This window comes from Nesoenas mayeri (assembly GCF_963082525.1).
Source record: "Nesoenas mayeri genome assembly, chromosome: 20".
NCBI classification, from domain to species: Eukaryota; Metazoa; Chordata; class Aves; order Columbiformes; family Columbidae; genus Nesoenas; species Nesoenas mayeri.
The window spans coordinates 2,444,384-2,729,910 of record NC_137569.1 but is presented as its reverse complement, the minus strand read 5'-3'; the positions used below and the strand labels follow the sequence as shown (position 1 = coordinate 2,729,910).

Genomic DNA, 285,527 nt, shown 5'->3' with positions numbered 1-285,527 from the left:
TATCGAAACGATATACAAGTGCCACTATTTGATGGCCAATCTGACTGGAAGAAGCTCTGCCAATAAGAAATAACTCAGTCTTGGACCACTCTCTGAACTGTAAATTAATATGTCACTTGCTAGTTTAAGGACTGTGATCCAGTTTCTGATCTCTTGACCGTTACTAATGTGTGCTGACCGTAGGCAGAGTAGACAGTAGCTGCTTCCAAAGGGACTCTTCCTCGTCCAGGTGTCCATTTCTTATGGTGTTAGTTGACTCCTCATGGTGCTCTAGTTCACATAGCAACTTAACTTCAGCTATTAGACAAAGTCTGTGGTTTTCTTCCCTGTAGTAAATTTCCTGTAGTTGCGCAAAAAGAGAGACTGCCTTCCAAGCTCTTCAGCTTCACTAAAGTTCTCTTGCTACCTCATTTAAAAAGAAAAAAGGTAATGTTTATTGCTTTTCTGAGGCTACTCTGAGGCTTGCCTTTTGCCATGCAGTTTTGCCCTTCTGAAGGGCAATCTCTAAGGTTTCTGTCCATCTGCTTCTGTACAAACACCACTCTGATTCTCCTTAGATCAGAGGTCGACCCTAGTGTGAGTTTTCCATTAATATGGTTGAGCAAAGGGTGAAAAAACTGACAAATGACTTGAAGATGGACTAAACGCAAACTGCTTCTTGGTGACAAGACATGTGTAATTAATTACACCACTGGAACTCAAGGCTAACCTGACTAAACTGTGTAGCGTAAGGTCCTTCAGCAGCTAGTAAGTGAGGCAGTAAGAAAGCGTGTGTGTGAAAAAAGGTAATTGAACTGCAGTGTTTGCATAAACTACGCATGTGTAGCAGTCATTGCAATTACATCCCACTACTCCTTAAGCTCCAAGGCATTGCTGTGGGCTGCGTGTGGTTTTTTGGGGGGAGCCTGTATGGCAGTCATCTTCAGACCTCACTCTTGCTTCAGTACTTTTGCCTCTTTTTCATGCACACATAACACGATAACATCGAATGCATGTTACTTTTCCTCTGCAGCTTATTGCAGTCCCTGTGGAAAAGCCTTTAAAACAATCTTGCTACAAGTGTGTAGGATACTGAACCTGGTGATGCTCAAGCAAGTGGTGTAAGAACCATCCTGCAGGCTGGTGTCAAACTCATGCTTTTTCTTGTAAATATTTGTCGAGCTCTGAGGGGAGGCATCAAAACTGGGTCCAAAATGCATTACATGTCCTGGGCTGGACGCTTCCCAACCGTGCGTAAGCCAAACGCCTCTGCTTAGTAGCAAACCTCACGTTCTCCTTGGATTTGTATCTCCAAACGTGTGCTTCTGTGTTCAGTGTGGTGTTATTTGAGTTAAAACCGGTGCAGTTCTCAGCACGATGTCTTGGAGCATTGGCATACGCTCCTGTGCACTTTGACAGCAGCAAGCCAGATACTGGGGTGAGGCAACAAAAAGGGCTCGCCAGGAAAGCCCAGTCAATGAGTGAACTCGTAGAGCTCAGGTCTTAATGCCGCTTTCTGGATTTATACCTCTAATTGAGGTTACAAATTAACAGGTTTATGGAACACGTGTTATAATTCACAACTAAATGGATAACAGCTGTTAAAGCTGCCTGCAAATATTTGCTCATGTAGTGCAGTTAAGCTGAAAACCGTTCAACTCCTGGATGTTGGTGTAGCTGAATAAGTAATGCTGACCCTGTGTAAGTACAGGAAACCTGATTTCAACTCCTTTATTAAGGACACCAATGAAATGAAAGACTGATCTGGTTTGTGAGTTGTCTTATTGTCTGAAAAAGTAATTGGCGTGATTGTTTCTGACTTTATTCTAAATCTTATCTCCCAGGTAAAATACCAATACCTAATTTTTGTGGTTTTAGTTTCAGGGCCTGCCTTAGACTGTAGTAATGCTGAGCTTCCTTGGATCTGTTTTAGCAACAAGCAATATTTCACTGCAGAATAAGTTTTCTCTCTTGCCTTTCTGTAGGGGCGGGCTCACAGCACAAGTGCACTCACAGCAGCAGAGTGAAGCTGGCTAGTCTTGTCTTGTTACTGTGTGTTAATTAAGCTTGACCAAGTTGAGTATTTGTGGGTTTAGGCTGACTGCCACACAGTTCTAGAGTGGAAAAAGCAAGTCTTATACACATGCATTCTCTGCATTTGAACTTAAATTGCATGAGTGAATGGGTTTGGAAAGTGAAATCTTGAGGCTCAAGTGACATGTCGGATGCTCTTGCAGTCTGCCATATACAAATCCCAACTCCAGATTACTTTGCCTCAATGTTCTATTCAGGGAAACACCTCCAGGTCTGGGCATTATCTCAGCAATTGCTCCAACACCAAAGGTCTCCAATTGACATTGTGCTAAAATCCAAGTTTTTGCCCTAAGGCTGTTGCTCTGGAGCAGCCGGAGCAGCGGTGACTGAGCTTACTGATGTCAAAGGAGCTCTAGTCCAGTATCTCCTACCAAGCGTCAGCCTGGAGTGAGCTCTCAAAGTTCCACAAATCCCTCAATTAGGAGTTTTTTCAGGAAATGGACAATCTTGACTGCACCAGTACCAACATTGCTACTTGAATTGATCTTAACTTGTAAATGGTCTCCTTTTCTTGATGGGTGTTAACCTACCACTAAGGCTTTTCCACTTCTCTGCCATGAATACACACTTCTTTTAGAGGAGTTTTTTTAACTGTTGGTCTCAATTCCAGGTGGACAAACTGGATGCATCAGAGTCTTTGAGAAAGGAAGAGGAGCAAGCTACAGAAACACAACCTATCGTTTATGGTAATGCTTTAGTTCATGTGTTGGTTTAAAAGCAAAATGTGTTACTGACAACACTTCTCTGGTCATGGGTTTTTCCTAAGGAAGTCCTTGGAAAGGGGAACGTTCTTCATGTGAAATAAAGTCTTAAGGAAGCGTGTTCCAAAAGAGTAGATAAGAGTACCGCTCTAGTGCTGCTGTAGGATTTAAGATTGAGCTTGAACTAGGGGGTTATTGTTAACCACACAACTGTCTCTGGAGAAGTGCAGGAATTCTGCTGACCAGCAGAACTCTCGGTACGGACGAATAAAGGTGGAACGGTTCTGTCTTCCAGGTCAGCCCCAGCTGATGTTGACAGCGGGACCCAGTGTGGCAGTTCCCCCACAAGCACCTTTTGGTTACGGCTACACCGCACCTCCCTACGGGCAACCGCAGCCGGGCTTTGGGTACAGCATGTAGGATGCAGCACAAGTCAGTTCGGAGCTAGTGTATTTTCTTACTGAAACTCCACCGTCCCTCCCCGCTTTAACTCATAACAGGGAAAAGCAAGAGTTCTGCCTCGTGTTCTTGTAACCTTTATTTCATGAAGGACTGTTTTTTCTAGCGCAAACTATTTGAATCACTTATGTTAAATCTTTTTCACATTCCATGTCATTTAGACTTTACTTTAAAAGGGGAATAGTTTAAACAACCTTGTTCAAGTGGGCTTTTGCAGGACTGCTTATTACCATTAAGTCTATTGTGAAGATTCTGATTTGCACTCTATAGTGTTAAACTCTAATATTGAATCTTAATTTCATTGTATGTGAGCAGCTTACAGTATGTACTGTCTATTCTAAATGCATTTAAGTCTCACTGTATATTCGGAGAAAGCTAAAGCGAAGATACTTGTATTTGACCTTGCGAGACTGCTGACAAGAGACAACACTAATCAGCATATCCCACCCTGGTTGGATTGCATAGCTCTAAAAGAAGTTAAAACGCGTACAGACAACCTTGCCTGACTTAAAATGAGTACAAGTTTTGTTTTCCTAACCTATGCAGGTTTTTCCAGTTATGCATATAGAAAATGCTAGTGTCTTTTTGCTCACTCCATATGTAACAGATGACCTTCTGTTGTGCTGTATCCTGTGCTTTTGTGGGACATTCCATTCAGGAACAGAGCACCATGATTCCAATCTGTGTATTTACTAACCCTGCCCTGAGGTTTGTGTATGTTGGATATTGTGGTGTTTTAGATCACTGTTTTGAGTGTACAGAAGAGAGAATTCAAGCATATTGCTGTTCAGTTTTGTTTGTGCAATTTGAAATTACTCAATTTAAAAAATAAATTACTGGACTGTGGACATGCTGCATAGTGGTAGCTTCACTTTACTGTCTTCACAAAGGACCTTTCAACTTGAACCAAGTATTACAGTGCTCGTAGTTACGGAGTATGCAAGTGTGTGTATGTTCAAGGGTATGAGGGGCCATTAGGAGAGCAGCAGAGATCATTAACTAGTGGTGTCTTGCACTGAGGGGGCAATACAAGAAAACACGGAATGCTTTTTTCTATAGAAAGATTATGCCAGAGAGAAGAAAATAGCACTTTTCGATAGTTGGCTGCATTGTGGTCAACTACAGCATATTTGCCCGGAGGATACATTAGGATTGTGGTAGGGTGTGTCAGTTAAATCGAGATCATGTTCTAGGTATGTAAGTTGCCTTAAATATATTTAGCTTCAAATAAAATTGACTTAAATGTTTCTCTATGAATACTGTCATATGTGAGTGCAGTGGCTGCAGAAGCTTCTGTCCCCAGATGAGGAGCTGTCCTGGGTGCTGGGCTGAGGCTGAATCCCCTCCCTGCTCGCTCTGTGCTGCAGGTTCTGTGTGTCATGGGGGGCAAAGGCAGCTGGGGGCTCAACCTACTGTGGGCTGTATGTCTTTGATCAAAAATGTGTTTAGCAGAAGTCTGCAGTGACTCGTGTTGCCCTTTGGAAAGTATTATGCCTAAATAAGAGGTGTAGTATAAAAACTTCTCTGTGTTACACTTCTTGCATTTCAACCCATCTCCCTCTGTAAATCTGACTGAGACAAATCCTTCTGTTATCTCTTTTACAACATATTTCATAGATGCTTGGCTAGAAGATGTGGCTGAGGGGCTGTAAAGGAAATGCACTCAACAGCAGAGTTTTCACAAAACAGCTTTGTTGTAAAACTGACTTGTACAAGTGCAGGGGGGTTCCTCTGAGTGTTGGAGCTGCAGGGTAGGAATTACTCAAGCCAAGATCAGCGTGCTCTGAATGTCCAGTAACATCCACAACAGAGCGCTTCCTTAAACCCTGTTAATCCCAAGTAAACCAGGATTTAAGTTAGTCCCTGTATAACAAGCTGTTTGTATGTAGGGTAACTCAGCTAAACTGGGCACAGAACTCCTTGCAGCTCCCTGCAAGCACCATGGCTGCACAGATTCATCCAGAAAGGAGCACAACCTACAGCTTCTCCCCAGGACTGGTTACAGGTTTAAGGTCTGGGCTGCAAAGCCTGTTCAACCTGGTCAGTCTCATACCAGTTCCAAGCTATTGCATCAGTTACTCTGTTAGAAACTGTGCAGGAAATGGGCTACAGCTACACCCAGCCGTGTGGGGCAATTTTTAACTGAATTAAATAACTGAAATTAAAGAACTTAGCCCTAAACAAACCAACCAACCTCCTGTAAGGCAGAAGGTGAAACAGTCACTTTTAGTTCACTTAAAATTTGCTAATGCTTCTATTTAGCCAGTAAAGCAAACTGAGGATTTCACATTATCAATGGCACAAGTCTTGAATATACCGGGTTCCTTGTTATGGAGTGTAAAATTCTGCTAGTTTTACTTTCCTCAACCCCACTGATCCTTGTGTTTTCTTTCTCACTTCAGAACGTGACACAGAAGCAAGACAAAGTCATGACTTGCGACTTAAAAACTCTTACAAAAACTGGTTGCTTTATTTATACTGAGAGAACATAAGAAACCCCCCTGCCCCCCGAACTTGGGATTTCACACACTAACGCATTCAGATTTCTTTGGTCCCCAGTTTAGAAGAGTTTTAGATGACCAGAAACTTTATCTACGACATCAGCTGGTCCTGGTCCAATCCCAAGCACTGTCTGGGAGCCCGGTGCTATCTGGGTCCGACCTGCGTCTTGTATCAAGCTCACGGTCAGTCCGAGTTGTTTCGCGTCAGCCAGGAGCTGGATCAGAGTCTCTTCGTCGGGCGCTTTGAGCACCACTTTGGGTTGCCCGCAGTACTCCCACTGCTTCAGCAGCTCGGGGTTTCTCCTTTGGACTTGCTTGTAGGCGGAAACGGCCGCGTGGGAACACTGCGCGGCCACTTTCCCCTTGCCCATCTTCAGGTCGTTGCGGACGATCAGCACCATCTTGAACTCGCCGGACTCGCCCATGACGTTGGCGTCGCAGCCCAGGCTGTTGGCAGGAGCCGCCGCTCCAGCTTTGGGCGCCCGCAGGAGCCGCCCGCGGAGGCCCCAGCCCAGGCAGATGCCGCAGGTGACTCCGGCGATGACGCTGAGTAGCCCGGGCTGGGTGAGAGAATCCATGATGGGTCTGGGAGACCGGCTGTGAAAGAGAGGAAAATAAACAGAATTTACTCGAGTGTTTTTCAGCTTGTCAGAATCACAGCGCTCGGAGTCGGGAGGGACCCACTAGGATCATTGAGACCAATGCACAGGACACCCCCCAGTTCACACCGTGTGTCTGAGGGTGTAAATCAGAGTGCGCCTGGTTATTTGAAGACAGTATTTGGGATTTTTTAATCCCATCTTTATGCACTGGGGAGGGGTGTTTGGAGCCGCTTTCCTCAGCGTGTCCCCCGCTCTCCCGGTGCAGCTTTTCCGACGGGAAACCGGGCAAACCCCCGGTGATGGGTCCCTGCCAGCCCCAGCCGCCCCGTGATTCCGTGCTCAGGGCGCAGAACCAAGAAAAACCCGCAAACCGTGTTGAAGTTACACCTGCGAGTGGTGAGAGAAACGGTCAAACGGCGAGGGCTGTACAGTGCGTACCTAACGCCCGCTTTAGAGCTGCTGCCCGGGACGGGGTGAGGGCCGCGGCGGGGCCGCCTGTCGCTCCCCCGAGCGCTGCGGCAGCTCCGGCAACCCCGCGGGAGCGGCTGCACCGGGCGGGCCGGACCGGGCAGGAGGAGCCCGAACTGAGCCGAGCCGAACCGGACTGGACCGGACCGGACCGGGCACCGTGACTCACCGTGACTCGCCCCGCCCCGCTCACCTCCACGCGCCACCAGCCGCCCCGTCGCCGCCCGGAAGTGACGCCACCAGCGCGCGGGAGGGCGGGCCGGGCCGGGCCGCGCGAGAAGTGACGCGCACCGGTGGGCGGGAAGGGGCGGGCTCGGCCTGTCCCTCACTTCCGGGTTGGCCCGGGCCCAGCAGGAGTTACCGGCGCCGAGCGGGTGAGTGAGAAGCGGCGGCCGGGGGCTCGGCGGCCGCGGGGCCTTCCTGGGGTGAGGGGGAAGTTCCCACGCCCCCGTCCCCTCAGCCGCACCTGCTGGGCTTCCTCCATTCTGCCCCCTCAGCACCGGGCTCGGGGCCGCTCTCCTCACAGCGCCCCGGGGTTGCCCCCGTTCCTCGCGGCTCTATGAGGGAGCGCGGCCGAACCGGGTGTGTGGGGTTTGGGGGCGGCGGCGGCGGGGGAGGCTGTGGGGGGATCCGCCAGCGGGCGGGGCCGTCCCGCGGCACCGTGACCCAGCGGCGGTGCTGTGCGAACCGGGGCCGGCAGGGGTGGCGGGAGAGGCCCGGCCGAGAGAGCGGCGGGCGGGCTGACTGGTGTGTGACGGCGGGGTGACCGGTGTGAGGGGGAAAGAGGCGGGAGGGGGGAAGGAGCCGGCCCAGGCCGCGGAGGGAGCGGCCGCGCTGCTGCTGGTTCATCCCCATCCCGCCGGGACCTGCTCAGCCCGGAGCGCGTCATGTCCCACCGGGCGGGAACCTGGCGCGGGGTGAGTGTCCCTGCCTTGGCCCCAGGGACGGTGTCTGATGACACAGGGAGAAATTCATCCTTCCAGCTGCGGAGACGCGGACACTGATGGTCATTGTCAGCTCCTTCAGGAGAAATATCTTGTGCTTTCCCAGCTGCGGCCCCGTTCCTCTTTGTGCCTTGTACGGACTTGGGTGGCTGGGCCCAAATCTGTGAAGACTTAATGTTTCATATCTATTGACTGAAGCAAAGCAGCTACATGTGTTTGGGTTTTAGTTCTCTGGCTGATGTCATCTAGTGATGACAGAAGGTAATAAAGCGATAAAATCCCTGTCTTTTTCTGGTTTTGCCTCTTGGATGTTCAGCAGGTCATGTAGGTGACCTGAGGGAAGGGGTCATAAGTTTGTCCTCATAGTGGCCATTTATGTATAAAGTGCTGTGAATCTGGGTTGTCCATGTTCAGCTGCACGTATGAAACTTCTTTGGGGTTCTCTCCTGTCCTTGTTCTCTCTGCTGCGTGATGTGGTGCTTTACCAACAAGTGGGTATCCTGGTTTAGTTAATGTTAATAATATGGGCTGAGCACTGTGAGGTGGAGAGAGTGATATAGTATACTTTTACACCTTGAAGCACACAAGCTTTGTTTGAGCAGCAGCTTTGCTACTGTTTTACTATTATAACTACTGATCTTCTAAGGTGGTTCCGCCCCAGTTCCTGTCAGATAGGTCTGTTGAGAGTTTTTGTACTTCATACAATCTGATAGCATATATATGCTCTTCTGAACGCATTGGCGCATTTGACTATTGAAATGGGCTTTGTTATGTCAGCCATGGTTCCTTTCAATCCATTATTCCTGCAGCATGGGATGGCCTTTTCTTTATTCCTTGTTGGTCATGAGTGACAGCTGTAACGATGGCTTCGTCTCGTGTTTTCAGATGGGAGTTTGAAAATACGTGTTGTGCAATGGGAGGTGAGCATTCCTCCTTAATTTGGGCCGAGCTCCTTGTCCTACTTAACAGCTGAAATCAATGGTTCCTGTAATTTCTGTGGGAAAGCATGGAAGGAGATGTAGTAGCCTTTAAGTGGGTAGTAGCAATGTGGAAGGTGAGTGTACCAGAAGCAAACCTCCTAGCTGGAACGTCTATGATCTTTCTACCTTAAACCTTTTTTCCTGTGGTTGTCTTTGAACATCTTTTGAATGTCATAACTGTTTCTGACTCCAGCTTGTGAATACCCCTCCTTAGAATGTTCTGTCTAATTAGTGCATATTTTGAGATCTCTGATTTCTTAACAAGCTTTGCTCTTAGAACTAAACAAAAAACTATACTCCTGATGTACAGTAGGAGCAGGCCAGTATTTTTGATATAATGATGATGGGAAATATTACCTACAGGTTAGAACTTTAACTTCTGTTGCTTGTGAAGCAGCGTTAGTTGGATGGACTTTGCTCCTCCATGCGAACAAAGGGCAGGGCCTTGAAGCTGTTGCAACACTGAGCTGCTTGGATTCCTGCAGCAGGTGGGATCCGCAGTCGTGGGCCAGCACCTTGTGGTGCTGCACAGACCAGGTGGCCCCAGTAGATGTTATTAGTGAGGCAGGAGGTTGTTCAGTGTATTTCAAACCTGTTAAAAGAAGGTTCTTCTCTCTTGCAAGGCTCAGAATTAGCCTCTGATTCAGCTTGTCTGGGCAGTGTGTTCTCAGTGAAGGGCCAAGGCTGGCAGAGTGTAGCCTGAATTGATTAGAGACTGTTAATGTCTGAAAAGCAGAATTTGTCATCTCAGGAGCACGTTTCAGCTACTGTTTTCTATGGGGTTCATTCGGTACTTCTGTTCATTCCCTGTCATCCCTGCTGTACCTCCTCTTGCAGAAGCAGCGCTCTGGATGTAATGGCTGGGCAGGTTCAAGCATCTTGTGGGGAAACTGTCACCCAGCACCTACAAGGCAGGCTAAAGGCAAAGCTCCCGCAGATCTGCCCTCTCCGCAGCTGCTGCCGATTCCTGAGGCTGCATTTATACTCTTTTTTTTCTAACTCTTCATTCTTTCCCAGTCAAATGTTAACACGCTTTTTATTGCAGGAGGTGTTAACATCTTGTGATAATTCCTGTGACCTTTCTTTCCTCAGTGCCCTTTGGCAGTGTGGCAGAGCTTGGCTGCTGCTTCTGAAGGGAGAAGGCAGGCTGAGGGCGGCGAGACAAACCTCTCGGCAGATTTTGTGTGTGGATTTCTGTGTAGCCCTCTGGAACTGCGGATGTGAAAGATGCTGTATCTATTTAGTCAGCTGAATATTAATTGTGGTCTTTTTTTTACGGTGCTGTGTGACCCCTCTCTCCGAAGTCTTTCTGCTTGTATCAGTCTTTCCAAGTTACCTGTTTTGGTGAAAGGGCTGCTTGACCACACATGCGTGCCCTCGCCAAGAGGTGTGTTATTGTGGTGCTGATCAGGGCTGTGCTTGTCACCGAATCCCTCTTTGGGAGAGGGCATGAATACCGTGTGTGACAGTGCCGTCTCGTTCAGTCTGGATAGAGCTGAGCTGGGGAACTGCAGTCAGTGTAGCAGCACAGCAGTCGCACTAAGGGGGTCTGTGATCTCCTCAGATCCCCCTCTCAGCAACGTGTTTCACCCTCTCTGGTAACCCTGAAGCGGTTTTCTCCGCAGCCAGTTGAGCGCCGTCCCCGTGAGCAGCAGAGCAGCTTCGTTCTGTGATCTGCTGCCTCCTGCGAGCACAAGGAGCACACAACTGACCCATGATCCACAGCGTAGCGTGAGATGCTGCACTGATAATGTTCACCTTCCCAGTTATTTCCATTTCCTTTATCTTATTTTACTTTTTTAAGCTTCAGCGAGAGACCACTGTAAAGACCCGAATGCCCGGAATTTTCTTTCCTACCATCTTCCATACCTTTTCATCTATATTTTGTGTAACGACTCTATTAATATGATTATAGCACCCGATTCTACTGCTGGATCTACACAGTCAAAAATCAATATTCATGTTTCTCCTGAGAAAATCCACTAGGGAGAACAGTTTAATATACATGGCCTTAACAACAGAGACACAACTCTTAGTAACCTCAAAAGAAAACACACGGCATCCCTGAAACTCATATTACAACAATATTAAATAATTATTTCCTAAATGATGTTCCAAAGTCTTTTTGGAAAAATGGAAATTTTAACTCTAAATTGTAAGATGACTTTTTTGAAACAGTATTTGGCTAGGAATTGGAAAATAGGTCTGGTGCACAGAGGCATAACCCACAAAATGGAAACCTGTGGTCTTTAACTGGATTACTTTTCCTTGGAGGAATTAAGCTATTTTAGTGAGAGAAACATTTTTAGTATGGGAATAAACGCACTCATATCAAAGTAACCCATTATAGCTAAATCTGTGGAGATTTTGAACGTCTTTCAAATGTGTCCTAATTTATTTTAATTGAACACTTCCCACGAGTGTTAAAGGGCTGGAAAAGATCAAGCGGTTACTTTTTCTATTTTCTGTCGTCTTTAGGAAAGTTATTAACCTTCAAGTTAGGGACTGTGTCAGTTCGGTGTCACATGATGAACAGTATTATCTTACTCTGTAGGGACAGAAGGTTTGGAGGAGCAGCCGCTTTGGTCTTGAATGTCTGCAGAGCAGAGGACGTAGTTGCCTGTTCCGCTGGCTCCAAAGACAGAAGTAGTGAAGAGTGACGTAGTTGTACGGAGCGGAAAGGGTACGTAACGTTTCACTTCCAGACTGATCTCATCCTTTACCTAAATGTGCTCACGTGCAGTCAGTCTTTGACTTTTGAGGGAAAGCGCTCTCCAAACTGTTACTTTGCCAAAAAAACTATTAACTTATTCCCTGTGTAAATTGTTGCTGATGTAGAGCGTTTGACGACTGAAACGAAACTGTATTACAGGTGTGCAACACTGTCTGCTTTAGTGCAATTACTTATTCACCTGTTAAAGTCTGGTTTTTAATATTTTGTTTTCTCTATTGTGACTGAAGAACAATGATATAGATGAAGGAGTGGTTGGCAGAAAAGTTGAGGAGAAAGAAGCAGCAGGATACTGGCAGGATTGGAGCATTTGCCTTAAAATACAAGAAACGACAAAAGACTGAAAACGGTGTGTTACTCAGGTGTCTGGGAGAAAATATCAGCAAAATGGTCTAAGTTATAGATCTGGTTCTAGCAGCTTGTGACAAGTAACTTCGATGGAGATGAGAGTCAGGGTTGTGAGGCCTCTTGAAGTAAAAGTGATGAGAGTTAGTGACTCTAACAATGTCTGGGAAAGCAGTGATATCATTAAAACAGTGTAAGAGCTTCCTTGTTCTAGCACATTGCAAAGGAGCCCTCAAAGAATGCTGACAACAGAACGTGAGGCCCCATTCTGCTCCTCCAAGCGAGGTGCGAGCACCCAACTGCCTTGTCTCAAACCGTTTCCTTTTACATAAGCGCTCCCAACCCTCGGATGCTTCAGCAGCCTCTGGGGAGCTGCAGAAAGAAGAGACTTCTGTCCTTTTCTCTGATTACAGAGTGCGGAGATTGCAGTGCCTCATTTTGTTATGTTCTCGTGCTCTAAAAGCTTGTTATGCTTTGTGTCACTTAGGCTGTCAAGTGCCAGTCACAGTTACCATAAGCCCATTTTGTTGACCAATTTACATTTTCACTAGCAATAATTGTCTTTTTATGTTTAATGTTATGGATGGCACTAAAGCTGAATATGAGGCTGAATAGTGTATTGTGGGCTATTTGTTCAGCCCTACAAAGAAGTTCTTGTGTGAGCGCAGCTCTAACTCATGATCTAAGCAACTCTGATACAAAAACTGTTCAAAGTTGTTTTTCTCACTCTTTTAAATAGTTTATTTTTATGTTTTCTGCTAACTACTCCGTGTACTAGGAAAATTTATTTTTAGATACCGACTCTGTCTTTCTCAGCATTCATAAGTGAAGTTCTGTTGAGCAGGTGGAATTTCATTTCCCGTCATGGTATAGACTTGAGGATGTGGACTCATTAAATGAAGGATAAGTACATTTTGGGCCAGACTCCCACTCCAATTAATCTCCATGGGGAGACACTAGTGCAGGACTAGTGATTCTAATAGGCGTCAAACAGAGCAACGGATCAGAGAGCTGAGCTTTCAGGATGCACGTCCTCTAGTTCCTTACGCTAAGATACTTTAAGTATAATTAGACTTTGTTAAACCAAGGAGTTTTTTTTCTGAAACCAGTAAGGGTTTGGTTTCTGAATTACAGCCCATTTGGACTTGCTATGCCATGGCTATCAAATCTAGTCAACTGTATTCTTAAATACAAGTTTTTTGAGCTTTTCTGCAGCAAGGTTGAACTTTAAGACCTTCTTAAAAATTATTTGCCCTACAGAAGTGTGCAAGGGGATTATTTATCTGCTTTGCTCTAAGTGCTGACTTCTGTGCTTGAGGTAGCATTACACAAAGCTAATCCCAGATTAGTGCCTTTCCAAGCAGCCAGGGTAAAACTGACTCTTGGTTGAGCTTGTGAAACCTTTAATATGTCTGTAACGATGCACCTGAGCTCCCCAGAGACTGATGATTTTTATGTGCCGGTAAGATGTTTAGTGGATTGCAGTGGAATTCAGATAATGGAGAAGGAGTCTTGTGCACAGCTTTGACTTTTAGCGTCAAACACAGAGAACAGTTTATATCGCACAGTAAATTAACTTTCTTGAAATGTAATTAAGCTGAGAGCAGAGACTAAACCAATTGAGACTTCAATTTTGAAGGCTGGATTTGCACAAGGAAAAAAGATGAATTTCAAAGTGAGGAACATGTGGCTTCCACTTAAGTCTTTTTGTTTGTGTTTATTTAAATGTTTGTTATACTTAAGCCAACACAATGTGACTGAAGTTCCCTAAAGCAGAACATTTTTTTTAGTGTGACTGGATCCGGAATGGCTCTGACAGCTTTTGCTTCCTAAGCAGTTTTCTGTGAACATCGGACTTTCTAAGTGTGGGTGCCCAATTTAAACATTGCTCCCCGCAATTTGAACTTTTTGCCTGTAACCTGTTTATGATACACACATGTGTGTGGTTCATGTTTCTCTGGTGTTTGGCAGTTCAGACCAAACCCTCCCTGGCGAGTGGCTGCAGGGTGATGCTGTAGAGCTCAGCCCTCTGTCCTTGCCTGACTGCGGAATCCTGCAGCATTTTTCAGAAGCGAACTTTTGCAAGGCTGTTCCGTTAATTTTCGCGGCAGTTTTGCATGCTCAGAGGCCCAAGATGCAATGAATAAAAACTGTAACATGCAAGAGATGAATTTCTGCTATCTTGCTTAGCTAGATGGGTTTCTATTTCTGCCCATTTCAGGAAGGAGGTGTTGGAGGACGGGCTCCTTCCCGAGACCTCGATGCTTTCAACTATTGGGTTTTAAATAAAACCACTTTAATAATCACATTCTAGCTGTCTGTATTACAAGTCGTGCACAAGGATTGTACCTATTTAGAACGTCTAAAACTGACCTGTGAAACCGCCGTCATATTAACCAAATGCAATATATAAAATCTTTTAAGATTTTATCGCAAAAATTGACAAGATTATTGCAGTCTGAATCAAAGGGCTGATCTCACTCCTGTTTACCAAACCTGAGTTGCTGTTGGCTCTCAAGCCTGACATAAATCAAAGGGGAAGTAGGGTTTTTTTCTGTAAAACTTTAATTTCCTCCACTAGACAGTTTTATATAACCTGTCATTTTAATATATTTACTACTTTCCAACAAAAGCAGTATATCCAAAACTGTAAATCATGTTTGCTTACGGGGAGAAATGTGATGCAAATAAGATGCTTTAGCTTTGTGGGACAATTTTTCCAAAATAAAATTCCAGGAACTGTCTTAAGATTGACGAGAGGATTTTTGCAGCGAGGAGCCTGACTGGCTGTTTCCTTGGGTTTGATTGTGTAAGAACTGTCAGCTTTTCAGTTTTTTTTTCCCTTTTTCTAGGAAAAAAAGAAAGAAGCTTTTGCAACATTCTGATTTATGCTGGCCTCCAGTTATTGCACTATTTACTCTCCTGGATAAAGAAAACCATAGCTGTTCATTTGTACTTTTTAAGGTTGATCTCACTAGTGAGAGGCTTCTGAGGTCTGTTTGCATAGTAACTACCTGGGAGCTTTGTGCCAGGACTCAGTTGCTTTCTAATATGAGAATCAAATATTAAGCACCTCTCTCAGGATTGAACTGAGGTTTGTATGAAGCTCTGCTGCTTCTGGAGCCCAAACAGTGGGCTGAGTAGCAGAAGGGATTGTTCAATGAGCTTTTGTTCAGTTGTTAGAAGTGAGGGAGTTTTGTCATTGAAGCGAAAAATATAGATTTCCGTAGGTGGGAATGTTTTAATCGTTGTCATTGTGGGAGTTGAGTCACTTTATCCTTTTTAATGGTGTAATGCGGGATAACTGTGATTTGAATTTGGAGAAGTGCTGGATGTTTGCCTGTATCCTTTGACTATGGAGTAAATGGAGTCTTCATAACCAGAAACTGAGACGTGATGGTTTTTGTTCTGCTCTTAGATCCCCATACGTGACTGATCTATGAAATGGCAGAGAATGGAACAGATTGTGACCAGAGACGCACAGGAATGATCAAAGAACAGCACAATGGAAACTTTACAGGTAGGTGGGAAAGGAGTTAATGTTCTCAGCTGGTCAGCTTGGTGTGTAAACCCGCAGCACGACACTCCAGGGGAATTTATCTTGGTGCACGTAATGCCCAGATAGTGCAAGAGCCTCAACGCCTAAATCAATCTTGGAAACCTCAGTCATCTCTAAACCTGAAATCTGGAGGATTTATGTATTGTAAAGACACAGAATAGCTTTATGTTGTGTATTTCCATTGCGATTTCTCTTACGCTCTTTTCTCCCTCAGAATTGTTATTCTGTATTTGTGCGTGTGAGCCCCTGAGCACCTCCAGGGGCTGCAACGGGACTGAGCTGAAAAACTAAATGATGTTGGCAAATATGTGGCTGTGGAAGTCAGGCTGTACAGCCCCACCCTTTGGCACTGAAAAGTTAGGACTTGGTCATAGAAATCTGTTTTAGTCTGGGAGAAATCCAGTTTTTAGTCTCCCGATTCCGAGCTTTTCTGTTGACATTTAGCTCTGCTATCAATTTCAACAATAAATAACTAACAAAGTAGTTAACTGCTTCATCTCCTGCCTTGCCTCTGTTTTTCCTCCTGGTATGTCTGAAGTAGGCTTGAGTTAACGTTTAGGGCTCATGAAAAATAACCTGAGAACATTTTGTGAAGAGCCTTGTGTCACTGAATTATCTGTGCTGTGCAGTATAGCACAGAAATGATAATCATTTCAGTTCGTTTCCTGTCATCTTTGAATGTGCCAGTTCCATATTTAATTAGGTTTTGTAACCAAGTGATTTCTCAAGTTGTGTGCGGTCTTACACCATTGTCTTTTATGACCTTTAGTAAAAACAAAGTCAAAAAAACAAGGTTGAAGAATTTTTATTAGACATTAAGTGGGAAAAAAGGATAAATTCTTGAGGCAATGAATGTGGCAGGATTGAAAGAAGAGATGTGTGTGTGTGGAACAAATCACAGCTTTTTACTTAAGGGCTTAAATCATTCTATAACTCTGAGGGAATGTGGATGTTACCCTCTATTTGCCATTGCAGGATTTCTGTTAGTTCATCTAAAGCAACTGATGCTTACAGCTCGAGAATACAAAATTAAATGGACTGTGTGACTGGTGAGGTATGTGATCTCTGTGTAAATGTTGGCATCTGATAAGGCAACCAATTTAAATTACTGGAGTAAGACTGAAATAATACATCTTGGGTTACAATATGCTGCAGATTCAGATTAGATTGAAATTAGTAAAAAAGCTGTTACATTTAAAATATTAAATATTTTTGCAATGCTTTCCCTGTATGCAAAACAGAATACATGTTTTGATTTGTGTAATAAGTGATGTTTATTTTGGTGTCTGGATACAAGAGTTATTTTTGTGTATTTTCCCATTGTTTTATGATATTATATTATTATATTTTTTTCTTATTTCAGAATTAATTTTCCTTAAAAGTTTAAACATCATTACCACTCATTAGCTTGATAACCTTTGAACAAGCATGCTCATCTGAAAAATAGCTCGGGTTTTTATGAATTTTGACTGTATTATAGGTGCAAAATAACATGTTCATCAGAAGAACCTTTCTTCTGTACTAGCGTGGCAGTGTGCAGTGCCGGGTGTGACAGCAGCGCTCAGCACGGCATTAGAACCAAATCACTGCAGTGAAATCAACCAAATCTATAGTGTTGGGCCAGCGCAGGACGTGTTGTAAAAGCCGATGGATCCTTTTCACGGGAGCGCTTCCTGTCTGCTGGGCTGGTTTTGACCACGCTCACCATGGCCCCAGGTCCCCACCGCGGGGCTGGACGCTGTTCTCCAGTTACACGGTGACTGTGGTGTGTAAAGAGCACACGTAATTCAATCCATTTTGAGTGGAGAAGGCTGAGAATAGCTTTGGAAGAGAACCAAACTCAAAAGTCCAGAGTGAAATGTGTCTCTGTAGCTGCGTCTCTGCGTTGACCTAATGTGTGAGCTGGTTTGTAGCTGGGAGCGCGGCACCTCATGCATAGGCTGAGACACAGGCCAGAGTTTTTGTGCCCTGGGCCAGTTAGATTCTCGAATGGTTGTCAGCTACATGGAGGGAAAAACACACCTGATTTCCTTTGCTGGAGGCCCCCTGATTTCTGATGGCCTTGGAGGAGATGCTTTGTGATGAGTGGAAAAGATGACAGGGAGCTCACATTGCCTTCCTAAGAAAAGGAAAAACATAAAGTATATTTTGGGGTGGGATAGAATCTGAACTGTCGGTCTGCGCTTTAACATTTCTGTTGCTTTTCATTTGCAGATTCCTCTTTGTTGAGTGAGCGGAAGCGAAGGGACCGAGAGGAGAGATTGAATATTGTCCTCTGGAAACAGCCACTTGTTACCTTGCAGTATTTTTTCCTGGAAACTCTAATAAACTTGAAGGAATGGACCATAAAGTAAAGAAAATTTCTTTAACTTCTACTAAGCATTCTGGGGAAACCCATGTTCTGGTTCAGTAGGCCATTCTGACATCTTGCTTTCCCTGATGATTAACAGCTATGAAATTCTTCTTTGAGAAAATATACTTATTTTTGTACCTTAAAGGTGGCTACTGGAACATATCCCACTTCTAGCTGTGTACCCAGATCTGCCTAAATCACAGCAGTGTAAATACAGTAAGGTGGCAATGGAAGAAAATTGCAAACTTCCTTTCTGAAGAGTTGAATATTGCAATTTGAAGGAGTGGGACAGTGTTTAGGGATCCTTAAGGCGAGAGATATTGTACTTGTGACTGCAGAGAAGTGCTGATCTCTTAATGTATGTGTTAGAATCGCTGCATGATCTCGCAGTAGTGCCTGTAGGGCAGAGTTGGGGATTATGTGGAACCCGCAGTGATGTTTATGATGCTGCAAAGATGTTCCGCCTCACCCTCCAAAATCTACCCCCCAAACCTACTTATTTTAGTATGTGCATTCTTTCAACTCTCATTAGGAATTGTTTCTTTGAGAACTGTTTCATTGGGGTTTACATCAGCCATTTTTGACAGATTCCAAGCATTCCTTTAAACCCAGCAGAAGTTACATTTGAGGTCTTCTTTAAGCTGACTATTTTCTGGCTTCCTAGACATCAAATTCTGTGACAGATAGCACTTACATCCCCTGTCGTGCAGCGAATTTCTGTTGTCTAGCACTAGCTATCTTTACAGAAAATAACAGTGACTATTATAAGCTATTAAGAGTCAATCTGAGGTCTCAGCTTAATGATCTCCTGTGCTCCACTTGAGTAAAATGTGATTTAAATTATGACAATCACTCAAAACCAATTGTCATACTAATATAAGCAGCACAAATTATATTAAAATTTAAGGAAAGTTAGAGTGACTCTGAGCTTGCTTAATATAAAACATTTGTGGCTATTTTCCTCTGTTACAGGTCTCGTATTTCTATCTTTTTCTGTCTGTCTGGATAACTTACATTCATAATTTGCTATTTCATGGCTGAGATCTTTAAATGATATTGGCACTTGCTTTTTTATATCAGTAGATGACAGTATAATAGTGTTTCCCAGAAAATAATACATGTATTTGCTAGTCTACTGTGTGTGGCCACATACACATCAAGCAGAACATGCGTGTAAAACTAAACAGACTCAAAAGTAATTTGATGTCAAATTACAGAGGAAAACACTTTTCTCCCCTTACTGCAGCAGCTTCTAATGCTTCGTAATTAACTAAAATGTATTTGTTAAGCTTTGAGCTGTTGTGAGAGAGATTAATTTCAAGGGCACTAAAATAGCATGGGGATTTTGAATTCTTGCTGTCCCTGTGGTTCTGCCCACCAGCACGGTTTGGAATTGGCACGTCCGTGTGTCCCCCCAGCGCCTGCTTGGCCCGTTGCTCAAGCAGCGATGCTGTTGCTGGCCCTGTGTTGGGCACCGGCTCAGCTGCACAAGCTGAATGTTTGTTTTCAGACTGTTACTTTGTCTTTCTTAACAGAAAAAAAGGAAAAAAGCATAGCTGAACTTTGATCTCACTTGACAATGAAGTAGAGATTTTTTCCATAAAGAATAAAGGCTCCCCAGATATTTTCTTGGGAGGCTTATTCTTTTATAATAGCAGACCTTTCAGCTGCCATTGTCCCTGCTGACTACATCCCCGCAGACCCAGTCCACAGGGATAAATAAGTTACTTTGAAATGCATGCTAAATTATGAAAAACCCTAATTGCCATTTGTCTTTTAAGATTGTGGCATCGGCGAAGTATCTTGGTGTGTCTTTTACTGACGCTTGCGGTGCTCACAGCTACGTATTACATTGAAGGAACACATCAACAGGTACGAGGTTTTCAAGTTACTTTCCTTAGTGACTAATCGTTCCCGAACCTGTGCTATAGTCAACATACCAGGAGTTGAATGGAGTCTTCATGAAATTGTGATGTATCTTTTGAACTCCTGCTCTCTTAGGATATTTGTTTCTCATGTCATGACTCCTCTCTGCGCGTGGACAAGTTGCACTTTAGAGATGGGGGATGATCAGCTGTGTCGTTTGATCAATTCTCACCCGTTCCTGAGCGAGCACACCTTGGATGCCGCAGCGCTCCTCCACTTCTGCTGTTAATGAGCTTTTAATAGCGGTGTGAGCTTTTGACATATCGCATTAAACTGAGACAAGACAGAGCTTTGTGGTTCTCAAGAAGTGTTTCTTCTGTGTTGGTGCAAGAGTGTCCTGACCAGCAAGGATAGGCATAGACGTAGGCATAAAACGGTTTAATGGTTCCAATATGGCTCTGCAATGTTTCTCATGCCACCTATTGTTTTCAGATGGTTGTTGAAAAACAATCTTTGTGCTTTGGTGAATGTGCAGACTGATGCTTTTGCATCACTTGAAGTGTAAGCCGCTGCTTAAGCATAAGGTGATGGTGTTGTCTACACCTTTCCCCTCCCCATTTCTCCGAGTTTCAGGTTTTCCCTGGGGACAGACAGCCCTTTTCAACCTTCCGCAGCAGGTTCCCGTTGTCACAGGACTTGCTCACAGCCGTGCTGCGGTGCTGTGTCCCTGGTGCCCCGAGGGACACGCGGGGCTGGAGCAGCACTCCTGCCTTCCCAGGATGGGCCTTCAAATGCAGTAAAATTCGTTGCTTCAGCTTGTCGCATTCTTGCTCACTCAGTCTTGTGCTTGAGACCTAAGCACTTAAGCACAGAGCAAGTTGGTAGATGGTAAATCTGGCCTGTTCCTGATGGGCAAATACCTGCTGCATTAAAAACTGCCCTGGCTCCTTAAAAACTGCGCTGGTTGGTGGCCGCACCAGCACAAGGTCAGAGCTCAATGCACTTGACATTTGCCACTAGATGGCTCTTGCAAGCTGGTTTTGGGGCTCACGGCCCCTGAGCTGGCTGCTTACACCTGGTTTGCCTGTTCTGTGATTCAACCCGCTACTATTGAACCTGAATTTTTCATCAATCTACTTGGAAACTTGCTGATTTTTTTCCTCTTTTGTGACTTTTCTCCTTCAGTATGTGCGGTATATGGAGAAGAAGTTCTTCTGGTGTGCCTACTGGGTAGGCCTGGGCATTCTGTCCTCTGTTGGACTTGGAACAGGTCTCCACACCTTTCTGCTCTATTTGGTAAGGATATTTCCATACCATCTTCTTTCTGAATAGAGTGTTTTAATTGTTGCATATTTTAAAATATGTGAATAAAGAATATTCTGTGAGTCCTAAATGTTAAGAACTGTAATAATTCTGCATTGAAAATAACAGCAAGAAAAATGTTTGTCTAGAAAGACAAAATAATATCTGTTCTGAAAACGTCTATGATGTTGTTTATCTCAGCTAGGAAAGTTAGGGAAATGTTTGGGTGTGTTTTGCTTTTGGCCATTGGATTAGTTCCTTGTTTATGAAACCACTGTCCTGGATTTAAGAAAACGCTTCATGGCCACAAAATAATTAAAACCAGTTTATGCAACGAATGTCATCTTGTATTTGGAACAATTACAGATGTTTACTTTCAGAACTGCTTTAATCATTAACAGTAAACCAGAAAACACTACAAGAAACAAGAAACTCGTGCTTTTCCACCCAGCAGGGCAGCGCCTGGTAGCCAGAATGGCATCTGTGCGGGCTGCGCTTGCAGCGCTCCCGCTTACTCCTGGTGTAACTTCTCTCCTAAGGACGGTGGAGGCAGAAAGTGCAGGAGAAAGGAAACCATTGCTAAGCAGGAACGAGTTGATGCATTCAGAGCCTTCTAGACAAAAATATCGCTGTCAGTCTAAAGCATTGGAAGTGGAAACTCAGTAAAACTGAGTGTCTGAACGTTTTTATGTGGCACTGGATACTACTTAGCAGTGAATTGAGAATGTACAGATGGTTCCGACTTGCAGAGTTGATGCTGTTAACAGCTTAGGGACAGGTTTGCTGCAGAAATCACTTGGTCATGATTTAAATCAGCAAGTAGGAAGCAGTTTAAATGATCGATTTTAATATTCTGCATTTTTTAAATATTTCATTAGGCTGGCAACCAGGGAGAATCAACTTAAGATTTCCTCTAACCAAAGATTCCACGTATTTAGATACTCTCTTCAAAGCAGTTTGGAGAGCTTACCATACAGTTCCTATTCTTAATTTTTACACGTCTGAAATCCAGTAAATAAGAAACATTGTGCACCATTTCTAAACTCTTCTCCTGTGCAAGATTTAATGATTAGCGTGGACCATGAATTTCGGACAATTGCTCTTTCTGGGCTTGGGGGCTCTGCCTGCTTCCCAACTCGAGGGGAAATATCTGGTTTTTAGCCACTAGATGGCAGCGGGAGAGTAAAAACACAAGTTCATTGCCCCGCAGCCTGTTGCCATTTTAAATACTTGCTGTGTTAATATTCTTGCCAATACAGATATACCAGCAATATGTATGTGTAATGTGCTCCTAAATATTGCTTCAGTTTGAGCCCACACCTTGCGTGCAGGAGAACATGGGGTGTTTACTGAAGGCGATTGGTGCAACTTTTAGGGGTAACTTATTTCTGAATAATACTCTGAATTTAACCCACCTGAACACAAAACAATTAGGAGCTCCAGGTTTCAAAAGGAGGAGTTTTAAACTAATTTGCTGTGTTAGTTGTGCAGCAGTTGCCTCTAAAGGTAGAAATATGGCAGTTTAAGCAGGAAACTCACTATATTATCTTTTACTATAAAACTGTTTTCCACGTTCCATGTACTTTAATTATATTTCTTCATATGGTAAAACTTCTTCTTCTAGCATTTCAAATAAATTAAAAGTAATAAAAGATTAAATCCTCTTCTGCTTTAGTGCCTAGGTTTGCTGGCAATAGAGAACTGACTCAGTAAGTGTTTTAAAATTGCTTTTAATTAATTGCTCATTTTAAATGTGTATGTAGAGTGAGGTTGTTGGGAATGCAATTACATGCTGGGAGAACAATGCTCTTGGGCCCACCCATGTGCTGCTGGGCTCTTGTTGATTCTTGCAGTATTGTCTGTGCCATGAAGGGCTGAGGAGCAGGAATTGCTGGCATGTGGGCACCTGTTCAGACACCGCCTGAGCTGCTTCAGCTGCGACACAGGTGCATCTTTTGTAAATATAGCCTTTCATTTACTGCCTACAAATACCTTCATATCAGACTGTTCAGAAGCGCAGCCCGTGAGCTGGGCAAAAATCACGGTAGTTCTGCAACAGATGCAGTTTATGATGGACTCTCTGCTTTCCCTGGCCTGGTTCGCCACTTTTCCAGTGTTGAAAACTGTCATTTGTCTGGATTTTTCAGAGCGTCTCTGAGCAGCTGCTTTTGGGAGCCGCATGGATTCCAGTGCCCGGGGACATCCTGGGGTTTGCTGACAAGGGATGGCTTGAAAGCACTTTGCTTGATGCAGATTTTACAATCTGAAGCGGTCTCAGTTTGGGGGGAAGTTACTGCCCCTGGTTAATGCCAGTTCACATCTGATGTAGATTTTCTTGGTCACCAGGTTGTTCTTGCCGCTCGCTCTAGGAGGGCAGAGGTCAGTTTTGCTAGTTTGACAATAGGCTTTTTATTGCTATTTCTGTGACTCAAGAACTCTTGATAACACAAAGGGTCTGAACGTTGTCTGCTATATTGGCTCCTAGTTTAATGCTGTTTCCCTCGTTGTAGCCAGCAGTAAATGTAAAATGTGACATGGCTTTTTTTTGGGAAACAATTCTCGTGCTGTAAATTGGCACCGAGCTCAGGGCTGGCACCGAGCGCTTCGGCAAGGCAGGAACAGGGAGGCGGGCTGCTCTTCCAAGAACCCTTTTTATTCTGCCTCTTTCAAAACAAGTCTGCTGGCTTATTTTCCCAAAGTCCATTAAAGGTTTTTGACAATTCTTTAAAAACAACACTTTAAAAATAGTAATAATGATGTGGTTCTGTAGGAAATAAAACTATTATGATTAACGACTCTAAATACTGTTTTTAGCAGCACGCAGCTGCTTTTTTTGCTTAGTCCCGAGATGTTTTCTCTTCTATTGATGGTGTATTAAAAATATAAATGGCATGAATCACCTAGTTACCAAAAGAAGATGACTGAGGGTAACTCGTCAGGAATTTCTTGTGTTTGTACATCTTGGAGAGGTCTGTTTGCCGCAGGATGAGCTGAATGGGATGCTGGTGGGCAGCGGGTTGAGATGGGACAGGGGACACTAGATGGAGCGCTGGGCTGGGACAGTGACGCCGTTGCCATCTTCACGCGAGGCCTCGTGATTCGGTTTCAGTTCAGCTCTGGCAAGCAGATCGCAAAAGATGCGGCCAAGGCAAACAAAATCAGTTTAGAATGAATGCCTATCAAAAAATGATGATAGATGTCCCCTCTGTGTACGGTCTGTTACAATCTAACGGCGGGGGGGGATGGAAGTGAATTCCTTACAGGTCAGAGTGCAGAGCTTTGGCTGTTGTTTGCATTTGGGTTTTGTGTTTTATTTCCTAAGTATGGATCTCTGCTGATGGAGCCAAGTGGAGCAACTGCTGACAAGGTTGTTGCCGGTGGGCGCGTTGTGGCCCAGCACAAACAGGAAGCGGGAGGTACAATGGGGACGGTTTGTGTGCGGAAGTCGCGCAAGAGTTCAGATATTTTCAGAGCCGTAATGTGAGTTTGTCACTTAATTCCTACTGGGTGTCCTGGAGCAGGGTGGAAGAGACCGTAGCAATCATTTCAGGCCATGAAAAAGAACAGAAAGCTGCATTTAAGGAGAAGCGAGTTGAAAAGACAGTGTCCTGGCTGACAGCGCTGGCTTTAGAGAGCCAGTGTGAGCTTATCTGGGCTTGAGGGTTCCGTGTCTCGTTCTTGTTCTGAATTAGTTCCAGGATTTGGCTTTGAGGAGCGGTCACATTGTGGCCTTCTGAAAGTGTGGTAGTTCCCAGCTGAAATGAGTCGCGTTTTGGCCCCGTCTGAACTGGTTTGGGTTAAAATGTGAAGATTTAAAATCCAGATACCTTGTGCAATAGTGAGCCTATTAATTAAAAAAAAAGTTGGTGTAAATAATGAAAAAAGCCAAAGCAACAACAAACCCACAGAACAACCAACCAACAACAGAATGGCACCAAACTGTTCCTGCCAGGACTACTGAAAGCTTTTAAAAAATCAAACTTAATTCCTTTTAGGTGTCTGGTTCTAGGAGCTGAGCTTGTAAGGACACTCGTGATAGAATTCCTAAAGTGCTTCTGAAAATAAAAGCTCACAAAACAGGGCTTTCTCCACTTTTATGAAGTAAACAGAATAATTTGGAAATGCATAGAACTTTCTTTTTTTTTTCTCCATTTGTTCACTTGTGACTTGAATCCAGGAGAGTTCTCATAGTGATTATCAGCTCCAGAAGTTTTGCTCTTTCCACGTGGATTGTTCAAAACTAGTGTGAGTAACCCAGAAACCTGTGTGTAAAGCAAGAAAGAGCCAAGCGGAGCAGCCTCGGCTGGGAGGGCACGGCAATGCTCCCCTTCCCAGCGCTCCATTCTTTTTGTGAAGCGAGCTGTTCATTCCCAGTCCATCCTGTTCTTCAATTCACATGCCAACTCACCAGCCTAAAATAAAAAGAAATAAAAACCGGTTCTGACTAATATCTGCGCTCAGATTACCGCTATTGACTTGGTAAGGTAGCCGAAAGAAAAACACGTGGTGGGTGCAGAAGACAGACATTAATTCTGAAGCTGAAATGGATCCTGTTTGTGTGAGGGTTGTTTGTGACTCTTACTCTCTTTTGTTTCCTTCATGCCTTTAAATGTATTTCCTCCAGCTGTCCTAAGCTTTTTACAATGAACTGGAACATCCTGGAATACTTGAGTCAACATATAACTTTAAAAAAATGACTTTTGCTGACCATCTCTTGACGGGAACTCCTCTTACAACTCACACAGGGTCTGTTCTGCTTGAAATTGGAGCATTTATATTAATATCTTGATGAACTGCAAGGGTCTGATGAATTAAACTGAACACTACGGTTCTGTAACCTGGGTGTTTCTTAAATCTTCTAGTGACTTGCTTGCATTTAAAAAATCTGAGATTAAAAATGATCTTTTCAAGGAGAAAAATGTCCATTTGGATACATAAGTGTACCCGGTGTTGTTGTATGTGTTGGATACCTGCAGACAACACAACCAGCACCTCTGGTTCACATTATCCCGTGGAAGAACAATCCTGTGCCTGCTGCAGCTCGGCCTGGGGACAGCAGCCTGACCCCCAGCCCCGTGTGTTAACGCCAGTTCCAATCGGTGGTGTTAATAACGCAAGTTGTGCTGGGTGTGAGCCTGGTGAGCGCCGAGCAGCCGCGGCTGGTCCCGCCGTCCTGCTGTGAGGGTGGTGGAACAGCTGGAAGCAATAACCTCCCATCTTGCCCCACCGAGAGCGGCCGGACCGCGTGAGTCACAGCCCAACTGGGGAGACTGGGAGCTCCATATACGGCCTCCAGTGCTGCTGGAAGCGCCGTACGTCAGAGTCTGGACGGTTTATCTAAAGCTGGAACTGTGGCAATAAACAGCTAATGCAAAGCGGCTCCATCTATACAGGATTAGCCACCTTAACTCGACTTTTCGGAAGTCCACAAAATGTTGGTGTCATGTTAGTATTTAAGCTATACTGAGGGTCTTGGCCAACTGTGGCGATTTGAGCTCGCATCGAGCTGAGGAGTTAGTGAGATGATTGCTGCACCCTTCGCTTCCTTTTGAAGGCTGATGGACTTTACCTTGTAGATGCTGATGCTTTGTTTTCGTTATCTGCTCCACCTCCTCCTCCCTGGTTCTGTGTCTCTGCAGGGAGGTCACATTCTGCTTTCTCCTCCTTTGCTCCCTTGGAGTTTCTGCTCTTGTTTTTTTTATGCACAGCCTGAACTTGTTACTTTTCATGTCACTGCTTCCTTGAGCAGGCTGGAAATAATGATAACAGTGCCAGATCTCTCATTTGAGACGTTAAAGTCAATTGTCAATTTGAATAGATGCTGTGATTTATTCTTCAGAAATAATAAGTGGGTGGCTAGGGAAGGGCAAAGAGAGAATGCTGACAGTTTATTTTTGTCTTCCGTCAGCACCAGAGTATAAACTTGGATTATTTTAATTGTGCCTTTCCCTGACATGAGTCTGTTTGCTCCTATAGAAAGTAGCGTGGCCTTTCTAAACGTCTGCTCTTCGTGTTACTCCTCAAAGTAGCAACGTGGCCCCGTCACGCAGGCGGTGGTGCCACGTGCCGGCCCCCTCGGTGGTTCTTGTTCAGTCATATTCAGAGCTTGTGGCTCATCGTTTGGAATTTCCATCAGCTCTGCACTGTGGGGCGAGTCTGACTGAAGTGGGAATAGAAACTTGCTAACAGACGTGATTGTAAAATTAATACGTGGCTTGAAATGCCGCGGCGATCTGCTAAAACTGGCCCTGACTGCTTGCTGGATGTTTGTGTCACTTGAGGATGCTCTAGGTACGGATCCTTCTCCGCTCTCAGCCCCGTTTCACAGCCAGCAGCGCATACCAGACATTATATAAAATCACGAGACGTCTTAATCTCGTAACGCAGACAGACAGACTAGATTGACATATTTACTAGTCACCTCCAGATCGAGCTTTTCCCCTCTTAGTCACAGCGCCGTTTTCTTTGTGGGTAGTTGTCCACTGCTATTGGAGATAAAAAAGATGCTGTAACTTGGTGTTACTTTCTTGTGAGGTGCAATGACTTCAGAGATAAGTATGAGATGAGTTGCAGCCTGGGGCAATGCTCGCAGGATGTTTCCCATGAGAAGCAAGCTTTTGTTTTTCCAATTTATCTTAATCAAATATAGCATGACATGTTTCCCCCCTGTGGAAGGGCTGAGTCGTGAACCCAGTATGAAAAGCAGCGTATCCATGGAGGAAAACACATTTTTAGTGTATTAAGTTCAGCAATGAGTTCAGCGTCATATTTGTCTTGCCGGCAGACGTATCACACTTCTTTGTGAAATGTTGCTAAATTAGAGCCAGTCTAAAATTATATTTTGACCCAAAATAAAAGGTTAAAATTAGACGTAGTTGTTCTTGTGCTCGTGTGGCTTCAGCAGGATGGCTGTGCTGTGAAGGGCATGGGAGAAGCCAACACTCGCTATGCGGTTTGTTTATAGCCTTAATTGTGTTCACAGTCTAGGTGCACAGAATGATGAATAATGTGAAAATATGATTCAGTTTTAATGGGATATACAGTCATTTTTCCTTATGGTAAAGACCATTCTGTTGTAAGTATTATACATATCAGCATGTTCTTAAGGATTTTAACTTCTTGATATTTTTTTTCGGTTACATGTGCCTGCCCTCTCTTTCTACTTGCACCAATGGGTTTCCAAGCATGATTTATAGATGAAAAGATGATACTTTCTAGAAATTTCCTAATACAGCATTTAAAGTAACTTATTTCTAAGATCAGCCGTGTCTGTTCTAACCGGGGTCCCTTCAGTCACTGAACAAACCTTCCTTGGGGTTGTGTAGAAAGGGATTTCCAAACTCCCCGAAATCACTGTTGCTAAAAAACTGATTTATGTGGAGTTGATCTTCATGAGCAGATCTTGTCTTGTTTGATTTGTAAATTGTACAGATACTTCTAACAAATCGCATTCCAGCCTAACCACAGGCTCCTTCTGGTCATCAGTAGGGGCGAGCAAATGCTTCTCCCCCGAGTCAGCAGAACGTTTCTCAATTTCTGCTCTGTTAGTGCCTCCTGCAATTCAAAATTAAACCCCAAAATCACTGGAAGAGGGTGAGGGAAAGGCAGTTGGTGTTCAGGATTTTACATGCCTTGAATTTCAGTGACTCTTTCTGGTTTGGCAAGCGGCGCGTCTGCTAAATGGGCTGGTTTTAGTATTTGTTGTCTGGTACGACAGTTCTGCAAATGCCCTTTTCAAAAGCGGAGCAGCAGTTGGAGTCAAACATGGGATATCTTAGAGGTTTTCCTAAAGTGTTGAAATAATCTGAGCTATTGCAGAGAGACAAAACACTCGGAGTATTTACTGCAGCCCCACGCGGAGGAGAAGGAGGGTGGAGAAGGTTATTATTTGTGAAGAGGATTAAACAACGGCATGAGAGTTAATCCTTCTGGCAAAGGGAGGAGTATAAGGAAAATATCTGAGTGTATATTGACTGGGATTTTCCAGAGGTGGCACCTAAAGCTCATTCACAGTAGGTTCCGTGTTCCGTTCAGGGTTAAACCATCACTATTGCTAAATATAAAGCAGAATGGCACCTCTGTGATGAAACCTCCAGCGACAATCCCACTCCTCCTCCTCCCCACCCCATTGCAACCCCGGTCCTGTTCAGCCAGCCCTTGTCTGGAGGTGCTGGGGAACCGGGGCTTTGCGAAGGCACTGAGCTCTGCGGATTTTTGGGGCCGAGCTGGCACTAAAGCAGATGTGAGTGATGTTTTGCTGAGAGCCCTTGGCTATTGGAGCAGCGGGAGGACACGGGGTGGTTCTGCTTCCCTTTGGCTCGCTCCGAGCTCCAATACTCCACACTTCACCGCTCCCGGTGAACCATTTATGGTTTATTTTTTATTCCAGTTAAGACGTGGCTTCTGTGGGTTCCATAACTTTTTTCCATTATAGAATTGTTTACATTGCACTGGAAGAATTATGCCCAGTTGGCCTGGTCTTCAGGTGCCTCGGCCGTTTACGGTTCTTTGTGAAACGCCTTTTTTTCCATCGGCTACTTGTAACACTTTTCCTTTTGCAGACATTTGTTGAGGCTGGGAGAGCTCTCTTAACAGGAGGCAACGTTTGGAGACCATAAAGCCATTTCAAGGATGGCAACTCTTTTGAAAGAAGCTGCTCACGCAGCAGCCCCCAGTTGGTATTTGTCATTGTACGGTCGTCTTCACACCCCCTGTGTGCGGTTTGGGCAGAAATGCTGGTAGTTCTGTTCCTGACACCTTGCAGGGGGTTGGGGGTGTCACTATAGTAGCGACTAAATTTGTCTCTTGCTATCATAAAACTGAAACTAACAATGTCCCGTGGCAGCTGGCCGTAGTTATGCTGTAGTGTGGCGTCTTCCAAATTTTGTGGAACCGAAAACCATACTTCTTGATCCGCACACCGTATCTCGCTGCCTTGGCAACAGCTTCACCCTTCCTGTCAATGGGACGTAGGAAATGGTCATTTACAACTCAAGTGCGTGGGGATTTCCTCCATGCAAATTGGCCCTTCAAGATAATTTTATTGCAAATTTCTGCAGGTGAAACCCCATGATTTAAGGAAGATGGCTTGGGAGACCTTGTGTGTCCCAAGGTGCTGTCAGACTGGGGACGGGGACGCAGGGATGGAATTAAATTCCTCACTTTCAGAGTACGGTGGACAAAGAGGTTCCCGGGTTTGCCATAAATGTACTTTACAGTTTTAGGGAAGTTTCAACTCTCTCTTCACATCTGTCCTCTGAGTAAAATACACGTACATTATTTCTTGAGATGTGAAAGTGCTGGGGAGAGGAATGATCTTGCTGCAAGTACCAAACAGTTGTCCATTGCCATTGGGGCCTGTAGAGACATCGATAGTACGAGTTATTAGCCACTTGTTCATTCATCCATTCCTTGTGCTACTTTCCACGTCAAAATCTCTCTCGTGTATCAACTTCTGGATCGCTTCTGTTTCAGTTTTACTTCAATGAACCTTTTTTCCGAAGAGAGACTGTGCCTCATTTATCTCCTCAAGAGGCTCTATCTGTGTATTCATTTAATCCAAAGTATGCTGAAGCACTTTGAATTAGTCCCCTGCAAAGCAACAAGGAATATATAAAATAATTTCCTTGCTATCAGAGCAGCTTGTCTTACAGCAATTGCACACCAGAAGATTTTTACTGTGAGTTGTTTCCATATAGCAACAGTAATCACAGCTGTCATACAGAAAAATAGAACTGATTTCTCTTTTAATGCTCTTAATTCACTGCCTTAAAAAATTACATTATTAATGCAATGGCTTAGGTCCAGTGCTCCGATATCATCAGGCGGACTTGAAATGTTGATGTGAATGAACCCAACTAAAATCTTCTTCCCAGCCAGTGTGACAAAAGCAATGGAGCTTCACTTCTGGTGTGAGAGCTGGAATGTCACCCTTTAATGTGGAAATGAAACCCGCAGGGTCCTCTGGGTCCCGAGTCCTGCATTTCAAAGGGCTTTGGAAGCCTTGGGCAGGGAAGGGCCCTGCTGGGCTCTGCCGGCTTCCCCTCCTTATTGTCCTTAAATGAAGCTTCAGTATCAGGCTCCCTTATTTGTCTGACAAAACATGACTCATTTAAAGGAAAAAAATAGAATAAAATTGTTGACAGCATGTTTTCCAATACGGCATCAAAACTTATCAATTAATAGCAGGAGTTAAGCTTTGTGTAATTTGTTCTGCACGTAAAGTAAACTTTAAAATTTATTTAAATCTGTGACTTCTATGAAAAGACCTTAGTTTTACTCAGTACTTTTTTTCCTCCTCCTTCTCTGACCAGTGTTTCCCTGACCTTTTGCTAAGTGATTTATTTTTTACCTCCAATGTTTAGTGTTCAGGCCATTGACTGTTTGAACCGCTCCTGACTTCTTTTGTATGAAAATAATGGCAATTCTTTCAGGTTTTTTGAGTATGTAGCAGTTTAATTTTTAACTTTTATTATAATGAAAATGAAATGCGTTTGAAATTGTGTTGTTTTTTTTTCAGGGTCCACACATAGCATCTGTTACTCTTGCTGCTTATGAATGTAACTCAGTGAATTTTCCGGAGCCTCCTTACCCCGATCAGATTATCTGCCCCGATGAGGAGCCGGCTGGAGGATCCATCTCGCTCTGGGCCATCATCTCCAAAGTGCGGCTGGAGGCCTGCATGTGGGTAAGCTCTTAGAAACCCTCTGCAATTCTAATTGATTTCTCTGTTCAGCAGTACATATCAGTTCCTTAATTAGCAAAACAACGATGGTTTACACAGCCAACGCCAACAGGTATATCTGCAATATGAATAGTTGCTTTCCTGGTGAACTTTCTCTTTACTAGCCCTGGTTAATTTTAATCTCAGAATCACAGAATGTCAGGGGTTGGAAGGGACCTGGAAAGCTCATCCAGTGCAATCCCCCCATGGAGCAGGAACACCCAGATGAGGTTACACAGGAAGGTGTCCAGGCGGGTTGGAATGTCTGCACAGAAGGAGACTCCACAACCCCCCTGGGCAGCCTGGGCCAGGCTCTGACACCCTCACTGAGAAGAAGTTTCTTCTCAAATTTATGTGGAGCCTCTTGTGTTCCAGTTTGAACCCATTGCCCCTTGTCCTGTCATTGGTTGTCACTGAGAAGAGCCTGGCTCCATCCTCCTGACACTCACCCTTTAGATATCTGTAAACATGAATGAGGTCACCCCTCAGTGTCCTCTTGTCCAGCTCCAGAGCCCCAGCTCCCTCAGCCTTTCCTCACACGGGAGATGCTCCACTCCCTTCAGCATCTTGGTGGCTGCGCTGGACTCTCTCCAGCAGTTCCCTGTCCTGCTGGAACTGAGGGGCCACAACTGGACACAATATTCCAGATGTGGTCTCCCCAGGGCAGAGCAGAGGGGCAGGAGAACCTCTCTTTAAAAGAGAAGAAAAAGGATATTATACTGGGCTCCCTTGTATGAGCTGCAGCACTGCTTTTCTAAATGCAGGCAGAAAACACTCGTGTGCTTCAAAGCCGTTGATGTAAAAGGTAAGTTTCAGCAAGTGTATCTGTGTCCCAAATGACCTGGCAGCTGTCAGGTCTTACCCTGCGTGTCATTAAGCACTGAATAATTTCCAAAATGTTGAGCCTGGAGTTGACTGAAGCTGCAGTTACACAAAGAGCTCAGGCCCTAATATCGTAGCTGAGCTGTTTTTCTGGGTTGCATCCATGGACTGGATTAAATAAGAGAGTGTTATATTGCACATATTTCTGTGTTTTCTTTCTGTTTCTCGGCCTGTTTCCATCATGGCAAACTTCACTTAAGCCAACCTGCTTTTCCTGTTTTAAGTGAATTGAGGTCTTAGGAAACGCTGTGATTGGAACCTCCTTTTTCCTTCTTTTCCTTCTGCAGCTTTTTATAGACGTTTGATCTTTGGAGGGTTTTGCTCAGCTACGATGTTTTTTTTCATTCCGGGTAGATGATTTTGAATTGCAGTTTACACAGATGCATCTGCTGTGAGCTGCCAGCCAAATTAACCTTATTTTACTACTGACTTCCTGTTCTGACAGATGATTTAATTATTAAATTCTTGGTTGTCCCATTCAAATGTAGAGAGAGGAAATCCTGAAAATACACGGTATCTGATGTCTGTCCTTGTATTACTTTTAATGATATAAAAAGATACATTAAGGCAACTTTGCTCACTACAACTTTAAGTTTTCAGCAGCTGTGTTTCCTACAAAAAATGCAGTTGGGTTGCGCACCAGCGGTACCCAAAGTCAAAATAATACAGGGAAAGTGGACTTACAGCCCTCCCAAGATGCAAAGTACATCTTAAATTTTACTCTCTTTAAGAAGAAGGGATTATTGCCTGAATGCTCGATGAGTAGCTAAACATACAAGTACATATAAGACCATAAATATAAAATTTCTTTTAATTTTCTTCCTCGTCCCCCCTGCTCAAGTTTGCTTAATGGAGACTAGCGTAATAAAAATGGCATTTGCAGCTACGTTTCTAGGGTTGCAAAATAGAAGTGTAGCTCAGGGTAAACATCTATTGCTTAATCTCCAGCATGTCAAATAACTATGATTAGAATTAAGTCGTTTAGAAATGAGTTAATAGAGTTACAAGCCCTGAAAACTTGTGTCCTCCTGAGCAGCTGGGATGGAGAACAATTCAGTCTCAGCCGTGTTTCTCGGTTCAGGCCGGGGAAAGGACAAGGGAACAGGACCAAGAGAGACTGTTTCTATTCCTCTTTTTTCCCCCCGTTTTCTTTCTTCTCGCCCCTCCGTTCCCCGTCATCCACCTTCTCGCTGAGCTCTGGCTCCACCGGCGGTTCCCCTGGGAGCATCCTCTGGCTACCAGCGGCTCTAGTGTAACGTTATGCTTTCTTGGAATGTTTCATGAGTACATAAACATTGCGTGCTAATTTCCTGTAAGCCAAATCAAGTTGGCAATTGTTGCTGCTTCTTCCAGTATGTTTCTTTTGTCGAAATTCCAGTTCTTTTTTTTTTTTTTTTATTTTAATGGAAGTTGTTGAAGAAACTTATTCTCGATTGTGTCACACTTAAACCAAATGTCCATCTTAACAGAAGAGTAGCGGGGACTTCTAGAAAGTGAGCAGGCTGATTTTGGCAAATCAAAACCTTATTAAGAACAAGCAAACAATTAATTTTCTGCTTTTAAACTGAAATGAGGAATTAAACTTAATATTCTTTAACTGGGTACAATTGAATGAGCTCATAAAATCCCCCCCCTTTATTTTTTTTCAGTGGAGCCAGCAACTTCTAATTGGATCTAAAACCTGAATTTACCATGATGAACCCTGGCTAGATGCAAAAGAAAAGGGATTACTGGCTGTATATACAGAATCACAGAATGGACTGGGTTGGAAAAGACCTCAGAGATCACCAAGTCCAACCCTTGGTCCAGCTCCAGTGCATTGACTAGATCATGGCACTAAGTGCCATGTCCAAGCTCAGTTTAAAAACCTCCAGGGCCGGCGAGTCCAGCACCTCCCTGGGCAGCCATTCCAATGCCTGACCACTCTCTCTGCACAGAATTGCTTTCTAATCTCCAGCCTAAATTTCCCCGGGCAGAGTTGAAGCCCATGGCCCCTTGTCCTATTGCTGATGCCTGGGAGAAGAGCCCAATCCCCACCTGGCTAGAACTGCCCTTCAGGTAGTTAATCCAACATGTGTGCTCCTAAGGCAGCACACGCAGCCCTGCGAGGAATAGCTACCATAGCACCAACACTCTGTTTCCTTTAGGCTTGTAAAGTGAAATCATGTCGAAAGGCTCCAAAGTGAAATCCGGCCACTCTCCGTGGTGGTTGGGAGGGAGGCAGGAGGGTGGCAGCAATATAAGTTTTCTCGTGAAATGCTGAAAGCAGGACAGTCCCAGCGGGGCCTTTGCAGACCTCTGGCTATAAAGCTGCCCAGACTAAGTATCCCGCAAGGGCTGAGTGTGGAGATTTATCTGGATTTGATTGTGATCACAAAAACACCAGCGGCTCTTCCAGCCAACTTAAACCAGGTACAGGGTTTTTTTTTCCCCAGAGATTAAAATCATTACTAGTCCCCTGCACGTCAGTGATAGCCGTTTTTTGCTGATAATGAGTGTTACGAGGATTAAATATCACTGTATCTAAGGAATTATTAGGTGAAATGAAAATGATGCTTTTTTCAATCGCTGTAAAAATTGGCTCCACCAGTCCTGGCCTGCAGAAGGACTCAGAAACAATCTGGTAGGTGTATGCCAGTTTTCACAGCCTTCCATCCCGCGGGACGAGGAATTCAATAGTGCCCTACATTTGTAATGTGCTGCAGCCCTTTTATTAATTGTTTTTTACAAGAAATAAGGGGAAAGAATAAAACTGTTTAATTGCTCAGGATTAGCAGAACAGGCGGCCTGTGTCCTGACCGGCATCAAAACGCTTTAAAAGACTCTTTCTAGTGGAGTAATCTTGCACTTTCCTTTTCTAAATGTGTGTAAAAGAATTGAGATCAGCATTTGCCTTTCCAAGTTGTTGGTAGTCCAAGGAATCTCCATGTAAAACTGGCACTTGGAGTTAAATGGTGAAAACGGACAGCTAATGTTACAAAAAAGCAGTTAAATAGTTACTGCTTTGGATCCCTTAATTGCTGCTGCTTTTTTTTTTAAGTGCACTTAACGAGCCCATCTGTAGCAGACATGAAATCATATGATTTTTGTTGCACTTCTGAAATGTTTTGTAATAAAGAGCATGTGACTTATCCAATTTAAAGCAAGTTCATGTCCAGTACACGCATGTGAACCTCTTCCTCAGTTAACGAAACGAAGCCAAAGCAAATTGGCAGAGCCCGGAGCAGCAATGTGACTTTTTGTTCTTGCATCACCCTGAGAACATAACCTCAAGTTAATTTTTCTGAAGCGTTGTTGCTACTGTTTTCAGGCTTATCTTCCCCTGTGCCAGAAATAGGCAGATTAATGAAGTTCAGCTTGTTGCACTCGTTTAAATTTTTCTTCTGTGGAAAACAAGGGCATAAACAGATGAGGCTGCACACTTGATGTGCTTAAACTGAGAATTTCGCAGCAGGGGGAACTCCGGAGAGCGGCCGTATTTAAAACCACAACCTGTCGATTTGGAATATCCACAGCAGCTGGAGTTCTCCCTTGAATTCTTCCTCGCTTGCAGCAGCGTATAGAGCAGGAACAAAGGAAACTGAAAAGCTTTCACCTTGCTTCAAAGGGATAGAAAAGCATTTGGTACAACTGACCCTGGGAGAGAAAAGCCAGCTGCGTGTAGCCGAATTTTTAGCACTTTTCCAGTGCAGTGCCCGACTTATTGTGCTGTTACCTGTCCTATATTTAAACCATCCTGAGTTTAATCCAAGTTCCTGTTTCATTAGCCTCTGTTTATCCATATGTTCAATCTTAGACGCCTCTCTTTTATTTTCTTCTTTTTCTTTCCTTGGTTAAGCTAACGTTGCATTTACCCACAGACTGAAGTGAGTCATTTGATGTCCTGAGAAAACAAATATAATTTTCCTGTGGTGAGAAGGGAACTGCGCTTTCATCTCAGCTTCTCTTGGCTTTCTTTATTCCATCTAAAGGAGAGATCAGCCTTAATTTCCTTGCTCATAGCTGTTGTAAAACTCGAGCCTGTTTTCTAATAAACACTTGCACAAAGTCTCATGACTGGACAAGTAAAACTACATGACGGCACCGGGGAGGAGTTCCCGGGTTATTTTGGGGGCCGTGCGGGGCAAAGGGCCGTCACGTGTTGGTAGATGTCGGGGGTGCTGAGTCAGGACAAGCGGCCACCCCGGCGCACCGGGAGCTCCGCACGGCCCCAGAGATCCACACATCGCGTCCTTTTGGTGACAACCTGGGAGCCGCTGACCTGCAGATTGATGGTCCCGTGCTAAGAGGGGCTGAATTTTGCTGGATGAGGGAAGGGGGGGAAAGCGGAGTTTCAAAGCAACAGCTTTATGTTTGATATTGGGAGAAATCTGAGCTGGGGGCTAAAAGCAAACTTCTCCAAGCAGCTTGTCTCATCACTTCTACTAATTTGAAGTGTCTGTGGGACTGCGGGTATCACATGTTTCCTATTTAAGAATAAACACGAAAAATAAGTCAGAATTATTCTTTTCCCAGGGTGCTGGCACAGCCATTGGAGAGCTGCCCCCGTATTTCATGGCACGGGCGGCCCGGCTCTCTGGTGCTGAACCTGATGATGAAGAGTACCAGGAATTCGAGGAGATGCTGGAACACGCGGAGACTGCACAAGTAAGAACAGCGCAAAACAACACAATTAATAAAACCCAGAGCAACTCGATGGAGTAAATAACCATTCTGATGAAATGGGAATGGGCCAAGAAGCAGTTGATGTGAGTTCACAAGGGACTTCCCAGGGGTAGAAAAAGATCCTCCAGTGGGTAGAGAAACCTCTGGCGCTGGGAGGACAAGAATGCAGCTTGCCGAGCACATACCATAGCGCAGCCAGAGGATTTGCTGCAAATACTGCAGTTATTTAGGCTTGCAAGGGCAGCACAATCAAGGTAGGGAGAAAATGGGCTCACAAAGTGGTGACAGAGCAGGGGCTGTTCCATGGTCACGGTTGTTACAGCTGCATTTAAAGCAGATGATTTTCAGTCAGCTCATCCCCTTCAGGTGACATTTGCCTGTGTGTCACTCACACCCCGGGGCAGCGCGTTACCCATTCATCAGCCCCGGGAAACATATTTTTCCCGATGTAAAAATGCAGCCAAACTGCTCTGAATCCCTTTTTGTTGCTCTTGTCGTTTCTTTTCTTGATGGATTAAATGCTGCGTGTATTGCAGCATAGTTACAACTGATGCTGTACATCAGTCAGATATTATTGTAGATAATTTTTCACTCAGGTCAGGAGTTTGCATCCTGTTCTCAAGTTATTGATAGTGTTTTAGCATAAATGAAACATTCATTTTTCCTCAAGCTACTCGCCACTGAATTTCTCTTCTGTATTTTTTCCCTTCTTATCCTGTTTTGTCTGCCATTAAGTTGAAATGGGTCATGAGACTGCTATTAAAAAACCAGCAGATGCTATTTACCATGAACTGCTGTCTTTAAACTGTTCCACCAGGGTATTTTCTTCATATAAATATATACTTTACTTTTTTTCCTCCTTCACTTCAAAAAATAGATGAAGCTCTTCCATGAAAGACAGTGGTTTTTCTGGAAATACTGAGTGCAATCTAGTAATTTTAACATTAAACAGTGTGTTTTCTTAGAGCCTCCCCTTACTAGAAAGTTCCAAAGGGTTTTTCTGCTATTGCAAATAGTAAATTCTTCTATTTCTTTAAAGATGCAGTGAGGGGGGGGAAAAAAATCTGCTTTGTTCTTTGTCATCAGTCCTTTCTTTGCAAAATCAATCCCCAGCTGTATAAAACATCAAGTTGTGGTAAGAAAGAAGCCAGCTGAAAACACGACCGGAGAGCTGAAACGCTGTCTGTATCTATTGAAACGCGCCCAGCGAGTTCTATGCGCGTACAGTTGTGGGAGCAGCCAGAGCTGGTTTCCAGAATGCACAGTAAGATTCTTGGGAAGAAAACTTTTGCTAGAGAGCGTTTTGTTAGGACAGGCCAAAATATAGCGAGCCGTATGCACTGCCCTCAGCGTGCGGACGGCCTTGTGTAATTCATTAAGAAAAACGAGGGTGTTATTTACCAGTACTTTTCTTGGCAATTGGATTTGGACTGAAGCGTGTTGTTTTGCGGATGGATGGCCAGGAAAAAGAAATTCTTTTAAAACTCCACTTGTGGTTTGGTTTCTATAAAACTCTTTTAACATGAGGCTTTGACAATCCGATTAAATTGCGTTGCGCTCATAAAACTGACAGTTCAGTTTTTTCCATTTGCTAATACGACTTCCTTTTTGCTTTTGGCTTCGGTCGTGTTTTTGCTCGATGTCTGTGGGAGACAGGCCTGCCTGTTCCTATGACCTTGAGTAAATCCCCATCTTCAGCATAGTTTATCGCTATTTGTCCTGTAATTGCTATTCATGAGCAGTCAAGATGTCTATTTTTAAGCGGCTCAATAGCAATTTTTGTTACCTACATCAGCTTCTCCCACGCACCGAAGCCGTGTTCAGAGAACACGGGGGATGTGACAAGTGTCGTATGCCTTGGAGACTGCTACAAATGCTTGACGTCAAGTGACAGGAGCCTTCTTTCAGTATAAAGGTCTCGCTTCATCCTGCCTTTTGGAAAGGCCTGAAAATGGGTGTGCTGGATTTGGAAGAACAGCTTCCCCCTCCGGTTCTGGCATACGAGGCAGAGCCCAGTGCTGTGACGTTGTTGCCTGCGTGTGTTTCGTTTTGAAAGCTCGTCGCTGCCGTTTCTCAAACACAATGGTGATTTTGAGAAACAGATGAGGAGCTCCTATGGTGAGAATAGACCACGAGTGTAACATCCAGCCTAAAGGATCCATGAGAGGAAACACGCTGCTAGCTTGGTGCTTTAAAAGAAAAACTATTAAAAAGGGCCTAAAAGGATTAACCAGCGTAAAGGTTTAGCGCCCCATTCAAAGTTACACGGAGTAAAATACTATTTAAAGAGTCTGTTGATGGATTTTCTGTCATAAATCTCAGATCTAAGAGACCTGTCTCCTTGAGCTCGGTTTTGAGAGAACTCATGAGCCTGCAGATGATGCCTAAGCCTGCCTCGTACTTTCCGTGAGCAATACTGCTGAAAAAGCCCCTCGTTTTAAAGGAACACCCACTTCTTCTTTCAGTATGTGCACACCAGTTGGTCTCAGTTACATAAAGGAAGCGTCAGAGCTTCTCTTGCCTCGTGGCTGCTCTTGTTCAAATGACTTTGCCCCGGAGAAGGAGTGTGGTTTACAAACCAGGCTCTTTATTTCTCAGAGCTCCACACAATGCAGAGCCCAGCATGCTAGAGCCACACAGCAACGCCGTCTGCTTTGTTAACGCATGCGGCCGTATTTTAAAACTGCGAATGTCTGACACGGTTTCTCAGTTGCTGTTTGCTCTCTTCCAGTCAAATTCCAGAGCAGAGGAGGTTTTTATCAGACCTTTTCGCCGTGGGCAGCATCTCCAGCGCCGCCGCTCAAACCAACCTCTCAATTAGGGGAAGCGAATCCACCGCTTAGTGCTGGGGCAGCACTTTGGTAATAACACAGTGCAGCGGAGCTGGGTACAGTTTCATGTCTACAAACACGTGTGCAGGGACTCTTGCGCCAGTTAATGGTTGCTGGTTGGTTAGCATTCTCATCTTTTCGCTGTCGTGCTGAAACAGTTAAAGCTGACGGAGGTTTCTGGTGAAAATGAAGCTTCTAATTGCCAGTTTCCCTCAAGGTACTTAGTGCATAATGCGTGGGCCCTTGCTGTATCATGGTACTCCTCGCTAAGAGGAGAAAGTCCTGATATCTATGCTGTATATCTAATCCTTAATGACTCTAAGTGTTTGGATTCATTAAGTGGCATATTTTGAAGAACTAATGATTTACACATCAAGCTTTGCTTCTGTGCAGCGCTGCTGCAGCCAACTTTCCATGTAAAAATATTTCCTAGTTGCCTATGTTACTATCAGCCACCGCTGTTTGTTTACTGTCCAAACCGTGTCCTGGCTCCGAAAGAACCCAAACTTGAGAAGGGTTAACGCCATCGCAAAGCTGCGGTGCAGCTGGGGCGCTTTGCAGATGACCCGGTGCCATCTGCACACTGGGTGTCAGCTGTTGCTGGGCCCTGGTTTTGCCTCCACTGAACCTTTACTGGTTGTGGTTTGTCTGGCCATCACATGACTTCTCTGAAAATTCCCCCTCCCCTCCATTTCCAGTAAACTGTTTGAACAGGAGTGACTCAGACTGAAACCAGCTTCCCTGTAACCACAGGGCTTGTTAAAGAATTTGTCAACGTGGACTCGAGAGGCTTTGTATTAAACTGAGCTGCCACTGCTTCGGTTTGCATTGCGTCAGGAGTTCCACTGGACAACTTCCTGCTCGGAGAGTCGGCTCCTTGTCTGCAAAGAGTTAAACTGATGAACTTTTGCGATAGTGACGGTTAGACGCATGTTAAACCCATCTTTCCAGCCTTTCCGAAAGGTTTGGATTGCTTTTCCACATCTCCATGTGGGGTTTCTCTTTGCGGGAGCAGAACAAAGTACGTTACCACACCCAGGCACTGTTACTGGGAGAACCCAGCGCTGTGTTCTGACACGACACTGTGACTTAATTCAAATGGAATTATTAGATTCAACTAACAAGCAGAATGTTGCTTAATTAACAGTGTAGAACAAGATGGCCAAATTAAAAGTGGATCTCTCCCGTGATTAAGCGAACAGCTAGTATCTGATAAGTCCCTGCTTGAAAAGGATTCGCTGCCTCCTGGCTTGTTTAATCAAAAGGTTTAAGAGGTATTTGGTACAAGAAAAAAGAAGTTAAAGCAGACCGCAGGCCGGTTTTTCTAAAGCACTTATCAAAAATGGAAGTGGTAGAGACACATACAATAACTGGAAAACCTTAACTTCTTTTTTTTTTTGCTTTCCCAGAAATAACTTGTTTAAACCCAACGTCAAATTCCATTCAGAATTGCTCTTGCTCAGGCTTCCAGTCACCCCCTTTCCTCATCAGCTTCCTCTCTTTATTAATTGTGCTGTACAAGGAGATGGCTGGTGCTGGGTGGCCACCAGGAGGCTGGTCCTCACCCTCTGCATTCCCAAAGTTGGATGCCTGCATTTGTTAATATATGTGGGAGAGGTATCTTGCCTCTTATCTTAACCCATAATTAAATGGAAATTCAGAATTAATCAAACCTTGCCACTTCACTTTAGAAATTTCCTCTGAATGCTGCAGCTTGAGAGTGAGATGGCAAACTGATAGTAAACTCGGAGTAAAAATGTGATTTCTTATTTTCTTTTTCACAAACAATATAACTAGCAGTGAATATACTCAGTAACACTTTAAATCGTTCTCCAAATTTACCAAGTTGAAATAAGCTTTGGAATGAGTCAATGAAAGCTTTAAATAAGAGAACTGGTTATAGAGACCTTCCTGAGAAAAGCGGCAGCGAAGAGTTAATACCGGCAGAGAGCAGACAATGGGAGCTGTGAGTAACAAACCTCCTTTGGACACTGGGAGAGAATAGGGCAGCCTTGTGCCTGCATTGTTCTATTCATTTGCACACCTGCTTTCAGATAAGGAAAAAACAGCAACCAGCATTATGTTAGGTTTGCTCATGGTGATCCGGGGATGACTTTTTCACCTTCTTCTTTGAACAGCACTTTGTGATAAAGTCTATTCCGTGGAACTCGTTAAAGCAGCTGTCATTTTAATGTGTAAGTACATAAAGCAGAAATTAACCAGCCACTGAAGAAGTGTGGATTACTTTGCAATATTTTCACTCAATATTCATACATTAGCTCAGAGGTGTTTTTTCAGTAACAAATCTCTCACTTTTCAACAGAAATGACCCTTCTCAGGAAGTGTCACCGAGTTTACTGGAGATCTTGCAAGCTGCGTTTGCGCTCTACTTGTGGAGAAGGTGTTAGCTGAACTCCGCCACAGGATTTGTGTGTCCTGCTCTGTGTGTGTCGGGGATGCCTCACACAAGTTTCTAAGGGAACAATTTTGTCCTAAATATTTGATATTTCACTCCCCAGTACTCTGAGAAAGACCAATAAATGATCAAAAGTTTGGGTCGGATAAGCTGCTTCAAAAATATTTTCTCAGGGAGAGCCTTCAGTAAGGGATAGAAATTAATTATGGTATCATAATCAAGAAAACGGCTCCTTTTTTTTTTTGCCTTTGCTTCCAGACACTGTTTAAATGTCTGTGTTATACAAGAGTCTGGTATGCAGACCACTTCTCCCAGCTGTCTGGGAACCTCTGCTGCTTCCCAGGGAGAACAAGCAAGAGGTGGGTTGAGCATCGAGCGTCGCTCCTCGGTCTGCGGGTTGAGCATCACCCGTCTGTGGGCCGGACCCAGGAGGGACATCAGTGTGTGCAAAAGGATTTCTCAGCTGTGTAAGAAGTCACTCGCTTTTATTCCACAAGTAATTTTCCCGCATATGGGTTTTCTTCCTTATTTCTAAGCTCTCTCTAGAGGAACAGTGTATTTATGTCAGCGCTGGTGACTGTGGCTCTGATTTGTCAGATTGAGAAGGTCAGTCTATTTGGTTACAAAAAATTGCTTCCTTTTGTGATGATGGTGGCTAAAGCAAAGCAATGATTCATCCAGCCACCATAGGCCCTTCCCTACAAAGTCTGGATCTTAATCCGGCCCAAAGTAGGCCTTAATAATTTGTAATGGATTAACAAAAAAAAATGGACAACATCCTGGAATTGCTTGTCGCACCACTATAACTAGACGGGCAGACCTGTGGTCACAATAACTAATTGCTATTGTAGCTTTGAGATAAATGAGCACTCCCTGTGCAGCTGCGATGGTATTTTAAGCAGGCAGCACGTCGGTGGCGGCAACGCCAGCGTCTCCCTTCAGCTGCAGGAGCAAAGGCTGCGGAGGTCGGTGGCTGCTGTGTGGGAACCGGAGCGATGGGATGCTCTTCTGCTTCATTCTTCCCTCCGTAGGTGGCTGCCAGTATCTCATTATGGAATCACAGAAAAATTCATCTTGAAGGGGACCTGAGGCAGCTCCTAGTCCAGCACTTTGCTCAGAGCAGCGTTATCTGTGAGATCAGCTCCGGTCCCTCAGGGCATCATCAGGTCTGGTCTTGAAACCATCCCAGACTGGAGGCTGCACAGCCTTTCTGGGTAATTAATCACTTCCAAGCTGGACCATCCTAACGGCCTCACTGCTTCCCTGACGCCAAACTGACAGCTCTTTGCCACGACATAGATTGCAGTATCTGCTATGAGATGTGAATATACAAGTAGTTCTTCAGCCAGCAAAGAAATAATACATTTTATTTGGCATGCCACTATAAAATTGCCAAGTGCCAAAGGAGACACGTTGCTTTGTGCTGCTGCACAGACCCGGCTGGAGGTGCAGGGGATGTGGTTACAAGGGCCACTGCTCTGTAGGACAGATCTGATAAGGCTGAAAGGACGTGCTCCTTCCTCTTCCTTCAGACTGCTTCCTTTAATTGTCTTATTCTTGACAAGATTTCTTTATTCATGCAGTGCAGAGCAAAAGGACTTTTTATGTAGGTGTCTAAGATCTTCAGGCCTAGTTGTGGAAAACACTGGCAGTAAGTTTGAGGTGCCTACTGCCTTGGTGAGATGTGCAATAGGTGTTCATTCCAGTGTGTCCTTCCAAACATGAGCATGGTGCTGGATCGTGACAGTCTAAACTCTTGAAATTAAAGCTCCTGAGGGGGTTTAGGGGAGGGGGAGAAGTGAGGGAAATTAAATGTTCTTACCAAGGTACAGTTGGTTAATGAAGAAAATACCTAGAAGTTCCTAATGTGAAGTGTGTTTAATGCAGAGATGGTTGACTTCAGTGGATCCGTTACTTGGACTTCTTACTTTCACACTTTTACTCCAAGACAGGTAAAATTAAATGACCGGGGCAAGCACAGCTTGCTGTTGGAACGAACACTTCACTCTGGTATGTTCTGTTCCCATACGGCTTGCAAAGGATTCAGCTCTGCCCACTGCTCTATCTGTGGTTTCTTACATCTTTCCTTTCTCATGGCGGTTTTAAAATCTGATTATGAAGACAACAGGTTTAACTGTATTTTCTATGGAAAATTCTTCTGGCACAAGAACTAATTGTAGTTACTCATATGTCTGAGTTTACAAAGTCCCAGAGATGAGCATCTTTCTGATTATCTTTGTGGATTGCAGCATCACCCCTTAACATGCAACCAACCTCAAGAATTTGAACACAAACAGATGTGGAAATAAATCTGTGCGTTTGACTCAACAATCTGTATTATTCAGTATTCTTGTCCTAGGAAAAGCTGGTAGAAGAATTCTTCTGTATATTTGATTTCTTGTTGACTTGGGATTCGTACGTAGTATGTGCTGTGTGCTCATCCTTGCCTACAAATATTCTGAAGAATGGTTTGAAACCTTCCTGGCGTTAAGTCCTCAGATCTCTAGCACAGTCTGCTTAGTGAGTTTTGTAGGAACTGCACTCTTCTCTTCCACAGTTCTTCGGTAAAGCCTGTGAAGTCGAGGGCCCCGTTTCATTTGCTGTTCAGTCTTCTTCATATTGTACTTTCTAAAGCTGTGCTTTCATTTTCAACACAGATGTATTTTTCTCTTTTAACTTTCCCATATGATCACCCCATTCCTTTTCCTGAATTAAGTGTCTCGGAGAACCCAGACTTCTTGTGAAGTGAAATTTATTTCCTTCCCAAGCTTAGAATCTGAGCCAGCCCTCTTAAACTGGAATGTCTGTCCTGTGCCTGTCGTATGTAAATACCTTTCTTTATCAAGCTGCGGTGCTCGCTGAGATCTGCCGCCTTCCCTTAGCTGCCCTCAGGAATCCCTGCAAACCTGGTGTAACTTTGTCTTTTGACTGCCCCATTTCCAGGACAGGGCTTTTCTTTCCCAGAGTTTTGAGTGATAAGTGAGTTTAAACCTTCTCTCTCTGCAGGCATCAAGACTGAAATAGCCCCTTTTAGTTTGTCCTTATTTGCATTAAGCTGGAAGTATTTTTGAGAAAGCTGGAACAGAGATCCAGGGCCACAGCCCTTTCCATACGTGTTTAGAGGAACCACCGTCAGAATATTCCTACTTGCAACTTACGGGAGCCTTACTCATGAGATCTGTTACCTTTGATGTCTTGTAGGAGAGGTAGGAAACAGTTTGGTCACTGAGTAATGATGTATTTGTAGTGACAAGCAGTGATTTCTGTTCTCCTCATCTCAACTCCATTTACTGCGTTGATCATTAAACGTCGTTGCTGATCTGTTGCTCCCTCAGCATGGATGGATGTTGTAACCTCTCAGCCCATAGGTAGCTGTCTGGCTTCTTTAAAACTGCTCTTCTGCAGTTAATACGTTATTTCAATGAGTTAATAATTCTTCCCGGTCCTCTGAAATTCTAGAATTCGTTGCCTAACCACAAATGGTCATTCTCCCATAAGTCGTGTTTGATTCCATTGTGTTGTAATAGAAAGCCAGAAGAAACAAAATATTGTGCAGCTCATTTTTAACATAACTCAGATTTTTACATAAAAAGGAGCACTGTCTTTGCAGGCAGCTTTTTAAATGTTAATGGATTTATAATTTTAATAATCTGCGACGGTAGCTTCGTACGTCATCTTCAAAGGGTTTTCTGGGCTTCAAATCCTTGTCTCTCCGATGGTCTCTGTCCGAGACTGACAGTGGTCAGCGCTGCTGCTTTGTCACGGGAGACGTGGCTCGGTGCTCCTAAAAACCAGTTGCAGCTTTATGGTAGTAAATAAACAGTTACGTTACATAATTGTTATAGGCCCATCTGTGCCGCCGTTCAAGAAAGTGTCTCCTGCAGGGACTATGGGATTCGATCCAACGCTGGTTGTTCAGAGCACCTTGGTAACTGTCAACTCATTACTTGCTACGGACCCATCAGTGATCTTGTAGAATAAGAAAAAAGAGGCTTTGCCATTTCAGTGTGAATAACAAATCGTGAGCGTTCTGTTTTCTAAAAACAAATCAGTGTTACAGAGGGAAAAGAGTAAAAATTGATATTGTGTTTTTTTTCTTAAGCTTGTTAACTAAACCTAGTGAGACGTTCTTCACTCACATACAGAAGAGCACGTGCAACTTGCTGATAACAAAGGGAGAAATAAGAGAGATTTAAATTATAGATGGAAACAAAATAAAACAGGGGTGGGATGAAGCCTTGTTGTTAAGACAGGGTTGTCCCTTCTCCCTTTTTAATAGGGATAAACGATCCATGTTAAATTACACTCCAAGCTGTACCATCAAGCATATTTAAAGGAGGAACGTTGTGGTAAATCTGACTTAGCAGCGAAACATGTCGTTGTGCTTTACTGTCCCTTTAGGTTTGGAGGCTTGGGACGTTTTTTATTTTTGCTTTTGCAACACGTAGCAATGAAATGTTGGTACCAAGAAAACGTCCCGTTTTCCTGAAGGCGGCTATGGAGCAAAGCTGCTCAGCCCAGCCTCGTGAATCAGTGTTTCAGCCTGACCTTTTTATGCCTCTTCTTTCCATTGCAGTTGTTGAGATCTGATGATTAACCCAATGAAGTCATGTTTAATCATTTAACCTTTGCCTGTATTGTAGCACTCACAGGAAACCCATTTCCAAACCAAAAAATACGAATCATCTTTGAAAGGGACACGGGGAGCCGAAACATCCCGAAATGTTCTAGGCAGTGAATCAGATTAGCTGGGAGTCGAGTCCAGTCTAGATACCTTAATTTTGGGGGAAAATGTTTTGCCTGTAAGTAGCTGAACTTTTATGTCTTTTATTTCTTTATTTAAAGCAGTAAATTATGGAAGTTGTTTTGCTTCTATTTCAAATGCTTAAAAAAATAGAGAAAAGATTGTTCCCTGTGCAGGCTTTTAACAGAGAAATTCTGTTGTGAAATAGGTAAGAGTTGTGAAACTGATGATTGTGTTCTCTGAGAAATGAAACTTTTAAAGTTGGGGTTTTTATTATTGCAGATGTTGCAGAGATTTGAAAAATGAAATTTAAGGAAGCGACCAAACAGTTTTTCTGCATTTGTTTTCATGGAAGTAAATGTTGAGATTGCAAAGACGTGGCTCTGTTGCAATTCTGATGCGTGTATTACCGTGCTAGTTATTCCCAGTTATGATTGCATTAGATCATGGACAATAGGGAAAAAAGTCCTTAATTTATCTGTTTGGGTTTATTTGCTTTGAAAAAGAGAAATTAGAAATTTGAGGCTGAGATTTTTAGAACTCCAGCTGTGCTTTCCATGCAGCCATTTGTAACAGACAATGAATGTAAAAATATTGAAGAAGAAACAATCTGTGTAGTAACTTAAAAAGAAAATAGTGAGGAAAAATTACCCCAGTGTTCATTTGGGGTTTTTTTGAGAGATAAACGTGTTGCACTTTTTGCCAACACTTTCATCATTGTCTTTATAACAAAAATCGTGTGTTTTAGCTGAGGGGGGAAAATAGTTTTACGGCAGCCTTGAATTTTGCAGCAGTTTGGAAATGTGAGGGAAGCTGTTTATTTGTTAAAAAGTGGATGAAAAATGCTGTACTGTGCTTATACTAGAGGAATACAGTCAATCTATATAGAATTATAACACTATATTTTATTAAACCAGCTGTGCTGCAAGCTGCATTTGTTTATAGATCACTTGCTACAGAGTTTGTTTCCAATTCCAGCTTGCGAAAATTCATACAACAGCGTATTAGCAATGCAGTCAAAGATAATGGGGAAATATGTTAACATGAGAATAGAAACATCTCCATTGAAATACATCATGGACCTATTTAAATAATTGGATTGTAGTGTTTTATTTTAAAGATAATTTACAATGGGATTTATGGAGCTGTGAAAAAAATCCTTATTGGCTCATAAAAGTGAAAATATTGTTGTAACCCCACGAGCATTGTGAAATGAACAAAATAGGAACTGAAAATGTCACGGTCACATTCAGTTTTGTTATGGAGCACAAGAGGAGGCGACTTATGAAATTCCTACACCAGGCACCACTTTTTCAGTTCACCTTTTCAAAGCCAAAATTCTGGATTTGTAAATGTTACTGTTATATTTTAGCACACTTTTAATTTTAGATTAATTTGCGGAGACATTTTGAAGATCTATTTATACTTCTGTATTTGGTTAAGGAATTAGAATACCAGTTGATTTCTGTGGTTAGGAGCTGTGTGATCACACTCTGCACATCTCGCGTCCTTTTCAGTTCTGTCCTCAATCATTAGTGCTGCCCCATATTAGTGACCATATATTAATTACCTTGTTTGAGTTTTGATTACTAACTTGGAAATAATGGTGGGGAAATTTCAGTTTGAGGAGGAACTGCCCTGGATGTTGCAAGATTTTTTGGACTTAGTTCTCTGGTAAATTACATTGTTTTGTTATTTATACCGGTTTGTGCCCCAATGCAGACTCTTAGCTAAAAAGCATGAAAAATGGTATTTTCCTTGTCATGTGGGCATGTTCTAGACCTGCTATTGTAAGTTCATTGTAAGTCCATACCCTGGAAGAGAAACAGAAAAATATCAGGAACAAGTTTTCAACAAAGAGCGAATATTTCACTTATTCCATTTTGCAATGAGACATTCACAGTCCCAAGATGTTAATCCTGATGAAAGGCAAATTCACCCCTGACAGACTATTCTAAAGGGCTTCTATGTTCTCCTGTGGTTAAAAATGTAAGAGCTAGGTGCTAATTAGGAAGCCATAGAATGGAGGATATTGAGATCACGTACAATTTGGGGTTTCCCTCGTTAATGCTTCCTTTTCTTCTTTGCAGGATTTTGCCTCCCGGGCTAAGCTGGCGGTGCAGAACCTGGTGCAGAAGGTCGGGTTCTTCGGCATCCTGGCCTGTGCTTCTGTAAGTTCGGTTCTGTAACAGATTGAACGTATTGCGGGGGAATTAATGCTGGGAACTGTGAATTGGTTTTATTTGAGTCCGGGTGGATCCTCACACCTTCTTCGCTCTTTCTGTGTTCTCTGTGGTACTGGCAAGTATAGCGTGGGGAAACTAGATGAGTACCAAACACAGTGAATTCTGCAGAAAAGCACAGTTAACGGTGATTATCCCTTCCTTCGGCTTCACTGGTGGGCTTCTTGACACTAGTTCTCTTTGGAAGATAATGAGTTTGAAACAGTTCTGTTTCCTTTTTAATCCATCGGAAAGGAATGGTACAGCAAGGGATCCCCTTTTTCCAAAAGATGAAGCAATTCATCCTGTAGTTCAGCGTCATGTGGTGAAACCTGATCAAAACAGGCCAGTTCACGACGCATGCAAAAGGCTTCTTGCAGTAAGGGGGGCTTCAACTACAAGAAGCTGTACTAAGATGCTGTTAAGATTCATTTCTGTTTTGGAGCGGGGATGCTCCTTTGTTGTTTGCACAGGGCTGCTCGGTGTTAGCGCATGTTTGGCAGATCAGATCATGAGCCCACAGACAGTTACTCCGTTGGGACTTTCCCAGCCCAGATTATTGGCTGGTGAGCTGTATTCTTACCTATAAATTCTGCTGGAACCATATTCTCATGTCTTTAGGTGTCTATGTCCTATGGCTTACAGTACTTGACATCTTCACATCCAAAGTTATACAGAAAGAGTGGAAAATGACTTGTATAAGCCCCGACTGGGATATCCATCCATAGTAATTCTCCCCAGTCTGCTCTGGAGATATCTTTGGGTCACTGGGAAGCAGAGAGAGCAGAGTGAGGAAGCCAGTTTCAGAATCATGGCTCTATGAACTACAAAGTACTTGTAGGTTTTTTTTCCTCTCTAAGCAAGAGGTGATACAAGCTGTTTTAAGCAAGATAATATTGTTCTTTTGGGACTAGAGAAAGATCGAACCATTTGAGGTTTAAATCTCTCTGGAAGCTTAATGCAGACTGGTAGGAATGGTGTGCCTTTTTCTTCCTCCCCCCCACTAAAATGTGGGACGTGATGCACAGCAATGTGATTACAGCAAAGGGGGGAGTGTAGGTCCCCTCTGCTCCCATCCCTCCGGAATAACCACAGCCATTAGCCAGCTGCTTGGCTGCTGAGACATTCATTCCACTCCTGTCGAGCATCTCTCTTAGTTTCCTAAATTGTAGAGATGACAATGTGAACTATTTCCTCAAATGTAAGTAACGTGTGTTAGCTGGAAAGAATTAATCTGATTATAGTTGCTGGCATACGACTTCTATTTACTAATCTTTTGAACTCTCTTAATGTTGAGAGCGGGGACATAGGTTACAAGCTGTTCTTTCAGCCTTTCCACCCTGTAAGCTCTTAGGCTGCTCCTTCCCTCCCTGCCTCTGACTCATGACTCTGCAGTCCCCGTCCTGAGCCATCGCCCCACGGGCTGCTCTGTCCTGGGAGGGATGAGTTACCCTGGCTGGACAAGGTGAAATGTGGAGAAATGGAGAACATGAGCAAGGAGTTGGTAAACACGAGAGGTGATGTGTAAACTCTTTGTAGTTCCTGCTTACTAATACCTAAACATTTGCTTAACTTCTTACCTACTTGCTGTGCTGTTCTTCAAGGCGCTCTGAGGTCCAGCTTCCTTCTGCTTATAGAGGCTGCCCCGGGCTGGGGGTGGGATGAGGAATCACTAATTCATTGCAGGGTTTGTAAGTGTGTTTACAGAATAAGTGCAGAGCAGCAGGAAAAAGGGTGAGGTTCAGTGTGGCAGAGGCATTGAAAAAGCACAAGGATGCGAAGCTGTAGGTTTCTGTTGCATCAGTAGGTGAGGAAGGCAGCCCCCACGTGTGCTCCTTGTGTTCCTGTGTCCACCTGTGAGCTTCAGGACTTTCCTTCAGGGCTTCTCTTGTTTGTTGCTGCTTCTCTGTGTGCTCAGAGGTGTTGTTTTTACTTGCTCCCATTATAATTGTGATCTTACTTCTGGGTTTTGGACAGTATTTTAGTTACTGCCCTAGCCACAGGTTGTTCTGTCAGGCAGTGGCTTCGAAGTGCTGTGTAAAAACAGGCAAATTGAATTTAAAGCTTTGCAAGTTTATCCAGTGAAGTCAACCAAGTGTAATGCTTAGGGGCAATAAGAAAGCCGTATTATTGTCTGGGGCTTAGTTCCTATGTAAGGGCAGCTCCAGGGAGTGAACAGAGCGAGAATTAGCCCTGGAAGATCCTCGCTGTGACTTGTGAGAATCTGCCCTCCTGTCTTTGTGGGCTTTTTGGCAACTCTCAGCACTGTGTGTATGTGTTTTTTCAAAAACAAAAGAGAAAACCTCGCTGCCCTGCTAATATACCCTCATGTGGACTCGTTGATACGTTTGATGTATTGATGATGCCCACAGTTATTCCTACCTAAAGCATGTTACTCCCTCTCTGGTGATAGTAATGCAGTAATTAAAATGTACTGTGAACCTATAGGAAAACTCCAACCAACAAAGAGCGAACTTGAGACCCCGAGCAGACTTGGCCCAGAGGAGCAGAATTATCTGCCTGTGGTCTAAGTCAATGATTTACCAGCCTCCTGTGCCCAGCACAGCTGTCATGGGGAAAGAACCATTTTAGTTGAAGCGGAGCGTGTTTAGAGACCGTTCTGGGCCACGATTAGGGACCGTTTCGGATTTCTTCCTATGCAGGTGCTGTCGTGGGTGCTCATAAATTTGAATTGCTGGTCTGTAACAGCCAAGTATAACCCTCAGCAGCTTTCTCAGAGATCTCCAGTTGAAAAGTTACTATCTTTCATGGGGTCTTCGGCAATCTACACTCTTTATTTTTGTGTTTATGTAACAAACACCACAAATACTGCAGGATCTGAGCCCAGTAATGTGCTGCTACTGTGAGTGACACACACCACGTGCGTTACTCAGACTGTCTGCCCTCGTAGTGCCTGGAGTGTGAAGGGTCAGAATTTGGACGCTTTCTTGGTTTAATTTCAGAAATATTTTACAGATAGTATCACAATACCAAATGTCAAGCCAGCAGTTTAACAATTAGACAAAAAAAGGTTTACTTTTAAATGAAATGCATATGCTTAATAAAATCTAATCAGTGCTTTTAAACTGGATACATATGACTATAAATGCCAGTTTTTAATGTACTTTCTCAGACGGAAGTCGCTGGGGACCATCTGAACGCTGGCGTCCAAGAGGGATGTGCTTGTCAGGGAGGAAATTTGATAAATCACTCAAAATGGCTTTGCTGTGGTTTCTGTGCGTTTCACAGGGAAAGCTTTTTGTTAGCTTGTTTAAAATCCAAGGGTAAGGAGGGACCATGAGAATGGAATTGTCTCCGATGTTGTCTAGCAGAATCCCAGAGACTTAAGTTATGTGGTGTGACATGAACATTTTTGTAAGTATTAAGATACAAGAGCTTTGGATCAAGTTGAATAAGGGGAGAATGTTCATTTTTCAGAGTTTCAAAGTCTGTCACGTTCCAGGGCAGCAATTCCTGAACTTCTTTCCCTTGCACTCCCCAGATTCCAAACCCCCTGTTTGACCTGGCCGGGATAACGTGTGGACACTTTCTGGTTCCCTTCTGGACCTTCTTTGGTGCAACCTTGATTGGGAAAGCAGTAATTAAAATGCACATCCAGGCAAGTACTAAACCTCCCTTAGGGCTCTGGGGTGAAGAAGTTTTACTGTTACACTGTGTTACTTTGTAACGAATCCCGGAATCTCCCTCCCCAACCTGAAGTAATGGAAATTAATTTGGTGCGAAGGATTTACAATAAAGGACCTGCTAGGCTTCTTATGCTCAAAACTTAGGCAACTGAATAATTTATAGCTACAAACTAATGAGCTCGCTGCCTACACCGCTCAGGAAATTGGTGGTTAGCCAAGTTATTTACCTACGGGTTTTACCAGACTGAAAGGACTTCGTACTCATAATGAACTTGCCTTTTTGGTAACAAATACTCATTTCAAAGAACGCTGCCACCAGCCTTTACCGGTTAAGCGGCACTTTTAAATGCTCCCTTTTATCTTGGTTGAACGTGTAGAGAAAACCCCGCTGGCCTGCAGGTCCGTCTCTGGGCGAATTGTCCATGGTTGGCAGTTTTTTGTATCCTCAGCCCATGTTATTTTGAAAGAGCCTGATTTCAGAGTATGTCCCATCTTTCTTGCTAACCCAGAGCCTTACCTAATACTCTGAATTTGGCAATCACAAGCTCAAGTTGCTTGCCTAAAATTTCAAGTGGCTCTTTTAAAGTGTGTCAGCGTTTTCACAGAATCAGCTTGTGTTAGAAGAGAAGGGACTAGTAAAATTAGGAACATTTGGATTTTACACAAAATAAGCTACGTGAAATCGAAATTATTCTGTTTCCAATAGTCTGTTGCATTAGACCCTTCTAAGTTTTTTGGCAATCTAAGTTTTTTTGAACAGTCAGGTACGCAATGGCTCTCGTGTTGTTCTTCACTAAGTACTTTTTGTTATGTTTCTGTCTGAAGTAGATCAACCAGGGGACTAAAAGATACATTATTTTCACTACTGTGATCTTTAGGTACATGTGTTTGTGTAAGGGGATGTGGATTTCTCTGCATGGTGCTGACTGTTTTTCCATTAAAACATTGTTGACGGAGTAAAGTGACCTCGAGCTTCTGGGAATTTCAGTTTGGGGAGGATGCGAATGGTTAGAAACACAGGCTACAAAAACATGGCAAGGAATGAAATCTGTGAGGAAGCAGAATAATAAAGTAAACGTTTCTCTCTGCTGCCTCTTTTTGAAGAGAGTATTGAAAACTAAAGATTTTGAAGGGAAAGAGAAGGGCAAAGGGGGTGTGAGCTCTGGAGTGAGTGGAAAGGAACATGAATTGTCATCCCCCATTGTCTCTGCTTCCCTTTTCATCAAATGTTTCTCTAACTGATGTTTTCCTTCCTACAGAAACTTTTCGTTATTGTAACATTCAGCAAACATATAGTGGAGCAGATGGTGGCTCTAATCGGGTGAGTAATTCTCGAACACTGTAATACCTTTAGTCATTAAGTAAAAGAAATACCAGAGGAGTCAAATTAGTTGTGCTGAAAATTGGGCTTTGGTTCCAAGTGCTGAGCTTTGGCCAACACAGAATTTAGGTCTTATTTGCAAGTTCATTCCTCACCTCAAAGGCTTCAGGTACTTCAAGAAAGATAAAAGAGCCCTGAAGGTCAGTCGTGGGTTGACTTTCACCAGAAATACGATACAGCTCTTCCAGTTCTTCTTCACCACCCTTTAGGTGCGATAGACTGGTTTGTGCTGGACTTGCTTCAATGTTGTCGTGTCATCCTGTGACAAAAATGAAAGAAGTGTTGTGATTTGTGCAGCGTCCCAAGATGGCAAGAAATACCTTCCATCATTTGAACTACCGAATACATTTAAAATATGGATCCATAAAATAAATTCTAAGGCATTTCTACTTTTCCAAGGTCTTTCCCTTGTTATATGGGGCAAACTGATCGACACGTTGCTGTCCAAACTCTAATAACTATTTTCACACAAAAGCCAAAAAGCCACACCCCTCCAGAACAGTTTCAGGGGAGGAATGTCTGGAAATCATTCCCTTTAAAATATGTGAACTCCAAGCGCTAATGCTGTACAAAGAAAACGGGGTGTCAAAGGAACGTTCGAGGCCATTTCCCTCCTGAAACAAATCCTGACTTTATTACTTCCTGATCTTCCGATGGGGTGTCTGGTTTGTAACAAACTTCAACATTCATTTGTTGCTTTGAAAATTCTTAAAAAAAAAAAGGGGAGGGGAAGAAATGTGTCTATTTTAACTATGATTAGTTAGTTTTTCTCAGTGTCGGTCACAGCGGGCAGTTTCCTGCCTGATCTGCTCCGCTCCTCGCTCAGGTACAGCTCAAACATTTACCCCCCTGGAAATCTTTGAGCCAAAACTGGTAGTTTTTTCCTACTTCATCTGTCTTGGAGATAATTTTGCATCAAATTACTTCGAATGCATTCACAAGACCTCTGCTGGATTCTGATTTTATTAGATGGTTGATGTCAGAGTTAAAAAATGTTCTCGGGAGACAGTAGGATTTTTGGAATGTCCCAATATCCTTGACTTTTCTCAAGCCGTCTGCTCGCGTTACCTCATCCATTTCTTTCAGAATGGAGTATAAAATATGTTAAACAATAGCTTGCATTAAACCCTTCGTATTAAATTAAAATGTAGATCTATTTAGCGGTCAGCAACTTTATTTTCATCCAATTCTCTCCAACAAAATGACTTGTCTGGGACATTGCTCTTACACAATAGGAAACATCTAAGCACAACACTTCAAAGTAATGAAGATTAATATACAGGATGACTAAAATCTGGAGAGATTAAATAATGAGATAAAGTCTGAGAATATTGGATTTTACAAGCCAGAGAGAATTTCTTGATAGCTACATGAGTCTCATTCAAAAAGCAGAAACGCTTCACCTGCAGAGCCAGCCTGTGGCCCCAGTGCTGTTTGCGCCCCTTCCTGGGCTATTTGGTCTTACAATTTTCTCTAGGTGTCTGTTACAAAGGATCTTCAAATACTCCTTATATTAAATTAATAAAAGGGATATAAATGTGGCAGGGATATAAAACATTTAAGCGGTAGCTCGTGTGATGGGGAAGGGGCAGCAGGTCCTGTTGGGGGAGGACAAGGGAACGGGGATGGGTTTGGGGAACTGGAGCGAGCGGGAGGTTTGAAAGCAAAGCTGGGGACTGGGAATGATCAGCCTGTTCTACCAGTTAAGAGTTTAAAGTTGTGCTATTGCCGTCTCCAGCGTTAGGAGGGGATCACGTTATCTCTCAGGTTGCGTTACGTTCATAAGCTTTTGTGAGGAAAGATGATGTGTCAGAGTTTTGTGTTGTCACTTAAAGAGTCGACCTTGCCGCCCATCCCCGTGAAATGCCCAACCCAGCAAATGTGAAATGTTTCATTATCACGTGTGTTGTGGGTTTTCTTTTGGCTCCTAAATCTTTCCGTTTAATTTCTGTACCTGCAGCTGCGGGGTTGTTTCTGAAGCCACTCGGAGCGTGTTGCTTTTAAGCGTGATCATATTTTCTTTGAAGTGGCAGTTTCAAACGTGGATTAAGAATTCCCAGAAAACTACTAAAGAAATAGTTCTCAAAGCACACACCATTTAAGAAAAAAAAAAAAGATGGATTGTCTACCATCAATTCTGGGTAAATGTTGAGAAAGAAAAAAATGTTTTTCTTTTTTTAATTTAGCATGTTCTGTGTGTGTTTTGTGAAAATGAGCTAATGACTTGAGAACTTACAGTAGACATCCAAAAGTTCATAAATATAGTTTATATAGTGTTAGACAGCTCGTGGCCTTCACCTTGGAAGCCTCTGAACTTCAGTGGCAAGTGGTGGTTGTGTCTTTTTTGGGCAGATCCCACCCCTGGGCAGAGGTTCCCTCTGATTGTTGAGTTAATGATGAACCAGGTAGAAGCAGAAGGTGTGAATTAGAGTTACGAGCGCTGAGAAATGCTGGTGTTACCCCAGGGACGCTCGTTGCTGCCTGGGCTGAGCCTGCTGGGTTAAGAGGAGACCAATCTGTTCAATTAATGATCTGAGTCAATAAAGAAAATGGAAGTTTAAATAGAAACTGGTGAAGTGCATGTAAAAAAAAATAATTGCATACTTCCACAGGTTTTTAAAAGTAAATTTGTAGTGCCATGTTCTGTGGGTGAGAAGTGTTAACACTGAGAAGTGTAATTGGACAAACTCAAAATCTACCTAAAATATCGGTGCTTCTGAAGGGTTCCTGGACCTGGTGGGTTTTGGGGACCATTTTCCTGCTCCCCAGCTGTGCAGGTCCGGGTGGGTTATCGCACGTCTCAAAGGGAAACAGCTTTTGGTAACAGGTACTTGAACCGTTGCCTTGACAAACCAGTTTGCTGCTATTTATTGTGCCATAATTCTTTGCTTCGCAACTTAATGTCAGTTGATTCTCGTAAGGAGCGTGATGTTCCTTTCATGAAAAAAGTACAAATGAAATCATGGTGACTGATGTAACTGGAAACTTTGCTTAAAGATTGTATATTTTTTTCCAAAAAATAATTTACCGTGTAGGTTTAGGTTAGAAGTCAAGAAACTGTTGATAGAAAGGGCTGCATGAAAAATCAGTTGTCCTGGCGTAGTAGGCAGAGCCTTTTTTGGGTTCCCATGTGGTTGTGGTTTTGGGGCCCCGGGCAGGGTCTGACCCCGGCGCGGGCTCTGCCAGCTCATCCCGCTGCTTCCACCGTCTTCATTAAAGGATATTTTAAATATAAGTTTCAATCAATGTTTAAAATAAACCCTGTGTAGTAGAATTCAACCGAGAATAACCTGAAGTGGCTGAAAACATGGATATGTGAGCAGTGACTTCAAAGTCTGCTGAGAGGGTTACACTGATCCACCTGACGTTTCTTGGTGCAATAAATCAGGGACTCTCCTCCCCCGGGTGCATGAGAAACCCGTGGTGCTGTGCCCTCAGAATCCAGCCCGTGCACCACGGATCAGCTCTGCACAAAAAAGGCTTTAGCGCCTTGAAAGGGCCACAGATGTGGATGAAATTGGAGTAGCTTTGGTGTTGAAAACCTTCCAGTGGATCACAACAGAATTATAAAAGTTTATTTGCAAAAGGCTTGTAGGATTTAACTCTGAACAAGCGAGCTTTTTTAATAAATCGTGTGCAGAAATAGTGCGATATCTTTTAAACAGAAGTTTCCTTACAAAGAGGAATATTGGGCAGAGTTAAGAACCAGAAGTACAGAGATGTTGCAATTCCTATTTTTGAAAGCATTGGTTTTAACGTAACAGAATGTCCCAGGAAAAAATGTTTTGCAGGCAGCTTGGTTAACGTGGGTATTGGAGCGTAGCTGCAGATATATATGATGTCAAACGTGTAACAATTTTAGTCTAGGAATCTTCAAATGGGTTGGTTTTTTTTCCTTCATCTCATAAAGCAAATGAATCTGCCAAGTAGCCTTTTAACCCCCAAAATGTTTCTGCTGATCCTGACCATGAACCAGATTTATTTTGTGCAGTTTCTGAACGCAGATCACATCTGAGTTTCACCAAACGTGCTGAGGCCCAAGTGGCGCTGAGAGGAGCTGCAGGCTGGAGCACGAGGATCCTTGGGAGCAGGGTCCGGCTTAGCTGGGTCCGGCTTTGCTGCAGCAACTGTGGGGCTGGGGACCACTGAGTCACCAGGGGCTGGTGCTGGCGGAGCCTCAGGAGGTGGATGGTTTAAATACTGTGAGAATCTTTATCAGCACAGGAAATGACAGCTCATTAAAATACTAACCGTTAAGCCTGTTTAGATCACTGTCTGGAAAAAAATTAACCATTGCAGGTTCAGCTGACTTGCAGGAAGAAAGGTGCTCTGTGGAGGCGGTGAACAGCACGCTAATTAATCAGCTTTAATTGTCCACTGGCATACAAATATTTCTGCTGGGATCTATTTTTCAGTGGTTCATAAGATAAGCTGCAGAATTTGGTACCGTGGTGGAGCAAACCCATTTCATTCAAGGGAGGGGTGGCTCAAATAACCCCATGAGATGCCTCTAAATGCTTTTGAGCTGCGGGACGGATTTTTCTTATTCTTACAGGGGGACGTAGAACTGTGAATGTACCACAGAGCAACTCTGGGTGGGAGGAACGGGGTTTGGGTGCGATGATTTAATGACGTTTCGCATCCTGGTTTGGAAGGTGAAAGCCTTTGCTCTGGCCTGGCTGTCAGGAGCAATTCTGACTTAAATAAATCATTTTAAAAGAGCTGGAGGTCCCGGAAGGGAGAAAACTCCATCCCAGCACCTCCTCCTTCCTTTGTCACATTCTTCAGTGCCACTTAAGTCCCTTTTTTTGGAGCAGGAGATAATCTCTGGCCTTGGGCAAGATCCTGAACGTCTGCGGGGGTTTGTTCTGACAAAGCTCACGGTGACATTTGCCTCTTCGTTGGGTTTTCTGTTGTTTCAAAATGTCTTTCCCTGTTGTCTTCATTGGGAATCATAGCGCTGGCATTTCCTAAAAGGATGTTTTTTCTATAGCCCAAGTAGCTGAATCTGAGCAAAATGTAAGTGCTGGTGTTTGTCCCCAGCCCCGAGGGGCCGGCCGGGGACAGAGCCTGCGTGTCAGAGCCTGACAAATCAATCCCCGTCTTAACAGTTAAACGGTTTTTCCAAATTAACAGCTGTGGATATTAGAGAGATCAGCCATAAAACGGGGTTGTGACTCAATATTGCATCACCTTTCCAAACAGGGCTTGGGGGGGTCCAGCCTGGGCGCCTGTTTGCTCCATCTCTTCGATTATTACGGTTCTCATTTCCCTTCAGATGATGATTTCCACGATAAAATGGGATTTCCATCGTTTTAGGCCTGCAGTGCTTAATGTTCCTTGATCATCACAACTGGGAGACTGACTCCAGTTGTTCCTATGAGCTGCTGCCGAGGGTACGAAATTCAGAACTGAATGCCACCGCATTTCCTATTCATATTTTTATTTTCCATCAAAATCAATGCAGTTTAAGAACTGCTTAATTGGCTTCTTAATCACTTGCTGTTAGAAGCCTCCTAAAAAATGAGAAAACATCCCCAGCAGTTTCAATTCCTTGTGAAACATTTCGTTTTAGCAGATAATCAGAACGGATTAAAACAAAAATTGGGTGTTTAATACTGATTTCTGAAATTTCTTCTGAATCAAAATTTCTTCAGAGGTATTTTTAATAAAAGAAACAAAATCCAAAGCATTTTTTTCTGAATCCCAGGGTAAAACTGGAGCAAGTCCCTTTGTTTTCCAGTGGAAAGGCCAGAAGTGCCGGAGCAGCAGCTCTCCCAGCAGCGCACCCTTGGTCCGGTTACTGCAAAATTCAATAACAACGACAGCAACTAGTGAATTGTATTTCAGTGCTTATTTTGACACACAACTTCTAGTGAATGACTTTACAATTGTAATAGAAGTCCTTAAGCAGCTCACTGGGACGATGTTTCAAGCCTTTAAGAAGAGCCAGCAGGTTGTGTTTGGGGGGTTTTTGTGTGTTTTGTTTTGGCAGATAGAGACTACAAAGCCAAGTTCTGTTGGGCACTAAGGTCCTTTTATTTTCTTATCCTTTCATATTCTGTATTTGAAAGACAATAGACTCGATTCTCAAAGGAAAATCCAAGGAATTGGCTCGAGATTATTCCCCAAACAGGGTTTTCTTCCAGCACCTTCCCCTCTGCAGTCGATGTGGATGGATCAGGCTCCCCAAACCACAGCAGGTTTCAAGGTGCATCTTGAAGTCGTTGCTCAGTGGTGCAGAATTATGATGCAAATCGGTCTCTTTTTTCACGGGTACCTGTAATCCTTGAGAACTGAGCCCGAATCTTCCCCCTCTTTGTTCAGAATAGGGTTGGCCGGTGGAACTTGGAGGTTTGTGGACTGGAGGTACCACTTGTAATTAAATACAACATAAACTATTTGTACTTTGGGTGCTGGCTGACATATATGAGCTGGTTGATTAAATGATTGAACTTTGTCAAAAGACACCAAGTAACTAATACTGTCCCATTGAAATGGGATTTCAAGGATTTTATTCCTAGTACTGTGGATTCATGATTTTTCTAGACGTTGGTCTGCTTTAATTTACTCCTTATTTATGCAACTTTTTTAAGTATTAAAGTCTCCATAAATGCCCAAAATATCTCAGACTTTTAGAACCCAAGGTCCTTGTGTTCAGGATTTGACGGTTCTTCAAAACAGCTTCAATAAAATGAATGTGCACTTTAACTCTTACTCGTGCTTATAGGAGGAAAAACAAAAATCAAACTGAATAATTTTAATGAAATAAAAACCTGGCAATAGAGTGTTGATGCACCAGGATCCCTTCGAGACTGGACGGGGTTTTCATGTCTTTGTTCTGTTGTTTAATGCTAATTGGGCACTAAGTTCAGTTTTCAGGAAAAAGCGGAGACATTTGAGCAACCATTCTGTTAATCATTCATCTCTCATCATTTAAATATTCCGCATTTCATAATCATGCAGAAGTTGAAAAGTAAACTATTACCTTCCAGTAGCTTTTCTGGGCTTTCAAGTGTCGTTTGAAAAAGGAAAGAAACCTCAGAATGGGACTGAGTTTTAAAACGGTGACTCGTAGGGATCACCAGCGAGTCACGAGCAGAACTTGCACCAGGATGAGTCGACTTTGCAAGGGACGGTTCTGAAATAGTCCGTGAAACAGACGTACTCTGGTGTAAAATGTCCCATAGATGCTTTGCCCTCTGCTTTTTTTTTTGGTCTGAAATGTTACCAGTCCAGGCACCGAATTCACTCGCCCATTTGTATCACTGTGGTGGTGAATCAGGAGGGCTGCAACCTTTTTATTGTGTATTTGTTCCAAAAAGTGATTTGCCCCTGGCTATTGACGGCAATGGGCTGAGTGGAGGCAAGTTTGCTACTCTGGTTCCTCAGTCTGTGCATTTTCATACATTCTGAAGATTAGAAAGCTGTTATTTTTTAATTGCCCTTTAGCCTTGAAAAGGGAATATTGTGTCAAATCGGGACACTGAGGAAAATAACTGAAAGATGTAGCCCTGCTTCAGTGCTTGGGTTTGTAACACTGCCCGTGGGCGTCCTGGTGTCCGGAGTGTTTTACTAAATCCTCCTTGCAGTCATTTTGTAAAGAACAAAACCCCAAGTTTTGAGATTTAGGTGACTTTTTAAATGCAGAAGACCATATTAATATATTTAGATTAAAAATGTGTCTGTTCTCTTTGGAATTCAAGTGACGTTTGTCAGCAACGGGACCTCTCTGGCTGGAGCTGGGGTGTTGGTGTCCGTGGGTCAGCCTGTGGCTGTGTGTCTGTTCTCACCGCACCCGCTCACCCCGTGGTAATTTCTCCTGCACAGCATTTAAGGCTTTGGGGGTTTTAAGTGTCATGACAATTATTAAAGCTCCTTGGACCTCCTGCCAAACATCCCGGTGTGTCGAGGCTTAAATGAAAATGACCGAGGGTGTTTGTGGCCGCGGGCTGTGGCATTAGGAGCTGCCGTGAGTCCGTCCAGCGTTAACACCTCCACGCTGCAGAGTTTGTTCTCCCCAAACTGCGTCCGTGCTCTGGGGAACGTTCATGTGAGAACAAGGTGTTTACGGACGGCTTGTAGCTTTAGTGCAAGTCATCTGCCATAACCCAGGGCATGATTCAGAGCAGGGTTCATAGTTCCTTCTTTGTTCCTTTGTTAATCACTGACTGGGGGAGGCGCCTGCAGAATTTGCTCATGCATTCTTGGTGGGGAAGGATGACGCACAGATTGTCCTAATAAGGACTTAGTTTGAGAAAGGGGCCGTCTGCTCGGAGGAGATAGGGGCAAGTCATAGGGCGAGCAGTTTCTTTTTTAACGGAGGGATGACACAAGCACAAGTCATTTCCTTATTAATCGGTTCAAACCAGTTCTTACAGGAACTGCTGGTGATAAATGTGGGACTTCTCCGAAGTCATTCATTTCATTCTCAGCGCTGCCCCCGCGGCTGCTGCCAAGGCAATGCTCCGGCTCACGGCTCCGCTCTGCCGGACCGGCAGCCCTGCACTATTTTCATTTTTAAGCACTTTTTGAGGATCTGGGGAAATATGTCCCTTGCAGAAGCATCAGATAAAAAGATGAAATACGCTTTATTTTGTGGTTGTTTTCTCCAGTAGCAATCAATGCTCTTCTGAGCTGCCTGTAGCTCAGGCTGAACTTTATTCTGTTTGGGTATAAGTGGTAAGTTTAAAAAAAAAAACCTATGTTTTTTGTGTTTTTTTTTTTTCTCTCCTATTTTGTCTTGTTCTCTGGGATGAACTTTGCACCAGTGCTATTCCAAGTATAGGTCCTTCTCTTCAGAAGCCATTTCAAGAATATTTGGAAGCTCAGAGGATCAAACTTCACCACAGATCTGACAGTGCTGTGCCGCAGGTAAGAGCTGCTCTGCCTCCCCCTTCAGCTGCCTTTTCGCTGGGCACCTTACCCATGGAAATCTTGGTTGTTTTGCCAAGGTTTGCAGGGAATAAATAGATTAAAACCTCATTTTAAAAAAGCAACCTGGGAATTTAAAACTAATTCTGTAACTCTATGAAACTGTACTTAAACCTCTTGGAGAATAATGAAAGTGATAAAGCAAGACCAAAGTCTTGCCTTTGTATCAGAGTGCCTACTTTGAGAGAGAAATTGAAGCACAAAGTTGTGTTTGCGTGTGAAATGGTAGCAAACTGTGTGCAGCATCAATGCTGGAGAAGCCAGTGGGGTCTGTGGCTTAGTGGCCAATAGGAGAAACAAAATCTCCAAGTCTTTAGTGTTCGAAAGGAAAAGAAATTAATGTGTAGAGCTGGTACAAAGGGGCAGAAGTGCCCTTTCATACATATTATTTTTAAAAACATACCCTGAATTTTCAGTGGAGACAGCAACTTGGACGTGAAATTCCTTAGGGTATTGAGGCATTTCTAGATAAAATCCAATAATCTAACTCACACTTCACATTTAATACCGGAGGCTCTTATAAATGTTTCTTGGCCCGTTTCTTACCAAAAAAGAGACTAAATTAGGGAGGGTCAGGCTGGACTAACCGAATGTGCAGATTCCTTCTGTGCACATTGCAGTGGGTTTTGTGCAGTGCGCTGCTGCCCTCCCTTGACAAAGAACACAAGTTCAGAGCAGCCCGGAAAACGCTGGAAGTGCCGAGGTCATGGGTGAATTGTGGTGACACCAGCAGGGTCGGACGCTACCGGGAAGATAACACGGTTTAGGAAAAAACCATTGTTAACCGGTGACCTTATTGTTTTCTTTGCAATGAATGTGACAGGGAGTGACAGTCTGAACTCTGGATTGTTAGCGAAGATGAGACAACACCAGGAGTAATAAATAAATCCCTTTGCCAGGACCCCAGTTATAAACAGGGTTCATCGTCTGCCCCGCGGTGCGTTTGGCAAACCCAGCTGCTTTGTCTTTGACGGGACTAAAATCAGCTTTTCAGAGAGAGCTGCAGGAATCCTGTCAGCTCGCACTCGGTTCCTGGTTTTAATTTGATAAATTACATAATAAGGTTGGGCTTTTCCCTTTCGCCCAGAAAATGGAGAATGCTCCATTGTCCACTAATCTTGAGTTTCTTCCTTCTTCTCTTTTGTCTCTTCAGGGGGAAAACTGGCTATCCTGGATATTTGAAAAATTGGTGATTGTCATGGTTTGTTATTTTATCTTATCTATAATCAACTCCATGGCCCAGAGCTATGCCAAGCGACAGCAACAGAAGATGTACTCTGAAGAAAAAACCAAATGAGCTCGGAAAACACCCCTTGGAATGGGTTTTAGCAGACACGAGAAATGAAACATCTTTCCATATGTTTAAAAATCAGCATTATTCAAAACGGGGGAAAACTTTTTAACATCAATTTTCAACTAGAGCAAGTTTTTCTTTAATTTTGAAAGTAATTTGGATATTAGAGCAGATGTTTCGTTGACAAACTTATAAATGTTAAGGTAAGGTATTGACGCTTTACATGTCTGAGTTGTGTTATATGGGACGGACAATGTGTTAAATGGAGCTTGACACAAATGTTGTCCACCCAAATTACTTCCAAAACCCATGATTTAATACTCTCCATTTCCTGATTTAACTTCAGACTGACCTGAGGGTAACGTTTGATTTTGAAGGGTGGCTGGTTTGCTATTTTTCATAACTTTCAAGACCATCCCAATGTATATAAATGACTACAGGCTGGATAGAACCCGTTGCATGTCCCTCATGGTACGGCTGCTCCGCCGGAATTCTCGGTGTCCCATTGCGTTGCACGTGCTCTCGGTTGGACGAGCCGCCCGCCCTCTGGAACCTCCTGGTGTTACCAGAGCCGATCCTTGTCAAAATGCTGAAGTTGACATTTTTTATTCTGTATATTTAGAATGAAGTTCAAACTTTATAAAGTCATCTTTGATCATTCCAGAATTCGTGTCAGTCTTTTTAAGCTGTTTTCTTTCCCTCTCCACTTTTGTAAGCTCAGTTTATTTATTAAGCCTTAATCCCGTGAATCGCATGCTCTACTCATCCTTCCTGCACAAATGGTGCTGAAGCCCTTTGGTCTTTATTTTTCCTTTTTCTTTTTTCTTAAGAACTTCTTAGCAGAGGAATTAGAAGGCGTATCACTGGCTCAAAGTCTGGCTCACTGGCTAAAACAGACAAGTTCACTAGTTAGCGATATTTGTTGCAACAAACCCTTCTCAGGTGTTTGCCAGTGATCACAGCACCACGGGCAGTGAAGGAGAAGAAGGGGGGGAAGAGGAAAGATTCCAGCTGAAAACAGATTTGGTGTCAAACTCAGCAGAACCTTAAACTTAGGCTTTAAAAGGCAGATATTTTAAAGACATTGTTATGAATCAGTGTGTGTGCCAGCTGTGATGTACAGGAACATAACCAAAATTACAGTGGGGCTTTTCCCTCTCTAGTAGTTTCCATTCCATTGCTCCTCTACATGTGTTATTACTCTAATTTTTGAACTGTTGGTTTTTATTTTTATCCTAGGGGTAAGTAACAAGAATTAATTTGACTTTCAATTAGTGTTGCCAAAAGGACAAAGCAGGTTAGGCTTTGCTCAGGTTAGATTTAGGTTTTAGGTTAGGGCGGATCTCGAGGAAGGTGTGAGACTCTGTACTTTGTTCAATCCCGCCTGAATGTCGCTCTTGTGTTGCCAACCGCCGTGCCATGTCCATGGCCGTACCATCCTGTCGGATAGCTTATCAGACTGATGTTGACTGTTGGATCTCATGGCAACAACAGTCGGTAGGCTGTCTGACATTTTGGTATCTCTCATCTGACCGTTTGCTCATCCATCTCCAACTGTTTTCATTGAACATCAGTAGCATATAAATGTTTAGAGGCGCGGACGGGAGCTCAGAAGTCACGCAGTGCAGCCGTCTGCCTAAGAAACATCTTTTAAAGTCTCATCTCTGTGTGTGAGGTTTGTAACGTTGTTTCTCTTGTACGCTTCATCTATAACTTCAAACTGTTACTGAAGGAATGGGGAGGCTTTTTAGCATGAACTTCTCTCAGCAGAGCTGCTGACTTGATTAAAGTTAAATCTCTGAGTGCCGGGAGGGGATACAAAATGGTTAAAAGCACAAAGGCCAGTCATTTGCCCCGGTGATTTTTACAACATGAACAGTATTTCTTCAATCTTGGCCCTAACAGCTTTTTCACTTTTTGACCAGGTACAGCCTTTGAAAAGAATGTGCTAAAGAACTTGTTCTAATACAAAACACATTCAAAAAAATCATAGCTTGATGTGATACTTCACTTTTTCAGTCTACTAAAACTTTAATTTTGCACTGTCAGCAGTTGAGAGCTGCTTGTTTCACTTTGCTTCAGGATACCTGGGATCAGTGAAACAGCCATTGCTGCTTTCCCCGGTTTCAGTGGCAGCTCCTTTCCCTCCAGCCTTAGGGACACTGGTATTTAGTTACTCCACGCAGCGCTGGTGGTGTCTTTAGGCCTTTCATGAGAGTCAATTAAGTTTATGCCACGTAGAGGCCCCTGTGTGCTGTCAGATTGAAATGAGGAGACTGTAACAATAAGGAAAAAGCTCTTCCTAGAGCTTAAGCCAATAAACTTTACCTTTCTAAGACAAAAGCTTTTTCCCCACTTATTTTAATATATGTTTACATACCTATAGTGAGAAATATTGTTCTGCTGCTCATGTTTGTATCTGTCCATTCCGATAAGCTGTGCTGTTCCTTTCTAAGCTTTCCAACATGATTTAAAGAAGGGATGGGTCACTCTACTTCCTTCAGCTGCTGGGAGATAATGAGACATGGTAAAAAGGTAAAATATAATAGAAATGGAAGTTATGCAAACCTAATGAGATTTGCAAATGGATAGTTTTATGTTTGCTTAAATAAACAAACAAATAACTGTTTCCTGGTGTTTGTTTCAGCTGGATTGTTTCCGTTTGTGTATATCGAGCTCAGTTATTACACTGTGACATTTGTTGTCCCAAGCATTATACAGGGAGTGTGAATCTAGAAGGTGTATCTGCAACTGCATTTTGTGGCTTCAAAGAAGGACCTGGAGCCTTTAGCATTGCATCTGCAAACATGTGTTTTGCTCCCTTAATCCAGCGTTTCCTTTTGTTGTACATATTTCCAGTTACACGCTGGAAGCAGTCAGTCATCTAGTTTAAAGTGTGTTACAGAAAAATCCAAAGTGAGCTCTGCGAGAGGAACAATCTTTGCTTGAATCTCTGTATTTTTAGCTGATTCTTTGAATAAAGTATCTTGTTGTTTTTTTTTCTTGGAATTGCTGAAAATCACACAGAACAGCCCTTGTAACACCTTATGTTTGGTTAAACACCAAAGATGACTGCGAGGTGGTACAGATGTTTTTAGTCTCATAGCCTGTGGAATGTGGCTGAATCTGCTCTCACAAGTGCCCTGTAAATAGGAAGCAAAGCAGGAGGTTGGCCAAAGTGCCAGCCTAACCATGCAGTACAACCCAGCTGATGTCAGCAGGATCGCAGCTGATCCTCCTCTTAACTCCACTTGCTCGCTGCCAGACCTCTGAGTTGTGCCTCACCACCGCTGCGCTCCGCAGGCCCTGTGACTGTTGTGACGGCGGCGTGTCCCTCGCCCCGGCAGCCACCATGTCCCCGAACAGCACAAGGATTGTGCTGCTGTCAGCAAAGCTCAAAAGGTCACGCTGGTCTGCAAGAGAGCAGCACAGGCCGTGTCAGATGGAATCTTGCAGTTCCACACATCCCTCAGCTCCATCGGAACCAGCAGGACTCCCCCTGCTCCCCGTCCCTGCAGGTTCTCACCTCCGTCCCAATGTCACGCTGATTCTTGTTCAAGCAGCTCCCTGTGAAATCACCCGGCTGCCTGTTCGTGCTAAAAGACACTTGTCATTAATACTTGGAGATGGCTTAATGCTGCTCCAGAAAGTCCTTCCCTGCTGTGCTTTTGGGTTTTGTTATTTAATTTGGTAGAAGCAGCCTCCCTCTCACTGCAGGCAGCACTGGTTGCAAGCACAAATGCTGTGGGGTGTTTCCCTGATTATCAAGCACAAATATTAGTGAGCAAAATTGGTTGCAGGTGTAAAAGTAAGTGGTGATTGGGTGTGTTCCTTGGAGGTAAAAGTAATCCCGTTTTCTTTAAAGCACGTGGTTAAAAATACTTTGTAATCAGTAGTGAACAGGTTGAATTTAATTATATGTGAGGTAAGTGAAAATGCTCTCTGAGATTTAAATTTTTTCTTGTAAACTTGTATTTTTTGGTTTTTTGGAGGGGGAGAAGAAAGAAAGAACTGTAGTTACTTTGCCCAGCCTTCCCCAGATGGCAGCACTAAGGGAGTGTGAGGGTGGGAGGCAGCTGAGGGGTCAGGTCATTTCTGGGGCCCAGGAATTGCTGCAACATCCTCAAGAAAGGGGAGCAAAGCAACAACCACCTTCCCTGGGATCACCTGCTAACGCACCCAGAACTACATTGCATATGCTCTTACAGGCTCGTTTTTAAAGGGATTATACTAAGAAAGTCTTTGAGCCTGCTGTGACTTTCCTAATTCAAGTGTCTAATTGAGGACATGAAATGCAACATTTATTTCTTTATCTGTTTCACTTGTTTATTGATGCATCCACTCAGCTTTCATAAAAGGCAGCGGAACAGGTTGGTTTGGTAGTGGTGTGAATGGCAGAGGCTGAAACAATCTGGGTCACTTGTCAAAAGAGTGAAAGGAGCTCAAGCTCAGAAATTGTCATCACATGTCCAAAAGGCGTCTGGCTGTATCACCCTCCAGGTACAACCGACAAGAGCCCAGCAACTGGCGTGTGGCAGGAACTCAGCAAAATGGTATTTTGGTCAAAAAAGCCAACTATTATTCTCTGGTGAATTTAAAGTGAAGAGGCTGTTGAGCTGTGCAGTCATGGAGCCTATTTCCTGCTGGTGATGTTCAGTTGTGGTAAAACATGTGAGCCTGTTGAATGGGCCAAGCTTTGTTTTAGTTTGCCTTTAACGCTGCTGTTTAGTGTGCTGGAGCGTTTTATTGTTATTATTCATGCATGGAATGATTCAAAGACCATTGACTACATTATCATTAAATCAAAGGTCATCGTTCCTTAAACCTCATTTGAGGAGCTGTTCAGATACAGATAAGTAAGTGTGCTGAATCTTCCGAGTTTCAGGGGAGTTACTCCCAGCTTAATTGTTCTTAAGTTTCCAAAGAAGCTCAATTGAGTTGCCCAGGCAGCTGGTAATAAGGAAACTGGCTGCTGCTTTCTGATGAAAGGTGAGAGATGGGCTGTGGCAGCTCAGGGTATTGTTCCCGTTCTGATCACTGCCCGTGAGCCGCTCCCTCTCCCCAGCCTCACAAACTGCTGTTCTGTCCTTGTAAAAAGCATGAGTCGTGTCTTTTCTCTGTGACTGCTGTGCTGGTGCTGCTTGTGGGGTCCTGCGAGGGAAGGGCTGTATGTTTACTACAGGTGATTTAAGGCGTTTGGGGGTTGGTTTTTAATGCTAATGTGACAGAGCAGGCCACACAGGTCTCATTCTGCCTTCCCCTGGTGTCCTTGTGGGCTTGGCAGTGCCATTCAGCTGCTTTTTCCTATGTGGAGTATCGCACTTATCTCAAAGATATCTCAGATCTAAGCAAATTCTATTAAATACTCTGAAGTGTTCATTACCCTGTTTTTTCACGAGTTTGTGACCACAGTTATGACATCAATCTGTGTGTTGTCCGCTTTTACCTTACGTGGATACCAGCCGATCTGCATGGCCCTTCTGCGGTCTAAAGCCTTTTCACAGGAAGGTGGCATTGATTGATGTTGAAAAGGTTTGTGTGCTCAGCGTTTCTTTTCCGTCTCTGAAAGAAACTGGACCTGCATGAAGAGAAAACACACATTTAGATTTACAACACGATGCAGGTCCAGCCACGTTCACAAAAGCTCTCTGGTCTGTTTAGAAACCAGCCTTCTCTCAGTGCCTTCTGTTTGCTGTGGCTGTTTTCCTAAGAGCTGTAATATTTAGTATATTTTCATAACCACAGTTTTCCTTTCTCCAATTCCTTGGTTCTCCACGAGCCTCCCCATGTGTTACGCAAGGAGACTCCAGGTGGGGAGCAGCACGGACCAGAGAAACTTCTAAGATGCCCGAAGCTGGTATTTAGTTAAGCTCAAAGTAATGGATGCCATAAAAAATTTCAAAGCCGTATTTCTACTAAATCTGTGCTAATACAATTGGTGATTTTAATTCTGTTGCCTCCCTTAACTTCTGTACAAACCTGGTTTAAACACTTCTGTGTGTGCACAGCCACCACGTGGCTACTCACACTGCAGTGTCTGTGTGTGAGCTCCAGTCGTGCTGGTTGCCCACAAAGAGTTGGTGATTTTAAGTGAAGTGTGGAACTGTGCTGTGCTGCCCTTTGGCAATAGATTTCGCCTGTAACTGAGAGAGGATCGTTCCAATTAAGTGAATAAAGAAAGAGTTGTGAGTGTTGTTTGGCAGACCTGATCCTGAGAGTCATGGCCTAAACCTTTCACTGATGTCTCTTCTTGTAGTCCTGTCTGTCCTTGGTGCTGAGTGATTTTTGGACAAGGTGAGGCCTGCTCACTGGACTTTTGTTCAGATTGAACAGGACTCCATGTGGGCTAAAGCAAGTTCAGGTGTCTTGTAGTATCACTGAAGAATAAGCTCCCCTTTCACAGCACGCGTTGGGTTTGTACCTGTTTTTTATGTAAGAATAATTCAATGTGGATATACTGGCTTGGTGGAGAAGCCTAAATCTTTATTAGAGGAAAATAATGTGAAAACCTGAGTTAATGTCTGGTAGCGGGGGAATGGAAGCTTTCTCCTTGGGAGAAGAGTATTTAATTGGATTTATGCTCATCAGTTGCCAAATTTATGTTTTTAATAGTTTTATCAATGGCATTAGGTTTCTTCCCCAAAATTTGGCCTACGAAGGAGAAATCGCTAGTTTAGAGCATCAAACAACCACGTAAATACAATTGCTGACCACATGACTCAGAACTGGGTTGTAGTAGGGGCTGGAGTTGCCCAAAGTGGGGTGGGGAGGACATTTCCCAGTATTTTCTTTGCAAGTGGCAGAAGTGCACGAGAGCCAGCAGCACGCAGGCACACATGGAAATACGTGTTTCTGCACTGGGTATTGTTGTGAGCCATCTGGAGAGCAGGAGCTCTGAACTGTTGCCCAGCTCTCCCTGTACTTACTGAGGATATTACAATGAACAGCTACAGCTGCCCCTGCCAGCCGAGTACAGAGTTATTATTACACCTTCGGCGTGTGGGATAAGGCTGCTTTCCATTTGGCTGCCTTGGCGGTGTTCTGCTTACATGCTCCTGTAAATGATCTATTACATATTGGAGGCTGCTGGGCAAAAGTTCAAATTAAATCATGCCATCTGACCACAATTACACCATTCTCAGGCAACTGAAGTGTATTTTTGTGAGCCTTTAAAATAAACATTACGTTGTACGTGTAACCAAATATGTACAATAATCATTTTTGCAGAGCGCACCCATTTAAATGCAAATATACTATATAAGATGGTATTTATTTCCCGTCACTTAGAACTAGTGAAATAAAAGGTCATAGCTCACTGAAACTCAAGCAATGTTTATTCTATCTTTTTTTGTATTAACCAGTGGCTTATTTTAGTGTCTCTGGTTATTGCTCTCACTTTTAAAACAGGAATCTTGACCTAAAGAGCACCCTCATTTTACTTATTTTTCTATCTTATGGTGTAACATTCCAGATTTTTAAAATTTTGCTTTACAGACTAGCAGATAAAGTCTCTGCAACCTGTTTCACACAGCTTAGTACAGAGGCCTGTGCCTGTTTTATACCACTGGACTCTCTTAGATGTCACAGTTTAGAATCTCTCAGGCTCATACGAGCCGTGGGGTTAATGTTTAGACTTCTTCCCTGATCTTTATCATGGTGCATATTTATAACTCTAAAAATTGCCTTTACATTTCCTAATGAGCAGCAGCCTCCCTAATCCCTCATCTCAGGCTCTCTTCACCTTGGTGCTCAGCAGTAACACTGGTTTGACCCACCGCCCTGTTTGCAGCTGTTGGCGTTTCTGGGAAAGGGTTAAGCAGGTTCTGCTGATTCACGGGAGGTGACTCACGGCCCCACCCTGACGGAGGGGAAGTGCCTGTCTAGAGGGAGAGGATTCGTACAATGAGAAATCAGAAGGGACCATTGTGAACCTGGAGTTTGACTGAAAGAGCCGGAAAGGGGCTACAGTTAAAATTCCGGATTATCAGCTCGATGTCCAGAGTTAAGAGCTGTTTGTGGAGCGTGGGCAGAGGTGGGGTAGGAAGCGAGGAGGCCGGGGGAGAAGCCTACGCCGGGATTTGGTGCCTGGTGAGGCTGTGCCTGCGCTGCCCTCCCAGGCGGTGGAGGAAAGGCTGAGTCTCTGTTCGCTTGGAAGCTTTTTGTGCCCTATCAGATCCGTGAATCACATTGCTGATGACTTTAAAGTGTGCAGCAAAACTCAGACTTGGTTAAAGTACACTTAGACATCTGGATGTTTGGTCTCTCATTTCATTATATTTATCTATGCTAAGTTTATTGATAAAAGCAGAAGGACATTAACTACTTGTTCAATATTCTTTTGTACCTCAGTATTTCCCAGTAGCATGTCAGCTGGTAATTGGAATATAACTTCTTATTCATAAAATCCTAGTTTTTGCGGAAACCACAGATTTTTGCCCTTAATCTTGAGCTGTTTCAGTTTGGTTAATCCGGGCAGGTAATCCTCTTATATATTTACACTAAGATTCTGTCCTTTCTGTACCAGTGGTCAGTCTAACCTTACAAACACCAATATATACTTAAGTCCAAATAAGTTGTATCTATAACTACATGAGTGTCCTGTCACTTCTCAAACAGTTACTATGTTTAAAGTATTTTTAACAGATTAAATTTTGTGTCTGTGTGTGGCCAACTAAAATTCATCCTATTCATTAAATGTATTTGCTGTATTTAGAGTCCTTGAATCAACTTCCAAGTGAGCTGCACCTGTCCATTACAAAAACAATAGTGAGATTTGACGCATTGTTCCTGGGTTTATGGACATCCTGTGGGTAGTTTGCCCAAAACTGGCCAGGTCAAGGCCACTGGTTCTGTTGTCCCCACCTCAGCAACGGGCTTTGATCTATCTAATTAATTTTAATTGCTAATGAAATAAAGGCCCTCTTCCAGGCTCAGACTATTTACATAATTAATTTTCTCAATAAAATAGAAAATTACTACTCCACCTTCTAATGTAATTGTAGATGTTGAAAATGTGATAATAGCTTTTCACTTCCTGTCCCTTTGACCCTCTCCACATCCTGGGGAAAAAATAGAGGAATCCAGCCATAGATCAAAAACTGAAGGCTCAGTTTGGGAAAGGGTGTGAGAATTTCAGACCAGAGGTCAGCAGTGAACAGCACTAACAGGAAGAAGCCCAGAGATGCCTGAACCAATTCCTGTCAGTCTCTTCTCCAGAGCAATGAAAGGGATTTTAACAGTTAATCCAACAGTTACACTTGTGCAATCTGTGCTGGTAAAATTTGCCTGATGGGTGGAATTTTTCTATTGCTGCTTTGAAAACCTTTATTTTCCTGTGGAAGCAGTTTTCCTGAATCCTGTGAACAAGTTCTAACAGAAGTATCCTTGTTAAGCAGTAATGAACCTGTTGGTCTCCCTTTGAGCTGCAGCATCTTTCCTCGATGTTTTCGTATGTTAGAACTAGAGATTAAATGAGGATTTTTTGGTTTTGCTTTGGGATATACATCTTCGCTGTGTACTGTGTTTCCTGATGTGGCCCAAATTCTGCCATCAAACTTAAAACAACAAACGCCAAATATCCTGCTCCATTAATGAAAAGTTACATAAGCCATCAATAACAAATTTAAAGAACGGATAAATGGATCTATGTTGTTCATGGGTGCAATAAGCTCCTGCTGTATTTGCTTCCTTATCAGAATTATAAATGCACGGAGATAAAGTTATTTCTGCAATAAAGTTACTCATTGCTGCAGCAGTACAATAACCCTTTGCTCTCTTCCTTGTTTCTGAGAGGACTTATCTCTTCTTAGCTTTTTAAAAATCATTTACCTGTCCTACAGAGCAATGAGGAAGAATATGTATTGCTGGGACTTGTTTGTTTTCAGACATGGAGTTACCTATTCTCATTTCTGTTACTGGAAGACGGTCTGATAGCTGCTGAAAACACGAGGGAAAATGATTTCTATGTTGCTAAACATCCTGTGCCTTTTGAAGGAGGGAGGAGGGAGAAGCTCACCATACTGTCTCCTTTCCTGACCCTTTGTTCCTTACAAACTTGTACTGCTTGTGCTGTTTATCTTAACTTCTTGTGCAATCGTTCCTCCAGTTTCTTCTGTGAAAGACAATGGTTGCAACCAACAAAAACAGCACCAGAAAAGCCCTTTTGATCAGAACAGTCCCCCAGCTCTGAGCTGCCAGGAAGAAATTTAGCGGAAAAAAAATATTTAAATACCACAAATAATATTCTATAACAAAAGTTATATGTAGTTTGAACTTGCAAACAACTCATATTTTACTGAGCAGTATAGGGCTTTAAGTATGGCTGGAGAGCTGAACTATGATTATTGTGTCTTCTCTTTTTGGGAGGGAGTTGCTACAACAGGAATTAGAGCAGCTGAGTGCAAAGAGAAAGCAAACCAGAGAAAGTTGTTGGATTATGTACTGTGGTCTGCAAGAATATTGTCAAAATGTTTTGTCATAAATATCAAGTGTGTTCTTATATGAAAAGTGATTGGGTGTGTTTAGCCTACATGCTTTCTCCTCTTTGCCTTCCCTCTTGTGTTCTCCCCATCCACCCCACGGATGATTCTGATTTCCCTGTATATTTAATGATTTAGCTATTGAATTGAAGCACCAATACAGCTTAATTTACACAAGTTATTTCTCTGCATGAAGCAGGACTAGACTCAACTGTAATGTCTGCTGACAGTTGCCTTGCTACTAACAGGCAGTAGAAATACTTTATTTTTCTTTTTGGAGGCATGAGAGATGAACATTGCTTGTCTGTAAGATGTGAGATGGATCAGCATCCACTGAGGTTTGCACTGACGCAGCCATGCTGGTGATCAGCTGGTACTAAGGGTTTACTCGAACAATTGGGAACTGAACCTCAGTACTTACTTATTTTCTTCAGATTCAATCCTGTGGTTACTTGAATCTTGTCAAGAAGTGTATTTGCAATTCCAGGTGTCATGTGCCAGAGCTGGTTTGAGAACAGGTGCTCCAGGGGGGATTTTAGTGCTTCTGTACCTGGTCTGGACAAAAGTGAAAGAGGTAAATGAAACCAGGAAAGGAAATAAAGATAAAAGTAATAGAGAGTGTCTGCTGTGCTCCAATGAAGCCTGGCAAAATTACATGGTCACTTCTGCATCTACCACTGTGTTAATTCATTAAAGACTTAAATCTAAATGAGAATCTCTAACAGTGCAAGATTCCTGTGTGGACATCATAAGCCATATTGCAAACATCTTTAACATATTTAGCATGTTACTATGTGCGTGCTCATCTCTTACTTAAAAGCTCAGAGGCCTGGTATGAAACAGCACTAAAACATAAATGGAAACGATGATATTTGTCCACTTGTCAGGGGAAAAGTCCTTGAGACTGATTTTGTAATGTTTATTTTTGGCATGTCTATTTAATAGTGAGTGGGATTATTTCTATGGGAGAACAGTGTGATATGAGGAGAGGAATGGCAAGAATTCCAAAAGCTTTCCTTCCCATTAAGTGAAAAGCTAACAGAGGCAGCAGAAGGCTCGGGGTTACGACATAATCCTTCAGTCTCCTACACTTCTTTATTTTATAAGCATCCAGTCTGTGCCCCGACAAGCTACCGCAACCTCCCCCTCCTGCCTGGTGCAGCTGAACGGCTGCAGCTTCCCAGTGGCACCACCTTGTGGTCGTGGTAAAATTTGGGGAAAAAAAGCCCTTTTCTTAAATCAACTTTGAAATTATACATTTATCATATTATATTACAAGCTCTTACATCTGAAACCTACCAGCAATTCTCCTCCCAAATATGTTTAAATAAATAACAAATGAATAAAACCCCCCACTTGCTTCTAATTTACAGGAAGAAGAGCAAGAGTTGTAGTTTTGCCTGAACCTCAGGTTGCCTTTAACAACAGCCAAGATGTAGGTAACGCCACTTGAAAACATGGCACAATGAAATGGCCAGAAAAGCATGTAAGTCATTATAATCTTTAATATAACTTGAAGATAACAGGAAAACTAAGAACCCTTCATACCTTTTGGTAAGGATGGCTCAAAACTTCCATTATTTTGTCAAGGTTTAGGTCCTTAAGGAAGAATTTAGGTCTTACTTTGCTTTAAAAGAACGTATGGCAGACTGTCATCTCTTGAATGATACCCAAATGCAGTTTGGATTAATAATTCTGATACTGTGCATTTTTATCAATATGAAAGCATTGTATTGAAAAATAGCTATTTATTAAATATGAATAATACCTGCTCATATGAGTATGTTCAGTTCTGATTCAGTTCTTACTATTCTAACACATGCACACACTGGTTACAAGACTGGAAAACAGCTACAGTCCAGTAATTGATATACTTCAGGAAGGCAATGGAAAGTTTTCCAGCGCTGGGTTCTTCCAGGAAAGCTCTATATCAGACCATTTAAAAAATAATCAAAGGAGGGTGTAACTGGAGATAACTTGTTCCAGAGCTGTGAAGCTGTCCAGGAAGTCTTCCTCTTCGATTCCGAATTTAGTGTACTGGTGAATATAGGCTCTGGGTGTTGAAAGCACAGTAGGAAAATGGATAAGACATTGGAAATCAGTGAAGAACCTGATACATGAAATCAGATTGTACAGTTATTGTAACAACTTTGAATCAAGGTTGGTTTCCACCCAGTAACCAGACAGGTTAGTTTCTATTTGAACTCATTTTGTAATTCATGCTTATTTATAAGTCATGACTTGCTTCTAATAGCTTTTGTAAGTTTGTATATTGCTCAAGGAAAATTGCAGCTAACAAAGTCTAACTGGGAAATGGAAGGAGAAGCAATTCCGATATGAGTAAAGTAAAGTAAAGAACTCCCCTAAATGCTTTTCAACTGACCCAGGAACTTGTTTCTTGGCCCATGCAGCATGTCTATACACAATTTAGAAACTATATAATCAATGAAAGAGTTTCTATATGTTATTTTTAGAATGGTCACACTGGAATGCACTAAATTTGGGGGCATTTAGTACTAAGAAAATAATCGAATTGCCAGCACTAAAATATGTGGCTTCACTTATCCACAGAACATAAGCACGGTTCTGTGTTCCTCACCCTGCCGTCACGTTTCAAGCAGAAAAATGTTTCCACTGAAGTGTGGGAACAATCTCCATGCTTTTTCACCACTACTTGACTTTGCTGAAAGAGCGAGCTCTCTTTACAAGGAATTTGCTAATGCTGAAGACACTAGCAGTTGTAAACGAGGTATCAGCATAATTATTTTCACTTACTTGGAAGCAAACATATTCCAAGCTTTTTCTACAACATTGTCAAGAGGTTTCAGCAGGAACTGGCTATTGCTGACCAAAGAAGCAGACTTTTCATACTTGTTAAATGCTCTTGGTGTTTTCCATGCATTAAAAGCGTCCTGAGGGTTAAGCCAGGATGTGTATAATGAGGGATCTCGGAAACTTCCTGGAGCAGAAAGAAGACAGCCTTTTTGACAAACGGAAAGCTACAAGCTGCTACATCTTGATCTCAATAGTCCTGTGTGACCTAATCAATGCTTGGCAGATCAGGTCAGGCCTTGAAAAAAACCTGCAGTGGGCAGTGTGCTGAAAATAGCTGTTTTAAACAAATCCATTTTATTATCTAGGAGCGTACGCGGTACTTCATCTGCAAGCTATGCTCATCAATCCAGAAGTGGCTAAATATATTTTCAGACAATATAGCCAAGAATCCTATCATATATACGGACTTCAGCCACTTCCTCCTTCCCTGAAGTGCTGTAAATACAACAGTCTTAAGCAATTAGACAACGTGGCCTTGGACATTAAAATGTTTCGAGAGGGAATATTGACCTCAGTAGTCAAGTATGTGGCCTTGGGTTTTTTTCACTTTCATCAGATATGGTTGCAAAGAAAACAGTGAGATGTGAAACAAGAATTACTCAGGTACTGTGTTTTTCCTTCTTACCTAAGTCTACGCTGTGCGCATCTTTTCCTCGCAGGATAACCAGGTTGGCAATGGAAGTATTGAAGTGCAGCGGCTTGTTTGTGGGATGACTGGAGGGGATGGAGAAGCCTGGACGCGGTGGTCGTACTTGCCAATCAATACCTATGAGATTTGGGCAAAAGAGATATAGAAGCAAGTTAATGTTTCATGAAATATGGCTTCAGACTAGCTAAAGAGTCAGATGGTAACTAACACTGTGCTCCAAGCTGAGATCATATTAGGGTTGGTCATTTCTGCATGTTAGTTAAGCAGCAATTACACAATTCTTAGAGAAAAGCAGTGCTAATCCAGCAGTATTTGCCTGGTAGTCACTAGTCTTAGCAGAGAAAACAGATACCTGTTTCTATACTTAGTAATCTGCAGCCTGTTCTTTGCATAACTGGAAGCTGTACTGAATTATCCATGTAAATGATACAGGAGAGCTAAGCGTGATTTTTATTGGTAGAAGGTGTAAAAAGAGAAAGCGTAGCAGAACTAACTATACAAGGAATGTTCCAAATTAATCATGTAAATTAAGTGCACGGCCAAAAACTGTTGGTTTGTTTTGCGTATTTTCAAGAGTTATAATTAACTGAGATGTCTAGGAGCAAAAACAGGAGCAAGCTGGGAGCTGCTGTGGCAGCTGAGTGAATGAAGGAGCAGCTGGCTATGCAGAGGCGAGTTCCTGCTGTCTGAGGGCAGCAGCTCATTTCTGAACTCACTAAAGCTTGTCAGTGGGCTCCACAAAACAAACTTTATTTCATCTGTAAAAATATATGCTTAAAGTGATGGATACGGAAGATGAGTGAATGCTTTTTACCTTCCTCCATTTGAGCATTAGCAATGAGCATCTGCCTTAAATGTTTGAGGAGTCCAGGCCAACTGAACGTGCTATAAGCGAGCAAGTTTTCAGGCATCTGTGGTATGTTACGAAGACCCAACATCTTGAATTCGGGATGTGGAACTAACGTCTCCATTAAGTCTCCTGAAAAAAGAAATTAACAGCTGCTCACATTCGACAAAAATATTGCATAGGCTGGCTAAAATTGGAGAGTGAGGAACTTTCCACAGATGGAGGAAGTTAAGGTAAGAAACAAAGCAGGATACCTAAAGTTTTAATTTGACAAATATGTGGATACAAATTAAACCAAGTAACGCAAACTTACTCTGTGCTACAGAGTTCTATACAAGCGTGTCTACCATCTCGACATGCCTTGCTCTATAGTATGGCTCAACATCTCTAACATGCTATGCACTGCTAAAGAGATTCACAGACACATGGGAAAGTTTAATTTTACAAGCAAAACTCTCGGCGATATGGGTAACTTTCTCTAATCTATTAAAGATACAAAGGCCAGGCTGTTGCTGCCAAGCTGTATGCTCGCCTGTCTTCTGAGCTAAACACAGAACTTCCATTTTGTCTCAGTTTATACAGACTGCTGACCTTATGCAAAATGTAAAACTCATGCCAAAATTATGGTCCTGCACAAATTGCCTCTGGAATGTAAATAGGTACAAGGGTGTCTGTGACCACCTGAAAAAGGAGAAACTGGGTTCTTTTGGTAAAGAACGAAACCAGAAGCTGGGGGATCTATTTTTAACTCTTGCTACAAATTTGGGATTGAATTTATAATTCAGTATTTTGCTTCGCTTTTCCTATCGTAAAACTTGGGATGTACCCATACTTGAGGAAGGAGACGAAGAACTTAAATTCACAAAAGGAAATGATTACACCAAGATGTCTGAGAATGCACGAGGCAGCTCTATTATTTAGATACCTAGTGGGTTTCTGCTATAGCGTGAGCCACCTTCTGCTGTGTAACTGGGCTGGAAAACACTCCCCAGCTGATGCGCAATGACTTGATTTACATCCCTGAAGGAGATCTGTTTAATATTCATCAGCTGAGCACAGATCTTGTGGATCACATCATTTTCATGAACGAGAAGGGCATCTGACGACTGGTACAGATGTGACAGGGTCAAAACAGAGTTGTAGTTTTGAACGATGACCTGGAAACAAACAAATTAAAAATACACACAAATAAGAGCCAAACAACTTAATCTCTTTCTAGTTTGTAACCCCCTGACTGCTATTTCCTCAGGTCTGATTTAGGAAGTGCTTCGTTTTCTTTGCCAAAGTGCAGACTGAGGTCAGGAGCTAGCAGAGCGTTTTCATGGAAAGTGAGCAAGACCTGTGAAAATCATGTTATCCTCATTTCATACAAACATGCTGGAATAACATCTATCTGGGAACTGCTTGTAATGCTGAGGTACTATCATAATGGGAGATTTCTAATTAGCTAACAGAGCTTCTCATGAAACTGCATTATACTTTAGCACTTACATTAGCAAATTTTGGGGTTTTTTTTGTGAAACAACATGTACCAAACATTAGGCAAAAAAATCATTAGCTATGTTACTTTCTGTCCTTTTGAACTTTTAAAAAGTAAACTGCATCTCTCTTCTGCAGGTATTTTATGTGTAAAAGCAAACAGAGATTATAAACTTGTAGAATATCTCTGGGAAATACAACATTCACCTCACCAGTGCCGTAGGGCCAGATAACATGGTTTAGTATAAATGAGGTTGGAAAAGCATCTCTTAAACACCGGGTCACGAATGCTCCCAAGCCAGATCCTGTACCACCAGCCATGCTCATTATTGTGAAAAATCCACCGAGACGATCACACTTCTCTGCTTCTTTTTGTACCAGATTCATTATTGCTTCTTTGTGTCTAGGCCCGTGAACAGAATAACTGTTGAATAAAAGACAAAACAGTGAGATGGCAGGTTATATAAAAATAAAAGCCACAAGATGAAGCTTGTTCATAAAGGATACTTTTCGTAACTCGCACACTCTGTATCTCGCACAGCTGCAATGGTACCACTCCTAGAGTCCAGACAGCTCATCAACCTCTCCAGTTCCCTCAGCAAACCTTGAAACAGTTGTTCGTACCCGTTTGCCCAGTTGTTCCCAGACCCTTGCTTCTGACAGAAGTGCGACCGATCATCGTATTTCCAGCAGCCAGACCCGGCAGCTATTGATAAGGTTTGGCTGATCACTTTGGGTTCCATGTCAACAAGCACAGCTCGGGCAACAGGCACTGGACAGGAAGAAAAACAAAACTAAGAGTAATGTGCCAATATTAGCGCTTGTTTGTGTAAGACTGACAGACTTGCACCAGATTGTATTCTTCCCACACACATAAGCCCAATTATTAACTTAACGGGACAGAACAGGCAGGTACAGAAAGGACTTGGCGGTGCTCTGGATTTCTGGAGAACCATCTATTGCTCCAAAGACAAATCTGAACTCTAGAGACCACAGATCTTTCAGGAAACAAACCACTTAAAGTGTTTGACAACACCAAATTCAGATACTCTGGGTGGTCCTACTCCATGGTGTGATCTATCTACAGTAGAAAATGCAGACGTTTGGAAGGAAAGATCATGATGGATATATTATATATATATATGCTCAGTTTCCAGCTGTGTTACTGGTAGACTTGTTCTGTGGCCTCAGACGCTGATTTTGCTTCCATGGTTGTTAGCAATGCCATGAAGGCAGAGGGTTGTGACAATGCGTCAAGACTGAAGGTAAAACCCATTCTTCAGCTGGAGGTAAAAGACTTCTATCTAATATTTCTGTCCTCTTATCTGTATTAGGCTGGAAACCAGACCCTCTGTGGGAAAGAAACATTTAAATGCTGTACCTTCAGATTCCTCCTCCCTGAAAAAGCGTTCCTTGCAAGCATCACGGTAGGATTCATTCTCCTTCTTGGAACACAACCCATGTGTGCCACGGACATCAGCGCAGATGGCGTTAAACACCTCCTGGCCAATCTGATTACCACACTGGCCAAGCTGGACTGTGACTATTGACATCCTTATTCGACTTGTATTTAAGCCTAAAAAAAGAAAAGTATGCCTTCAGTAATTGCAAAAAAAGAGGAAAAAAAAGCTCTGACAAGTAGATTTCTGATCAGTTTTGCAGTTTTTGAGAACTTCTAATGGGAAGGAAAAGGCTGCACTAAAACCACTGGCTATTTCTGGGGGAAAATGGACTGTCAGCACTTTCTCCTGATTGTCAGAAGAACACAGATGGCCAGTTACAGGAAATCAGTCAGTTTAAGTTGGGATCCATCTGAAGGGAGCTGAAACCAACTGTACAGCATGGAATGTCTTTGCTTCCTTACTTTTGCTTGGCAAGCCAGGATAGAAACAAATCATTGTAACTGCAACAAAGTTATAGGATTAGGGTCTAAAAACATAATAAGAAACTAACACATGCTTTTAAAAATGTGAAACCTGTTCAAAAATCTACCTGGTTTCCAGTCCTGCATTGCTATGGGCCTGATGCCAAAACCTGATGAGGTGCCAAACATTCCCCAGAGCGTTCCCCTTGCTCCCCACAGACAGCAAAGCTTTTGATTCAGTACCAGTATGTTTTGATGGGGTTTTTTTCCTCCATTCAGTATTTTGCAGTAGCTTTGGCTTCTCACTTTTTCTCCTTTCCAGAAACACAATCAATTTTTTCAAGTCACTTTATTATTCTGGGCTGCTACTTTTCATTATCATCGCAGCTGTGCCAGAGCGTTCTCCAGACAACAGCCAGTGTGCGTGTCTTGATTCTGCTGCATTTTGCAGGCAGGTATGTGCTATTTTTTCATTCTTGTACCTGATTTCACCGCTGCTGCCACTCTGCACCTAAGGCCTGTGTGTTACAGCAAAGCGGAGTTGTTCCTCACCACAGGATAGAAATAAATCTGTGAATGATTTTTACGAAAAGGCTCGTGTCCAACCCATTCGTGTGGCACAGTCCTGGCCACAGCCGCCCTGCCCGCTGGTTTCCCGCCCACCCCCCCGACCCGGGGCCGCCATGTTCGGTGCTGCCCGCCACCCGGTGCTCACATCGCTCGGCCCCCTGCCCCTCTTCCAGAGGCTTTCTGTTCACCGGTCCCCTCCCGTCCGAGCCTCCCCGCCTGTACAGCTGCCCTCCGGGGTGTTTATCCCCCATCCCCAGCCCCACTGGCCTCCCTCAGCCCCGCCGCCGCCGGCCCTTCCCCCCCGCTGACCTCGACGCCCCTCGCTGAGGCGCTGAGCTGCCGATCGCGCATGCGCAGCCGCCGCGTGCCCCTTCCCCGCCACTTCGGACCCAGACGCGCCTTCGAACAACCCGCTTCGCGCATGCTCACAAGGGATCCTGGCAGACCGGGGGCAGGGGTCAGCCGTCTGGGCTTCACAAAGCGCAATGCGCATGCTTCTCGCGAACGGCTTCGCTGAGCCTTCTGCGCGCGCTCTGTGCCATGAGCAGGGAAGGCGGGTGCGCGTTGCTCATGCTCAGTGTCGGCCCCACGCCCGGCAGGCCAGAGCTGTCCCCGCTGCGCACGCTCAGTGCGGCCGTGGCCAATGCTGGAGGGGGCTGTGCGCCTGCGCGGTGCCCGCAGTCGGGGCGGGGGCGCAGGCGCGCTGGGGCTGGGCGGCCGGTGATGGAGGCCGTGGCGGAGTTGGGGGCTGCGGGCCCATGAGGCGGCCCAGGCCCCGCGCACCCAGCACAGCCGGGAAGGGGCGGCGGCGCCGCGGCTCTCACCCGCGCCATGGCGGGCGTGTTCGACATCGACCTGGACCAGCCTGAGGACGCGGGTTCGGACGAGGAGCTGGAGGAGGGGGTGAGAGGGGGGAGCCCGAGCCGGCGCGGGGAGGGAGCGGGAGGCCGCCGCGGGGAGCGGCGCCAGCGGCAAGGCCTGAGGGGAGGGAGCGGGCGGCGGCCCGCGGGCAGCGCGCCGGGGACAGCCCGCCGGGGACATCCGGGCGGCGGGGACAAGCGGAGGCGGCAGGGGCCGCGCTGCGGCGGCGGGAGCGGGTGAGGCTGAGGCGGAGCGCAGCGCAGCGGCCGCCGCCCCGGCCCGCACAGGTGAGGCGGCCGCGCCCCGTCCGGCCGGAGGCGGCCGCGCTGCCCCGGGGAGGCAGCTCTGGGGCGGCCGCGGGCCCCGCGCCCGGCCCGGCCTCGCAGCGCCCGGAGTTCCCGTCCGGCGGAGCACACGGGGCCGGTCGGGCCGGCGGTTCAGCCCGGCCGGGGGCTGTGGGCTGCGCCGAACTTGCGGGAGCTTTTTCCCTCGGAAGTTTGGCGTTGGGTTTCCCCGCACAAGTGCCGCAGCTTTCTGCGATTTTTTTCCTTTTTCTTGTCACATGTTGTAACGTCAGTACAGAAACGCTAATCTTTCTGGAACTGGGTAAAGTCGTTGCTCTAGCGCCAAAATCAAAGCTTTCAAATGCTACATTAGACACCTGTACGGATCAGCGTGCATCTCCATGTCACGCTTTCACCAGCGGTTCACCTTGTGATCTGTAGTTTGTCATTTTGTAACGTTCATATAGATTCTGTTAAGGCTTTGGGGGAATTTTATTGCAAGATCTCTGTTTATATTTTTCTAGTGCTGCTGTCGCTTTTTTATATTATTTCGTATATTAAACATTTGCTATTGCTTAAACTGCTACCGCATTTATTTTTTGCTGTTTAAATACTAATGGAGTCTTGGAGATAACCAGATACTCTGTATCACAGTTGGAACACCCACACTACATTTAAACCGAGACTTTGTTTGACAGCTGAAGGCTCGAACGCTTCTCAACCTGCAGGAAAAAGCACCGTCTGTCACTTCAATAATCAATAAAGTACTTGGCTTTATAAAATGTTGCTTGCATCACATTGTTAATGTTGCCAAGAACAGGTTCTAAGGGGGGGTGTCAAGAAAGTTGAATTTGTTCTTGCTCACTTTCCACTAATTCAGTCTTAGGGAATAGTTTTTTCTAAAAATAAGTACTTATTGTGGGTTTTAGAAAGTTGGTATGACTGAAATTTTCATGGCAGAGCTGTGGACACGAACACACGTTGGCAGCTTGGTTTGGTTCTCAGGTGTCGTGGAAAACAGATAAAGGAGGGTTAGAACTGACTTGAAATTAGAACTGAAAAGAAGGGAATATAAGAGCAGGAAAAAAGAGGGAGCATGAGGGAAGTTTAAGGGGAACAGGGTTTCACTGGGTGTTCTCTCTGTAGACACGTGTGTGTCTTACAGGGATCAGGAATGGCGGGCAGAGCAGTTGGGATCACTGAACGGGCAGTGAGCGAGGTATCAAGTCTGGACTATCCTGTTTAATCTGTGTGGTGCTGTTTGTAATAAATGCAACAATAAGCATAGACTGAAGGGCCACTAGAATACCATTGTGTTTCTTAGTTTTGTGAAATGAGAAGAAACCCTGAAAGCAGCAGAATGGCATCTAAAGTGAATTTTGCTCGAGTTAATAAGAATGAAAACCATAGTTCACAGGGGCAAGAACAGTATGTGTAAACTTTGCCAGAACCATTGAGTAACTCGAGTTGTTGTTCTAGGAATAGGATGGGTGTTTATTCTCTGTGTTTGAATTTTTAAAAATTAATTCGTTGGCATCTAACAGGAGGGTCAAGGGCAGCTTTAGTGGGTTTTATTGTGAAACAGATGACAACAAGCTGGATTTCTCTAAGGAATGTTACCAAGAGGACGTGAGTAGCATCTCTCTGACTTGGAAACGAACTTTTTGCTTGTGGTGGTAGTAGGTGGAACCAGGAGTGAAATTCCCCTCTAGATCACCCACCAAATATAACCACCTTCCATCAACTTTAACGTTTAAGTGGTGTTGAAGCTATTGGAAGTTTCTGTCAGTTAAAAGTGCACTCTTTGCCTTGCTCTGCTTTTTGCAGATCGCCAGATGCGCTTTTTTCCCCTTCTGATTCTCTGAATTTCACACGTCTCTCAATATATCAGTATCCAGTCTGTAGATCCCAGGCTGTTTCTCACTAACTTGCAGTTGTTATTTTATGTACATTTTTAAAAATACAAATGTTAAGGTATCGTCTAAAGCTCCTAAGAAGCACGCCCATTAAATTCTATTTGTATTCTTTCCAGCTGTCTGCTTGGTTTGCACTTGTTTTGCCATGTAGAGCCACAATTATAGGGAAGTATTATCTTGCATAAGGGATCAAGTTGGAAATTCCTCTTCGAAATTGAACTGCATTCTTTAATGGTGACTCGTTTGATGCTGAAGTGCCTGAGCCTTCTTTAGCAATACTTGCATGCATTAATCGATCTGAATGATTATTGGTCAGAAAAGGTATTTAACATTAGAGTAAAGCTTAATTCTTTCGTTACGACTGGGATTTGATTACTCTTAATAGAGACTAATAAAACCTTCTCAATAGATCATTTGGTTTTAGGGTGTATGAATCCCAGTTCATCTATTCACATAATCTTTACCATTCTAATTTGCGTAATGCTATAATAGGATTTTTAAATTCATATGTAAGAGCAACTGTTAAAAAAAGGCAGTTCCTTAACATTTTTCAAATTCACTTGGGGGTGTGTGAAATTGTTGCCTCTAATGTTTAAGTGATGGAGTAACGATGCAGGCAGGTAAAACGGGGGTTCCACCTGTCGCCGTTGGGGATACGTGGCAAATCTTATACAGAATTTAGTAGATTTCTTCTGCTGATAATTTCTTATTCCTGACCTTTAGGCTTATTTAATTATATACATATAAATTCTAATTATATATAATTACTATATGCGTAATTTAAGAAGTTGTAAATCACATCAGTGCATTTATTTCTAACACTGCTTTTTTTCTTTTATTATAATTAATCTTCCTTTTACCCCTCCCATCCCCAGGGTCAGTTAAGTGAGAGCATGGACCATGGAGGAGTTGGCCAATATGACCTGTAAGTTGCTGCTAGAAAATGTTCTGTACCATTCATGCCAGCTACATAAAACTTCTGATTTTGTTACATTGTTAAGTTCAATAGAAAATTTGTCATTCTTGTTCAATTTTGAGTTGTTTCTAGTAGTTTCACTATTTTTTAACATTAAAATTTGTGAATTGTATCTTGAAATAAAATAATAATAATAAAAAAAATCTCTGGCAAAACTTGCTGTTGTCTTTTAATCCTTGGTTCTCCTAATGTTATCTATCGTACCCGAATAATATTCATAATATCAATGCAATGTGCTGTCTACAGAACCCTGCCTGTTCTGTTCGTTTTCTAAAGGCTCCAGGTGCAGATTTGCGTAGCGTCTGAGGCAGGTGAGGACTCACAAGCTCTGATTTGATGTTCAGGAGCATAATTTAAAAGCATCATTAAATGATGGTCCATTCTTTTGTGGCATGTTCAGTTGTGAGACTTCTTTTTATTACAGCTTTTTCTGCAAGGTATTTGTTATAGAAGTTTTACCATGACTGTTGGGGCTGCTGGATGTCATCTGGAACTTAAACACAGCTTATTTACTTGAGGTCTTTTAGGAATATCTAAGTTAGTTTGAGGCTTCTGTCTTTTAAACTTAATTTTGGTATTATACAGAGATTTATTATGCATTGGGAATCTGAAGGAAATCTTAAACCTATAAATCCCCCAAATTTGCAGGTAGTCTTTTCTGTGCAATATGCAACTTACTGCTTTGCACACACCTAAATCAAATTTCTGATGCTGGGAATTCTCCCAGTCTCCAAAGCAGTCGTTCAGTTATGCCAGATACACTGTATGCTGTTGAGAAAGTAATTTGCTTGCTTACTTTCATGTGATCCTTTCTGAGTATCAGGTAGTCTTATGTTCTTGTTTTGGTTTTATCCAGTGGCATGGAGCATTGTGAGAAATTTGAGATTTCAGAAACTAGTGTAAACAGAGGTCCAGAAAAGATCCGGCCCGAGTGCTTTGAGTTACTGCGCGTGCTGGGCAAAGGCGGCTACGGAAAGGTAAGGAGCTCTGTTCTACTGGAGGTGTTTAAAGGGCTTGGCAAGGTCTGATGTTCCCATCCTGTTGTCTGAAAAGTTCATTCTACCAGAAGGGAACGTGGGGGCTGCCGAGGGGGTCACTGGCAGAGCCTCACCAGCCGGCGGCTCTCCAAAATGCCCCAGACTGGTTCTGGTTCCTGTCCCCAGCTCTTCTTCAGGAAGGGTTGCAATTTCTATATGATCTTGTCTCTCTGTCGCTGAATTTTGTTGTTAACTTGTAATGGCTGATGTGGTCATAACGTGTGTTTGCTTTTGTCTTGGTGTTGTGTAGGTGTTTCAAGTACGAAAAGTAACTGGAGCAAACACCGGGAAGATATTTGCCATGAAAGTTCTTAAAAAGGTAACTGGGATGTTCATGTTTCACTTCCGTCTGAATCTAAAAAAATCAATCTCTCCCTTTAGCTGTTACATTTATCTAATTACATAACATACCTCAAATTAAACTTTATCTGTGATGTATACAGTTATCCAGGTGAAATGGTGACATTTTCTTCTTTTTTATTATGTTGCTGACTCATATGTAGTGTTGTGATTTAGTAAACTCAGAAGGGAATTAACTATAAAAGCCTCCCTGTTCTTGTGCTCACATATCACTGCTTTTTGTAGGCAATGATTGTAAGGAACGCAAAGGATACAGCCCATACAAAAGCAGAGCGGAATATACTGGAGGAAGTGAAACATCCCTTCATCGTAGACTTAATTTATGCCTTTCAGACTGGTGGGAAACTCTACCTCATCCTTGAGTATCTCAGTGGTCAGTATATGAAATTCTGTTACTTATGTAATTGAGAATATTGATTTCTTATTCTGCTTACAAAAGCCCAACTAACTATTGGCATGGGGTCTTAAAAATGTAAAACAGGTTAGCATTAAGAATACATAGAAAACCAAATAAACCCTCTAATTCAAGAAAATAAAGATGAGTGAAACATGTTACTTTTCATGACAGTACAGGAAAGGTATATTTTTTTTAATACTTTTTTTCCATCAGGCTTGTAATTCCTGTCTGATACACTTAGATTCACATAGTTATATGGAGTACCTGAGGATTTAGCCCTTGTAGCTTCTCCGGGAAACAAGAAAACGTTCTCTTTCTTTCATGATAGGGAAACAGACACAGATGAGAAGCAATTTGCTCAAGTTATAACAATAGGAAAAAACAGGGACAGAAACAGTTATTTTTTTCAGCATGCTGGTTTGATTTCTTTTGGCATTTCTTCAGTTGATGGAATTCTGAGAATAACAGCCTAGTAAATTCTCACTTGTTTTTTTGTGAAACAACTTTCTGTGGAGCAAAACAATACCTGTTGCTTTTAGTTTTTCCAGAAAATAGTCTTTTGACTGACTAAAAATGATAGAATGCACTTCAATAGAGTATAATCTCATTTTTCTCATGACAGGAGGAGAACTATTTATGCAGTTAGAGAGAGAAGGGATATTTATGGAAGACACAGCTTGGTAAGTTAAATTAATTGTTTGGGTTTTTTTCCAAGTGCCTAAATGGCATATTCTGACTTGAAAAACTATAACCCTGCATTCATTTCATAGTCTAGAGAAAAGAGCAGTTCACTGGGGTGTGGGAGGATGTACATGTTCTGTACTTACCAGTTTGTGTCAGTGTTGTTACCGAAGAGGGTCCATTGCTGAGGCCAAGCTCCACGGAGCTGTGGTAATGGAGGTGTTTTGGGTATTGGAGAAAAAACTTGCTGGAAATGCCTTTTTGTTGTTGTTTTTCTTGATCCACAGACAATTTTCCCAGATACAGCTGTATCTTTCCACAGCACATGCTGATAGTGCCTCAGAAAAGCTTTGGTGTCCCTCTGGGGCTGTAATGCTGTTCACACTCTGGGTGCTGCCTGCTACCTCCTTAGCTTCATTTTTTGTTCTTCAACTTTGCCATCTAGCTGTGGTAACACAGCTTGATGCATATTTTAACCACTAACTGGTAAATTTGGATTCCTCTAGATACATTCATGATAAGATAGCTACTGAACAGATAAACCTCAAGCTAATGGCGTAATTTTGCAGCTCATCTGTATTCAGTCTGTGCGCCTTTTGGCAAACCAGCCTCAAAGGCATAGTTTCTCTCATTCATTCTCTCATATACTTCTAATGATACTTTCAAGGAACTGTTGCTATCTACATAATAGTCTTAGTGCTTAAGACGCTTCGCACGATTGAATATGTCTAATTTTGTGGCATATGTTTCTTTTCAGCTTTTACTTGGCAGAAATCTCAATGGCACTGGGGCACTTGCATCAAAAAGGAATCATCTATCGTGATCTGAAGCCAGAAAATATCATGCTTAATCATCAAGGTAGAAATATAGTAACCGTTACGTTCCAGTCATTTGAAAACACGTTTTCAAAGGTCACAACGCTTCAGTCTTACGTGAATTTCCTTAGAACAACGGCATGTTCGTTAGCACTCTGGGTATAACTGAAGAATTGACAAAGCTAATTGCTTGCCATTAGACACAGTTTTAATAGGCCACAGCAAGCTCCAGGTTCCACGTCTCTGGACACAGGCATTTTTTGAATGGTTGACATGCTATTTGTGCAGCTCTGGAATTGTTCTTCTGCTGGGTCTTTGTGAAGTACATAAAGATCTGTGTCTTTAGCGTAGTATCGGTGGCATTGTAGTCAATGGGAGTGACCAAAGAAGTTGGTTAGGAAAGACAGTTTAGGTAGGATGTCAAATAATCTGTAGCTGAAATGAGTTATCTTGCTGTTGACTCTTTACCTGACAGTAGTAGCAATTCCTGAATGCACCGATTAGTCTGGCAATTCTATAGCCTACTTATTCTTATATGAATGATGCATTTTAAGTACCTTTATCTGTATGTGAATAAGCTTTGGTAGCTTGTCATGTTTCTCTTCAAGCTGCAACACTTATGCAGGTATAATGCAGAGGTTTTATATGTAAGTGTGATTACTGCATTCTGTTTTATAGCTGTATTGCTTTGTCAGACCATTGAAGATACCTGGAAGTAGTTCAGAGTTATTACATATGCATGTTAAAAATTGCTATTTTTTAACGTTACTTATCCAAATGTCAGAATTCTGGCAAGTCTTAAATTTTGTATATTTAATTTCAGGTCATGTAAAATTGACTGACTTCGGGTTATGTAAAGAATCTATTCACGATGGAACAGTCACACACACATTCTGTGGAACAATTGAATACATGTGAGCTGCATGATGAAACAGAGAAGTATTACTCTGGTCTGGGGGTAATGGCTGAGTTTTGCCTTTTTTAACTGATTGTTTATATGTTCAGTCACTTTATTTGATAAATGTGGTTTTGTTTGAAAAATAGTAGTCAGAATTAGCATTAAGCTTGTTAAAAGACGTTCATATTTTCAATTTTTCTGATTATAGGGCCCCTGAAATCTTGATGAGGAGTGGGCATAATCGTGCTGTGGACTGGTGGAGTTTGGGGGCATTAATGTATGACATGCTGACTGGAGCAGTAGGTGCACAGTTACAATTGCATGTATTTCTCTTTGTAGAGTTTGTAGTTACCTGTATTCTAATTCAGATGCATGCGTAAATACGTATATATTTGTACATATACAGACTGCAAGTAAGAAATACCTAAAATACAGCTACACTTATGTTGATTACAGTCATGAGCTGCTCTCATCCAGACACTTGTTTGGAAGTCTCATTTGCAGTAATTTTATCTGCTTTATAAATTACTGAAGTGAGTTGTGTGTGTGCAAATAAGAGACCTGAACAAGTCCTGTTTTTCCTCCCATGACTGCGGTGCTTTCCAGCCTCCTTTCACTGGGGAGAACAGAAAGAAAACGATTGACAAGATTCTCAAGTGTAAACTCAACTTGCCTCCCTACCTCACACAAGAAGCCAGAGATCTGCTTAAAAAGGTAGAGTTTAAATTAATGTCAGTACTACATGTGTATGTAGAAAATATAAATATAATGATGCAATTATGGCTATTCAGTCCATATTCGTTTTACTGCTTATAAGCCAGTATTGTTTTTACATGGTACAGAAAGTGATTTTCCTTGAAAACACAACTGTTTTCTAACGAATGCAGATTTTGATTGTTCTGTATTCATTCTGCATGGGATTCATTCAAATGGTGATTCATGTCAGAACTAGTTAGTCATAACGGTATAACTAATTTTTCTCTTTTGGATGTTATTTCTCCTTAAGCTGCTAAAAAGAAACGCTGCCTCACGTCTAGGAGCTGGTCCTGGAGATGCTGGAGAAGTTCAGGTAACTCCTGCTTAACTCAAGAATTCTTAAATTACCTTTGAGGGTACATTAGAGAGGGAAAGTGTGTCTGTCTTGAAGTGTAACGAGCACAAAGGCCCCACATGACAACTGATCAAAATTGGAATGCTTTAAAACCTGCCAGCCCTTGCATTTAGTGCAGCTCTTCCAAGCGAGAAGTGTCGTTGGTTTGCAGTCAGTGTTGCACAGTGGAAAGGCTGAGGCCTAGTTCCTGTTGCTTACAGCTTGACTTGACGTCCTTACTGCCCAGTTCTGATAATTTGTCATTAATACAGTGTATCGTTATTTTTAGATATCTAAAAATGACTGACTTGGGGGTATGGTATCAATTTTCAGCTCTTGCAGCTACTTGGGTGTAGTGCTGCACAATATATTACACTAGATCCACGTGTGATTTTGGACAGAAAGACACCACAGAGAGGATCTGAAAAGAACATGCTTCATTCTTCAATTTCTGTGATATGTACCCAGAAGGCGGATTATGACTCTGCTATTGCTGACTCTTGTAGGCTCACCCGTTCTTCAGACACATTAACTGGGATGAGCTGTTGGCACGGAAGGTGGAACCTCCTTTTAAACCCTTATTGGTATGTACTCAGAAAGCTGTGAGATGTTCCTTGGATGCCTTTAGGAAAGGTCTAAACCAATGTGGAATCTAAAACTTAGAAACGTTCGCTCTTACAAACTGGAGTGCCATTGATTTCTGGTGCTTTAAACAGTTAAATGAATCAACTCAGGTTCCTGGTTCTCAGATTCACTCTTGTGAAATTACAGAGAGAAACTATTTTATGCAGATATATATTTTTTTTTCCCCTGAGAACTGATACTGGATGAACATTTTTAAAAAGCTCTTTACGTCTCCACACAGTATGAAATGCTGGCTGTCATGAGCATGCTGTTCTGTCATATTACCCTCTAGTCATGGTATTCGTCTGCCACTGGAATAGGATCTTGCTTTTTTATGTGAGAAAGTGGCAAAAAGCAGCTAAAAGCTGATTTATCCTTCTGTTCAGTCTCCTAGGGGAAGAAGGTTCTGCCTCAGTTTTAATTCCTCCTGCTTCTAATCTGTAGGTTAAACAGACTTGCAAGTGCAGTTCTCTCTGAATTTCACCTTCTAGACACCATCCAGTAAGTCAGTACTTAGTTGAAACTAAGATGATAAATAGTTGATAAGCAAAAGCAAATGAAGTCACCTAATTAAGCAATTTGTATGTTTGCTTATTAATATTTACAATGCATCTGTGCATTGTGGGCAGTAATTAAAGTTTACCTCGAACCAGCGATGTGATGAATAAACCTCTATTATCTTGTGTTACACTTTGATGGTGTGGGGTGTCTCTTTTTTTCCCTCTGGGTACAATCAGGGGCAGCAGCAGTGGGTATTGCCACCCATTTAGTTCCCAGCTACTAATAATCTCACTTTAAACTGACTTGAGCGTCACTGATACGGAGCATGCTACAGCATGCAGACTCCAGACCTTATTTTCCCCTCACTCTTTTGAATGAAATTCAGAATAACAGAAGACTGATATTTCCAAACAAATTATCCGAAGATAGTTATGGGTTTTTCAGTTATTAGCAAATGTTATGAAAGTCGCTTGTAGAAACCAGATGGTTTTTGGTTGCGGGAAGGCCTGCACAAATGAATCCATATTGCCTTTTCAGTTACAGAGGAATGAGAGAAGGGATCTTGGAATTAAGTCTGGTGTTCTTTGACTGAAGAAAACAATATTGTTCATAGTCAGTAATACCCGAGTTGTCATTTCTCCCTCACAGTATAAATGCTTCTATATCAGCAAAAATGGGCTTAAATTATCTGGAGACGCTCCCAAAAACTAATAGTTGCAGCTGTTCTGTGCTGGTTGTGAGGAGGGCTAAACTTGCAAGAAAATGGCTTAGTATTTCTAAAGGTTTTATGTTTGTAATTTGAGAGGGGTTTTTTAAGGCATATTTTTGTGTTCCTTTTTGATCCATAATTTTTGCCCCTCCCCCTTGCCTTTATTTCTCAGTGTCAGTGCCCATAGAGATCCCACTGGCAGCGACAGGATTCCGACACCACTCCAGGGTTTTACTCCAGCAGAGCTCTGCCAAAAGCCTATGGAATGAACTCCAGCCACCGCTAAGCCATTTGGTTGATATCTGTAATATAAACCCTTAATCATTTTGTTTTTGCAAAGCAATCTGAAGAGGATGTGAGCCAGTTTGATTCAAAGTTTACACGTCAGACACCTGTTGATAGCCCAGATGACTCTACTCTCAGTGAAAGTGCCAACCAGGTCTTTCTGGTAAGTTAAAATGTGTAACGACTGTGCAGAGCTATGTTGTGTTACTTGGAAACAATTAGGGTGTTTCAGGTAAATTAGTTCTACTGGATCTCACCACCCCATATTTGAAGCAAATGATCGTAATTTGAAACACAAATTCTGCAACAGGGTTGAAATGTTTAAGGGCTTTACAAATGCTTCGTTTGATTATTGCTGGCATTTTCTTTACACAGATAAAACAGCCAACAAAAGTTGCTCGCTTTCTGAAATGTCAGCATTCTGATTCATAGTTGTATCATGAACCCTGGACATGTGATTGCTTTCATAGTCACACAGAGAGAACAATGTCCATTCTGTAGATCAAAATTATTTAAATTGAGCATGCCTGTGGGAATCTGTGATCTGAGCAGAAATATCTGGGGTGTGCAGGCACCCAGGTGCAGAACTCCCTGAAGTCCTGTTCTGTGCTTCAGGAAGTGGAAAGAAGTTCATATGACCATGAGCCAGCACTGGGCCCTTGTGGCCAGGAAGCCAATGGTACCTGGGGTGGGTTAGAAGGGGGTGGTCAGTAGGTCAGAGAGGTTCTCCTGCCCCTCTGCTCTGCCCTGGGGAGACCACACCTGGAATATTGTGTCCAGTTGTGGCCCCTCAGTTCCAGCAGGACAGGGAACTGCTGGAGAGAGTCCAGCGCAGGGCAACAAAGATGCTGAAGGGAGTGGAGCATCTCCTGTGTGAGGAAAGGCTGAGGGAGCTGGGGCTCTGGAGCTGGACAAGAGGAGACTGAGGGGTGACCTCATTAATGTTTACAGATATGTAAATGGTGAGTGTCAGGAGGATGGAGCCAGGCTCTTCTCGGTGACAACCAGTGACAGGACAAGGGGTAATGGGTTCAAACTGGCTGCCCAGGGGGGTTGTGGAGTCTCCTACTCTGCAGACATTCCAACCCGCCTGGACACCTTCCTGTGTAACCTCATCTGGGTGTTCCTGCTCCATGGGGAGATTGCACTGGATGAGCTTTCGAGGTCCCTTTCAACCCCTGACATTCTGTGATTCTGTCTACATTTACTCTCCTTTTTGTAATTTTCATTTACTATTTCATGACAATCATAACCGCACAAGTGCTTACAACTGTAAATCTTGCCTGTAAGTTACAGTGCATTCATTCCTGTTTTGCAGGGTTTTACGTATGTGGCTCCATCCGTACTTGAAAGTGTAAAAGAGAAATTTTCTTTTGAACCAAAAATCCGCTCACCTCGCAGATTCATCGGTAGCCCTCGGACACCAGTCAGGTATCTCTTCTTTTCCTTTTTTTCCATTTTTTTGTAATACACTTTTTGGCAAGTAGTTGAAATAGATCTGCACTAGAAATAAAAAATGCGGCCTTTCTGCTCAGTAAGCCCGTCACTTCCATTAGAAGTGCAGCATGGATTCTATTTTACAAACCACATGATTAGAGACAAATCTGTGGCGTTTGGCAGCACAAGCAGCACTAAGTTGCGTGCTGTTCACCGCTGATCCAGCCTCTCAGCCGGGTGACTTTGGTGCACTGTTCCTCTAGAGCTGTTTCAGAACATCCTGAGTACTTATGTGCCGCTAAAGAATCATGTTAGTACAGAAAATTCTTTCTGCAATCACCTAGAAATATATCCCGACTACTCAAATGAGAGAATTTTACAAGAGACTGGTAGAAGCTAGACATGGAAACTCTCTCAGACTTCTGGAAGTGGAAGGAAGAATTAGAAATGCTTCTCAATAGGCGTTTGAGTTCAGCTTCCTGCAGAGTAAAGGACGTACCTTGGTACTGTGTGTATCCTCATCTCTGATTTTTATATTTCTTGTTTTAAAGCCCTGTAAAGTTTTCCCCTGGGGAGTTCTGGGGAAGAGGTGCTTCTGCCAGCGCATCAAATACTCAGCCACCTGTGGAATATCCAATGGAGACAAGTGGAATAGAACAAATGGATGTGACAGTCTGTGGAGAGGCCTCAGCACCACTTCCAATCCGGCAACCAAACTCTGGGCCATATAAAAAACAAGCTTTTCCCATGATTTCCAAACGACCAGAGCACTTGCGCATGAATCTATGACGACACAATTGTTTTTAAGCCTTTGAAGGTGGTGGAAAACCAAGAACGGACAGAAGCCCCCTTGAAGCTGAAATACGGGGGCTTGTATGGTTTACTTTTAAAAAGTGACAGTATCAAAGAGTCAGTCATTGCACAGAGCGACTTGGAAAGCAAAGCAAAATGGATTCTTTTTTTCTGTCAATCAATGGTGCATAAAAAAACTTTAGAAAATGGTATTGCAGAACTCTAGGCACATCATCTAACTGATTCGCAGTGACATCTTCTCACCTTATCAAGGATTTTTCAGCTTGCTAGCTCGAAACTGACAGTATTAAGGGTCAGGATGTTGCTTCAGAATCACTGGTCTAGTCGTGAATGTGTCAAGGAGGGTTTAGCCCTTTCACTAGGCAAAGTCTGAAACGCCTCTATGCTTGCGTCTGAGGAATAATTAGCATGCAAGCTTGGTGAAGCGGTTTCCTACAATGGGGTGGAATCAAAGATGAAAGATAAAATTAATTGGTATTTCACATTCGAAACATAATGAGTTTTTTATATATATAAAAATATATTTTTTTCAAATAGATTTTTTGATTCAGCTCATGATGGAAAGTATCCCAAAATTAAAAATGCAAAATAATTGGTTGCTGTGAAGAACCTAAAGGCTCTAGTTCTGATTCTTCTCCTCGTGAAACAACAAATCACTAAGCGAATCGCTCGGTGAGCAGCTTGGCAGTGTGGGGTGGGAGAGAACTGTTTCACTTGCTTACCCAGCTGAAATCCGTGTTCCTGCAAAGACAAGCGGATCTAATCAAACGGCGCTGCTGCTATGGTCTAGGCTTAACTGGAAGCCAGGGGCTCAAATACACGTCCTGCTTATTTCATCCTTGTCCTCAGCAGACATTTCACTGGGAAACATCACTTTCGTACGCGCTAGGCACGTAGATGGAGACAGCTGAATATGCTCAGATTCTTACCCATAGAAAAGAGCAGGAAAAAGTGCATCGAAATACAAGGTCAGTAGAATCACATAGGAAATACCACAGGAACCATACGCAAATTCTACGTGTTCTAAGGAAACAAACCTTTTTGTAACCAGTGGGTAAGAATTTGAGGATTTTTTTCCTTCTTTTTAAATAAAATTTTGCTTATAGGAGTTCCCTGCCATTATACATGTCTAAATTATCAACATTTTTTTTCTATGCTGGGGCAATAAATTTGCTGATTGTATGAGAAGAAGTGTTAAATGGCCTTTCAGTGAATGTCTTCCACAGTGGGTCAGAACTTTAGCAACTTCATTTAGCGAAGGACACTATTTATGTTTTGGAAATTGTCACAATCTGTACAAATGACTTACAGGTACAAAGAATAAAATAAAGGTAACTTTACCTTAACTTAAATACTTCCTGCCTTAAAGAAAGCATTTCCATGAACATAGCTGGTGAAAGGGTTAATATCTGCAGAGCTTTACACTAGTTAGAGTGTGTATGGTGTGTGCGTGTGTTTATGATCATGCAGCCGCATACAAGTCCTGTCACTTTTTGCCTGCCACACGTCGCATTATCTTTAGTCAAACTGTGCAAAGTCTACTTCTAGCGTTTCACAACAGTAGGGATTTTTTAATAGATTCTGCTAAGTCTGTGTATACTGAATCTTTTTGAGCCATAGGATCCAAGCCATAAAACTCGAAGCATATTGAATCCAATCAGAATGCTGTTTTCTAAAATTTGCAAGTCAGGAGGATTCACTGATATCTTGGTGATACTAAGAAAGAACCAAAAAAAAAGATGGTTATGATTGAGCAAGAGGTTTTTTTTCTTCCTGATAAGCCTTTTGTTGCAAAAATTCTTTAGTTTTATAAGGAAAAGCAAGTTAACTTGTGTTGACATAAATTGTACTGGAAGATCGCAGTTGTTCATTTGGTAATACGGCCACTGGTGACGTGTTGTGACACTGCAATCCAAGTGCTCTCGTGCTTGTATTTTGCAGATTTGCAAATAGGCAACACCTCAAGCAGTGCCTCTCTGTGCCACACGTGGGTTTGTTTCCTAACGTGTTCACCGAGGATAAAGGAACTTAGTCTAAAAAATCATAGATCTCTCTTGGTCCTCGTTAACAGCAAACAGTTGCTTTTTGGTTGGCTGGATAGAATTGTCCAGTAGAATTGGTTTAATATGGCTGGCAAGAATGGCAAGAGTTGTTTGTCTGAGTTCACTGATTAATTACAGATACGATTCATCGGTATTCAAGTTAAATTCCATGTACTGTCAATGTTTCATCCCATGGGTTATAAGTTTAATTCCCTACCATAACTGTGAAACTTTTGGAGTGTGACTCAGACAGCAAGCACACACTATGCAATATGGTTTATCCTGTATTTATTTGTAAAAATATCAGACATAGATCCTCTATATATATATAATAGTGTCAAAAATCCTAGTTGTGAACTAAAGGGAGTGGAGTTCTTGCTCCTGTTTGGCTATTTCAGATAAGTGCAGAATGCATTGAATATTGGAGAGCTTAACAAGTGCTTTCTTTTGTTCATTTAAAAATGTCTTAAATTTTTCATTAGAGTATAGAATCTTATTTTTTTTATTTTGTACAAGCTGCGCTTTTTTAATTATAATCACTGAAAAATTCACTATAATTTGATTTTATAGGATTTTTGTAGCATTACAAAAATATAGTAAAACTGAGGTTAATACCTGTTGTGGCTAACCATATAAAAGTATTAAATCTTAAACTTGAACAAAAGTCATATTATTTTTTACTAGATGTTAAATAGGGAAATATTTTGTTCCGCAGGTCATTATCACAAGAGGTTTCTAGCTCAGCTGTGTTACCAGCAGTTGTTCTTTTCCCATTTGATGCAGAAATGATTCTGGTATAAGATATTCAGAATTTCCTCATTTTTCTCTGTGGGAGTGATACATAACATTTGATGCCATTCGTGTACTAAATTGTAATTTTGGGAATGCTGGAATAATTCCTACCAAGACTGTCTTAATTGTGCCATCCTGACATTTGAATGTCATCTGGTATTAGCTCATAATAAAAGATAAAAATAAATGAGTCAATTGTTCTTTTGAATATCCCTTTTTTTCTTGTCTTGCTATCTAGAAGCTGAACTGCTGGAGAACATGTAATATTTGAGTCTAACTATCCATGGGTGTTTACTTTGGGTCTGTTCTCTTTCTAGTATCAAATCCCAACCTTCTGTCACTGTTAATCCAAAAATGCATCGAGCACCGAGGGACACTGCTGCTGTTCTTAGGACAGACGCTTGGGCTTTGCTTTGTTTCTAAGAAATCCTGTCTCTACAGCAGGATAATTGCTGTTTCATTTTCCTAGTTTAGAGGGAAGCCCTTTGCCCTAAGGGTAAAGAGGAGACATTATTAAGAACAATGCAAATTATTAAATATTGTTCCTGCAGATCCTTAATGATATATACTGTGTGCAGTTCCTATGGATGAACTTTAACAGATTGTTCTCTTCTAGATTAACGTGCCTTTGTGGCCGTCTTCAAGAAACAAACCTGAGCTGCCTTAGTAGAAATAAAGGTAATCTCTATTCTGGTTTTCATCTTTCATAGCTTACTGGAACTAAATATATTCAACTGCTGAATAAGATGGATGTGAATAGCAATTAAATGCAAATTTAAACATCCAAGTGACCTGTTTTTTTAAAGGAAGTAGGTAGGCCCTAAGTAAAACTGTGGATCTAAATCATTGTATTTCCTGGCAGCTTTGAAGGGAAAGGGAGGGCGGAGGAATTCCACCTGAAGCACCCGATAGATGCTGGTTCTGCTGGCTCTGGCTTACCAAGGGCTGGACCTTCGCCTGCGTTCTTGGGCTCTGAAAAAGTGGCTGTTTATTGCCATTTGTCAGCCTTTTGTCTGTTCTGTCCCCTGCAGAGCCAGATGTGCTGGGTGTCTGTGTGGGAATGGGCAGGTACCCTGGCCTGAGGGGCTGGAGAAGGAAGAGCCGCATCTTAATCGCACGATGCTGACGGGTGGATCAGGAGGTGTGACGGATGTAAGTTACTCACTGTTTTTTTCAGCTTGTTCTGCCTGCAGCAGAGATACAGGCACAAGCTGTGGCTCTGGCCAAGCTCTGATTCTTCCCTGCCACGCTCTGGACTGCTCTAACACCATTCAGCTAAGTACCTCACCTGCTGGGACAGGCTTCCATGAGAACCAGTCTCTTCTACTCCCATAAGGTACCAATTACAGACTTAGAAGCTTTTGCCTGATTTCTTTAGGCTGGAGGCTTTTTCCCCAGTCCCTCAGATACCACAGCGGAACAATCATAGGGCACATTTACTGTAAACTGCAGTAAACTTCAAACAAAAATACAATTAGCAAACGCACGGCATGCTAGAGCATAAACCCAGGTTGAACGTGAAATGATGCCTCTGAGCTTATATCTCCCCTCTCTTTAGATTTTGATTCAGAACAGTAAATTCTCTTAGTATTACACTCAGCCGTAACTTTAAGGGCACTCTCCTGTCAGGTGCTCTCAGCCCTATAAATCTGTCTGTGGCAGCTGCAACGTGTAGCACTCAGTCACCCTGCCTGTGTGATTGCTACATCATTCAGCAAGTAAGTGTTTAACTTTTTAATTCTGCTTTTTCCCCTAATTTACAAGTTTCCTAAAGGTACTCAGTTCAGAAAAGCTGAAGTTAATGGCAACTCAGGTTAACTTTGCTGCAACAGAATAATTTGAGTGGGTTTTTTCAGCCTTATCTGAATAGCAAGGTGAAAAAAAGACGAGGAAAAAAAGGATGTGATTTGTAGGTAAGTTAGCTCTATAATTAGCTTAAAGACTAGTCATGAATAAGTGGTAGCATTTGGAGGTTTTTTGTTTTTCGGAGATTATCGTTCAACAGGAAAAGTATACCTAGCAGTGAGCTGTTGTCAGGTGTTTTCATATAAGTTAATACTGAAACAATAATGAATCTTGTTTCTTTATTCAACATGCACCAAACAAATAGATTGAAATGCATTTATTCTCTCTGATTTTTATCCATACTACAAATTGCAAATATAGTATAAAATAGATTCTCCCCTGTAAGAAAGTCTGGTTCCTGCTATGACAAAAATATAGTATTAAAGATTTGGTTTAAAAATACCAACTTTATAAAATGCTTAGTAAAAAACTAACATCAGTGGTTGGTTTATGTATTAAGCCAAAGATCCATTAGGAGTCTACAAGAACCTGAAGGGGAAACGTCTTATTCCTGTGGCTTGTCTCCAGGTACAGTGAGAAATAGTTGCTATTACAGACACATGAATAAGAAGCTAATTTCTCCGATCCATTGGGCCAGCATTAAAGAAACTTTAATGCCAAGTGTGACAAGTAGCTCTAGTTCTCACTGTAGCCCAGAGTATAAAATTTGCTTATAATCTTAGTAAAATTGGTAGGTTGACCTTTTGGGTTGAGTCCTGTTAGAAGGATAAATACAACTTAGTACAGTCTGGAACTCTGTTAAAGTTTTAAACAAAATATTGAATTAAGAAGCTGCTGCAAGAAGTAATGCAGCATTTTTCAAGGACTGGATTGTTTCCTACACGAATCACAAGAGAAGCAATGCTGGCTTTTCTGCATTCATTCTCAAAACTTACGTTTCTGTGCTTAAGAAGGTCAAGTTAACATTTTCCGCACTGTTTTAAATACTGAACATTTCATAGAAGCTTGATATCTAGAATTTAGAAACTCATTCCTTGTGCCACCTACAATTTAATCTGCAGTAAACTGAAAAACTTTAGCTTGGACAAACTGTAAACCGAGTTGTTTGACATGCTTTAGAAAATCTGTAGATGCATAGATGTAGCTCCATCCTTCCACTTGTTAACATGGTCTGAAATAACAGTTCTGCAGAGTGGACACGTTTTTTCTCTATTAAACCATAAAGAGATGCATTCTTCACAAAATGTGTGCTGTAATGAAAAGAATGAGAACTTAGAGCTTTTAAGCTCTTCCATTCATAAGACGGTATACTATTTGCATAGCCTGAACTCTAAAAGTAATCAAAGACACACACTCTCTAGTCTAACTTCATGTCATTTTGTTTATCAGGTCTTTAAATTATTCGGAAGTTTGCAAAAAATAATGGTGATGATGTGTATTACCTGACAGAGAAGCAGAATAGGCTTCTGAAATTCAGCCTGGCAGATTGAACAAATGTCATCCGACTCAGAACACTGTCTCTTGCTAGCTGGCACCCCATAGTTCTGGAAAACAAGATGTTTTTGGCAGATATTAGTTTCTGGGGGGCATTGGGGAAGCCAAAACAAAACACAAGAATTCTAGGACGGAAAGGAATTGGGAATAAGGGCTGCTATGTCAGGGTTTTTTGGTGTTGTTCACATGACAGATAATCACGTAGTCAAGGAATTCAGACAGTGAGATGGGAGAAGTATGCAGGGTTTACTTTAAAAATGCAGTTATCTCTTGCTAGAACAATACAAAGTAATAGAGGAATGAGGTATTTAAAAAAAAGTATTTCCATGTAAATTGGGCTTATTGCTTCGTATTAAGGGAATTCAGTACTTACTGGTCGTGTGCAAAATGTCCGTAAGACCTGCCTGAAGTTCCTCGGTTGTCCAAAAAAACTCAAAAGCTGAAACGGGAAAGAAAACCTAAGTTATGCTTAGTATTTTTCTCTGTAAACTGAAAAGCTTCCAAGCTTTTGTGCAGATTCCAGCACTAGAAGTCTCACTGCAAGGTTGATGTTGGCAGGAACATAAGCAAAGCTGTAGTTCAGACTGACCCTATTTTAGTTGCTTAAAATGTAACCAAACGAAGAACTTAGCCTGAAGTTTTTTTTCCCCAGTGTGTCTGTTCTTTAAAATAGTGCTGAGGTTCTGAAATGAAGTACTTGAGTGAAAATATGCCAGCATTATTAGCACGTATGCAATAGTCTTTAGACTTTTACTTAAGATACCTTAGAACTAGAAAGTATTTTTCATGTTCAAAGCTGAACGTGTACTGAGTGTGGCATCCTGGGGTGGATTAGAAGGGGGTGGTCAGTAGGTCAGAGAGGTTCTCCTGCCCCTCTGCTCTGCCCTGGGGAGACCACACCTGGAATATTGTGTCCAGTTGTGGCCCCTCAGTTCCAGCAGGACAGGGAACTGCTGCAGAGAGTCCAGCGCAGGGCAACAAAGATGCTGAAGGGAGTGGAGCATCTCCCAGGTGAGGAAAGGCTGAGGGAGCTGGGGCTCTGGAGCTGGACAAGAGGAGACTGAGGAGTGACCTCATTCATGTTTACAGATATCTAAAGGGTGAGTGTCAGGAGGATGGAGCCAGGCTCTTCTCGGTGACAACCAATGACAGGACAAGGGGTAATGGGTTCAAACTGGAACACAAAAGGTTCCACTTAAATTTGAGAAGAAACTTCTTCTCAGTGAGGGTGACAGACACTGGCCCAGGCTGCCCAGGGGGGTTGTGGAGTCTCCTTCTCTGCAGACATTCCAACCCGCCTGGACACCTTCCTGTGTAACCTCATCTGGGTGTTCCTGCTCCATGAGGGGATTGCACTGGATGAGCTTTCCAGGTCCCTTCCAATCCCTGACATTCTGGGATTCTGTGGTTACGTTTGGGGTAGATAAGCTCTTTGGTCGAGTAGGAATGTTATGTTTAAATTGTTTAGCATCACACCAGATACTCTAGCTGAGAGAAAAATCTGTTTTCCTGGAAAACACTTATTCTTTTAGCCATTAATTTTACCTTTATTTTTGCAAGCTCTCATCCTCAATATCTGTTAACAGTCTGATCAGTGTTTGATGTGAGGGGAGCTGTAGTACTGGTGTGCTTTGCTATGCAACCTTAATCTAGAACATGTGCAGGAAAACGATTTAGTGCCCTGAGCACGGATTCCTGTCACTTTTGGAAGGCTGCATCAGTTAAACCGAAGCAGCGACTTGCAAGCCAGTTCAAACAGAGGCAGACATTCAGTAATGTGTTTATGTGCCTCTAGCCCTCCAGTGATAATTACTGTAAAATAGTTGAGGAGGAGAATGTAAAGCTTACGTACTTTTAGGATGAAGTAGAGAAGGCCCAGCAATATCCCAAGGGTCGATGTTTGCCCGCTGTCCGGCTCCCCATAGCCAATAAGAAAACGGAACCAAACTGGTATGGGGACAAACATACGGTAATACTGGCAGAGTTCTTCTAACAGCATGTACCAGTAGCCCTAAGCAAGACATGCAAAGGAATCGCTCAAGATTAAAAACAGAAAGGATTTTTTAAATATAGGTAAAAGATGCATTGTTATTTTTTGTGTAATTTCCTCTCATGATACCTTGAAACAACTAAACACGGAGCCTGAAGAAGAGTGAAGACCAGATGATGAGTCTCACTGCAACTCTACCAATAACAGTAACACAATTGATTGCTGTACTGCAGAAAATCAAATTATTAGGCTAAAACAGGATGGCTTTGTCAGATGCCTGCTTACTTAACAATGCTATCAGACTTAATTTCATAAGCATTATAAAAGAAAATAGAAGTTACATGAAAAAGGAAAGTAAGGGGATTGGACTGGATGAGCTTTCCAGGTCCCTTCCAATCCCTGACATTCTGTGATTCTGTGAGAAAATACAGCTGTTTGCCTGCACAGTCTTAAAATCCTCCCATGTCAGTTACTGTTGAGCACATAAAAACATTCACCATGCGAACTGCCTGTATACACATTCTTACATTGCAGCAAATGAAAGGTTTCTTCATTCTTCCCCTTAGAGACAGAAATAAACCCATTTATCCGATGACATAATACAAGCAATTGTTTCAGATCAGACTCTAAGCCTTCCTTGGCACCCAGCAGGGACGAACGTGAAATCCACAGGGTTTTGTCACCCACAGTTTAGTGGTGGATCATATACAGACCTTTAAGGAAAAATAATTTTCTCTGGGTAGAATTTAATAATGAGCTAATTTTACCATAAAATATTCTTTATACGGAAGCAAAAGTATAGCTTGTTTCCTTACCTTGGATTTAAAGGACATCATAAAAGCAGGCACCAAGAGAATCAAGCACTTGAAGCCCATGAAGAGGAATTTCAGAATAAAGTCTGTGACTCCCACAATCCAAAGTACCTCCCAGAAGTTCGTAAAATCCACATTAGGATTTAAGAAGATTAAGCTACCAAAAGAAGTATCAGAAGTTAGTGGAGCACCCTATTTAGAGGAAAGCATAACTAGAGATTATCGTGGCAGGTTTCGTTAGAAAAGGAAACCTGGTTTATGCAGAGGAAGAATATTTGCTGAGAAAATGAACTCTTTATGGTAAATTGATCATTTTTATGATCCCTGACAACCTTTGCATTTTGGAACCCTCTTTCCTGTATCTTCACCACAACCCCTATCCTCTAGAGTCACCTTGCTTTCTCATTTAGCGACACCACCTTTGACTGATCCACAGCCAAGACTGAAGCTACAGAAAATAATAAACTCGCGACGTAATGTCCAGAGCCCCAGAATGCCACAGTCAGTGTTCCCAAGGCAAGGTGGCAGGGTCAAAGCCAGGAATCCAACCCAGCTCTGCTCCCCACGGTACAGGAGTAACATTAACTTGAGTATGAGGCCTCATCTTGCAAACTCCAGCATCCTGTTTTTAAGGACAGAACCTGTTCAGTTTGGCACAAGAGGAGTAATGAAAATGAAAGGGAAACCAGGGCCACAACTAAAGAAAACCAGCAGCTACCCATGTAAAGCCTTCCCAGTTAATATTTAATTTTGCGTGATTTATGATGCAAGTAGGGATTTTCCTCTACTCACCTGTAATACAGTGACTGAGAATGAAAGGTGTAATAGAGGAGGAGAGATGATCCAGTCAGGTATACGAGTAACCAAGCACATTGCAGCTTGGAGCACCGCTCCTGCAAGATAACCATAAAGATATATTATAGCTTTTATCTCAGTGTCAGTGCCTTAAATATATCTCCAAAGCACTAAGTCTGTTGCAACTGAGCAGAGTTTTACCACTAGAAGATTTTATCTCGGTGGTTTTAGGCAAAATAAAATAGGATAATTCAATGGAAAGGTAAAGCTGTAATTTTAATGTTTTCAATATAACAGCTTCTATGTGTATCAAGGTTTTTTTCTAAAAACACAACCAAAACCCACCCCACTCTGAAGAAACAACAGTTTTTCCTTTGGGAATGAACAGAGACAGCTGCAAGTTCAAACTGCCAACTGCTATTGGATTCTACAAATATAATGAAGAATTCTTCCATAACTTCAAAAAAGCTTTTATCACTTGAAGCTATTTCAATATTCAAAGTCAGAGGAGGAAAAACACCTTTTTGAATTTTCCAAACCTTATCTGAGCAGCTCTACACTGTACAGAAGCATTAGGACTTCCCTCTTGATACCTTGACACGTAATATTATTAGGTAAGTAAAACTATTTCTGTTCGTATTTCTTTCAAAAGTTGATGGATAAAGGTCTTGGTTAACTTACAGAATTTTGTTGCTTTGGGTGATACTTACTCTTAGAAAAACCTGATTTACTATGCTTTTGTTTGCATACATATAAGTTGTTAGCAGCCCAATTCCAACAGAAATGCCTATTAGGAAAAAAGGGTCAGTTATACACAATAAAAGAAAATATTTACCAAACTGGGTTAAAAAAACCCGCCACTTCTAATGTCTTTGTAATTACAATTAATAGCTCGGACTATCAAGGCAGAAAAATTAAGCACATTGTACATACACCAGCAAAGGAAACAGAAGCCACTGAAATGTGGTTTAGAAAATCTCTCTCTCTGATTAATAAAGCAAATAAAAATAAAGCTAAAAATAAATTGAATTATATTTCAGGCAGGGTTATTAGTATATTTATTTGGGGGGGGTAGGGATCTGTTCTCTCAGACCTTATTGTGTTATACTGTACCAATTATATGCTGCATGATCAGTTTGACACACAGAATCAGGATATAGGGCAGACTTTTGTACAGCCATCGGAGCAGGTATTTGAGCTCGGAGAGGGAGCTGCCGCCGTGTTCCTCCAACTCCGGAGCGGAATCCTCGAGCGCCCTTGCTTCTCCCTGGGCAAGTCCGTGGGAGTGACTTTGGAAACCTGCCCGGGAGTGCCCAGCACCCGCGTTTTCTCTGGTTTCTCCCACCGTAGAGTTCAGCTGGATGCGAACATCGCTCTGATGGCACGAGCTCTCTCCTGACAACCTCGCTGCGTGGGCGCTCTGAGAAGAGGAAGAGTCGTCCCCGCTCCCTTGGATGTTGTGGAGATGGCTGTAGCTTGGTTGCATGGTGGGACTTTTTTTCTGGTCCAGATTCTTGCTACTGTGTCTCCTATGGGATATTACAAGTCACAGTTGGACGAAAAGTATAACTAGTTCAGGGGAAAAATAAAGTTTAAGAATGGCAAAGTAAAGATCCTCTTTGGGACAGATACTGGCTTTGTTCTGAAAGCTGGCGTGCTGGGTTTGCACCCTGCCTCCATGGGGCAACTTTCTGTGTGCCATACTAAATTACTTCCTTTCATTCCCATGCAGATTTGCTGGCCTGCAGTGAACCCGCCTGCCTTAGCAAAATCTAAAGTTGCTTCAGTGCAACTCAGAACAGCAAAAGCTCCTGAACAAGAAGCCCAACACTAACTGGTGCAGAAGGGATCTCGGAAGTGCTGCATAATTACACAAAAATAGTAACAGTAGTAGGCCAAAGAAGGAGCAACAATGACAGGAAGGAAGCAAAGTGCACATTTACATGCATCCATGAAACGGGGAGCATTTGTTTAGACAAGTCGAGTCAAAAGCCAGTGCATGCTCAAAACTGAAGAGCCATTATGAGATTAATGAGATTATCCTGTCTAGGTAAGTGAGCAGAACCAGTTTAGTCCATTTTGTACAAAGTGTTTAAAAGAACCTGGACCATATGGTCTGGGTGAAAAAAGAAACGCAGCCAGGAAGCTGTAATCAAACAGTAGGACCCAAATACGTTTTTATTTCTTTCCTCTGATATCTTTCTGTTGTGTTCCCAGGCAGTTTTTCACTTCTCTATCAGTCTTTGCATTGGTCAAATAGTGTTAAATCTATTTCTCTGGACTGGTGTGATGTGAGAGGAATTATTTTGGAGAATGCTTTGAAGCCAGATTTGCCACAATGCTTGTCACTATCACATAATATTATTGAAATACTGTGAATTCTGTTATAATCCTTTTTCAATAATTCAAAGTTTTCCAGATTCCTCTTTGAAATTATTTTTTCCAAAGCGCAGCGTATATACACAGCTAGTTTCACTGCGGGTACAAAAAGGTTAAAGCAAAATTGGTTTTGCCCTGCAACAAGTTCTTAATATATTTGCACAAACCTAGAATTCTTTAGCCTTTAAAAGGGAGATGTGATGAGATCCGAAGAGTAAACTGCATGAATTTAAACAATATCTGAATAGGGGAACTCAGTGCTGCTTAGACGTGCTGCTGCTGCTACTACTATATTTTTGGTGGCCCAAGATGACGTCACACCTCAGCCAAAATTCGTGTTCTGTAGTTTTATGCACACGAGTAAAGCAAATAAACTGGAGACAGTATTAACTTATGTGAGCGGTGTTACTCCGTGTGTCTGCAGGATCAGGCTACGAATGCTGTTTCTTAAAACATTAGGACTCATTAATACTCTTCAGTTAGTGTTTTAGGGCCCGCTCCTGCAAAAACTGACACTTTGGTGTTTAAAAATCAGTGATCCCATTGTTGGAGTAGGACAGGTTCCCTCTGCCCAACGAACTTTCAAATAACTAAGTTATTAGACGCGATTTCAAAGCGTAAGAAATTCGCGCGCAGCAGCCGGCTTCCAGAACCTCTTTCCCGCTAATGAGATAAAATAAGATCTTGGATAAAAGCTCTTTTTTTCCTCCAACATTCCCCTTCTCCCGGTTGTGCCTCCCACCGCTCCCGGGGAGGCGCTTTCCCGGCTGTGCCGCTCCCGCCGGGCCGGGCCGGGCCGCGCCGGCCTCCCCCGCTCCCCGCACCGGCCCCTGGGGGCGGTCAGCGCCGGGGGTCCCGCCGGCCTCCACAGAAGCCCCGGTGCAGGGCGGCAGTGATCCCGGAGCCGCGTCCGCGCTTCCTTCCCCCCCCCACACACACACCCCGCCCGGGGCTCTGAGGGGAGCGGCCGCCGGGAGCCCCTTTCCCGCCCTCCCCGCGCCCGGTACCTCATCAGGCGGCCGGCGCCCCCAGCCCGCCGGGGCTGCCCAGGCCGCTCGCAGCCTCCATTGCCGAGGCCGAGTGGGTGGGGAGGAAGAGGAGGAGTCATAAAGGGAGGAGGAGGAGGAGGAGGAAGGCCCCGAGCTGGGCGTTGCTCTGGCAACGAGCGGCCGGTTGGGGCCTTCGCCTCGCCGGGGACGGTCCCGTGTGGGGCGGTGAGGGGGGAAATCACCTCAGCGCCGGGGACCTAACGGGGCGGGGGGTGGCGGTTCTTGTTGCTTTTTGTTTAAAGCCTCAATTAAAATTAATCTACGACGGCAATAATAACGAAGGAAATTAATAAATATGTTAAAATCTATATAAGTGTATATACATATTGCAGTATCATTGCTTCTCGGTGGCGATTAGTGCTCACCACAGGGAAGTCCTGCTGGCTGGAAATTGGCTTTGCCTCCTAGGAGACCTGAGGAAAATGCTGCCCTAGTTAATGCTGCTCTAGCTCTTAGGAGAAGCTTAAAATTAAATAGATACAGGGTTTTCTTTCAAAATGTGCTCTTGAATAAATTAGTTTGCATCCAGAAATGGCATCTGTTTTCCTTGGCTCAGATGTTTTTCTCAAAGTGTTTAGGTATGCAGCTCACAGGGAAACCAGTGCCTAATATCTGAGCAGTTCTGAAAAACAGTCCTGTGTTGTTTTGAATTAAAATAGGAATACTGTTTTAATTCAAAATTTTGAATACAGAAACCCTGTGGGGTCAGTAACCCTGGGAGAGGGAAGGGACAAACACTCAGACATCAGATCTCATGAGAGGAAAAACTAAGTGTTTAGAAGTCCCAAGTGGTGTTTAGTAAGACAAACCATCTAACCTTAAACCTTCTCTTTTCTACTTGAGGAAGAAGCTGAAAATGCTGGACACATCTCCATTCCTGCTGGAGGTAGGTTAAGGAGACATCTGCAGCAATTTGGTGTGCTTGTAGGGTAGGTTTGGAGTCTGTATCTTGAATTTTTTTACTGGAAATTTCAGGCCTTATCCTCTGTATTCCACTTGGCCCGTGGCTGGTATGTTGGAGGAAACCTGGGCTAGAAAATGCCTAAGTATTAAACAAACCCTCAAACCTGCTGTTGCTGTAGGCCCTCTGAACTAAGATGACCTAATTTGCATAGTACTTCTGTCTAATTATCTCAATACTGCTTAGTAGCAGCACCAATGCAGATATCAGATGCTCAGCTGGAAGCACTGTAAAAATTATATAGCTATGTCCCCATCTTTCCAAGGATAACACAAAACTATTGTGTTTGACTTATGCTGTGCCATATTGTTCATTCTCTTGCTCTTCGCTCCGTTAGTCATCCACATACTGTTTGGATTATGAAGGACAATGTGAAAAATCTTAATTTAATTCTCAAATCAGGAAAAGCAATTATAACTCTTTTATTTTTAAATAGTACTTTATGGTTGGAAATTATGCGTGCCTTCTGTACATTGCTTGGAACTGTATAAATATAAAAGCCTCATTCAACTGTGTCTTTTTATGATTATAAAATGCATTAAAGTACAAATGTAGTTTTAAATCAAAGTTGTTCTCAAACTACTTCTCATTGTCATATGCACTGGAAATACAAAATTAATTCATGACAGCTTGTTAATCAATAATGTTTGCTCATGCAGGTCACCTGCTGATTTATCCCTGATTCACAGCTCATTAGAAGGTATGTAACTCTTCAGTGATGTTATTTAACAGGTATGTTTTCACGGTGCTGTTAATGACTTCTGGATTTAGTAACTACTGACACAAGAAAGATTTCAGAATTCCTCCTGATTAACTGTAATGTCACTATTCTTCATCAGAAGGTGTGGAAAGAACAGGTCCTTTACAATTAGATGTACAGCATATGTCTTTAGTGAAACTTAAAGGAACTGATCTCGGATATATGGAAAGGAGACATGATAAAAATTTGTTTTCTTGCAGGAGTCTGTAAAATAGCAGAATGTCCTGAATATTCAAAGGCTTTATTGTTTGTCTTCATTCTACACAAAATGTTCGTTGATTATGGAAGACTTTTGTAAAATTAAGAGAGTTTAGTTTAAATTGATTGAAGGATTTGAAAGTCTTGCCGAGAGGCTCAAATAACCTTTAAAATTTGAAGGCTTCCTGGGCTTTGAATGCTCAATCTTTTAAAAACTAGCTCCTGCAATTATACAACCATTACTTCAGTTTTAATTTTGAGCACAAGAAAACAGCTCCTGTGCTCCTATATTTAAGGCACTGAGGAACAGAGACTGGTTTTGAAAAGTCTTTACTGAAGTGAAGTGGTGGGGGATTTTAACTTCCCTGATGTTTGTTGGAAGGACTGCTTGGCCGGCCAGCCACAGTCTAGGAGGTTCCTCCAGTGCCTTGACGAGAACTTTCTGATGTAAAAGGTAGAGGAGCCGACTAGAAGAGGTGCACTGCTGGACCTCATCCTCACTAACAAGGAGGGGCTGGTTGAAGCAGTAAAGGTTGAGGGCTGCCTTGGTTGCAGCGACCATGAGATGGTGGAGTTCAGGATCTCGTGTGGCAGGAGAAGGATAGCAAGCAGAATTGCAACACTGGACTTCGGCAGGGCAATGGCAATGATGTCATATAATTGCTTTAAAACTGGTGAATTAGATCCCAGACTCTTAGATTTTGTGTATAGGCAGAGCCTTGAACAGACATCAGATAGTGGACCCACAAAGGGCAGTTGTAATTCTTGCTCCCTGCACAGGAGGGTGCTCAGTCTTTGCCTTTATCTGCAAGAAAGAGCGATTCCCATGGTCATTAGAACCAAGTGGAGAAGCTGGTTTCTGAACTGGTCTTTTCTTGTAGTGACGCCGAAGGATCTGTTAAATACATTTACTCAAAAATAAATTCACCTGTTAAGGAATTTTAGAATAGGTGTGTTAATTGCTGTTGTAAGACCATTACAAAGGTATTTAGGTTAGAAGATGTACTGTAATGATCATCCGCTGTGCAAGACGTTGGTATTCTCTAACACGCATGCTGAAAGGTGCCAGAATTTCAACAGAATCTTTGAAGTTTCTCAAAACTATTTTTTTTCCCAATCTAATATGTTAATCTGAAGGTGTGAATCCTTGTGTGAATTGTTCTGTTGCATAATGACTTCCCATGTATGTAAAAACCTCTCCTGAGTGGATTTACTGGGAGGGGTAGATAGGTTTGCTAATTTATATTCAATCAGTAGTACTTGCTTATAGTTATATCCATAATTATTCTTTATTTTCCTTGGTAAATATTAATATTTTTAGGTTCAAAACCCAAATGAACATTCTAACATAACTCATAAATGCGAATGTTTAGAAGTTACATTGGTTTATTAATTTAGGTTAGTTTGTGTTCTAGGGTGGGAAAGGTTTTTATTGGAGTGCAGGGGGCTCCTGTGGTGCGTGGTCTACAGGAGCAAACCCAATTTGACTGAAGTGAGTCCCTTTGGCGCCTCATCACTTCTCCTAAGTACCCAGGTAACTGCTTTAGCCCTGTTCTGATCAGGGTAGCAGCCTTTCCCTCTGATGAAAAGTCTGCTTTCTTTGTAATTATTGAGATCATCTGCCATAAAAAGTTTTGGCTGAGTGTAACCTGAACAAATGGTGAAATAAAGAATCTTCTGGCACTGGTTACCACTATATGTGTAAAAAAAATTTGGTTTATAAGTGGCTGCAAATTGACCAACTTTCTGTTTACCTTTTTAGAGATCAGTTAACCAGAGGCCTTGGATATTGTTATCTGGTCAGACTTTAGTGAGTGAGTTAACACGTTCTGTCTGAAAACGATTTGTCAAACCTCTGTGAAAGGTTGTAATATTCTGGCCATCTCAATGTATATCCATTTTAGTTGCTAAGGAAAAATGGTTGTTTTTAAAAAACATTACTACCATAGACAGCTTTCCAGATACTTCCCTTTAGAACTTTCAGAATGAGTACAAACAGAGAAATACAGTAGGCAAAATCTTATTTGTCGTGTTGAACGGGATTTGTCCCATTGACGTCAGCATATAAATATTTGCTTCACTTCAGTCAATATTTACCTCACTGGTCAATAGAACTTGTTTTGCGCTTCATGAAGTTAATATTTACTTACTGTTTTTAGTTTGGTGGCAATATATAAAATTCTCTGTTTCTAATGCTTTTTTCTAATGATGTTTCTAATGAGTTTTTCCCCTGTGCATTTCATAGGTATGACATAGTTGGCTGTATGCTTATTTTTCAGTGGTTTAGTTATATTGTAAGTGGATATATGATAGTATGAGGTGTTCAACTTCCAACCTGCCAGAGGCTTTGTCTGCAGCATATGGTTAAGAGATAGTGCCACCTACTTGGTGTCTGCTCAAAGGAGATAAGGCTGTTGTTTGTTAAGAAGACACATTTGTTATCTTACTGTAATGTACACTTTTCTTGCAGTGGCGCACTTAAAGCCAGTTCTGAGAAAATTCAGCATGTTTGCACTTATGTCATGAAACAAAATTAGTGTCTTTCTGCAAAGATCTCCAATTCTGTCCCTTAGAGCGTTTTTACCATTTATACAATTGGACATGAGGGTGAGGCTATTTAATTTCATTTAATCTTATGGTCTGAGTCTTCAGTTGAACTATAGTCTCTGAACTAAATCACAGCACACCCGTATCCCTCAAACTGTCAAATAAAACATCTGTTTATGATAAAATTAATCTTAAATTGAGTTCTAGCTCACTCAGTACTTTTCTTCATTAATGGAGAGAATTAATGGAAGACTACTCACTGCTTAACTGAGAACTACTTACAAAGTAAAACACTGATGAAGGGATATTGGAAATAATCTTAAGCTCATATATAACCTCTTCCAGAAGACATTATAACTATTAAGCGTATAAGCTTGCACGATTCCAATTGCGGAGTTTCTGTTTCCAGCACAAAATGACTATCTCGTCCATCGATTTCAGCCGAGTCTCTGCTCACAGATCAAAAGTACAAATAAAAAGTTTGCTGAGGGCCATTCAAGCTCCAGCAAATCAACAGACTCATTTTTTTTAATGTAGCAGCTAAAGTGCCAGAGTTTATAAGTGAAAATTGTAGGACCTGGTTGTCTGAATTTAGGCAAGAAATCCATAAATAAGTACCGCAATAAAAAACCTTTTTCAGGTGGTGCAAGAAGTCCTGGTAACTGGGGAGCCTGCGTATGTCTAGTGGAAATCAGGCTTCCTCATGGGTGTAAATAAGGATCTGAATGTGTAACTTCAGGCATTCCAATTTGAAAAGTTTGGTCTACCACTCTGTCATTTCTGCTTTTGATGCTGAGTTCATCGCGCCACACTGCTTGGGGGGGTGTTTGTTGGTTTTAAAATCATCACAGTTATCATTTTGACAATAGCTTCCTAGAGAAGACCAAATGGGGATGTCAACTGTGTGAGCAGGGGCTGTGGACTAGGAACATGTGGTTGAGTACGTACAGATACAGGTAAATTAACCTTTAAATTAGACATCATAGCACCGTTAGGACTCCAAATATAACAGATGCCCCAAATTTTTGCATATGTGTGTGTATGTGTGCATACATAATTTTCTAAACTTCCCAGTCACGTTTTCCATCTTACTGAACTTCTCAGTACAGAGGATATTTCTTCGTGCCTCTTGTCGGGAAGGGCCTGCAGAATGTGTTCTGCAGAGTGTCCAGCGAGGCCAACGTTGTGTTTGGTGCTTATGGAAAAAAAAACCAATTCAAGGCTTGCAGATTTGGTGTGTTTAAATTTCTTAAATGCGTCACAGTGATAACAGCAGCTGAACAGCGTTTGTCCTATGTGTATTTCTGTGTGCAATAGAACGTGGGTTTTTTTCTTTTATTGTATAAGAAAATACGAAACGCTACAGCAATATAGTATCTGTGAATCCTACCCAGGGTCACTCAGATATCTGTGTAACATTTTATGGTATGTTCAGAGAAAGACGTGAGAGTGGATAAAAGACATTAGGAATGAAATTATGGTCAATGAAAATGTTTTATATTTTTTGTTATTCAGATCCCAATACAGTAATTGTTCTCTATCAGACATCATTGCTATGGTGTTAAAATATAATTGTAAAATGCATTACTCTAATCCATAATTTGAACCTTTATACAGGTCACGTAATTGTCTACAAACAGAGCTATTTGTCTGTAAGTATTTAGCAGGTACACAGAATTCATACCTATTTTTTTTTAAGTTGAACTTAACCAAGTTAACCATTTTTCAGCCTCCAATGCTGCAGCACAAATTGACTTCCTTAAATCTGGTTTGCTTGCAGACAGAGGCTGACACAGTAGATTTAGTACAGCTGCAGTATTAATGTTCAATACTCCCATGCTGCACAGTTTTCCCACATGCTACATAAAAATGCTATGCAGTTTCTCTCTCCAAGGCTCCTCTGTTAGGGCATTAACTTACTGTAGGCCTCCAGTTTGGTTAATGTTTTCATTAATATATAATACAGCTTTACGCACTCACTCAAATTACTATTTATTGTAAAATAAGTATGTTAAATAATAATTTTATTCCATATTGGCTTAACATTAATTTTCAAACTGGAAATCAATGGAAAATAAATCTGGGAGAGGACTGGTGAAATGAAAGATACAGAATCATGGAATAAATGAGTTGCTAGAGAATAACGCATGTTTATATGTATTCTTCACTAGTTATAAGAAAATAAAATGGAAAATATTCCACAATTATAAAGGAAGCAGCGTGGATTTCTGTATCTTGTAATAGTGGGAAGTGGGAAAATGCTCAAGAATCTAGGTCATCACTTTTAACATCTCGTATCACAACGCTGAGTTTTGTTAACCCAGTTTCAGAAGGGCAGCTTTGGGATGTTTTTGAGGCAGGTGTAGTGCAATGGCTTCAGAATGTAGCAGTGAGTTTTTGAAGGTAGGTTTGTAAGTTGTGTTTCAAAAGGTCATAGAAGGAAATGCAGGTTTCTTCAAAGGCCTGAACTGTAGGATCTTGATGGTTTGGATGTTGTTGAGTTTCTGGTCAAAACCAAAATGGACCAAAGCAGATGTCAGTCTTTGATTTTTCCTTCTGCTCACATGCGATAGGACTCTGTGCTTTCCCAGTTGGAGGCCAACCTGCCTCCGCAGCATTTTGCCCTTCTGGCAATGAATGGCTTTGGTGCCTGGTTACTTTTACCGAACTGGAGAGCAATCCGCTACAACGAGCAAAGCATTTGAATTCGTGCTTCAAGTTAAACTATTTGTCTGCAAGATGTGCATTTTACAGGCTGGATTTAGTTCAAGAAGATGTTTGGAAGTGTAAATAAATTGGTTTATGGACTAGGTAGATTTCAGTGTCCTGTGATAGGTAAATAACGACAGGAGTACAGTCTCCTCCATTTCTTTTAATGTCAAAAGTTGTTTTGTTATTTTTAATCATCTAAATAAATATTTGCTAACATTTATTTTACCAAGAGCCCTTTTTAGCAACTGACGAATTTTTTTGTACCTTTATCAATTTTTCACTCCATGTTTGGAAATAATTTTTCCCCTCTTTATTCAGCCTCTAGTGGTCCTTCCCCTACAGAAAATGCTCAGCTTTGATTTCTATGGTTTCCTATGGAGTGGGCAGTGGTGGAGCAGGAGCACTGAAAAATTCTTGCTGGTGTTGCCGCTGCATCCCCGGCCAGGAGCGCAGAGTCCTGCAGCCACGGAGCCCTATGGGGAAACAGCACAAACATTCTTCATAAAGCAGAGAAAATAGGTACAGGCAAGTATTTTAAATTGGACTATAATGAAATTATTGTTTATGGCCCAGTTTCTACCTTACATCCAGAATCTGTCATTTAGGTGATTGGGCCAGCAGGTGGCAAATATAATTGAATTCAAGAAAATAAATAAGGAAGTAGGCTGGGGATTGTTTGCTAAAAAGACGACATCTAGTTTACTAATTAGGAGGATTTATAGGATGCTGTACTTAAAAATAGATGATTATTGATAGCTCCTCTTAATCATGAAAGTTACCTTACAGTTTCCTGCTGCAGCCACAGAGCTGCTGCTTTTCAGAGGCGCAGCCCAAGTGTTTCGGTGCATTGGGTTGTGCTTCTGGCTGCAGTGTAGACATAGGGGTAGAAAAGAAAGAATCAGATCTGGTTCTGTGTGAGCAATAACCAGAAACAACAGACCCGCTGCACTAGACACTGTTCTTTTTCATCTGGAAACTCTGTGAAAGGCTGCACAGAAACAATGTTATTAATTGAAAGAGGAGGTAGCAAAAGATACGGTATGTTACATCTGCCTTGGAATTAGGCAGTGAGAGTAAAGAAGTTGCAATTTCTTTTAATTGATTGCAGTGTAAAAATCATAGGAGTGTAGAAAACTGAGATGGAGATTGCTTTTGAAGTCCTGGACTGGATGATCTTTTGAGATCTCTTCCAATCCCTGACATTCTGTGATTCCTGCAGCACAGGGACTGTGCTGGACCTTTCGGGTAGCTCCTACAAATTAAGACCTCATCGGGTAGCAAAACCACGTTCTCTGTGTCGTTGATTCGCATCGTGTGCCCATGAAGGGTCCTTCTGGACTTAGTTCTAAAGGAATAATTATAATATTTAAATATTAAACATTGAAGTTCTTCTTTTATTGTTAAACCAATATTATAGTGGGACAAAACTGATTTACAGTTTATGGCGTTGCATTCCAGAATTGCTGGCGTTGCAGCTGATGTCCTGTTTCAGCAATATTGGCACTGCTAGGAGGCTCAGAAATGTAGATTTTAATCAAAAACTTTATTTGAGATACCCTTCACTTAAATGATAAATTAATATTTCCTTGTAAACTTCTAAGCTGTTAGAAAGGGCAAATGGCTGCAGCTTGCTTTGAAACAATTCAAAGCCTAGTTCTTGTCAGTATGTGATTGCAGTATAATGGAATTGAAAGTTGTGTGGGTTTTTTTGCGCAGATTGTTATTTAATCACTATATATTAGCTTTCATTGCCCTTTTGATATATTTAAGCTCATAAACTTCTCATTGAATAGATTGAATTTACCATTACGTTGTTACTTTTTATGAATAGAATAAATCAATATCAGATACATTAGTTTGCACTGAATTGTTTATTTGAAGGGATGTTTAATCTTTACTGAAAGAAAGTGCCCAGTCCTCCACTTTAAAACTCATTATTTGGTAACACTTTGAGCTACAACCTGCCTCAACCAGCAAGTGCTAAACATGTTATCCAGAGATACAAGGCTAATAAAATATCCTAACGTTCTTGGAGACGAATTCTATTTTGCAGTATTCCCAATATATAACATTTAAATACTTGCAAGTTGTTTGATTATTTGAAGCACAGTGTTAAAAAAATATCATTTGGTTCGTTTAATCATTGACTTTTAGGGCTGTTGTTTCTTGCTTTTTGTTTGTTTAATACGTGTTTATTACTATTAATCAGGTGAAATTCCGCATAGACAATTGCAAAAGTACATATAGAGGGAATTCCTCCATCAGTGCAATCATTTAACAGCCCAGGCTTTGGCCTTGAGGGAAGGAATTTGTTAGGATTCGGTGTTGCTTCTGCAGCCTTTTCCTCACCAATTATCTATGCATCTTTATTATCGTATTAAGTAGCTAATTAAATCTGGTCAGGTTAACCTTTCTTGATTATTAGAAGTAGGCATCTCAGTCACTGAAGAAGCTGATCATTTGGGGTGGAACATCTTGTTCTTGTTTGAATAATTACCTTTGTTTACATTCACCCAGCATTAATCACTTGAACCAGACATCTTTTGGAAAAAAAAAGGGGAGTGCCCATAGCAGGTTTTCAAATGCTGTGTATTTAAGTTATAAAGAAGGCGCATTTCCCTTTGTTCCTCTCTCTGAGCAAAACAGAAAGATATTTGGAATTCATAATCCAGAATAAAAGTTGTCCTTTCAAAGTACACAATGAACTGTAGTTTGTTTTCAAATAACTTGTGAAAGCAAGTCCTCCGGGCTGATCAGCTCAACTGAGTCTTGTTTCCTTGGTGAAAATTCTTCAGCAATATCATCGCAATATTTTCCTGGTAGAGTATTTTTCATTCTTTTCCAATTATTACTGCTATTATTTTATGACTAAAACTGTCTTAGTTTTGTGGCCTGTTATTATTTTTTTGAATGCTAGTGAAAGCTTCTTGGCCATTTTCCCTTCCTCTCAGTTCTGATTCCTGATGCATCTCCCAACTCTGCCCTTATGTTCCGACAGAATTAGGAAAAACTCCTCCCTAATGTTACTGCTTTTTCCTCAGCATGTGTTGATATCTCTCTTTCTCAAGTACTTTCTCTCTTCGTCTTGGTATTTTGCACTTTAGCTCAGGAGAGGCTGAACGGGGATTTGGGCTTTTGAGCTTTTTCTTAATGTTGCAAAATTGGGTAGAAACTACCTTAAAATCATGGTGGGTGGGGTTTCTCATCACTGACCTGTGGCGTGAGGATGACTGAGAGAAAATAAATTCCTGTTCAGCAAATTTAACTTCTCCTAAAAATCCAGGCTCCATCCTTCCAGCTGGAAACAAGATCATATAATGAGTTGTTACAAGCTGTTAAAATCTGAGACCGAGGAGGGGGAATATGCTGAAGTTATTCTATGAATTGTTCCGTTCTTTGTGGGAGGCTGTTAAAATAAAGCAACAATATAAAAGATGAATTATATACAATTTAATGTAAAGCTGTTTGATGTCATTATGATATTTCTTCCTTGATTGTCTAACATTTGTGTACTTTTTAAAAGTTTTACAATTTTTTTGGTTCTTTCTGAACATTATGAAAATTGTACTGAGAGGAGTAGATTCATCTGCATAAAATTGACTGCAAAGAGCAATTAGTCCTTCATTAATATGCAAATTTGGTCCAGTGCAAATTCATCTATATATGAGGCTTAAATATGCAAGTCAGTCTTGCTGTGCGAGAAGCCCAGATGCTTTTATTTACTTTGAAATTGAGGGATTTGGTTAATGATGTTGTTGACAGGAAAACTTGAATAAATTTGATGATCACCATCTTTCATATTAGACGAGGCCCATGGAAAAAAATTACCAAGTAAAATAGCAATTTTATTTGGTAATTTCCTATTACCAATCTAGTAATAAAATGTAAGATACAAAGTAATAGAGCTGGATTTCCTGACGTGGTTATCCTGAGACTTAAACTGTTCCCCAAAGATAGAACCATTTTTCTTAAACTTTGTTTTTCCAGAGGGTAAAGACATCTACATAAGCTGTATGAATAACGTACTGCCTAGAGATTTCATATTGGAAAGTTAGCTCTGTTGCTTGTTTCATTTGCAGAGAGTATATAAGCCTGGGAATTAAAAAGCAGGAGCTTTGGAAATGGCCGTCGTCGTCATCTCCTGTTAATTATCTGTGTAGTCGTCTCAAGATTCAGCGTTGAGGCCTTTGCTCTGAACTCCGGAGCCAGACTGGAAGCTGTCTGAACCCGTGGCCAATTAGATTTGGATCACCTAAGCCAATTAATAAACATTTTCTTAAATATCTTTCAATCTTTATAGCCCTCAGAAACACAACTTCCTCGCTGCCATCACTCAACACGGATGGGCTCAGAGAAGCAGGATGTTTTCTTGCTGGTAAATGTGAGATGCGATGTGTGTTGCCCCTTTCCTCCTCGCTGCGGCCCCATGTGCTCCAGCTCTTCTGACACAACCAGGATTTCCCTGGGTTTTCCCTTAATGTCAGGTGTGCATAGGGTTCCCTTTGCCTTTGTTACTCTTGGTTCATCACCAAGGAGAGGGTGCCATGCACTATTTATTCCTCCTGGTGTTTCTTCCTTTATCTTTCTCTCTGTTTCTCTCAGGCCTAAATTCACAGAATCCCAGAATGTCAGGGATTGGAAGGGACCTGGAAAGCTCATCCAGTGCAATCCCCCCATGGAGCAGGAACACCCAGATGAGGTTACACAGGAAGGTGTCCAGGCGGGTTGGAATGTCTGCAGAGAAGGAGACTCCACAACCCCCCTGGGCAGCCTGGGCCAGTGTCTGTCACCCTCACTGAGAAGTTTCTTCTCAAATTTAAGTGGAACCTTTTGTGTTCCAGTTTGAACCCATTCCCCCTTGTCCTATCATTGGTTGTCACTGAGAAGAGCCTGGCTCCATCCTCCTGACGCTCACCATTTATACATCTGTAAACATTAATAAGGTTTATGGATGTCCAGATTGCCGAACTGCTCCCTAAGCTTTAGCTTAAGCAACCTGGTCTTTGACTTCAATCACACACACCTTTTCCTGGGCTAAATTTGGCCTCCTGTCTTGCCTGTGTGGGACTGTGACATTTTTAAAAGAACACAGAAATGTAGTTGAAATGGGCTGAACTCTATGGCAATTTATAAAGCTCTAGTTGTAACTACCCGAGGACAAATTAATAGATTATGCCATTTGTTTCCTCTGACTTCTTGGCACAGCTGTTTGGGATATAAATCCACACAGTGGTGAATAGTTAAGTTTCCAAATCTTTAGTATGCTGCACTAGGCAAAAAGTTTATAGAACAATACTAAGGAAAGAAAAAAATTAATGAGACATTAAAACTGATGTGCTTGTTCACCACATGGTGCAGTCCTGCAGGAAACGCAAAAGCAGGAAAACGGGATCAGAATTGAGTATTTGGGGGGGGAGCAGGAGAGGGGGCTGTTAGTCCTGTAAAGGCTCTGGTTATCCTACAAAGGAATCTGCCCTTTCTTCCCCTCAGAATAAGTCTATGACAGCTGTCAGAAGGCACATATAGAGTGTATATTTGCAGTGTTTAATAGTTTAGGTGACAAATGGATTAAAAGGTGAAACTTTAAAACCACAACCTAAACTTAATTATTCTTTGCCTTTGTGAACAGTTTCTAGTATCGTTCAGTACCATTCGCAATGATCTTGGCTTTCTGATCTAGCTCCCAAAAGAAGGAAAATATTAATTTTCAAATATACAAACAATAGGCATCTCAGTGCAACCTGAGGTTGTCTCCTATCACCTATATAATCTTCATCTTCCAGATTAATAAACACTTCAGCCTTGGAGTTTATTAGTCCAAAATATATTTATTACCTCATAAATTCTAACCCCCTCCAGTTATCATCTAATTAAACTGCAGTACTGTGCATGCTATCTTTGGGGATGTATTAGTAATGAAATTATCTTCTGAAACAGTAATTACATATTTTGTGCATTCTTTTCCATACTTTTTTTTTCAGAGGCGATGTGATGAGTGGGCACACACTGCTCCATTGTTTACAGCTCCTCAAACTCTGTAAGTAGCCAAGGATAAACACATTATTTCCCCCCCCACCCCCCTTAGTAAAAGATGGAGAAAAGTTTGTGCATTTTTGTATTTGGAAAAGGGAAGGACCAATACCACTAGGCTAGGAACAGTTATGAAACATGATTGCGCAAGTAATTTTAGCTCATGTTTTCTCCTTGCTCTTTGAGGAGATTGTTCACAGGAATAAAACGTACTTATGGGATCTTTCCTGTAAGGCAGTTCTTACTGCAACTGCCAAAAAGTGAAGATCATCACTTTATTTGCAAGAGAATATTCATTTATGGGACTTCACTGGTGATGTAGATTTGGAAAAAGGAAAAGAGTCTTAAAGCCTTCCTCAGGAGGGAGATTTACTTACATTGTTTTTGCAGTGGTAAGTGTACTTACTATATTCTAGCTTATATATGTATTGGGTTTATCTGTGCTTGTGCTTTATCATGGTTGTCCTCCCATCTCGTCGTACACCAAATGATTGTGTACTGACAAGATTTCTTTTGTTCTTCTCTTTTTTTTGTTTTCTTTTCCCCCCGCTTACTGCAGAATAAGGTATTCCGAGTCCTGGCCAGTGTGCACTTCCCCTGCAACAAAAGAGGCACAAGAGGCAAAAGAGTTTGCACATTCCTTCTGTGTATTTTAAGTAGTTTGTCTCTCTAGTTCAAGTACATCTGTTGAGCAATAATACAGCACATGATTCTAGTTGACAGAAGCTCCTGCTCTACCTGACAGACATGGGGGTTTCATCTCTGTACTTCCAGATGCTGTAATCCTGAAGTTTGTGTTTTCGGAATACTCACAAAGAAAGAGGTGCACAGCGTCAAGCAGTTGTATCAGAAGACACATTCATAAGGGTAATATAGTCTGAACACATTTTAGCGAATTTACAGGCCTGAAATTGGAAGGTGAATTCTGGGAATTCAGGGAAGGGAAAAGACAGGTGGTTTTGTTTGGTTAGTTGGGTTGGTTTTGTTTTACCTATTTATTTTTTTCCCTTTGTCCTCTGTATTTTGCAGTAATTTTCTTGAGTCTCTAAGTTCTCATGAAAAACATTGTGGCTGAAGGTATGAAGAAGACGACATTGAAGTTTTTGCCCACTTACGGCAGTTCCTCTGGAGACAAACACAACTCAGAAGACCAATGTTATAAGGTACCTGTAAGTTCTGGTTCACATTCTAAGAGAATGTTTTTAACACAAGCAGAGCAAATAAGTGTAAAATCTAATTTACTTGTCCTAACCCTATCAGTTTTACTTTTTGCCTTGCTTACCCTTATTTTTAGAGGATTTATCATAGAATATCTATACGTACAGAGTATCTATAGTTCTGGCAAAAGGGAAATTTGTGAGGGTAAAAAGGATGACTGGTGATCCTGATTGGGTGGGAAAAAACCCGAAAACACAACAAAAACACAAGCAAAACCAGACTCTGAGGTTAGATATAGTTCTGTATTAGTCTGTTCCTCTCTTGGAAATCCATACTTTTGCCAGAATACCCATCAGTGTGATGTAGACTGACAAAATTTGGTCATAGCATCTCAGATAGTTGGTGTGTCCTTTTGCTGGAAAGAAACAGCTGGATATTTTCTGTCAGAATGTGACCAATCCACCTCTGTTGTTGTCATTTTAATTGCTGTGGCTGTTTTTTTAAGTCCTCTACAGAAGGTCTTTGTAGTGACAAGCGAACAGTTTCCGCTTCATAAGCAAACATAAAGAATGCCGCTGCTAATTGGAGAGGGAGTAATGCAGTTATGATTCTATCAACATCTAAGTTACGTTGTTAAAGGACACATTTTAGTTGTGTTTATGTTGCCACACAAAATTTTACTCACGGTGAATTTGGTGAGGAAGATTTTATAACAGAAAGACTGATTGCAGGATTGGGGAGAAGGGAGGAAGGGATAGAAGTTGAATATTGTATACATGGGTTAGAAAAATTTAAGATCAGCGTTTTATTACTCTTTTCGTTTCTTTATTATAACTCCTGTTTAATTACTGTCTTGTGGAGTAGCTTGTCTATCAAAATTGAAAGACTGTCACAGCCTCAAAAGCTCACTTTAACCTGCCTGAAGAACCGTAGCCACAATTGAAGAGGACTCTTTGAAAGTCACCAGTTTCCCAAAGGAAGGAGGTTGTAATTCAGTAATTTAGTCATCCTTTTTTTTCCCCCCCGCTGGACATTCCACATGTTCTACCTGTAGACCTTCCAGCTCCTAAATGTCTGAAGGGCCTTGTTTTAAACCTTCCTTTTTCCATAAATTACAGTTCCATGGAATACCCGGCTATGGATTCATAGCTTTACAGTGACATCCCCAAAGTTGTTTCCTTTCAATGCTAATTTATTTCTTTTTTCCTACTTACATCTCTTTTCTCAGGTGACAAAATCCTTGCAGCCTCATTTTGAAAGGTTCTCCCTTCTCCGGTTCACCAGCTGGTCAGGCTTTAGAAGACAGAATTTTCTAGCATCTAACCAGGAAAATCACAGCTATTTACATGAGGAGAATCATGGGGACGACAGGGCTTCCCCCCAGAACTCTCTGTGTAATTGCTGAAGACATTCCAAGCCACTCTAACGAAGTGCGCTGTCTGCCAGTCATTATGCTGCTCTTGGAAGACCATCTGTTGCACTTCAGATACGGCAAGGTCTGCTATCATTTATTGCACCAAACAAATCCCTTTCTTTGTCTGATGCGCTGTAACTCCTGGATGTGGACTAGAGGCGGTTTGAGTCGCAAAGTGCAGGATATTCTCTTTTGTTGCACTACAAATGAAAGGTACTCATTCACCTCGAATTTCAGAAGACAAACTCATTTTAATGCTTCTGCATAATTCCAGTTTATTTGGCAACAAATTGCTAACAACAACAAATCTGAAATATATTTTCTCTTGACTCAGCCAGAAGCACATTGTAAGATTTTTGTCTCTGGTGAATGAACCTTCTCTTTGTAGTAGTATCCAGATTTGATATATACTGACATTTGAATTAAAATTACCTTATTTTAAGTAAATTATTTAATTATCTTATTTTTATCTGAAACTAGTAATTCAAGTTAAAAAATAGAGTTAGCAGCTAGAAAGATTAGAAGCTTTCTTCTGATAAGTATGTGTCCTTGCTTGCATAGTCTTTATTTATATGAGTTAATTAGGATCCTTTCCATGAGTAAAAGCTGCAAGATCAGGCATTAAACAGTGATTTGGTTTGTTTTTCCTGCTGCAGATTTAAAGAGTCTGTACAGTCATTCAGATTGGAGAAAATAAGCTTTGTATTTTCACTCCAAAAAAGTTGTGTTCAGAGATTTCCAAGCAGAGAAATACATGGCTGTGGAGTGGTCCGATCTTTTTCTCCTTCCCTTCTCCTTGCTGCATAGCAGCTCATGTTCTGGTCAGAAGGAATAATATGTTAGATCTTGGATGTCTGTAGCCCCAGAGATTCTGACAAGACTATTCATGTGCATTCATACGTCTTAACCAAAGCTGACACTAAAGAGAACAAGGATTCTCATATTCCTCTTTTTATTGCTGTGCATTAAACTCAAATCTTCTCTTAGAGACCTCTGCTACAAAATGACATTTTCACCATTTGAAAAAAGCATTCTTGCAAAATCTAAACAAAGCAGCTGCACATCAATGTGGCAGAGAGCAGAGCCTCCTGCGAAAACTCGCACTGCAAATCTAAATTACGTTTTACGGCAATTATGGACACCTTACAAATGCTGTAAGATAAACGCTAATGGGAAATAAACAAACCTCCTAATCTTATCTCCTATGGGGGCTTTGCTATTGTCATTTTTAATTAAAAAGTAAGTGGTCTTCTAATTTCTTGAAACTATATGGCCTGCCCTTATAGGAACACTTGGATTCCAGTAATATGAGCTAGTTTTTTTCTGAGAAACACATTCTGGGTATGTATTCTGCTGTAGCTTTTCTTCCTGACATGTTTGTATACATGTAGTCTGGTGTACAGTAGGTGTCTGCAGTGATCTGATCATATTGTTAAAGCTGGATAGGCCTTTTTTTACAGCAATGATATTTTTTAATCTTCTTTTTAAAGTTGTTTGGTAGTAGTGACTCATGCAGTCTAGGTGGCTCTGGGCATCTCGCCATTTTTAGGTAGTTTAATTTGTTAAAAATTATCTTGCTTCCCACCCAAATCCCCTTGACACCACTTGGAGAAAAGAACTCTTGAAGAGTTGCCAATAATAAGTCCTGCTGAGACCTCTGTATCCTCCTGATAGAACTGCCGGTGCCAGCCGGAGACTGACTGGCATGAGTTTGAACTCTACACTACTTGATATATTTGCTTCACGTGGGCCAATTACAATAATTACCACTGCTGTAGCTCAAGTTGGAGCATTCGATCTGCACTTCGTACCTCAGGTTGTTGGCAGTATGTTCAATCCTATAATCTCAATTTTCTTTTGAACTAATTAAGTAGAAAATAAATACTTTGAAAAATGAGAAGAGCGTCTGAATTGGAAATCGAATGCTAAATAATGTCATTGTTTTTTGTGTTGCGATTGTTCTCAAGCTGCATTTCTCTCTTCTCAGACTTTACTGCTAAAAGGCAGCATCTCTTAAGGTTGTCCAGAGATTGTCTAGGAGATGCTGCAGTGCCCATTGACTATTTATATTGAAGAGCGGAATGTCTTTTAATGTGAATGAAAAAGCAATATGAAGTCCTACTTTTTGTTCTGATGTTTTTCAAAATACGATTATTCCTTTCAAAAGAAATATTTTCGGCTAAAGGGGAAAATCATCCGTCCCTTCCTACTTTGGGCTGGATGTCTCAATGGGACTATGTGAGAGTGGAAGGGTACAGCACCAGGACGAGTGACTGGCATATACCACCCAATTCCCAGCAATTCCATCGGTGTAAATCTGACGCAACGGGGATCATCTCACTCCCACTCCCCTTGTCTTTCCAAAAGACTAGTTAATTTTTAAATTGGATCAGTAGCATTTTTTTAAACTGGTGAAGTTTATATTACACAGAGATGAACCTAGGAATGAGCAGAAACTTACTTAACTGGATCTTTCCTAATATGAATGCACTGCAGTGTATATACTGAAATTTATATTAAAATTTCTTCATGCAATTTCCCTCTAGGGAGAGGAAGAGGGAAAGAAAATGCTACATGTGACAGATGCTAATTACGCAGCTTAATGCACTTCTGGAAGTTGCAGAGATGAGAACTATAATATGTAAGAACCTATATAAAAAAAATAGAATGTGTTTTTAATTGCATTTTTTTCCACTTTTTAAAAAAATCTGCCTCCTTTTAGCATGTACAGTATGCAAAGGGCAGGTGATGTCTCAAGTCTAAAATTTGCTAAACATGGCTATGAGTGTTATCCTGGGTCTCACTGTTGATTAGTGCTATACATGTAACTGGGAACCTGGTGCCTTTATAGGGTCTGTAATTCAGACAAGAAGCAGGAAGGGAATGACTCTTAACATACCTAGTTGATGCATTAGTTTTCTTTCCTTTTTTTGTCAATATTTTATTCTTTTTCCTGTATATTATATTTACTGGAAAAATTATGTTCTGCACTTGACTGGGTTAGGATCCTATGTAAGTATTTATTGTGACTAATATGTAAGTACCAATGAACCGGATCTCAAAATGCATTTCACAAAGAAGTAAACTGAGACATAGAAGTTGGGTTCCTCGAAGCTGTGAAGTGAATCAATGCCAAACCCAGTGGTAGACACTAGATTAATCCTCTTCCACACGTTGAGCTGTGCTGTTTCGGGCAGAAAAAGAAAGGGGGATTCTCTGCTAGTGAAAATGTGGTGTTATCCTGAAATCCACGGGGAAGTGTGGGAGTACGTCTGCTGTGCATCCCGAGTCATCGCGTTGGGTTTCTGTTCCCTCTGCCAAATCCCAGTTTCACCAAAGAATACTTTATCCTCTTCGATGGAAAACCATAATGGTTCTTGTCTGCTAATGTCAAATTCTGCTTTCTTTTGTTTCCCTACAGTATCGGTTTTGCCCTTCGGGAGGTGTGATCTAATAGCATGTCTCTGCGCAGTGAGATAATTGCTCTAACGACTGAAGCGATGCGCTGGAACTTCAGAGGGTCTCTGCGAGCAGGTTCTTCCTCACACCATGGTCTTCGTCTGTGGCCACCATGGAGAAAGCCATCTGTTCCACTCAGAAAGGGGTTTGGTTCCATGCGCCCTCCTCCCGCATCCCGGCTCCCTCCCAGCTGCCGTGTTCCAACGAGCAGTGAGGGAATGAATCTCCTGCGTTAAAAATACTCTGGTTCTATTTAGATAAAAAGAAGAATCTTGCTTTCCTACACTGGCATGCAAAAATAGCCTTAGTGTGAGTAAATCTTCAAAGTTTCTCTTGGTGAAAATATCTAGCCTCACCTTTTTTTTAACTTATCATATAAATTTATTTATAGCGTGTCCTTCTTTCCTCCTCCTCTATCAAGACATTTGCAGAAGGTAGCTGCTCGTCTTGTTCATGAGTCCTGAAATAATTTGCAGAGCCTTTGAAACATCATCATGTTGCATAGTTGTGATGCAATGTGCTGCTGTTGCATGAACGTATCATATTTTAATGTGAATATCACGTTAGCTGAGACATTCAAGCCTTTTTTTTTTCTTGGAGCACTTTACGCTGGTTTGTATTTTCACTTTAACTTTGCAGTCAGAGAATTACGTATATAGTAACTTAAAATTTTGCATTCTACATGCAAACTGTTGCATGGAAAATTAATATGTAATATGAGAGGATTAACGATGCATATACTTTCCAAATATGTCTTAAAAATAGCTTTCACTGTCACTGTAGCATCTTAATTCTGAATAATGTCAAAGTCCTTCTGCAAATCTGTGCGTATAGTAACAGAGGAACCACCTACTTCATCCTCACAAACTGCACAATATGAATCTGTGCACGAAAAAAATTGCATTTTGGAGCACAGTTCTGCTCCAGCAGATACGATGTCTGTGGGACTAGTGAAAGCATTAATGCTCGCATTAAATATTAATGCAAGCTTTCCAAATACTTGCATACATTTTTTTTAAAAAGGCTCTGAGATCCTTAGTATGGAATTTGCTCCGTGGTGCAAAGTGCCAGCACGGTATTGAGCACAGATCTGGGGAACCCTCTGCCAAGAGGTGGAATTAGCAAAACTGGAGTGGGGTGAGCTGTTCTGTGCTGGTGGGACAGCCTGTGCTCGGACTTTGGCCGCGGGCTGACCAGCGGTGGTGGATGCATGAGGAACGCCTCCTGTCCAGCCCCGAGGTGATGCCCACGAGCGGGTGGGCGCCACGACAGCCCCCGGCAGGGGTGCGGTGGCATTTTGGGGGGACACAGCGAGCTCGGGGTGCCGCGGGCCTTGCGGGGAGGCGGGACTCGAACACGCGGCCACGCTGCCGCTGCGCCACGGCCCGGCGCGGCCGCTAGATGGCGCCCTCCCAACGAGGAAGGCGGGCGGCTCCGCAGCGCCGCGGTGGCCCCTGGCGGCCGCGCCGCGCCGCTACACCCTCCTTCTCCCAGCAGCGACGGCGGCCATCGCGGTGCGGGCCCACGTGACGGCGCGTCGGCCAATGAGAGCGCGGCAGGGGGGCCCCGACTCTCGTCCCTGTGGCCGCCATTAAAGAAAAAGGGGCTCGGAATTAAACGGGAGAAGAATCTCCCCTCCCCCTCCGGCCGCGACGCGACATGGGGGAGACGCGCTGAGGGGAGCTGGCTGACCAGGATGCCGCGGCCGGGCAGCCGCCGACAGAGGCACCGCTGAGGGGAAGCGAGGAGGAGACCCGCCGGCGGGGGCTTCGGGGCACCGACTCCGCCAGCAGCAGCAGCAGCGGCCGCCGCGTCCCTCTGTCTCGGCGGCGGCGGGGCCGGGAATTGTGGGGCTCCGACCCCTTCCCCCGCGGCCCTTCCGGCTGAAGAGAGCCCGGGGCTCGGCCGCCGCCTCCCCGCCCTCCCGAGGAGCCCTCGGGGAGGGGGCCCTCCGCCCACTGCCCCCGCGGGGCCGCCGCAGCGGGGCGGCGCGGAGCGGAGCGTTCCCGCGGCACCGCCGGAGACCCCTCACCTGAGGAGAGCGGGGGCCCCCACCCCGCCGAGGGGGTCTCGGGGCTCGCTCCCCTTCCCCCGCAGAAGAGACCGCTCCGTTTGAAGACGAACATTTGATATTTTTTTTCCCCCGCCTTTTTTACAGCCCCCCCCATTTTTTTTTTCTTTATTTTTTTAGGGACCAGCCCAGCTGCGAGGCTGGTCCCTCCCCGCCTCGCCTCCCCTCCCGCTCGCAGGGGTCTTGCGGGGTTTGGCGCGGTGGAGGGGCCCTCCCTGCCCCGGATCCCCCCCCTTCCTCCGGCTCTTGGCGGTAACTTGGCGGGGTCCGGGCTCCCCTGAAGAGACCCGCCCAGCTGTGTGGACTTTGTGGGGCTCCCTCGGCCCCGGAGGACAGCTGGGGGGGGCGAACCTCCCTGAAGACACTCTGCGATTTCCCCCTTCCTCCTCCCCCGAAAAGACTGGGGATCGGCCTCTGGGAGACTCCTCCATCCTCCCCGAAGAGACTTCGAGGGTCACCCGCAATTTCCTCCTTCCACCCCTTTCCCCCTCCCTCCTTTTCCCCACGGAAGGATTTTTACCCAACGGAGGATATTTTGGTTTCGCCCTCTCTGCGAAGAGTATTTCGCTTTGGGGAGGGGGGGTTTCCACGGGGGAATTTAATCCCCCGCTGGGCTGCTGAGGAGACTTTTGCGGCCTTTCTCTCTCAAGGAAAACCTTCCCCCTCCCCTGCCCCCGCAGATGTTTTTTTGGGGTACACCCCAGGAAATTTTTCTTGTCCTGCCTTTACGAATTCTTCCGACTTGCCTTGCTTCTGGCCCCCAAAGTTTGTTTTTATGATTTTAAATTTTAATTTATTTGGATTATTTTTGGAGCAGGGGAGAAGAATCTGACCCCCCCTCCCCCCTCCACCCTGTTGCCCTCGGACTCCGAAGAGACGAGCCTGGATTTTTCTCTCTCCCACAGCCAATCCTTCCCAGTCATTCCACAATTTGCCCCTTTCTCATCTGATGACTAAAGGAACAGGAGGAAGAGGAGGGAGGTTTCTGGATTAATTGCCCCCACTGGATTATTTATTTTTTTCCTACTTCTCTTGCTTGGCATCCGAGAAGAGAGCAAGGAGGGATGTCAACTGATTTTTACCCCTAGCCCCCTGGATTAATTACCCCATTTTTATTCTCTTGTTGGATCAATTACCCCTTCACTTTACCTCCTCTCCCTCCCCTCCTTATGCGAATGAGAAGACAAGAGGAACAGGGAGGATTTTGATCTTAATCTCCCGTCGTTGGATTACTTACCACCTCCCTCTTTCTGTTCTCCCCTTCCACGGTGGCTTTACCCCCTCGTTTGATATCCAGAAGAAGAGAAAACGTTCCGAGTTTCTCTTAATATTTTTTTTTAATTATTTTTTTTAAATATATATTTTTTACCCCTCTCTCCGATACCACTCTCCTCCCGGCTTATTTATCCTGCCACTATTTCGCGTGCGTGTGTGTCTGTATGTAAATCCCTTATTTAATTGTATTATTATTTGTGCGTGTGCATAGTCCCCCCTCCCCCCTTTCCCTCTCGGTGTCTGTCTCCTCTCTCTCTCTCTCTCTCTCTCTCTGTCTGTCTCTTTCTTTCTTGTCGGAGGCTGTGGGATAATGGCGTGTGGGTTGTGGCTGTGAGGATGAGTTCCTGCTTCGTGCCGAACGGGGCCAGCCTGGAGGATTGCCATTCCAACCTCTTCTGCCTGGTAAGTCTGGGCCACCGGCACCCACACGCACGACAGACACAGAGTGAAAGAGAAGAGGAGGTTTGGGGGAGGGGAGGAAGGGGTAGTGGAAGCAAAGCAGCCATTTTTAGCAGAGCTTCTGTTGGATGAGTCCTCAGAGTAGGCCCTGCCTGGAGCCAGCCAACTCTCCCATGCCCCTCTGGTTCCCCCTCCATCGCTGTCTGTCTTGCCTCGCCCCTCCCTCCGCTTTCTTCCTGGATGGTGGATCCTCCCTGCAACTGCCTTTTCCTTCCCTTTCCCTGCCTGCAACTTTTCCCCCTTTCTCCATCTCCATCTCATTTCTTGCGGAAGGTAAGGAGATCCGCTGCTCCTTCTTCCTTCATCCCCACATCTCGGGGAACTTTCTCCTTTCGCTCCCCACTTGTGACATCCCAGGCAAATCTGAGCCGAAACCTCCCTTTCTTCCTTGCTTCTCAAGCGATCTCTTGCTGCTTGTTTTTATTCTTGGAGGTCTGCTTTCGGTGACGGACTCGCAGTGAAGCGGTGGTATCTTATGTTTTGTTGTGCACCATTTTGTAGTCTTTTTAAACCTAAAGATGAAATCGTTCAGATTGTTGACTTTGGTAGCTCCCAAAGTAAATTCGATTTAACTGGACTATGATGCAATTTTTGGTGGCTGTGCCGAGCTGTTTCATCTGCTTTTTAATGCAAATTAGCTAATCTTGGCTGACTGACTGATACTTATTATTCTAGAGTTTGTTATAAGTAAATACCTGTGCCAGGCTGTGGTACTAACATTTTTTGGATGGAGTGGGACCAGGGCAGCCTGACCATGTCTGCAGCTTGCACCAGGCCTACAGCTCCCTATTAAAATCTTAAAGTCCTTCTAAAGTATCAACTGTTGCAGACTCCCAACCTTTCGTCTAAATTGCTTCTCCTTGTGAAGGGAGGAAGGCTGCCATGTTAGGTTTAAATGTTGCAGCAAGCTTTTGTGTCTTGTGGTACTGAGAAGAAAAAGAATTAGTGACTTCTTTGCAAATACCAGCCTACCTTGTTCTCCCTCCTCAAAGAGAACCCGGGGCAATGCCTCCCCTGTGTGCCTTAAGGTGACTGTGCTTGAGCGAAAAAACTTAGCGCTAAAAACTAGGTATGGTATTGCACTGTAGATAATCCAGGAATTGTCTTATTTCCCATTACATGTAGTAGTAACTCTTCTGCTTTATAAAGTGAAATGAATTTTTGGCTAGGAGGGGATTTAGTGGATCATAACCAATGTGGACCCAAGTCAGATGTATAATTTAATGACAGAAAGAGGATTTAAATTCTTAAAATGTGGTGTGAGAAATGGAAAGTGTGATAGCTCTGGGTAAAATAAGCGTACTCGAGAGGCTTCCTGTGTGAGATACAGAGATATTTTACACTGGAAAAACTTGTGAAATTTTCTGAAGTAGTAGATGGCTGGAAGAATCTATGCTTGAGTTAGATTTACTGTATTACCTATTTCCTTAGAGTAATCTTGGATTTCAAAGGTACTGTATGCTTAAGTAAGCAAAAAGAAAGATGTTCTTTGCTAAGGCAAGTGTTTGGTAGATTGGGCAGCTGCAGTCTGCAAATAATTACATTATTCACTTGTCTTTTGCTTTTTTTTTACTTTCAAATCTGGATTTTTCTCTGTATCTTAAAGCTCCAGTGAAAATGAACAGCTCTTGCTTTTCTACCGTTATTAAAGGAGGTGCCTTTAAAACAGGGTGCCTGATTATTTCTAGTTTATATTACGAATATGGTTCCTGTTAAATGTTGTTGGATTAATCCCGCCTCTCTTCCTTCCACCCACCTCTTCCTGTGCCATCATCTCACTGTAGCAGCATGGTTCTGGTGAGGATGCACCTACCCCAAGTGACTGACCGGTTCTTCTTTTCCTTCCCGTAGGCTGATCTAACTGGGATTAAATGGAAGCGATACGTATGGCAGGGTCCAACATCTGCCCCGATTCTCTTTCCGGTCACGGAAGAGGACCCTATTTTGAGCAGTTTCAGTCGCTGTCTGAAGGCGGATGTGCTCAGCGTTTGGCGCCGAGACCAGAGACCTGGACGCAGGGAGCTGTGGATATTTTGGTGGGGTGATGACCCCAACTTTGCTGACCTTATTCATCACGATCTCTCAGGTAGGAGGAAATGAATTCCATATTTTGGTCAGGGAAAGGATGCTGTTGCTCAGGGCTGTCTCCTGCCAGCCCTTAGAAATTCTGTACTAGGTGGACTGTTGTCTATAGATAAGATAAATTTATTGCTACAATCTACTCCAAATTATTATGGCTGCGCAGTGTTCCAACAGCTACTGTCTGTGTTTAGGTGGTCTTGGGCTGCTAGATTTTCAAGAAACAAGTTTTTGCTCCCCACTTGTTTCTTCTGAAAAAAAAGCCCCAAGCCTATGAATTTTGGCGACTTCTTCACGAGAAAGCTGTGCCTGGAATTCAGAAGCGTCTTAAACATGTTGCACTAAGATCCCTTTTGCTGGGCAATTAGAATGTCCAAATTCAAATAGTAAACCCCATTTTATCATGTAATAAGAATTGTAGAGATCTCAGCAACTCTTGCACCGTATGGAGTTGTTCTGATTGGAAGGCAAGTCATTGGTGAGAATCCCTTGGAAGAGTGTCCGAAACTGCCTGCCTGGTTTTGTGCAAGAATCTCTAAACCTTGTGTTTTGATGGTTTCTCTCTCCCTCTTTTCCCAGTGCTCTGAACCTGTACCTGCTTTCAAACTTGGACTTTTGAAAGACTGACAATATTTATATTTCTCAATAATGTACTTCAAATTTGACACCTTGTTTGGAAAATGTTTACTTGTTGATGTCAGTTCCCGGAGTAGTTGGCTTTCCAGTTGCTTATCAGTGAGGTGACCAAGTTAGGTTTTTAAACTGTGTAAGTCTAGTGGAGAGACTGTACTAATTCTAGACATAAAAAAGGCCACATCTCTCCAATTTCCTTTCAAATAATGTACACTATTCAGATTACTGAAGTGTAAAATGAGACCAGGGTTTGGTGACCTGGTAACCAGAAGTTGTTAGTGCTGTCCATGGATAAGCTGAAGAACAAATATGAGTTTGAAGTGCCACTGAGGAAGCTGACTTGAAACAATTTAATAATGTATGGCATTTTCATACAAAAAATAATAGGATCTAAAAAAATAATTAACACATTAAAATGATGTTTATTTCTTTGAATTATTTACTTCAAAGATTGGGATGTTGCTCGTATTCCCATCTGTCCTGGAACTAGAAACTTTACATCTTAAATGCCACTTGCATTGTAGATTACTTGATATTTTAGTGCATTTAAGGCTTCTTTATTTTGCCCCGTGAATAACCTCAGTCTTGACCTGCAGGGAACATCCTTTGTATGACTGAGATGTAACTTAGACTAAATGCTATTTTTGGCCTGGGCCTGCCCTCAGCAAAGACCAACACTTGTATGGAAGTATCTATGTAAATTTTGTATACTGCTGGCTGGTGGGATTCAATTGAGACAAATATACTTGGTTTGGGGTTTTTTTTTTTGAGTGGGAGATCAAATTAAAATTAAACCACTTGGAGAGTGTATTTGTGCATGGCCTGGCCATCAAAATTATTTGTTTGAGCAACTTTGTGTTCTCTCTTGAATCTATCTACTAGTTATATAGCGTGGAGGAACCTTTTGAAAATAGTGGTGTTTTGTAGCTGAACTTTTAGATCAGCGTCTAGTTGTGCTTTTATGGAATTACACTTTTACGCAGGTAGATAAGCACTTATCATCCTAGGTGCTTACCAACTCTTAATCTCTTGCAGGGTATAAGGAAGAGCTGGTGTTAGAGTCTCCCAGCCATGCTTTTGGAGTTGTTTTGGGTGTTTTCCTTGTTCGGGTCACCTGTGGGTGTCTGTGCTTTGGCAGCAAGGCTGTCCTACACGTCTCGCCATTAGATATTTTTCTACATAAATGCTTATCATGAGACCGTGACCTATGCTATGTGTAGATGTATCCGACATCTTGGTTTTTGCAGGCATATTTATGTCTCCTTTTTAATTAAAAGGAGACATTATGATTTCTTGGAGTGTGTTAGTCTGCTTGGCTCTTCCAACCAGAAGTTGATAAAGATATTAATCAGTTAGATTGTGGAAGAGATGGCTGAGCCTGCACCTGCACTTTTTCCATTACACAAAATCTTAATGTGAACCTCATATAAGAAAGAATTATAGCTGAACCCAAACAATGTTATCTGACCTTTGTCATAGACCTAATGGATTTTTTTCATTGGTGGACAATTTCTCCCTGTAATGCGCACTGCCCTATTCTCCCAATGATTGCTTGTTACATTTTCAATGGGAAGGATAAATTACTTCCTGGCAGAGGCTCGTTACCTGCAAAATTCATTGGAAATGGTTTGCTGCGGACGGTTGAGGTGCTGCCTCCTGTAGAACTTTTCTGCGTGGTGGGTGAAGAACTGTTGTGCAGAACAGGGCGAGGGAGGGAGAGAGGGGCCAGTGCAGGTTGCGACGTGTCCCTTATTGCTGATGGACAAACCGCTCTTGGGAAGGGCACCTTGAAAGAGCTGTAGTTAAAAATACGCCAGAGCAACATTAATAACTTTTGATTCTGGCTTCATTTGGTATGAAACAATGCCTGTTAAGGAGAGGTTGGTATTTTGACTGGTTTTTGGTGACTTGTAGTTTCCATGAGCAATGGACAGTCAGTGTCTAGAACACATCTTGGTGATCAACCCTCAGGGATTTGAAATGCGTGAGCCTCCAAGAATCCTTTTCCCAAATCCCATGTTCCCAAAAATCACTTCAAGAGGGAACGCGCTGTTTTGTGGGTGTGCATCTATGCAAATCAGATTTAAAAAAATACCTCTTTCTCTCTTTAGCCTGTACATTCTAGAAGTTCATTCTTTGCCCCAGAGGTGTGTTTGTATGTCTGCTACTGGCTATATCTGAATTCTCGGATCAAGCCTTGGATAACTGTCTTGTTGATGGCCAGGGTTTGTTGTTGCCTGGGGGCATATCAAAAGGAGACTTGTTCAGAGATGCTGATTGATCAGTAATATTGACTTCACTCCATCATTTACTTTCCCCCTTCCCTAGGAAGCTGCTTACTGTATATAATACAAAAAAAACCCCAAAACCCACGTAAGTGTATTTCTACCCCAATGTAGCTAGAGGCAGACAGAAGTTAGTGAAATGTTGTTTTATCCTCTAACAACCTCAAAGGTTATGTTTTTGTTGTGACAGTGAGGCTTGATTATAGTAATTCCTGCAATTCAAACCTTGAAGTAGGACATCTCTTCACATTTCAGAAAGCCACGGTCTCTCACTGCTCTGGTCAGCAGTTATTTTATCAAATAGGTTCTTTCTTGGCTTAAAGTGGATTTTTCTTTTTTTTTTTTAAATTGGCAGTAGATGAATTCAAACCTCTGAACAGTTGGGTATGAATTATGTACAATACATAGTCCCAAGGAAATGGTTACAATTTGATTACTGCTTGGATAGGGAAATGCTTCTATATGCCTTTGACCTTCAAATTGCATCTTTTCAATGGTGAGCTGTAAGATGCATCTTTTTTGTTCTGGTGTCTATTACATTTTGTTAATTTGCTTTAAAAATTAAAGATTTTTCCTTGTAGCTGTCCTATATCAAGTCGATCAGTTGTTATTTGCTGAACAGTCTTCCTTATGCTTCTGTGAGGGATAGATGTGTAAAAATGATGCCAGTCTGAGCTGTATGGTGGAAACAGCAACCGTTGCGGCAGCAGAGACTTCTGTGTATTGTGTAGTTCTCAATATATGTGCCCTATAGGTCAAATCCTCATCTCCAAACAAATCTGGGAGTTGGTTGGTTTGTGCTGACGTCAGCATTCAGTGTCTCCTTACTTCTAACATTACTCAAAAATTGCTAAAGCAGCCTCTGTAAAACTTCTGTGACCTGGTGTGTGCACCAGCGCTAAGGTGGTGTTTAACTTTTTCCTTTTCCTGACTGTGGAGTAAGGTGAAAAATATTTGGTCACGGTAAACGAGGATTTTGCATCATATTATGTTGGTTGTACGTACAATGACGTGCATAATATACCTGTATAAATAAAAGCAAAGACTCCATGGGCACTAAGGGTAAGATTTAGCAGTGGAAGTAAGATATAACTGCATATGGAGTGACTTAAAGACAGTGCAAAGGGGGATGTTGGAACATGTAGCTAGAAAGTTTTTCAATTTTGCTTTTCTTGTGGCCATACAGACCAGACCAGCCAAATTTACACCCACCAAATAGGGAAGGAAAGTTGCTACCTTGTTATCCTTGTAAACAGGCATAGCTACACATTTTACTGATTCAGGTGAACTGAATGTGAAGTAGAACATAAAAGGACTGAAAGCAAAGATTCCCCTGCAGGTGTTCAGTTAAAACTGGATGGGGGTACGTCAAGGAGGGCTTGGCTGAGAAAGTTTATTTATTTGTAGGATGAAAGTTGCTCTTTCCTGGCCATTGTTTCCATTAATTCTTCATTTCCTGATAGGTTTTTAGCTTTATTTAAGGAAAAGTCTTTGCCTAATATGTGGTGTAAAGAGAGTGGGAAATAAATTCAGTATAGTGGAATGGTACGTGTACAGCTTGTTTAAGGCTTTGACATGAAGTATGTCCCGGAGGAGCTGAGTGGTTTGGACAGCTAAGAGAACTAATGAGAAATAAAATATTTGTAACCTTCAGATTGCCAGAGCACTTCTGTGGATAGTGCTTGTCTGAAGTGAAATTGTGGCTTAACACCTTCTTAAAATGAGTCAGCAACTTATTTTGGTTTATTGTCACTATCAGATTGAACATTTGAAGCTATTGTGTTGAAGAAAGATAAGAAGACGCAAGTGCCTCTTCTTCTCCCTCTCTTTTTAAAAATGGTTTACTTGGTACAATTTCTGTTCAATAGGACGATTTTTCTCATGCTGAGGAACAACAATTTGAATGAAGAAGAAAAATCTTTGGGAGATGTGAACAGATGTCATATTTCTCTCCTTCCATCCACCACTCTAAAAAAGGAGGAGGGGGGGAATGACTAAATAGACTTCAAAAAGACCCAGAACACTTACTGTTATTTTTTTTGCATGAATTTGAATAATGTTCTGAAATGAGGATATCTTTAACTGTCGTCTTCTTTAACCTTCCCTTTCTATAGCAAGATGCACTTTGGTTTGAACAGGTGGTCTTATTTTAGGTACCAGACGTTTTTCCTAATCAGTCGGCCTGTCTTTTTAAATATCGGCTTTAATTGTCATTTTCATCTAAAACCTTAATAATGTGCTTATCTAAGAGCTCTCTATTTCAGCAATAAACTAGGAGAGCTTGTAATAATTACAATCTTGTGGCAAGTTCTTGCATGTAAACTTTTGTTCATAACTTGTCAGCACAACTATTAATGTTAAATGAAAAACGTGGCACTTTCTTCAGAAAATTGAAACCTCTCCTTTGTGTCCATAGTATGACCATCCAAAGACAAGTTTTGAATTACATTTGTGTCTTTGCGATGTCAGCATCTTACTTCTCGTTGATGCGCTAACATATCAAACCAAAATTAGACATAAAGGCTGGAAATAGTTCTATTTCCTCTTAAAATTGGTAATTGATGCAGAGGATGTTCTTAGAATGATTTTTTAAAATTATGAGAGCCGTACAGAAACCCAGGTATTTAACCTTTGAAATGGTGTGGAGTTTATTGTGCAGTTAAAGTCCAATATCATTAAGCTTTGTAGTTAATGTTTGCTCTGTTGAGCTGCTCGTTTGCTGCTGGTGGAGCAGTTTGTGGGACAGGGTGACAACCTCTCAGCTGGGGAAAAGTGTCTCCTCTTGGCACAAACATTTTATACCCTTTGACTTTGGACCTTTGTTGCTTTTTGTTACGAGCTTCTTGTACGATGTGTCTTCGGGGAGTTACTGTATTATCTTGTAGCTTTATGGTTTCCACAAACAAGCTTTTGCTGAACTTCGAAACTGGAGTAGGATGGTGGAGTGAGAAACTCAGGATGAGGTCCCTTGTTTAGGAAATGTGGATCCTTTTCCAGAAAATTATTTCATGACGTAATTAATCTTTAATGGTGTGCGCTTCTTCGTTTATAAATTAGGAGGCAGGTCTCTTTACTCTTCTGTCCCTCAGAGGAAAGGATGCTGGGAGTAATTGTGCTGCCATCCAGCGAGACCTGGACAGGCTGGAGAGTTGGGCTTAATGATTCTGTGATGTCCACCACCTGCTCATTGTAGTGGTGTCTTGAAATACCTTTCTCTATCATCTTTGTATTAAAGATTGTTTATTGTAATAATCTGTAAGTTCTTCCTTTGTTTTTTCCCCTAAATAAAACTCCTAGGTGTCTGGTTTTCTACATGCTCTCTAATTTAAGGATATTGAGACTTTAGTTAATACTATTGCAACCTTTTAAGCTTGTAAGTGGCTTCTAGATAAAGGTGAAGGGGGATTTATAATGTAAGGACTTGGCTTTATTACTGAGGTTTTCTGGCCATTGAGCAGAGCAGTGGAAAGCTGTTTGAGCCCCAATCCGCTGTGAAGGAGAGCTGAACGGACAGGCCGCTACTGTAAGAACTAAACCTGAACCCAAGCCTTGCTGCTCGGAGGTGTGCGGGGCGACGGATGTGAGATACGAGCACTCACTCTAACTTTGAGCTCTGAGTAGGGGCTGGAGCCAAAGACCTCCACAGGTCCCTGTCAACCTAAATTATTCCATGACTACCCAGAGACTAAAGTAAAAATATGTCTCCTTATCTGTGTCAGACAATCTTCTAGTCTCTGCTGCTACCTGGAATATAAAAGCAATAGCATTACAAGAAAAAAACTATGCTAGGTTAGTCCAAGGTGACCAGTAGCAGATCCTTAGGGATAAATGTAAAACATGATATATAAGGAATTGTAGGCATAAAGATTGCCTGATTGCCAGTGTTTTAAGGACAAGATCTCAAGCTTTCCTGTGTTATCCTCCATATTAGTGTGTTGCCAGGAATGAGTGGTATTGCATAAATACTGAGAGATGCTACAGGAACTTTCAAGTGTCTCTCATTTTACATCTGTAATGCCATTATAATTCTTTGGACCGGTACATATCTTTCTAGGGCCTGTAAACTATGTTCAAACACTGATAATGAGCCAGTGGCTGAGAATACTACAGCTTCTTTTAATGAATCTGGCGTTCTGATTTGGCAAATCAACTTGGCTTGTATAAGTTGGATTCCACTACTGTGTGTTATTTCTCAGTGTTTCCCTTCAGAATCCTATCAGTATGAACTGAGCTTTGTTTTTCCACTTGCTGTTTTCTTTCTTCTGTTCTACGTATAGATCAGAAAGCAGGACTAGCTTGCTTAAATATCTTTCTTTTTTTATTTTGAATTAAAAGCAAAAAATGCAGTTGTGAGAATCCTCTGGGGAGAATCAGGTTGCTCTTACTAGTTTTCTGTATGTAGCTGTTTTTCTCTCCCTTCCCTTCTCTAGCAAATCATGGAACACTGAGGGTCAGTTTATTAATGATACTTGTGCCCAGCTTTCCTCAGTCAATGGCAGCTAAAGATGCTAAGATATATTAAAAGTTTGGCTTTGGGCAGTTTATTTTTAAGCATAATTGTCAGCTGACTCTTCAGGATCAGTAATTCAGGCTGCCCCAAACATGAACCACCTTGCAGATAGATCTTACAGGCTGAAAGATCTAATGCACTGAGGCTGGTGGTTTCCTTTTTGTGTACAAATAACTGTTGAATCTCTTTCTCTTGTGGGAGATGAGATATTTTTATAGCTGATTACTTTTAGCAGTTATACTATTATAATGTGAGTAAAGTTATTATCTGAATGTTACAGGCTTTGTTTGGTTGCATGTTATACTGAGAGTATCTTAAAAGCTTGTGGGAGAGAAAAGGATATTGTGATATGTGCATGAAGTAATAGGATGGAATTCAATGCTAATTTATTTTTTCCCCTTGCCTTATAGAAGAGGAAGATGGTGTTTGGGAGAATGGACTTTCTTACGAATGTCGCACTCTACTTTTCAAAGCCGTTCACAACCTGCTGGAGAGGTGTCTAATGAATCGGAACTTTGTACGCATTGGGAAATGGTTTGTGAAGCCTTATGAGAAAGACGAAAAACCTATAAACAAAAGGTAGGATGGCTTATTTTGCTTTATTAAAGATGTCGTAGGGTTTATTTAAGCTTTGTGCTAGAAGAAACACTTAACTAAGAGCACTCTGTTTATGATTTATTTTGGAACCTGCATCTCTGATCTTTCTTTTTCTTTCTTTTTGGAATTAATCAGAACTTCCTTATGATGAAAGGAAGTAACACTAAAGGTAGTAGGCAGTGTTTTCCTTATTGGTCTTCATATACAGACCATGAATAATAAGGATATTGGAAAAGAAGCTAGAGTCTTCTGGAAAGGAAGAAAAGGATGATTGTGTGTAGAGAGACCTTCTCTGGACTTGCCAGTGTAGTGACCGGGACTAATTCTGCTTGTAAATACTATGAAAGACTCATTCTCTGAGGAAGTGGGATCTAGAGAGCTATTTACAGGCACCGCATGAGGTTTGGGTAAATTGCATCTTACGGGGGATGCTGAGAAAAGGGTTTGAAATGTCAGCTCGTGGTCAGAAAGAAGGTTGTCTGGGAACGCTGGTGTTAAAAGAATACATGTGGCCTCCACATTGAGGAGGAGTGTGAAAAGAGAATTTTTTTAATCTAAATTGGAAGGACTTCTCATGGTTCCAACGTGGTTTGACACGGTCTATGTTGCCTAGCAATAAATAATGAAATGAATAAAAACTAGGTTAGCTGGAACAACTTTAATCGCTGTTCCCAAATCAGCTTTTAAAATCCAAAGTAATTTAAGGCTTAGACAATTTTTTTTGGGGGGTGGGAGGGAGTTGTGTGTGTATATGTATGTGTTAAATCTTGCATGCAGGAAATTTTGAGACCAGTGGCTTTGCTTTTTGGGTGTGGAGTTGGCCATTGTTGGCATCTTCTGCAATAAATTTAAACTTGAAAGAAAGTAAGAGCTGATCTGGAGCAAAAGAAGCAGAAGCACATGTTTGTGTGTGTTTCTATTACTAGTTGTGAGCTGCTGCTTTTAATTTATGTATAAACCTGTGCTTTAGTTCTAGACATCTCTTTCTCCACCCTGGTCAGGGCAACTGTTTTCTCTCTGGGGTGGCCTTATCCATCCATTTCTTCTGTGTGTTGTTGATACAAATCAATAGTAAAGACTTTACTTTTAACTCTTTAGGCCAATATTGTCTTGGCACAATCTGGGCTTTCCTCGTTTGAGGAACTGGTTTTCCAAATTGCCATTTGAAACCAGCATTAGTTATGTCATGGCATCTCTTACAGTAATTCTATAAAGCTCTCTACAGCAGCTGGAAAAGCTGATGAAAGCTTTTAAAATAAAGTAGCAGCGTTTGTTTAATTTGGAAACTCTGATTCTTTTTTTAAGAAGGTCAGAAGGTCGACATGCTTGATGAAAATAACCGAAGGAATTGTGTGCTTACCCACAAAACAACTTCATCGCTAGTAGTCCAGAACTACCAGAAAAATATGTAGAAAGATTTACACATATCTGTGTGAGACAATTTGTAGAGAAATCTTAATGTTTCATACCAGATCGCTTAGTACCGTGTGATATTCTGAGTACTGGCTTTTATGAAATGAAGTGAGGGAAATGCTCAGCATGTTGTTCTGTACACTTTCCTTTCTTTGGGGCTGTTCTTTGCATTAATATGCAGAAACCCTGAGATCAAATTCACGTGCCTGTATAATCTCAAGGCACGTAGTGTCCTGAGGATGTGAAGTCTGCTCCCAATCTGCTTCAGATCGCCGCTCATACCGCCCGGCACTCTGGGGCTTGGCCGGCCGCTGTGTAGACTTGTTCTCTGTGTGTTTTAACTGCAGATTTGATAAGGTGGGTTGTTCTTGCTGACGATCTTTAGTTTCAAAGACCATGATTAGAGACTGAGTAGTCAGTGCTCTTGACGGTGGAGGTAACTTCTTATCATGTGCTTTTGGAGATCTGAGCAACGTGTGGGACTTTAGTCCCGCTTTTTCACTTTCTTTCTCTTTGAAGGATGCATGGATAGAGCTATTTCTTTCATTTGAAGCTGATCCCATGTGTTTTTTTCCGAGTTGTGTTTGAAAGCGTGTGGTTCCAGAAGAAGTGAGCTTTTCTATTATCTGCTCTCCCAACAATAGAAGTCAGTTGTGTTGCACTTTTTGTTTCTATGTGGTAGTGCAACAGACACAAGGTTGTGATTGCCAATAGGCGTTTGGCTGTGATGACGGATCCTCAGGCTCCCCGCCTGTTGCTCTGTTATTTTCCTCCTTCTATAAGGTTATATTAAAAAAAAAAAACGAGTCTATTTCATTATTGCACATACATTTTAAGAGGGCAGTCCGTAATGTTAATAAACTGATGCCACTGTGGCATGTGAAAAAATGGCCATGAAAATAAGAAATAGATGGTTTTAAGTGTTCACTGTTTTAGTAATCACGTAATTATAATTAAAGGTAACAAACATGGTCTGCTCTGCCTTCCCTCCCCCTGCTGCTCCCCAGCCTAAAACCAGCATTGAGAAAAGTGAGACAGTCATGTATTTGGTGAAATTTGATCTGTTAGAACAAGTCATTACCATGCCCGAGGAAACTGTCTGAGGTTTTCAAGTATGCAGGTTCCATTTCTGTTTATAGATAGGGCAGGAATGGAGTAGTTGACTCCCTAAAGTGTGTGCGGTGGAGTTTTTGTTGCTGCTCGTTTGTAAGTCATCAATTTTCAGGTTTGGGAATGGGCAATGGAGGTCAGCAGGAGAACAACAGTAGAATAAAAGACTAAAGGGAATGTTTTGCTGATGGTCTCAGTTGTAACCAAACAGGGAAAAAATCATTGCCTCAGTGTTTCTCACAACGTTTTGCAGTCACTTAAAGCAAGGTAGATTACAGAAGCTCAGTAGTGTGGTTTAGATGACTGCATATTAAATTGCAAAGTTTGACAAATAGCAATGTCTTTCTCTTTTCTCCTTTCCAACCTATCGTGGTGTTATTGCCACGTTCAGAAATAGGGTTGTGTACGCTTTCTTCAAAAATCACCTTGTAAATGTTGGAGACGGAGATTGTGATCTGCTGCATCCAGTTGTCTGTCTACCTATTCTGGTTAGACTGCTCAAATAGCAGCCTTTGCGTGAGACTTTTCCTCTTGCCAACTGGATGCTAAAATAGTCGCGTATACCTGGAATAAATGTCATTAGGAAAGTTGTCAGATCAAACACCATTTTAGATACAATTCCTTAATGAAGACTAAATCTGAGACTCCTAATGAGGCAAAAGTATGGGATATATACGTGGAGGCTATCTCCTGGAGTTTTAGTAATGAGTACAACTTGCTAAACTTTAACACAGTTGAAATACCAGTAAGCAAATAATTGAGTAATCCTGATTTTGTGGGAGGATCTGATAGACAACTGAAATCCAGAATACTAAAAGCTACTTTGTTACTTGTGAGGTTGTGCTGTGTGTGTGTGTTTCCTTTTGTTTTTCTGCTCGTAAATAGGAAATAGTATAATCAATTGTAGTGGGTGGCAAACCAGAACTTGTATCTGACAAATTCACTTAAATAACAAAATGCTGAAAAACCACACACACAAACAACCCACCACACACCCAAAACAAACACAAAAGCCGCCCCAAAAACAAAAACTCACTTGGAAAAGCATAACTGATAAGCTTATCATAGCTTACAAAATGAAACTTGCTGCACAGGTTTCACAGGTAATGCTGTTTGATGTTAGTCTGGGTATGGGATTTTATAATGCCAGTCCACCATTTTTACATGAAAATACTATTTTATCTATAATAAGTATATGACTTCATGGGAAATGACTGCTGAAAAGTATTCTAGATACAAATTTGGTTTTGTTATAAGCCTTTGTACATGTAGCTATCTTGATTTGGAGGTTTGCTTCTCACAGATCTGAATATATGTGTTTTTTTTCTCTACCTCATCTTGCTGGGAGGAGGAGTGGCTGCAGTTCCCAAGTTTGGTGCAGATCCGCAGTCTCCGATGGTTGTGGCTGCTTGCGAGGAGGTTGTTTTTTCCAGTGGGGCCGTGGAAATGCTCTTGCTGTCTGCATCAGGGACGTTAATATTGATAATGTAACAAGCAGTCACAGAATCCCAGGGATTGGAAGGGCCCTGGAAAGCTCATCCAGTGCAATCCCCCCATGGAGCAGGAACACCCAGATGAGGTTACACAGGAAGGTGTCCAGGCGGGTTGGAATGTCTGCAGAGAAGGAGACTCCACAACCCCCCTGGGCAGCCTGGGCCAGTGTCTGTCACCCTCACTGAGAAGAAGTTTCTTCTCAAATTTAAGTGGAACCTCTTGTGTTCCAGTTTGAACCCATTACCCCTTGTCCTGTCATTGGTTGTCACCGAGAAGAGCCTGGCTCCATCCTCCTGACACTCACCCTTTAGATATCTGTAAACATGAATGAGGTCACCCCTCAGTCTCCTCTTGTCCAGCTCCAGAGCCCCAGCTCCCTCAGCCTTTCCTCACACGGGAGATGCTCCACTCCCTTCAGCATCTTTGTTGCCCTGCGCTGGACTCTCTGCAGCAGTTCCCTGTCCTGCTGGAACTGAGGGGCCACAACTGGACACAAGATTCCAGGTGTGTTCTCCCCAAGGCAGAGCAGAGGGGCAGGAGAACCTCTCTGACCTACTGACCACCCTCTTCTAACCCACCCCAGGTACCATTGGCTTCCTGGCCACAAGAGCTCAGTGCTGGCTCATGGTCATCCTGCTGTCCAGCAGGACCCGCAGGTCCCTTTCCCCTACGCTGCTCTCTAATCGGTCATTCCACAACTGATACTGGAACCTGGGGTTGTTCCTGCCCAGATACAAGACTCTACACTTGCCCTTGTTCTATTTCATTACATTTTTCCCTGCCCAACTCTCCAGCCTGTCCAGGTCTCTGATGGCAGCACAGCTTCCAGTGTCAGCCACTCCTCCCAGCTTGGTGTCATCAGCAAACTTGCTGATATTACACTCCATTCCCTCGTCCAAATCATTGATGAATATATTGAATAATAGAAACAGTCCATGAACACTAAACAACTATCTTGGGCCCCAGTTCTGCTGCAAGAGATCAGCTGTTGTCCTCTGGTCTTCGCTGTCCTTAAGACAAAGGGACCGTGCTTTCCGTCCTGAGCCCATATTCCTGCCTTATCCCCGTTCGTCTCCCTTTGCCCGTTTCCCATGGGTCCCCTTCCCATAGAAATGCTCTGATTTGCTTCTTGCTCCCTCTAGAACGGTGCTGGGAATTATTCAGGAACAGCATGAGGAAATTGCCGGGTGCTAGAGCTCAAAAGCCTCTTCACACTCGAGAGAGTTAAATATATCAGGACAACATGTAGCCACAGGTTTTGGTTTTATTTCTATTATTTGATTTGAAACCTTAAGAGCTGAAACTACATGGCTCTTCCTTGATATTGTTGAAATATTTTCTATTAAGCCTATTCAACTCCCTTTTTTTTTCAGTGTAAACTCCCTCCCTATGTTAATCTTTAAGTCAAACAATGTCAACATTTTTTTACAACGGCTCTAATGAGGCTGTCCTGGCATCGCGGACCGGCAGGCGAGCAGGTGATGTTTTTCCTTTGCCTGTAGACAGCTGGAATTGAGAGCTGCTGTAAGTAGGACAGTGCAGGATAAACAGCAGGAGCTGAGAGCATTGATCACATGATTGTCTCTTTGGAATATTGGGTTGCTACAGAGACTACAAGCAGACAAATTTAGCACTTTGCATCACAAAGCAGTTTTCTCTTATTTAGCTTAAGTGACAGTGGTGGTTGGTTCATCAGGAAAAATGATGTGGCTCTTGGTTTTTGGATTTTGAACACAAAAATCCGTGTTCTTTTTGTTCACTGAACAGTAAAATGATACCAAACCCACAGAGATACTTCCGATTTTGTTAAATGAAAATTTTACAATGTATTTCAATTTTGAACTTTGAAAAAATCTGGCGTAACAAGATGTTTGTGAATGTTTCAGAATGGGAAAGAGCAATACATTGAAAGCTGTTACACTGCCTTTGAAACAGACTCATGTCTAGCTGTTATCTGTTTTCCAAATATGTGCTGGATTCTTATTCTGTATAGCACACATGCATTTCATTGTCAAAGCTCAAATTCAGAAAACTGCATCCTCAATTGTTAAAGGATGCTGAAGTGGAAGGTCATGTTTGTTAGTCTCATTTAAGTTCTGAAATACAGGAACACGAGTGAACTCCTTTTGTAATATTGCTTATAATCGTTGTATCTGGAGAGATACATACTTTTTAATGTGTGTGTATATAAACTCCTAGTTGCATTCTGAATAAATGAGTTTTACTTCTTTGTAAGATGTCATGCTGTAGTTTTACAAAAATAAAACAGTTTTCTGTTTCCACCTTGTTTTTATTGGGATGAAGCTAAGCCCATTAATAATGGAGTTAATTTTAAAATGTGGAGGTCTTTAAGGTGCATATGACTTATTCTGGAATATAGGTCACTTGCCACATTTCTATTTGTTTTAGTGCACATAACTTCACTATGGAATAAATAAATATTTTAAACTCACAGGTCTAACTGTAATCAAAGCATCCTTAGCTATGTGAAAGATATTTTGGAGAGCCTTTTGACAGTAGCCATTAATGATGTGCTTTGAACTGGAAGGGGTTTTTTCTGCTTTGCTATTAGCTATGTTTTTTGCTTTGTGTTATCATCAAAATCAGCGTTCTGCTATATTTACCTTCGTGACCATAGGGAGTTACTCAGAGCTGCTTAGAAGAACGTCGGCTGTTCCATCTCTTTGTCAGTAGTTGGAGAAGCGTCTGTATTTTGAGATCTTATTACTTCGTGTTAAGATAAAGAAGATGTTACTTGCTAGAAAACGTAGATGTGCGTTTGTTTAGATTTCTTTGTGCTTTCACATTAAGGATTATTAATGCCACTCCGTCAGCTTGAAGTGCAGCTCTTGCGATGGGGCTGATACAAACTCTGCTGTTACAGGGGAACTTGTAGCCCAGGGCAAAAAAGGCATGTTGGTGAATTGATTAGTGATGATTCAAATTCTTATCATAGAAAGTAGTGCTACAATGTAATGAGTATGTATGATAGCATGTTCTTCCTAGAGAACTAGGAACTCATTTCCCTTATCTTCTATTTTCCTCAGCCTCCAGCACTTTAAAAAACCAAAACAACTCCCCCGAAAATAACTAAAAGAAAGCCAAAGCAAGCTCCTGAAGTATTTGATAATGGGAACAATTTGTGTGTGTGCCTTGTGAGGTTGTTGTTGGGGTTTTTTTTTGTTAGTTTGCAACCATTTTTGGTGCTGTGGAAATATAAGTATCTGATTTTAGTATTTTACTTATTTTGTTTTTTAAAGCAAAAATTTCCTGCTCTTTTCTAGTCCAAGTTAAGACTGTGGATTTTTGTAATTCGGGATTATGGGTGGTGAGTGGAAAGAGAAGGTGCTGTGTGTACACCCAAGCCCGGCTGTTGAAGCGGTGAAGGTGGCTGCACTTCTCCATGAGCGCATCGCAGCGTTGGGGCTGTACCTGCAGCTGGATACAGTCACCAGGAACTCCTCTGAACAAGCGCTTACAAAGACAAGGTGGTAGATGGATTATCGTAGGGGGGTTGCTGCTGCTTTTCTGCTGTGAGCTCCAAAAGCCTTGAGCCCCTTGGCAGCCTCGCTCGTTCCTCCCCGCGATGCGAAGCCCCAGAGGGTTCCCTAAGAAAGAACAAGCGTGTGTGGTGGGACGTGTCGTGGGGTTGAGGCCGATGGAGGGTATTGAGTGTGTGGTCAGGGCTGTGACTCCTCCAGATTTATTCTTTGGTGGTGAAGTTTTGGTTTCTATCTTGTTGCTTTAGTATTGTCTCTCAGCCTGGTTAAAGAAAAAAGAAGAAAAGCAACAAGCAAATAACTGAACGTGAAGGTTCTTGGGGCTTTGTGATATGTGTGTCACCTTAAAACTTCTTTCTATTTAAATTTCCTAAAGAACCTATTGAATTCTAAGACTGTGTTCTCCAGCGCAAGAATTAACTACAGAAGGCTACCGTCACTTTTTAAAAAGGAACTTCTTTGATTTGAATTTGAGTGTCATACCAAAATAGTCTGTAATGAGGAATAACTATTTGGAGATGCTTCTATTTGGGCAGCAATGATGCATCAGTTGGAACCTCTCAGCTGTGCTGCTGCTTGTTGTCAGCCAGTCAGGGTGTATTGATCCTTGGTCAAAATGCCCCAAAGGACTCAGGGTGCTGGTTGAGATGAACCCATTTTTGGCAAACATTTTACAACAGTCTGAAATAATGATGCTTATTAGAGACATCAAACGGTACCTGATGTGTTTGTGCTCCTGAACAAGGTGTGTTCTGTCCCACTGGAAGGGAAAGGGGACAGTCCTAATTGTGGCAGCCATTAGTTCTGGATAATAATTTTACTTTGTAATGTCCGTTTTTCTCATCTAGGAAACAGCAGTAGCAAGTATATAGTTTCTAAGGCTATGGTAAATATTTGGATAGGGTTAGCAGAGCTTTGGCTGCTCCTGGTTCAACTCAGAAGTAATTTACAAACACAATCCAGGAAAATATGAGATGGTAACTGAAAAAAAAAAGCCAAAACCATTTTCTCTTTCAGTTGAAACATGGGGATGCATTTTTGATTTTACTGTACTAATGCAGCTCATGGTTGTGAAGCTCTTTGAGATAGAAAGCTCTGTGGAAGTACTAATGTGGGGGGGCAAAACAGATCTAATTACCTTTTTATCGAGGAGGTATTTTCAGATTTGCTAATGGAGATATAGAAACCTCATGTATATGTAAATTTTCCTGTGCTTTCCCCTCCTTCCCTTCAGTGGCTCTTACAAAGGTGGAAGGAGAAAATGTATTGAATTTTTTCACATCAGTTTCTGTTTCTTTTCACATAGAATCACAATCCTTTGTCTCGGAACTGAAAACAGCTTTGCCTTGTATGACTTGAGTGAAGAGGGAGCATGGGGGAATACAAATTGTTGTTTATGGAAATGCATGTTAATGGGGCATAGGTGGGAACCGAAGGTCGCTTAAAATAGCTTCACTTCCAAAGAGTCTTTTTTATAGGTTGCTCTCAGTATTGACGTTCATTCTGGCTGGATTTGTCGTGTTTAGATCAAAATTCCTAAAGAATGCTCATTCTGCTGACGCTTCCCAACAGCTGAATTCAGACTTCAGCTGGAAACTGGATTATTGATATTTAAATTCCGAGATTAGGACTTTAATGAAATTAGGTTAATTAGAATGTCTGTATTTCTACTATGAAACTGTTTCCTATTGTGCATAAAATGACTTTGCTTCACCTCTGAAAGTACTGAAGCAAAAACCAGGGGTGTTGCACATCATTCTGCTGTTTAACACTTACATTTTATCCAGAATTAGTGAAAATTTTACGCTGATTGGATTTTGTAGAATGAATTGTACTGTAACCGATCCCAGGGGGAGAAAACTGTTTTAATTTGTGGAGGGTTTTTTTTGTATGGGTTGGGTTGGATTTGGTTTGGTTTTGGTGGGTTTTTTCTTGGTTGGTTGGTTGGTTTGTGTTTTTAATTTGGCTTTTGCATGATGACCTTGAGTGTTCCTTGCTACTTCTTAGGGCTACTTTTGCAGTAATGAGTTGAAATGCTTCTGTTATCATGCTGATGCTTCTCTTTGTCTTAGTTTATCTGAATTCCATCAGATTATGCCACAATTGTCTGCCCTTCGTCTGTGTAATAATGTGGTGTTTACAAGAGACAGAGCTTAATTGCATTTAAAGTGTATTTAAAGAATATGTGCTTTTATTTTTAAACTTTGCCTCACATCCTAAGCTTGTAAATTATGTGTCACTCAGAACCAAGAACACTATCCACTCGTTCACCTTAAACCATCCAATATGATCTTAAAATAAAATTCAATTTGAAGATCACTCTTCAACTATTTGCATAAGGATTAAAGTTTAATCAGATTTCCATATAGGAATTTAGTGGTGTTTGCTAAACATGTGACTTCACTTGGACTTGAAATCATCAACAAGATGCTGAGCTCCATCATCTGTGCTGGGGAGAAGAACTTTGCTGGGGTTCTGAGCAGCGTGTTATTTCATCTGCAGGATGAATTATTGAAACACTTGTGAGAAGTAGCTGTGAACGAGCAGTGATTCGCTCGTCAGTCTGGATCCTGCCTCTTTTTGTCCCCCAAACACCAAGTTGAGCAGCAGCTTTGCCAGCTGCTGTGCTTGGTTCCGCCTCCAGTTCACTTGTGTTGAAGTTCCTGTAACAAACCGTGTGCTGCGCTTCCTGTTCCTCCGTCAGCCGTTTGTGGGTTCTCTCATCCCTGAAGTGTTTCAGGGCCCTAATTTGAAACCTGCTGGTAGGCAAAGCCGCATATGTAAGCCCAGCCTTCCTTCTCACTGTGGTGACTGTCCGCTGCCTGCTGCTTGAGTCACTGAACCCATTCAGATCCATTTTCACAGATTGAACGGATCGTGCCAATTCCCGAAACTCCTTTTTTTCCCCCTACGGTTGGCTGTCCCACCATCTACCTGGGGGTGGAGGAAAGAAATGACTCTAAAGATGTCCCCAGTAACTGTGCCTGTGCAGGCGGTGTTTTGAAAGGACTGCTCAGGTGCTTGGAGTTCAGTTCTTGGTGCCTGGAGTTCAGTTCTTGGTGCCCTGGGGCTCTGCTCGGATCTTTTCTCAGGCCCGCAGAACTTGCTGTGAGTTCTCACACCAGCGTTTCACCAGGTCAGGGAGCACACACACCACTCTGGGCCTCAGCTCATGGGCTTGGATTTGATTTTTTGGAGACAAGGTGTTGCTCTCACATGCAGTGCCATTAGGGTACAGTAGTTCATGGAGCGTCTTTTCCATTTGACCTTCCAAAAAATGCGCTAGTATCTGCTCTTTTGACTGACTTAATTTAGTCTATTTCCCTTGACATGTTTGCTTATTTTTTGAGATGGAGCAGGTGCTTGCCGCCCTCCTCCTTACAGAGAAGGTTTTCTCTTCTATTCAGTAGTTTATGAAGTGCTTTTGAGGTTCTCCTTGACTTTCATTCTTCTATTACTGAGATGGTGGACCTAATTTAGTGTCCAATGTGAACAGCATCTTCTTGCTTGTAAACATCTGTTCTTTTCCTATGGGAGTGTATTAGTCTGGCAGACGCTTGGGATAACTTGTAGCTCACATAAATGAAAATTACTGTGCTGTACAACTTCTTTAAAAAGAAAAATAAAAGAATATTTGTCAGATGGAACTGGGTATGGAGATGTGCTGCTTCTGCAGCACCCTGGCAGGGATCTGCTTATTTTGTCTTCCTGCTCTGTTCGTGCTCTTTAATTAAAATCAGTAAAACATATTCCACATAAACGACTGAATTGATTTGGATGCAACGTAAAATATTTTGATAGTTGTACTTGCAGGGGTTCAGCTCTATTTTTGTAACAAAACAAGAGCCAGCAGAGCTGCAGAATTGGGAAGTCTCTGAAGCATGATCTGGGAAGGCAGATGATTTCATGGAGCCGCTAACTAGTAACTGCGCACAGCACTGTGAAAACAGCATTTACTTCAGAGTTACAAGGAGGAGATGTGTTTATTGTTGGAGTGTGTTTTGCTATAGAGGACTATGTGTGGGGTGGTGTTTTGGTATGTTTTATTTTTCCTAAGACTCCGGACCGAGAGAAGCTATCAGTGAAGCGTTTGCTATTAAACATTGATACTTGCTTTAATAACTTTAGTTAAGAATGACTTAAGCTTTGTTTTTGTTTGTTAATTGATTGTATCTTCCCTTTTGTGTATAGGTAGGAGATTTCATATTTAACTACTTGTTTGGCTTCAAGAACATGAAGAAATGATTCAGTTTTAAAAACAAACAAAGAGAAAACCACAAACAAAGCAAACCCAACAGTTCTCAAAGCTATTGCCATTCTTCCTGCTCTTAAATAAGTGACTTGTTGGCCTAATATTAAATATAAGTCTTAAAATATAAATTCTGCTTAGTGGAACTGTGACAGGATAACCTAGATATGACCTCATTGAAACTAATATATGTTCAGAAATGTTTGTATGTTTTAAATAATACATAAGTTTAGCATTTTCTTGCTCTTTAGGTAGGAGGGAAATTTGGTTACTTCGTTAATTAACATTTTTGCCCTCAAACTAGTGAGCAAGACATCAACTTATTTTAATTCTGTACTTAGGAATTTGTTTTTCTCCGCAGCGAGCACTTGTCCTGCTCATTCACCTTCTTCTTGCACGGAGACAGTAACGTCTGCACCAGCGTGGAGATCAGCCAGCACCAGCCCGTGTACCTGCTCAGCGAGGAACACCTCACTCTTGCCCAGCAGTCCAACAGCCCCTTTCAAGGTAGAGTTTGTGGGGCAGTAGTGAATATTGAAATAAATCAATCCTTGAGTTGCTCAGGATGAGGACTTGTGGCATAGACTGGAAGTGGGAGCAGAGGCGTTGTCTGCTTTGCATTGCTTATGCGTTCTCCCCGAATGTCCCTTGTCTTGTCGCAGACAGAAGCCAGTTGGTGTGTCTCAGCTCTTCTGCAGGTGGATTATTTCTATATTCGCCTCTTGGCGTGTGGCCAAATCATTTGTCTTCATGGCACAAACTTAATTTCCAAGTACTGTCCTATTGGTGACTTAAATATTTTGCTTTTTCAACGTGTTTTATAACGACCACATATCTTCATCAACGCCTCTTTTAGAAATCCATTTCTGATGCAACATACTTAACCTATTCACTCCTCCTGCTCCTTTTTATTTGGCTCCTCCATGCCTGTACATTCCTTTGGTTCCAGTGGCGGTTGCGTGCTACGCTCTCCAAGATAAAGGAGCGATGGGGCCTGAGCCTGGTCAGTGGGCTGTTTGATCTCTCCCTGTCTCAGACACACTTGTGTTCAACAGAGAAATCTGTTCTCCTGCATGACCACACACTGCCCTTGTTTATTAATGCTCAGTGTCCAACCTGCTTTTTTTGACTGCGATTTAGCAGCAGCTGTGCTTTCCCAATGTGGACAAGACTAAACATGAAACAGATGACTTCCCTGTATGTACATGGTTGTTGTAACTGGACCAAGCGGAATGAAAGGAGGAGGAAGCACCTTAATGTCGTCAGAATTTGAAATAGTGTTTCTTTATCCCACGTGTGTGTTAGAGATTCCTTGGTAGCCAAGATGGAAACTTGCTTGTTGCTTAATTAGATTAATTTGGAGTTGTTATTTTGGTACCTTGAATCTTACAGCACAGGTACATTTAACAATATGTATCTATTACCAAGAACTTGTGCAGTATAGTAAAAAGTGATCAGGGTGTGTTCTGACTTACTGATGGTAAGTTAATTGCAGTGGCTGAAATAACAGTAGTGCTATTTCAGTGGAGGAGAGAGAGGTTTCTTTAGATATCATCTCAGTGTATTTTTATTTGTCTTTTCAGTTATTCTGAGTCCCTTTGGATTAAATGGCACGCTCACAGGGCAGTCATTCAAGCTTTCTGATTCATCGACAAAAAAGCTTATTGGTGAATGGAAACAATTCTATCCTGTCACATCGAACTTGAAGGAGGGATCTGAGGAAAAACAGGAAGAAATGGATTGGGAGGATGATTCTTTAGCTGCTGTTGAAGTCCTTGTTGGTGAGTGCTCTGACTACCTTTTACTTACTGAAATAAACCGGCTGATTAGGTCTGCAAAATTCTGAACGCAAAAGTGACCTCATTTTATTTTTTTAGCGACTATTTGCAGGTGCTCGTGGTCTTTTGTTTTTCTGTTTAATGCTCAGGCCTGCCTAAAATGAGCTGTGCTTAGAGTGGGTTTTGCAGACCTATTAGTAGGAGGTATCTTTATGTGCCCTGAGAAGCAAGATTGTCTTAAAAATAAATAAATAACAATCAAAACCCCCTAGATTATCACAGTTGACATCTGAGATGCATCAAAAGCATGTCGTGCTGTTTCAAGCAGAACAGACGTGCCTTTCAGGGATGTCTTCAAAAACCACAATCCTGGAGAACTTGATGTACTCAGGCACTGCATTTATCTGCTGCTGTTCCTAAAATCTCCGCCCCTGGGACGCAGCAGTTTGTTCCTCTGCTGTGGGCTATTGACATTTGATTTGCCAGCTAATGTAATCACTTCTCTGTAATGAGTGTTCAAGCTTGTGTTGCATTGATGGCTGGAGACCCTGATGATGGGGAGGGGAGTATTGTCAGTCTTGTGTGATGCTAAAAAGCACATTTTCAGTCGTTTTGATAAAACAAAATGATAGAAGCAAGTAGTAGCATGTAGATGCCAGGGCTGTCTCTGCCTGTACGTATAAAGCCCTTTTTATTCCTTCACCCAAATCTTCTATATAAAGCAAATCATAAAGCAATGATGAGGGTGATAACAAAGACGTTTTTTCCAAGAATAATGCTTTAGTGGGTAGAAAGAGTAGGTGAAGTTCTGAGTGACTGGTAAACCACTCAATTTGTTGATGATGTTAAATATAAGACGGAGTTGCTCTCTTTTTCAGCTGGTGTGCGGATGGTGTACCCGGCGTGCTTCGTTCTGGTCCCGCAGACAGACATCCCTGCTCCCAGTACTGTGGGGGCATCTCACTGTTCAACTACTTGCTTGGGTGTCCACCAAGTGCCTCCTTCCACCAGAGATCCTGCCATGTCCTCAGTGACCCTGACGCCACCCACATCCCCAGAGGAAGTTCAAACAGGTAGAAGAAAATCAGCTTCCGTGTGTGGAAAATAGTTTTGATGGCTTCTCCTTTAAATCTAACAGTGTTTGGAGAGGGTTCAGGTGTTCTCTGTACAGTTGACTTAGGACTAAAGAAATGTGACTTTTGGTAACAAGTCTGTTGTAGTAAAACCAATTTTTATTTTTCAACTGTGGGCAAAATTAACTTTCTTTTTAAATAATAGTGTTAGATTTGCTAACAGCTTTGCTCAAGTGTTCCCGATGCATGAGCAGTGTTATTTTCTTTTTCAGGTCTATAGTTTCTTGGAAGATAAAGAATAGCCAGCCCAGTTGTAACATAGACATATGTGGTGCATGCTTTTTTCCCTATGAGAGGGAACCATGTTATAATAATCAACTACTGTGCCTAAATTTTCTATTTGTTTTTATTTCCTAACATTGGGTTAAGAAGATGCTTTTCTTCCTAAGATGCTCCTGTGGGGGTTGAATTGGAGCCATCATGGTTGTGAGTGTTATCACCTCATCACCTAAAACTGTTTCCTCTGGTGCTGCTTTTCAGTTGATGCTCAATCTGCCCAGAAATGGGTGAAGTTTTCTTCAGTTTCTGATGGATTAATCTCTGACAGTACTAGCCATCATGGTGGCAAAATACCTAGAAAGCTCGCCAACCAAGTGGTGGACAGAGTTTGGCAAGAATGCAATATGAACAGAGCACAGAACAAGTACGTACTCATTTTGTGACATTAAGAAACCCCATGGTTGGTATCTTGTGTGTTTGTTGTTAAAGATGCTGTGGCTGCTGGTAGAAGGTGCTTTACTTGTAGTCATAAAATGTTGTCAATAAGTTAATTTGTTCCTGACTAGTAGTGTGTTTAGGTCTCAGTCTAATATCTTAGTAAAAGGCTACTTATAATTTCTTTACTGAATCCTGTGTCACAAAGCTGCTCTTGAGGCTTGATAGAAGATAAGGAAAGAACATATGTTGATCCCTAATAACTCTCCTGATATTGAATCATAGGAGGAAGTATTCTGCTACATCGAATGGCTTGTGTGATGAAGAGACAGCTGACAAAGTAGCATCCTGGGATTTTGTTGAAGCCACGCAGAGGACAAATTGCAATTGTTCAAGGTACAGGACTTGGCAAACCTGCCGTCCAACAATGTACGTTGAGGTTGAAGTGCTCAGGAGAGGCCTTGCAATGACTCCTTTAGGAGTAATTAAGCAATAGCTGCTTGTAGGAAAGCTGTACCAAAATTTGTATCCCGTGTCCTTAATGTCATTGTAGGTCTTGAAACTCTGCCCAGGAAGACAATGCAGAGTCTTTATTCGAGTGAATCATCTGAGTGAGCCTACAGGCAGTTCAGTAACAATTCCTTGGGCTGGAATTCCTTGGACCTGTATATAGTTGGAAACTATCTCATGGGCAACTTTCTCGGGCTGCAACCGAAAGGGAATGCCTATTTATTTGGGAATTAAGAACATTTTCTAGAAGGCTGTGGCACTGGCCTCGAAGGGAGAGAGTTGTTAAGGGACAGCAAGATGACATAGGGATTTTTTCATATGTAGGATGGAGCTTGGCTTCTAGATTTTTTGGTGTTAACTTTCTACTCGTTAGCTCATAGAGGCTTGGACAGCACTATTGGTTAGTATCGATGCTTGAATTCAAGAAGTCATTCACTAATTCGTATGTTGTTCTACTGATTCATCAGTGTTGGCAGAAGTTAAAAGTGACAACGTGTTCATGTGACTATCTATTTCTGTTAAAAGCAGTTACAAAATGCTGTCTTCAGTTCTGAGGATTAGGTGCGTGTTTGGCTCGTAGAACAGCTTGTCCATTTTTTATTTAATGGTATTCTAAAATCTTGCAGTGCTGCTCAAGTCCTTCAAATTAAGTTATGGTCAGAAAGAGGCAGCTTCACTTCAGAATGATATCAGTTTCAGACTTTTATAATTGGCTGTTTAATGGCTTAGAAGCTGGTTCTTATCTAGTGAAAAAGAACACGATAGACTTATTTGAAAGATTAATGTGGAGTATTTTCCCCTATATTAATTCTGCAGGCACAAAAATCTCAAACCAAGAAATTCGGGTCAACAGGGGCAGGCACCACCTGTGGGCCAACAACAGCAAGCGGCTCCGAAGCACAAGACGAATGAGAAGCAAGACAAAGGGGATAAGCCACAGAAACGCCCTTTGACTCCTTTTCATCATCGTGTATCTATCAGCGATGATGTTGCCATGGAGGCAGATTCAGCGAGTCAGAGGCTCGTGATGACTGCACCAGACAGTCAAGTTAGATTTTCAAATATCCGAACTAATGATGTAGCAAAGACTCCTCAGATGCATAATGCTGAAATGGCAAATTCACCTCAGCCGCCGCCACTCAGTCCTCACCCGTGTGACGTTGTCGACGAAGGGGTCGCTAAAGCCCCTTCTACTCCTCAGAGTCAACATTTCTACCAGATGCCAACACCAGATCCCTTGGTTCCCACGAAAACAATGGAAGACAGACTCGACGGCTTGTCTCAGCCTTTTCCAGCTCCGTTTCCTGAAGTTATAGAGCCTACGATGTATGTTGGTACCGCAGTGAACCTGGAGGAAGATGAAGCTGATACCACTTGGAAGTATTATAAAGTTCCAAAGAAAAAGGATGTGGAATTCTTACCACCTCAGCTTCCAAATGATAAGTTGAGAGATGATCCAGTAATACCTGCTGGACAGGAAAACATAACATCAGTTACAGAGTAAGTAGTGCCTGATAGTACAGCCATAATGTGAGAAGGTGAGGAATCCGAGAGGCCGAAGGTGGTAGTTTCTTGTTATAAGCAAGTTTGTCACTAAAGCATGATGTTGTTCTCATCAGCTCGAGCAATAATACCGAGTGTGAGCCCAACTGGCTGTGCTGTGGGCACACGAGAAGGTAATGCTGGTGAAATGTGAGCACAAAGCGCACTCAGGTGTGTAGTAAGACTTGCCACCTTCTTCTCATTGAAACTCTGATGTAGCAGATGGCAATGAAGTTTATTTTTCTACTGTAACATTAATTTGTAGCCAAATTATGTCTATTTAGGACATCAAGTCCACCAAAAAGGAAAAAAGGGAAATTACTTTCTAATTTTAATATTTGCTTTCTTCATTATTTTTAGAAAGTAGCGATGGTCTGGGCTGCAGACTTATCCTATTAAAGTTTCTTCTACCTCAGTTCTGCTGTTGCCCTTATTCAGAAGAGCTGCTGTTTAAATGGCTGCTGGGAACAATGAGGAAACTAATCTGGTTTCCTGGAAGATGTTAACTTTAGTGTAGGCTGCAACTGCTTTAAATATCTGAAATTACCTTTGGAATAAGTAACAAACCGGTGTTCTTGCACACGGTGCGTTCTCTCTGTGTTGTTCTTCAAAAGGCCTGAGGGTTTGAGGTTATTCTAAGAAACAAGTGACTGGTGTGTCTGTTCCTGCTCTTGGGTGGCGTCACATGGGAAACCCTCGTTCATTATACAAAGCTTGTCTGACTTAAATACCGAGACAGTCAGACGAGATCATGGGTAGAACCTCAGCCTTTGAGCTCCAGGAAGTGCATTTGACAGTGTTTCTTCTTTTATTTTATTTTGACTTAAGCTAATGCTGTCTTGAAGTAAAGTGTATGTAGTCTATAACTATTTTTTAAAAAGTTCTTGTTGAATAAATAGAATTTATTTCTGAAAGCTATCGTTATCTAGCACCAGGTTTTAAAATGTTCTACTCTGCTGCTGTCTGTTTCAATCAGGAGAAAGAATTGGCTGCTTTTTTGATAGTGGCTAAGTTTTGATAAATTATGGAGCTTCGGGGCAATTGAGGAAAAGAATAACACTAGTGCTTGTAGTATGAAAACTTACATTTCAGCTCTTTACTGCAGAATGAATCAACATGATTTTCTTCCATTAAAGCAAAAATAGCGCTCCCTCCCCAAACGAGCATCGCCACTTGGCCTTCTGCATTGTGTCTCCTTTGCTGTCGTTACTGCATAAGAAATTCTTGGTGTCACCCCCTTTCCCAGCCCATCCTGCGGGACGGTGGCGGGTTGACCGTGGGGAGCAGCAGGCGCTGGCGGGGCTGTTAATAGCGGTGTCAGTTTAATGTGATTGGGACCTGGATGCAGAGGTGACAAACACCGGCTTAGGGTTGTGATCGAGTGATAAAAAAATGCATCTCAAATGCACCCGGAGTTGCCGCTATTGATGCCCTGTTGAGTATCTGGCTATTAACTTTTCTTCCTCTTTGGTCAAAAATACTGGAATTTGCTGCTTCCTTTTGCTCTGTATTTTTCCTGGTGTTAAATTTCTTGTTTCTAGAAGGTTATTCCCGTATTAATTTGTATTGATATAAGTGATATAAATGAACTGCTATAATCATAGTGGAATTTGTGTGCTTTAGTAGTGGTTGTTGGGCTTTTTGGATAGCCAGGCTTTGTGTACAACACAGCATTGGTCTGTGTTACACAGCCGGGCCTGGGGAGCCTTGCCATACTTTCTACATTTAAATGAAATAAATGGTCAGGAATTAGATTATTAAAATAAGGAAAATTCAGGTTTAATCACTTCTTTCTGATCATTTGTTTGAACGTGGATGGGGAATGGCAATGAGTAATTTTTTTTAACCTGGTGAGTTTCTTTTAGTGGATATAGTTTAATACATTTGTACTTTATAATAAATGACAGCTATGACCTGGGATAAATTACTAATCTTTATCTGAATTGGCAGTGCTGAGGAGAGGTGGGCAGAATGAGTCACACTGCTGTGGCTGACGTGTGTGAGGAGGTTACATTAAATGACTAATGGTTTAATCTTTTTCCCAAAAAGTTTTCTGAAGCCAGGGTGGAAAGGAAGAAAGTGGGAAGGGAAGAAGAAGTTGTTCTTATAAAGGCTGTGTGACAACAGAAACCTTTCCACATAATATATGATAAATAATATTTTGTGATTTTTATTTTCCTTCCTTTCAGATTAATGGTGCAATGTAGGAAACCTTTAAAGGTTTCAGATGAACTGGTGCAACAGTATCAGAGTAAAAACCAATACCTAGCAGCAGTAGCGACGGAAGCTGACCAGGAACCCGAGATCGATCCTTATGCCTTTGTTGATGGCGATGTGGAATTCCTGTTTCCTGATAGTAAAAAGGACAGGCAGAACATGGAGAGGGAAGCCGGGAAGAAACACAAAGTGAGTAAAGGAGTGAGGATACAAATGGGTGATGCGATTAAAACACGTTGCTTTAGTCACCAAATAGAATTTAGATCCTTCTCTGTGTGTTTAGAAATACAGTAAATATATATATATATATATATAAAAATATGTATATTCTAGCAGAAATGATCAATGAAATTATCAATTATTATTATCAGTGAAATTACACCTGAAAGTTTTTTGGTACACTGGTGATGCTATTGCCGTGGTGTTTATGGCTTATACTGGGAGAACGCTGCTGGAGCTGAGCAAAAACCAGTGTGGCTCAGTCACCTCTCTAGAAATGGGTGACAGCAGGTGCTCGGGGAAGGGAGGAGGGACAAGGCGAGCGTGTTGGTCTGTTGGTGTGCGGAAGGTTTGGCCTTGGCTGAGGTGAACTCTGCCTGGTGGCCTGCGCAGGGAATTGAATTTGTGTGTGTGCGCTTTAGCTCGTACCAGCTGTATGAGGCGTCTATTAAACCAAAAGCACACCCTCCTAAAAAGGAGAAATATAACTGCATTGGGAGCTTGTATATGAGTTACATTTGCTTCTTAGGGCTAGTTGTGTGTGTATGCACTCCTGATATTGAGAATTTTGTTCAATAGCTAGTATAAATAATGCGTAGCATTTGATATCAAGTGTTTTTTCAATAAGGTGGTGTAGCAAGAATCCACAACTTGTTTTTTAAATTTATCCCCAATGCAGAACCTGAGATTTACATTCTTGTTTGTGCTTATCCTGAGTGTGTTGTTGGCGTTGTCTGTGTTCTGAGCTTCCCTCTCCCTGAGCAAGTCCCATGAACCAGACCCCCCACTGCACCTCGCTGAGCTGGAAGGATAATGAGAACCTGATACTTCTGATACAGACAAGAATTCCCATAGGGACATAAAAATGCCCCCCACCTCCCCAGTTAATTTAGGCAAACTTTTCCACCTTGTTGTTTTTTTTTTTAATAGGCTGAGGATGGGTCATCTAGTGTGACAGTTTTATCCCATGAAGGAGAAGATGCTATGTCTCTATTTAGTCCTTCTGTCAAGCAAGGTAAAGAGGCTTTTTTTTTCCTCCTCTTTTAATTGTGCTCTGTTAATGATCTCTTGAATAGTCAATAGATTCTAATAGGCTACTAAGCTTCTACTTTATGGTTTGTATTTCCCTGTCCCTTCAGAACTCGGAATCTGCTTGGAACACAGTTGAATGGCACTGAGAACATTTTTTGTTTTCATTCTTTTTTTTCCCCAACTGTGGTAATAGTTCTTAAGATGTCTTTGTTTTTGAATGAATATATATTGCCAATGTTTTTGTAATGTTTACTCTTCTTTATAGATGCCCAACGTATTGCTGCTCATGCTCGCACTGCATCAACTAGCCTGTTCCACGAAACAGACTTAGTGGTGTCTTACACTGACCTGGACAATCTCTTCAATTCGGATGAAGATGAATTAACAGTAAGTGATGTGCAAAAGCAATGGCAGCTGCTAGACAAAAAACTGCAAGGAACAAGTATGTCTCTTGGTGGTTTTGGGTTGGTTTGGGGTATTTTTTTGGCATTTGTAGGAGCGGTTGCAAAACACGCGTTTAAGCAAGTGCCTTGGCTCCTCGATAGCAGACGTACTGTTCTGGTTGACTCATACAATCACATTTTTGAGTCAAACAAGCTTTTATATCCTTACTATCCAGACAGTGTGTGCTTCTTGAATATACCTTTAGTTATAATTTTACAGATTCAACACTGGTACTAGTACTCTTTTCCTATGGTCTAGGTTCTGTTTAACTAGTCCACAAAGGTAACACTCAAACAAAACAAAAATTTCTGAAAGAGAAGAGGCATTGAAACACGTGGACGTTCTGCCAAATAAGCGGCTTCATTGCAGCTACTGTTATTTTGGAACAGTTTCTCTTGCAGTCTCTGATGGCTCTGAATCCATTATCTTTTGTAGTTTCTATTTCAATACTGTTTGTAATCAGTTGTCTTTTCTGAACCGTGCTTCACTCCATGCGTAATCCTAAATCCCCTTACCCAGATAAAATGCCCATCAACTTTAACGGGAGCTGTAGCTGAGTAAGGGCTGACGGATCTCAGTAGCCGTCAAAGGTCATCGTTATGTAAAGCCAAGTGTATTTGCTCTTAAACATGAAGGCTCTTATTTTCTGTAAACTTTAGTGCTGTCTGAACATTGTAAAATATATTTCTTGTTCTTTCAATTTCAACAGCTTTTTTTTCCCTGGACCTCTTGTTCCAGGATTTGTCTTTATCTTTTCTGTTCCTGTGGTAACATCAGTAATGTTAGCATGGCTTTGGGAGCACGTATGGGCTTTTTTAATAGATCGTGGGCAGCCTTATTTAGCTCTTTTTAATATGTTTGCTAACAGGCTGAGAGTTATTTTATAACTGGTCTTTCATTTTAATAGCATCATGATTTGATGGGAGAGCATTCTCTGAGTTACAAGTATTAAGGGAAAACAAGCGTAACCTGAACCGCTAGCATTGGGCTTCTGATTTATTTTAATTTTTTCTAAATATTATAGAAAGTCTCAGTTTTGTGTGTCCACTGCATGTGAAATTTCCTGTTAGCAGGAAATATGAACACGTGTTCATGCTTGAAGTGATTTGATTACAATACTTCTTTTCTCTCTTAGCCCGGATCCAAAAGAACAGTGAATGGCGCTGATGACAAATCCAACTGCAAAGAGGCAAAAGCAGGAAATTTAGACCCACTGTCATGCATAAGTAAGCTTTATTTTTTCTTTGCTAAACAGAATACTAGGTTTAAACATTTGATTGCAAATACGTTGTGCGAATTTGGAAACATATACTTCCTTTGCCCTACTGCAATTTTAAGACAAAGGAAATACTTCAAAATGCATTCATGCTCTAAAGCTTTACTTCTCATCTGAAATTAGGCACTGCAGATCTACATAAAATGTATCCAACTCCACCTTCATTGGAACAACATATTATGGGATTTTCTCCCATGAACATGAATAATAAGGAATATGGCAGTATGGACACTACACTCGGAGGAACGGTACTGGAAGGGAATAGCTCCAGTGTGGGAGCTCAGTTCCGAATTGAAGTGGACGAGGGTTTCTGCAGCCCCAAACCTGCTGAAATAAAGGTCGGTAGTGCTGATAGTCCCGATAAATGTTTCTAATGATTGTTGTTCAGTTTATTACTTAATCCTGAATAGGAGCTATAGAAAATCAAGTGCAATTTGTAACTCGGGTCCTGCATTATACTGGGGTAGGTAATACAGATTCTAGTAAGTAGTATATAGTATTTTACTACTTATACTTAAGAGTAATACATAATTACCCATTAGTAAGCTGAAGGAATGCATTTCAGTAATTATAGTTCATTATTTGTTTTGTGTTGGCCTGTTGCGTTTTGGAGAACCACGAGTGCCAATGATGTGTGTATAAATCTAATTTCCCTTTTACAGCTATTATCAAGGTAAAATATCAAAGAACTACTGCTTGAATTTAGTCACGTTTTTTTGAGAAGCGTTTTAGTTGCTGAAGTGATCTAATTTACATTCTGATGCTTTACCATGTCTTAACTTCTAGGATTATTCTTATGTTTATAAGCCTGAGAATTGTCAAGCTTTAGTGGGATGTTCCATGTTTGCACCACTGAAGACACTTCCCAGCCAGTGTCTTCCTCCCATCAAGCTGCCGGAAGAATGCATTTATCGCCAGAGCTGGACCGTGGGCAAGCTGGATTTGCTTCCTCCAGGACCGGCCATGCCGTTCATCAAAGACGGGTATGACCTGTGCCACAAGTGTTTAAGCTTCATAATGCGGTCAGTTATCTGCACCATAGGAATTACACCCCCCCTCCCCTTTTTTTTTAATAAACCTGTAATGAGAAATATTTGTAAAGACACACTATGTTTTTACAACTGACAGGAGGCTTTAAAAAAATCCTTGCGATTAAACCTTACTGTAAGAGACTGTCTTCTCATATAGCTTCTTAACTGTGCATACATTTTATTTGTTGTCTCATTTAAAGGTTTCCTGGGGAAGCTTAATGGTGCAAGTCCAGTTTTAATAAGTAATGAAGATGGTAACAATCAAGATAAATGTAAACTTGGGACTTGCTTTTGCGGTGGTGTTGTAGGTACCGTAAGGGCTTAGTAGGTGGTGCTTCTGTTTCTTAAATTATTTTCTTAAATAGCAGTAATCTCAGATGTACTAGGACTAGGAAACCATTTCCTTTGATTGGAAGCTCTGCCCAGCGTGACATTGCCTGGTAACAGCAGCAGTGCAGGAGGCATTTCTGTGAGCTGCGTTTGGTAGTGATGGTCTTGCTGGCAGCTCTTCTGGAAGGAAATATTTATTCCTCTTTCTCTGCTGCATCAGTAGCTGGTATAAATACACAGTCTCCTTGTTGCCTAATCCATTTATTGATAAAATTACAGGAATGTTAAATCTGGGAGTAAAAACTGGCATTGCTTCTCTTAGGGTCGTTCATGAGCAATATGTTTCCGGGTCTCATTACCCTTATAGGTCTTTGGAGATACTCAGCTGCTTAGGAAAGAAAATGTTAAATGTTTCCAGGTGATACTTTCCTCATGGATCCAGCTGAATCTGCTCTTGATAGACCGCGTGTATTTTCTTAGTGTGTGTCAACACAATGTGTAAATAGAACATGAACAAAAAAGGTGTCCTTTAGACTCCATACAACCATACCATTTCTAATTTATTCTGACCACACTTGTTTCCTGGAAGCTTTGTGCAAAGATGAAAGGAGGTGGGGAAAGATTCTTTAACAGTGCTGCCAGTGGGAGTCCTGCAAAGTCATTTAGAACAAATGCTCTTGAAGTTCCTTAGGGAATGAAACTCTTGCTGTGGATTATGAAAGACTAGTTCAAAAAAGCAAATATTAGGAAGGTCCTTCTTTAGAAATTTGAGACTTAAACTTCAAAACCAATGTGCTGGGTACTTAAAGTATTTTCTTCTTCTTGTGGCTGCTATTAGTGATGGAAGCACTATGGATCAGGAGTACGGCCCTGCCTACACACCACAGACTCATACTCCGTTTGGGATGCCACCAAGTAGCGCACCTCCCAGTAACAGCGGAGCTGGAATTCTCCCTTCTCCTTCCACCCCTCGTTTCCCAACTCCTAGAACACCAAGGACTCCTCGAACACCTCGTGGGGCTGGTGGACCTGCAAGCGCACAGGGTTCAGTCAAATACGAGAACTCCGATTTATACTCACCAGCTTCCACGCCGTCGACGTGTAGACCGCTTAATTCTGTTGAACCTGCAACCGTGCCTTCCATCCCGGAGGCGCACAGTCTTTACGTGAATCTCATCCTCTCGGAGTCCGTCATGAATCTCTTCAAAGACTGTAACTTCGACAGCTGCTGCATATGTGTTTGCAATATGAACATCAAAGGTGCTGATGTTGGAGTTTACATTCCTGATCCAACGCAAGAGGCCCAGTATAGGTGTACCTGTGGTTTCAGTGCTGTTATGAATAGAAAATTTGGCAACAGTTCTGGACTGTTTCTTGAAGATGAATTGGATATTCTAGGACGTAACACGGAGTGCGGCAAAGAAGCAGAAAAGCGCTTTGAAGCTCTCAGAGCTACTTCTGTAGAACATGGCAGCGGAGGACTGAAGGAACCTGAGAAACTGCCCGATGAGTTAATACTGTTACTGCAGGATCAATGCACCAACTTGTTCTCACCATTTGGAGCAGCAGATCAAGATTCCATTCCCAAAGTCGGTGCAGTTAGCAACCTGGTACGTGTAGAAGAACGGGATTGTTGCAATGACTGCTACTTAGCCTTGGAACATGGACGGCAGTTCATGGACAATATGTCAGGAGGGAAAGTCGATGAAGCACTTGTGAAAACTACTTGCTTGCACCACTGGTCAAAAAGAAATGGTAAATATTGAAACCAACTTATTTTCTGCTTACCCACCTATGAATTCTTTTAAGGGTTCTTTTTTTTTTTGTGGTTTTCCTTTGTGAATATTGGATGCTTAAGGCTGTTTTTGCACCTGCACACTTGCATAAACTTCTATTTTAACAGCGTTCAGAATAACCGTTCCTTTTATGTTCTGTGTTGGTACCATACACCAAGTGTAGGCTTTGCCTACCATCAGTAGTAAATTCCTAACATAAATCCAAAGTGTAATGTAAGAACACAGTAACTGCCTGCAGCACTTCGCTAAACTTACGCTTTTAAAGCAGCTTTTGGTGACAGCGTCTACCGAGGCTCCGTGGAATGAGTGTACGTAGGAAGCGTAGGTGGTTCAAATGGTGACTGTGTTGTCAGGGCTACTCTGGTACAATTAAACAGGATTTATGATTCAGTTGGCTTGCCCCCTTCTTTAAGGGGGGGGAGGTATTTTAATGGCATGTGTGGCAAATAAAGCATTATTGTAGCCTTTGCTGGATGTTGGATCTGCCAGAGATACTTGGATTTTTTCCTTCTAGGGCCTGACTAATGATATACGGTCCCATGGAATACCCTTTATTGTGTGTATTTGCATACTTCTCCTCTCAATAATGGGCTTTTCAAGCAGCAGCTCTAGCAGGGTGAACAGTGAAATATGAAACTTTGGTAGTAGTTAGTTGTGATTCATCATTGTTAATGAGGATGAGGAGAACTAACAGTAAAACACAGCCAGGTTTCTGTGTCGGTGGGGGATTAAGTTTAAAAGCCCAGGCTATAGATAAATCAATATTTTTCAGGCACCTAGAAGACTCAGCATTATTGTGACCCTTGGTATTTAAGATAAAAAGGCGTAAAGATACTTTTAAACAGAAGGCTATGAAATTATAGCCATACCAAATTTTGCGTCAGCTTTTTATTCTTAAAATGTTGTACGTGTGGTGGCACAGTGGTGGCAAAGCAGCTGACATGGGCTGTGATTGTCGAGGCTTTCCTCAGCTTCTGTGCAGTGAGCACTGGGTGGCAGCCTCCTTCATTTAGATGGAGAACCCTGTAGTTTAAGGGCTGTAGAACTTGTTTGTATTTTTAAAATGTATTTTAGGATTTTTTCCCTTAGTTTAAGTGGTAAGATGCTAAGGCTTTCAAGGGAAAACTCTACAGAATAAGAAATAATTTAAAAAAATCTGTGTTTTTAACAAGTGGCTGAGAGTGGAAGAGGAAGAACTCTCAAATCTGTGTGCTTAACTTTTGTATCGTGACCTTTGGGTGGCCTGAGTGCACTTTTCAGAAGAGAGTGACTATAAAATCAGAGTGCTTTAGGGTTTGTGGCATGCTTTATTCTCTCCTGTTGTTGCAGCAGGCCTTGATAATTGGTTGTTGTTTTATTTTGTCCTTTCAGTTGTGGACGTGAGCATGCAGTGTTCCCAGGACATCCTTCGGATGCTCCTGTCGCTCCAGCCGGTTCTGCAGGATGCGATTCAGAAGAAGCGAACGGTGCGGTCGTGGGGTGTGCAGGGGCCCCTCACGTGGCAGCAGTTCCACAAAATGGCTGGCAGAGGCTCCTACGGTAATGTCCTGCCTGGTGACAATCTGCTCCGTCCGGCCACCAAACCCCGGCGGCTGGATGCTCCTCAGCGCGTTGGGATTCTAAACAGCTTTTGGCCTTTCATTAAACTAACAAGAGTTATTGGACGTTTCTCTTGAGAAAAACAGAAAATATTTATATTCCTTAAAACAGTAAATGAGTTAAAGATACGTGTATTTAAAATTAACAGCTTCAGTTGCACTGTTTTATATACAGCTGACGCTTCTCTAAGTGAGGGGCTGAAATTGCAGAGATGGATTTGATGTTGAAACCAGTAACTGCTCTGTGTTTTTTTTACTCAAAAGAATACTCCACTTTAATTACTCTAAAAATAGAGTAGTTGAAAATACAAGCTTTGAAATGCTTGAAAAAGTGCATTTTATTACTCAGTAGTTTCAGAACTATGTTGAAGATCTGGGGTTATCCCGTGTATAGACTATGATAAATATTTGAATTGGCCAACACGTGATGCACATTTACAGCTACAAGGTAAATTTTGTGCACTCAAGATTGAAACTGGCTCTTTAGCATATGAGATTGATTTACCACTATGTACCAGAGTGACCTTTCACCAGCAGATCTTTTGTATCTATATTTAGAACATGGCAATAATACATTTAGGGTACCTGTAGATGCATGTTTAAGTGTGTTTCCTTTTCCTTCTGTGGTCCTTTCCATATCTGCTCAGCCTATTTACATTTCTTCCCCCTCTTTCTGATGGCTCTGTGGGGAAGGCTTCCTGGGCACTAAAAATCTGTTCCAGTTGGTTTGTTTACTGATAGAAATATTAAACAACCATAGAACTTCTTCTTGAGGCCTGTTACTTCAAATAAAAATAATTAGCTGATGCTTTTATGCAGAAGGTTGGACCGTGCGCCCAGGGTTTTCATTTCTATCTGTTAAAATAAGAACTATTCCGTTTATAATTGGTGCTACTTCCTGTTAGATGCTGGGAAATGCCAGTGTTTTTTCTGCTCGTGTTTCCTAGAAGCAGGGTGTTAATTTCTGCTTAATATATTGGAAAATGTATCTTCCTTTTCCAGGAACCGATGAGTCCCCGGAACCACTGCCAATCCCAACATTCTTGTTGGGATATGATTACGATTTTCTGGTGCTGTCCCCGTTTGCTTTGCCATATTGGGAGAGGCTGATGTTGGAACCTTACGGATCTCAAAGAGATGTTGCGTATGTTGTGGTGTGCCCTGAGAACGAGGCTCTGCTGAACGGAGCAAAAAGCTTCTTTAGGGATCTGACTGCAATATATGAGGTACATTATTTATGGCAGTTACCAGTGAAATGGATTTTTAAAAGACCGTTTCTAATACCTACTCATAACTACTTATCAGGCTTGTCTCAGACAATGTAAATGCTTGCACAGAACACTGGCTGGGGAAGCTGCTAGAAAGGATTTTAGGAATGGGCACTTGGAAGATAAGGGTTGTTCATGCTGCTCACCATTCCTTTTAGTAAGAGCTGGTGTGAGAGTCTTGATCTGATAAACGCCACTCAGTGGTAAAACTCTGTATTACCGCTTTAATTGTTTTAGCTACATTTAATTAATGCATTAAATGCCTATATTACTTGGTTTGGGATTAAGATTAGAATAGAGATGATGTTTCAGCCTGCTTTTTCTTGCATTTAGGAAAACCTGAAAACAAACCGTAAAATCACTATTAATCACTAGTATAGTATTCTAGAATTAAAATGTTACTTTGGAATATCACCACTAAACTATGAGTCTTCAGTCTCTATATGTACGCTCCTTTTTGTGATATTTAACAGGCTTACAAATTCTTTATCTTCAATCTTCTCTTGTTTGCAGTCGTGCAGGCTTGGGCAGCACAGACCCATCTGTAAGTTATTGCCCGACGGGATCATGAGAGTTGGTCCTACTGCTTCAAAGAAGCTTTCGGAGAAGCTGGTCACGGAATGGTTCTCCCAGACAGCTAATGCCAACAATGAAGCATTTTCCAAACTCAAACTATATGCCCAAGTTTGCAGATACGAGCTGGGTATGACATTATTTTTAGTGTGTCTTAATTCATACATTTGCCTCTTACTCCATTCCAGTAGAGAAGAAACCATGGCGTTCATTCCGTGAGTCTTATTGTTTGTTGCAGTTTTCTGGTTTTAAGCTTGGGGAAAAAAAAAAAAGGAAAGAAAGAAATCCATACCCCCCCATTTATTAAGATATGTGCTAAAATGGCTCATTATTATCCAGCAGTGTCTTTAGGGAACGCAGTCTTGCTGCCTGGCAGCGACTTTTGTCTTCTTTGTGTCGGCGACTTAAATTGTGAAGCAGTGATTTCTAGCAATTCAGCACGTCTGAAAAAACTATTTTGAAATAGATTTCTGGATATTTCTGAGAGAGTCTTAGAATTTAGAAATTGAATACAGGTGTATTGGGAGGTAAAATGTATGCTAAGGTTTTGCTCTTTTGGTAAATCTGTCGACTTACATAGATGCTTTAAAAAAGTTGCAATATAAAATTTATGCTCTTTTTTTTCTGGTTTTAGGTCCTTATCTTGCTTCTCAGCCTTTGGACAATTCTTTACTGTCCCAAACCAATCTGGTCCCTCCCTCCAGCCAGCCGGCCCCTGCTCTGCCCGCGGTGACGGCCGGCGCTGGGAATCCCAACACTCCATCGGCTGCTCCTGCCGCTCCCGCCAGCAGCACCGTGACAGCAACGTCCAACAGCGCCATGTCTTCTGCCGCTACCACCACTAATTCCACGCTGACCACCACTGCCCCAGCGTCCTCTTCTGCCGCTATAGGCAGTGGGATGCCAACAAACAAGCCTTCTTCCTTTCCGCCTTTTCCCAGTATGAACAATACGACTCCGGCCTCCCTGCCCGCGCAGGCTGCGACGGTGCAGAACGGGCAGGCGGGAGGGCAGCAGCAACAGCCAGCGCTGCAAACAGCTGGGATGGCTGGAGATGCTGCTTCAGCGCCTGCACAGCCCCATCCAGAGGTTTCTGAAAGGTAATGAACTGCAGAGTCAAACCTGCTTTGGCTAAAAAAACCCCTCAGCTCACTGAATGCTGCTCTCGTCCCTTCAGTACCAACCCTGTATTTCTGTTCTAGTCGCCAGGCTGCTTTTTAGGGAGAATGAGAGTTCAGTCATGGTGGAGCTGCACTTTTTGGTTGCAGTCTTAGCTGCAGTTCTAATTGCATCTCAGTGTCTGCTGTGGTACAAAAATAAACTCTCTGTTTTTTCTTCCCTCTTTAAAGACAAAAAAAATCATCAAACTACTCACTTCTATATTTTAAAGGGGGTTAGCGAGAATACGTAACCACCATCTTAAAGTTCTACTTTCTGTTATCAAAGTTATAGCAGTAAAGACAGCTCTGACAGAGAGTGACCTTGTCAGTGTTCTTGTTCCCCACTTGGAGCAAGAGAACTTTGTGCTGTTCAGCTTCTGTAGTAAAGAAGGCTAAAGAAAAGACAGGCAATACTGAGTTGCTGATAAGCTCACATAAAAAAATTGAATAAAAGGACGTTTTTACACAACAGTTGACTTAAAGGTCTTTCAGATGAATATTTGGCAATTAGATCTTAGTTTTAAAGTAAAATAAATAATGATAAACCTCGGCTTTTTGTAACTGGTTTCAAAATTTCATTTCCAGCACTATGGATCGTGATAAAGTTGGAGTCCCTACAGATGGAGATTCACATGCTATCACCTATCCACCTGCAATTGTGGTTTACATAATTGATCCTTTTACCTATGAAAAAAAAGATGAGAACAGTAGCTCATCTAGTTTGTGGACGCTTGGACTTCTGCGCTGCTTTTTAGAGATGGTTCAGGTTCTTCCTCCTAATATCAAGAATATCATTTCTGTGCAGGTGAGCCAACGGTTATAGAAACATGCCGAACACAATATCTTTGGGTGTATTTTGGAGGCAATAACGCCCTGGAGGTGAAAGTTCTGTTTGCTTTGTAAACATTACTTAGAGTTCCACAGCTGTTAAGTCGTTAAGGCTGTAGTTTTCAGAGCAATTTGGGTGTTCTTAACCAAAGTCAAATAATGTAGTAGATTCCAAAACTCATCAGTCTTATGTCTGAGGAAACTGAGTGAAGTACAGGAAAGCTGCATGTCCCATCGCTGGAGTCGGATCCACCAGCCTGACCCCACTGAGCTTTAGGCAGCGCTCCTTCCTGATGGATGGCCCACCTAATGCTGTCAGCAGTTGCACAGCTCCTTCACAGGGGCACCTTTTGGAGGAATCTTTTGGATTCTCCTCTGAACAGATTCTTCTTTCTCTCTGGAGAAAACTTCAAGGAGTATAATTGCTTTGAAATCCCACATAACTTTGGAAGAAGTGGCAGGAGATATCCGAGAACCAGAGAAATTTGATTGCAAAGTAGAATTCTAAAAGCACTGTATCCAAATACTATCTCAAAAGCCATTTAATCTGATGATGAAACAGTAATTATATTTTTTTCCCCTCTGTAATCTGTTCTAGATCGTCCCGTGCCAGTACCTTCTGCAACCTGTGAAACACGAAGACCGGCAGATTTACACGCAGCATTTAAAATCTTTGGCATTTTCAGCTTTTACTCAGTGTCGGAGGCCTCTTCCAACTTCCACCAACGTGAAAACTTTAACTGGCTTTGGCCCAGGTTTAGCCATGGAAACTGCTCTGAAGAGCCCTGATGTGAGTGGTGTTCGTGTTGTGTCAATGTGAAGATCAGAGCAATGTCCCTGTTTATTAAATCATTGGTCTCTTTCACATTAACTAACTAGAATTCTTAGGAATAATTGCTTCCTGAAACTTCACTGTCTGTTCTGTCATCTTTACAGAGACCTGAGTGTATTCGACTCTACACCCCTCCTTTCATACTGGCTCCTGTAAAGGACAAGCAAACAGAACTAGGAGAGACTTTTGGAGAAGCTGGCCAGAAGTACAATGTACTTTTTGTAGGCTACTGTTTGTCTCACGACCAAAGGTGGCTCCTTGCATCCTGTACAGATCTCTATGGAGAACAGTTAGAAACTTGCATAATTAATATTGATGTACCGAACAGGTAAGAACAAAACTGTTAAATTAATTTTTAGCATGTATGTCTTCTCTCAGTGCCCTGAACAATTAGTTTATGATGCTGTAAGAATAACTCTTGACTTTTGTAGACTCATTATATTCAAAAACTAGCTAAAGAAAATGGGTCTTTTCCGTATTACGTGCGTATTGTTCCGCGTTAAATTTCTAGAAGAGCATGATTTGGTTTAGTGTGATTGTTGAGTGGTTTTGTACGTGTGTTCATACACACATCCCTCCTTACACTGGCTTTTTATGTCAGTGTTTAATCAAAAAACCCCAAACAAACCAAAGTTGCGACTGATGTACTTCAATAGTGATGTTCTTGGGTCCTGTCAATATTCAGGTCAATAGAAATAAGAAGTTCCAAATATGGCAATAAAAACTTGTTGCAGATGGGTTCTAGCTTTGTTTTCCCTTCTTCCTTCATTCTAGAGCTCGCAGGAAAAAGGGCTCTGCCCGCAGACTTGGGCTTCAGAAACTCTGGGAATGGTGCCTGGGACTTGTGCAGATGAGCTCTTTGCCGTGGAGAGTTGTAATAGGCCGCTTAGGAAGAATAGGACACGGGGAACTAAAAGGTAACGTTAGCATTTTTAGAGTCTGAAACTTGCATTTTTCAATAATATAAAGTGTCTGTCCCTCTTTCTGGAAGAAAACCCAGAGATTTTTAGAGTTCCTTTTCATATTCAAAACTTAACAGACATGAAGTTTGCAGCTCACACTATTGTACGTAAGATGTATATTCTGCAGCAAGCACCGTTCTTCTAGACAAACCTATATCCCTTATGTCCTCAGACTGGAGTTGTTTGCTGAGTCGCCGAAACCTTCAGTCCCTTAGTAAGAGACTCAAGGACATGTGCAGGATGTGCGGGATCTCGGCTGCAGACTCTCCCAGCATTCTCAGTGCGTGTTTGGTGGCAATGGAACCACAAGGGTCCTTCATTATTATGCCAGGTATTGGAGAAAACTCTCCCTTTCCCTTTTTTGGCAACGGAGATAATAGTTTGGGTTTAGCAAAACTAAGGAAATACTTGAATTCTCTTTCAAAGATTCTGTATCGACCGGCTCTGTATTCGGACGCAGCACCACTTTAAACATGCAGACGTCTCAGCTGAACACCCCCCAGGACACGTCGTGCACTCATATACTGGTGTTTCCCACATCTGCATCTGTGCAAGTAGCATCGTCAACTTATACCACTGAAAACTTGGATCTGGCCTTCAACACAAACAATGGTTAGTAGATTGGATTTACTGGGGGTACTAATTGACAGGAAGCTCAACATGAGCCAACAGTGTGCCCAGGTGGCCAAGAAGGCCAATGGTATTCTGTCCTGTATCAAAACTAGCGTGGTCAGCAGGACAAGGGGTCATGGGCTTAAACTCTGCCAGTGGAAATTTAGGCTGGATATTAGAAAGCAATTCTTTACAGAGACAGTGGTCAGGCATTGGAATGGCTGCCCAGGGAGGTGCTGGACTCACCATCCCTGGAGGTTTTTAAACTGACACTGGACTGGTAAATGGACTGGAGTTGGACCAGGGGTTGGACTTGATAATCTCTGAGGTCTTTTCCAACCCAGTCCATTCTGTGATTCTGTGATATTGTTTTAAAAACAAACCAACCACCCCCCACCTTGTTACTCCCCTTGTAATAAGACCGTTTATTCTCATGAACCACAAGATTTACATGGAAAATCGCTTAATTTCAGAACGTGTTGTCATATCTTGTACATAGGGAACCTGTAGAAATTCACTGTTGTTCTTTTTCAGATGGAGCAGATGGAATGGGAATCTTTGACTTGTTAGACACTGGAGATGATCTTGATCCTGATATCATAAATATCCTTCCTGCATCCCCCACTGGATCCCCTGTACATTCTCCAGGGTCCCACTACCCCCATGGAGGTGATATGGGCAAGGTAACTACTCAAGTAGAGAGTCATGGGCGTGTTTTGTTTTTCTCCATCTGCTAATTTCCTTTTGTGGAATGAAGGGTTCCTATTAAAGGTTTTGAATCAGTGGGATATTGGATTGTGTTTGCAAGATTCACATAACACTTGGATATTTCAAAACGCATTGTGTTTTGAAATCTACAGATAATTTCTATCAAGTTTGTGCTCTCCTAATCTTAAACCACTGCCTGTTGTTTCACAGGGTCAAGGTACAGATCGATTGCTGTCAACAGAATCCCATGACGAAGTAACAAACATTCTGCAGCAGCCCTTGGCCCTTGGCTATTTTGTGTCAACTGCCAAAGCAGGTCCATTGCCTGACTGGTTTTGGTCAGCGTGTCCTCAAGCACAAAATCAGTGTCCCTTGTTTCTTAAGGTACTGTAAATCCATAAGGCTGGGCGGGGAGTTGTGCAGGGATCTGAATTATGAGAGTTATTACGTTTAAAATGAAGTTGCTGCATGTCTCTTGGAATACGGCTGCTTTTGCTTCAAGAGGGGCTGGGTTTTAAATTGTCGAGCTTGGGCTTTTTATGTTCACTTCTTTTAAGGAAAGAAAAATGCTTAATGGAATTAGCAAATATTCAGAAAGGTTCTGCTCTTCTCATGGTTTCTTTTTGGTAGTCTGGCCTCCTTTCTGGCTTTGGCTTTGTGCTGTGCTATTTTGTAATAGGTTGAGTTTCTAGACAGATCTCTGGTTAATGTTTTACTCCCATGAGGACTGGTGGTAGAGAGGGAGATTCACGAGTGTAATGTAATATCTCATTTACACTGGGTAAAAAAAAAATAAATGAAAGTAAATCTCTTTATGTATCGCACAAAGCATGAAAGCGAGGTTTTCCATGATGGCTGTTGCCAAGTGATAGCCATTGTATCATCTGTCTGGATATTGTCTGATCCTCTTATCTTTTTCTGGCACAGTCAAGACATACTTGGCACATTTAAGACCATACATTAGTCTACAGAGAAACTTTCTGTATTAACATTTTTCACTTGTGACTTAAATAGCCATCTCTAATACTAAGCTTTATTTTCTAATGATATAGATATATCTTCTTCAGCCCTATTTGTGTCTGGATTAGCAGTTCCTCTTGGCCTAAGCTCAGCTGTGTCTTTGGTATAAGACATTTTTTTGAATAGAGGATTTATTATTTACCCTAAGCAGCTCTACATATGGAATATAAATAAGCCAGTCTTACGGAAAGCAACTGAAATTCCAAGTCTGTATATTACATCTTCAGCTACTTGAGTTGCTTTTTGAATGATCACTTAATGTAGCAGAGGAATTAAAAAAATCCTAGAATTTGTTACACTATTTGCACTGTGCTTTTAGGAGAGATCTGCATGCATTTCCCCTATATTCTGATAATTCCTGAGCTTGTTGATGGCCTAAGGATAAGATTTGGTTTGGCTTGTGTGTCAGAGAATGGAAGGTCAGCAATACAGAGGGAAGGAAACGTGCTGTAGCTGAATGGCTCAGTAACTGCTGGCATCTCTTCTCCTTTCTTAGGCCTCTTTGCACCTCCACGTGCCTTCAGTGCAATCAGACGAGCTACTCCACAGTAAACACTCCCATCCACTTGATTCTAATCAAACTTCTGATGTGCTCAGGTATTTATGATTGATCACTTGCAAAAATATTGTGCATTTCACTTGTAATACTGCTGCAGTGAAGCTACATATTTCTTTTTCTTGCTGTTAGTTTCTTCTTTGCGCTGCTGATATCCTTAGTACATCATAGAGACAATATAAATTGCTGTGCTTTGATTAAAAGATGGCTTTATCGTAGAACGGTGCAATTAAACACCTCTAAGCCCTTCTTTAATCAGTGGTGATTACAACTGAAAATATTTGAAAGACAATTAATTTCTCAAGCTAAAAGAGAATTTGAGGTGTAACACAAAGGTGGTGCATAAAGGAGTGGAAGACAGTTACAGATAAGCCAGAATCTTGCACATCAGTGGGAACACGGAAATGCTGAAGTACAAGAGTCTAGAGAGACTCATACAAACATAGGACACTTGTTGAGAAAATGTTGGTTTTTTTGGTGTCTTTTTTAGTATGTGAACCTCTTGACGTTAATTAAGCATAGACATTAAAACGACAAATTTCCACTGACAGAAAGTTTAGCTTTGAACTCCTTGTAATAATTCTAAAGGCGTGTTATTTCAGAACGTTGGCAAACCTAGTTTATGTTTTCAACACCAAAGAAACTGGATTATATTAAATCAGGACCGTAAAATACCGGTGAGAAAATCTGTTGGCTTGACGGAAGCTTGTTTGCTTTTCAGGTTTGTTCTGGAACAGTACAATGCACTCTCCTGGCTAACCTGTGATCCTGCAACCCAGGACAGACGGTCGTGTCTCCCAATTCATTTTGTGGTGCTGAATCAGTTGTATAACTTTATCATGAATATGCTGTGATCTTCATCTGAATTTTGCAAGACAAAAATGAGAAAAGGGATATTTCACTGCAGGACTAAGTTATAATTCTTCTCAGTGCAAGTTGTTTGTGATGGGGTATGAATCTTGTTACTTCCAGCAAATATTGTTTTGACTTGTGAGAGGGGCACCTGCTGCCCTGCTGGCTTTGAGTCATCGACTGTGGGGACGCTTTAGAATGATGGTCAGAAAGTGTATTATAACATTTTTAGTAGCAAAATTAACCATTTTTCCCCAACCACAGTATTTGTGAAGAGTAATGAGCCATAGTACCCAGTCATGGTTAATGAATATTAAAAGCATGGAAATGAGAAGAAACACGAGGAACAATAAGTTTCAACCTATGGCTTCGGAACATCAAGATGTTCTTGTATTGGATTATAGTACCTAGTATTCAAAAATGCCTGCATCTCTTATTTATTGTAAGTTTTTAAATGTATAAATTGTCTTATATTTCTTAACCTCTTTTATAAAAATTTTCCTAGAAGGTTTATACTGCCTTCTTGCTTTAAAGCAATTGGTCTAAAATATATGTAATCGTCTTAATTAAAAGTTGCAGTAGGTTGCTTTTAGAGTATTATTTTTTTGTAAGGGGTGGGTGGGGACAGTAAATTTGTATTGTCTTGATGTACAGTTTAAAGGGGATAGAGGGGTTAATGTCCATACCATTGTGTGTGGGGGATTTACAGCTAAGCTGTAGTTGCAGAGTACATGTACAGTAATGAAGTTCACTGTGTTTATATAAATTGAAAAGGTACCGGGTCTTACAGCATTTTATATCACACCTTTACAGAGTAACAATGGCAATATATAAGTGATATTGTAGGTGGTTTAACTTGTAGTGAGAATAAAATGAATAAACTCTTCAGTTGAAGTTTGTGTTATGGTTCAGAGCTGTGGCTAGATTCTCAGATCTGTTTTCAGTATCCACGTTTAAATATTACAAGAATATCCAGTGTGCGGTGTCGTTACCTAGATGTTCTTGGCGCTGTGGTGACTGCGTTGTTTTCTTCCACATTAGTGATAAAATGTGAATCTGATGCGGAACACACGGAAAACTCTGATCTCATCCAAAGTCTCCTGGAAGGCTGAAATTTAGCCCAGCTCTAACCATTTTACAAACGCAAAAATAGTCAATCTTGACTTTAAGATTGGTGTGTGTTTAACTCAGATGTGGTGTATATAGATTCTCAGTGAATTCTGGTATTCAGATTTTATTCCACTAGTAAAAAAAAAAAAACAAAACAGCACGAAACCCTGAACGTTTTTCCTTTCTAACGCATTTTTGGCACTGCGGCGAAGGCCCCAAGTATCGGCGTGTGGCCTTCCCCACCTCCCCTTCCCAGGCTCTGGCTGGGGCACGTGCCAAGGAGGCTCAGCCCTCCGCAAGGAAGGGACTGACAAATCCAAGGCTTTCCTAAACCTCTCCCTTTAGCTACAGTCACCATTTTTTCTCAGTAGTTCCCTTCCTTTCTCCTCGCACATGCCAAATGTCTGATCCTGCTCGAAAATAGCCCCTACGGGTGCTGAAGAGCAACTGCATTTGCTTTTTCTGGGTTCCTCAGCTGACTGCCAGATTAAAAACTGAACTCGTGCGGCGCTCCCGTGAGCGTGCTGCGCTCACCCCTGTCCTGGGTCTGTACGCGGTCTGTCTCGCTGCTTTACACCGTTCAAGGGGCAAGGTTTAAGATCCGTTTGTGCACCCGCTGTTAATCCCCTACAAGGAAGAATTCGCTTGCATTTACTGAACTTACTGTGTTCATGAGAATCGTGTTTCGTAAATGCAAAATAACCTGCCTGAGATCATTTTTCATATACACAGTCTCGCTAAATCATGTATATACAATATAAGCAACTTTTTTGGTTTTGTATAAAGTTGTACAATTGGTGATGAAAATTTTCAGTCATTTCTTCAAAATACCATGAGTGCAATCAGAAGCTGGTGTATTTTCATAAACAGAGTTAAAAACTGGGTCTGTGCATTACTTTATCCCGGTAATGGTAGTGCACCGCAGGTTAAACGGCACATTTTTGTCTTACAGAAGGTTGTTTTTCTTCCCTCATTTGGCTGAGATTTTTTTGAAGTGGAAATGTGCTCCTAAAACTGGAATTTTTCAAAGCATATGTCCTGTCTTTTGATTCTTTTTTGTTTGTTTTTTGAAGCTGTGTTGCTAAGTGGTCATTTTTAACCCTGGCTCAGTTAGGCGAGTTCCAAGGGCTGGGGTTTGCTGTGGCTTTCTTTGTGTGAAATCTGATTTGTATTCAGAAAGGTAAGTGAATCAGCAGCCTGAACCTTGGTGTAATAACTGTATTCTGTTACCTGAACCACAGCCTTCCCTGTGAAACTCTCCAGCTGTGAAAGCTGCCAGTTCCCACTCCCCCCCTTGAAATGCAATTAAAGCGAATTTTAATATTATAACCACTAGAAAAGATTAGAAGGGCCATTTCTGGAGTGACAGTCACCACCGGCAATGTACATATCAAACCTGCCAGCACCATGGAGCCAATGATTACATTGGGTGTTACTTTTTTGTGAGCTACTTTCACTGAACTATTTTAAGGGCACATAATAGCTGGTTCATAAATTGTCACAAGCCAATAACTTGGGTTCTTTAGCAAGTACAAGCTTAAATACTGGAAAATTTCAGCTCTGGCTTCTCAAAATGTCTTACAAGAAAACGTTGCTCCTGGCAGTGCTCTGTTAAGTAATGGGTGGAGTTTTACCTCCTTTTAAGAATCTCGTGGAAGAAGAACCTGAGATCCTTCCATTCCTATTTAAAAATACGTATTTTAGCCTAGTTATTACTGTATTTAAGCCATTTATCACCTTTGACTCACAACTTACTTGAACCCTGTTGCTGACCGGCAGGCCACCAGTTGTACTTGCCAACAACCCATCTGTTTTAAGTAGCTGTAACGTTTCGATCTTTCCAACATTTCCTGAAATAATGAAAAGCAAATGAATTTATATTTAAATCCTCAGCTATGTTCTTACTTAGCTGTCAGTTATGGCGCAGATTATTGTCTTTCTGTATTTACCTCCGCTGGTAATTTTAACTTCATGTGTTGCTATGAAGACTTGCAGATGTCTTTAATCAAGCACTATTTGTTAATACTGTAATATCAAAATATTATGTCGCATTATTTTGCAGCTTTCAAAATTAAGAGTAAAATGGTTTTTTTTTAAATGCTATTGCACCATCTAATTTGCTGCACAACAGCACAGCATATCAGTCTGGTTTGATAGTAATGCTGCGTAAACAATGTTCTGATCTGGGTTTCTTGTGAGAATTCGTTAATTAGGTGACGTTGTAATGACGTTACTGTCTCGACAGACTCCAGCTGGGGAAGCTTTTTCTGTTTTGTCTTATTTTTTTAGTAAAGGACCCAGGACTATGCTTCAAAGTTTCTCATTATTACTGGTTGTGGGTGTACTTTTTGTTTTCAGTGGAGTAAAGCTTAATTTACAGTAAACTGGATTTGGGACCTACCACAATCCTCAGGGTCACTCTTTCAGGACGTTACTAATCTGGAGCTTTAGGTTTATTTCTGAGCAAACTGGACGCGAGGACCTTGCAGAGCGCTCGGGTTGGGCTGACACAGCCTGTGGCCTCGTTACTGGACATGTCACCTTCCCCTGGGACCTTCTCCCACGGCCGAGTCGTATTTATCATGACAGAAAGACGAATATAAAGCGATTAAAGGAACAAACACTATTGCTGCCGAATGCCATAAACACTGAGTTGTACAAATTGTGATTGAGGAAATGAGAGGAAAAAAAAAAAAAAAAGGAAAAAAAAAAAGGTTTATACTTTTTAAAAAAATTTCAAATGGAATAAATTATTCATGAAGCCTTGATTGTGGTGTCGCCTTATTTAGAGTGGGGGGGGGAAAGGGGCGGGGCATCACCTCAGCCTTCCCGCCCGCCGCGCGGGGGTGACGTCACTTCCGCGCGCCTCCCGGCGGTTGGTGCGCGGGGGGAGCGGGCGGCGCCGCCGCCGCCATGACCGAGTGCTCGGGCCTGCAGTTCGTCAGCCCCTACGCGTTCGAGGCCATGCAGAAGGTGGACGTGGTGCGCCTGGCCGCCCTGAGCGACCCCGAGCTGCGGCTGCTGCTGCCCTGCTTGGTGCGCATGGCGCTCTGCGCCCCCGCCGACCAGAGCCAGAGCTGGGCGCAGGACAAGAAGCTCATCCTGCGGCTCCTCTCGGGCGTGGAGGCGGTGAACTCCATCGTGGCCTTGCTCTCCGTGGACTTCCACGCCCTGGAGCAGGACGCCAGCAAAGAGCAGCAGCTCCGGTAACGCGGAGAAGGGCGTTTTCCGCGGAGAAAGCCGCCATGTGGCCTTTGCGGCTCGTTTGTTTGTCGTTGCTGCCCAAGTGGCGAGATGAGCTGGTGGATCGTGTCCCTGTCCTTTGAGGAACGCTCAGGAAAACCCCCATTTCTGACAGAGCAGCTGGTGTCCCTGTCATGATGTCCTTGTGGGGAACTGCCCAGCCTGGCGGGGCTTAGGGGTCAGGTTCCTTGGGTGGTGTCTGAGCTGTTGAGGAGCAGAGGCCCTTGAAATTTTGGTAAAAATTCAATTTCATGAGGTACTACCGCTACAACAGTCTTTGATTGTTGGCGTGACAGGAGAAATCCCCACAGAATTGCTGTCTTCCTTTAACTATAACCCTTTTTGTGTTTGCAGAAAGGTGTAACAGGTGTTGGTTTGAATTCACAGGCACAAGCTCGGAGGAGGCAGCGGAGAGAGCGTCTTGGTGTCGCAGCTCCAGCACGGGCTGACGCTGGAGTTCGAGCACAGCGATTCGCCTCGGCGGCTTCGGCTCGTGCTCAGCGAGTTACTGGCGATTATGAACAAGGTACGTTTCTCCGTTTCTGCACACTTGTGAGTTTTGCGCTCTGGGTAGGTTGGTGCTCCGTCTGGTTCTGGTGCTGCTGTTGTGTGTGAATGTTCTTCTCCAGATACAACCCGCTTCACCAAGGCTTAAAGTCCTGTTCTGGCTGGAAGTGGTTTGTGATGGAACCTCTTGTGACCCCGGCTTCCTAGATGAAGTCTGTCTTGCCCAGAACAAACGAGGCTCATCTTTTCTAATGTGATACAGACTCTGTATATTCTGTAACATACTGTACTCAAAATTTAATGTAATTTTTATGATGCATCAGTGCAGAAATCGTGTTTGAAAACGAAATTATGATGTTTCTCCTTCCAGTTCTTTACTCTAATTGCACTGTCATATTGGCCACTGTGTTCCTCTTTGCTCCTCCCCCAGCGTTTTATTTTCCGTGTGTAAACTTACAATGTTTTTAGAATTGTCAGTGGGCTATTTCTCTTTCTTCTGGAAAGAAGCAATGATGCCAGCCATTTGAAGTAATTCTGCTAGTAAATACATCCTATTTTAAACACACTCCTTGCTTGTTCTGTGTTTATAGCAGTACATTTTTGACAGTTTTTAATGTATTAAATCTGCTGAATTTAAAGTCATAATAGACGAACTGCTTCGTGAAACCTGTTAAGTGATGATGAACAATGTCTTGTAGGTGTCGGAATCAAATGGTGAGTTTTTTCTCAAGTCTTCTGAGCTCTTTGAGAGTCCTGTTTATCTGGAGGAGGCAGCAGATGTTCTCTGCATTTTGCAAGCAGGTGTAGTATTCTGTATTTATAGTGTTTTCTAACTTCTTACAAATGTAAAAAAACCCTCAACTTTTGGGGCTGTGTGACTGGCATAAGGTTCATCTGGGCTGTTTAGCTCTTTGAAAGAGGAATAGATCACAGGTTGATTTTGCCGTTCATCGATTTGAATGTGTTATTGAAATGCATATTAAAAACAAGGCTCTAGTTGTTTCACAGTGCAGAATGTGACTTCGAAAACTTTCTTTATCCAGAGCTGCCGTCCCTGTTGCCGATAGTTGATGTGGCCGAAGCTCTGTTGCACGTTAAGAACGGAGCCTGGTTCCTCTGCCTGCTGGTGGCCAATGTTCCCGACAGCTTTAACGAGGGTGAGTTGCAGTTTCTTCTCGGCCAGCTTTCTTTTTCTAAAGTTTTGAAATGATTTCTAGTAATACAGTTAGTTCTGGGCTAAACCTTGTGTCGTAAATATTTGAATGGGAGAGTGTTTGGCTTGTGAAGTGTAATTTGAATGCATTTATACTTAGAGGTGCTGATGGGTTCCTCTTCTCATCACGTTCATGTCCTATTTTTGCTGCCTGCGTGTAGACTCATGTTACACCCTTTCATCTGTAGGTCATGGGCAGTGAATGGCTGGGACTCTGAACCTGCTCTGACTGTGCTAGTAGCTCTTGTCCCTCAGACTGAGCCATATTACGGAGTGAAAAATCCAAATTGATGTTTTCTGTTTAGCATCCCTTACCTTGCAATAAGATTTCAGTCTCCAGGGCTGCCAGATGCACAGGTTACGTTAGAAAGAGAACAAGCAGTAATTGAATGATGCATAAATCTGTAATCACCCTGTGATGGGTCAAAATGGGTTCAAATTGGAACACAAGAGATTCCACTTAAATTTGAGAAGGAACTTCTTCTCAGTGAGGGTGACAGACACTGGCGCAGGCTGCCCAGGGGGGTTGTGGAGTCTCCTTCTCTGCAGACATTCCAACCCGCCTGGACACCTTCCTGTGTAACCTCATCTGGGTGTTCCTGCTCCATGGGGGGATTGCACTGGATGAGCTTTCCAGGTCCCTTCCAACCCCTGACATTCTGGGATTCTGTGATTTCTCTGAGGAGAAAAACCATTTCCTTGTTCTGCTTATATACTGTAGATCATGAGTTCTTGCCCAAACAACATTTGTGTGGCCCAGCGAATAAATCATATTCAGCTGAGCAGAAGAGCTTGGCTTTGCTTTTATGTGTCTTTTTCTCGGAAAGGCCAGATTTCCTTACACCTCCTGTTGGGTATTTAGTCTGTAGGGGGTTGATTAAGAACGGTGAACGGCAGGATGAGGAGAGTGTTGGAGGCCGTCGGAGAACAGAAGCTCTTCGCCACCTGTGTAAAATGAACCCTTCCCAAGCTCTGAGGGTCCGAGGCATGGTGGTACGTGTCGTTAGTCTGTCATGGGAATCAGAATTATAATGTTTACTAGAGCTTTAAAACCAACAAAGATGATTGAGCCTGGGCATTTTATGTAGGTGGAAGAATGTCATCTGCCAGGACTTGGTGTGGCTTTGACCTTGGATCACACCAAAAATGAATCTTCAGATGATGGAGTGAGTGACCTGGTGTGTTTTGTGAGTGGTTTGCTGCTTGGAACAAATGCAAAGGTTCGAACTTGGTTTGGAACTTTTATCCGGAATGGCCAACAGGTATGAAAATCTTTGAATATTTTGCTTTTTAAAAAAGTATTCTTATGGCTTGCTGTAACTTTTCTGGATGTGGGCACCTGTATTTGAGTGCGTATAAATCCTGTCTCACATCTTGGAGCAACCTTTCCAGGTCACCTCTTCTTGTGGGACCAGCAGGTCTATAAATCACGTTTCTGAAGGCAGCAATTTGGTTGTTCCTCTGAGAGATATTTAGGCATGGAAACCAAGGAACTCTGCGTTTGTAATATTTACCTGATGAATATATTCATTCTCGGTGTTCACAATAACAAGTTGCATCTTGACTTGCTTAGTTGGTTGAGTTAGTTACAGCTTGTGTTTCAGTGTAATAAGCTGTTGTAATACGATTGTGTGTTGCCTGTTGCCCTGGTACTGAAAACTATATTTTAGAAAAACTCCTCTTCCCCCCCTCCCCGCTTCTTTTTTTTCCCTTGACTTCATTATTAAGGAAGCTCTTCTGTAATACATTGTTTGATGGGTTGAGTTTGACATTGTTCTCATCTTTTGACCTCTTACACAGAGAAAAAGAGATAATATCAGTTCTGTGCTTTGGCAAATGAGGAGGCAGCTGCTCCTGGAGCTCATGGGAATCCTTCCCACGGTTCGCAGCACACACATTGTTGAAGAAGCAGATGTCGATACGGAGCCAAACGTGTCCGTGTATTCAGGACTGAAGGAAGAGCACGTCGTGAAAGCCAGCGCATTGTTACGTCTCTATTGCGCTTTGATGGGAATTGCTGGGCTGAAGTAATGGATGTTTTAATGTGTTTTTTATTCACTGCCTGTCGGCTTAAGCAGAAGTTGAGAGCTTTGGGCACTTTTAACACGAGCTGCCTCAAGAAATGTGGTGCTCTCTTTAACGCTGCAAAATCAGTTCTGCTGACTTGTTAACCAAGTCTAGGCCTGAGTGGTTGGAGCAGCGTGTAGAGAAGAAAGCGGCTCAAAACTCTAGCGACGTACACTGAATGAATTTAGAATTTCTTTTCCTCTGTGTTTACTTTTTAGGAAGTGCTAATGTAGCATCTTCATGCATGATTAGTTTTAATTTAGATATTTTGTACTAATAAGCAAAATCTCGGGGAAGTTTTCTCACTGCTTTTATTCTCTTAACAGAGATTTTTATGTCTTTTAAGTTCAAAGAGAATTGCCAGTTAATCTTGATACTCGTTTATTGATGGCAACTTGATATGCAGATTAAGCAACAGAGAAAAACCATTCTTTTACCCTTGTGATGAAACTGGAAATCTCTTCACTTTTCATTTAGCAGCGTGGTGGGTTTTGTTCTTTTTCTGTCCTGTTCAGGCCGACGGATGAAGAAGCCGAGCAGCTCCTGCAGCTGATGACCAGCCGGCCACCCGCAACTCCAGCTGGCGTTCGCTTTGTGTCCCTTTCCTTCTGCATGCTCCTGGCCTTCTCCACGCTCGTCAGGTACCTCTCGGGAAAGGAGGAGCTTTGGAAAGACGTTCTGTTTTAGCACCAGTAGGGTGGTGACCTCCCCAGAGCTGCGCAGATTTTTCACTCATTTTTATCCAGATCTCTGTATGTTGGTTGAAGGGATTTGTCTCGTGCTATAGTGAGGAATTGATATTCTGCTCTGCTCTCCCCCTTGTTGACAGCAAATCTTTCGAGAGGGGAGTGTTGGTATTAGCTGAGTTTGGAATGGTTTTTGAAGGCTCAAGTAGGCCTTACTAGTTCACTTTTCCATTAAACAAGTTTATGGTTAAATTCTTCAGAGACTCTGTTCAGAAGAGCAGCAATATAGGTGTTCAGTGGATGTAGCCTTGTGTGTTCAAGACACGAAATTTCCTGACAGTTGGACTGAAGTTTGTGCTAAATATCAGTGCTTATCAGCTCTTTGATGCTGAAGTGAAAATAACAAAAAGTCTCTTGGCATAAGATTCCTTGAATACTGACTTTTCTGCTGGTTATTGGTAGTAAAATGAGTGGTAGTTCTCAGGAAAAGGTTCTTTTATGAATTTTCTTTGCACAGCACCCCAGAGCAGGAGCAACTGATGGTAATGTGGCTCAGCTGGATGATAAAGGAAGAAGCGTACTTTGAAAGGTGAGAGCAGGCTGCCCTTGATTTGGAATGATTTTAATCGCACATTTCCTTGTGTCCTCTTGGAAATCAACTCTTCCTCTTGGTTATCATTAGCATTTCTGGCGTGTCAGCTTCTTTCGGAGAGATGCTTCTCCTGGTAGCCATGTATTTCCACAGCAATCAGCTCAGCGCTATCATCGATTTGGTCTGTTCCACTCTGGGAATGAAGGTAAATCCTGAACTGTTTCTAGCACATACAGGTCTCTGATAAAATTAACTTTTAACTGGGTATTTATACTCTTGGATTTGCTTTCGTTTTAATATAAAGTTTTGCTAATATACTTAATAATATCACAGAATGTCAGGGATTGGAAGGGACCTGGAAAGCTCATCCAGTGCAATCCCCCCATGGAGCAGGAACACTCAGATGAGGTTACACAGGAAGGTGTCCAGGCGGGTTGGAATGTCTGCAGAGCAGGAGACTCCACAACCCCCCTGGGCAGCCTGGGCCAGTGTCTGTCACCCTCACTGAGAAGAAGTTCCTTCTCAGATTTAAGTGGAACCTTTTGTGTTCCAGTTTGAACCCATTACCCCTTGTCCTACCATTGGTTGTCACTGAGAAGAGCCTGGCTCCATCCTCCTGACACTCACCCTTTAGATACCTGTAAACATTAATGAGGTGACCCCTCAGTGTCCTCTTGTCCAGCTCCAGAGCCCCAGCTCCCTCAGCCTTTCCTCACCCGGGAGATGTGAAACAGTGTCTCATCAAATGGAAAATCTAGGTGGGTGATTTTTAGGGTAGAGAAGACACGGTGAACTTGACGTTTGAAAGTATTTTTGCTTTACATTTGAAGTATGGATGCAAATGTTTTCCTGGTATCCCAGTGAAGGCAAGTTTTAAAAGGTTAAAAGTTGACAATTTATAAAATAAATTTAAATATTTATAAGAAAACTAAAACTTAAAGTTACAAATACTTTGTTCTTTGTTTCAGATTGTTATTAAGCCCAGCTCGCTCAGCAGAATGAAGACAATCTTCACGCAGGAGATTTTCACCGAACAGGTATTTTATTTTGTGAAGCAGCAGGAAATAGTTCACAAACGTCGTACATGTGCTACAGTTTTACACATACTGTATCAACCTATTTAAAAATGTTCTTCAGCTCCCAAACAACCAAAAATAAGTAAATGCCAGAAAGAATGTAGCTTTGCGACTTGTCGCCTTGTGCTTATGCGTAGTGATAAAGTGGATATTCGTGGTGTTTTTCGTGTTAATTATGACTTCCCTTTAGGTTGTCACGGCCCACGCGGTTCGTGTGCCTGTCACGGGCAATCTCAGTGCCAACATCACTGGGTTTTTACCTATTCACTGCATTTACCAGCTGTTAAAAAGTCGATCATTCACCAAGCACAAAGTCTCCATTAAGGTATGACCTGCATTTTATTTCTGTTCCTAATTTTGAATGTTGACCGGGTTTTGAAGGCAGAATTCGTGTGAATCTTATAGCCTATTAGCATGTAATTTAAGGAGGAACTGTATGTTAAGTTAGGATACCCTTGCCCTTGAGCTTTGAACGTGGACGTGACACGGCACATTATTTTCTAGGACTGGATCTATCGGCAGCTCTGTGAAACCACCACCCCGCTCCATCCTCAGTTGCTTCCTCTTATTGATGTCTATATCAACTCCATTCTCAATCCTGCAACTAAATCCAACCCAGAGGCCACAAATCAGCCTGTCACGGAACAGGAGATACTCAATGTTTTTCAAGGACTCTCTGGGGTAATTGATTTGTTTGCTTCTTTCATGTACTTTAAAGCCAACATGTGGTTCAGTAGTTTGTGTATAAGCTTGATGCAGAATTTGTAAGGTGCCTTAGTGTTTGCCTTTAATGCCCGTATAGTAAACTGCTGATCCTACTACAGGCACGGTCGTGTGTTTTGAAGTGACTCGTTAGTGCTACTCAGATTGTCATTTGTCCCTGTTTTGCCCTGTTCCTTGGGAACCAACCAACTCATCATGTTAAAGACGCAAAGGAAAGCGCTTTGTGGATGTAGAAGCGGAGGCGTTAACGTAGGATTGGTATCATTTAACTGAAGCGCTCTAGTTGGTTTTGAAAGAAGCATTTTCATTGTGATAGAAGTAAGAGAGTGGCCACTTGGACACATGCAGAGGAGTGGCAAGCATTGACTTGCTTGGAATCCCAGGATTACTCCTTATTAGTGTCCCAAGATACCAAAAATACATTTTATGTTTGAAATGCATTTAAAAAAATAAGGGGAAGTTAAAAAGAAGCTCCCTGCAACTTGGAGCTTGGACCTCCTGTGGCTTGATGTTTTTGTACAAGGCTCATTGCCTCATCTTTCTTCATATTTGCGGGTAAATCAAGTGTTTTTTTTCCTCAAGGATCAGGAATGAAACATGACCTTTGTATCTGGTTTTATATACAGGGGGAAAACACTCGTCTTGGTCAACGATACAGCATCACAACGCAATTGCTTGTCCTCTACTATGTGCTGTCGTACGAAGAAGCACTTCTGGCAAACACAAAGATACTGGGTATGTGTGAGTGCGTCATGGAAAACAGGTTAACTGAAAATTAGGTGCCAAGAGAGGAATTCTTGCAGTAACCGAAATTCACGTTGCTGTTGGACTCAAGTACAGCATAAAAAGTTTAGATTATTATACTAAATACAGGATGTTGTGTGTGCTGAGAGTTTTAATTCCATGTACCAACTGATAACTGGCACTTTTTTTTGTAATGAAAAACCTTGAAGAAAGAAAATGCTGATTTGAGCTGTGACCTCAAGGTCTCTTGGACTTGGTCAGAGATAGTGTGGAGATCTTGCAAACAAATCTGAATGCCAGGAAGGTCTTTAAATGGAAATGTTCATAGAAATGGTTTCCTGAAGAGCTTAATTTAATACTTTAACAGGAATGAGGTGTGTTATTTGAGATTTTCTCTATTTTACCTGGATAATATAGAGACAAGTGCTTTACACTTTCTTTACTGATTCAATTGGGGAAATAATTGTTTCCAACTCGAACTATTATGTGTCGTTTCTTGTCCTGTTCGCTTATAGCTGGTATGCAGAAAAAACCCAAGTCTTACTCCTCAGCATTAATGGACCAGATCCCGATCAAGTACCTGATCCGGCAGGCGCAGGGGCTGCAGCAGGAGCTGGGAGGTGAGTGTGGCGATCCCACGTGCGTGGACAAGGAATGCGGAGCGCGTTCCCTTCTCTGCGCCTGCCGTGTTTCACAGCCTGCCTTCCTTCCTTTTAAAATCTGTCAGTAATAACTAGTGAGATCACAGCTGTATTTGAAGAGTCAAAGTTTGAGGAATGCAGTTCTTTTTAGAGCAGTTCTCACCTACTTTGGGTAGGTTTTAGAGTAGGAATAACCTGAGAATCATAATTACTCCAGACTGAGTTTAAGAGTTGCTGTAGGGTTCTCCCACCTTTCCAAAGGTAATTTTTCCTTTGAGTTAGAATATCAAGCTATTAACACGCAGACTCATTGAACTTCTCCAGAGGGATTCAGTTAAGGTCTGTTGTCACAATGATAGGCACAAATACGTTCAGGTGAAAGATGTCACTACTTCAATCTCAGATGTTCACTTCTTCCACACCCCAAAAGGTTTGCATTCCGCACTGCTGCGCCTTCTTGCAACCAACTATCCACACCTCTGCATCGTGGACGACTGGATCTGTGAGGAACAGATCACAGGCACCGATGCCTTGTTGAGGAGGATGCTGCTTACAAACATGGCCAAGAATCACTCTCCCAAACAGCTCCAGGAAGGTAAATAATTTCATGTGAAGTGTTCTTTCCAGACCGGATGGAATACAGTGGGTTTGGAAGCGTGTAGCCATTTAATTAACGTGATCATACTGCATTTCTGTAATGAAAATGTGCTGCTGCCAAGTCAGAAAAAACCGTCAGAAGTGCAGTTTTACTAAGATCCCATTGTCTTTATTTTACAGCATTTTCCATGCTGCCTGGAAATCACACCCAGTTGATGCAGATCTTAGAGCATTTAACGCTTCTCTCAGCCGGCGAATTGATCCCATATGCAGAAGTGTTGACATCAAATATGAATCTCTTGCTGAATGCTGGAATCCCTCGGAGGATTCTTCAAACCGTCAATAAACTTTGGATGGTTCTTAACACTGTCATGCCGAGAAGGTAGGCTCAGAATAGCGTTTGTCACTGCAAATAGGTGGACTGTCACTTTCTGTTTCAAAAATAATGACCCAGTGCCTTTGGCTGGTAAATTAGAGGTTGTGACTGAACAGAATGTGTTGGAGTTGCATTCCTTTTTGCTTGTTGAAATGTTTAACCTTTGCATTTAAAAGGACAGTACTACTTATTCTCAGGGGAAAGAAAATCTCCAGTTCGCTTAAAATATAGGAGTGAAGTTTTATAGTGTGCATTGTTTATGACAAATTGCTGCTGAAACGTGAAATCACCTTGGTAAGAATGTGCCTGTTCTGAAGATCTGGATGTGTGATGGCAGTGAAAACAGTGCGGCTGCTCCGTTTTCAGTGAATGTGATTTAACTATATCTTGGTTAACGTCAAGGGCTGCAAATGAAGTTCGGGGCTCTTGCTCCTTAATAGGCTTGGAAAAATGCAGATAATTGAGATGAGCGAGTGTCCAGATGCTGATGTGATCTTTGTTTTCTTACAGATTATCTAATAAAAAAATCATAAAAATAATCTCATTTTAGGTTGTGGGTGATGACTGTTAATGCTCTGCAGCCTTCAGGGAAAATAGTCCGACAGCAGAAATACACTCAGATTGATCTGATGATCGATCCTCTGATTGTACTGAGATGTGATCCCAGAGTTCACCGGTGAGTGTCTCCCTCCTTTTGGTTTCTTACAGTCAGTGGTGTGAGCCGTGCGTGCTCTTAGCGTGTCGTGCTGTCCAGCTGCGTGTCCTGTTGCACAACCTTCCACCAAGCGCTAGTTGGGAAGCTTTGGGATTTGTACGTAGATCATCCATCCATTTTAGATCTGTGCATGTGAATTTGTGTGTAAAATGTCTGCTGCCACGTGGTGGTGGTGCTTGAGGTTGTAGGTGTCACATCTGCCTCACGCTGTCCTCTGCCACCCCCTCTGTATTCCAGCTTCTTGGGGAAATGTTTGATGGGGGTGGCAACGGGAGATTTGCTTAATTTCCCGCCAAAGTCCTTTAGTAGCACTTAGAAATGTCAGTGACAACAGAAGAGGATGTGTGACGCTGCTCTATGGCTCCGATGCAGAAGAATTAGCTGAGCGTCTTAGTAGTGAAAATGATCATAACTGATAGCAATGAACCAGTTTCTAAGGAGAATATGAAGTAATCCAATCAATTAGTCACAATTTGTAAATGAAAACTTTTTCATACTTATGAAGAAAATTGCATCAGTTATTCTAAAAAAAGATATGGTTAATAATTTTAACTGTACTTCAGCCCCTTGGTTTCCCCCTTGTATATTCTTTTTCATGTTTTCTGTCAGTTGTGGTTCATTTTTCCCGTTTTGTGTTATCCTTTTGTTCATAATAAACGGCTGATAGTGAACTTGATTTGTTCTTCACGTTCTAGTTTGTATGCGGTGTCGCTCTTTGCCTTTTAGCAATCGAGCCCTGAATCCAGTTTTCATTTGAGTTGCTGCAGCTCTGCCAGACATACATCTCTGTTGGTAACGTCTCTAATCCCCAACCCGGAGGTGACATTTTAAAATGTTTGTCCCTTCAGTCCTGGATGCAAATAGAAAACCCGACGTTTCTAAACTGTTAGGGAGATTTACAGTGCGATGAAAACCACCATCTGAGAATTGTGGAAGCAGTTCTGAGTCTGTCTGCGTTATTTTTCCCCATCAGTCAGAGAATTATTTTTCGTTCACATACAGGCAATGCTTTTTGGGTGTCCTTTGTTCAGAAATGAGCCTCTTCAGCAGTTCTTGGTTTCGTAGGGTGTACCCATCCGTGTGTGTGCACCAGAGAAGCGGACTAAGCCAGATGAGCCTTTGAGGAATGCTTTTGGTTTGTTCAGGTTATTCCTGCCTGCTGAAATGCCTTTATTTTGTCATGTGTTCCCATATCAGGAGTCCTCCTCTGATGGATATAACCTTACATATGTTGAATGGGTATCTTCTTGCTTCCAAAGCTTACCTCAATTCTCACCTAAAAGAAACAGCGGAGCAGGACATTAGACCATCACAAAACAACACAATGGGTCCAGAGGCCCCAGAAGTTACCAGGGAAGAATTAAAAAACGCATTGCTTGCTGCTCAGGTAAGGGGGAAGAAATAGATATTAAATGATGTCAGGTGAAGCGTTTGGGTTTTTTTAACATTCTACAGGATTTGTGATTCTTGAACTGAGTTGGTTTTATTCCATATTAAAAAAAATCTATAGCTAGATATTCTAGCCAAGTGACAGTCTTCTGTTCCTTAAATGGTCGTTACTTTGTATTGGATTTATTTGATTTAATTGGAGTCCCTTATGCGTGTTCTATCGCCTTTTTCCCCACAGGACAGTGCTGCTGTGCAGATTCTTCTCGAGATCTGCTTACCTACAGAAGATGAGAAAGCCCAGAGCAGCAACCCCCACAGTTTGCTGAAGAGCGTTTGTGGTGCCGCAGGCCCCAAGAGCCCCGAGCCAGAAGAAGAAGATAGTTTGCTGTGCAACCTTCGCGAGGTCCAGTGTCTGATCTGCTGTCTGCTGCATCAGATGTACATCGCTGATCCCAACATAGTCAAACTCGTTCATTTCCAGGTCTGCTTTGCGCTATTTTAGTTCTTTCGTGTTTTTTTCTAGTTGAGAAGGAGCCAAATGAAGTGGTGGAAGGAAGGGAGTTGAATGCTGTCGCTGTGTTCCTCAGGAATTATAACGGCCCACTTTTCTGCTCCCTGTCTCGCCAAATTTGTAGCATCTGCATTTCCTCCATATTTTCGTGCTTGGACTCTTGTAGCTGAGAAGGGAGCACCCAAGCTGTGCCTGTTCCTTAGCGTTAAACACATGTTTCTTCTCAACTTTAAGTGGAAACTCTTGTGTTCCAGTTTGCACCCATTACCCCTTGTCCTGTCATTGGTTGTCACCGAGAAGAGCCTGGCTCCATCCTCCTGACACTCACCCTTTATAGATCTGTAAACATGAATGAGGTCACCCCTCAGTCTCCTCTTGTCCAGCTCCAGAGCCCCAGCTCCCTCAGCCTTTCCTCACCCGGGAGATGCTCCACACCCTTCAGCATCTTTGTTGCCCTGTGCTGGACTCTCTCCAGCAGTTCCCTGTCCTGCTGGAACTGAGGGGCCACAACTGGACACAATATTCCAGGTGTGGTCTCCCCAGGGCAGAGCAGAGGGGCAGGAGAACCTCTCTGACCTACTGACCACCCCCTTCTAACCCACCCCAGGTACCATTGGCTTCCTGGCCACAAGGGCCCAGTGCTGGCTCATGGTCATCCTGCTGTCCACGAGGACCCCCAGGTCCCTTTCCCCTATGCTGCTCTCATCAGTTGGGTCATTCCCCAACTTACACTGGAACCTGGGGTTGTTCCTGCCCAGATTCAAGACTCTACACTTGCCCTTGTTCTATTTCATTACATTTTTCCCCACCCAACTCTCCAGCCTGTCCAGGTCTCTGATGGCAGCACAGCTTCCAGTGTCAGCCACTCCTCCCAGCTTGGTGTCATCAGCGAACTTGCTGATATTACACTCTATTCCCTCATCCAAATCATTAATGAATATACTGAATAATATAAGCCCCAGTACTGACCCCTGAGGCACTGCACTAGATACAGGCCTAAGCCGAACTCCACCCCATTGACAACGACTTAATATATCTTAATCGAAGGAGGATTTTTCAAACACCTTTCATACATCTGTTCTCGTAATGACCCAGGGTTACCCGTGTGAGCTGCTGGCACTGACGGTGGCGGGGATCCCGTCCATGCACATCTGTCTGGATTTCATACCCGAGCTCATTGCCCAGCCCGAGCTTGAAAAACAGGTACAGTCCAGTCAGTGGATTTGGAAGCACTGCGGTAGTTAACCCTGGGGAAGTATCGGTTAAGGGGAGAAGGTAAATAGGTCACTAAAAAAAGCCCTGTCCTAACTTGCCTGGGATATTAAGGCAGTATCTGTAGCACTTTTACCTTAAATTGTAAATTGTGTGTTACTTTATTGCTTATCGTTAGTGTCTGCAGGGCAGATTCTGAAACACTAGTGCTGGTACTTTGGTTAATGTTAAATATATGTGGGTTGTTTTTCTTAAAGTCAGCAGGAAGAATTCACAATAACTATTCTTAAGGCTTTTCCTCATTGTTAAAATGGAAAATATTTACTAACTTATGTGAAGAGCTTTGGATAGGAAGTGCAAAGCAATCTATAACTTGTTGCTGATTTCTCTTTCGCCTACTGAACAGATATTTGCCATCCAGTTACTCTCATTTTTGTGTATCCAGTACGCGCTGCCCAAATCTCTGAGCGTGGCTCGTTTAGCGATCAATGTGATGGGAACCCTGCTCACAGGTGAGCACGTCAGCATCCCCTAAATACATGAGCGTGTAAATTAGAATTGTCTAGGTTGGATGCAGCTTTGTCTGAATGCCACTGTGTTAATTATGGGTGCAAAAGTAACAATTCTTGACTGAATTTTTATAGTAATTCCTTTTTACTTATTTCCTTTTCCTTGCTAGTTTTAACCCAGTCAAAGCGCTACGCGTTTTTTATGCCGACCCTGCCTTGTTTGGTGTCCTTCTGCCAAGCCTTTCCTCCTCTCTATGAGGATATTATGTCTCTGCTGATACAAATAGGACAAGTTTGTGCCTCTGATGTTGCTACGCAGACAAGAGACTTCGACCCGATTATTACACGTAAGTGAAGTATTCAAAAGTAATGTCATGGTCTTGGGGAGGAAATTGTATTAATGTTTCAAAGGTTTGAGTGCAGTTGGAATGCAGTGTGAAATTTACATAGGTGACTCAAAAAGAAATGTTGTTGTGTCTCTAGAAATAATCTCTGGAGTTAAACTGGGTGCATGAAACAGGGATGGCGCAAATTTGGGATTTTGTAACATAGATGTTTGCATCATGGGTGTAATACAACAATTTTAAAACTGTATTTATTTATTTAGGTGTAATTTCCTTCTACTTATTTTTCTAGGTCTCCAGCAACTCAAGGAGAAACCACATGAGCTGTCAGGACTCTGTACCGATTCACTTAACAAAAGTTATTCAGGGGACGTCACATGTTTGGACCCTGATGTTCGGTTGTGCCAATGTGTTGAAAATACAATCATTGAAATAATTAACATGAGCGTAAGTGGAGTTTAGGAAGAGCACACAATTGTACTGTAGCTTGGCCCATGGTCTGTGGTGCATAAAATTTGGAGAAAGCTGCGAAAGTGGATTCAGTTATGTCTGAAAAGAAAACAATTACTTAAAGAGGCTTATGTTGCTTCCAGTGAAAAGTTTTGGGTTTGATATCAGGGGTTGGTAAATAATTTCCAGTGTAACTGAGCATCGTTTTCAGGCTCGCTCAGTTGCTGAAGTGATACAGCAACACACCTGAAAGGGTTTTATAACACCCTGAAAGTAGTGGATGCTTAATTTGTTGAGCAAACAGCAAAACAATAGGTAGGAAGAACTGAATATTCACGTGCTTTTCTGAAGTTAAATGAGCTCTTGTTCAGAGCCTTGCAGAGCAAGACAGAATAAAATATTCCAAGGAAGACTTGCAAAATGGCGTAACTTGCACCATGACACACAGCCAGCCTTCATGAAAAATACAAAACCGGTCTAAAAGTTGATTAAAAAAGAAGTCCTGCTGCCAAAATGAGCTGTATTTGTGTGATTTTTAGAGAATATGTATCTGTAGGGCAGCTCAGGTGGTTTAGTTTAAAGGAGATGAGGAAGACTTCAAGAAGTGTGTAGGTATCTCAAGATATCGTTAGGATAAGATTAAAAAAAAGGAAATTAATGTTGAGAGTGACTGCGACAGAAGCTGAATTTCCCTGTAATGAAAGGAACGACGGATTTCAACCGTACCAAAGTGGTTACGTGCAGCTCGGAGGACAGGAAGGCTGAATCCTTTGTGCTTTGTGCCTGAAGCTGTTGGTTCTTCCATACAAAAGCTGCAGGATTTAGCCTCGACAGCTGTGTTTTGTGGCATTGCAGAAGGGGTGCAATATTTGGGAGTTTCTTGAAGGTTGCACAAGCTCTTTTTGGAGGCAGCACGTGTTTTTGTGACAGAAAATTAAAGTTTGGCTGTTGTGCCAGAATTGGCTGCAGTACTTCGACATACATGAACCGCTAAACGAGTCAATCCAGCACTGGCTGTTTTCTTAAACGATGGCATCCAGGGTCCTTAAATCAGTGATTTTTGTTTTCAATTAAGACCAATTTTTATTCTAGAAATAAGGGTCTGATTCTTTGGTGTGGCCCTGAGGAAGTTTTGTGTAGTTTGGCTTCTGCTCCTGCAGGACAGCGATGGGGGAAGCCCCACAGACACTCAGGTTTGCACTCCAGCACTGTAACCATCTGATAACAAGTGTCGTTTTTGTCATCTTGATGTAAAGTATGTAAATAATCCAAATGTATGTATTTTTTTTCCTTCTTTTCTGAGTGTAATTTTATATGCTGTAGTGGTATTTAAATAAAAAAAAAATAGTGTATGATTTGGATCAAGTCGTAGATATTAATACTTTTAAATTTCAAAGGGAATTGCCTGTATTGATTATGTGTTAAAGCTTTTCCCTGGGCCTGTCGTGTGCAGCAATATTTAAAAGCCACTGACTTTACTCTTCTTTTAGTTTCCAAGACACTGCTTTCTGTGCACTATGCTTAAAACAAGATAAATAACAACAACAAAAGGTATCAAAATATTTCGCAATAGGGTTCCCACACGCTAAACGCCTGGTTGCCTAGCAACGAGTCCAACCGGAAGTCAGCAACGCCCTCCGTGATTGGTTCTCATAGCGCAGCAGTGGAAGCGGGGGAGCGGCTCAGTCTGCGATTTGCTCATTGGTGGTTCAGGACCCTTTCCTGTCAGCTGATTGGCGGCGGGGCGGAGGCGGGAAGGACGGACGCTGAAGCGGGCTCTGTGGCCTGAGGTGAGCGGCCGTGTCGCCGCTTCTCGCCTCCCGCGGGGCGGAGCGCGGCTGTGAGGGGACCGGGCTCCCGCGGGGTGGGTGCGAAGGGATACAGTGGCTTTGCGGGGGGGGACAAACCTCTTAGAGAAGAGAAAGGAAACGCCCGGGTGCTTCTGTGTAGGCTGAGGCGACACTCCCGGGCGAATGACAGCAGCCGCCCTGGGCCGCAGCGAGGCGGAGGGTTCAACCCATGGCTGGAGCTCCAGCAGGGCCAAGGGGGCGCCGGGGTGGCCCAGGGAGCGGTCCCGGGGCGTGCAGAGAAGCGGAGCGGGACGGAGGGTCCGGCCGCCCCGCGGTGTCCCGGATGGTTCCGCTTCCCGCCTCCTCCGCGCTTGGATCCTTCCGCCCCTCCCGCCCCCCCCGGGACTTGCTTTTCCTTGGGCAAAGCGCAACTCGAGGTGCTCGTTGCAGCGAACACCGCGAATGTGTCGGGAAAAGCCTTTTATTGGGGTGCGGTTCCGATTTTGGCAGGAGGGGCAGGGTGTGAACTCACGTCAGCGATCTCTTTTCACCAGGATATTTTTTTCCTGTTGAGAAAGTTGATGATGAAGCTGAATCATGCCATGCGTTGGTGGTTTTGTGATATGTGTGTTTACTCATTAAAAGTCAGATGAGGACACAGGTTAGTGAGTTAATTTGTCACAGGGAATCTGCCGATTTAAAGTTGTGCAATTATTTTCAAGATGCTGAAAGCCTATAAGAAAAATAATTGTGTCCTTTAAGCCATCTATGTGTCTTCAGTATTTTTAATTCAATAATTTCAATATTTTAACATGATAGGGAAACTGACTTTCTTTTATTCACTAGAGTGGGAGAAATGCGAGATAATACAGAATAGTAAAGTGACCAACACCTCATTTTTCCCTGAATAATTACCGTATTCCTGGCGGACTTTAAAACGCCTCATTTCTAAAGTCAGGGTCCAGTTTTATTATTTGATTGTTATAAGATGAGCATAACGAGCTACTGTGATCAGCTGCATCTTTGTCATTTGCAATGTATTCTAGTTCAAACTAATCCACCTGGAAAATTGAAGAACTGATGATTTTTAGTTATTAAATACTCAAGATTTCTTTTTCCCTGAGGATTAACATTCTTTTCCCAACACAATTCAGTCTGAGAAACAGAATCTGAAATGATGTGTACGATTCATTCGTACTTTTATTTAAATTGCTGATATTACTCATCAGATTGTGGCAACTTGTGTTTGTAACAAGGGCCGGGGCTGAATGGATGGTGTGTAATAGAAACTCCTATATGTCATTTCTGGTAATATCCTGAACCGCTCAGCCCCCTTATCAGGTTAACAGTTTCTACTTGTTTTTGTTGGTGCCATATGTTGTTTCAGGCTTTGCCTGGTTGTTCATGTTGACTTGTTTATACTGTTATTTATTGCAGTTCTAAACCTGAAGTAAGCAGGAGTAAAAAGTGGCAATGTCTTCTGATGTGTCAGAATATACTATCGGGGGAGTCAAGATTAGATTCCCTTGCAAGGCATATCCTTCACAGCTTGCTATGATGAATGCTGTAAGTCGAATTTATATTAATTTGCTAAATGAATGGCTTATGTTTTCAGAGCCTCCAGTAGCTTGAGAATGTCCCTTGTAACGTAATTTACTGTTCTCTGTGCTGTACAAGGATACCTGGCCCATGGGTAGGGAATACGTTTAGGAAGTACGTTTTGGATTTGTGAACACTTATGCTAAGAAACAAGTTGTGTTCTGCGATATTTATGAGTATTTATCTAGACATACTGTAATAGAAATTTTATGTAATTTTGCAAGTATATAAGGAGGGGTAGAACATCTGTCTTTTGAACAGGATGTAATATTTCAATAACTTCTCACTTTTTGGAGAGATTTTACAAATTAATTACTACATTTAAATATTTTATAACAGTTTTAACCATTTTCAAACATGTTTTCTTTGTGGGACAAACGGTTTGTCTGACAGATGCTTTCAATGTTCTGGTTCTGTAAGACTAGAGGAAGCAAGATATTGTTGTTATTATGGCAGGCAAGTATCTCACAGCCCCTGCATGTGAGAGAAATACAGCTAAGGTTTGTTGACCTTCTGTTATTATTAAAGGTGACTCTGGTTTTGTTCTCGTTATTCTCCTTAAAGATTGTCAAGGGCTTAAATAACAGGCAGCACTGTTTGTTGGAGAGCCCTACGGGAAGTGGCAAAAGCTTGGCGTTGCTTTGCTCTGCGTTATCATGGCAGCAGTCTCTGTATGGTAAGTTGTCTTAGTGTCTGTTTCTGCAGTTTTTATTACCAAAATATATTATAATGAATTGTTGTGGTTTATCAGCCCTTAAACATTTGGTTTCAGGTCTTTGTCCACCATTATACATATTGCTTTATCGGCAACATAAACCAGTAATGCCCAGTAATTCTAAGCTAGATTTAGATATCTGTTATCATAAGGCTGTTGGAACTTTGAAAGAAAGTACTTGTGGCTTGTAGTTATGCAGACTGAATTGAAAAAGAGGAGTATTTTCCGGTTCTGCGAGTTGTTACAGTTCTTTGCGCTGTAGTTCTTCAAAGGGTGGTGATAACTCATTCAGAATTTGTGGAGACACAAGGTTTATAACCGGTACCTAAACAAAAGCTTTCATCTTGACTGGTTTGAAGGTATAGCTCTCGTGTAGACTTGAGTGTTTTTAAAGGAAAATAAGTGATGGTGTCCTTTATGTTTAGATAAATTAGTGCTCACACCGTCATGTGAAAAGGAAGAGAGAAAGCCAGAGAGCTCCCCGCCCTGCCGCTGTGCGTGTCATTCCCAGTCAAAGAGCAACGAGGCCGCAACGAGTGTGAATCCTGGTGCTTCTTGTTCTTCTAGTAATTATGAAACAGGCAGTTCTGTAAAACCTGGAAGCCCACTAACAAACACAGGTAACTTCACACACAGGCAGCTAAAAACCTGTTCTGGAAGTAAAATGCATAGCCAATGATGTCATTTTTTTTTCCCCTTTCAAGTCAGGGACTTTTTTTACCATCGTAATAGCAGAGTATTACATGATCTGCCCTGCATGGAAATCTGTATGGAAATGGTGGTTAATACACCTAGAAATGTCTAATAGTATTTCCTACACCATCTGTATGTAGTGAATTCTATTTTTGAAGTGTTGCTGTTATTTAAGGCATTCCTAGTCGTGGATGTACCTTGTAATTCTATTTTATTTTTAATCACAGGATGTAAAGAAAATGAAACGCTAGCTTCGAAATTGTCAGCCAAAAAAAGGTTATCTGTATGTAACAGTGAGAATGATGATTTTCAAGTGGACAGGAAAAGGATTCGCCCTTTAGAAACTGAGCAGCAGGTGAGCAAAGTTTACTGGCAGTAAAATAATGCAGGCGCAGCTCAACAAAGCTGTCAAATACCGATCAACATTACAGAGAACAGTGGAGTCGTGTCACAGTCGTCGTTTAGATTGACGGGTTTTTGTTCGTTTTTATTGTTACTTGTTACAAAGGAGTCCATTGTTGAACTAAATAGTTCGTAATGTCACGTACTAAATTATATCTTGCATATTTAAACACCCAATATCTGCAAAATGTATTTATCCCCAGCTGATCTGTAATATTAAGTCAAAGATTCTAGAGGTGGAAGTGTCCTTGCGAATGTATATTAGGAATTCAAAGAATACTGTGAATGTATTAGAGTTCTGGTTTATATCCCATCAAACATGTTTATGGCCCAGTATGCGGAGTGCAATATTGCTGTCACGTTTTCATCTGTGCTGGTACTGCTGTCCCATGGCTTATGGCTCGTATTGGGATGTGCACTGTAAATAGTTTTTATGCGGTGTTAGAGTATTCCTTGGATAGTTACTTTTGTCTAAGTTTTTAGAGCAATGTGGCTTGAATTTATTTCTTGTTTTAGTGACGTTTTCTGCTTATTTCTATACAGCATTATAATTTCTATCAATTTTGTAACACTGGGAAATTAAAGAAGAAAAACTCAGCAACAATTACAGGTTGTTGTTGTTTTTACTGAATTTCATAATTAAAACTTTATAGTTTTTCCCAAATAACACTTTTGTGGCTTAGATTGGGTCAAACTGTTAGTTCATATTAGCAACACACTGTGTTACTGAAACAAACTCAGTGGAAAACAGTTGAAACAAAATCACAGCATAAGCACATATTTCTGTCCAGTGCATGTGAACACGGTACTTTTATCGCCCAACAGGTTAGAAAACGTCATTGTTTTGCAAAAGGAGTCCAGATGGTTGATGCCTTGGAAGTCTATCAACACAGAAAAAATGGAGAGCTGGTTGTGCACTCTGAAAAAAGTGTGAAAACTGCTACTTCTGCTCCCAGAACAGTAAGTAATATAGTAAAATCTTTCACATCAGGACTGTTAGTTCAAGAGCAATTAAAAAAAATATTTTACCGTAAAAAGATTATGCATATATGCAGCTTCTTTATACAGTTTCAGAAAACACGATGCCTCTGGCTGCATTACAGCCTAATGTAAATGTTGGAAGTTGCTTTGAAGTAATATATTGTCACTGTCAGCAGCGAGAACTGCAGTGACTTTTACTCGTGGTGATAATTAGCTTCTATTTTAATCAGTGTATGTTTCAACTTCAAGAGTGGTTTTGTTTATACTTTGTAAACACAAAAGAAGCCAAAAGCTTTGGTATTAGCTTAAGGCACTGGGAGCTAAAACTTTCTGCATCTGTGTTCTAGGTCGTTTAATGGGAAGTAATTTTTACTAGTTTTGGAAAGTTCTGTAGATATTTTGAGTAGAATTTGAAATGCTTTGTGCCACTGAGCTTCAATTGGTCATTTGAAACACAAAGGCCAGCAGAGTGTGCTGTTGATTTTCAAATAAAAAGGCCTTTCTTCCTTCTTTGTTTGTCAAATTTGCTTTGGTACTTTAATGTGGGTGTCTGAAAAACTTGATTTGCAACTTCTCGAAACTTCATGCAGTGAAGAAAACGACAAAGCTTTAGTATAGATCAACTAATTGTTAAATAATGAAGTAGTGAATCATAGTCTGATTTCGCTAAGAAAACTCTTCATTTTTGTAACAGTAGTTGAGCTGTACGTGTTTTGATGTGCTGTCCTTGGGTTCAAAGTGTAAACACTACTGGTTACCAGTTTACTGTTTACCTTTAGAAAGAAGTAACCTAAGAAGGAATAAAAGTGTTTATTTCTGTTAAAATTTCTTTTTAAGAATGAAAGAATAAGGTATTATTTTCCTATGGTTACCTTTTACTTCAGCAGACTGCGATCTTGTCTGGTATCAAGAAGGAGTTGCAGAAAGGTTGGTTTTATTTATTGTTGGTAGTTCTGTGGCCTAACTACATGAAGTTTAAGACACAGGGAGCATCACAGTGCAAGCTGTTAGGTATAAAAATGCTTTTCTAGTGTAGCTTATGAAATAAAGTCAGCTGGGGTTATGCTCAACACTCTTATCATAATGGGACTCTATATTTAGGATAATACAATAACACAATAAAAATATTTTCTCAACCAGTGAGATAACTTTGCCTTTTGATAACTTGTGTTTTACTGTAGTCAATCCTGTGCTTAAAGCAAATTTAATTTCTTGTCAGGTCCTTTTTATAGCCCAACAGAGAGGGAATGGGCTGGCTGTTGTAAGAGCACGAGAGGTGCTGCCCAGCATTGCTGCATCAGAGCAAGACCTGTAGATGAGTGGGTGAGGATCTGCTGCCCTGTCTGCTCGGAGCTGCTTTCAGCCCAGAGCCTGGGGATCTGTTTCTGTCCCTCTGCTGTTAATTCTTGCAAGAGAGGGCAGTTCTAGTGTGAGTTTAGCTGAGAAATTATACCCTCCCGGTACTCTCTTGATTACTTCTGTCAAAGCCTATGGTCTGAGAAACTGGGGCAGCTGGGTTAAGGAATCCCCATTTATACAAGTTAAAAAAAGTAAACAGTAAATGGAGAGTAGTGTAACAAACACTTGGGGTATCAAAAAACAACTGTGAAAAGAATCTGTCTTAATGTGCTAGCCCATTGCAGTTTAACATATTGCTTACAACCTTCACAATGGAGTTTGAGTGACTTCTGTTACACATTCCAGGAGACTGGCAGCCTGTTACAATCAGGGTCTGGACTCCAGAATAGGCTAATTTACCACGATGGGATGAAGAAAGTTGTGGATTTGTATTACACGCTCTCACCTGACACCGTATCTGATCCTTTTCCCGCTGATTGACATTTTGAATGAGCTCTTTGAAGCAAGTTCCAGCTTAATTAAAACGTTTGCTTGGTTAGCAGTGATCTGTGAAAGCCTATGATAAATATTGAACCGGGTTCACCTGCTGGTGACTGGGAGAGGATAAACAGCTGCTTTGTGTACTTTAATCAAGAGGCTGCAGCAGCAGCAGAATACGGTGCTTTTTGAGGGCTCATAAAGGAATAGTTGAAAAGCTCTGGTAATGTCACTGCCGATATCTCACTAGATTTGCTTGTGTGATATTTCACACAAGAGGTATTCACTGCTTTATCATTTAGGTGGCTTTGTAACCGGGAAATGTAGATGAAGATATGAAGAACTCTTATCTCTTTGTGTTTCAAAGATCATAGCCTCAGTGTTTGTTTAGCTCTGGTTTACAGGTAAGACAGGTTGGTGGACTTGATTATTCTTCTTTAAATCAGACTTTCACATTTTTGCCGTATAAATATTGATGTGATAGGCTGTTTTATCTGCCCTCTGACAGAAGTAAAAACAAGCTGGATTAGCCTAAGGTCCATATAGTCTGGTGTCTGATCTCTGACAGCATCTGTTACTGGATGCTTCCGATTAAACACTGCAGAAAGTAGAGAAGTATCTTTTTTTTTCCCTCTCCCAAATGATAATCTCTATCCCAGATTGAAACAGCTGAAACCAGACTCATTCTGAAGCTAGAGGGTATTACAAAATAGTTTTCCATTATCCTATTTATTTCTACTCAGCCTCCTCTGATTCCTTAATAAACTCCATACTGGAGTTACCACTTTGCTTGTGCTGTAGTAGTGGGAGATTAACAGCACATTAGATTTCACTGTGTGATCTTGAGAATAAATTATTTTTATAGAAATATACAATTAGAGTAGTTTGGTTTTTCATAAAAGAAGCCTGGCTCCATCCTCCTGACACTCACCCTTTTTATATTTGTAAACATTAATGAGGTTACCCCTCAGTCTCCTCTTGTCCAGCTCCAGAGCCCCAGCTCCCTCAGCCTTTCCTCACCCGGGAGATGCTCCACTCCCTTCAGCGTCTTTGTTGCCCTGCGCTGGACTCTCTGCAGCAGTTCCCTGTCCTGCTGGAACTGAGGGGCCACAACTGGACACAATATTCCAGGTGTGGTCTCCCCAGGGCAGAGCAGAGGGGCAGGAGAACCTCTCTGACCTACTGACCACCCCCTTCTAACCCACCCCAGGTACCATTGGCTTCCTGGCCACAAGGGCCCAGTGCTGGCTTGTGGTCATCCTGCTGTCCACCAGGACCCTCAGGTCCCCTTCCCCTATGCTGCTCTCTAATAGGTCATTCCCCAACTGATACTGGAACCTGGGCTTGTTCCTACCCAGATACAAGACTCTACACTTGCCCTTGTTCTATTTCATTAAATTTTTCCCCGCCCAACTCTCCAGCCTGTCCAGGTCTCTGGATGGCAGCACAGTTCCCTGTTTAACCACGCAGGTCTCCTGGCTCCCTTCCTTGACTTCCTACGTGTCAGGATGCTCTGATCTTGTGCCCGGTAGAAACAGTCCGTGAACACTAACCAACTATCTTGGACCCCTTTACCTTCAAGCAGCCTTGCCCATGGGATTTCCCCCAGCAATTGCCTGAAAAGGCCAAAGTTTGCTCTGCTGAAGTCCAGGGTTGCAATTCTGCTTGCTATCCTGCTCCTGCCACAGGAGATCCTGAACTCCACCATCTCATGGTCGCTGCAACCAAGGCAGCCCTCAGCCTTTACCGCTTCAACCAGACCCTCCTTGTTAGTGAGGATGAGGTCCAGCAGGGCATCATACTCTTTTAATTATTTCCATAAAAAAGATCCATCATAGAACAGCCTTCTGTTTGTTTATGTGTATATTTATTTGAACTGCACTTTTGCAAAATAGCTGCCTGATTGTTTCTAGTATTTTTCTCTTACTTTTATGAGGCTTAGCATTAGCAGTGAAGTCTTACTGGTATGGCATCATCTTGCAATTCTAGGTATTCTTTTTACCTCTGAAAATATGATCTGACTTAAAATTCAAAGATGAAAATGTTCTTTAAGGCCCTACACAGTAACTGCTTCAGTTATATTAATTGTTAGCGTGGTCAAGTGGTTGTCATTATTTCAAATAGCGTAATAGACTATGGACGATGGAAATATCAAGGTACAATTTGCATTGCAGTTTTCTGTGTGAGTACAAACCCAGCATTGCCACATATGTAACATATACCATATGTCAGCTGTTTCCTGCTTCGCCGTTGACAAGAGCCCCATTCATAACTCTTCTTTTTATCCTTTCGGTGAATAAGTAATGATTCAATAGAGAAGGCAGGATATTTGGAACGGGCTATTTAATGTGGCAGCACACCGTAATGAAATCTGCTGGTACTGGCAACTTGAGAGGGGAATGTAACAATTCCAGCATGGGTGTAACTTCATCTGCTTGGAGGGCCTGTTTATTTGGCACATCAGTGAACCTTTTATCCCCGTGAGTGACAGCTCCAGCAGGGTTACGTTCGCGGCCGTTCCAGCACGTATTGTAATATTTAATGGCGGACAAGGCTGAGTAGGACTGAGGGTAACACGAACTTGCTTTTCCCCAGGGCGGAGGCTGCAAGACAGCCTGATCCCCAGAACTGTGGTGTAACACACGGCATGACTTAGCGTTTGTTTATCATGGATAATCTTACTGATGACAATTAAAAGGGGAGGGAGGAGTATTTGAGTGGGCAACTACATGTTGTTACTTGCACTGTCACCTGAAATCCAAATACGAACTCTCTTACACTAGAAGAATTCATTATTTTTTATGGGAGATGTGTGTGGACGTGGTTACTCATGAGTTATTTTGTTTTCTGTGTGTGTTTTCACACTAATTATTACAATCTCACTACAGTTGTTCCAGTATTTTACATTATGAAAGATGTTGCTTCTCAAGAAGAAAAAAATTGGCTTTAAAAAATATTTTACAGGATTAGGTTCTGTTTAGAATTATTCCCTAGTTTGTCTTGTGTTTTCGTGGTTACCAGGTGGCCCATGATACAATGGCACGGCAGGTATTTTTCTAATGGAGAATATATGATGGAATCTGTTTCATCTGCAATCGGATTTCTTTAAACTGTCCAGATTCCTTCTGCTTGCTCTAAGGAAAAATTTACTTATTTTAATTTGAGAGTCTGATCTCAAGGTTTCTTCATTTAAGGTGCTGGACGCTTCTTGGTCTTTAACGGGAGTGTCCTTATGCTGAGGCTTAAATGTGAGACGTTTATTTGCATTACTCGCATATGTAAATACTCCACTGGGATAATGATTCTTTCTACAATTGAGTTATGATAAAGTTGTATCTGCTGATTGCTGGAAGTTTAAGATTTTCAGGCAGGAGGACATGGTGTGTATGCTTTTACATTTTTAAACTTTTTGTAGTTTGATATGCCAGCCTGGTGATTTAACAGGCTGTCTCGAGCTATCCTAGAGGGCATTTTCTAAATAGACCGTAAGCAGATTTAGCAAGTTCATCTTACCATGGGATTTTGTTAATCTGTTTTTGTTTTGGATTGCAGTCTTCTGGTCCTTGCACTGAATGTTCCTGTTCTTCTGGAAAAGAAACTGATAAAGATACTAGTAACGCAAAGAAGAAAGGAAGTGGAGATCAGTCGTTCATTCCTAAAATATATTTTGGAACGCGCACACACAAGCAAATATCCCAGATTACTAGAGAGTTGAAGAGAACAGCGTATTCCAGTGTCCCCATGACAATTCTTTCTAGCCGGGATTACACCTGTATTCACCCAGTGGTATCTAATAGTGGTAGTAACAGGAATGAAATGTGTGTAGAATTGCTGGAAGGAAAACATGTGAGTAATTTTGTTTCAGAAAAGGAGCATTCATCTAAACATATTATACTGGAGGGTAGTTGAACAGTTGCAATGATTAACGTTTTTGATTTCTTTATACTATGTTGGTTAAATGCCTCTAGAAATTTGGTTTAAATTAAATATTACTTGTTAGAAAATGTTGATACATGATATCAATTCTGAAAAAATATACGATGATAGGAGCACTATTACATTTATGAATGCTTGGTTAATGTTCTTACTAAGACTTAAATGTCTTTGGTTGTCTTTTTGGGAGAAGGAAGAAGTGTCCTTTATCCATGTACCTTTTTGGAACATGGATTTGCCTGTTTTCTTTCTGACATGATGTGGTTTTCATGACTGTCTTGACATAAAAAGTAGCTGTTAGAAATGCTCCCAGGAAATGAAGTCAAATGCACGTAACAACTTGACAATTTAGGCTTGCTTGTCTTTCATTATTTTTTGTAACCACTAACTATCTGTGTGCATTTGCTTTTAGGGCAAGTCCTGTCTTTACTATCACGGTGTTCATAAAGTCAGCGAGCACCATGGCCTGCAGTCTGCATGCAACATGTCTCAGGCCTGGGACATTGAAGATCTCGTGTGCCTGGGAAAGAAGCTTCGTGCTTGTCCGTATTTCGCAGCCAGAGAACTCATGGTGGGCGCAGATATTGTGTTTTGTCCTTATAATTATCTCCTGGACCCGCAGATACGGGAGAGTGTAAGTATGTTTGTTAGAAGACTACAATAACTGAAGTTAAGGGGAAGATAGAAACATAATGTTCAGTGGCTACAGTCCACTGAAATCCAATTTATATCCAAAATATGATCTACAGAATAACTCCTGGGTTAAACAATTGTTTTTTCTCTCTTCTTGAGCCCTGTCCCCCACCCCCAAAGTGAGTATTTCTGTAATCCAGGTAGCACTTCCACTGGTGTCATACTCTGGCAGATCAGCCACGTGTGTCTTTTCAGTCAGTGGAAATGAAACCTTTGCAAACGTCACAGTTGTTTGGTTTCTGGAGAGTATAGTAGGTTCAGTTTATATTCGTTCAGGCTGAGATAAGGCTTTCCCCCCCTCCCCACCCCAAACCCCCTGGTTATTTTCTAGGTTATAGAAATTGTATCAAAAAGCCATTGCTTACACTGTGATGCAAACTACGCACTTTTAAACAGGATCCTGTTAGTTGCTTTTTCATGCTACCGTCCTTCACTTTATTTTACTGGGATAATAATTTTCTTTTTTAGATGGATATTAACCTGAAAGGCCACGTAGTCATTTTAGACGAAGCCCATAATATTGAGGACTCTGCTCGGGAGTCAGTGAGCTATGGAGTTACAGAAAATCAACTGAGAGCTGCTCAAGAAGAGCTCGATTTCATGGTCAATAACAACATCAGGCAGATGGACCACGGGCCCCTCCGGGCTGTGTGCTACTCTTTGACAAAGTAAGGCGACTCTTTATAATTCCATTTTATCAACTCATATTTTTTTAAATTACATCAAGATTCCTTTTGCTGATGCAATTTTTTGGTTACTGTGTTGCATCAGATAAAATGCAACAGCCATCTACTTCAAACTGTGCAGTCACTGGTCCTTTCTTCAGTCGAGGAATCCAGAGGGGTTTCTTTTTTGAGGAATCTAATTCTCCTACTTTGGATACTTCAAATGTTAAATTTTAGTAAAATATGAGAGCAGCATGGCTAGAGGTTTGATTGCCTCAAGCTTTTTAACCTTATCAGAAAAACTAAGGTTGATTGTCTTGGCAAATCAGCCAACAGCAGAAAAGCCGTTGTTGGAAAGCACAAGACTGGGTGTAAATAGCCAGTAATCGGTAAAACGCTGTTGCATAGTGACATGGCTTTGCCAAACGCATGGGTAATTAGAAAAATCTAATTTCAGTTATAAAGATCCCGGGCCCTCATTCCAGAAAGCACTTAAGCATGGGCTTAGTGCCACAGAGGTGCTAAAATGACCCTTTGGAGGAATTTGAAGAGATGTCAGTAGAAGGATCCTGGCGAGCTTTTCTCATGAGGTGCGGATTTAGTGGGACAGAGTTCTGTGTTCGATGGAGGAGGATGTATCGACAGTGGGATTATTCTGATTGGGAGGGGAGGAGCAAATATACTTTCTCGAATCGAAGGCATGTTTGTAACATTTGTTAAGTCTTCCTGAAAATGTTGCATGCACCAATTTTCACTTCAAAAGTCGTAGATACCTTTCTGGGAATCAAACTGATTTTATTTATGCTTACTCAGAATCACAGAATGTTAGGGATTGGAAGGGACCTCAAAAGCTCATCCACTCCAATCCCCCCACCGGAGCAGGAACACCCAGATGAGGTTACACAAACAGGACAGGAAATCTGGAACTGAAATGGCCCCTAAGCCTTGTTGCTCTAGTTTCTGCTGGTGAGCTGGTTTTACAGGTAGATGTTTTGAGCGGTTACAGGAATGACAGCTGTCGTTCTGATGCCGGCAGCCGGGTGATGGAACAGACAGCTCCGGCATTTCCCGAGCGGGGCAGCCCGCCCGCTTTGCCAGGCGTGGGGAAGGGCTTGTAACTCTGCAGGGATGATGGAGGACACGTTCAGTTAGAGAAAATTTTCACTCTGCCACAAATGAGATGATCTGCATGTTTAGGTCACGCTTTCAGAAAGTCCTATCACATTTTGCATTATACATATGACCTGTTACAGAGTGGCATAGGGGAAAGGGACCTGGGGGTCCTGGTGGACAGCAGGGTGACCATGAGCCAGCACTGGACCCTTGTGGCCAGGAAGGCCAATGTCATCCTGGGGTGTATTAGAAGGGGGGTGGTCAGTAGGTCCAGAAAGGTTCTCCTGCCCCTCTGCTCTGCCCTGGGGAAACCACACCTGGAATATTGTGTCCAGTTGTGGCCCCTCAGTTCCAGCAGGACAGGGAACTGCTGGAGAGAGTCCAGCGCAGGGCAACAAAGATGCTGAAGGGAGTGGAGCATCTCCCGTGTGAGGAAAGGCTGAGGGAGCTGGAGCTCTGGAGCTGGACAAGAGGAGACTGAGGGGTGACCTCATTCATGTTTACAGATATCTAAAGGGTGAGTGTCAGGAGGATGGAGCCAGGCTCTTCTCGGTGACAACCAATGATAGGACAAGGGGTAACGGGTTCAAACTGGAACACAAAAGGTTCCACTTAAATTTGAGAAGAAACTTCTTCTCAGTGAGGGTGACAGACACTGGCCCAGGCTGCCCAGGGGGGTTGTGGAGTCTCCTTCTGTGCAGACATTCCAACCCGCCTGGACACCTTCCTGTGTAACCTCATCTGGGTGTTCCTGCTCCATGAGGGGATTGCACTGGATGAGCTTTCGAGGTCCCCTCCAACCCCTGACATCCTGTTATTCTGTGATACAGCAGAAATATTTCTTAAATAAACCTGACATGTTATGTCAGATAAAGAGATTCTATTTTAATCCTTTTTCTTTATTGTGAATATATTATATGATGATAAAATATGGATGTATAGGGGCAAGTTTTCCTCTCACTTCAATGGGCTGCATCAGGAGCTGTTATAGAAAAGTTGATTCAACAGTGAAAAACTGGCAGAAGGAAGAGCAGAATCTTCTACTTGCATGTAGTAACATTTCTCATCATCATAGAAGTCTGGTGTAGTTTTTGAGGTCTGTTTTATTTTGTACCTGCAAAGCATCTCTAAATCTCCAAAGGTAATGGTGAAATTATTTCTGATTTCTCTGTTTTACAGCTGGTTACGGGAGAGCTCTAGTCAACTGGTAGAAAGAGGGTATGAAACCTCCTGTAAGGTTTGGAGTGGAAAAGAAATGCTCCCTATTTTACACCAAATGGGAATCACTGGTATTACTTTTCCCATTTTACAGGTAATGTTGTATGCTATATAAATGAGTACCAGAGCGCATAATATTTGTATTAAAACATCTTAAAATGTACATAAGATAAATGCTAACAGGTCTTTTAATTTACTGCAATGCTGAAAAGCTGTCTGAAAATGATACTTGATGAAAACCAGCAGTAATCCACTTGGGCTACTGGAATTTGTGGAGAATCAAGGTTTTAAAGGGTCCAACTCATCGTGTACCATTATTTAAATTGAACCATCGAGTTGTGGGGGACAGGTGGGGGACAGACACATAGTTTTGTCTGTTCTATTCATCTGCATTTTTATTGACTGTTGAAATGTATTTACACTATTTTCAAGCTTATCTCTCTATGTAAGCCAAATATATTAAAAGTGTTACTTTTCCTTTCCAATTCTGTCTTCAGTTTGACTTTGTAGCTGTATCAGTTGAACTTTTCAAACTGTGCTGGTGATTTTGTATTAGCTTTGGTTCTGAGAAGATACTTAGAATGTTGTTTCTGTGCAATTTGTTTGCCTCTTGCAGAAACATCTTGCTACTGTTCTGGAAAAAGAAGAAAAAATATCAGTGCTTGGTAGAGAGGAACTTATTGAGATACCAGTTGTGAGCCCTGCCACTCAGATTGTGCTGAAAGGGTTATTCATGGTGCTTTTATTTCTTTTTAAAGATAATAGCAGGTCAGTGCAAATATATAGCCTGAGCTATGTGGTGGTTTTTAATTCAGCTGCTTTGCCAAACTGCCTCTTTCATTTGTGCAACACCTCGGTTGTGGTGTCTGGCTTCTGAGCAAAACTAACATTTCCAAAAGCTTTGGAAAATCTATTTATGTGGGAAGAATTTAAATACTACCTTTTTATATTCGTTCCCAAAGGAGTTCAAATATTGAAGAAGTTTATTTGAAGGTTAGGTGTACAGTTTCTTGCCAAGTTAAATATGCATGGGTTTTGTTTTTCTGCATAGCACTTATCACTTGTCTGTCTTGCTATCTTGACTACTAATGCCAGCAGTTACTAAAAATTTCAGATTCAAATCTTCTTGTTGAAGATTAATTATTGCAATTTTATACTTTCAGAAAAAAAAACAGCGAAACTTTATTTTTTTAATACTTAAATTGTAAATGCATTGTAGCAACACTGTCTTTGCCTTGTATGATCTTAATGCTTAGAGTTTGATTGCTTAATTGTAGTGTTTATCGATATTTCTATGTCCCTATATAGGTATGCAGATGACTACAGAGTTGCTCTACAGCAAACCTATGCCTGGATGAATGAAAACCAGCCTGATGTTTCAGAGACAAGCGCCTTGGTTACAAGGCCCAGGCATAAACGGAATTTGCGGCAGAAAACCATGGTCCACGTGCTTAATTTTTGGTGCTTGAATCCTGCTGTGGTAAGTTGAGCGTCGAGTAGGAGACCTGAAGTCATTTGAGTGACAACAAGTACATAAAAGATCTTACAGTGATCGTATTGGTTGTCTGAGTTTCTTCTTTTCTTTCTCCAACGTAGGCATTTTCAGACTTAAGTGATGTTAGAACAATTGTTCTGACATCTGGGACGCTCTCCCCAATGGATTCATTTTCTTCGGAACTTGGTGTGAAGTTTTCTATTCAGTTGGAGGCAAATCACATTATTCGGAACTCACAGGTGAACTTTTGCAGTGTTGCTGCCTCTCTGGAGGTGTCATGCTTACCATTGTAAAAGAAAGAATGACTGGTAAATAAAAACCATTACAAACCCATTCCATAAGTAAAGAGAAGTGTACAGAATGGACTATTGCTTGGATTGATACGATTGTACAGTAATTTCAAATGAAAAAAGGGGCAATTTTTAGGCACGTACTCCCCTAGAAAAGTCACGCTATTTGGTAATAGCCACCTTCTATCAGTTAGTGCACTTTCTCTCCTGTTTTTAAGTACTAAAATTAATTTGTTTCGAAATATCTGAGTATTTTCTCTCACACATAACATTTCATTGTTTGACATCATTTAATCCAGTTTGTATTGCCTATTTAGAATGAACTTTTTTCCCGTGAAATACGCCAGGTTTGGGTTGGCACCGTGGGAGCGGGCCCGAACCGGCGGAAGTTGTGCGCAACGTTCCAGCACACGGAGACCTTTGAGTTCCAGGATGAGGTGGGAGCTCTCCTGCTGTCCGTCTGTCAGACCGTCGGCCAAGGAATTCTCTGCTTTTTGCCGTCCTATAAGGTAAGGAAATCTTCATTCATATTTGTCCTTTAAAACCACACACACTCTACTTCAAAACGGACTATATAATCTGTTGCGCTCACATCAATGTATATAAATGTTTACAAAATAAATGTAATAACACATTGTGCTGGACCGCTCTCCGTCATCTTTGCCAAGTCTTGGGAAGCGACTGCCCAGGGAGGTTGTGGAGTCTCCTACTCCTAATGAAATAAACTTTATGTGTAGAACTCGGCAGCAAGAATGCCTTTGCATGTTCTTTGTGTTCTGTTTGAACGCACTATTCATACAGTTAATTTCTTCTTTCCTTGTTTCTCGTTCCATTTCACTGCCCTGAACATTCTAGTATGTTTTTCCCAGTCAGGTGGGAATTGCCCACTGGCATTGGCTGAAAGGAATCAAATTTCTCAATTTCAACCTATGTAATATCTAATTTCATTGTCAACAGATATCTAATTATGGTTAATCTGTACCTCACAGTAGTTCTGCTTTCTGCTCTATTAGCTCTTATTGTTATTTATGGTCAGCTCTGAGGAACAGGAATATAAACCTACAGTATAATTCTGTAATTCATGCCCATTTTTCTTGTGATGCTTGCAAGGGTGTGGCTTTTTCATTTTAAACCATCATTTATGATTTTAAAACATCCTCTCAACAAAACAAAAACCTCTCAAAAAACAAAACAAATCCTGCCAAATTAACAAAAAGCCCGGTAAATAGAAATCAAAGCTTCAGACCATTTGGCTGATCTCTAAGGTTTCTTAACAGGGAATACCTGAAAAAATGAAATAAACTGGATTTCTTATTTTTTACAAGACGTTCATGTTAGTTTTATTATTTAACAGAAAAGGCTGCAAAGTCAGAGGGTTTAGTCTTCACTGGGTGTGTGTAAAGAATCACAGTAGTCAGTGCAATTACTGACAGTAACCATTAGGTGACCACATTAGACCGGGTAATGTACAATCACTGAAAAAAGCAGATTACTGCCTACAGATTTATATAACCCGGCTCACAAGACTCTGCACTTATATGCAAAGTTAACAATCTGGAAATAAATCTTGCATTCAGTTTATTTAAGAATTGAAATGGGCGCATATTTCCATTTCCACTATCATGGTTATCCTTTTGCTAAAGTGTATCATGTTGAACAGTACGTGATGGTCAATCTTACGTATACAGACCTGACAAACATTTATGTTTTTATGAGAATAGTGAATCGGAATTGAAAGTATCGAGAGACTTTGTAATGACATTTAATAAAGCAGGAGGTTGCTGGGCAGCTCTGGGCCCCTTCCCCCTCGCTGCCCTTCTGCTTTGCTGAAAGGTCACTCGGCTCAACATGTCGAGTGTTTTTTTCCTTTGCGGGAACACTTCCACCCTCCCAGTGAAAGTATTGATAAATAGAAATTGCAGACAATTGAAGGGTGATATTTTAAAATCACATTCCCAATATGTTTCTATGGATGCCCTTTTTCATTCGGCTTCTTTTATTCTGGGCTGGGTTGCCTTTATGTCTGAGATTAATATGTTGAAAACACAGAATAATGTAAGCATAAGCATATTAGTACAGGGAAAACAAGGTCTTTTTCTTTCACCATCATACAGAATATTGCTGACCTGCACATTTGCATTTCAAAACTGATTTTCAGAGATTTTCATGGGGGAATTGCTAGGTCTTTTTAAAAAACTGCAACTCTTAAAGAAATAATTTAAGACATGTACCTCACTAAATTAACTGTTATGAGTTAAGCGGATTTTTTGAGGGCTCAACTTGTTTTGCAAATCGCTAATTATTTGCTGGGTAAACAGAGTTAATTTTATTTTTCTGCAAAACCTATTATTCACTTAGTTCAGGTAGCAAAGTCTGTGTTACTTTCCTTGTTTATATACAAGGAGAGTGCTAGAGACGGAAGTTGCATCACTGCGCATTCATTCACTTCAGTTCATCTTGAATTTCGTAGACTAGTTTCACTTTAATAGAACACAGGTGTATATTCTTTTTGTTGTAACAAGAGTAAATGAACATTTTTGGGCCTCAGTCTATGAGAATAAGAAGAATCACAGAATATCGGGGATTGGAAGGGACCTTGAAAGCTCATCCAGTGCAATCCCCCCATGGAGCAGGAACACCCAGATGAGGTTACACAGGAAGGTGTCCAGGCGGGTTGGAATGTCTGCAGAGAAGGAGACTCCACAACCCCCCTGGGCAGCCTGTTCCAGTGTCTGTCACGCTTACTGAGAAGAAGTTTCTTCTCAAATTCAAGTGGAACCTTTTGTGTTCCAGTTTGAACCCATTACCCCTTGTCCTATCATTGGTTGTCACCGGGAAGAGCCTGGCTCCATCCTCCTGACACTCACCCTTTGGAAGAGCGTCAGCCACTCCTCCCAGCTTGGTGTCATCAGCTAACTTGCTGATAGTGCTCTCTATTCCCTCATCCAAATCATTGAGGAATATATTGAATATGAATTGAAGGTGTTGCACCTGCCTCAGGAAGCAGAACTTGCAAACTCCGCCTGATCTAGGTTGTGATGAAGGATGCTGGGACCCTGGTGCCAGCACCCACGCAGGCTGTTATCTTCCTCTGTGCCCCTCCGTCCCCTGTTTTGTGGTTTGGTTTTTAATCAAAGCAGCTGTAGCAGAAGGAGCTCAGTGCAGTTTTGTACGAAAATTCTGCCACCTGGTTATCTCTGTGTGATTTGGAATTACTAGGTGTGAATGTGAAAAAGCAATAGTAGAGAAACTTGCCTTTATCTTAATCAGGTGTTGAATGAACATATTTTCATTGAAGACAGACTGTTTAAAAACTGCATATAGCAAATATCCGAGGTTAATAAAGCAATGGAGGAAAATACATGGATGAAAAGACAACTATGCATCAGATACTTGTCTCCACATTGGATAGGTGTCTGTTTATAGTATGAACAGCTGTGATGCCCTGTTTCATGAATGGGATAATTTACAATAACACGCAAACTTTTGTTGTCATTATTGGAGTTCTGGCGCATTGACTTTTTAAAAATAAGCTTAATCTTAACATTTACTAAATTGCAAACCTCGATCATTTTTAGGGCTGCTAACGCTGGTGATACTATGCAACAAAAATGCATTTATGTGAAAATCAGTAGCAACTCCAGCAAAAACGCTCTATAAAAGAGAATATCAGAAGGTGAAAAGATTACTCAGAAATCTAAGATGCTTTTAAACAAGATTAAGATAAGGACCATTAGGGTTCATGTCGCCGACCTGTCTGCATTAAGATATATCTTGCCTGGTGCCTCCGTCTTAGATGATTCATTCAATATGTGTCATATCAAAGTCAAGGTATCCAGCAAGGAGAAAAATGCTAATGGTTATAAATTTTAGTGCTAATCCATCATGATGAATTAACTGACCTTTCTTTAGTAGCTTTTTTACAAAATAAGCTTAGGACAATAGTGTTAATGTTGGTAGTTTGTTTTTTTGTGTGTGTGGTGTTTTGGTTTTGTTTTTTCCTATGAGACATTGCTGGTTAATTTGTATCTGCTAATTGTATTTCTTTTATATCTGCTGTCCTTGAAAGAGCTTTAACTTTTGAGGTCAAATAGCAGCTTTACTCTGTAGTTGCACAGTGTTGCTGTGTATTTTGCATTATACTGGGTTTAATTGTTTTGTAGAGGGAACTATCTTGGTAAAATGGGGAAATTTTCAAGATAAACAGCAAAGCAGTTACTATTTCTGTTTCATGAACCCCTTAGAAGTGGTGGAATTATCTAAATCTACCTTTAAAAAGCTGTCTGGACCGGAACATCTCTGGTGATGGTCAGGGCTCCTGTTCCACAGTCAAGATCAGCCAAAGCCGCAGTGAAGCTGCAGACAAGTGCTGTTCACCCTTCCATTGACAAACCATCTTGGCAGTATCGCACAACTTTAGGCAAGCAGGTCTTAATATTAATTAACTCTCTGAGAAGCGCAGAGCATGACAATAAATCTGACTTGCGCTGTTTTGAAACAGGCTGAGAATCTTCAGGTTCAAATAACTACTCAGTAGTAATTTTGAATAAACAGGAGGGACCTCAGTTTAACCTCTGACTGTTGCACGACGCAGCGAGTCTGCACTGGGTATGAGAGCAAGTCCTTGAATATACTGTCTGCTGGCCTGGACATAAATGTGCCACCCCTCTGTATGACAGCCTGAGGGAGGGATGCAGTTTCAGTATTAATTCAGAATGTCTGGCTCTTCTTGGTTTAAGACAGACCCCTTTTCTTACTGAGATTTGTATGAAGTCTGTGTCAGAGTGGCAGAAAATGAATTGGTCATAACTTGAAAAAAGAACAGAATATTTTCATTTCTAAAACTTTCCTGAAACACACTTTTGTAAATAAATTACAAGAAACCCATTTTTTTCCTGCCATCAATAAGAAAAAACAATGCTGCCTTCAGACAACTTTTACTTATTTAATAAATGACTTCAATAAATTTTCAAAAGATGGTAGTCTGTTTAGCCAGGCCTATTAAAAGCATTAAGATTTGAGCACTGGCTGTTAAAATGAGTAAATGGCAATATCACCAAGTTAAACAAATGCCAAAAAACATTTTCCAGAGTACTGGGATTGTAACAATACCATTAATGAGGGCAAAGAGGTTTTAATGCAATTTGCACATTCTAAAGTTTCAAAAAGAGGTTTTGAGTTAGTGCATTATTAATGTTCTGAACATCTGGAACTATGTAAGAGCCGCAGACATTGAGCAAGTGCAGGGTTTCCCCACCAGGTCTGATGCTGACTGATTTCCTCCCTAGCGAAAAGCTTGTTTTAAGACGTTTGAGACAGTAAAATGACAATATCCAGATAAGAGATAAACATTCCACTGTGTCTTTTTGGCTTGTAATGTGTATGGAGGAAAAATTGGAAACCATTAGGTTTGTGCAGTTAAAAGGCGAATCTGAAATTAAATAGGAAAATGGTGATTTGCACCGCAGATGGTTGCTCTGTGCTGCACTCGCACGGATTGCAGAACCCGTATGTGAGGAATTATCTAGTGGTGTCGGGTGGCTTCTATAAGATTACTTACGTTTACTGCTAGGTGTATTTAGGTATAATATGCAGGGATAAATGCTTTATCAAGAGCAATATTCTCCTTGATATTCCTGTTGACAGCTGTAAGAGCGCTTGGAGGAAGAGATTTACCCCTGCGTGTAAATATTTGCAGGATGTGGGGATCTGTTCACACTGAGGATGTTTTATGACAGAAATTTTCCTTTGAAGTTACATAAACGTTAACTTTCTGCGTAGTTTTAAGGTTAAATAACGTTATTTACGCTGCTCCATCTTTAAAATGCTACAGGAAATAGGATGTTTCAGTGTGTCATCTACTTTCAGTTGTTGTAACTATAGCTAACATCCAACATCACGTTCATTGGGGTGAAAAGAAAGGGGCCTTTAAACAGGCTGGCATATCAGGGGTAAGTTATGAAATAATTGTAAATTAATAATGATGCTCACTTTCTGCAGAGCGTTTGCTTGCTGCTCTCAAGGGATCAGCGTTCTCTTACTCCAGAAGCCGTATTGGTTTGAGCCGAACAACTGCAGCGGTGCTATTACAGTGTGTAAGGAACCCTAAAAACAAGATAAGACTTCAGGGAATAGAATTGTCATCCTTGCTATCTCTAATTATGTGCAAGTGCCTAACGATGAAAGTAGAGCAAAATGATGGCAGAGTAATTAGACAAATGTGAGAAACGCTTCGTGTCTCTTGCCACAGTAACAACGGTGCCGTGGCCCCGGGAAGGTGCTGGAGTTGGTTTTGGTGGCTGCGGGGGCTGAACTTGGGCTGGTGACACTGAACTGACCCGCTGGGCTTTTTCTTCTTTGAAAAGAAAGGCTTATTGCCAGATTCGTAGTAAAGCGATTTCTGTCTGATGGGTCAAGGAGAACGTTGGGCTGCATCAAAGAGAAAGTTTTGTCTTTGGGGGATGATAAGTGACAATCTGAATAGTGGCGCAATATTTGTTTTATTTCTTAAATAATATGACAGGATCTTAGATGACCGGTTATGGAGTAATTTTCCTGGTTTGGGGGAAATTAGAGACAATTCAAACATTAGATAATGCTTAAAGACCTTAGAGGAGATGAGCCAGCAGGTCGCTGCTCAACGGGGAGGTTCTTCCCCCTTTCCTTGTGATGGCTCTTGTGCTACTCTGAATTTTGTGTGGGCTGAGTCAGGTCTCTATTTGGACTCTATCAAAGGAACAAAGGAAAAGTTTCTAGCACCATTTTTATTTTTCCTTTTTCCTCCTGGTTAGTTTTCTTCTGGCCTTGTGAACTGCGTTGGCTCATCGGGGGGTCAGAGACGTGTCAGAGCTCAAGGGAAGAGCTGGTATTGCACACTCAAGGAAAGGAGCACGATCATCCCTTTTACTGCTGGAGCTCGGTTTCAGAGATGAAACATTGCTGTGCTTTTTTAAAACACATTTTTCAGTGATTGCCCTTAATAAGAGAATCTATAAAGCCACTCGTTTGGAAATTCTGATCTTTTTATGAGATACAGTTCTATTATGAAGTTGTTAGCATGAAATGGCAGCGTTGTTAACTGCGTGTTAACCAAATAAACCGGAGAGTTAACTCAGGTGAATATTCTGGGTGAGTGGAAATTTGGGTGAAGTGATACGAAAGGAATGAACTGTTCTGACTTCTCGTTCCGTGGAAACCCGCAGAACCGTGGGGCCGGCGGAGCCGTTTGCTGTTTGTACGTCGTGCTCAGTGCAATGGGACAATTTACACACGGTCACCCTTGAGTACACAACGCTCGTCGTGACCAAGTGCTGCGACGGGTCAGTGCTGTTGGCTCAGGGGAAATTTCTAGGTGTTAGTTGGGTCCTACCTTATCTTTTTGAATTACTGCCTGCAGAGAGTGAACAAATCCCCTTTCCGTGGCTTACTGAACTGCAGTGACCAGCAAGGGACTTGCAATTATTCAAGTGCCCTGTGGCACTTGCTTTCTACATAGAGCAGAGATACTTTCTGATAGCATCTGCACATCAGAGAAAGTAGAATCCGTAGCGACAGTCTGTGGCAGATTATTGGGTATTATGTCTAAAAAAATTATATGCCATACTGGTAGATGAGTGTTTTGCCTGTGAATTTCACACCCTGAGAGCTGTGCAGTTGAATATTTTATTATGCTGTTAGTTTAAATACCCTGAGCATACAGCATGAGGAAAATAAACTAAAAATCTATTATTGTTTCTCACTTCCGAGCTCTGACTTGTCAAAGTGTTGCAAGCTGAATTGTTGTATCTAGTTAACACATGCTCCCATTTCCGTTTGTAATTAACACTTTCTGCTTGCATATTTTTCCTACCATTTAAGTAGTGATTGTATTGAACATGAGTTTTCACAGTCCCGAAGTTTGCACTCTGTGAGTGATAGAGTCCAAATAGTAAATAACAGTTACACTCAACATGGTTTTTTCCTCAAGAGCTTTTTCTTTCAAACTGTATAGTATGTGTGGTGAAGGTACATCAAGTGTATACAGTTGGGAGACAGAGAACTGTTCCAATTCGTTTTTATCATTCATGCTCTTCTATCTACAGAACCCAATCTCATCTCTCATTTGTTATAGAAATGTTGGATACTTAGTGAACTTTAGCAGATTGCTTTAAAATTTTCTTTCAGGAAAGTCATGGAATAGTTTCCTGCTGCGTAAGATTAATTGCTTAGTGTTCCCTCCTTAATTGCTGCCGACTCAAGTGCATGTTTCTAAATCAGTGGCCTAGGTGAGGGTCATCGTTTGTGTTGTCGTGATTGCAGAAAGTTTTATGCCTTTGCATTACTGTGTTTTAACATTTGCTTCGTTCTTTGACTCGAGTCTGGAATTGTACTGATTTTTCTGTTCAGTGGTACTACTTCCCAGATGAGAGGTTTTACACGTCTCCAAGAATCAGAGCTGATAGTGTTGCCTGCTATCATAATTGATCGCTAAGTACCTATTCAGAGCTAAACATGATGCATAAAATACATGGTTGTTGCTGAGAAACTGTCTTAGTTCGTTGATGTGCAGTGATTTCACAGAATCACAGAATGTCAGGGATTGGAAGGGACCTGGAAAGCTCATCCAGTGCAATCCCCCCATGGAGCAGGAACACCCAGATGAGGTTACACAGGAAGGTGTCCAGGCGGGTCTTGAATGCCTCCAGAGTAGGAGACTCCACAACCCCCCTGGGCAGCCTGGGCCAGTGTCTGTCACCCTCACTGAGAAGAAGCTTCTTCTAAAATTTAAATGGAGCGTCTTGTGTTCCAGTTTGAACCCATTGCCCCTTGTCCTATCATTGGTTGTCACCGAGAAGAGCCTGGCTCCATCCTCCTGACACTCACCCTTTAGATACCTGTAAACATGAATGAGGTCACCCCTCAGTGTCCTCTTGTCCAGCTCCAGAGCCCCAGCTCCCTCAGCCTTTCCTCACACGGGAGATGTTCCACTGTAAAATGCCTTCCATAAATTAAAAAATATTTTCTCTGTTATTTTTAATAGAAGACAAAAAGCTAAAACTTGTTACTCCTCCCCTCCTGGAACTTGGGTTGTGACTGGTGAAGAGGACAACAGCGCAGGATGCAGATTTCAGTCGTGAACACTTCATAATTTTGGATTTGATTCCAGACCACCATCTAAATACTTTCTAAAGTCTTTCTTTTCTTCTGGAGAGCTTTCTGTGCATGCAGGATTGTGCTCTCGCTGGAACGTGGAAGCGTAATGATAGCCTGGGGTGAATGTACAAGCGGTTCTTGTAACACAGAAAGCTGTTGTCTTGGTTAATTTTAAAACCACAAAAGAAAGCCTGTTTTGAACCAGGTTGTTTAGAAACAGCTGCAGTGGAGCTTGAAGACTAAATACTTCAAAGGCTATCCCGATTTTCCGGTAAAACGTTGGGTTTTTTGGGAAAAGATTTTATATAAAAAAGCTGCTTTAACTGTAGAAGCAACATATTAACCGTGTTATTCTAGAGTCTTTGGCGTGCAAAACATTTCATTTTTCATTACTGTTGTCGCCGTTCACATATTCCATTATTTAAGGAGGTTATTGAAAAATTGATGGTATGTTGGTACCAGAGAGACATCCTGTAGGCTGCAGTGTTGATTTATGGCACATGGAACACAGTTCAGTGCTTCAGTTTCCTGCTGGTGAGCGGCACTTTGTCATCGTCCCTAAAGAAAAATCATACCAGTGAAATCCCCTGTGTTTCCCCCAAGTGGAGTGATGCATACTTTTTCTTTGAAAATGATGATGAATTATTCACCTTTGATTGTGCTGGAGTGTGCACACGGTGATCAGAATCTTGTTCATAATACAGAGTTTTTCACCATGTTCGGGGTTTAGTTTTATTATGTAGTTGTTGCATGGGAGCTTGTATCTTAATTTTTTTCCCCTTCTTTTTTCCTTGCCCACAGTGTGTCTGCCAGGCTGGTGGGGACTAGCACAGATTTTACCCCCGTTCCCTAGCATATGGAGGTATCTCAACACATGAACTTTGGACCTAAATGTTTGTTTTCCTTTCACGTTTGTTTAAATGTTTTCTTGAAAAAAATCAGTACTTCTAAACTTCAAAAGACACTTTTTCCACACGACTTCTTGAAAATCAGACGCCTACATTGTTTTAGAGTTTTATTCTTCAAGGTGATTTTCTATTGCGAAGGAATTAGAAAAGAGATCTAAGTGAAAAATCTCTTGAAATAGCACATGTAGGAGTGATATGGATTTCCGATTGAAGGCGGCTTTCTCCTGGGAGCTGTGGTGAGGAAAGACCCCGTGATCCAGACCACCTGTTAGGAAAATGAAAAGCCTGTGTGATCTTTCTTCATAACCGTGGAAATATAAGATGTCAGAATAAATGTGTGACTCAGGTCAAGGTCCCTTCGCACCCCCCTGGATTCCATCTCTAGACATGAAAAAAAACCTGCAGCTTTTCTTCTAGAAGGTAATAACCTGCTGAGCAGCGATCAGCCTCAGCACTTCGGGTTGAATTTTGGAATCATGACTATCTGTGCAAGCTTCAGTTTTTAAAAGACACTTTGCATTTAAATACTTTTGCTTTAAATATATGCACTTTTAGTTTACACACTTGATGAGATTTCGCTGTAATAGGTGGTCAGGGTTAGCAGTTGAATACATATGAGAAAATCTTCCTCATCAGCTAAAAAGGAGAGAGGTTCTGAGTCGGTGTTTTCCTTTGGAAGTTGTACTTAGGTGAGCATCCGTTCTGGGCTCATTCCTTCCCAGCGTCGACTTGTATTTCAGGACTTTTCTAAAGTCTTTCCACATTAAAATTCCTCTCTGTTGCCTGGTCTTCATATTCCTTCCAACAAAGCAATCAAAGTCGGAACCCTATCATGTTTCCCGTATTCTTTAATTATTGCTTTCACAATAGAATGCTGTTTCCTGATGGCAGAAAAATGGTGAATAATAGTTTTTAATATCTATTTTTCTGGTTTGCAGTTCTGGCACATTTCATTACAGAGTCTCTGTGACACTTTGGGAAAGGAAATCAGACAGAAACCGATCTGGAGTTAGTGCCCCGTAAACCAGGTCTGGCTCAAAAGAACGTTTCTTGGCGTTGCTGGTCCCAGCCCCACGATGATAATAAATACTTGGGGAAACGTGCAGTAGGAAAGAGGCGTAGCCGCTCCTCGATAAGAATAGCATCTTTGTGTGGCCTGTTTCCATTCAAATGCTGCGTTAAATCGGCTTATTTTTGGTACGTAAAGAAAAGATTACCTGTGCATATGTATTTATATGGATATTTGATCTTTTCCTCCAGTTTCCCATTAACAGTGGGAAATTAACATTCTGGTTTGAAAGTAGATTTTACTTAACAAATGAAAAAAATTGGGCAGAGGTATATTCATACTCTCAGTGAAGCTGGTTATCATTAGAAATGGAGAAAATGCATTTTGAAGCTTAAGATAATTTTTTGTGAATAGATAGGTTAGTATTTTGTATGAGCTTAGTCATTCAAAAGAATGAATTTTAAATACCTCCTTGTGTTACGTTGGTTACCTCCCATAAACACAAAGAGGTTTCTATGAATCAGTCTGTTGCTTAACCTTTCATGAAAATCTAATTGAGTGCGAACAACTGCTTAAATAATTCAATGGACTAAGTTATTCTTGGCTGGTATAATCCCAGCCTAGTGCAGTGCAAATGTCTGGGTGTCAAGCAAAATGGAGGGCTTTTCTTTTTTGGTGAGGAATGCGATTAAGCTTGGTGTCATCAGCAAACTTGCTGCTAGTACACTCTATTCCCTCGTCCAAATCGTTGATGAATATATTGAATAATACCGGCCCCAGCACTGCCCCCTGCGGCACTGCACTGGATACAGGACTCCAACTGGACTGTGCCCCATTGACCACAACTCTCTGGCTTCTTCCCTTCAGCCAGTTCGCAGTCACCTCACTACCCGCTCATCTTGTTATGTCTTCATCAAAGTCAATGAGGTTGGTCAAGCACGACTTCACCTTCGTGAAGCCATGTTGACTGCCCCTGATGACCCTCTTATCCCTGATACACCTTGAGATGGCACCAAGGAGAAGTCGTTCCATCAGTTTCCCAGGGATGGAGGTGATGCTGACCGATCTAGAGTTACCCGGGTCCTCCTTCCTGCCCTTTGTGAAGACTGCAGTGACAAGTTTGCAGAAGGATCTGTCAGTGTATAGATTTTGTTGGTTTTTTACTGAAAGGAAGAGAGGAAGCAGCTGATGCAAGTGAAGTTTCCTGTGATATATAAAGCAATCCATACCGTGTTTTTGTTGGCAGTCCAAATGCTGGGAAGCATTCTGTAGTAAGACAAGCAAACTGCTTTTCTTCTTGACGTTCTCTCTGAATTGAAGAGTCTTCAGTTGAGGTAGAGAAAAAAAGCCTCTTATTTGTTTGTTTTTGACACCTGAATGAAAAAGCAACTCATTGGGTTTTGGCACCTGTTTTACACGCCATAGCTGGAAGTGATCATAAGAAAAAAACCAAAACACACGACTATGTAACTTTAGCCTTGAAACTAAAGGGACAATTCTGGTATTATGAGATTTTAGCTGCTTCTAAAACTGACACCACCTGTTCCTCCCTCCATTTCACATAAATGTAGAAATTTGGTGTCTGTGTGTAGATGTGCATTAATGGGCTGATACTTGAGAGCTCATGCAAGCGTGTGTCATTATAGCAACACTGTACATCTCTGCGTGTCGCTTTTATGTGTTGTGTGTTGGATCATAACCCTGTTTTCTGCAAGCGACAGTCCCACGTGCAGCTGAGCCCTCTCGGTTCCACCAAAACTGTGTCTCGTGGAGCTGCTGCCCCGCTGGGCTGGCTGGAGGGGCACTTTCCATTGCTGAAGTTTTGTGCTGACTGCGTGTAGAACTTCTATTTGACCCTTCAAACACGTTTCCAGCCCACTGGAGACACGCTCTGATTTGAAGCAGTGCTTATTCAAAAAGAAAATTCTGGTAGCAAACACATGAAGAGCTCTGCATGGGAAAAGGCTTTTAGATCAATGTTAGTCCCCTGGGAATCTCTGACTTTTTGCACTAGCAGTGGTGACAATACTGTGATTTTTATTAAGAAAAACCTAATGGCTGTTTCCTTTCTCCCCCCAGTTACCCTTCATATCTGAATAACAACAAAAGGTGGAACTTCATATCATTAAAAAATATGTTACTTAGAAATAAGATGAAAAAACTACCCAGGTTTGGAGAAGTGCTTTTTTTAGTGTATAATGGCAGACTTTTAAGGGGGTTACAAGGTATTTGTGTAGAATTTGTACACCTGGAAATATGTTTTGTTCAGTTATCATTATACGAATGTATGGGTAACAAGACAGCATATTGTTTTAAAAGTGCACAAGAATATACAATACAATTGTAACTGATAGTTGTAATTATATAGTCAATAGTTGTTAAACTAGCCAGTAAACCAGAGTTATTTTACTCTGTCAGGTGCTGCTTAGATCATTATCCTTTTTCTCCTGTACTTCTCTTGAACATCCTCTCATATTTTTAAGTGTTCCATTGCTTCCCCAAGCACTTTTTGATGGAGGGATTATTTCTGTGATGCTTTTTTACTCTACTGGCAAGATGCAATCCATTCATTACATGAATCAATGCTGAAATGTTTAAGGAATAGTCTATGTAAAGAAATTTAGTAGCAGGTGCTTATAGAAGAACAAGATCTAGGGAACTGTAAACCAGAAAACCTCATTGTGTTTTGGTGTTATGTGTTAGACCTTCTCTCATTTCAGGTATTCGCTACTTCAAACATCACTGTCCGGAGGTAGTGAATACTGCGGAAAAAGGGCAAGTTAACTTCTCAACTGCATTAAGATGCTGGAAATTACAATGAAGTTGCCTTAGGGTAAAATACATTAAACAAATCTTTGGTCTTGTTCCATGACATGGGAAATGCCTAATGCAATTTTTGGCACCGTATAAGATGAAACGGCGAGTGGAGAGGGGCAAAGCTTTTCCTTCGTGGGCCCAGGGTGAGAGGGTTTTGCTGAAGAGTGGGACATAATGGCAAGAGATTTTGAGAAAAGAGTTTTCCCCCCCATTCCCAGACTTCAGAAGCTGCCTAAAAAGGGGGATGCTGACAAAAACAAATGGTGAATCTAAATACTGAGCTCATGGTTTCTTACAGCTAAGCTGAGAAGAGGAGACTGGGGGGTGACCTCAGTAATGTTTACAGATACATAAAGGGTGAGTGTCAGGAGGATGGAGCCAGGCTCTTCTCGATGACAACCAATGGCAGGACAAGGGGTAATGGGTTCAAACTGGAACACAAAAGGTTCCACTTAAATTTGAGAAGAAACTTCTTCTCAGTGAGGGTGACAGACACAGGAACAGGCTGCCCAGGGGCATTGTAGAGTCTTCCACTTGTGGACGTTCAAAATGCGCCTGAACACCTTCCTGTGTAACCTCATCTGGGTGTTCCTGCTCCATGGGGGGATTGCACTGGATGAGCTTTCCAGGTCCCTTCCAACCCCTGACATTCTGTGATTCTGTGAGATCGGAGTTCACAGGTGTCTTTGAATCGCAGCAAGGTAAAAAAGAAAGAAGCTACCCAAGTAAACATCCTTCAGTGCATGGGGAGATGACAGCTGCTTTCTAACAAGATTTTCTGCTCTCCTGGAGGAAGACCATTTGTTAATAAACCATTTGAGAATCCATTTTTAAGGGATTTAATAAAATATACACGTACTACCTTCCACTGCAGGAACTATTATTCCCTTGGGTAGGAGAAGTGACTGGCTGTGGGCATTAATGGTCGCTTCCTGTGATTCCTGGCATTATCTTGCTCCCATTTGCACTTTTTCAACATGAAGTGAAATAATTTTTTATGAGAATCCTGCACTTGATTCCTGGCTCTTATGAGGCATGTATGTGTTCTATATTTTATTTATTTGTATTCAGTCATGTCCATAATTCTTGTTGTTTTAGTGGCCATGTCTATAGCACTGGTATTGTGTGTTTGTTCATTCTTTCCTGGGTACCAGAAAGTTTCCATATCCAGCAAATTCCATTAAATGGAAGAGGTAATAGCATTTGTGTGAATTAAATGAATTGTTGTTCCGTTCTTGCCAAAGATTTTTGTGAATAATTCATCCATTTCCATCAAAAACTGGGGATTTCCTATTGTGATTGTTGCTGTCAATCAAACAAGAAGCCTCAGCCTATTATGGTCTAATAGATGCCTGGAGGGCCTGGGTAACCCACAAAAGAGAAAAGAGGAAGGTTTTCTATTGCCATCTTTGCAACTTTGAATGTAAGTTTCTAGTTTGAATGGCATTCTTCTTGCTTGAGGAATACCAGAAGATGCTCTTTAGTGACCACTCTCATAGATTTAGGAAGCTTTGCCTTGATAACTCAAAAATCTGCACTATTTCTAATTGTAAACATGACAGGTACTAGTTCTGCTGCAGTGTTGCGTCGCTGTGCAATGGTGTATGGTAGGGAAACTGGTATTCAGAAGTACAAAAACTGAATAATGTGGCTTTACTGCAGTAAGTGTCTGTGTGCTTTATTTGAACAGTTCAATGTTAAGCTCTTCTTGGTTTTTCTGTTCGTTTTCAGCTGTTGGACAAATTAAAAGATCGCTGGATGCACACGGGGTTATGGAGGAACCTGGAGCTGGTTAAAACAGTCATTGCTGAGCCTCAAGGAGGGGCAAAGAGTGACTTCGATGAACTGCTGAAAATATACTACGATGCAATAAAATGTAAAGGAGAAAGAGGTATGTTCTTCACACATGCGAAATAGCTGATATAGGCTCTTCAAGCTTAAAAAAAAGGTTTTCTTTAAGTGCGTAACAATTAGAATAAGGTCTGGATAAGTAGTTAAATTAACCTCAATAAGTTATTATGATAAGTTTGGAAGATTAATTGCTATTTACGCTGTTGTGTGAGGATATAGTGAACTACAGGATGATGCATCATCCTAATAGTGGTATTCAGGAGGCAGAGAGCTGTGTGAGGACGTGCAGTTGTGCGGCCAGCAGAGCGCAGAGTCGCTTTGCAAAGGATCAGGCTTACAATGCATTGCATAACTGTGATTTACCATTTTATATTAGGGACACTATAGGATTTATCCTGAAAATACTTAAATATTAGTATAAAGAATAAAGAATGATAGTATGTCAAATGTGAAGTAGGACGATTTTTGGAGTGCAAAATTTAAGGTTTAAAATTTTGTTGTAAGTACATACGGTTCTTGCATAATTAAGCACCAATATATTATGTAGTGTAAAATTATTTTGCTAGTTGATATTCAAAATCACAATAGTATTGATCTCATCCCTCTAATGGAGTCAATATTTTAATATCCACTCACCTTTTCCAGACCGATACACGGTGTATTATGCTATATTATGTGTAGCTCTTTAAAGATGTTGGTGAAACTTGCCCTGGGTATGATTTGTATGTTCCTCTCTGCCCTGTTGAAGATGGAGCGCTCCTCATAGCCGTATGCAGAGGAAAAGTCAGCGAAGGCTTGGATTTCTGTGATGAGAACGCCCGTGCGGTTATAACCATTGGTATTCCATTTCCAAATGTGAAAGACCTGCAGGTAGGTTATCAACACCTGCTGCCTCATGCGATGTTCTTTCAGGGCTTGCACAACTTTCTTGAAGCACCTATTCAGCCACAACATGTTTTGTCTTCCTAAAATATAACACACCCTACGTCAGTATAAAAACATTTACATTCAAATAATACTTCACACTTTTTCTAGAGCTAGAAAAGCTTTGTTTTAGAAGCGTATGCTGAAATGACCTTTTGGAAATACTTGGTCTGTAGTATGGCTGGAAATCTTGCAATTTACTCCAAATTATTTCTAGAAACTCAGGAGTTTGCGTTCTAAATAATACAAAATTAAATGAAAAAGAATGTGTCAAGAGTGAGTTATGTTCATAGTGGATTATATTCCTTAAGGTTAAAGTAGTCTATTTGATTTTACCTTGACTTCAACCAAATATGTAATATAATAGAATCACAGGCAGTACATCCCATTACTGATAACTAAATTCCAAAAGAATCAGTGTTGTGTTGAGCTATTGTTTTAATTAGACTGAAGAAAACCTCTAAATTTTTAAGTAGGGACAGGGACGCTAGCTGCCAAATTGCAAGCAGCTGAAGGTTTGAGGATATATATTTAGCTATGGTAATGCACAAAGCACTGCCGTGATCAATTCTAGATGAGAGAAGGGCAGGCACCGGTCTCTGAGCGTCAGACCTGAGGAGCTGGCTGATGCACGGCACTGCTCCTACAATAATGCTTGGGGAAATTGGTTCTATTGTGAACGTGTCTTTTGCTCAAGAGCTTGGATCCAAAGTGATCTCCAGCTGGCAGCACTTCCCTTGCAATTGAACCGTGTTCTGTTTTGTCCAAACTTCAGGGGTTTTTTTTAGTTGCAACCTGTCTATGATGCAACTTCATCTTCTAACCTTGCTTTTATAATCAGGTCTAAATCCTTTGGAACTGAGGTGGGAACAGAGTTGGGTTTTAAAGTGAAAGCCACTGTTCAAATATGTGCATTAAACAGCAGAAATAATTTGTGATAAGGCTATGAGGAAGAATATGATTACAGTATTTTATTAAAATCATTTTCCTATTTGAGATTGTTTTCAAAGCATGTAATTAGAGTGCAATATGCAGGATGTTGTGGGGTTTTTTTGGTAGGATTTTAAGATTAAAACCTGGGTATTTTAAACCTTCCAGCTTTGACTTTTTGGGAAGAGCTTGAGTTTTCAGCAGACAGAAGAAAATTCAAAATATAGTGACATGAGTCAAGTTAGACCTACATAGACATAGCAGGTACATCTGTTGCTTTTACGTAGCAATAGGTGCTTAGTAGCTATACCAAAAGAAGGAACTGGCAAGATGATTAATAACAACATCCCTTGAAAAACAGGAAATGCAAGTTATTAACAATTCCCTTGGATTATCTGTGAATTATACACTTCTGGGATTGGTTTAAATCACTAAAAAGTGTTCCACTTCCACACAAAAATACACTTGCATGTCTGCTTTTTGGGTTACCAAAAGCCCTCTTAAGACTCAATTCTATAACCCCTTACTCCTGCATGTAGCTTTTACTTGTGTGAGTAATCCCTTTAATACTTCTGGGACTGTGCACAATCACAGGGGTGCATAGAATCATACCTTTGGAGACCAATGTTTTATGTTGGCAGTTTGATGTTGGCTCATCTCAGCTAATATTACTTGTCTGTGATCAACCTGCTCTGTAAGTATAATTTATGATTTGTAACTTGATGCTAATACCACTGAACTGTAATATTAGAGAACATAAATAACATGACAGAAAAAGATGTGTAATCCCATATACATGTTATCTAACATATTATTCATTAACTTCTGTTATATATTTTGAATTGTAGCATTTTGGATCCAGATATCAGCCTCTACTTGGGCAAGAAACTCATTGTCAGGCCTGGTGTATAATATCCAGTTTTATTCTCTCCATATGTTTGTGCTAAATATATGCCACAACTTCTGGAATTAAATGGCAAGCGTTTGGTCTTCTTAAGTAACAGTATGCTTTTATAAGTTACATTATTTTCTGTAGAACCTTTAAAGACTAGAATTTAGTTTCTTTTCCAGTTGCCTCACTTAGAATTTTATGTGTATAGTATCTTGTGTTCACTCATTTTCACAAAGGGAAGAGTCTAAAGAACTTTGTTAGTGTTAGGGAGAAAGAAATGATTAAGGCTCAGAAGTGTAGTTGATAATAAACGATACTGATTTAAGAAAGAGAGGCCAAAACCCTAATTCCGACTTACTGAAAACGGTTTCATATTGCTGAAGAGTCGGGTTGCTAAAGCAAAATATATATAAAAGAAACGTTAAAGCATTGCTTAAAGCTATGGTGCTCTCAATGGTAGGCTTTGGCTCTAGTAAAGCAGGAAAATTTATTTTGGAGCCAAAACTGACTTCTTTGGCTGTGACCAGGATTTCCTCTGCCCACCGCTGGGACCTGAAACTGGAGGTAGGAAAATCTGATTTTGGAGCCAAGTGTGACTTGTTTAGTTCAAGTCATAATTTACTGTTCTTACCTCGGGGACCTGAAAATAAAGAAACTTGCTATGAAATGTTGATAATGGGCGGCTCTGAAGTGCAAGCGCTGAGCTCGCTTTCCCAGAGCATTTCTTCCCTTCCACCTTTCCAGATGCTTTTGATCGTCGTACAGTAGAGTCTACTTAATCATGTAACAGCTAAGAGATCTTTACCAAAATACAGAGGAAAATGCAGTCAAACCCTTTTACATCAATAGACGTGCAAGGAAAATAATCTTGATAAGGCCGGGATTTCTGTGTGATGACATTACTCAAGAACTGTGACTGAGTTTGCCGTTAATGAGAAGTATTTCCCATAGCTACTATGGGGTGAATATGAACTACAGTGGCAAATATTTTCTTAATTAGTTCCAGCAACATAATTTGTGAAAGGTGATGGAATACATGATTTCAATTACAATTTTTCTAGGTTATATGTAACTCCATGGTGCAAAGAATTTGCAGCTATCTGGCTGAAGTTTCTTTCTCCTTTCTTGAGGGCTCAACAAACTGAGATACTTGTATCATTTTGGAAGAACGGCATTTTTCTGAATATTTCAGTTGAATTCTAGTCCTCGTGGCAGTTTTTAAATTACATGCTTTTTCCTCATTGAAAGGAGAAAGAATGTAAATAAATGGCTGCTGAAAGAATTCATTTCTTGCATCCTATTTTCTAAGACAAGAAAAACTTCTAAGAAAACTATTGCTATTTTAGATGCTTAACCTGAGCTGAGCAACATACTGTGTGCTTCCCACTTTTCCAGAAATAAGGATGGTTGTAAAAAGTCTCTTTTTACATCCAATGGAATTAAGAGAAAAATATTGATGGCAGAGTATTGATGTGGGGGTAGCTGTAAAATCCTATGGCATCCAGCATTCCTGGAGCTAGGAAAGGTAACGCTGAAGTTAACTTAGCATGTAAGATGAGTGGATGGCATTTCTCTTCTCCTGGTGCAAGGTTAATGTCAATATGTTGGCACAGATCACAGAAATCATCCCTGAATATATCCGCAAGTTAAGCCTTTGGATAGATAATACAGCAAATCAAAACTTTTCGTTGACGTTTAATAGTTTACTTTTCTGATCCATAAAAAATTCCAAAGTGATTTTCTTGTGTTTATCTTGTCCTTAGCAAGTAGCGTTGACCTTTCCGTTTTTACTTCACTGTCAAAGCATGTTGAAAGCTCTAAAAGTGAAGCTATCACCTTGGGGATTTGTAAGGATGACTGACACTTCCCACTTCACCTGAGCCGCGGTGGCACCGAGCGGCCGCGGCCGCCTCGTACCTCCAGGGAAGCTGTTTGGGTTTTTCTTTCACTTCTGCTTCACTGGAAATGGATTGAATTTTCTCTTCAGAGGAGAGTTTTGGTTGCATTAGATTTTAATCAAGTCACTTGTTCACAGTCTCTCAAAGCCTACAAGACCGAGATGAGTAGATGGGCCTGGGGTGGATGTGCTACAAGATTTGTCAAACCGGTAAACTTCCAGATCTCTGAGATGCCACATGGTGTAGTTGACGATACTAAAAGTGTTTGGTGGTTACAACATTACATAAGCTTCCCATCTCCCTAACGCTGGGATTAAGAGTGAGAATACTGGGGAAGTGTTTAGTCATAAAATACCTTGTGAATTCAAAATAAGAGAAATACGGCTGTGCACAAAGCGCTAGTGCTGGTTTTCTGCCCCGGAAGGGACAGTGGCCGCTGGCAGACTCCAACAGACAGTAGTTTGTTCTTGAATTGGTTGGCTTTACCTTCTTGGTCAGATCTCATATTGAAGCTTTTGGGTTATGGAGAAACGACCTCTCAGTGTTTTTCCATATATAGTTTCTTTCTTGCCGCTTTCATGATTTTTTTTTTTCCTGGTTTCAGTAACTTTTCCTAGTTTGGATTATATTCAATCCCATGGATGCCCGGTACCTTTCCAGGTGCCCTGTTTGAGCGCAACACTCTGCAAAATAGCTCAAGTGAGATCTCCATCTGCAGAGATGTTCTTTCCATAGTCTATTCACTCTTACCAGGGGAAGGCATAGAAATTTTCAGGCAGAAAAGGCCACCTGAACTATTCTTAAGTTTCCGTGGCTTTGCTGCACACGCTGTTGATTTGAGTTGCAGCCCATGTGCCGGGCAGAGCCGCAGGGTTCAGCCGCCCAAAGTTTCATCTGTTCAAGAGATTCTGGGAGGATGGAGCTTCAGAGCATCTCAAAGATAGTTGAGCAGCACAAGGTATTGATCGTGTCTTATTCACTATATATATGGTCTTGCTGTGCTCACAGCCACGGGGCTTTCCTGTTGTTTTTTTCGAGCAATGCGGTATTTGTGTTAACACTGCACTTGGAACGCTTGGAGTCTGCCAGAACATTTTTTTCCCTGTGGGCTAATAAATTGAGACATTGTGTTTAGATACAACTTTTGGTAGGTCTACTGATGAGCGAGGAAGTTTGAAGCATATTCTATGACTCACCTAGGTTATTTAGTCTTAAATCTCACAGACGTTGTTACCGCCTTTGAAGTGGGGGGGGGAAGTTAAATGCTGCACTATTTAATGCTACTTCCATTTAAGGATTTTCAGATGTAAAAGAAAAGAAATGGAGTTTCATGTTCACTCTTACAAACTTTTACGATTGCTTGGCATTCAGCAGGGGGAAAGTAGATGGCAAGTATATTCTTGAAGAATTCTAATTATTGCTATTTCAGGTGGAAGAGAGACTCTAACTGGGCACAGGAGACTTTTAGGTTGGTAGACTTGCTTAAGAAACATTTTTATGTATTTTTTGGGGATGGAAGCAGAGAATGACCACCTGATATTTTTTCGGAGGTGGGGAATTAGTAGATCTTGAATGTGAATATGTCTTTTAAGAGTTTTTGTTGATTCTGCGAGCAGTGGCCTTTGTTTTCATTACTATTTTTCCTCTCATAAAACCAGAGAAACATTTCCATGGAGAACAGATGGAGGAGAGTGCTGGGGAGTGAAGGGCGTGAGTTTACACGTGTGTGTAGATGTACCTACCTACACATGTGCATGTACTGACACCATCCCCAGCTTATTTGCCTTTTTCCTTTTAGGAGTTTTCTCTTTCTGGAATATGGATTACAAACCACAGGTTCCAAACTGGAGGTTGTTTTAATCTCCCAGAGACAACAGGAGACAGTTGAAGATGTTTGTGGAGTGATGTCTTATGAAAGAACAGGCCTGGCTTCTCAACTAGTAGTAACAGTTTAGGATGTTTTGGTTTGCTTGTTTTTAGAAAGCAGAGTGTAGCGCTGTATTTGGTTAAATAAAGTAATGCATCATAAAAATATCAAAACTTTGCCAGATGAATTTAAACTCTAGTTTTTGAGCTACTCTTCTGAGTTTTGTGTCATAAACTGACTGATATAGTCCACGGTCATCACAGTATAAATCCACATCCTCTACCTATATGAATCCTCAGTACATCTGTGTTTCTTTATGGGAAGCAATGTTACTACAAGTAACTGTTTTAGTGGTTTACCAAACACTTGTGATATAATATAATGAATGTTGTTTAATGTTGACATCGAAGAAAAGCTGTTATTGCTAATTCTGATTGAAAAATACATTTGACAATTCTTCTGAATCGTAGCAGAAACCTCAAAATATTTTTCCAAGTCATAGGAAAAAAAACCCAATTGTTCATGGCATTTCTTTTCTGTTGATATTTCTCAGTTAATATTCCGTAGTGGAAGATGTCAAACTAATTAAGCATTAAAAGAAGGAGCGGTTAGCAGGTATATGTTGTTAGACTTGGGTTAATGTGGATGTGACCGCGACCTCCCAGACAGATCAAAGCCTAATCCGTCTGACAGCGACAGGATGGCAGAACTTGCCACGGGCCTTGTGCTGCTGCCACCGCAGCCATTTGTCTGCAAAGCATGCCCGAGAGCTAGGGGTATGTTTTTAAGGATGAACAGGTAAAAGTAAAAGGCTGTCTTCTGACATTTTAACTAATCCCTTCTAGCCTGTGGTTTACTGCGCATTGCGGATATTTGCTAGCAGGAGAGACTGGCTTTTTCACATATGCAACATGTCATTTTGAATTGGGCGCTGATTTGATGCTTCATAATGTAAGAGTTATACAATGAAATAGATTCTGATTGCATTAAAATGACATGCCCTGGCCTTTTACCTTTACTAGTCTTATAATGCAAACTGAACTCTCAGCAATGTAAGTTGTCATCTCATGCTGAGACACGATCATTTAAGTGAGAAAACAGAAATATTTGCTAGTCACCCTTTTTCTAAGATAGGAAAGATAGGTTGTTAAGATGCATTACACATTTAGACCAAGAGAACATGGATTTTTGTATAATTTGAGAAATGAAATGGCATTGATGTGCAGTACAAGCAGGATAGATTTGCATAATGCAAAAAAAGTATTAGAAGAGTGTATAAGTAATGTATTGTATTCACAACGTAATGCAATACAATGCAGATGATCCGACTGGTTTCCATTCTCCTGGTACTTCAGTGGTTTGATGCACATAATTAAAATGTCATAATTTTATCAGTGTAAGACACATGACCGGTTACTCTAATACTGTTTTCGACAGTCTGTTAGCACAGTAAGACACTCTGGTTAATCTACTTTTATTACAAATGGCCAAAATATTACTGATAACAGAAATTCTTCGAAAGGGGAAATTTTTAGAAAATTTAGCAGGACTAGAAGACAAATCCAAAGTATGTTCAGGAGCATTATAAGACTGTCATTGGTTATGTTTTAAAGACTTTAATGAAATTTTCCATCATCATACCTTATTTCAAGAGGTGAGGAACACCCTTTTGTTCCTCCAGTGGTATCGCCATTTGTAGAAGTGCACAAATAAGCTTAAGTTCCTTTTTAAAGAGCAGTTTTACTGCTCATAAAATGTTCATAAGAAATCATCTCCCGTTTTGAAATAAATAGAAGGGCAACCTCCGATGCCAGTCACTAAATTCTGAGTGACTGCAACAAACATTAAATCTGTGAAATCAAACTGAATTTACTTTCTGGCTGTAAAGATTGAATTTGTAAATTTGACAGGCAATTTAAAGGGCATAAGTACATAAACTAAAATTTCTTATCCAAATGCAACTTGAAAGTTACCTGTCAGAAGAAGTTAGAAGTCTGCTGTTTTCTCTCCTGAAGCGTGTCCTTTCGCTTGTCAGTTTAGAAAGGTTAATACTGTACAAAAGAGCAATGGAAAGACCCTTTTTGGTGTGGTTTTGTGGGGTTGTATTTAAAAAAATTCAGTGCCCCTCCTCCCAATAATAACAAATGCTTTTGATATATGTTGGAACTATATATAGTGGCCAAAACCAGAATTATTGTTCAAATTCAGATCACACACTTTATATAAAGTTTATATATTCACTTTATATATTCACTTTATATATTCACTTTATATATTCACTTATTTAATCAATGTTTGCTTGTTTTCCCCCATTTAGATGATTTCCTTTTCAACGTAATTATTAAAACCAATACTTTGTGATTTCTTCATTAGGTTGAATTAAAGAGGAAGTACAATGACCAGCACAAAAATACAAGAGGCCTTTTACCAGGGAGCCAGTGGTATGAAATTCAAGCTTATAGGGCTCTGAACCAAGCCCTGGGAAGGTGAGATAAACTGAACATAATTAAAAATATATACATTTGTAGAACTTCGTTTTGGTGACGTCTTGAAGGAGCAATTCCTGATAACACAAAGGGGATAAATCAGGCTGGAAAACTCGTATTGTAGAAACAAGATCTTCAGCTGTTCTGTGCTGGCAACTGTCTGGTTTTCAGTCTGTGCATTTGAGTGTTGTTATAATTCAGAATTTTTGTTTTACATTCAAACTCCACTTTAGTTTGGTTGCAGGTTTTAATTGCTTGTAGTCCAGATGTGCAAAAAGGAAAGCATTCGCAGAGACAAATAGCTCTTGAGCTTACAAACCAAATGAAAATCCTTAGGTCTTTTCAAATGTTCTAATTATTCACACTCTTGGGGGGGCTCAGAACAATTGTTTGATGTTTAGGCTACGAGTACGTTTGAAAGAGAGAAACAGCTTTTTGTTCTTTTTCTCCAACCATTGTGAAAGGTCAATTCAATTATTGTGCCCACTGATCTTTCTCCAGATTTACAAGAAGTGGTAGAGCTCACTTTCTCAAATGAAAAAATTCCTCCCACTTTTATGAACAGGCTGGAATTAATTCATCCTTCTCCGACAAAATGTATCATATACATAGGTAGTTATAGCTGTCTGTCGCAGATCATGCCATACATCTGTCATAGAGCTACAGACACAGATTTATAGGTAAGAAGAGAAACGTCAGCTGGAAGACTCCTGTTATTTAAATCAGACCTAATACAAATGCAATAACATAAATTGAAGTTTAGAAAGAAAACTGAGAGAAAAGCGTCTACAGAGTAAAATCTCTTTGTAAATGTGTGTTGTTACAGGCCTGATTTATTAGATTCCTCTTTGGAGAGTAAAAGCATTAGTTAAAATATTTGTGCAGGTTTTTCTTAAACTTGTTTTCATTCAGTACATTCAAGAAACTAAGGAAAACTGAGCTTCCATGGCATCTCTAACAATTTTTATGTAAGACAGTAGGAAAGCACTTCTTGTGTATTTTGGCATATTCCAGCTGACTCATTACAATCCCTGCCATCCGATCCCCATGGGTTTTAGCATATTCATTCTATGTTTACACTGTTTTCTTGCTCTCCTACAGGTGTATAAGACATAGGAACGACTGGGGTGCTCTTATTTTAGTTGATGATCGCTTCAGGAATAACCCCAATAAGTACATAACTGGTGAGCTGCAAAAATCTTACTGGGAAATTACTAATATTAATAAATAGTGAAAAATTAATATTACAGAAATATGATTATACAAATACAGATGAGCAGGAAAAGCCATAATGAAATATATCACCCCTAGGGTGAAATCGGAGTGCTGAGCTCGCTCTCTGAAATGCCTGCACACCAATGCGTGCAGCATGGGGAATAAGCAGGAGGAGTTAGAAACCTGTGTTAGGGCAGGAGATTATGACCTGGTGGCAATTACGGAGACATGGTGGGACAGCTCACATGACTGGAACGTGGGCATGGATGGCTGTGTCCTTGTCAGGAAAGACAGGCCAGCCAGGCGTGCTGGTGGAGTTGCTCTTTACGTGAGAGATCAACTACAATGTATTGAGTATTGTCCAGGCACGGATGAGGAGCGAGTTGAGTCTATGGGTGAAAGTTAAGGGGCAGCATGGCAAGGGTGATACTGTTGTGGGTGTCCATTATAGGCCACCAGATCAGGGTGAGGAAGTTGATGAGGCCTCTACAGAGAGCTGAGAGCAGCCTCACAGTCACAGGCCCTGGTTGTGGTGGGGGATTTTAACTTCCCTGATGTTTGTTGGAAGGACTGCTTGGCCGGCCAGCCGCAGTCCAGGAGGTTCCTCCAGTGCATTGACGATAACTTTCTGATGCAAAGGGTGGAGGAGCCGACTAGAAGAGGCGCACTGCTGGACCTCATCCTCACTAACAAGGAGGGTCTGGTTGAATCGGTAAAGGTTGAGGGCTGCCGTGGTTGCAGCGACCATGAGATGGTGGAGTTCAGGATCTCCTGTGGCAGGAGCAGGATAGCAAGCAGAATTGCAACCCTGGATTTCAGCAGGGCAAACTTTGGCCTTTTCAGGCAATTGCTGGGGGAAATCCCACGGGCAAGGCTGCTTGAGGGTAAAGGGGCCCAATATAGTTGGTTTGTGTTCAGGGGCTGCTTCTACCGGGCACAAGATCAGAGCATCCCGACACATAGGAAGTCAAGGAAGGGAGCCAGGAAACCTGCTATTCCTATTAAGGAACCACTAAATGCTTAATATGCAAAAAGTATATTCTGTTTGTAGTGTTATACAGATAAAATAAGTGCAGACAAATTAAAACAGGTCGTGCACACTCATCTTTTTTTTTTAAATAAAGACAGACATTGCTCAGGAATGCATTATATATCTGTGTTCCTGCCCTATTTACAAAAGGTGGACAAAAAGATGATGTAAACAGCTAATGTTGCAGTGTAGTCAGCAGGTGGAGCTCAGCTGCTGTGGTACAAGTCAAACTGTTTTCTGGCAGTTTGTTTGTACAAAAAATACATTTAAATTATCTAATTGGACAGAGGTAATACATGTAGTAATACAAATAATCTGTATGCTCAAGATTTGGTAAGATTAGTAGTTTTTCTTGAAAGTAAAACTTCACAAATGAGTCAAGATGACCATTGATTAAATTAAGTTCCCAGCCCTGGAAAAGAAGACAAACATTATATTACTTTTATGAGTAGCTTCTTGAAATATTTATGACTCTGTGTATACTATATGTATGTAGAAGTATTTCCAATATTAGGGTACTGTTTTACTGATGTGTAATACCTGATATAGATGATGTAGTTTTGTGGTAACACACCCTTTTTTTTTTCCGCCTTAGGATTATCTAAATGGATTCGTCAACAAATCCAGCACCATGAAAATTTCAGTAGTGCACTCGAATCCTTGCAAGCATTCGCTACAAGAAACCAGAAAGGCATCGATGCTTTGTCAGAGTGCAGCAGTGAATTTCCCCATGTACCTTCAAACTCAAGAGACTTGTCTCAAGCCTCTCAACAGGAAGCAACGATTCATCTGTCACCAGATCTTCCTGCTAAAGGTGAGGAGCAATATTTGGTTTCAGAAATTAATTTTAGTACAACCATCAGCTCAGTCAATCCTACAGTGTCAAATCAGCCAAGTCACATCATGGCAACAAGGAAACAAAGTATGTTCGTTTCCTGCGGGAAAATCTTCCTCAACAATTTTAAATGTGACGTTGCATGTTACTTCAGAAGAAACAAATAGTTTTTAAAATTACAGAAGTGCTATGGTGCAAAATGATAACTATTCAGAAATGTATATGAGCTGTGCTCAACAGACTGTAATTAATTGTCATTCCATCTGGTTGTCTTAAAACAATTGATAATGTTTGATAAGTTTATAGTACAATCAAAATTGTTTTTATGTTATTTTTCCATCAAAAACTATAAAGATCAGCATTTTTGCAAGACGAGTGCCCTGGCTGAAGCTGCATTTGTTGTTTAGACATTGCACTGAGACACCTTATAATCTCTTCTGGTACCAGCTTTGCAAGAACATATCTATTCCTACCTAAGTTTTAGGAGAACTTATGGGTTCATTTCAGGCAAGAAAGATGTAAATACCATAAGAGCACAATAATAAAAAAAATACAAGTTTTAAATCAAGTCATACTTTAATTTACATGTGCCAGTTAATCTATTGATTTAATCAAGACAATTCATGTGCAAAGATAGTTGTAACATCTGGGCTTTTGTTTGTATTGGATCTTAATGAGTATTATAAAATAACTGTAAACCTAATAAAACACTGGTAATTTTGATGTGCTAAACTTGCTGTAAATCAGCAGGGGGAAGGCATATACAATTAATTAATGTTTTGTGATTTTTCACAGGTGGCCAGAAAGTTGATGTAGAGACTCATTCTCACCATGTAACACAAAGACGAAAACATATGGACTCCACACCTAGAATGCCAACAACTAAAACAGAGAGAGAAGGAAGGAATGGGGAGACTAATGCGGATATTATGAAGGAACATTGCTGCTTTAAACCACTGACTTCAACACCTCTGCCTGAAGCCAAGAACTGTGTGTCCACAGCGAACAGCAAACAAAAGAATGTGGCTAGGGCTGTTGAACTTATTGACAGTGTAAATCAATGCCAGTCATCATTAATTTCCGAACAGAAACCAAGTGTACCAGAATCGTATTTAGAAACAACTGATGTTTCACTTAAAAACCCTGAGGCCGCAGTTGCTGAAGAGCGTTCGCGTGAGCTCCAGCTTGCAGTTGAGCCCCGCAGTGAGTTCCCTGCAGCAGGAGGGAAACCTGAACTTTCAGTGTTAAACGGATCTGCAGAAGCTGAAGACGAGGACGAGAGTATCTACTTCACACCTGAACTCTATGATGATGCAGAAACGGAGGATGAGGAGACCAAACCGCTGGTTCCAACCTGTGATGCAAATGAGAATCAGACTAAATGTGGGCACAGCACAGCTGCTACTGATGTCTTTGCAATTAAGACCTCAGAAACACTAAATGTGGCTAAAAAAGAGATGGGTGATGGCAGAAGTGCAGGTTTATGTGGAGTAATGCACAACGAGGGGAGTAAGAATAGTGCGGTTAATAATGCAGAGATGACTAGCGAAACAGAAGCAGGGCAGATAGCATCTCAGGAGATGGACACCATAAAACGGAAGATCAGTCTTTCCAGATCACGAAAGGTGCGTCGTCTTCTCTGTTGAACAACAGTGGCTCGTAGTGCCCCGGTCACAACCGCTGCTCCCGTTCCATGTGTGCTGCCAGCACACTCCAGTTGTCATTAGACTTTCTTGGTTGTCACTGTGAAAGTTAACGTGTAGTCTTCTATAGACATAATTAAGATTCTTTATCCTAACGATGTGGTGAAAGGGCATCATGTGTGGAAATTCTAAACAGAAGCCCGAGTAGCAATTGGCTTGTACTTACAGGCTGGGGTTTGTCTAGTCCAGATTTAATGAAACTGCCATTAAATAAAATCAAACAATTGGGTTTTTCTCAGAAAGCAAAACACCCATATAATCAAATTGGTTTTTTGCATTTGTTAGGGCTTTTTTTTAATTAAATATGGGAACAGCATCTTTGCAGATCAAGTAATATCATAGATTGAGCCTGGATACTGAAATAGGTGTTTTCTTCAGTATTTTGTTTCCTTCAAATTTCTTTTGTCAAAGTGTCTATCAGAAGCTGCGAGGTAGTATTTGAACAGTTTGATATTTGACGATGATGAGAGGCTGTTTCAGTGGTCTTTATTTGTTTTCTATGAGTTCAGGTTTCTTTACAATTTCCTTTTGTGAGAGGTTCTGATTTCTTCTGGTCACATTCTGTTAGTATTCGTATCGAAATGTATTCATTTGTATGCCCTAAAAACACATTTTCTATGCAATATGTAACAACGAAAATATGTATATAAAGGTCTGTTAAATCTTCCTCAGTCTACTTTTTTTGAAGTATTTTAAACATTTCTTTCATGTGTTGCAATGAAAACAGCCAGGATTTTGCTGTAATAAAGTGTACTATACCTGATTTTTTTTTTCATTGAAAGATTGTTCGTTTCCATCATATATTAATATGAAGATGCAGGATTTTTAAGATCTTAAGATTGGTTTATAGGTATTGATATGTTTTGACTGAGAGCAGAGATGACATTGTTAACTGCTCATTTGCCATAGCAGCACCAAGCTGGGAGGAGTGGCTGACACTGGAAGCTGTGCTGCCATCAGAGACCTGGACAGGCTGAGAGTTGGGGGGGAAAAATGTAATGAAATAGAACAAGGGCAAGTGTAGAGTCTTGAATATGGGCAGGAACAACCCCAGGTTCCAGTGTAAGTTGGGGAATGACCTATTAGAGAGCAGCGTAGGGGAAAGGGACCTGGGGGTCCTGCTGGACAGCAGGATGACCATGAGCCAGCATTGGGCCCTTGTGGCCAGGAAGGCCAATGGCATCCTGGGGTGGATTAGAAGGGGGGTGGTCAGTAGGTCAGAGAGGTTCTCCTGCCCCTCTGCTCTGCCCTGGGGAGACCACACCTGGAATCTTGTGTCCAGCTGTGGCCCCTCAGTTCCAGCAGGACAGGGAACTGCTGCAGAGAGTCCAGCGCAGGGCAACAAAGATGCTGAAGGGAGTGGAGCATCTCCCGGGTGAGGAAAGGCTGAGGGAGCTGGGGCTCTGGAGCTGGACAAGAGGAGACTGAGGGGTGACCTCATTAATGTTTACAGATATCTAAAGGGTGAGTGTCAGGAGGATGGAGCCAGGCTCTTCTCGGTGACAGCCAATGACAGGACAAGGGGTAATGGGTGCAAACTGGAACACAAGAGGTTCCACTTAAATTTGAGAAGAAACTTCTTCTCAGTGAGGGTGACAGACACTGGAACAGGCTGCCCAGGGGGGTTGTGGAGTCTCCTTCTCTGCAGACATTCCAACCCGCCTGGACACCTTCCTGTGTAACCTCATCTGGGTGTTCCTGCTCCATGGGGGGATTGCACTGGATGAGCTTTCCAGGTCCCTTCCAACCCCTGACATTCTGGGATTCTGAGATTCTGTGATTCCTACTCTGGAGACATTCAAAACCCGCCTGGACGCCTTCCTATGTAGCCTCATCTGGGTGTTATACATTTATACTGAAAGTTTGATTTTAAAATTTACTGCTACATTTCTACAAATTCAATTACACCACGTGTTTGCCATTGACCTAGAAACCCCCATTAACTTGTTCAGACTTCATGTGAAATCAGTCCCATATAAATTGATATTATTTTTATATTCCTTAAAATACCCTAAATAATTGTATATTTCTTTTTGCAGTGGCAACGTTATGAAAGATAGTACTTTGGAACTTCAGCAAATATTTTGGTACTGTAAATGTAGGAGACTCGAGGCGCTTTAAGATCTAGCTTAGCTAATGTCATCAATTGTCTTTCAGACGTTCAAAGGTGAACGAAACTCTGACAATTAAATTTTTAAACTTATTAAGGAGTAGTTGCTATAACCGATTAGACAGTCAGCTGTTGAGACAGTAGCTTTTATATAACAGGATATTGTTTTGTTCAGCATGTTACCACATTTGGCAAACTTTTATCTTAATGCGCCTATCGGGAATACCAGTCTGACCTCAATCTGAGTAAAGCCTTAATAGTCGACGTGCGGGATGCTTGCAGGAGGTGGCACGGTCATTTTCGCAGACTGTATATTTGTTATCGCATGTTAATCAGATTCATCATTCTGTTTAATAAAGATTTCATCTGCCACGCGAATGCATAATCGGCTATGTCTGAGTGACCGCCTTTTGTCTTGAGCAGATTGCTAAAACTGTATTAAGCATCATTAGACAAAAATGACGACCTTATTAATTTGTCCTTTATGTGTTTTCCAGCAGATTGGACCTCATTATTATGCAAACACAGTACACAGAGCAGCACCAGAAGTAGCTCATTAATGTTTCTTTCCCTTAGTACGTAACAGATTATTATTGTGAAGTGTGCATGAAATAATTGCTAATTACATGCCTTAAATTGTACAGTGATTGTCTGTCTAGATTTTTTTCATGTGGTTTAAGTGCGCTGTCGAAGGCCATCAGAAGCTACAGGTTAACAGCATCAAAGCAAGTAAACCAGGGGAAGCGAATCACAGAACATGCATTTTATCACACATTTTCCTGCCTGTAAAGAGTAATTAGGACAGCTACGGATTGCTTTGTGGTTACCTGTCATTACGCTTCTTATTGTAAAAGAAATGACTGTCAGCTGGCAAATAATTGAATAGATATGTCTCCCAGTGAATAGGTGCAGGCAAGTTTTAACTATTGCCTTCTAGTAACAAACTCTGTAGATTCTGAAATGGTAAGTATTGAATTAGTAGTTTCCTTATTTACACACCACTGAAACCTTAGAGATTTCTAAATACTGTCCTTTCTACTGTATGTTTTTCCAGCTACGTGTTGCATTTCTCAGAGGCTCTCTATCCAGTATAATTCTGAAAATTTGTAAGCATGATAGAAATTACATGTTAGGATTTGGCATTGGTCTGTAGTTTGACAACTTTGTGCTAAGTGTGTAATTGGTTTAAGCTGGTGGTGCTTCATACTTATCCACGGCACATCTTCTGTAATCTGTCTGCCACCGGGGCTGATAAGACTTGGCCACAACTGAAGTTTTTGCAGCGCTGGAAATAAAATCCTGATCCATTAAGGGTTTGCATGGATTTAGCCTTATAATCTGGTTTAGAAATTGTGAGTGGTCAGATCTTAGATACAAGCTTTGTTGTCAAAAAGATGCCGTGAAAACCATTACATCGGCTTAAATTTTCTTAACGTTGCTTTTGTTGATAATATAACCTGAAAGATGTAGTGACTATTTCTGAAGAAAAGTATTTGTGACTGGCTATTAGTTATTATATATGAGCATTGAAAAATATATCTTTGAGAGTTAGGAGGATAATAACATTCATCTGACATGACTTACATTAAACAATTTTTAAGTCTAACTGCATTTGGTTGGTATTAAATAGTTGCTTGTTTCAGCTGATACCGCCATTTAAATATGGTGGTGGCTTCATACAATACCAGTTAAAATAAATGGGCCGTGTTAGCTGTAAAATACTCTTTAAACATTTCACAGGTAATAGATCATTACTGAGTATTTATGAAGGACATACTTGTCTTGCAGTTCCAAAAAATCAAAATGAAATTGTTCTGCAGAGACCAGACTCTCTTTACTGTACTATTAACTGTTGGACATGTGAGTAGTTACTAAATCACTTGACTGATAAAAATTGAAAATAGTTGTTGACATTACAGAAATAAATATTCATCTTACTTGGATTATTTGAAATGACCGAGGATGTACTGCTGTGAACAGGCACAGGTATACTCGTAATATACTATTAGAGGTTCTGCAGTCATAATTGTAATTGTTTCTAACAAATGCTTTCTACATTTGCAGTGATAATAGTGCACACTGATGGGTATGTCTGTGATATAATACAAGCGCATGTGAACATAAGCCTTTCTATAAAGCATGTGTAAGCGCTGCAGCTAAATGTTAAATCAGGCTGAAAAGGACTCTTAGTCGCAATGGTTTGACGTTGCGCTTTTCCTTTTGCTCCGCAATCTCCCAGAATCCCAGGATGTCAGGGGTTGGAAGGGACCTGGAAAGCTCATCCAGTGCAATCCCCCCATGGAGCAGGAACACCCAGATGAGGTTACACAGGAAGGTGTCCAGGCGGGTTGGAATGTCTGCACAGAAGGAGACTCCACAACCCGCCTGGGCAGCCTATTCCAGTGTCTGTCACCCTCACTGAGAAGAAGTTTCTTCTCAAATTTAAGTAGAACCTCTTGTGTTCCACTTTGAACCCATTACCCCTTGTCCTATCATTGGTTGTCACCGAGAAGAGCCTGGCTCCATCCTCCTGACACTCACCCTTTAGATATCTGTAAACATTAATGAGGTCACCCCTCTGGAGACGTTCCAACCCGCCTGGACACCTTCCTGTGTAACCTCATCTGGGTGTTCCTGCTCCATGGGGGGATGCACTGGATCAGCTTTTGGGGTCCCTTCCAACCCCTGACATTCTGGGATTCTGTGACACTTGTACAAATGCAAACTTCCATGGGCACTGACAGAAGGGGTAACTCTGGAGTAACTACTGAGTAGTTAGGTATTGCATGGCCCCATAAACCCAGTACAAGGAGGGCTGCAGGACGGGCCTGTAAAGCACAGGGACGGAGCAGACTCCCAGCTCATCAGATGCATTCTGGCTCCCAGATATTCTCATGATACAATTGTTACTCCTTACCCAACCTGATTTTTAAATTCCTAAACTAGTATTTCTTCTCTTTCCACAGTTTGTTAATTCTCATTAATCACAAATATCTTTGGGCACGTAAGGTGTTGTCAGGAGCGTGAATAAGAAGATACTCTTTGCAGAGTGTTCATGGGCTGATTTCTGTTCCAGTGTCCGAAGATGGTGGCCGTGGATGAGAAGCATGGTCAGCACAGGTACAATCCAGACAAGAGTGTGACTAGTTTAGGGGAAGCCAATATATTAATATGTTGTCTTTCAAAGCTGGAAGTTTATTTTTCCTTTGTCTGGGTCAGAGATAAGTTGAGTAGGTTCTGCTAAGTACCGTGGGCTCATTTCATAGCACCTACCATGATGCGCTTTTACCAGGAGGATCTCTTAATGCCCTTGATCATTGGTGCTGACAGATTATTGCCACTCAGATGTGGCACTGGAGCCATAACCCGGTGCCTCTGGCACTTTAGGACGGCGCTCTTCAAATGGATTTACCTGGGAAAGAGCCTGCCAGGCGTGCGGGAAAGCGCCGCTGCTCCTGGGAGTGGGGAGAACTGCGGACAGCAGGGATAGAAGAGTTTGGTGCTCATAGGCTAATTAATTTTTAAATTCAAAGCTGGAATTCCACAGCCACTTTATGTAGTTTGTTGTGTTTTTTTTTAAATAGATAAATAGCATTAATGAAACACTAATTAATCTCCTACCTCCCTGCTCACGCTGGCATTCTGCCTGCCAGAAAAATTCTGCTTAGTTGTCAGCCTTACTTGAAAACCACTGTATTGAAATTCACTTTAAAATAGATATAATTTCTTTAAATATTTTTGAGAGAGGGAGAGATTTAAAAATATAGGAACCAAAAACTAGTGTTAGGCTTGCTTGACATATATTAAAATTTTCTTAAAGTGCTGGGACAGTCACCAGCACTGTGATTTATTGCCTGCCTTGTACTGATAATCAAGTGAGCTTTCATCAGATAAGGCCAATGCCCGATGAAGTTGTGAGTGGCAAAATGTAATGATTTTCCCTGCTTCCTTTGCAGTGGTACTCGGCTGCTACAAAAATTGGGTCAAGTTTTGTTTCTATAAACTCAGGTTTTGCAAGTGAAGGAAAGCAAAGCCGGGGCTGGGAAGTTCTGTCCTTCTGCGACTCCCAGGTCTCGCTCTGTGCCTGTTCCTCTGCCACATTGGGGCAGCAATTTGAGGAGCTGCATGGCGAAACGTGTCCCCGGAGCGCTGTGGGGTAAGGCTGTTGCCATTTTTGTGGGATTATTATTGTACCGTGTCATTTCAGGGATCTGATTTGTTCAGTCCCACGAACGGTTTCTATCAACAAAATGACATGTGGGATGTGAAGAAGCAGAAAGTGCAGTGATAGTTGATGCTGAAAAGTTACGGAGAATGTACAGTAGCAGCTGCTGAAATTGCAGATTCAACATTCTGATTATTTTATATTCTAATGAGCAGCCATTGTCACAAGCTGGTATTTTATACTGATTATGTCGGCCACATAGTGCAGCTGCCACTGACCCCTCGATGAGCAGTAACAAAAACCCTCTTTGTTATCAGTATGGGAAATATCTTGGCCATTGTGGGTGTGAATTCAAAACAGAATGGCAATCATGCACAGGAACAAAATAAAAGCTCCAAGATTCATTGACAGGAGTCTAAACATCGCGTATAAATGATTATATTCAAGTCTTTTAAAAAGCTGTACTTCACTGTACCTTGTTACACAATTAAATTATAGCTCAAGTAGTTAAAGCATCCGAACGCCTTACAACTTGTATTCACTAGATGCATCTAGCCTTCTCATCATTAATTTTGTACACTGAGCTCTCCCTTCCTGTAGATTTCTGTTCTATTATAAAATGTAAATCTCCAATCAAGGTAAGAATATCTGTAATTTGACTTTTATTCCTAAAGCGAGCGTACTTTCAAGTAGTTCGACACGACGTTTACGGAGTCGTAGCCATTTTTCACACTTTAAGGCCAAGCGGCTGTAGTGGAATGGAAGAGTGAATTCAATTTGTTGCAGATGTTTTCTAAATCTGATACCTCTGGGTTCTGTAAGCCGTTCCTCCTAGGAAATTAGAAGGAAACTGATTTATATAATGTGAATCTAGTATTCTAGATTTACATAATTAAAGTCCATGGTGTATATTAGACCATGAGACTGCGGGTGCGGAGGGCAGGGATGTTGTCCGCAGCATATCTGGCTAGTTCGCTGTCAGCATTCTAGTTTGGGAACTTTTCTAGTTCTTAAATTGCAACCATCCAGCAATAATACAAGGTAGGGGGAGTGTAAAGACAGACAATTACCACCCTTCTTCCAGATGTAATTTGTATATGGTATTGGTTATTTTTATTAAGTTCATAGCTTCTTCCTCTTGATGGAATACAAACATTTGGCCAAATTCTTTGCCCGGAGTAAGCAGAGCCAAGGATAAACTCAGTTCCTTCTCCTCTCTGAAGGGCCTGAAATAATAATAATAAAAAAATTGGCGAAGATTTTAAAGTTTTTCATGGTGTTTATAGCTAGATGCGTGGCTATACAAAGGTTTAGCTGTGTATTTTTTTTCAGGGAAAGAATAAGGCTATCAGATAAAATAATACCTCAGCACTTTTGAATTCACGTAAATTGAACGTGACTCCAAACATATTCGAGCTGTGTCCTGCGTTTTCCTCCTGCTTAGATGGAAAAAGCTTCTACGTATATTTAGCTTGTGTTTATTAAGTGCTTTGAAATGGTCAGATTAGTGTATATAGAAGCATCCGTTATTATTGCTTAGTGGACTTGTGTCAGTTTTCTACCATTTACATGCTCCCATGATTTATTTTGAAGTACATAACAATTTAAAAATAATGAGTCTTTTTACTCTAATTGCTGTAGAATCTTTCATGTATACGTAAGACCTCTCATTTATGTATTTCTTTTGTTAATGCAGTTTAGCAAATGCTTGGTTTAGCTTTAGATAAAGAACCATTCTTGGACAGTTCTGACATCTCCATTTTCTATTTTATAAACCAGCTGTAGTTCACACTTGTGGAAACTCGAAGTGTCCTTTTATTTTTAACAGCAGCCCAGGGGATGGTTGAAAGAGGCACATTTCCAATTGGCCTTTTGTTTGAGCAGCTTCCAAAACATCATTCTGCCCTTTTTTTTTTCCCCTTTTTTTCTGGAAAATTTGCCAAGTTCAGCTCAGATTAAGTTGCTTTGTTAGATTTGTTCTTTTAAGCATCTGGATCAGAAATTGTATCCCGTACTATGTAGTAATGAAACATTTGGAAATAATCTGAGAAATTGTATAGTAAGTCATGATAGATATGGTACATTCTTTTTCTAAGTAAGAAATATGCAGCTTACAGAGTAGTTTGGCAATTTTTTGAGCAAATATTACTTTATTTGTACCACCCTACCAGGAGATTACAGCTCATTCTTCTGGGACACAAGCAGGCATTATTTGCTCTTAAACTGCTGTCATCCCATTTATCACTGTAAAATAGTGGTTTGCTTGATGCACGTATATATATATATCTCTATTCCATGCCAAATTTTAACATTATAGGATATTTCTGATGGGGAAAAAAAATATATATAAACAAAGTTCTTTTTATTGTAACTCATAAAGCCGGTATACTGCACGCTGGTGGATGATTTGCTTTGGGTTTTTTGATGCATTGCGTTACTTATGCTTTTTAGAAGATGAATCAATATTGTGCGTGTAAGTCGATCATTGGAGCTAAAAAGCGCACTTTACTAGTTTAACATAAATTATTAGAATTTATAATAATAGAGAAAATGTTCGTCTCATATCATAAACTTGAGAGGCACTAGATGAAGTCCATCTTCTCATACTGTACTTTCAGTATAAATTGTATTGGATAATAGAGTTTGAGGAGAAGCAGATCTGAATTCTAGTGGTAAAGAATGTGCACGCCCTCTTAATTAGCTGTAAGACTACTAAATTGAAGAAATGTTTGTCCTTTAAATACAACCCCTCGGAAAGGGCAGGGAAAAAGAAGAGAAGGCACTTTGGATATTCGGAAAGGAATCTGTATGTTTTGCATTACTTCTTAAGCAAATGCATTTATTCACTGAGGAGAATTAATGCCGTAGCCGCAGCATTTGCTGCATTCCTCCACAGTCCACATGACTGACTGGGATTACGAACCCGGCTTTATTTTGGTATTTTGCTAAATGCAGATGTTTGAATGTTAATTATATTCTGTAGCTCTTTAACTTTTATTAATTCATTTCCCAGCTATTTTGTTGCTTTGAAAGTCATGCAAGCCAACAAGAGAACTACCATGAAAGGAACCAGAAGGTTTCCTTTCTTACAGCTAGATTGGAACTATCAGCTGATAAAACAGCCCCCAAATCCAAACCACTTGCTGCTTTGGGTTCTGTTATGAATGTCACCTTCAGGGAATGAATCGGAGCCAATTTTCTCTTTGAGAGTGGAATTTTTATTTCCTTTCTCTTTCAAGCTCGTGTTATCCAGCACCGTTTTGTTACGTGGTGTCTCTTGTAAAATTGCTTCCTCTGCACTATGTGTTTCAGCCTTTAGATTAGAAACATTTACCCTGTCTTGAAAGACACCAACATGGTGAGTAATCAAAGGAGACGAGTTAAGAGAGACCATTGTCAATAACACAAATTTGTCCTTCATCTCGAAGGTTTATTCAGCAGCATTCAAGGAAAATATGTTTGTTTGACATCGGCTTCTTTGAACTCTTTGCGTCAGATACTCTTACAAAAGCACAAATGTTTGATCTTTCTGCATGTGAACAACCAGTTTCCTTGGTGGGATGGACATGGGGCTGGAGCCACCGCTCTCCCTGGCACCGGAGACAGTGTCCGCAGCAAATTCTTAGCTCGATTTCCAAACTCTGTGCTTGCTTTGGGTTGTTTTGCTTTTTAAGGCTGTTTTTTGGCTCCCTCTATGTCACCCAAGATGATGCTTTATTTCCTTCCCCCCCCCCCGCCCCAAGTTTTGGGCCCATTTGCTCAATGGCAAAGGTTGTCGTGTTGACGAAGGAGAAAGTAGCGTGAATGGTTGTACCGCCCGTACCAGGCAGGAAAAAGCAGATGGCTGCTCTGTTAATGGGGCTTCTCCACTTGATCTCACGGGGAGAGAGACCTTTTCATTGTCCGCATTTCTCAAAGCTCATTGATTTTTCATTCTAGCGGGATTTATTTGCTTTTGAATCACTGCTGTGCTGTTATCATTAGATGCTGGACCTTTCACCGGGGTGCACATTTCACTAGGTTTTTTTGATACTTGCTCTCTTAGGATTCCTGCACAGAACTTCTTTCTTCCCCCTTTCCATTAAGAATGCTTATTAAATTCAAAATAAATCAGGCATGGCATTTTTTTGTTTGATCGTTTAAAATAATCGAAATGCAGTATTTTTACAGTTTTCTCTTAGTATTCCAAAATATTAAGGTAAAACTTTACCAGAACAGTTTTATTTTCCTCTTCGGCAGCCGTGGGTTTTTTATATACCAGCTTTTTCCCTGGATTTCTTTTTAAAATACATTTCTTTAGTTTAAACCAAACAAACAATACAAAGGTATTCTGGATGAGGGGTTAGCCGTGTTGTACAGCATCATTTGAGTTCTTCATCCGCTTCTGAAGGAAACCAGGATGGAAATGCCTTGAGATCAACATTGCAAGACTGAACAAGGTTTTCTGAAGCTGTGTGCTTAAGCAGGAACAGCTGCGGTCTTGTATTGCTTCTCTTTCAATTAATCAAACCCACTTCCTCTGCTCTATAGTTCCTTATGGCCTGGATCTGGAAAATACAAAAATAGGGATTTAATAGAGACTCATGTTTACTTACTTCTGCATTTGGGTTTGTAGGACAATTGAATGTAACGGGAGTGTGATTTTTCTCTTCTATTTATTATTTTACTGCTAATATTTTTATAATAAACTGAATCCCGATCCTTCAGAGCTGAGGTCAAGGGAAGCAAAGATCATCTCGGTCTAACACAGAAGAGCCTGTCCTAGAGAAGACCCCGCAAGGAAAGCTTGACTTAGCGCAACGCTGGGGATGTGACCAAGGTTGGGGGTTTACAGGATTTGACCTCCGCTTATTGAAACAAACATTTAAAACATTTAACATATTAAAATAAACATTTTTTTTACACAACTTGAAGGGGCATCTGAATGGAAGTGAAAGCGTTTTAGTTAAAACTAACGTGTCTGCAGTTTTATTTGAAGGTGGAGCCAGGAAAGGCACGTAGCAATTAATTGTCATTGAAATGCGCATCCAGCATGCGGAATGCTCAGCGTGAAAGACCAAACTTGGCCGTATCTTTGACATGATAATATTTTAGGCTTTAGTTTGCATCTGTTTTTTGTGTCAAGTTGCTTTCTACTTATTTCTTTGCTTTCCTTGTTTCGAAAATAGCGTGGAAGACAAAGCAAATTAGATGAGCGTACATTCCAGGTGGTCAGGCTGTACAGTAAACAAGCGTGATATAAAGTCTATACAAATATGCTGGCTTCCCGTTCTTTTGCTTTGAATAACAGCGCATCTGCAGAGCTATATAAATATAAATTAGAGGTGTCGATGAAAGATTCTGGTCTCATTTTATAGTAGGGACTGTTATCATAAACTCAGTACAATTTGTTGAAATGCTTTTTAATAGCTATTTCATAACGTACCAAGAGAGCGTGTGTGTGTCAAGTAGAATCAGTATCACAGTGAAAAAATCATGGGGGTACCTATGTGGATTTGGGGGCTTATAGTATAAAAATTCTCTAAATTGCAAAAGGTAACTGAGGTAGAAAAGGTTTTGAGTGAGTAATATGTTGGCGAACAAATGTATAAGTTGCTGCTTATCTTGTCCCAAATTAGATTAAAAGCCCTATTCTAGAATCTAGTGATAAGAATTTATGGGAATCTCTGTTTCCATACTAATATTTTTTAGGTATAAGAGAGGAAATATGCCTGATGATATTAATTTGCTGTTAACTAATATAGTACAACATCAGTAACTGGCAGTTAATCTATCAAACTCATGCCATGACATCTTACTTGTTGGTTTAATATGTTATAAGCATGAAATGTGTTTCTCAGGTATGTTTTACATTTGCACCAGGTAATGGAAAGTACAATATATTACGTGCTTGTGCCCCAGAGGAAACTTTTAAACAAAAATAATTGAATGCAATAAATCTTCCCCCTGCCGTCCTTCTGGTCGGCCTTCTGCGCTGGATCTGTGGGTTCATACTTATCGTGAGCCCTGGTGGTAGTGACGGCAGAGCCGTGCCGATGCGGGACCGCTGCCCTTGCCCACCAGATGTTTGCTTTACGCTCCACGATTGGCTTCGTTTTCTCTCTCTTTTTTATTCTCCATTTCTTCAATAAGTGACTTATTTTCTTCTGAGATTTAGAGTCTTATTACAGATTGTTGTTACTCTTGGTAGTAAGACTATAGTTTTTCAAATAATTAGGAACATCCACAAGCTAATAAATCTGTCCTGAAATGTTCATTTGGTTGTGTACGTTGTATAGGTTTATGTTTAACTGTGTCTCCACATGAATGATTTACCAGGTGTTTATTTTCAAAAGTTTTCATCATACACAGTGGTGAGATGATTTGATGCACAGTAGGTTTAATAACTTAAATGCTTAGATTATTATTCCTGTTTGGTGCACGGTTTATTAACTCCCTTATCAGACACTAATCTTAAAGACTTCCTTGTCCTGTGAATATGCAACTTGTTTTAGTTGGTGCCAAGCAAGTGTAACAATCTCGTAAGTCACCTTCAGAGCATCTGGTATAGCACTTGCTTAGTTGCTTCAGAAGGTATAGAGGTACATAATATACCATCTAGTGAATATGAGATTAAGTATAATAAATATCACTGACTTCTAAAAGAAAAAAATCAATATACCACTTCACAGAATCACAGAATGTCAGGGATTAGAAGGGACATCAAAACATCATCCAGTGCAATCCCCCCATGGAGCAGGAACACCCAGATGAGGTTACACAGGAAGGTGTCCAGGCGGGTTGGAATGTCTGCAGAGAAGGAGACTCCACAACCCCCCTGGGCAGCCTGTTCCAGTGTCTGTCACCCTCACTGGGAAGTTGTTTCTTCTCAAATTTAAGTGGAACCTTTTGTGTTCCAGTTTGAACCCATTACCCCTTGTCCTACCATTGGTTGTCACCGAGAAGAGCCTGGCTCCATCCTCCTGACACTCACCCTTTAGATATCTGTAAACATTAATGAGGTCACCCCGCAGTCCACCTCACTACCCGCTCATCCAGACCGCACTCCCTCAGTTCAGCTGTGAGGATGCTGTGGGAGACTGTGTCAAATGCCTCACTCAAGTCAAGGTAGATCACGTCCACCGCTCTGCCATCATCCATCCATCTTTTTATGTCCTCATCAAAGTCAATGAGGTTGGTCAAGCACGACTTCCCCTTGGTGAAGCCATGTTGACTGCCCCTAATGACCCTCTTATCCCTTGATCACAGAGTGGCTGCTGCTTTGTTTTTCTTTTCTTAAAGCAGCTTAGCTGTGTTTAAATTGGTGATATGTTGTACTTAAAGTTTCTAAGAACACATAATGGAAGAGTTTGAGAAAGAAGCAATGGTATGGATTTTAAGTAATCCAGTAAAAATAAACGCAGCCCAGGCTTGCAGTGCTGGTTCATCCAGCTCCTTTCCCCACCCAGCTGTTTGTTCAGCAGGAAATCTCTTGGGAGACGATGAGAGAGGAATTTCACCCAGAGCTGGTTGGACAAGTCCCGTGTCGTGTCGTGTCGTTGCAATACCAGAGCGGTCGTGCTTTGTTAGAAACTATTTCCTCTAAATGCTTTAAATCATAGCTTGAGACTATTATTGATCTCTCAACACAATGAATGCATTTGGGCTATAATATAAATATTAAAGACACTTCCAGTTGTAGATGGGTTTGTAACTTCCTCCGTGCTTTTATCTTTTATAGAACTATTGATGTTATACAAATGTAGTTATTTTGATTCTGATACTAGCATAGAATGAAAAACCTTACCATTGCTTCTGAAAGTATCAATGCTGAATTGAAACTGGTTTGGAATCTTCTGCTTTCTAGAAGGCTATTTAAAAACCAAAAAACTTAGTTTAAGTCCCTCTTAGTTTAGAATGCAAAATATGACCAGCAGACTAAGACATAGTAGCTGAAACCAATTGCAAACAGATGGGATTTTCTTATTCTGATTGGCCATGTGTTGCCATAGTAAAAAAAATGAAAGCCAGTCAAAACATAAGTCATCTAAAGGAAATGACCTTGATAGTTCTCGACTACTATATGGAACCTTTTAGAGCTAACACATAGAATATATCAAATATTCTGGAAGAATGGCAGGTATTTGTAAAATAAGGGATATAGTGTTTGTACAGGTAGTTCAGAGGGAAAATGCAGCTTTGGAAAAAAAACCAAAGCACACAAAAACCTCTCCCATCTCCACAGGTGTAAACACAAAGTACAGAACTGGTGCAGGTTTAAGATGAATCATGCGAGGCCGTTCTCCTGGGCATTGCTTCACGGAAATGAATAATAACTGTAAGTGTCTGAACAATGTAAATCACACTTGCACTTGGAAAACCTCTTAAAATACAAATGTGCTTTATTTCTAATAGACTGGGAACTTTATGGCTTTAAAATGTGCAGTTTTATGTGACTTGCTTTAAGAATAGCTCATATTCACTTACTTTTTAGACCTCAAATTCCCATATACGCATCGCTCTGATTATTTATAAATAGTTGAAGAGCTAAGAAGTACTGTTGCTATATGGAAATATACATTAAACTTTTTGTAACGGTATGCAGACTTATGATGCTGCCTCACACCATCAGTGCTTGTATTGTTTGTTGTTGTATCTTTATCTATAGGGTGTATCAAGGCATTAAGAGAGACAGGACTCGACTGATTTGTCTGTCTAGAGAGCAAAGCCTTGGCAGCCCATTTCATGTTGGCTGCACCCGCAATTACGGCCTTTGGGGAATTTGCAGCTTCAAATAGGAATAAAACCGTATTCGTAGAAACTATTTATATCCTTTCTCCAATGCGTATATTTACAAATCCATAATATGCATATATAAACCATACAGATACACCGTGTTCAGGTATTTAGTATCCTGCTCTACCTCCTGTCATCTTTAAGGCTGGGATCTGGTACTACGGATTGCTTTTAATTGTGTTACATATTTTAAACTTGTTGTAGGACAAAATCCATACCTTGGCAAATCCATTTAGCCTCGATTTTAAACACTCTTTGCAACATTTGAAAACGGATTGTGCCTTGGGGACTGCCTTGACGGGCTTTGTGTGGATTAATACCAGAACATGCAAAGTAAGTTGACAGTAAAACTTTCACTTGTGTTTGGCTGAGCTCATGTAAATATGATACTGATGAAGTGTGACTAAATCCCTAGTTAAAAACTTAAACTCCTTTTGTACACAAGTTTAAGATTATTATGTAGTGTCATTATACATGCAGAAAGTAATTGAGTCTTTTTCCCAGCGGAGGTTTATATATCCTATACAGGTTCTTGTCTATTAAAAATATGTTAAGTAACACTGAATGTATTGTTGAAAGTATCAGCCAACTTCATAGTTCAGTTTATAATTTCATTCTTAATTTGCACTACTTGACATCTGTGATATAACTGTTATTTGCCTGAAAATACAGTAAACGTATTCATTTTGATGATGGCGTTTTCAATAAGGTTTCTCAATTACTAGGAAGGAAGTCAAGGAAGGGAGCCGGGAGACCTGCGTGGTTACACAGGGAACTGCTGGGGATGCTCAAGTGGGAGAGGAGAGTTTATAGATCATGGAAGGAGGGGCTGGCCACTTGGGGAGAATATAAGGCTGTTGTCAGAGGGTGTAGGGAGGCAACTAGGAAAGCCAAGGCCTCCTTAGAATTAAACCTGGCAAGGGGGGTCAAGGACAACAGGAAGAGCTTTTTCCAATATGTGGCAGATAAAACTAACAGCAGAGGCAATGCAGGCCCACTGATGAACGAGATGGGTGCCCTGGTGACAGAAGATACAGAGAAGGCAGAGTTACTGAATGCCTTCTTTGTCTCTGTCTGCTCTGCGGGGGCTGTCCTGAGGATCCCGCACCGCTGAGGCCCCAGAGGACGGCAGGACAATGAGGAGTTTGCCTGGGTTGATGAGGACTGGGTTAGGGAGCAGTTAAACAATCTGGACATCCATAAATCCATGGGTCCGGATGGGATGCACCCGCGGGTGCTGAGGGAGCTGCCTGAGGTCATTGCTGGACCGCTCTCCATCATCTTGGCCAAGTCTTGGGAAACGGGAGAGGTGCCTGAGGACTGGAGGAAAGCAAATGTCACTGCAGTCTTCACAAAGGGCAGGAAGGAGGACCCGGGTGACTCTAGACCGGTCAGCCTCACCTCCATCCCTGGGAAACTGATGGAACGACTTCTCCTTGGTGCCATCTCCAGGCATATGAGGGATAAGAGGGTCATTAGGGGCAGTCAACATGGCTTCACCAAGGGGAAGTTGTGCTTGACCAACCTCATTGACTTTGATGAAGACATAACAAGATGGATGGATGATGGCAGAGCGGTGGACGTGATCTACCTTGACTTGAGTGAGGCATTTGACACAGTCTCCCACAGCATCCTCACAGCTAAACTGAGGGAGTGTGGTCTGGATGAGCGGATAGTGAGGTGGACTGCGAGTTCGGTAAATGCCATTGTTTCTGAAACTAGATTTTTAAAACTTATGTCTTTCTGATTTCCTGGACTATATTGGTCTCTGTGTGAATGGTGAATATCTGAGGAGCATGTTTAAACCACTTATAAAAGGAGAATAAGTCAACAATTTCTAGTGGATTTCTTCCCTTCAAAAAGAAAAAAAGCCCTGTGATTTACTCTAAGTGCATGAAACTTCTTTAGACATGTTTAGAATTCGCATGGCATGCACTGTCTCTTGCTTAGGTATTATGCTGTTTACAAACTTTATATTCTGATGAATGAGCAAGCGATCGGAGTGGTTTGAAACCCAAGTATTATTTGCACAATGCAGAGAAGCTAAAATTTGAAAAAGAATCCATTAATCGTATAAATCATTGAAGGATGTGACTAGACAGACATTCTAGTTTGGCCCCTTATGCAGAGGCGAGATCAAATGCAATTAGAACATGGTTGTCAAATGTTTGTCATCTTAAAAATCTTTGCTGAAAGAGATTCCCTAAGCTTGGTAGCTGCTCGGGCGCTGCTCTGCCTTCAACTAGAAAGGTTTCCTATATGCAACCTTAATCTTCGCTGCAAATTAAGCTCGTCTCTTCTTGTGTACCCAGCAGCAGAGGAAAAGAGCAGCTTTTCAGTGAGAGGGAATCAAACGCACGTTGAAAGATTTGGGAGGAGTCAACATTGGGAACAATGTGATGTTAAATTTAGTACGAATGTTCAAAAGAAGAGTATCTAATAGCTGTTGAAAGACAAGTGAGGGCAGCCCTTTATTGTTGTTAACCTCTCTCCTCCGGAGTTGTCATAATGAAAAATACTATATTCAAAATAAGAAATTACAGATAGTAGCAAATCCTAAACAACCGTGCCCTCCTGCGTGAGCCTCTGTGTCCACATCCCGCGTGTGTCACTGACCTGGCCCAGGTGAACAGCAATGGGATCCTTGGCTGGGTGCAGCTGCATTGTGTGCAGCAGTTGGTGTAACAGGGCTGTGTTATGGGCTGGGGAGAGGGGAACACCACCGAAATCCAGGCAAATCAACACCTGAAAAGGACGTTTTTGCCTGTAATTGTTGTTCGGTAAAAATCCTATGCAGATCCTGCCGGAGCCCATTGAAAAACTGATGTAAAAGGGTTTAGATGGGACTCTTAAGCAAATCGAAAGGGAACTTGTCTCTCTGTGAAGGAACATATTTATTATGAGTGTTCTTAATTTCTTAGGCCAATCTAATCTCTCAAATCCAAGGTTCTATATAGAGAGAAGAGAATAAAACCATCAGAGCAGGGCAATAAGGAAATAAATACACTGCGGTGTGTAAAATGTTGTTAGTACTCCAGCGCAGTCTGTAATTCTCTTTTTAATTTTTACTCTACCAGATATTCCAATTAAATTAACTACCTTTTACGCATGGTAGTCAGCATAGAGTGGATGTTAATTTGTCTCTTGTATTTGAGAGGATATTGTAGTCAACAGGCTAATGTTAGAGTAAGGTCTCTCCATAAAATATTAATCTCTGGATTTTAAGTGGCCAAAATGTTTTAGAACCAGACCTTGCAGGGGTATTGGTACCTCAAATTTCTCAAGTCTTTCTGTTGCGAAGAATAGGCTTTTCGGTTGAATTAGTTCCATGGACCATGAACATTCATCGTGTACCCATGCAATTAAAATAATAATAGTGTGGGACGAGATGAAGGGCGAAGAGGGACAACCTGGCGCTGCCTTTCCAGCCTCCCGTGTGTCTTCTGAACACATATTTCAATACAATCATTAGACATATTTCATCATCTATATTCCCTTATTGTACTTAACCTGGGGTCATTGTGATATTTCTTAGTTTTAATGCTTCCAGATTTATTAAAGGGTTGCCGATAAATTCTTGTAATCCAATATGACTTATTGATTCATGTATTTGAAAGATCTTTAATATCCTCTTTGTATGTTTGATTCCTTAAGTGTTGTAAAAAGGCAGAAATTGGTAATTGTTGGTAACAAGATCTCTGGGCCTTAGAACTGTGTGTCATTCATTGAAAGAGGATTAGGAGAGGCATGAGCTCCCAGCCCAGGAGACAGTACGGAACAAAACCACCAATATAATTATGGATAGTACACACAATAGGTGGTTTAAGCGTGTCTGTCGTAACAACAGGACTTGGGTAATCACATATACCACCCTGGGAGAGGGCAGTTATCTTGTAAAAGAACCCCTTGGTTCAAATGCAGAGGAAAGGCTGTGATCAAATGCCTCCTGAATTACAGATGTTGACTTTCATCAGTTTATTTGATTAGGATCACAATGGGAGAATGATGTGCTAAAGCGAAAAAGCATTTTGTGCAGGAAGGACAAACTTGCTGCTACTGGATGGCCAGTTAATTCCTATCCAAACGAAAACTGCATCTCTCTTTCAGAAACTGAGTCATCGCCGAATTGCGCTAAAGCCAATAAAAGGATGAGGGAATTATATATATACAAAAGCAAAACTTGTCGAGGCACATAGCATTTAGACTGAAAAATGATGAACCAATTACTTCATTAAGTGACCATCCAGGAAATGCAAGTAGCTGATACAAGCAAGACTTGGCAGTCGGAGCACAGAGAGCTCGGGCTTTTTTCTAGGGTGGTTTTATAGGAAGAAATGACCAAAAATCAGGAGTTGTACTGTTGTTCTGCACTCTTGGTGTATTATTTGTGTGTGTGTCAGAATATCAGTGCGAAAGAGTGCTCAGATAGGATCTATCAGCATGCAGGCAGGAGGAAGAACATGAAACTCACTTTTGGAGAGAAAAGCTTTATTGCTCTTGCAGTGCATTCGGGTACATTTGCAGCCTCCTCGGTCATGCATAAGAAGGGTCAAAACACTTTTTATATCGCTCTTTGGGTGCGCAGAATTGCGTTACAGGATGGTATTATGCCCGACTATGATTACTACCAGACATGCATTTTTTTTCTATCAAGAATTTGCAATAAAACCAGCATGAGTTCATGTGAGTTTTTGTGGCGTTCGTCCAGGATGGTTTCCTGGTGAACACCATGCCAGATATTTAAAGCAATAAGGATATCTGCCTGATAAGTTATTTTTCTCTCTGGAATCTAATGTTCAGATCCTTCTGTCAGCCTGAGTGCTCTCCAGTTGCATTCCAAATTGAGCTAATGATCTTGCAATGCTTTAGACAGAAACTGGAAGTGAACACACAAAGTGCCAAAAGAAACTATGAAAGTCTAGATGGAGCTCAGTAATAATTCACGGCTGATGACATTACCAGAGGTGATGAGTTTCACACACGTACGTATTTAGAGGAAATGTATTATTTCATAAAATGGAAAACTGCAAAATCAATAGGAACAGCTACAGGATTGAGTGCCAGGAGTGGACATGGCATCCTCGTTGGATTTAATAAGCTAACGCTGCCGGATGGTTTTGTTCTTAGAGCGTTGTGTTCTCAAACCCATCTCTGCATTAATGTGCATTAACTCTGCTACCAAGAGCTCTGCATGAATCTATTCTAGTTCGTGTGTTTGGGAATATGGAACACGGATCCCATTTCATTTCTGTCAAAGCTTTGCGAAGGTACCGATATCAAATGACTCCTGATCATTGTAAACACGTGCCATATGGGTTCTTATTGATTGACATGCAAATCTTTGACAGCACAAATCCAGGCCATGTCAATCACGAGCTGGCAGTGTGACAGTCACTCTTCTTTTTGCTGTGATTAAATTATAATGCCATTAGGGGTTCGCTATGTTTTATATGATAGTAACATTGACAAGAGGAGCTCTGACACTGGGAAGAAGCAGCACCAGCAACTGGGATTCTCTGCTCCTGCCTGCCAGGACCGTACCCACACACAGAAAGATGCAGCAGCCCCGCTCCTTTGCAGGGGCCTCCATGGGATGCTCATCTTTCATACACTAATACCACCTGTCACATTATTTGATGTCTGGGCACATTTTCTATGCTAATTTTCACACACATGCTATGGTTACAAAATATTTTTCCAAAAGAGTGTATGCTTTATTTCCGGTTTCTTATCTACTCCTCTGATTTAATATTGGTGTCTTTGTTTTCTTGGATGTTTGGATATTCTTGAAGCAGTATGTGAGAGGTTATGCAAGATATGACCTATTTAATTCTTTGGCTCTTCATCCCTCGAGTCTGCATCGTTTAAGGACATATCTATCTATTTTTTTTTAAATAGATGTGTATGCACACAAACACACACACCTATATATATACATACATACATAAGGATACAGGTAGGAGGCTGTGCCAGATCTTTACCAGGACTGTAGTGCCTCGTGCCAGGAACCTGTCAGCTCAATAAACTATTTATATAGATCATGGTGCCCAGTGATAACGCATTTTTATAATATGGATGTTGATATGCATTTTCATGTTCTGTTTTGTGCTGATATGAATATTCACCCTTTTTATTTTGAATTAAAGAGTGGGGGGAGGTTAGCTGGTATAGCAGCCAGTATCCACTAGAGTCCTTCATGACAACTGTCAATGGTTTTCAGCAATATTTTAGCTTCAATACAACAATGTGTACCAATAATACCTTTTGTCTTTAGGACCTTGGAGCTTTTAAGTTTTGCAGACTTAATAATGCCTATGGTGTTATTAAGACCCTCTATACAGAGAATAAACCAAGACTGATGATGGGTGGGTGCGATTCCTCTTCCATTACCACACAGCAGCCCGGCTGCAGTGACACGTGTGCCTGGGGTCCCTGTCTGTTCACCAGAACATCCATCAGGATATTAACATCACTTTAAAAATATTAAAGAAAGGCCAGTTTCAAATATTCTTTCTACAAGTATTGAATGATGCGTGCTTACTTGACTTATATTTCATACTTTTCAAAGCTTTCAGACATTTATTCCCCTCCTAGTCTCTTACAAATTGCTCGAGTGGGTGGATCAGCCTTTCAAATTTCTCCCCAGTTTTCTCTTTAGTGATGCAAGACAATAAAACTCTTACAGATTTGTGGATTATAAGCTGGGAGAGATCATTTTAATGCTTGAAAATAGTATATAAGTTCAGACATAAGCACAGGCCTTGGGTTGCTGAAGAAACACACACTCTCAGCTGCAGGTGGCAGCAGAAGCCCAGGGTTATTTCTACCCAGCCCCAGTGTCTACAGGAAGGATATTATTAGAATATAAAAGTTGGCAATGCTGTTGAAAGATTTGTTTTTCATATGTATATATGCAGCTTGAATTTTTTTTTTTGCAAAAAGGACTAATTTTTCTTTACAATGTTACAGAGCATTTTCCTCTGGCAAACTTCTAAGATTTCTATCCTGCTGCCTGCAGATGAATGTTTATTAGCTTAATTGTATGTCAAACTCTATGCTCTATATAAAGGCAGAACAGGGAATGTTGAGCATTAGTAAGTTTAGTCCCGTGACTTGAAATACAAGCGGGTAATTTGCCGGATATATTTGTACAGAATGCTGTAAAATTCTGTAACGTGGACAAAATATCTACAAGTGGCACCACAATCCAAAATATAACCTGCTTGTAGGTAAATATTTGAAGTTATCCAGTGAAATAGGGAAAAACTGTAAAAAGATGTGGATAGAAAGTACAGGGTGGGGGTGGATTTTCCTTTGGGAAATACAAATAGGGACTATTTGAAAAGCACATGAGCTGGTTAAATTGTTTGCAAAATTATTATCCTAACAGCAAAGTGTTACTCCTGGCTTATTTTCTACTGTGGGTGCCTGTTCCTCATGGCAAGAATAAGAATCAGACCTACTGGAATGCTTGTGCTGTCCCCTGCTTTTTGTTTTATATTCTCTGATAAGTTGATTTGCACGTCAGTGTCTTAAAATCGACGTTATATGACCTGGGCATGTGAATTATTGTATTGAACTTCTCCTTAATACTGTAGTTCTTCCTAAAGCAAAGGTGCGGGAAAAAGTGCATTTGGGGACAAAGGAGCCGTAAGCCAGAAAATGGATTATTTGCTTTCTCTCCACTTTTTCGTATTCTCCACAGTCCTCATTGAGAGCAGAGGGAAGTTCAAAGCAAACTTCGAATATTCTTTAGAACAAATAAGCAATTCCCAGCTTTCATGGACTGTTTCAGATGTTGGTTTTCATGTGCCCTCGTCACACATCTCACTGTTCTGGTATTGTCAGCGCTGCATTGAACACAAATAATAACCTGGCTTTATAATACCTTGAGCATTGGAAGGGCTTTTTCGTGGATGATAAAGGTTTCCTATAGAATTTAGTTGCATCAATGTGCTAAAGTAATGATACATAATATGGAAGAGCTTCCGATATGAGGTTACACCCAGTGCCACAACAGTTCAGGTGTTTTTGAAGATGCTTTTATTTGATCACTAGTTATACTGAACTTTTCACAGGTTTTATGAGTAGCACGTTGCTAATAACAAAGACTTTGGATAAATGCGCCAGAACAACACACAAAAGCACAGAACAGGCCAACAGTCAAATGCAGATCGTTGAAAAGGTACCACTGAAATAACCTTTTCAAATTACATTTTCAATGGTATCATGGCAAGAAACCTCAACCCCCAAACTCTTATTCCCCAAGTAAACATTAACTGAAGAATAATGTTTCAGCAGGTGTGCTTATATTGCTGTTCAAACGGAGAACCACTCAGCGCTACACAATGCTCAGCCCTTTGAACGGGCCGTGAAAACAGGTTTTCTTCCCACGTTTCTATTGGAATATGTCCTTGGGAGGAAGGTGAAATGGGCACATTAACCCATGGTGCTACACTTGTGCGCTTTAGTCTTTAATTTTCATTTAAATATTATGAACTTGTGACTATTCCAAATACTTCCACTGGTTTTATAAATAAACACTTTGTGTATGTATTCTCCTCTATTCTAAAATGTTTCTGTTCTGTGATTCTGCTTTTCTTTCCAGCCATTTTTTTCCTTTACATTTGGGGCCTTTGCACGGTGGTGTCAGCTATAGCAGCCTTGCTTATGTACCCAGGTGATTATTGTCTGGCCATCAAACTAGCAATAAAATTCCTGTTTCATGCACAAACTTTATTTTTAAGCCAGAAGAATATTTTTGCAAGGAAATAGCTCTCTTTGGCTCTAATTGGGAGTGGTTCACAGGATCAAACCCCAATTTACTTTCAGAGATGCAGTTTGCGCATTCCCTAGGCTGTTTTACTTAAAGGTTTCTATCTAAAGCCAATTATTCTGGCTTCAGAGCGCGAGGTTCCCAACTCATTTAGCTGAACTTCTCTGGTTAAGTGAGAAACCCGGGTGTCCCTGCCTGGCTGTGGACACTGAGGATACACTTTAATGTTTGCTTTAGGTTCTAAACAAAATGTAGTCTTGCCTTTATAAATGTTTTATGGCTTCGGTAATGTCTGTACTTTCCTCTTGTTCTTCAGACACTTTGGAGATCACGTAATCCGAAAAGATGGGTATTGAGCTTCATCATAACAAAAACTACCACACTTGCTCTTTTAATTTCTGTAAGTATTTGTCTTAATGTATTGAGATGACTCTTCTCACACTAATGGCTTATGTTTTATTTGGTTTTATACTGCTTTTGAAAGTGGGACAGAAAGACATTATTTCAGGTATCAAACACACCAAACTTCACCCTTCAGATCAGTGTTTTCAGTGAAAAATTGAACAATTTTTCCTAATAGAAGCTCAGACAAGTCTATAAACCCTTTATAACTTAATGAACGTTTCACACCAGATGCTGATTCCCTAGGTAAGCAAATCCATGGTTAGCGAGACACAATCTTTTCTCATGATTTAAGTTGCTGAAATCAGATTGAGACTTCCCAGACTTGAGAGTGGTCACATTTTTCATAGCTTAACTGTAAATCATCTTTCACTTGGAAGATTTAGAGACAGACTGAGGAGCTAAATCTTTTAGTTTGCCTTCCTAACTAGTCGAAGCCATTAGATGAGCCTCATTATGGTGTTTCCTAAAGGATTAGATAAAACAGTTTGGTAATGTTCAAAGTAGGACAAATACCATTACAAGTATAACAACTTTATCCTTCTAATGATTTGGCTGTAGAATTAAGGTGTGATTACAAGACACTTGGAAATTGCTTGGATTGACGGAGTCGATCATCAAAACCTTTCAGCTGAGAAATTAACAGTAATAAATGATACCGCCAATAATCAGTTGTGCAATTTTGAAATTGTGAACTGAAGTGCTTCTATCCTGATACCAGAAGTGCCCAGAAATGCGGATCTCGGCTGGTTGAGGCTGCGCTCGTGTGAACGGTCCTGGGGACGCCAATGAGCCTCCTCACACACCAAGGCTTTGACTGCTTAAATATTTGCTGTACGTGATACACAAGTGAAGACTAGGACCTTTCAATAGGAAATAGAAATTCAGTTGCTGTTTAAATTATAGTAATAATGAGAATAATAAGCTATTGGCAACGTTGTGTAATTTTTTTCTGAATTGAATGCATTTCAGTTGAAGTTTTCACTCCTTTCATTCTTTTTGAAATACTAGTATTAAAGCAATGTTACTCAGGCATCTTTATTGCTTCTTCAGGTTCAGGGGGTTTATTTTATTCATCATTTAAATGGTGGTGTACTCCCCACTGAAAATGATGTTTATTTATATATATTTTGATTATGTCTGCTCCATTTGTATTAAACCAATTTAATGCAGCCTCTTAGTTGAAGAAATGCAAAGTAGTATCACAAACTAGAGGTTTGTAAGGCAGCTGTAGATGTTATATTAACCCTAAAGCAGAACCAGGAGTAAACTTTCTTGTTTTTCCTCCTTCTCAGATTTTCCCTTTTGAAAGTCAAGAGAACTTCATGAAAATTAATGGTTCTTTTCTTTATCATTAAAAAAACCCCCTGAAAGTAAAATGTAACAGGACACTGCTCACTGACCTTCTTTAAACATGGTGCTTTGTAAGTTAAATCCATAAGTGAGAAATATAGCACTGTCATATTACTTTAGAATTGCTTTGTGCCTTTTTTTGGTACAGACACCAAGATAAAGCAACAGGCACATACCGCGGTGTTATCTCAACAAAGAAAAGGGGTATTAGTGAGTTAACCTGGTCAGCCTGGGATCTTCCTTGAAGAACCATTTCTACTTCTTTTAGATAACAATTTAAACAAAAAGGACAGATCTGGTTGTCTATTGACTTTTACCTGGATATATTGTTTAACCCAAGAACGCTGCTTTGTGTGTGCCACATAGGGAGATCTGGCTGCATTACACTCCAAAGTCAACACTTGCAGGAAAAGACTCTGGGAATATGATTTAGTGTTCTGGTTATGAGGTCTCTTGCTGGAAAACAGCAACTGAAAGATAATTCTCCCATGCACGCTCATGGATTTCCCCCTCTGTAAAATGGTAGTGTAATTTATTTGAAAGCTGCTTTTGTTTTATTTTTGATAGTATAGAGAAGCTCTTAGTATTATGAGCTTTGTCTGATTAAGTGCGCAAAATGACAAACAAGGTTGTCCTGTGCTCATCTTCTTCCTTCTTTAGACAGATAATCACCTTTAGAAGCCTGGATCCTATTCAGCTACTCTGTCAGTCAGCAATACCAAGACCCCAGTAAGCCGCATTTATCAAACTAAACACTTGATCTGTATCGGCACATCAGCTGGTGGCAAGGCCTAAGACACAAGATGAAAGTTGCAATTAGGATTTAGGAGGACATTTTATTATCTGAGATTTGAAATAGGTTTTCTTAGTTAATCCAAACATCTTTCCACTCAGATATGTTGACAGAGCCCTTCTGTACATGTACTTACTGCAGCTTAAGTGGGAACTGCAATGGATGTTGCCAAGATTTAATACCTCTACAAGGAGAATACTTGTCAAGGGCAGGACAGGGCGGATGGGGTTAGAACACAGCCTGCGCTCTCCCTGTGTGCACTTCTGCTGCAAATGGCCTTTGAAAGCCAAATAATAAGTTCTGGCGCAAATTTTCACTGTCCGGCTTTTCCTGGAAAATAAAAACTATTTCTTAATAAAGGACAATTAGTAGCTTAAACAAGATTAGAATGTACCTCAGCAGCTTTTATAGGTGTGTAGCACATGCAAGTCTGTAGATTGTATGGACTCCGTACGCACAATGTTACAGAGAGGGTGTTTTCCCCAAAGCCTAAAGGGCAGAATAAAACACTTGCCTTTCTCATGCTCCCTAAAAGTGCCTCTGTACTTTGATAACAAGATATTCCTGTTGGCATTTCCCTGGGACTGGAGTGGCCTCATTGGGCGGTTGGCATCCCCTCCAGCTTCCAAGAGTGCCGTGTTTGGATTTGCCGTTGTCCTACAAGTTGGAGACTATTCCTATACAGAAGGAGCTCTGAAGATCGTCTCTTCATTTTGCTTTGTCAGTGTACAGCTCACCAGACTGTGTCTCCCAGATCTTCGGTGTCTCCAATGTTATCTGCGAGTTTCTTCTTACTCCTCTCTATTTGAAATGATAAAAGGAAAGCACACACAAATTTCCAAATTTCATTTCATTGTACGAATGTCAGCACGTGAACTGAAATACCACCTATTTAAATTTTCACAGCAGTCTCTATAAATAACAGATAGCCGGCAAATACTCTCCAACAAAAGTACCGAGGTTATCGTACTAAATGAAATATAGTTTTTCAATTTTCAATGTGAAGCCAGAGTGATTTCTAAAGATAAGGCAAAACTGTTGGCCTTTGTTGAGCAGAGAGAAGGTTCTGAAGGTGCGAGGGCTCAGTGCGTTGTCTGGACAGCAGAGGTCCTCAAGACCCTGCTCTTCATGCTCAACTGGAAATCTTGCAGCAGTTACATTCCATTAGTCACTTTATAAAACCATTTTGCTCCAAGACTTTGTCATGCGGTTAAACAAAATGTCATCTTGTTTTCCTTAAATTTTTAAAAAATTGTTGTGAAATATTATCTGTTATTATTATTTCTTTTGCACTGTTGCAGCAATATTTTAGAAACACACTTGGAGGGTTTCAGTGCCCCTTCATCGAGCCTTTTGAGGAAACATAGAGCGGTATTTTAGCAAAGTGGTTCCTGTGCCTCATTGGACATTAAATGGCAGCGCATGGAAGCATAACTTTTGAATTATTATTAGAAAACATACAGGTAGCTGAAATTTCATTGTAAAATTGAACTGTGCTATCCAGAAATCATCAGCTCATATTCAATTAAGACTGTAGCTAATTTTTACCTAACTGCAGAGACACTAACTCAAATTATTTGCAAGTGTACAACAAGTAAAGAGTTGGCATGGCCTATTGAATTTCTGGGCTTGGACAAAATGTGAGTAGTTATGTACTTATACATGAAACTTTATTACCAGCCTCTCATTCATAGATTTATAGAAATATCTGACTAAAGGCAATGGCATGGACATGAAATGATGGATGTTGAGAGTAGTTTTTCTCCTACATAATCTACTGGCAGAACACCTCAACTAGCTCTATCTGGCCTGAAAACCCTTCCAACTTCATTGCTGGTAACTTCCCTGTAACCTGGACAACTAAGCTTTGAGTAGAAAGCAAGAATATAAGTAACTGCAGTTTATTTTAAAATATTTTCCATGATTAACACATTTTTAATGTCAGGAAACACTCAGATTTTGGCTTCATCATTAGATATGCTGGAGAATAGGTTTTGTGTCAGAATAGCCGCTAGCTTTGTGTCTCTGCTCACAATTATTTCCAAATTGTCGCACCTCTTACCCATGCTACCAATATTGACTTGATTGGTGATTCACGGGTTTTCAGAAGGCCAAAAAGAAAGCGGCATTTCGCTTCAAGCTGGTTCACGACTGCCTTTAACCTGTCGTGTTTTCTGGACAATCTCACGCTGGTGCCTTTTTGTGAAAGCTCTCTGAATGACGGATTAAGATCTGCCTTGGATTTTACATGGATTAAGTTTTAAATTAACATAAAAGAATAACAATGTGAATCAATTTGATCAAAGAAAAAGTGTCACTAATTATTTAAACAGGACACTTAGTACAGAGGTTTAAAGGCAAAGAAGCGGATTTCCCTTGCATGTGGATCAAATCAGAAGTATCCCATAATTGACTCTTTACAAGACCTTGCTGTAGCGTAATGGACTAGATATTAAAGCCTTAAGTATTTAAAGCTAGTTTCCGTCTTCCTCTAAATGGAGGTCTACCACTAAGAGCTATTTTACAAGTCTGACACATTAGCTACGTCACTGTGAAATACACTGGGCTCTGGCTTCCCCGGGCAGGAATTTCAAGAGCTTTCAATAGTTAAATGGTGTGAAATGGGTGGCGTTGAACCTGTGAGAAGGAATGAGCATCCGAAAAATAAATTCCAGATGGGGATGTCTGTTGGGAAGGAGTGGAGATAGTGGATGCTCCTCTTTTATAGGCATTTAACTAACGTTATCTTCGCCACCTATTCTGAATGTTGTTGGTGCCTCTTGGGAAAACTCCCAACTAAAATACTGGTTTGGACATGGAGGAATGTTGTATTTTCTCAAATAGGGAGCACATGCCAATTTTCTTTTGGAGGGCATGCGCAAAAGTTGCTCCAAGAAAAGAAACTACCATCTTATCCAGTCCTTTTCGTTTGCAGAAGGACTATTGAGTGACTTACATTGTCAAAATACTAGAGATGCTATTCCGAAGGCAACTAAAGGTTTATCCAGTCTTATTAAAACAATCACATATAAGACAGGAAAATGCTTCAGGTGCTCCCGTTAAAGGGTTTACAGGATCGAGCCAATCTTTTTTACCTTTTTTTTTTTTGTTTGTTTTTAATATTACTAAACATAAAATGTTATGTGTTATATTGGGTAAGATTTCTGTCAATAGAAGCTTTTATTTGTATTGATCTGAGTTGAAGTTATTGCTGTGCTTTGTGCTAGAGTCAGCGAACATCCTCCACGCTCTTCATTTTCCATTAAGCCGTGTACCCCAGGCTTCACCTTTGCAGACGTATATGTGGTACGGTAGTGTTACACTGATATAGGAAAGTTATGTGCTATGTTTCTTAATCACTTTCTTTTAGTATGGAAATAATTCATATATAAATATTCCTTTACTGTAGTGGTTTATACTATATAGACTCATAGGATAATATTACTTGGCAAGCAAAATAATCCTTAATATGATCCAGAATTTACTTTTAGCCAGTTTCTGTCTTCTAATGTAAGGTAGAAATCAAATCATCCTGAAATCAACTGGAGATCAGTCAGGGAAGGAGACTCGTGAAGTAAGAAATTTCGTCCCATAGGCACAATTGAAAATTCCAAGAGATGTGAAAAATTTTAGTATCTTAACTTCAATTTGTAACATCTGTGACTTAAAACCAGACATAAACAATACTGAATGAATGATATTTTTTTGTGTTTCCTCAAAATAACATTGTAAATATTAAAGCCACAAATTATACTTGAAAATGAGACTGGACATTGAGCATGATTACTCTGAAAGATGAAGTATTTCGTACACGAAGATCAAAGTACGCTGCTGAACTCTTTCAAAGGAGAAATACTTCTTTTAAAGTTAGTCGGAAACTTTGGCTTATGGATTTAACCATTCTTTTTTGTATTGGGTGAAGAAAGAGAGCCAACTTTTCAACTATTTATTTTAACAATTATTCCTAGGCTTGTCGTCTTCTCTGAGGAAAGGACCTCCCGTACTTTGGCTAAGCCGTGTGCTCGCCGTGGGAACCTTGGGGTTTCTTCATTCAGCTGCAGTCAAGATTGGAGCAGCTAATAACAAGTAGCTTAACAAAACCTCATTTTTTATATTTGGCAGGTTGACATTGTCTGCCCAGCAAGGCTACTGCTAAGGTTAGTGTCAGATTTTAGCGAACGCTGGCTCTGCAAAGCAATTTCAGTTGTGTGCAGTCCAACCATGTACATGATCAAAGGTACCCACATCCTCTCCAGAACTGTCGTTTTCGTAGTCTAGACAGGGCCCAAGAAACAGATTTATCTTTGAGTGATTTTAGGGTTTCTTCTGCTCCGTCCAGATGCTTTTGCAGACACCGGATCAGTTCTCTGCCTCAGTGCAGTGCCCAGGTGAACCAGCTTTGCATGGTCGCGTAGGGTGATCTTTTTGGGGAACACCAACAAGACAAGTCTCCAAAAATCCCACTGCAGAGGTTCCTCCCCCTGCTAGGGTTCCATTCATACCCAGGTCTTGGATCCCTCCATTTTTGCTTAATGGTTTCAAAATGGAACACAATGGAGATCCTGGGGCACGTATTATTTCCGACGACCTTCCAACTTTCCGCATCCTGCTACCACGCCATAGCGGAGATATTCCAGCTCTTCTGCTGCTTGGAGTGTAGGGGTCTGAGCTGTTAAACCTTTTACATCTCAATGGTGAAACTTATAGATCTTTCTTTAATATTCTAATAGTTAATACTATTTAAGAAAAATCTCTTGGCCTAAATCATGTCAGAAGGAGATGCTCATGCTGGGGCTTCATTCCGACAGCATCCAAACAGAGAGATTGAACTAACATAGACACGAATTTCTGTTAAAAAATTAACCTAAGTAACCAACAAGAAACATATGAGAGTAATCACGAAGAAAAGCCTGATCTCCGCAAAAAGAAAAACAAACTCTTGTGCCAAAGACTCTTTCCCCAGACGCATTGATACTTTCCTTCAGCTCATCAGATTGCATCAGAACTGATTTGATATTTTCATGATAGTTTTTAAATTTCTATGTGTGTATATGCTTGGAACACCTGAAAATCTTACTGAAGTAAATAGCGCAAAGTATAATAGGTACCACTTGTTCAGAAAAGCAGTGGAATGAAGGCAGGAGGCGGGATCCTGTGTTTCTGAAGTTCACCTGAACGTAGCCTCCATTACCAGGATATTAAAACTACCCTCGTCTGTCTTTTATCGAAATACATACATGAGAAGAGCCACTAAAATAATTAATTTGAAAGGTACGCAGACTAGATATGAAGATATACAGACTGTGAAGATATGTTGGCTAAGTAGAGCAGCAACATGCTTTGCACCACATAATCCCGGGTGTGTGTATTACCTTACAACTCTTCTAGTCCTTCCAGCTGAAGCCAACACATTGAAGTCTCACATATCAGTTGTATTTCCAAAATAAAACTCTAGAGCATGTAACCACCAAGATGTTTCTTGTCTGTCAGGTAGACCGTAGACAGTTTCACTACCTCTATTAATTTATCCAGTATGGAAAGCACGAGCTTGTATAAGCATTTACTTTCTTCTGAATTCACGGCCGTTCAAAAAGTTATAATTGTGTAACTATTGATGTGTCCAGAGGTTTCCTTGGTAAGATTCATTCATATACTGTCTCCTATCAGCTTCCATCTGATTCTTGCCTTGTACTCAAGTTTTTGTTTTGGTTACTAGTGTTTTAGTCCCGTCTTAAATGGTTATGGCAGCATTTTGTTTTCAGAGGAAGTTCTGTGGAGAACCACAGAGGTTTTCAAAGCCGAGACAAGCAGCCTGCTTGTGATTTGAAACAAAGCAATGCCTTCTTTTAGCTTTGATTTAATTTCTAGGCATTCTACAAATGCCCTTAGAATCTACCAGACTAAGCTAATGTAAATTTATGAATAATATCCTCAAGATGCAAGTAAAATTTGCTTATGTCTTTAAGCTGTTAGACTCTCTTAAAGACCGCAGCCAGTTAGTATGCCCCAGGCTCTACTTCCCTCGATCCAGCTTGCCCTTTAGAACATTAATTTAATTGTGTTAAATTTCCTGGGGGTGTTAATGGAAGATGTTGGAAGGAAAGGTATGAATCCTGGTTCATAATCACAAAAGTTTTATTTCATCTCCAGACAGATTATTTTTAAGTAGAGTGTAATTTGGTTTTAATTTCCTCTCCATTCTATTTAACAGAAAAAGCTTTCTGCATTGTTATTTGCTGTTGCAGTTCATCTGTGCATTAAGAGTAAAAAACCTTAATCTTATCGTATAGAAGGCCTGCATGCTACTTAAAAACTTTAATCCATCATCCTGTGTTTATTTGTCAGCTGTTTAGATTTCATTCACTTGGAGTCACAATCTTTTCTCTCCAACTTGTGTGTGAAGTATGAAATCAGTTCAAGATGTGTATATAAGTGTGTATGTGCATGTCTCAGCTTCTATTCTGACAACCAAAGATTGACTCCTTTCTTTCTTGGTTTTCCTGAAGAACACAACTGCAAATCGAGATGCCTGGGATGGAAAATATATATGCATAACTATACTTGGGAATCTCAGGTTTAATAGATCCACACAGGCAGGTCAGATAGAGCCAGTGCACACCAATGGTTTGAACTCTTGTCATCTTGAATATTCCTAATGAAAAAGGGTGCTGCCTTTTCACACTTCTCCCTCCTGCTTTCCCTTGACATATACATATATATGTTGTAAATGAGATGTTGACTAGTGTAGGTGACCATTCATGTGTGAGTAAAACTGTCCCTTGTCATTTTTCAAATTATAGTTATAACATATTGAATTAGGTATAGTATTTATTTGTATGACATTTCAGCCTTATGAGATGCTTTTTAGTCCTTTATCATTATTGCCAATGTTTTCTTATTATTATCACATTCACAGCATGTCAATAATCTTTGTGCCTATGCAAACTGATAGAGTATTCTGAATGTTACCCAAGGTTGCTCCTTTCTCCAGTCATGCATGGGCTGATCTATGGATCAACTCTGGTATCAGCAGAGATTCCAAGGGTGGCTTTTGATTGAGTTTCACATTGAAAGCAAGGCTCACATCCTCAGTCCCATGGTTCTTCCCGACCACACCACCTTGTCACCTGTGGGAAGTGCCACTCAAAAGGATGAGTGTCCCTGGAAAACTCTCATTTTTTGGCTGATGAAAGCTGCTTTCTGCCTGGAGCCAAGTTGGTGCAACAAGCTCCAGAAGACTGCAGGGAATCCCAGTTGTTGCTTTTCCCCATAATCAGCCAGGAAAAGGGTTTTGAAAGGCTCTGGAATGAAGTGCAGAATATGGCCTGGCCCACCTGCCCCGAAGATGTGTGGCTGAAGGAGGAGAAGATAAAGGAGGAATCCGGCCATCCAAATGAACTCGTTGGGGCAGAACAGCTGACAGGTGAGTAACGCAGCTGTCAAATACTTACCACAACCAGTATATTTCTGCTCTTAATATTAAAAGTGTGTCAGACTTTCCATTATAAACCACTTATTTTGTGGGTTTATAGCTTTGCCATAAAAATACACCTTGAGTTGAGTCTTGGCATACAGCCATCTGACTTCTTCTAGCACAATATTAATTCAGAACATCTAGACAGTGTTTTTAAGCACCAGTATCTGAAAAGTTGCTTCTTTTCTTTTTCTTTTCTCAAGTACCTTGTTTTCTGCAGGAATTACAGAGATCAAAGATGGCCAGATGTGATTTCAACAAGAACCTGCAATGTCTGGAAGCCCTTTTTGGAAAGACCTGTGATAAGAAATATCTGGGGACATCTACAAAATGCCCTGGCAGATGGGGAGGCTGGATACGAACCTCCAGGACTGAACTGGCAACATCACTGTCTTGTCCAGCAATTCAACTGCTATCACCCAGAAATCTTACCAGAAGAAAGTAGGAAAGTTTTGCCCAGCTTGGACCTTCCCAACACAGGTGAAGAGATAAATAAAAATATCCATTTAGATATGAAATCAAAGAATCTTAGGTCATATCTGAAGTCCATAGTATAACAAAATGATTCAGTCAGTCATCTCTGATAAATGGGAAATGAGGAAATACTTGTCATTTGAAATTTACAGATGCTCAGATGGGATAATTCAGATCGGCTCAAAAACTATCAAACCCTCTTCTTCTGAGCTTTGGGTTTCAGGAGGGAGCACATCTGGTCTGTGCAGATCACAGCCCCGTTGAGTGACTGGAAAGATGGACAGAAACTGGGGCTCCCAGCAGCCAAACCTGAAACTCAAGTACTGTTTATAAAATGAATGATGAAAAGGGGCAATCCTAATCCGATCCCCGGCCTTACCATACAATTAGGAAAAGTGATAATCTTGGTTTGTAAAACAAGGAAAGTTGGCAGCTGTGGAAAAATTAAAGGAAGTAGTACAGTTAAATATTAGACTTATGAAAAAATTGGCCATAAAAACAGTTCTGAGACTGGCCAAGAAAGAGCCTCAGAAATGTCTGGGGAAAGTTCTTCAATCAGTTCTGAAAATGTGAAGACATGAAGCTGAAAGTGCTGAGCTCCGGAGGAATGGGGATAAAGTTATAGCTTTTCTCTAGGTTTGGTCGGTTTGCTTTTTGAATGTATATTAGGATCTGTGAAATGAATGGAATAAAGTATCTTTTCTCAAACTGAAGTTATTGGACTAGGTGGACCGAAAATGAATGAATGGCTCTGAAGCAGAGAGAGTGACACATCCAAAAGGTGGGGAAATTGATTTTGAACATTCATCCTCTTTTGAGCAAGAAATATAACTAAAATGATGGATAAGCTGTGGAAGGATTTGGATTTCATTACGGCTAGTAATAGAGTAATGCATGCTGGAAGTATTGTCTTACAAATTAAATCTCCGGATATTTTAACTACGCGGCCCAGGTGAAGCAGAGTATTTGTAGATAACTGATCTGCAGGGAGCAGGTTCTCCTGGTGCAGCAGGGAACTGGTACAGCTGCTGCTTGTTGCAATACCTTTTTACCCAAGGAAAGGTAGAATGACAAGGATCACATTTGAAGGGCCAAGACATTGCTGAATCCTTAGCTGCTCAGGTTAATTTTCTCTTGCACAAAGAAATTTAAATTCATTTTAAATGCAAAACTCCAGAATGTCCTCAAGTGATTTCCTCGCAGCATAGGATGTGTGGGTAAGTATACTTGCTCTAGCACAGTAACTTTAACTTTGAAAATCCAACAGCTCAGAGGTCAATACAAACCATAAAGGTCCACCAAGTACTTCCAGGCTACACTGAGTTTTGAAGTCTCTGCTGAAGCGAGAGTCACCGCTGCTGTTGGGACTTGTGTCAGCAGGGATAAAGACACCACGGCTACCCCACCATCACAATATCACAGTACCGGTTACGTTCCCTGAAAGGTTTTTTTTTCCAGTTAGAAAAATCAGTTCTCTGGATCCAATAAATATACAGCCTGCACACTGTGGTCTACCACAGACTGATTCTGAAGGGAAGCAACCCATGACACCGCACCTCGCTATTTTGCGAAAGCAAAGCAGTAAGAAGTGCTACTGGGCATCAAGGAAATGAGCCGGGATGGGATAAGTGAGCTTTCAACAGGTTTTGGACCTCACTTGCAGTTCTGATTAAAGTCAAATGGTGGCCCAAGCAGATTCTGTGGAGCCAAGTAACAGGAAAGGGGGGAGGGAGCAGCTTTGAGAGCGGGACAAGACCTACTGCAATTCAAAAAGATGTCTTTTGGCTCAGCACCTGCTGCGTTTTAGGGGATGGGGAGAAGGTATGGTACAGCATGCCTGTTTTGGATTATCTCTAGATGATATCTTGGTATGAAGTAAAACATTTGAACAGGAACTGACGTCTTTACAAATGGTCTGTAATACCCTGAAAGTCATCAGCCTGAAATCAAATCCACAGACAAGTGAATCATCGCAAGCAGAAGTAATTAATTACGAGTGCAGGGCCAGCCAGGGAATGGTTTTCACAGACACAAAGCAAATGGAGGCAGGACAGTCCTGAGCAGCTCTCCAGACAACGGCAGCAAGGGCTTGGGTGGATTTAGAGATCATTGCTCCTGCTATTTCAGGCAGTTTATTCGTGGCTTTGTTAATATTGCAAAACCACTGCATGAGTTTGATGCGAAGGGACCCGTTTCAGTGGCTAGCATAGCATCATTTAACATTTTCAGTGTTTGAAAAACGCTCTTGTAACTGCTCGTGTTTTAGCCTCCCCACGTTTCAAACACCTCCCAGGCTGGACACAGATGCGGCTCACGGTCTGGGGGCAGCCTTGACAGAGGAAATCAAAGCACTTGAGAAGATGGTGGCTTATTACAACAAAAAGTTTGTATTCTCGGGAGAGAAATTCATACTCTGCTCAAAGAACATCTGACAGTGGTTAAATCTGTCGACCATTTTCACGGCTGTTTCTTTGGAAAAGGATCTGTGGTTTGGCCAAACGCTCGGTGGGACTCTGCAGGGCACCTGGGGAGCCCTGGGAGGAGCCCAAAGCCCTGGGGGCAAAATGGCTCTTCTGAAAGCCCCAGTTCCCTTGGGACAGGGAGTTGGAGCGGTGGACAAAGACATCAGCTCCTGTTCTGGGATTCCTGCTGTGGGCAGAATTAGAGACTTTTCATTTTTCATGAACAAGCATTATAGTTTCGAAGAAACACATGGCTCTGTCATTTATTATTTTCTCCTGGCATAAATATGCTGCAATATATTGAATTTTATCAATTTGTTAATGTTCAAGGAGATATGCTGCTACACTGGGCTGGATGAGGGACACTGGGCTGGGTGAGGGACACTGGGCTGGGTGCGGGACACTGGGCTGTGCTGTGCAGAACATCAGATTTGGGTGATTTCTTCTGGATTCCTTTAAAGTCCATTAATCTTCGCAGAGCTGGGACTTTAACGGCTAATGGTCCATTCCAGCAAAGCGCTGAGCTCCCTCAATTCAAACCATCTTGCAGAATGAGGCCAAGGACTCTGAGTTAGGAAGAGGTGTGAGGAGAGCTTTATTAGTATGGCACATATTTAACCCAGAGGAAAACCCACAAATTTTACTCATTTTAAGTGTATTTCACACTTTTTGACTATTTGAAATAACCACATTTGTAAAAACTTCTTTTAATGAATAGAGCTCTTTATGTACAAAGGCAAACCTTTTTTCCCCTAAGTACAGTACTTTTAAAATACTATTTCTTTTGTAGGTCTGGCTGCTTCCATCATCTGTTCATTACTGCTTACTGCTACACAACCCTCGAGAACTGAAAACGGGCAATTTATCTTAAAGGAGTTCTGCTGATCCATACGATGTATTCATCAGGACTGATAAGATACGTAAGGAAGGGACTTTATTATGTAATGCCAACTCTGATAAAGCTGTTCTTCAATGCAAGTGGCTGCATGGGAGTGATGGGAAAAAGCTCCCTGGGTACAAATTCTGGCCCCACTGAAGTCAGTGGGTGTTCTGCCATTTGACTTCACGAAGCACAAGTTTCACCATAAGTTTAAAAGAGACATTTCACTGGGACTGTTGTCGGGATGCTGGCAAACGTGTCATTTTAAAGCTACCTTTTCATATTAGAATGTTTGTTTACCTTACACACACTTCTAAGTAATTTGATATAAAACCTTCTCGTCGATTTAATTTTATTTCAAGTTGCTTTTGAATTGGTTCATTTTATTTCTTGATCCCACATGGCAACGTCTGGGCTAAAAACATGGTAGGGAGCGTTTGCATATTTTGTATTGCCGGGATTTAAACTGAATTAAAGAAAAACAGAAAGGAAAACATTTGCATTTGTTTATGTAATTTAAAAATCATATAGAGCTGGGCCTAAGCTAGCGAGTGTATCACTTTAATGAACGCAAACCTTCACCTTTTTTGCAAGCACACCATAAATGACGCGGCATATATGTTGTATCTACCGTATCAATGTCATTTTAGAGTATGTAAAAAAAAGAAATGCTCTATTTGTCTTAGGAAATATCGAAAATTTTTATAGGGAATTCGGAAAATATTTTTTTGGCGAGCATGAAAGGTAAAATCCTGCAGCACAAAGTACAGACATGGGCACAGAGACTGAACAGACGGGCTGCTGTAAAACAACCATTTAATAAGGCATTAAAATGCCATCGACTTGGACACATAAAAAAAAAGCTATGAAAACAAATGCCTTTCAAATAATTAGGATCTTATGCTTGAGACCAGTGTTGATCTCTATGCAGAGATTTTCCTGCTGAAATCAGACCAGTCTAAGTCTGATCGTCTAAGGAAGGAATTAGCAGCGTATAAATCGGCTGCTGCTTGAGATTTTTCTGTTTCTGCCATACACGACCATTCATCGCAATGATCACTTCAGGCTTTCTATCTCCTCCTTTCTCAAGTTTTCGGGAATACGTGTGATTTAGTGTGCCGGGATAATTTTTAATTGAATCTCAGAGTTTTTTATCACAAGCATGTGAAAAGGTTGAATTATCAATGTTTATCCACACTAACAGATGCAGCCGGAGCAGCAGCAGAACCCATTGTTGTTGTTGAACATATAGTGTGACTTTTCTTCTAATGTATTGGTTTCAAGATTTAACAATAGTTTGTAGTGGTAGCCAGTGTGTAAAATGTATCCAAGTGTTATATAAATTTATCCTTTCATGTAATAAAAAAATCCTTCAATAATTATTTTATCACCCATAATGTATAGAAATGCAAAAATGATTATTACAATTGACCCTTTGTGTCTGTATATTTAAGCCTGGGTCACTGCTGTCATCATATTCCTCATTAGCACAGCTCAGAAAAGCTACACTATTTAAAAAGAATGTATTTCGAAAATAGGCGTCTATGATAACATAATTAACATGATAAAAGAAAATAATAGGGTTGTTGTCTAAGAGATGAACATCAGACTCTCAACTTTAAGTTGGAATTTAGTAGATTTTATTACAAAGTAGCGTTAAATGAAAACTGTTTTTCTTATATAACAAAATTAATCTTTTGATCTCCATTTTATTGAGCATTAACATCAAAAATCCTGGAGAAATTAATGTGTGTCCCTTCTGTATTTCATCTCGTTTCCTGTTTTGTCATTAGCCAACAGCCCCCAAGGCCCAGATTTTAATTCCTAGTCCAACATGTGTCTTTCTTTCAGATACTCTTCAATTTTGTCTTTTTAACACATAGAACTGGGCCCATGGTCAGAGTCCTGAGTGTAACTTTCATAACCACCAGAACAGGAGATATTTGTCCTGATATTGTGATTCCATCTGTTAATCAGCTTTACATGACTTTCTGCTGGCCTGGTTTTCCAAGGTGTGAAAATTTTGTGCTGCAGCCGCATTTTTATGGATTGCAACCATAATTGCAGAATAAGATTCTGAATAACTGGTCGGGTTATAAAGCTTTGGGCAGAGTTTTTAGGTTCCTATGAATTGCTGTTAAACCTTTGTCGCCGTTTGGCTACGAGTACATCCCAATTAGTGACCCTTCTATCTTGGAGTAGCAG

At 41.5% G+C, this 285,527-nt stretch overlaps 9 protein-coding genes and 2 long non-coding RNA genes across 20 annotated transcripts in view; 8 read left to right on the top strand and 3 right to left on the bottom strand.

The window, feature by feature from the left end:
- CLTC (clathrin heavy chain) overlaps positions 1-4,079 on the top strand; it is a 30,355-nt gene extending 26,276 nt beyond the window's left edge. Inside the window, exons 31-32 of the mRNA XM_080356928.1 lie at positions 2,684-2,759; positions 3,070-4,079. Of these exons, the coding sequence (XP_080213054.1) occupies positions 2,684-2,759; positions 3,070-3,194 (201 nt within the window). The 3' untranslated portion in view covers positions 3,195-4,079. The remainder of the gene's footprint in view (positions 1-2,683; positions 2,760-3,069) is intronic.
- Positions 4,080-5,684: 1,605 nt separating this feature from the next.
- Positions 5,685-7,039, bottom strand: PTRH2 (peptidyl-tRNA hydrolase 2). Of its 4 annotated transcripts, none has more exons than XM_080357117.1 (2): positions 6,998-7,039; positions 5,685-6,331 (listed from the first exon to the last, which is right to left on the bottom strand). In XM_080357117.1, exon 2 carries the CDS (start codon positions 6,310-6,312, stop codon positions 5,794-5,796), a length of 519 nt encoding a protein of 172 aa, XP_080213243.1. In that variant the 5' UTR covers positions 6,313-6,331; positions 6,998-7,039; the 3' UTR covers positions 5,685-5,793. The 4 variants fall into 4 exon arrangements, with proteins under 4 accessions (XP_080213243.1, XP_080213242.1, XP_080213244.1 ...); XM_080357116.1 differs by having other exon boundaries at positions 6,974-7,026; XM_080357118.1 differs by lacking the exon at positions 6,998-7,039 and adding an exon at positions 6,775-6,963.
- A 79-nt stretch (positions 7,040-7,118) lies between these two features.
- VMP1 (vacuole membrane protein 1) lies at positions 7,119-65,454 on the top strand. Of its 3 annotated transcripts, none has more exons than XM_080357084.1 (13): positions 7,119-7,178; positions 11,283-11,411; positions 15,223-15,324; positions 17,578-17,713; positions 19,498-19,588; positions 20,768-20,878; positions 31,404-31,571; positions 37,005-37,136; positions 49,236-49,316; positions 52,870-52,986; positions 54,274-54,335; positions 63,167-63,269; positions 64,483-65,454. In XM_080357084.1, the coding sequence occupies exons 3-13, from the start codon at positions 15,249-15,251 to the stop codon at positions 64,624-64,626; spliced, it is 1,221 nt and encodes a 406-aa protein (XP_080213210.1). In that variant the 5' UTR covers positions 7,119-7,178; positions 11,283-11,411; positions 15,223-15,248; the 3' UTR covers positions 64,627-65,454. The 3 variants fall into 3 exon arrangements, with proteins under 3 accessions (XP_080213210.1, XP_080213212.1, XP_080213211.1); XM_080357085.1 differs by lacking the exon at positions 7,119-7,178 and adding an exon at positions 7,253-7,386; XM_080357086.1 differs by lacking the exon at positions 11,283-11,411 and having other exon boundaries at positions 7,151-7,178.
- An 11,597-nt stretch (positions 65,455-77,051) lies between these two features.
- Positions 77,052-82,464, bottom strand: TUBD1 (tubulin delta 1; the record flags this gene model as incomplete). Of its 3 annotated transcripts, none has more annotated exons than XM_080357260.1 (8): positions 77,052-77,154; positions 77,877-78,060; positions 78,562-78,702; positions 79,400-79,564; positions 80,358-80,589; positions 81,119-81,335; positions 81,536-81,683; positions 82,278-82,464. In XM_080357260.1, 8 exons carry the CDS (start codon positions 82,462-82,464, stop codon positions 77,052-77,054), a joined length of 1,377 nt encoding a protein of 458 aa, XP_080213386.1. The 3 variants fall into 3 exon arrangements, with proteins under 3 accessions (XP_080213386.1, XP_080213385.1, XP_080213387.1); XM_080357259.1 differs by having other exon boundaries at positions 82,293-82,464; XM_080357261.1 differs by lacking the exons at positions 78,562-78,702; positions 79,400-79,564 and having other exon boundaries at positions 82,293-82,464.
- A 1,576-nt stretch (positions 82,465-84,040) lies between these two features.
- On the top strand, positions 84,041-100,187 carry RPS6KB1 (ribosomal protein S6 kinase B1). Its single transcript, XM_080356906.1, has 15 exons — positions 84,041-84,248; positions 87,282-87,331; positions 88,239-88,359; positions 88,670-88,738; positions 89,005-89,152; positions 89,799-89,856; positions 90,615-90,715; positions 91,496-91,586; positions 91,779-91,869; positions 92,177-92,284; positions 92,577-92,639; positions 93,167-93,244; positions 94,835-94,942; positions 96,098-96,210; positions 96,768-100,187. Exons 1-15 carry the CDS (start codon positions 84,177-84,179, stop codon positions 97,003-97,005), a joined length of 1,509 nt encoding a protein of 502 aa, XP_080213032.1. The 5' UTR covers positions 84,041-84,176; the 3' UTR covers positions 97,006-100,187.
- A 1,783-nt stretch (positions 100,188-101,970) lies between these two features.
- On the bottom strand, positions 101,971-110,216 carry RNFT1 (ring finger protein, transmembrane 1). Of its 2 annotated transcripts, none has more exons than XM_080356907.1 (9): positions 110,147-110,216; positions 107,874-108,289; positions 107,471-107,547; positions 106,758-106,858; positions 105,969-106,122; positions 105,016-105,174; positions 103,537-103,602; positions 103,112-103,213; positions 101,971-102,919 (listed from the first exon to the last, which is right to left on the bottom strand). In XM_080356907.1, the coding sequence occupies exons 1-9, from the start codon at positions 110,149-110,151 to the stop codon at positions 102,785-102,787; spliced, it is 1,215 nt and encodes a 404-aa protein (XP_080213033.1). In that variant the 5' UTR covers positions 110,152-110,216; the 3' UTR covers positions 101,971-102,784. The 2 variants fall into 2 exon arrangements, 1 of the variants encoding a protein (XP_080213033.1); XR_013923080.1 differs by having other exon boundaries at positions 102,783-102,919; positions 105,016-105,199.
- On the top strand, positions 108,310-111,827 carry LOC308048048. Its single transcript, XR_013923082.1, has 3 exons — positions 108,310-108,810; positions 111,036-111,074; positions 111,809-111,827. It is a non-coding gene; the product is annotated as an uncharacterized lncRNA (long non-coding RNA).
- An 11,833-nt stretch (positions 111,828-123,660) lies between these two features.
- Positions 123,661-129,702, top strand: LOC308048047. Its single transcript, XR_013923081.1, has 5 exons — positions 123,661-123,788; positions 124,171-124,263; positions 124,426-124,559; positions 125,783-126,050; positions 129,390-129,702. It is a non-coding gene; the product is annotated as an uncharacterized lncRNA (long non-coding RNA).
- Positions 129,703-130,978: 1,276 nt separating this feature from the next.
- On the top strand, positions 130,979-180,614 carry MED13 (mediator complex subunit 13). Of its 2 annotated transcripts, none has more exons than XM_080357235.1 (30): positions 130,979-133,175; positions 135,084-135,318; positions 143,150-143,318; positions 155,464-155,609; positions 156,686-156,883; positions 157,759-157,953; positions 158,494-158,656; positions 158,953-159,063; positions 159,994-160,677; positions 162,909-163,125; positions 164,086-164,170; positions 164,453-164,574; positions 165,767-165,857; positions 166,031-166,245; positions 166,694-166,890; positions 168,107-169,023; positions 170,436-170,603; positions 171,665-171,888; positions 172,444-172,633; positions 173,138-173,603; positions 174,249-174,468; positions 175,090-175,281; positions 175,428-175,651; positions 176,098-176,240; positions 176,458-176,616; positions 176,712-176,897; positions 177,432-177,580; positions 177,816-177,989; positions 179,122-179,222; positions 179,903-180,614. In XM_080357235.1, the coding sequence occupies exons 1-30, from the start codon at positions 133,110-133,112 to the stop codon at positions 180,033-180,035; spliced, it is 6,540 nt and encodes a 2,179-aa protein (XP_080213361.1). In that variant the 5' UTR covers positions 130,979-133,109; the 3' UTR covers positions 180,036-180,614. The 2 variants fall into 2 exon arrangements, with proteins under 2 accessions (XP_080213361.1, XP_080213360.1); XM_080357234.1 differs by having other exon boundaries at positions 158,953-159,096.
- A 2,013-nt stretch (positions 180,615-182,627) lies between these two features.
- On the top strand, positions 182,628-200,027 carry INTS2 (integrator complex subunit 2). Its single transcript, XM_080357236.1, has 24 exons — positions 182,628-184,349; positions 184,774-184,912; positions 185,592-185,694; positions 185,937-186,050; positions 186,969-187,099; positions 187,195-187,368; positions 187,907-188,133; positions 188,689-188,814; positions 189,377-189,448; positions 189,542-189,656; positions 190,420-190,488; positions 190,718-190,852; positions 191,032-191,208; positions 191,877-191,985; positions 192,510-192,614; positions 193,066-193,230; positions 193,413-193,614; positions 194,159-194,284; positions 195,521-195,710; positions 195,951-196,193; positions 197,319-197,426; positions 197,842-197,947; positions 198,115-198,291; positions 198,581-200,027. The coding sequence occupies exons 1-24, from the start codon at positions 184,057-184,059 to the stop codon at positions 198,748-198,750; spliced, it is 3,576 nt and encodes a 1,191-aa protein (XP_080213362.1). The 5' UTR covers positions 182,628-184,056; the 3' UTR covers positions 198,751-200,027.
- A 1,114-nt stretch (positions 200,028-201,141) lies between these two features.
- On the top strand, positions 201,142-245,940 carry BRIP1 (BRCA1 interacting DNA helicase 1). The gene is made up of 20 exons (XM_080357212.1): positions 201,142-201,189; positions 201,966-202,094; positions 202,692-202,803; positions 203,268-203,462; positions 203,763-203,890; positions 204,763-204,897; positions 210,307-210,600; positions 211,100-211,321; positions 211,849-212,048; positions 214,338-214,470; positions 214,993-215,144; positions 215,685-215,856; positions 215,973-216,110; positions 216,509-216,670; positions 231,759-231,918; positions 232,627-232,748; positions 240,763-240,875; positions 241,977-242,059; positions 243,716-244,015; positions 244,751-245,940. Exons 2-20 carry the CDS (start codon positions 202,002-202,004, stop codon positions 245,599-245,601), a joined length of 3,765 nt encoding a protein of 1,254 aa, XP_080213338.1. The 5' UTR covers positions 201,142-201,189; positions 201,966-202,001; the 3' UTR covers positions 245,602-245,940.
- The last annotated feature ends 39,587 nt before the right edge of the window (positions 245,941-285,527 follow it).

Excerpts from the sequence above, each read along its gene's own strand:
- PTRH2 (XM_080357117.1), bottom strand. The coding sequence starts at position 6,312 with ATGGATTCTCTCACCCAGCCCGGGCTACTCAGCGTCATCGCCGGAGTC.
- VMP1 (XM_080357084.1), top strand. The coding sequence starts at position 15,249 with ATGGCAGAGAATGGAACAGATTGTGACCAGAGACGCACAGGAATGATC. Across the intron at positions 31,572-37,004 it reads GGCTGGAGGCCTGCATGTGG|GGTGCTGGCACAGCCATTGG; the intron begins GTAAGCTCTTAG and ends TTCTTTTCCCAG. Across the intron at positions 63,270-64,482 it reads CTGACAGTGCTGTGCCGCAG|GGGGAAAACTGGCTATCCTG; the intron begins GTAAGAGCTGCT and ends TTGTCTCTTCAG.
- RPS6KB1 (XM_080356906.1), top strand. The coding sequence starts at position 84,177 with ATGGCGGGCGTGTTCGACATCGACCTGGACCAGCCTGAGGACGCGGGT. Across the intron at positions 89,153-89,798 it reads CATCCTTGAGTATCTCAGTG|GAGGAGAACTATTTATGCAG; the intron begins GTCAGTATATGA and ends TTCTCATGACAG. Across the intron at positions 93,245-94,834 it reads CTCCTTTTAAACCCTTATTG|CAATCTGAAGAGGATGTGAG; the intron begins GTATGTACTCAG and ends GTTTTTGCAAAG.
- RNFT1 (XM_080356907.1), bottom strand. Across the intron at positions 106,123-106,757 it reads TCTCAGTCACTGTATTACAG|CTTAATCTTCTTAAATCCTA; the intron begins GTGAGTAGAGGA and ends TTCTTTTGGTAG. Across the intron at positions 103,214-103,536 it reads GGACATTTTGCACACGACCA|AACTATGGGGTGCCAGCTAG; the intron begins GTAAGTACTGAA and ends CTTGTTTTCCAG.
- MED13 (XM_080357234.1), top strand. The coding sequence starts at position 133,110 with ATGAGTTCCTGCTTCGTGCCGAACGGGGCCAGCCTGGAGGATTGCCAT. Across the intron at positions 155,610-156,685 it reads GTCCAACAGCCCCTTTCAAG|TTATTCTGAGTCCCTTTGGA; the intron begins GTAGAGTTTGTG and ends TTGTCTTTTCAG. Across the intron at positions 169,024-170,435 it reads CCACTGGTCAAAAAGAAATG|TTGTGGACGTGAGCATGCAG; the intron begins GTAAATATTGAA and ends TTGTCCTTTCAG.
- INTS2 (XM_080357236.1), top strand. The coding sequence starts at position 184,057 with ATGACCGAGTGCTCGGGCCTGCAGTTCGTCAGCCCCTACGCGTTCGAG. Across the intron at positions 187,369-187,906 it reads TTATCCGGAATGGCCAACAG|AGAAAAAGAGATAATATCAG; the intron begins GTATGAAAATCT and ends CCTCTTACACAG. Across the intron at positions 190,489-190,717 it reads AGGAGATTTTCACCGAACAG|GTTGTCACGGCCCACGCGGT; the intron begins GTATTTTATTTT and ends ACTTCCCTTTAG.
- BRIP1 (XM_080357212.1), top strand. The coding sequence starts at position 202,002 with ATGTCTTCTGATGTGTCAGAATATACTATCGGGGGAGTCAAGATTAGA. Across the intron at positions 203,891-204,762 it reads CTTTAGAAACTGAGCAGCAG|GTTAGAAAACGTCATTGTTT; the intron begins GTGAGCAAAGTT and ends ATCGCCCAACAG. Across the intron at positions 212,049-214,337 it reads GTGTGCTACTCTTTGACAAA|CTGGTTACGGGAGAGCTCTA; the intron begins GTAAGGCGACTC and ends TCTGTTTTACAG.